The 288,358-nt window shown below is 38.8% G+C and overlaps 10 protein-coding genes, 1 long non-coding RNA gene, 1 other non-coding gene and 2 pseudogenes across 14 annotated transcripts; 9 read left to right on the plus strand and 5 right to left on the minus strand.

Annotated features, from left to right (window-relative positions):
• The first annotated feature begins 27,773 nt into the window (after positions 1 to 27,773).
• On the plus strand, positions 27,774 to 168,839 carry LOC104107654 (GDSL esterase/lipase EXL3-like). The gene is made up of 6 exons (XM_070182660.1): positions 27,774 to 28,163; positions 29,925 to 30,055; positions 30,844 to 31,077; positions 32,023 to 32,278; positions 32,972 to 34,275; positions 168,579 to 168,839. The coding sequence occupies exons 1-5, from the start codon at positions 27,776 to 27,778 to the stop codon at positions 33,160 to 33,162; spliced, it is 1,200 nt and encodes a 399-aa protein (XP_070038761.1). The 5' UTR covers positions 27,774 to 27,775; the 3' UTR covers positions 33,163 to 34,275; positions 168,579 to 168,839.
• LOC104107653 (CO(2)-response secreted protease-like) lies at positions 34,384 to 38,983 on the minus strand. Its single transcript, XM_009616513.4, has 9 exons — positions 38,763 to 38,983; positions 37,885 to 38,144; positions 37,689 to 37,800; positions 36,405 to 36,924; positions 36,227 to 36,324; positions 35,885 to 36,130; positions 35,679 to 35,793; positions 35,239 to 35,449; positions 34,384 to 35,137 (listed from the first exon to the last, which is right to left on the minus strand). Exons 1-9 carry the CDS (start codon positions 38,942 to 38,944, stop codon positions 34,575 to 34,577), a joined length of 2,307 nt encoding a protein of 768 aa, XP_009614808.1. The 5' UTR covers positions 38,945 to 38,983; the 3' UTR covers positions 34,384 to 34,574.
• LOC104107652 (CO(2)-response secreted protease) lies at positions 41,324 to 45,742 on the minus strand. The gene is made up of 9 exons (XM_009616512.4): positions 45,536 to 45,742; positions 44,800 to 45,059; positions 44,570 to 44,681; positions 43,613 to 44,132; positions 43,405 to 43,508; positions 42,989 to 43,234; positions 42,415 to 42,529; positions 42,108 to 42,318; positions 41,324 to 42,025 (listed from the first exon to the last, which is right to left on the minus strand). The coding sequence occupies exons 1-9, from the start codon at positions 45,715 to 45,717 to the stop codon at positions 41,469 to 41,471; spliced, it is 2,307 nt and encodes a 768-aa protein (XP_009614807.1). The 5' UTR covers positions 45,718 to 45,742; the 3' UTR covers positions 41,324 to 41,468.
• On the minus strand, positions 78,332 to 85,084 carry LOC104111448 (uncharacterized). 2 transcript variants are annotated; one of them, XR_689720.4, is made up of 3 exons: positions 84,330 to 84,455; positions 81,363 to 81,603; positions 78,332 to 79,032 (listed from the first exon to the last, which is right to left on the minus strand). It is a non-coding gene; the product is annotated as an uncharacterized lncRNA (long non-coding RNA). The 2 variants fall into 2 exon arrangements; XR_011410565.1 differs by lacking the exon at positions 78,332 to 79,032 and having other exon boundaries at positions 81,318 to 81,603; positions 84,330 to 85,084.
• On the plus strand, positions 81,840 to 83,610 carry LOC104111446 (expansin-A11-like). Its single transcript, XM_009621149.4, has 3 exons — positions 81,840 to 82,285; positions 82,380 to 82,701; positions 83,088 to 83,610. The coding sequence occupies exons 1-3, from the start codon at positions 82,144 to 82,146 to the stop codon at positions 83,395 to 83,397; spliced, it is 774 nt and encodes a 257-aa protein (XP_009619444.1). The 5' UTR covers positions 81,840 to 82,143; the 3' UTR covers positions 83,398 to 83,610.
• LOC117280356 (uncharacterized) lies at positions 102,912 to 104,057 on the minus strand. The gene is made up of 3 exons (XM_070184014.1): positions 103,938 to 104,057; positions 103,145 to 103,712; positions 102,912 to 103,036 (listed from the first exon to the last, which is right to left on the minus strand). The coding sequence occupies exons 1-3, from the start codon at positions 104,055 to 104,057 to the stop codon at positions 102,912 to 102,914; spliced, it is 813 nt and encodes a 270-aa protein (XP_070040115.1).
• Positions 142,109 to 142,942, plus strand: LOC138897986 (uncharacterized). The gene is made up of 2 exons (XM_070184015.1): positions 142,109 to 142,659; positions 142,762 to 142,942. Exons 1-2 carry the CDS (start codon positions 142,109 to 142,111, stop codon positions 142,940 to 142,942), a joined length of 732 nt encoding a protein of 243 aa, XP_070040116.1.
• LOC104111449 (expansin-A11-like) lies at positions 148,423 to 151,792 on the plus strand. Its single transcript, XM_009621150.4, has 4 exons — positions 148,423 to 148,551; positions 150,173 to 150,317; positions 150,448 to 150,769; positions 151,214 to 151,792. The coding sequence occupies exons 1-4, from the start codon at positions 148,438 to 148,440 to the stop codon at positions 151,521 to 151,523; spliced, it is 891 nt and encodes a 296-aa protein (XP_009619445.1). The 5' UTR covers positions 148,423 to 148,437; the 3' UTR covers positions 151,524 to 151,792.
• On the plus strand, positions 153,677 to 155,558 carry LOC104111450 (peroxidase 64-like). Its single transcript, XM_009621152.4, has 4 exons — positions 153,677 to 154,052; positions 154,175 to 154,363; positions 154,611 to 154,773; positions 154,943 to 155,558. The coding sequence occupies exons 1-4, from the start codon at positions 153,831 to 153,833 to the stop codon at positions 155,338 to 155,340; spliced, it is 972 nt and encodes a 323-aa protein (XP_009619447.1). The 5' UTR covers positions 153,677 to 153,830; the 3' UTR covers positions 155,341 to 155,558.
• LOC104111451 (la-related protein 1C-like) lies at positions 156,502 to 161,887 on the plus strand. Its single transcript, XM_009621153.4, has 6 exons — positions 156,502 to 157,168; positions 157,370 to 157,910; positions 157,983 to 158,145; positions 158,307 to 158,397; positions 159,701 to 159,772; positions 161,022 to 161,887. Exons 1-6 carry the CDS (start codon positions 156,689 to 156,691, stop codon positions 161,325 to 161,327), a joined length of 1,653 nt encoding a protein of 550 aa, XP_009619448.1. The 5' UTR covers positions 156,502 to 156,688; the 3' UTR covers positions 161,328 to 161,887.
• On the plus strand, positions 162,894 to 162,965 carry TRNAE-UUC (transfer RNA glutamic acid (anticodon UUC)). Its single transcript has one exon. It is a non-coding gene; the product is annotated as a tRNA-Glu (tRNA).
• Positions 164,677 to 171,799, plus strand: LOC104111452 (CO(2)-response secreted protease-like). 2 transcript variants are annotated; one of them, XM_009621154.4, is made up of 11 exons: positions 164,678 to 164,922; positions 166,093 to 166,352; positions 166,460 to 166,571; positions 167,192 to 167,346; positions 167,538 to 167,899; positions 168,010 to 168,113; positions 168,218 to 168,463; positions 168,762 to 168,839; positions 169,013 to 169,127; positions 169,234 to 169,417; positions 170,997 to 171,799. In XM_009621154.4, the coding sequence occupies exons 1-11, from the start codon at positions 164,738 to 164,740 to the stop codon at positions 171,554 to 171,556; spliced, it is 2,361 nt and encodes a 786-aa protein (XP_009619449.1). In that variant the 5' UTR covers positions 164,678 to 164,737; the 3' UTR covers positions 171,557 to 171,799. The 2 variants fall into 2 exon arrangements, with proteins under 2 accessions (XP_070038760.1, XP_009619449.1); XM_070182659.1 differs by lacking the exon at positions 168,762 to 168,839 and having other exon boundaries at positions 164,677 to 164,922.
• Positions 171,800 to 173,473: 1,674 nt separating this feature from the next.
• LOC104111454 (receptor-like protein Cf-9 homolog) lies at positions 173,474 to 174,510 on the plus strand (annotated as a pseudogene).
• LOC104111455 (receptor-like protein Cf-9 homolog) lies at positions 174,503 to 175,795 on the minus strand (annotated as a pseudogene).
• Positions 175,796 to 288,358: the final 112,563 nt, after the last annotated feature.

A 288,358-nucleotide genomic window follows, 5' to 3' on the forward strand; every position in this document is an offset into this window, starting at 1 on the left:
CAACTCCCGGGCCATGTTGAACCGAATATTATGTCTGAGCCCCTCAATGAACCGACAGACTCGCTCTCTAACTGTAGCGACCAAAGCAGGTGCATGTCTGGCCAAATCACTAAATCTAATGGTATACTCTGACACTGGCATAGTACCCTGGCGCAGCTGCTCAAACTCCGCTCGCCATGCATCCCGAAGAGACTGAGGAAGAAATTCTCTCAGGAACATCTCTGAAAACTAAGCCCATGAAAGTGAAGCTGCATCGGCCGGGCTACCCAATTCATATGCCCACCACCACTGATAAGTCGCTCCCCTAAGCTGGAACGTAGTAAAAGCAACCCCACTCATCTCCACAATACCCATAGTGCGGAGAATACGATGGCACTCCTCTAGAAAACCCTGTGCCCCCTATGAAGCCAAACCACTAAAAGTAGGAGGGTCATACTTCTTGAACCTTGCGAGTCTAAATTGTTCTTCCTCAGGTGCAGCTGCCTTAACCACGGGCTGAACTGGAACCACATGTTGTGTCGTCATGACATCTAGAACCCGACCAACGTGAACTCGCTGCTCTATAGTGTGGGCGGCGGGAGTCTAGGTTCCTCCCCCGGTCTGTGAAGTAGCTGGTACAACCAGAATCAACCCCGCCTGAGCTAATGTACCAAACATGCTCAGGAACTGTGCTAAAGTCTCCCGAAGCCGGGGGTAACAACAGGCGCCTCCAATACCTGTCACCCAACCAGAGCTAATGGCGGCTCCTCAACTGCTGCTCTGGTAGGTGCTCTAGCTGCGACATGTGCTTCTCATCGGCCTTTGCCTCTGCCTCTAGCGACACCTGCTCTGGGAGCAACGTCATAAGTAACTGCACCTCGTTACCTCACCATCTGTGAGAGAATAGAATGGTAAAACTCAAACTCGGAGATCAATAAACTCGCACGATAGGAATAAAAGAAGTGAAATTGTCCTAATGATTTTGTAGCCTCTCGAAGATAAGTACATGCGTCTCCGTACCGATCCGCAAGACTCTATTAGACTCGCTTATGACCCGTAGCACCTATGAACCTAGAGTTCTGATACCAACTTGTCACGACCCAAAATCCCCTCTGTATGATGTCGTGATGGCACCTAGTTTTAGGGACTAAGTAAGACTAACATTTACTGAAATAATAACAATATTTAACTAATGCCTGATAAATGCGAAATAGAAATCTCAATACAAATTTACAATCCCAAAACCCGGTAGTACAAGTCATAAGCTCTACTGAGTTTGCTAGAAAATAAACCTCTAAATACAACTGTTTCGAAATAAAGATAAAACATTGCAAAAAGAATGTCAGAAGGTGACTCCGAGGCCTGCGAACGTAGCAACAAGTTTACCTTGAGTCTCCGCAGCAGGATCCGTACAGCTAGCTAGCGATCAACTGACTCTGAATATCTGTATCTGCACAAAAATATACAGAAGTATAGTATGAGTACAACACAGCGGTACCCAGTAAGTATCAAGACTAACCTCAGTGGAGTAGTGATGAGGGATAGTCAAGATACCTACTCGACTAAATAACCCGGACAAGTATAGATGTAAATCTAACAGGGTACGATATCTCTACAAACTACGCATAATGACAACAATAATACGGTGCTTGCAATAGGAAATAGAAGCAGCAATTAGCAGCGGGACACAACAAGTAATAACACAGTACAGTAAGCTGAACATAATTTAAATCCGATGAAAATAAATAAGGGAAAGACAAATAACAACTCAGTAAGAATAACCACTGTCATACCAGGTTTATCCAATAATCTTCATGAGGTACCAAACCTCAAACTAACCACAATTAACGAGTCCCACTTTGTGAACCGTAATCACGTGGCATCTTGCGCCCTCATTACAACTGGTAACTGCACAGACGACTCACGTGCCAATATAACAATTCTCGCATAGAAGGTAAATAAACGTGGGTATGTATGAATGATCAATAACATTAGGATCTATCTTCTTAAACAGATAAGGGTGACTAATTACATGTATGCTTGTGCAGGTGTTCTATCACAATTCAGGTCAACGAGTAGGGGTAGGGAAAATGAACGGCACATAAGAACGATCCCCATGATGTTTGCACAAGGTAAAACTCACACAAGTTAGGCACGACACAACACAAATATCAACAACAATAATGCCCCAGGCCATCTCAAGTCATTACAAATCAATCCCCGACAAAGCCCACCTTGTCTCGCCACATGCGTAATAATAAAGTAAATCCCCGCCTTGTCTCGCCGCATGCGCATAATAGTATTCCCACCTTGTCTCGCCACATACACAAACCCACACATATATAACCCGCCTTGTCACGCCGCATGTTTAATATCAATAGTAATAATAGTACGACATAAACCTTGTGCAAACACCCGACAAAACCTCCCAACAATAACACGTGCCAAGATCACAACATCATAATATCCCTCAGCTCAACAAACTGAGTACAACAGCAACAACCACACCAATACACAGGAATACGACTAGTAAATCAATTTAAGAGTTTTCGAACACATAGAAATGGTAGAACGAACTCACGGAGAATAAACACAATAACGAATACCAGTAACAATAAGAATATCTCAACAAGGGAGAGATAATATGTAACAACAGTTCCACAAGTACAATTCGACAACAAGGAAGATAACGCGAGTCAATAATTCCAAATAAGGGTGAGGCAACTATGATGAAGGATAACAACTTCGTTTAGGGTGGGGAAACCATGAAAGAGATACAACAATTTCAATTAAAGATAAGCAATTAGGAAAAGAAAGCATAGCAGTCGAAGAGGTTACAACTTCAGATAAGGCACACACGAGTCAAATGGACAATAAGAATGTAACATGAAGCAATTAATTTCAATTAAAACACGTAGGGGTGAAACTAGTAAATGGAAAATTCAACATATCAAAAACAACTTCATATTTAATGAACATAAGAACCTAAGAATCCTAAACGGTTAACTTTCCATAAATAAGCTCGGGCACGTACTCGTCACCTCGTGTACACGGGCTTCGCATGACACAATTAACATAAAGGACTCCAATCCTAAGGGGTAGTTCCTCCACACGAAGTTAGACAAGATACTTACCTCAAACAAGATAGACCGCAACTCTAAAATAAACTTTTCGAGTGAAATAAACTCCGGACGACTCATATCAAACCAAAATAACTTCAAAGCATGAATAAAACTCATAAGAAACTATTCCAGATAATAAAGCTTCAATCTTTATCAAAAACTAAAAATTTACCAAAAATTAGACCCTCGGGCCCGCATCTCGGAACCCGACCAAAATTACAAAAATCGAACACCCATTCGATCTTGAGTTCAACCATACCAAAATTATCAAATTCCGATACCAATTCGTCCCTCAAATCATCATTTTACATTTTCAAAGTTTTCTTCAAAATCTCCATTTTTCGTCAACTTAAAACACTAATTTAATGATAAAAATAAAGATAGAATCATGAAATATAATAAATTCTAGGTGAAGAACACTTACCCAATTGATTTGCTTGAAACCGAGCTCTAGAACTCCAAAAATGTTAAAAATGGCTAACCCTCGGAATAGAGTACTTTTATATTCTGCCCAGTGATTAATGCATTGCGATCGCAGAACATCACTCGCGATCGCGAAGAAGAAAAATGAAGGCTGCCCAAAATGTGGTACGCGATCGCGAACATACATGTGCAATCGCGAAGAGGAAATTCTGATAGCCCAAAGACTGAGCTACGCGAACGTGAAGAAGGGGATTGTAGACCTACGCGATCGCGGACAGAGGCATGTGAACGGGAAGAGTAAATATTTCATCCCCCAAAATTACACTACGCGAACGTGACTAAGGAAACCAGGTACCAGCAAAACAACAATCCAAAAATAGAAGGAAATGGCCCGTAGCCCATTCGAAACACACTCGAGGCCCTCGGGACCCCGTCTAAACACACCAACAAGTTCTATAACCTAACACAGACTCGCTCGAGGTCTCAAATCACATCAAACTATGTCGAAACTACGAATCGCACCGAGAATCGAACTTATGATCTTTCAAATCTTCTAACTTCTAAAACTCGCACTGAAACCTATCAAATCAACCTCGAATGACGTCAAATTTTGCACACAATTCATAATTGACATTACGGACCTATTTCAACTTTCGGAATCGAAATCCGACCCCGATATCAAAAAGTTCACTCCCGGTCAAACTTTTCAAAATTCATCAAATTTCCAACTTTCGCCAATTGACGCTAAATGACCCACGGACCTTCGATTCAACATTCAAACACGCTCCTAAGACCAAAATCACCCTACGGGGCTTTCAGAACTATCCAAACCCCATTCTAAAGTCGTTTACATAAAAGTCAATTTCAGTCAACTCTTACTGTTTAAGCTCTAAAACTAGAATCCTTCTTTCAAATTGACTCCGAATCATCCGGTAACTGAATTCGACCTCGCACGCAAGTCATAACACATAATACGAAGCTGTTCAAGACCTTATGCTGCCGAACGATACTTAAAATCTCAAAATGACCGACCGGGTCGTTACAATAAACTATATCCACTAACTCCCACTAAATAAAATGGGCACAATAAAACTGTTCCTAAAGACCCTTCTAAAATTGTGGCAGCAGATTTCAGAATGATAGAGAAGAATGAAAAGGCCAAGAAGATCCTCATCTGTGGACTTGAACCTAATGAGTACAATAGGATATCTGCATGCTCTAATGCAAAGGAGATCTGGGATGCACTTCAAACTGCTCATGAAGGAATAAACTAAGTGAATAGATCAAGGATTGAACTGCTTATGAGGAACTATGAGCTCTTCTCCATGAAGGAGTCTGAACCCATCTAGGAGATGATGACTAGGTTTACCATAATAACAAATGAACTGAAATCACTTAGAAAGGTATTCACTTAGGAAGAGTTGGTTAGCAAGGTTCTAAGGATTCTTCTATCTTCATGGGAATCAAAAGTCACAACCATTCAGGAAGCAAAGGAGTTGGATAAGATCTCATTGGATGAGCTGATTGGAAACTTAAAGACTCATGAGATGAGAAAGCTGGAACTGCGCAAGGAAGAACCAAGGAGGGATAAGACCTTGGTTCTTAAGACATCCAAAGAAGATGAATCTGAAAATGATGAACTTGACTTAGCAATGTTTGCTAAGTTCAAGAGGTTTATGAAAAACTCCAAAAATGCATTTAAGAGAGAAAACACTAGCAAACCTAAGCAGATTGGCAAAGCTTCATACGATGGGTGCTATGAGTGCAACAAGCTAGACCATATGGTCAAAAACTGCCCAATGCGAGAAATTGAATGGAAGAAAGAAAGAGCTGAAAAAGAGAAAAAGGAAAAAATGAAAGAGAAAGGTTTAAACAAAGGCAAAATCCTAGGCAAGGGATTCACTGAAGCCATGAAACAGGCTTTTCTAGCAGTATATGAGGACAGTGGAAGTGATATAGAGGAAGAGAAAGAGGACGAGGCCATAAGTCTTTATGTTGTGATAGATGCACACCATGCAGTGGGGACTGATCCCCCGGTGCAACTAGGAATGTACATTGGAATACCTCCTATATTTGATGGACACCACTATGATGAATGGAAGATGCATATTGAAACGTTCCTTCAGGCTACTGACTTTGACCTATGAATAATTTTCAATCACGGACCAATTATCCCCACCAAAGTGGATAGTGAAGGAAACAAATGGAATAAGAGAGAGGGGGATTATGATGTTGAAGATCGTCAGGTGATCTAGAAAAATGCTAAAGCAAAGGATCAGCTCTATAGAAATTTACCAAGGAGTGTTCTCTACAAGATGTCCTCTTGCATCTCTCCTAATGATATATGGAGGACCTTGGAACCTGATTTTAGAGATGAAAATATTGAAGTTTCACTAATGACAATTGAAGAAAGTCAAACAGAAGAAGAAGTTATAGGGATGATGTCCATGAGCGACTCAGAGGCTGAAGATGAAACAAACTAGGTAAATATTTCTAACTTGAAGGAAACTATTCATGCTATGTCTAAGAAACAGCTAAAGGCCATAATCGTGACCACGATGAATGAGATGGATAGGTTGAGTGCTTGAAATGATTGATTAATAAGCAACCTTTCATGTATTAAACTTGACCTAAAAAAACCTGAATCTGACAAAGCTGATCTTGAAGGACATGTCAAAGATCTTAAGAACCAGGTTTTTAAGCTCATGTCTAAAAATGAGCAGTTACCTGATACACATGGTAAGGAAAAAATGAGTGATATGAAAGATAAACTTGAAAAGGAATTAAAAGAGCTTAAAGATAGTCTTTGTGATGCTGACTGTAGGAATAAAGTATTGCAAGAAAATATTAAAAAGGCAAAATATGAACTATCTAGGCTAAGCAAGTGGCATAGATCCTCAGATGCACTAAATTGGCTAAATAAAAATTGCAGCACTAACAAATCAGGAATTGGCTATAGAAAACTTGTACCCAGGTTTGATCCAAAGTATGTGGGGATTTCTGATAACAAGATGTGCACTCATTGTGGGAAGGTAGGACAATTAAGAGATACTTGTCCTACTTTAATTCATGCTCAGTTTAAGAACACCTTTGAAATTTTTAAAGAACCCAAAGTCAAGTCCTTTATCCAAACTAAGGTCAATAAGAAAAGAGTTGTTAATATCTTCTCTTCTGGGCAAGAAGAGATCTGATTCATCCTTTTTCAAATAAAAAAGGACCCAAGCTTGTCTGGATTCTCAAGACTAACTAGTGATTTCTGGTGTATGCTAAAGTGAGAGGAAATAATTAAGACTGGTAGCTAGACAGTGGATGCTCAAGACATATAATGGAGAAAAGAAAAATTTTCTCTCACCGACAACTTTTCAAGGAGGGAGTGTGTCATTTGAAAATAGAAAAAATGGACAATAACATGTATTGGTCATGTTGGTAAGTCACTCTCTCATGCTATAAAAGATGTGTACTATGTAGTGGGCCTTAAACATAATTTTCTTTACATTTCTCAAATGTGTGATAAAGGTAATGGGGTTTTTAATTCCAAACTATGCACTGTAAATAAGTTGGATACTGATGTAATTATTTTGGAAGGTAAGAGACATAACAATGTCTACAAGATATCTATTATGTCTCTTCCTCAGAGTGAGCATACCTGTTTAAGTGTAGTGGAAGATGGCCTACTTTTATGGCATATAAGACTAGGACATGCCGGTCTATCTCAACTCAGCAAGTTGGCAGTAAAGGACCTAGTCCTTGGACTATCAAAAGTTGAGTTTACATTAGACAAAGTGTGTGATTATTGTGTCAGAGGGAAACATGTAAGGTCATCTTTTAAATCTAAAATGGTTGTCAATACTTCTAAACCCCTAGAACTCCTTCACACGGACCTATGTAAACCAATTAGAGTGAGAAGTAGGGGAGGGAAGAAGTATGCATTTGTCATTATTGATGATTTCTCTAGGTACACATGGACCTTGTTTCTGATGAAACCTTTGATATTTCCTGTGTGTTTGTCAGAATGATTCAACAGAAACTGGTCATGTTGTTTCAAGTATAAGAACAGACCATGGAACTGAATTTGAAAACTCTAAATTTCTTGAGTTTTGTAGCACTTATGGCATTGATTATAACTTCTCTGCACCCAGAACTCCACCACAAAATAGTATTGTGGAAAGAAATAATAGATCTCTAGAAGACATGGGCAGGATCATGCTAATTGCCAGTGGACTGCCTAAGAGCTTTTGGGCTGAGGCAGTCAATACTACCTGTTATTTGCTAAACAAATGCATGGTCAGACCCATTCTTGAGAAAACTCCCTATGAGTTACTTCGAGGAAGGAAGCCCAACATCACTCACCTAAGAGCCTTTGGGTACAAATATTTTGTGCACAATAATGGCAAAGAAACTCTAAGAAAGTTTGATGACAAAAGTGATGAGAGAGTTTTCATGGGCTATTCACCATATAGTAAAGCTTACAAAGTATTTAATAAAAGAACTATGTGTGTAGCAGAAAATGTTCATGTTATTTTTGATGAATCTAACAACATGGTTGAGAAAGGTCTGTAGGATGAAAACTATGATATAGGGCTAAATGATGAAAGGACCTCTAAAGAACTTGAACAACAATTTAAAGATGGATCAAGAGATCTTAAGGAAGTTGAAAGTGATCAGGAAAAATAGGAAGAAGAGAGAACTACACTGACTGCTACCCAGACAGATGAAGCTGTAATTACTGACATTGGTCCTTTGGGTTACTCCTTGGCTGAACCATCGCTGGGCATGCAAGTTAGACCATGGAAGTATCAAAGCTCATCCCCCTAAGAACATCATCTCTGATCCTAATGCTGGAGTGTAAACCATGTCATCTTTGAGAAACCTATGTGCACTTACAATATTCCCCTCACAAGTTGAGCCTAAGAACATAAAGGAAGCCATAAAGGATCCAAATTGGATTATAACCATGCAATAAGAGCTAAACCAGTTTGAAAGAAGCAAAGTTTGGCACCTGGTGCAAAGACCCAAGAATAGAACTATCATAGGTACTAGATGAATGTTCAGAAATAAGCTGGATGGGCAAGGAAATATTACAAGGAACAAGGCCAGACTAGTGGTTCAGTGGTATAATCAAGAAGAAGACATTGACTATGATGAGACATTTGCTCCTATAGCCAGAATGGAAGCTATAAGAATGCTAATAACTTTTCCTGCACACATGTAGTTCACATTGTATTAGATGGATATGAAGAGTGCATTCTTGAACGGTTACCTGTAGGGGAAAGTGTTTGTTAAATAACCTCCTGGCTTTGAGAGTGAAGAGTTCCCTGAATATGTCTTTAAGTTAGACAAGCACTATATAGACTGAAATAGGCTCCAAGAGCTTGGTATGAAAGGCTCTCAAAATTCATCTTAACCAATAACTTTGTAAGAGGAAAGGTAGATAACACACTGTTTCTGAGGAGTAAAGGAAAAAGTCTTATGATTGTGCAATTTTATGTGGATGATATTATCTTTGGGGATACCAATGAAGCAATGTGCAAGGAATTTGCTGAGATGATGGAGAATGAGTTTGAAATGAGCATGATGGGTGAATTAAACTTCTTCTTAGGGCAGCAAATCAAGCAAACATCTACTGAAACCATGGTCCATCAACAAAAATACATCAAAGAACTATTGAAAAAAATCAACATGGACTCTTCTAAGTCAATAGATACTCCTATTGCCATTGCAACAAAGCTGGACCTTGATGAAGAAGGGAAAAGTGTGGAACAAAAGCTGTATAGAGGAATGATTGGATCATTGTTGTATTTCACAGCAAGCAAGCCTGATATTCTATTCAGTATGAGACTGTGTGCAAGATTTTAGGCAAATCCCAAAGTGTCTCATCTAAAGGTTGTCAAAAGAATACTCAAATATCTTAAAGGAACTCCTAATCTATGTCTATGGTATCCTAGAGGATACAACTTTGATCTAGTTGATTATGCTAATGCTAACTATGTAGGGTTTCATGTTGACAGGAAAAGAACTTGAGGAATAAAACACTTTCTTGGTTCTTGCCTGGTGTCTTGGGGAATAAAGAAGTAGAACTCAGTGGCTTTATCTACAGCTGAAGTATAATATGTGGCAGCAACATCTTGCTGTGCTCAGTTGCTGTGGATAAGACAACAACTAAGGGACTATGGTATTTTTGTTGATTGTGTTCCTATTTTCTGTGATAACACCAGTGCCATAAACATTGCTAAAAATCCTTATCAACATAAGAGAACCAACCACATTGATATTAGACATCACTTTCTCAGAGACTATGTTGAAAAAGAAAATATCTCAATCCATTTCTACAAAACTGAAGATCAAATTGCCGATATTTTTACTAAGGCTCTGAGTAGAGACCACTTTGAAAGAAATAGACTGGAACTGGATTAGTTAATACTTCTAACTAGGTTGAACCCTAATGATTGGCTAGAAAAAAAATTATAATTAGATGTAGATGGTCGAGTATAATGTGCTTGATTCAGTCTCGTGCTTGTCTTAAGCACACACACTCGCCTAAAAAAGTCTAGTTAATAACTATGCCTTATGATATTAACCTATTTTGTTGAAGCTTTACTGCAGAAATGACTAAGGAGTTCCTAAGGAGATGGTTCTTTGACTCAGGTATATGCCATCTTGTCTTAAATCATTGAGACTTAATAGCAGAAATTACTGCTATACTCAGACTCTAGTCATGTTAGCATCACCCTTATTTGTTTTCAAAGTTAAGGATCAAGGGGGAATCCTAGAATAATTAGAGTATAATTACTTCTAAAAGTCTAGTAGTCAAAAAGTAACTATTATTAGAGTCCCGATAGAACTCGAATTTAGTTACTCTCTTTCTTCTAGTCAAATCAGGACTACCCTCTTTAAAAGCCCTTATGTGATATATCGCTCAGACCTTATTGTTCCTCTCAAACCCTAAGTAAGAACAAAAGAAAATTCCCTCGTTCTCTCATCACCATGACTAAATCAAGCCAAACTCCTTCTAAGGAAAAATCTTTATCTAAGATTGAAGCAAAACCCAAAATCATGAAGCCCAAGCCTAAGAAGAGTGCAAAATCAGTCAGTGAATCTGCACCCGCACTTATTCCATCTCCACCCATACCCTCTATTGCACCTGCACCATCATTCCCTGCCATTGTTACACCTGCAATTTACACCTCTACTGAACCTTTATCTCCAAAACCAACTGCCCATGCACCTATATCTGTTTCCAAAATCACCTCCAAAGCTACTAAGATCAAGGCTATGTCAAGGAAATCAGTTAAGAGTGACATGGTGGTGATTTGTGTTGCTGCTCAGGGGGAAATAGTGGTTAAGAAAGTTGTGACTTAGGGAGAATCTACATCTATCACGGCCGATCAGGTAAAATTACCTCTATCAAAACTTGATGTTCTAGTTTCTGCTATTGAGGTTACACCTTTAGAAATTGTTCCACCCATGAGTGACAAACCACACATAGAGGATACTACTTTAGAAACTGAAATTGTAACCCAGGAGAAAATTGTGGACACCACGAATGTTATACCTGTGGTTGAGGGGGAATGTGAGAAAGAACCAGTGAATAAAGAGGCTTCTGATGGTCTCTCATACAGCTAGACTGAGGATGAGGGTGATGAAGAAGTTGATGGAGAAGGAGGACAAGTAGCCAATCATAAGGAGCATCAGGCTTAGGATATGACTCATAGCAATGATGAGAAAAAGAGTGAGAATGAGGGGGAATCATGCGAGGAAAAAGAGAGTCAAGTAGAAGAACAATTAGGTGAACAAGTGGGAGATTCTGGAGAAGAATAAAAGAAAGTGAGGGAGAAGGTGACTCTAAGAGTGAGGGTGATAAATAAGAAAAAGAAAGTGAAAGTGAGGGTACTGAACTTGAAAGTGAGGAAGAACATACTAGTGGGGAATTTGAAGGCTCTACGACTATTATGAACACAGTCATAGCCCCTTTAGAAGAATTTCGTGGAGAGAAAAGGATTGAAGAACCTAGGCATTCATTAACTCCTTTTGGTGGAGATGAGGAGGGTCAACAGTGATGAGGATGATTTGACCTTGTCTGAAGTAGGAAAAAGGGACAGGAAGACACCTGTGAGAGCTACAAAATCAGTTCTTCCGGAAAGAAAAAAAGTGGCTCCACCTACTAGGACTCCTCTTACCAGAAGCAAAAGAAAGGTTGTTGATGAACAGATCATCAAGGAATCTAGAGGTGTCAAGAAACTAAGAAAGCAAACTCTTGTTGCTGAACCTCTAGTTGAGCTGGATGAAGAGGATGAGTCTGATCCTTCTCTGTAGGCCAAGAAACCAGCAAAAAATAGGAAGGCTGTTAAACTTACCAGAGTAACAGCCACATCCAAGAAAGCCAGTAAAGGAAAGAAGAAGAAGGCTATACCTGTTGTGGTTGACAAGCTTACTGAATTCAAGAATAAAAAAATATTGAATGGGAAGATGCTTGCAAATACAGATGAGAAGGGTATGACCTTGTTGGATGAAAAGCTTGAACTGCAGGAATGTAGACATATGTTTGTTAAGCCATTTCCCCCATGTGTGTGTGCCTGCTGTAGTTGAGTTTTATGCAAATTTCCAATTCGATGTCAAGGTGGTCAAGAGTTATGTAAGGGGATTTGATATGGAGTTTGATGCTGAGGATCTTGGGCTGCTACTGAACATACCTTCCCTAGGATTTGACAATTATCTGAAGAAGTAGAAGTGACCAGGTATAGACAATGATGTAGACACAGGAATTATAGTTACCAAGAAATTTTCTCAAAAGTTTGAGCTGGATGTTCCTCAGAAGGTGTACAAGACTAACATGACTCCTTTTCACAAACTACTGTTTCACTTTGTGAACTCCTGCATACTGCAGAGATATGAGAGGAGGCATGAAGATAATCTACTTGACATGGCTGTGATGGAACTGTTGGATACAGGTAGCCTGATGATTCAGCACATGGCAAGGGCAGCAGACATTTTCAAGCCTAAGCATACTATGGATTATGGCTTCAAGCTAACTGAGTTGTTTGACAAGCTCAACATTGCCTTGCCTGAGCTGAAGTTTGGGAATCACAATGATATTATGGATGTTGTTGCACTGAAGCAGTGTGGATATGAGGAGATCAAGGCTAGATGGCCAACAAGTTCTTCTATCTTACCTGGTAGCAACATGGCAATTGAGCTTTCTAAAAGGCTGGAGCTGGTTCTTGAGAAGAATGCTAAGCTTAGAGAAGACAATGATGAGTTTAGGTAAGAAACCAGGCAACTTAGGGAGGAACTCAGAAAGGACAGAGAGGCCCATTCCCAACAGATTGCCACCCCTGTGAAAGCCTTGACCCCCTCCTCCTCTCACCCCTGATCCTGGTCCTTTACCACTTGTCTTCAGTCTGTTTTGTTAACCCAATGGTGTTTTTTTCTTATTCTAGTTCTGAGTAGGTTGGAGGATGTTTCAGTTTTGATCTAATGTTTTTATTCAAGGTCATGGGCTTAATTTGCACTACTTAATGAACTCTTATGCTATTTTAATGCCTCTCACATGGTTTTATCATCAGCATAGCTTATTTGTCTTGATAATTCCTGAGCTTGTGCTGTAGCTTCAATATCCATGAATCTTGCATTAACCGTGCTTGGACTGTCTAACATCTTTTTGTCTTTTTTTCAATGATACCTAAAGGGGGAAGAAAGAGTTGGGGGGTGCTTGATGTGCTTGTTGTATACATGTACTTGCTCTGGATTAGGTCACAGTGTGTTTGATGAGATGATTACCTGGTTTTATGGGCACAAAATTTGTCATCATCAAAAAGGGAAAATTTGTTGAGTATTGAGGTTTTGATGATTAACAAAGTTTGTTAAGAGGAAATGATCTAAGAACTAGGTCCTCAATGTAGCTGATGAAATGCTCCAAAAACCAGGTCCTCAAGGCCGCTGTTGAAGGTTCTTACAAGGCAGTAACTTTTTCACAAAGTTACTCAAGTCCGAGTTCGTTGGAAGAGGACTACTAACATGATAAGGGTCGTTGTCCAAGAAGATATGCTTGCATAAGTGATAGACAAGAGTCAAGAATTATGGAGTCCTTGGAGCTGTTGGAGTCCTATCAAATGAGAAGCTGACTACACATAGGACTCCTAAAAGATTTCGGAGCGCAGGAAACTTAAATATTATCTTTTTGGACTGCTGAGATCATCCTTTTGCTCATCAACCGTGGAACTATATTTTCAACACTCAAGTCGATTACTAGTGTTAGTGTTCTTCTTGAGTCAGCTAGTGAATGTGTTTTAGGAAATCGAGTTGTAATCAAATGTTATACATAATCAATGAGTTGTAGTAATTGTTTGAGTTTGCAAGTTAGAGTAACTTGTAAGTCAAATAGTTGAAGTAGGAGAATTAGAGGGTATTGATTCACGGGTTTTGTAATCAATACGTTTGGCTCATTTGTTTTAGTGAAGTTGAAGTTAAACTTCTACGTGGTAGGTCATGATTTTTGCACCTTTGAGTCACGTAATTTTTCACGTAAAATTATTGTGTTTATTTTACTATTTATCTCGTTTACGCTTAAGGAATAAAGTAAAGAACCAAGTTTTTTAATAATTCAGAATGGTACTCAAAATAACATAATATCTATATATAGACAAAAATCTATACGGATTACGTACATTTATGGAACTCTTAGTTGCTTTTGAGTTCTTAGAAGTTAGAAGTAATGATAACGGAAAAAGAAAGACTTGTGATTTCTTATCATATATGTACAGGTATATATAGTACGTATTATTTATGATGGATCACTTCTGTTTGTCAGTGCAAACCTGTGATAGTCGTTTGAGCCTATAAGGGTTCAACAGATTGCTCCGTTTTGGTGCTTTAATTATGAAACTCAACTTTTTTGCTAAAATATCTCTGACAATACTGATTTACAATTAAGGCATTATCGCTTTTAAAAAAACAAACTAAAAACGATAGATAAGAAACCGCCACAAAACTGAATCATGCACATATATATTGTCTTCACAATCTTTCCATGCATATTCTTGAAAGAAAGTAATAGCAGTCCGGTGCGCTAAGTTCTCGCTATGTGCAGGTTTAGAAAAGGACCGATCACAAGAGTCTATTGTATATAGTTTTACCCTATATTTTTACAAGAGATTGTTTTCACAGCTTGACATCTTAGTCACATGGCATCAACTTTACTAGTTACGCGAAAGCTCCCCTTAAAAAGAAAACACTAAAAAGGGTGACTGATGACGTGTTATGAATCATGCATCAAGAGTAAGGCTGTGCATGAATCAGATCGGACCGGATTTAACACATTTCAGATTCGGATTTTGGATTTTGGATTCTATAAAATGCAATCTAAATCCGATCCGAATTAATATCGGATCGGATTTTAAAGTTTGGATCGGATCGGATTTTCGAATTTCAGATCGGATTATTGTGCCTCAAAGTTACAAACTCATATGTATATTTTCTTTGTAAAAGAGGCAATACAATAAGAAAAATTCATGTTTATGCAATTATGAGAGTACTATGGTGCCAATATAGCTAAATCCAGCAATTGTAAAGGTAATAACTTGGAGGAAGATGTAAAGAAAGTACTAACTATCCGAAATTAAAGTTTAATATTTATACATGCCCTAATAATTTCGAATTTCAAATTTCGGATCGGGTTACAATTACACAAATCTGAATCCGATCCGAATATCCAAAATTTTAATAAACACAATTCGAATTCGATCCAAATATCCGAAATTCGAAATTCAAAATTTGAAATTGAGTGGATCGGTTCGGATTTCAGATATCCGATCCAAATGAACAGCCCTAATCAAGAGGCTAAAGTTTCCGAAAAGGATAGGAGTATAAAATTAGCATACTTTCAAGTCTCAAAAACTCTATATCAAGGTTATTTAATTTCTTGTATTTACAGTGAAGTCTGAAGATTAATACTATACCAATAGTACAATTGGTTAAAACTACACGAATAATCCGTGAGATTTTTGTTTTTTGTAATATTATAGTATAGTCAGACATCTCTACGACAATCACGAACAAATGAGTACTACAATATATAAGTTAAATCATTTTCTACATACAATAAAAACATTTCTTTCCTTTGCAATGAACGATCCCTTACATATGGAACTTTTTCGGATTAGTTTTGTTAAGGAGTATAATTATTATAATGTATGGATTTAAGTTATATACAATCATAATATTATGAACGGTTGAGCAAAGCAAACACTGTTGTATTGATTCAAATAGAAAAATATCAGTGCAATGAGGTTAAGGGACACTTGCTGCTACAAAAATAAGAAAATACAGATAGAGATAGACAGAAAGAAACAGGAGAGAGGAAACAGAGCCACAGACCATAGAGGGAGAGGAAATTTCTTAACAACTTTTAACCTGCCTTTTCACTACTTGTACTATTCTATATATACTAGATAATGGTCCCCAATACTAATACTATGATGCCTTGCACACAAAGTCCTTAGCCAACACTCCAAACTTAATCAACCAACTTTTGGGTTGGTTTTCTTGTTCTCTGACTTCTTCTTGGCAGATCTTCTAGCCCAGTTGCCAATTCTTCTTGCAGCCCACTTTCCACATTGAGCCCATCAGTATTATTGGCTATAACAATACCCCCATCTCCAGATTGAACCTTGTCCTCAAGGTTCGAGTTTATCTGTTGCGTATCATCTTGAAGCTGTAAGGGTGTTACTTGATTTTCAGGGGTACCAACACACTTGCGTAACATCAAAACATGAAACACATGATGCATTCTTGTTTCCTCAGGCAATTCTAACTTGTAAGCCACCAAGCTCACCAGCTTCAGTACCTTGAAAGGTCCAAAATAGCGTCATCCCAATTTATGATGTCGTTGAAGTCGTATGGAATGTTGTCGATAGGGCATCAACTTTACATATACCCAATCACCCACCACAAACTCAGCATGCTCACGCTTTCTATCAGCATACTATTTCATTTTCTATTGATCCTTGGCGAGGTTATGCTTCAAAAGTTCCATCACTTCATCACACTGCAACAAAAAGTTTTCTAACAGATCATTGGAGTTTCTTCCCAAGGCATAACATACCAAAGTAGGGGGCTCACGACTATAAAGGACCTGAAAAGGAGTCATGCTTGCCGATGTCTGATAGGCCGTGTTATACTAATATTCCGCCCAAAGCAAAAGGGGAAACCATTCATGGGGGCTGTCAGCCACAAAACAATGTAAATATTGTTCGACACACCTATTTAACGCTTCAGATGGTCCATCGGTTTGAGGGTGGTGCGCCGAACTCATTGACAATGTGGTGCCTTGCAACCTATGAATCTCCTTCCAAAAATAATTCATGAACCTCGGATCACGATAAGTGATTATGATTTTTGGATGGCCATGAAGTCGAACAATTTCTGAGACAAAAGTCATGGCAACAGTTTGAGCAGTGAAGGTGGAAGGAAGAGCGATAAAGTGAGCATATTTCGATAATTTGTCCACAATAGTCATAATGGTGGCCTTCCCTTTAGAGCTCGGCAAACAAGTGATAAAATCCATTGTGATCTCTTCAAACACTAGATCAGGGAATGGTAATGGCTGTAACAGTCCAACAGGTTGCTTCAATTGATCTTTCATCTGTTGGCAAACTTGACACAAAGCCACAAAAATCTGAACATCTTTTCGCATTCCCTTCCAAAAGAAATTGGAGGAAAGGCAATGGAAAGTGCGTGCGACCCCCGCATGACCACCAACCAAGGAAGAATGAAATTCACCAAGCAATTGCAAACGAAGGGTAGAATCAGAAGGTACCACCAAACGCCCTTGAAAGAGTAGCAATCCATCACGAAAAGAATAGTCAGGTGATCCATTTGTGGAATTTTGCACTAGCTGTTGCACTACTAAAATCTCAGGATGAGACTGATTTTCGCGCTGCAATTCAGTGACAATATCAAATTTGCGACCTTAAATTGCTAGGAATGAGGCTTCTGGAGTCCGTGACAAAGCATCTGCAGCCAAGTTATTTTTTTCGGGCTTGTAAAGTATCTTGAAATCATACCCCACCAACTTGCTTAACCATTGTTGTTGCTCTGGAGTTTGAATCACTTGATTTGTCAAATTTTCAAAGACTGTTGATCGGTATAAATTGTGAATCGCCTTCCTAGAAGATACTGCCTCCATTTGCTGAAAACTTGAGTTATGGCAAATATCTCCCTATGATAGGTGGATGCTTTGCACATACGAGGACATAATTTGTGACTGTAGTGAGCAATAGGCAGGGGCGGATCTAAGGCTTTGGACAGCGAGGCCATTGCCTTAGGCCCCCAAAATTTGGAGGCCCCAAATTTATTTTAAATTCTTCTTCTTATTATTACTATATACTAATAATTCATATAAATAATTAGTATAAAAAAAGTGTTACAATATATTATTTTGTTACTTGATTGAGGTTATTTTATACCAATAAATTTATAAATTATGATAATTTTCCCCCTCATTAATTAGTATATTTTCTTCACTCTTCAATTTTAATTTTTTCCTTTATATATATATATATAATGAATTTCTTTTACAATATACTCTGAAATTGCATGAACACAAAAGTATTCAAGCACCGGTTTTCTTTCAGCGTAATTCGACATATTATATTAGGTTATTTACAATTTATTTTAGATTTTCAAGCTGGATAATCCACGTTCATCGGTCTGCAGCAAGCGCTGACTTTTAGGGGGCGGAAACTAAAGAGGTAGCATATAAGAGAAGGATAGAGATTTTCCTAAGAAAGTCTTATGTATTCTTAAAAGTCGGCTCTTGGAATCACATCAAGGAGTGGTTGGAACAGCTCGCAAAATCCAACTAAGTACCTTGTGTTAGAATCGAGAAGTGTTATGACTCGAACTTTAGTATTCTCTTATTTATTACTTTTGTCTACTATTTAGCCAGAATACCCTCACCCATTCTTACTAAGAAACAGAAAGAAGCCTAAAAATAGCCGAAAGGGTAAAAAGTGAGGAAGAAAGAGATGTAGAAATAGAAACAGCTTCGAGGCATTTTCTCTACCCCTTCATACCCTAAAGAATCAGGGACACCTTATGTTCTTGAACCTATAACCATCTTTTGGCAAACCTATCCTCTTCCGTCCCTCGGGACCAACAAGGGGCAGTACATGAATATTCACTTGTTGTCCATCGACTACGCCTTTCGGCCTGATCTCAGGCCCTGAAGTGCTACTTAATATAATGAACTACAATTATCGTTTAAATTAATCAGGAATAAATATTTTTGACACCGTCAATACTCAAAACTTAAGCTATTACGTTATGTATATTTATTTCTTTTTTTATTTTTGATGATAGCCAAATTAAAATTTTCACTTTGAGTTCTGGACCTTAACATCCGATAGTCCACCACTTTAATTTTTGTGCTCTGTTTCCTTCTTTTTTTTTTGAAATTCTCTTTTTTGTCTTAAATGATAAATTTGTTATTTAAAAAGCAAATTTTGTTTTTAGTGTAAATATTTTGTAGAATAAATTTAAGGGCCTCTCAATATGGTTTCGCCTTATGCCACGAGATCCGTTGAGCCGCCCCTGGCGATAGGGTGTCCCTTTTGAGAAAGAACATATCCAACACCCGTACCAGACGCATCTATTTCGAGATTAAATTCCAATGAAAAATCTGGAAGTGCAAGGACTGGAGTGGATCCTAAAGCCTGCTTGAGTGTCTCGAAAGCAACCTGTGCCCGTTCGTTCCACTGGAAGGGTTCCTTGCGAAGCAAATCTATCAAACGTCCAACAATGGTAGCATACTGACGAATAAATCTTCGGTAATAGCCCGCAAGGCCCAAAAAACTACGAATCCCTTTCATATTTCGAGGGCTAGGCCATTGCAAGATGGCCTGAATTTTTATGGGATCTATTGCCAAGCCATTTGCTGAAATCACATGCCCTAAATAATCAATCTGGTCTTGCCCAAATAAGCAATTCGACTCTTTTGTGACTAACTGATAGTATCTCAGTAGTTGGAGAACCAAAGACAAGTGCTCCAAGTGTAATTCCCATGATCCACTGTAAACTAGAATTTCGTCGAATATTACTAAAATGAATCGTCGAAGATGTGGCCTAAACACCATATTCATGGTGGCCTGAAAAGTTAATGAAGGGCATGACTAAGAACTCATATTGGCCCTCATGAGTTCTAAATGTTGTTTTTGGTACATTTTTGGGTCAGACACGAATTTGGTGATAGCCTGATAATAAATCTAACTTTGAGAAATACCTCGCGCCATGAAGCTCATCAAACAACTCATCAATGATTGGGATAGGGAAACGATCCTTTACGGTGATAACAGTTAGGGCGCAATAATCCACACAGAATCTCCATGTATCGTCCTTTTTGCACACTAACACTACTGGAGAAGAGAAGGGACTAATGCTAGGCCGAATTACTCCTTCATTCAACATCTCAAAGACAAGCTGTTCCATCAATTGCTTTTGAAAATAGGGATATCTGTACGGTTTCACATTCACTGGACCTGCTTGAGGTTGCAAGTGAATTTCATGATCTTACAGTCTAGATGGCGGCAAACTTTGCGATTTACAGAAAATATCTTTGAAAGTATGGAGTAGAGACGATAACTTCGCAGGATAATTTGGAGTTGCAGGTGCCGTATCAGCTACTAACTCAAGCCGGTAATAACATGCTATGCCATCCACTTCTGCCAATCTTCAAATACTCTATAATTGGACTAGCTGAACGTTACTGGGTGGTTCCCCATTCCATCTGTAATGATTGCCACCAAGGAAAAATTCGAAGATATGCTCATGATAGTCGGTAACCACCGGACCTAATGTGGCTAACCAAGATACCCCTAAAATTACTTTCGCACCATGTAAATCCTAGACATAAAGGTACAAAATCAAGCTACATTCCTGGACCAACAACTTCACATTTCGTACTACTCTCGCACAAGGAAGCCTTTGGCCACTGCCAACTACCATCGAAAATTGAGGTGTGGCTTTACCTTTAGATTCAAAAACTTAGCAGCACAGGGTTGAATAAAGTTATCTGTGCTTCCTCAATCCAAGAGTACATGGACATGAGAACCGTTAATTTCACCTTTGAAACACAGGGTATTGGAGGAATTCCCACCTGCCAATGCATGATATAAAATCGCAGAGTGCTGCTGGACCTCGAGACATTGTAATTCCTGATCTAAAACTTCATCTGTAACAAAGGAATCTGGAGGAATGTTGGGATCCAAAGTACCCTCTTCTAATAGAAGAAGTTGAAGTAATGTTTTACATTTGTGGCCCGGTGAATAACGTTCATCGCAGTAATAGCAAAGCCCTTTTTCACATCGTTGTTGCGCTTCCGCTGGTGAGAGGCATTTGAGAGGCATCTTAGTGTTTGGGGATTTGGACGTGGAGTGAAAAGGAATAAGGGTTGTGGATGGTGGGGGTGGGAAAAATGGGCTGAGATTTAGTGTATGATGGCTTAGAATAAGTGGGCCCTTTTTCATAAATAATCCGTTGTTCATGGGTATGGGCCAAGGAAATTGTTTGGTCTAAGGTGATATGATTATGAGCCACTACTAAGGACTAAATATTAGGCCTAAGCCCAGAAAGAAGTCTCTGTATCAACTAGTGATTGGAAACACTTACCATTTCGTTTGATAAGGCCTCAAATCGAGATTGATAAGCAGCGACGGTGGTGGATTGCTGCAGCTTTGCTAATTGGCCTTCGGGACCCAGAACTTGTCGCTTCTTAAAATGAACGAACACTTTTTCAGCAAAATGATCCCAATCGACCAATTGCTTGTTACGATGCAGCCATCAGAACCACTCAAGGGCCTCACCATCAAGATAAAAGGAAGTTACAGTGCGCTTCTCATTCTCATCAATGGAACAAAAATTAAAATAGCGCTCAACCTGGAAGACCCAAGCCTCTGGGTTATCTCCATGAAAATAACTTATCTCAATCGAAGCACGTTTGTGATGGAGAAGAGGCGACACACCACTAGTAGTAGACGAAGGAGTGATGGTACCCGTCGCCGGAATCTAAGAAGGAACACCAACTGTTGGCCTAAGATGAGCAGTTAAGGCTGCCATCTAAGACTCCATTTCCTGCAAAAAATGTTGATTCGATTCCATAACTGAACAAAAATCTACCATGCCCGACGACGGAATGGAGCTACGGACAGGAGTGGACTGTGAAGGGTCAGCCATGGAATGTTTTGGATCACCCATGGAAGATAAACAATGAAAGCACCAAAATATTATGAATTGTTGAGCAAAGCAAACACTGTTATATTTATTCAAATAGAAATACCAGTACAATAAGGTTAAGGGACACTTGTTGCTACAAAAATAAGGGAATACAGATAGAGATAGACAGAAAGAAAGAAACAGGAGAGAGGAAACAAAGCCACAAACCATAGAGGGAGAGGGAATTTCTTAACAACTTTTAACCTGCTTTTCAACTACTTGTACTATTCTATATATACTAGATAATGGTCCCCAATACTAATATTATGATGTATTGTACACCAAGTCCTTAGCTAGTACTCTACTCTCTGATGAAACCCTTTAGAATGCTCTATGTTTTATAATTCATAGTTTTTGGGGAGTTTTTAAAATACTCTACCTAGTAGAAAACTTCAGAGTCTGGTTATAAACCAACTCCCTTCCCTTGGAAGAAAGGGTAATAAAAATCTTTCTCCATCCGTTCGAGGAAGCAAAAACAAAAGCAGCCTTCTCCAACTCGAGGCTTCTCTTCTCCTACGAATCCTAATTGGTGTTCCAAACTGTGATGACCCAAAAGGTCATCTTATATTTTAGAACTCTAATCTGCACTCTTAAGCCTTAAAAATCTCATTTACCTTCCTCTATTTGCGTGTACAGTCCAAGCATGTTTTCGAAAAGTTTTTATGTTAAAAATTGATGAAATTAAGAATTTATGCCTTAAAAGTTAATTTTAGTTGACTTTGTTCAATATTTTTGGTAAACGGGACCAGATCCATGTTTTGATGGTCTCGGTGGATCCGTATCGAATTATGGGACCTGAGCGTATGTCCGAAATCGAATTCGGAGGTCCCTAGCTCAAGTTATGAATTTTTGATGAAAATTAATTATTTTTAAGAATTGATTGATGTTTGGCATTGTTAGTGCCGGGTCCGTATTCTGGTTCCGGAGTCCGGTACAGGTTCATTATGATATTTAAGACTTGTATATGAAATTTGATGAGAAACCGAGTTGATTTGACGTGATTCAGACGTCCAGTTGAGAAGATATGATTTTTAAAGTATTCTTGAGAATTTCATTTGATTTGGTGCTAAATTCGTAGTTCTAGGTATTATTTTGGTGATTTGATCATGCGAGCAAGTTCGTATGATATTTTTAGACTTGTATGCATGTTTGGTTTGGAGCCTCGAGGGCTCGGGTGAGTTTCGGGTAGGTCACGGGATGTTTTAGACTTTGAAAATCTGGTATTTTGATGCAGCAGGTGTTCTGGCAGGTCCTTCTTCGTGTTCGCGAAGGTACTCTCGCGAACGCGAAGAGTAAACTGGGCAGCTGAAGTTTTCTTCTTCGCGAACGCGAAGCGATGGGGGCGTTACCCTTCGCGAACGTGACCAGCTCCTCGCGAACGCGTAGTGTTAGGCACACCTAGGGGAGGGTTGGTCGTTCCTTTATCGCGAACACGAGCAATGTCTCGCAAACATGAAGGCCAGGGAGGAGTAACTATCGTGAACGCGAGCAGGGTCTCGCGAACGCGAAGGCTTGGCAGCCAGTACCCTTCGCGAACCCGAATTCAGAGGTCCCTAGCTCAAGTTATGAATTTTTGATGAAAATTAATTATATTTAAGAATTGATTGATGTTTGGCATTGTTAGTGCCGGGTCCTTATTCTGGTTCCGGAGTCCGGTACAAGTTCATTATGATATTTAAGACTTGTATGTAAAATTTGGTGAGAAACCGAGTTGATTTGACGTGATTCAGACGTCCAGTTGAGAAGATATGATTTGTAAAGTGTTCTTGAGAATTTCATTTGATTTGGTGCTAAATTCGTAGTTCTAGGTATTATTTTGGCGATTTGATCATGCGAGCAAGTTCGTATGATATTTTTAGACGTGTGTGCATGTTTGGTTTGGAGCCTCGAGGGCTCGGGTGAGTTTCGGGTAGGCCACGGGATGTTTTAGACTTGGAAAATCTGGTATTTTGCTGCAGCAGGTATTCTGGCAGGTCCTTCTTCGTGTTCGCGAAGGTACTCTCGCGAACGCGAAGAGTAAACTGGGTAGCTGAAGTTTTCTTCTTCGCGAACACGAAGGCTTAGTCGCGAATGCGAAGCGATGGGGGGCGTTACCCTTCACGAACGCGACCAGCTTCTCACGAACGCGTAGTGTTAGGCACACCTAGGAGAGGGTTGGTCGTTCCTTCATCGCGAACACGAGCAATGTCTCGCGGACGCGAAGGCCAGTGGGGAGTAACTATCGCGAACGCGAGCAGGGTCTCGCGAACGCGAAGGCTTGGAAGCCAGTACCCTTCGCGAACGCGATGCACACTGTTGCCTAGTGCATAAAACAGAATCAAACACGGGTTTAAGCCATTTCTTCAACATTTTTTAAGAACCAAACGGGTAGAAGCGATTTTCAAGAGTCATTTTCTTTCCCAAAGTGTTGGTAAGTGATTCTAAACCATTTTGTTTCAATTACCCATTACATTTCTTGAATTATCAACTTAAAATCTAGAGTTTTCATAGTAGAATTAGGGGTTAGGGTAGAAACTAAAAATTTCGGAAATTTAGGGATTTAGACCTCAATTTGAGGTCGGATTCCAAAACCAATTATATATTCGGGCTCGGGGGTGAATGGGTAAATAGATTTTGGTCCGAACCTAGGGTTTTGACCAAGCGGGCCGGGGTCGATTTTTTGACTTTTTGGAGAAAAATTTGAGAAATTTAGTTTATGCAATATAATTGATTTCTTTAGCAATATTTGATATTATTGAGTCATTTTTGAATAGATACGAGTGGTTTGGAGGTGAATTCCAAAGGAAAAGTTGTGATTGAGAATTAAGTGGCCTTCAGAGCGAGGTAAGTGTCGTGTCTAACTTTGGTTTGAGAGAATAGGTATTATGTATTTATTTGCTACGCGTTTGGTTGTTAAATACGATATATAGGTGAGGTGACGAGAATCTATGCGTCGTTGTCGAGTCATAGCATGCGAGTGAAATTCTATTCTTGTCTATTTTATAACCTTAAATTCTACTATCCATGCTTAGCAGGTTATTTGAAATGTTAGGTGACTTATATCTGGTTTCACTGAGATTTGGTAACTTTCGATATTGATTCAAGGTTGAGGTTACATTTTGCTATTGATTATGGGTAAAATACTGGTTTCTTTGTGATACTCCTATCTATTCGTTGTTATTGATTTTGTGATTTGTGAGGAGGAGTGTAAAGCACGAAGGGTGATGCCGTGCATGCATTATTTATATTGTGAGGAAGAGTGTAAAGCACGAAGAGTGATATTGTGCCGTGATATGTGAGTGTTAATGCACAAAGGGTGATGCCGTGCCATGATTTGTGAGTGATAAAGCATGAATGGTGATTCCGTGTAAATTATGAGAGGTTTAATGCACGAAGGGTGATGTCGTGCCGTTCTATTTATTTATTTGATGAGGTTGAGAGTAAAATCACGAAGGGTGATGCCGTGCAGTTTTCTTTTGCTGTTTTATTTGCTCAATTCGTTTAAGGATTTTCGATTTAATTCTGTCTTTTCATTATTCTCACTCTTTATATTGTATTCCCCCACTGTATGTCCCCTTCCCATTATTTCTGCGTTATTTTTTTATTTACTGTTGTTGCCACTAGTATGATTATACTGTTCAGGTTATATGTGGATGTCTTGTCCTAGCCTCGTCACTACTTCGCCGAGGTTAGGCTCGACACTTACCAGTACATGGGGTCGATTGTACTGATGTTGCACTCTGCACTTTCTGTGCAGATTTTGGTACCGGTTCAGGTTGATCGAGATTTTGCTATTGGTCCGCTGTCCGGAGACTCAAGGTAGATCTGTCGGCGTTCACAGACCTTGAAGTCCCCGTCTATCTTTTATGTCCTACTGTTTTCTTTCATTTAAACAGTTGTATTTCTTTCAGATTATTGCTTGTAGTAAATTCTAGAATGCTTGTGAATTGTGATTCCAGATCCGGGTGGTAGTAGTTAATACAGTTTTATAATATTCAACACTTATTATATTTCAACTTAGTTAATTATTGTTATTTACTGAATGAAAATAAGGAATTGGTTTAATGATTCTCTAACGTTGGCTTGCCCAGCAAGTGAAATGTTAGGCGCTATCACGGTTCCGTCGGTGAAAAATTTCGGGTCGTGACACAAACCTTCTCCCTCCCTTCCACCGATGAAATTACTCTTGCTTCAGGCCTCATGTCCTTAATTTCATATGTGCAGTGTAAATGTTAAGGACATGGTATCCTTAACTTCATGTGTGCAGTGTAAATATTAAAGACATAGTGTCCTTAACTTTATGAGTGTTGTGTAAATATTAAGGATATAGTGTCCTTAACTTCATGAATGTCGTGTAAATATTAATGACAAAGTGTTCTGTATTTGCACTTTCCGTTGTTAAACTTTAGGACATCATGTCCTTAACTTTATATGTGCAGTGTAAATATTAAGGACATGACGTCCTTAACTTCATGTGTGCAGTGTAAATGTTAAGGACACCATGTCCTTAATATTTATACAACACTCATGAAGAAAGGGTAAAAACGTCTTTTCGTATTAATTTAATAGAGTAGTGGCTATTTTTGCTCAGCATTAAAAATAATAGATAAAAGTTAAATACTATGTTAAAAAGTGGCTATCCCACGCCATTTCTATGACTTCTTCCTGGCAGATCTTCTAGCCCAGTTGCCAATTCCTCTTGCAGCCCACTTTCCACATTGAGCCCATCAGTATTATTATTATTATTTTTTTGTCCATCAGTATTATTGGCTACAACACATAATCTTATTTTTTACGGTATTATATTTATCATTATAATTTAGTTCGAGATATATACAGCAGATTAATTATATATATTCTTATTAGATTATCAGTTAACATCTTAATGTAGAAATTACGTATAAATTAACTTTATAGGTAACTTGATCGTGTAAAATTTCTTTTTGTATAGAGACTGCCACTAGAAATTGAACTCAAATTATAGTATATGGATTCGTAATCAAGAAGTTCCGAGTCTTAGAATGCGGCGCTCGTAGGCAGTAGTATACAGTTGCATGCACTATCTGAAGTGTTCTTCTAGGAAGAGAAATGAATAGTATGATATATATATCTCCACTTGAGCATAGACGTTTAAATGAACAAAATATAAAGGAAAACTTATTGAATGGGTAATTGGAAACTTTAAACCAGAAGTTGGCACTTTGGCAGAGTGATTTTGATTCTTTGTTCTAATATGATCTTGATTTTTCCAGCTCATTCTCTCTAGATAGATCCAATTTCTTTTTCTTTTCTTCTTTTCCCTGAATGTTTATTCTCAATTAAACAATTATTTTTCGAGAGATAAATAGATTTGACCAAAATAATTTGCCAGACAGCATTTGAGTGCACGATTTTGCATGTTGTGTTAAAATATTTACTAATTTTATTATACAAAATATGTTTCTTTAGACTCCACTGGTTGTTGTATAAATTATAATGTCCTCAAGAAAAATCTTGGTTAAATTAATTAGATGGAAAAGATATGGACGCGTGCCCTCAAAACCTTATATTAGCCAAATATCAGTATATGGTCTGACCTAGTATGCTCTATTTCTACTTAATTAGTACCCCATAAGCCAAACAAGTCGGTGCATTGTTAGTTTATTAATTAATTTGATCTGTCTATAATTAGCTTGATACTTGAAAAATAGAGGAAGTAGGTAAATAAAAAGAGGAAACTTTTTCATGTAGTAATAGTTCTGTCACTTTCTAATGTGACTGCAGCTAAGCAAAAGCTAAAAAGGCTAAAGAAGCCATTGACAAGGACCTTCATCTCATGCATTTCATGATTATTGAGTTTTCCTCTACCATTAGTTCACTCTAAGTACGTAATAGTAATTACTAATATAAGTATATAACTTAAGACACAATTAACAAACCTAATAAAGACTGATTGACCAAGCCCTTAAGATAGTCAATATAATAACGTATATATCCTTTTCTAGCCATCTATAAATAAACAAAAAACCATGGCCATTACTACTCAATTCCACAATTATTTAAAGCTTTCCAAACCAGGCCATTTTTGTTTCATCTTCTTGAAACAAAAAGTGTTTGAAACTTTTCTGACATCTCTTAAAATGTTGTGTTCTTGTTTGGTGTTTTTGTCACGTAGGATGGTTTTGTTTCATGTTTTATTTCTGCTATTTGTTGCCTCATGTAAAGGGAAAGTTCAGCTACCGGAAAATGTAACTGTGAAAGCGGTTTTTGCTTTCGGAGATTCCATTGTTGATCAAGGAAACAACAATCACATAACAACGGTTGCTAAATGTAATTTTGAGCCATATGGGAAGGATTTCATGGGTGGAAAACCTACTGGAAGGTTTAGCAATGCCAAGACACCCTCGGACTTGATAGGTATATATGCTCGTTCTCTATATATATATTGACTTTGATATTGTATTTAAACTTTTTGAAACTAAAAAACAGTGGATTGACTTTTTTATTTTCTCGAGTACCAAGGAAGATTGTCTCCACGATCAGTGCATGTTGCTTCTGACAGTAGTCCCTTGCTATGTCTTTATAGTCCACCATGAACATCGTCATTGTTGCAATCAACTTCTTCAAGTTGTCTACTAATACTTGCATTATATTAGGTTGTCTACGTGAATGCGGGATGCTTTGTGCATCGGGCGACCTGTTTAATTAATTTCTTCAAGTTGTCTTGATGAGTTGCTTAAAATCACTTAAATCATGGTGCAGTTACTAGGGCTGAAGTGAATAGAGTTTAAGGTGGAAAATTCAGTATTTTAATTTGAAACTTCTATGGAATTTTAAGCAATATACGCTCTCTACTATGGGTGTGAAATGGACAATTTTAATTTGACAGTCAAAATTGAGACTCTTAAGTGTCAAATATTTGAGTAAGTTCAAGCAACAAAAGGAATGGGTAATGATTCAATTAATGCAAATTTTGATTGTCGAAATGAATTAGGTCAAAGTGAGATACTCCTGAGTCACTATAATGTCTCTTGTGTTCTTTGAATTTTAATTCTCTGAGCTAAACTCGAAAATTGAAGGACGAACAGTTTAGTTAGTGTTCAATTATATTGTACGTAGTAATTTTCTCTTGGTACAACCACCTATGATTTCTTTCTCTCTTTTTCTTTTGCGGGGCTGAAATAATTTTGCAAATTTAATGGGAAACTAAAGCATTGATAATACCCATATATTGTCAAAACTACGTTTCCCTAATAAACACAAGAATTCTCCTGCATAATTGAGCAGAGTTCTATGAGCTTACGGGATATAAGTTATAATATATATATATATATATATATATATATATATATATATATATATATATAAAATATATAGTATTAATTTCTTTTTTTTCGTCTGTCTTTTTCAAATAAATACGCAAGAAATAGACCTCTAATAAATTGGCTAGCAACATGATCAATCATATATATAATTGGGACTGTGACTGACAATTTAATTCCTGAAGGTTTTATTATTAATATTTTGTACAATTTTTTACACCCCATCAACTGAATTTTCATTATTTAAAAGATGAATAATTAATTAAAATAATGTATTTCTGAAAGCGAAATCTAGGGTGCTTTTTTTCTTAAAATTGATACTAAACGGGAAGATGTTTTTAAAAAATTATACATATGGGGTAGGTAAGGGTAGGGGTAGGGAAATAGAAAATAGGTGAGGAGATTTACAAAATGAACAATCTAACTTTCACTAACAGCACGTGCATATTATCTTTTACAGTTTTACTTTATTTTCTGAAGTAATTAGTTCTCTCATTCATGCTAACATTTGACTCGTTTTCAGGAATATCCCAATAAAATGTGCCTTTTATCAACAATTAGTTTCCCAGCTTCTTTCAATAAATAAAGACTTGTTATTTTGGTGCAGAAATTAAATTTCCACATAAAATCGTTACAATTTTTTTACCTATATTAATGATTTAAACTAATAATTTAAGCTTAATTTACAACAGTGTAAACTCATACTCAATGTACATAGTTTCCTGCTGTTTGGTTTTTTATGCCACCTAATTATATAAAAAATTTAATTGTTAGTGGTTAACATCTTAACATTCAATATAAATCCTTACTGCTAGTAAATTTTTACCTTTTAGTTTGACTTTGATATTCATTGCAGTGGACGAACTGGGAATTAAAGAACTGATGCCAGCTTATCTTGATCCTAATTTGCAAACTGAAGATCTTAAAACTGGAGTAAGCTTTGCTTCAGGAGCTAGTGGATTTGATCCTCAAACGCCTGCCCTTGTGGTATTTTACTCACTTTAATTTGTAGAGTATATCTTTTTGATCAAATGTAAAACTATATCAATTAATCCATTTTGTATGACACTTAATATTTGAAAGATCATGTAATCTTTTTTCATTTCGTCTTCTTAAATTTTCCGAGTAGTTCTTTTAAGACATACACTTTATAGAACCTTTTACATGATATCTTTAAGAATATAATTCCATTTTAAAAATATTTAACAATTTATGTCAAAATTCACAATGAAATTAGATAATTTTATATTCTTCCTACTTTTTCCTCATTCGGCGTCCGAAAAAAATCCTACACTAGGATAAAACGCTTCCTAACAAAGACGACTTTATACTCAGGGCTCGGACCCGAGATCCCTGCTTAAGTACGAAGGAGTACTTACCAAAATGTAATAGTTCAGGAAAAAATTAGCTAAAGAAGAACAAAACTGTCCTATTTCAAATACTCCCCCGTTCATTTTTACTTGTCCACTTTACTAAAAATATATTTTTATTTTTACTTGTCCGATCAAAAGAAAAATAAAAAGGTGTTTCATGTTTTACCCTTATTATTAATTACTCTTTCTCCAAATTACTTCTTAAAGCTATTATTATTGTGGGTATTATGGTAAAAAAAAAAATATAATTAATTTATTATTATTTCTCAAAGGACAAGTAAAAGTGGTTCACAGGCGAAATTGGCAATTGGCCCTTTCTCCTTTTTTTCCTGTTTTGGATTGAGGGTACTGTATTTGTGGGAACTAACAATTTGAATTCCCGCTTTATTTTGGAAATTTCAGTCAGTCATATCTCTGTCAACACAATTAGATCATTTTAGAGAATATATTGGGAAGCTGAAGCAATTAGTTGGAGAAGAAGAAGCGAACGACATATTGAGGAATAGCGTGTTCTTAGTGGTAGCCGGCAGCGATGACCTGGCCAATACCTACTTCACCGTCGGAATTCGACGGCTACAGTATGATGTTAACGGATACACTGATCTTATGGCCGCCGGAGCTTCTGAATTTATTCAAGTATGTACACCTATTTCATCATCTTAATTATATTTACTCTCTTTAATTCTACTTCCTAAATGTGTAGGTTTTTTTAATTGCCATAATTAATCTGATCCAATTTACTTGCTCGGGTTAAATTGATCTTTCCTTGATAAATGACAAGTGCCAAACATGAGTATTAGTTACTCTCTCCCTTCCAATTTAGTATATGACATATAATTTGACTCGGCAGGAGGTTATGGAAAAAATGAAGACTTTTGAAATATGTAGTCTTAAACATGTCATAACATTTGTATGACTATAAAAGCTTCTAAGGAGTATTCTAATATCTAAATGTGTAGGTTCTTTTAATTGCATAATGAACCTGATCCAATTAACTAGCTTTGCTTAAATTAATTGATCCTTGGTGAACTAGAAGTGCCAAACATATTAAGATGGAACAAGTAGTAATTATAGAATGAAAAAGTGATTATTATAATCAAATACGACACAGTTGTGCGACGATTATTTAGCATGACCAATTCATAGTTAAAATTATGATGCTTGTGAATGAATGAAAAGCAAGATGTTCCACCTCGAATAGTTAAGCTTCTAGCTCATAAATCCTAAAATTCATTAATCTAAAGTAAAATTTTCTCACTAGATTATAGATTATGTGAATGAGAAAGATTAATTATGAATAATATTATGTAATTCTCCAAGCCAAATATATCTAAAATCTAAACAGTGATTATATGTATTTTAGTATTGTAATTTTCAGAATTGAGCCAAGTATAGAATATGTTCAATTTATAATGGATGAATACATGGGGTTTCTTCATTATTATGAGCTTTACCTAATATAACATTTTACATATGGTACATCACCCGATTCTCAATTTGGTTATCAGTATTTGTGATAAACTATATTTCTAAGTTGATCAATCAAATAATCTTTGTCATTTTTTGTGTTTCTTTTGGAAGGAATTATACAAATTGGGGGCAAGAAAAATAGCGGTTTTTGGAATTCCACCCATAGGGTGTTTGCCTTCCCAGAGAACACTAGGTGGAGGTATATCAAGAGAGTGTTCAGAGGAATACAATCAAGCTGCACAGTTAGCCAACACTAAGCTCTCAGCTGCAATTGATTCATTGTCCAAAAATTTTCTTCAAACCAAGTTGGTTTTCATTGATATCTACAGTTCTCTGCTTGATCTCATTGTCAACCCTCAAAAACATGGTAAATATAAATCTTCTCTCAATTCATATTTCTTGATTGCTTGGGATTTTTTAACTGTATATTCAAGCTTGTGTTACCTGTGATAATCTTCAATCTTGAATATGATTTAAGTGGGAACTAATTGGTACTCTACGCTCTTAATCTCTTTTGCGGCTCATAAAGTGAAGTGAAACTACTAAATTTCCATGTAACAATTATTCAGTGTTTGTAGAATACCAAGCCTAATATTCTTTTAAAATGGTCTGAACTTAATACATGTATATTTGTTAAAATATTTCAGCTATATATATAGTTTAAGTAGGAGATATCTGAAGAGGTATCCGATACTTGTCCTGGTGGGAGGTAGCAGGTACCTAATGAAATTCGTCGAGGTGCGTGCAAGTTGACCTGGACACCACAATTATTTTAAAAAGGAGATAGTGGATAAGCCTGCATCCGCTGCCGGGAGCGAATATTCGCCCCCTGATGCAACGTAGACAGGGGGTTGGGGGTATAAGGGTAGAAATCAAGTTATTGAAGGTCATGATACATTTTCTGTTGATTTGATGAAAACGTTTTTCACATGTTCCCAAAAAAGAAGTGATCTATTCGTCACCATTAACAACTCAAAACCGTAAAATGTATTTTTAATTTTTCTTTTGTTGAATATATAATTGTGAAAGTTGACCTCGTATAAAATCTGTATGATGTCAGGATTTGAAGTAGTAGATAGAGGATGCTGTGGTACTGGAAACATAGAGGTGGTAATACTGTGCAATAAATACAGTGGAACATGTGAAGATGACACAAAATATTTATTCTGGGATAGTTACCATCCCACAGAAAAAGGTTACAGGATCCTTGTTGATCAGATCCTCAAAAAGTATGTCGATAATTTTATTTAAACAGGATTTGCTTTCTGTAACCTCTGCAATTTACAAACATCAGAAGCAAGGTCAAACCAACTGCATTGTCGTCCAATCGTCTTTGATCAGTTGCTTCATCTCTGGATTTTGATTGATAGAACTTTCTTACACAGCAAATGTCTGTAGTCTGAGCAACTTTGCAACTCTGTGCATCTCATTTCTGTTCATTACATGCCATATGTTATGGCGTTTGTGCTTTTGAGATTGAAAGAAAATCATGTTTATGCACTTAGTTGGAATCCAATAGCTGTACTGCTCTATGATTGTTTCACGCTACAGTTGTACACGCTAACTATATATATCATATAAAATGTCAACACAATATCTGCAATATGAAGCAAAGTCTGAATGCTCCCACTAGAACAGGTGACACAATAGATCAGGAAATGCTGCCACTAGAACGGATGATAGGAAAAATAATAAGCCAAGTTTTGGATACTTTTCTCCTATTGCCAAAATGAGAGATGAATGAAACTACTTCCTTTAACTAGTTTTCTGTTACTGTCGCCTAAGGAGAAATTAGTATATTATGAACATTGTGGTGTATCCTTAATTTATCACTACCGTCGATAATTAAAAATGAAATGTCTATATTGTATAAGATAAAATAGTCAATCGAATGATATATTCCAGCACTTTAAAATCTGAAACATGGATGCAAGCGACATTTAACAATAAGAACAACCTCCCACCTGAAGGAAAGAAATGAGGTTCTCAGGGAACAAGTTCGCTCTGTGGTGAAGTATCCTTATAACTAAAATCTCTTATCTTCCATAGAATAACTTCCTTTTGGTTCTGAGATGTATTTGTTGCTTTCTCCATTATCTAGTTGATAAAAGCTGGACTTTTTATTGGTATGGCACTGCTTGGCTTTGTTTTGTTTCTTCTTTTCTCTTGGAGTTAATGTTGTCCCGAAGTTTACTTGTTTTTCCGCATAGTGCATTCATGTGCATTTACCTTGAAGTTTCCATCTTTTTGTTCTCATCAGTTATTGCTTCTGTTTAGATTCTTTTATTACCGCGGAAGGTACTGCATTAAGTAAAAAAATGGGCAGCCCGGTGCACTAAGCTCCCGCTATGCGCGGGGTCCGAGGTCTATTGTACGCAACCTTACCCTGCATTTCTGCAAGAGGCTGTTTCCACGATTTGAACCCGTAACCTCCTGGTCACATGACAACAACTTTACCAGTTACGCTAACTGTATTAAGTAATATCATGAAATAAATTCTTATTAAAAAAGAATATTATGAGCTAGATACAGTTTCTCTATTGAGAACCTTTTATTCATGATTCATATGAGTTACAAATAAATTGTTGACACAACGTTCGTGGATGCATTGCATTGCATAAACCCATTTGTCGGACTGGTTGAGTTTCAGATGCTTGATAATATTACCAGTAAGAGACAACAAATGGACTTCGAACCTTGTACTTACCACTGGCCCATGTAATTGATCCAAAAAATTCTCTCTCTCTAGATGTTGCTTTGAAAGTCACTTGATAGCTCAGTTTCTTCGTGCTACTTGTAAATTTCAATTTGCTTGGATGCACTCGGACTCTCAATGCATCTGGTGCTGTTATGATTGCCGTGTATTCTGATTCTTCTTTACCAAAGTTAGTTAGAGTTCTGGTAACTTTCTTGGTTTCTCTTTCCTCGGACATAGAAACAGCTATTGATGGATAGTTCATGTTAGACATTGATTCAGCGCTTGCGTTGGTGGGGCATGAAAAACTGTCTGGAACTGTCTTTGAGATTAATTTAACTGTTGATGTGTTATAGCCAGCAGAGCAGAGGAATAGCAAGTAGTCTGTGATCTCAGTCTCATAAACCAGGCCTGGTTCCCGTGGTCCTGACATAGTTGCTACTCCTGCACCAAAGTCATATGGGTCGGCAAGGTATTCTCCATATGCACTGTTGACTAACATTGGAGTCTTCAAGTTGCTTTCCTGAAAAGCTATTAAAAAGAAAAGAGCGAAAAAAGAAGAGAATAAGACTATTTTCACAAGAGTTAGCAGTGGTGGCATTGGCATACTTTAACTATTATCAGGTTGCTACCTGTGGTCATTATAGCTGATCTGATTGCTGAAGGACTCCAGGTGGGATTTTGAGATTTCAGTGTTGCAACAATAGCAGAAACATGAGGACAAGACACGGAAGTCCCTGAGACGAAGTTGAATAGTGGTGGTTCTTGGCCAGACCGAGCCACTTCTGTGTCATTTGCTGGCCAAGCAGCAAGTATTGCAGTCCCTGGTGCTGCAATATCCGGCTGCAAGTACATGTCAGAACCATTCAGTATGTGATCTACTAGAAATCTGGTGTGGAGTGTAGGTTCTGATTTATAACATAAGTATGTAAGTAGTACGAGTCCTTACTTTTCCTTTGGAGATATCCAATAAAATTGGGGGTTAGAAAAAAAGACTAGCATGGCCCTGCGCAAGGGACACAAATCGAGCAATGGTCTAAATTGGAGGGAAAAAAGAATGAGGAGTGCTTACTTTTAGGAGGTTTCGAGTGTTGTATGCAGGGCCTCTTGATGAGAAGAAAGCCACAACAGGAGCTGGTTTGAAATTATCTACACTTACAGTTGGCAGAATTGTTGCCACTGGGTTCCTTGAGAAAATATGAAGGTGCAGTTAGCAATTTTCTATCTTAACAATTTGCTATGTTATATCAAGTGCTTCTTGATAAGTAAAGTTAGTACTTTGTCGAGTTGAGGTACGAAAGAATCTTCACGCCATCATGTTGAGTGACTACTGCCCCTGGGAAGGATCCCATTTTGGGTGCCACTATGAGTTCATCATCAGGAATAATTAATATAAATCCAATGCCGCCCTTGTTCTTCACTTCATTTAGCCTATCTTCGATTGAAAAATCATCACTGAGATGATCACAAAGAACAATTTTACCCTTGACTTTGTGTTCGTCGAGTGTATCTGGTTCACAGTCACTGAAATTTGCCTAAAGTTAGTTGCAGGTAAGTACAATTCTATTTCCTAGGTAGACCCCAGAAATGGGAACTAATGTATTTCAATCTTCCAATTACCTTGCCTCCCCGTCATACATAGTTAAGTTTGCAGATTTACTGTCCACCAATGGATAAACTGGAGATTTCTTGAGATTGCTAAAGCTAATACCTCCACCCTGAAAATCAACAAGGGTACTATTGAAAGATGTTCTTGAAAAGATTGTGTTTAGAATAACAGTGTTTTTCTTTTGAGTACCTTAATCAGCTTGTTCCCTCCCAAGGGAATATGTGTCTCAATGTTTCTGTCAATAGTTGTAGCAGCAACTGTGAAAATCCAAGGAGCAACATTGACAACACTTTCTCGTGAAGGGCCATCATTTCCAGCAGAGGCAACGACAAAAATGCCCTTCTCTACAGCATGGAAAGCTCCAATGGCTATAGGATTTGTTGAAAACTCAAACTCTGCTCCAGCTGGTTGACCAATTGATAAGTTTATGATATCAACCCCATCTGCAATGGCATCATCAAATGCTTTCATAATAGCAGATCCACTGCATCCATAAGGCGTGCATATACGGTAAACTGCAATCCTTGACCCTGGAGAACCACCCTTGGCTGTTCCTGTTGCTAACCCATAATAGGATGCACCTGCCACTGGACTCCCTGCTGCTGTAGCTGCAACATGTGTACCATGCCCGTCATGGTCCCTAGGTGTCCCTGTAACAGGTGTTGGAGAGTTGCCAGGGTCATCGTAAAACCTTGCGCCGATCAGTTTCCTGATACATATCCATGAATGTAGACAGTGAAACGTCTCATAAACTGATACACCTATCTAGGTACTTGGTTGGCTGACCAGGGAATAAATATTAGCATCACATCCAAAATCTTAAAACAATAGATAGAGGTGCCCAAGGACTCTATAGAAGCAGAGGTGAATCCAAGATTTAAGATTTATGGGTTCAACTTTATATGTTTTTAGCATTAAATCAGTGGCAGAACTAAAATTTTACCCAAGGAGATTCAAAAAAGTTCTAGGATGTCAGACTTGGAACTTAAACCTATGACCTAAAGCAATTTTGAACCCCTTTTACTACTATATTTGAATTTTTCTTTGTGTCAAGGGGATTAAACAGCTTATATATAACTTAAAAAGATCATTTTACTCTATTTGTATAGTGTAGTTTTCCGAGGAAGGGGGTTCGGTTTGCAGTCTCTCCCTTGGCCTTTGGAGAGGAGAGGGACAGGAGTCGTCAGATCTTGCCCAGGCAATGGAGCGATCGACATTCGCTCGCAAGTTCGAACCCCCTTGACACTACTTAGTTCCGCCACTGTATTGAACCCATTATATTTTTAAGTTATGGGTTCATGTACATTATTTTTTTGCAATTTTAGTGGATTTTATATATAAATTTATATACTGCATCGAAAATACTAGGTTCATATGAACATGGTAACCAAAAGCTGCACCCGCCCTTGCATATAAGACTTTAGAAAACTTTACATAGTCTATATGGGACAATAACTCAACTAAGACCATTACCTGTTGCAGCTGGAAGAATTGAAATCATAACCTTTGGTGCAAGTGCCTTTCCAACGAGATGGGACTGGACCCATACCCTTGTCATTGAAACTCTCTGATTCAGGCCATATTCCTAAACATAGTATGAGATACATTGGTTTATTAGTGTCATAAAGGAAAAACAAAGAGCAAGAAAAGTTTGCATTTTGATTTCTACCAGTATCAAAAATCCCAATTATGGTGTCTACTCCATTTGAGGTTGAATTTGGTCCAGAACTGTTAGGGAAACTATGTACCAGATCATATTGATCCGTTAAAAAATCCCATGACCGTGTTGTGTGGAGTTGAAATACTGGATCAGGGAAAACAGAGATAACTCCGGGTTGCTGAGCAATCGATTGAGCTTCAGCATCTGACAAAAGTGCTGCAAATCCTGAGAAACTATTTCTGTAGCTGTGCACCACTGCGTTCTTTCTCCTAATGCAATATAACGTTAAATTAAAAAGATAGAACTTTTGCATGAATTACAATGGTTCTACTTCTAGACACATGATATAGGCATAGGCGGATTTATGACTTAAGTTCTATGAGTTTAACCTATAAGTTCTTAGCGTTGAACGCATTGTATTTTTAAATCATGAGTTTAGATCTACTGTTTGTTGCAATTTTTGAAGATTTTCACACATAAATTTATATTCTGCGTCGAAAGTACTGAGTTCAGATGAAACTGATGCTCGATGCTCGAGTATTATATCCGCCTCTAGATGCAGGTAACTGGCAGTGTGGTCTGATGCACACATTTGCTCCAGCTCACAATGTGTGTGTGTGTGTTTACATATAAATGGTTAAAGAATCTCGAAAAACATATATTTATACTAAGTTTACACTGGATGTCAAAAGGTATGTGAGCGCAATAGTTTTAGCACCATGTCAAAGTACATCAGTGTGCGTTTACTATTACTAAAATTTGAGCAAGCTATGGTATTTAATGAACTAATAAAAGTTACTAGCAAGCAAGTTTGTGACAAGTGATAACATTACAACTTTATCATAGTCCAGAATGTTGCACATAGTTATAGTTTACAAGAAAATTACCTTGTTGTCAGGGAGCTCATAAGCTGAATTTGATCATCTCTAACGACATCATTCGATGAACCCGTGGCACCCATGTAAACAATGTAAACGCCATGGCCTTCTGCTTGAGAAACTGCCTTGGATTTTCTTATAAAATAAACTAAGAAGAGACTAAACAAGAAAACTAAAGTAACCCTTTTCATGTTTATGCCAAAACTTGATACAAGTTCAGTTGATGAAAGTATCCTTTAAATAGTGGAAATTAAAAGCTTGATCTGCTCTGTGATCTTCATATCTGTTTTAATAATCTTGTTTAGTGTACTCCAACGTGTACCCATTGCTAGCTGCGCCAAGAATTCATCAATTAGTGGAACAAATCTAATGTGGTGGGCTATTTTTAATGATCATGTGATTAATTGTCATAAATCATAATACTATAATAATCGTAGTGAGCTTAGCATTGTCAGATCATGAAAAGAGAATTAATTAAATAGAAAAAGTAAGTGTTCTCCGCGTAATCCATACTACTATTTTGTGAGGTGGACCTTTGGTTCTTGTCCTGCTAATCATATTATTAACTACCTCAGCATTGTATTCTTCAAAATGAATCAAATGTCAGAACTTCCTGTTAATTTCCTCGTTTTGAATCTTAAGAACAGACAGTTTTCTGAGCTGTCTATTTTTCAGTTGGGTTCTTTTTTAAATGTTCTCTTTTTGGACTGCACATGATTGATTCAATAGTCAATACTAAGAATGTATCTGTCTAGTCTTTTCTTTCTGCGAACTTGCGAATCAGCACATTATATTTAACTCTTTTCCTTACCTCAGTGGTGCACATGATCCGGGGCGGAGGTACACTAGGAGCTACGGGTTCGGCCGAACTCAGTGGCTTTGGTGCAAATCATGTATTTGTCTTATAAAATACATTAAATATATGTATAAATTATTAATTTAGAACTCAATAAGTTAAAAAATTTAAAATCTCTAACCCATAGATTTCGAATCCATGATATTATTATATTGACCCAGTCTTTGAGTATCTCAATTGCTTCTCCACTGGAGGTAAGAGTATCTATTAAAATATACGTTAACTATTTCAGTACGAGGTGGAACTATATTTAATTGGCCTTGCAATTCCATAATATTTTTATCCCAACTTTAGCATTTCTCTGATTTCAGTAAAACAAAGAACAAAGAATAACTGGTCACCCTATTATTTAAACTAAAAATAGCTGGTGGATGTATAACATATATAAATATAAGAAGAATTAACCTAAATAGTCACTCACTGAACTGATTAAAATAAAATTGCCGGTAGATGTATAATATTAGTATAATTTATGTATAATCAGTACATTATCTATGGTGATAACCATAAAAACATCCACAATTATCACCTTCCGATTACAAAGCAAAATCAGAAACGCAAGTACATTAGTCACGACTTTGTGAGTCCAGATTCAAATCTAACACAAGAAATAGGATGCAAAACTCAAAACTCCATTAAAATTGGTTATGGCGAGATCCATGACTGCTCGATTCACTCCGATAGAGTCAGTCAAATCTCGGCTTCTTTTGGCTCATCTCCGATATCCCTCAACCACAAAATTAATATCCTACCACATTAAATCTGTGTTCCTAAGTTGTGCCTAATAAATTAAGATTCAAACCCAAATCTATAAAATTCTCTTATATAGATTCCTTTTAACTTTTTTTGTCAATTTCTTCTAAAGCCTTTTTATATTATTGTTATTCTTAAAATTTTGGACAGAGAAGATAGGGAAAAAGGGTAGGGAAGAAGATGAAAATGGGAAAAGGGGGAAAGGTCAGCAACGAACACATAGGGGAGGGGTTCTGGAGAAGAAGAACAAGGAGGGGGTGGGTTAAAAGTGAAGGGAAACAAAATATTTTTTAAAAAAGCAAAAATTAACATTTTGACACGTGTCCTTTAAGTAAGAACTGGGACAAAAATTCTTCACGTTTAACATGCTTACAATTTTTGTTAAACACGCGCGTTGCCACATAGCAAGAGTAATGTGTATTAGACACACTCTAAAAAGTTTGAGTGTGTAAAGTTATTTTCGTCCGCAAAAAGTGTATAACAGGAATTTGGTCCATAGGTAAGGTGATAACTTATGTATTTTGCCGATTTTCGTTTTTGGTATTTTTTTTTGGTTTCTTTTCACTGTTCTGTTTTAGAAAGTTGCACCAAGCAAATTCTTGCTTTTCGTGTAAGGGATTAAATACGTGAATTTAGCCTATCAATATCAAGGATCTTTACTGTTGTTCTATGCATACTTACTCAAGAGGTAGCCCGGTGCACTAAGTTTCCGCTAAAGGGTAGCCTGGTGCACTAAGCTCCCGCTATGCGCGGGGTACGGGGAAGGGACGGACCACAACGAGGGAGCTCAAGAGGCCTAATTGTCAATAATATCAAGCAATCTGGTTCCAAACATGGTGATGTAGAAGATGAGCTTCGTGGGATAGAAACAGTTATAAAGATAACCTTTATGCTCTCACCGCAAATTAACTTCTAGTGGAATTGACTGACGCACATTTGTGATATTCAAAATTGGATATAGTTTCTGTCACAACAATATTTTATTCATGATTACTCTTGTTGTTACAATGATAGGTTGATAACATGATTGTGCTCATGGATTTGTAACATTGCATACAAACTTTCTAGACTACTTATAGGTCTGAAAATGTTCCCATTGATTTGTGTTAGTTGCTACTTACGACAAATGGACTCCGGACTTTGTACTTACCATTTGTCCAAGTAATTGATCCAAACAGATCTTCCTTTGAGGTAGATGAGGCTTTGAAAGATACATCATAGCTTACTTTCTTCCTTTTATTTGTAAATTCCAATTTAGTTGGAATCACTTGGACTTCCAATCCTTTTGGTGCCTCAATAATTGCAGTATATACTGATGCTTCTTCACCAGTATTTGTAACAGTTCTAGTAACTTTCTTGGGCTCGTTTTCTTTGAGACTAGAAGTAGCTATTGAAGGATAATTCATGTTAGAAACCAATTCAGAGCTTGAGTTTTTTGGGCATGAAAAGTCCTTAGGAACTGTACTTGAGATCAGCTTTATCTGTGATATGTTAAAGCCAACAGAACAGAGGAACTGCAAGTAGTCGGCGACATCTGTCTCGTAGACTAGACCTGGTTTTAATGGACCTGAAGTGCTTGCTTCTCCTGCTCCTATGTCATATGGTGTTGCTTTGGATCCTGAGACTGTAGTGATTGGAGCCTTCAAATTGTTTGTCTGAATAGCTGTTGAAGCGAAACTTGGAATAAGCAACGGTATCATTAAAAAAAACAGTGGACTATAGTTTACTATTATTAGGTTCTTTACCTGTGGTCATAATAGCTGATTTGACAGCTGAAGGACTCCAGGTTGGGTTCACTGCTTTGACCGTTGCAGCAATGCCAGAAACGTGAGGGCAGGACATGGAAGTGCCTGAGAGTAGGTTGAAAATTGGTGGTTTTTGGCCGGGGAGAGCCTCACTCGTGTCATTTCCAGGCCAAGCAGCAAGAATGGCAACCCCTGGTGCTGTAATATCTGGCTACAAGAACAAATGAAAATCCATTTAGCCCATGTTTTACTGCGCCTAGCGAAACTTCCGTTAAGAATACAATCAAAGATGAAATGTTGGCCTTACTTTGAGGAGGTTAGGTGTATTGTATGCAGGACCTCTTGATGAGAAGTAAGCAACAACTGGAGCTGGTTTGTACTTTGTTATGGAAATAGTTGGCAAAATTGATGCAACTGGATTCCTTCAGAATGTTGAAGAATTGTTAACTGTTTGTGCACTTAGGAACTATATCAAACCAATCAATTATATCAAATCCCAAATTTCTTGGAGTCTACTATAAGAATCTTTTATAGGGTCCATTTCATTCCAATACCAGATAATTAAGTCTTTTAAAGTAAAAGTACTCTAAAAAACTAGGAGTATTACGACGAATTTGATTGGCAATGGAACCGAGAAGAGGATTCATTAGCTCGTTGTCAGATAGAGTCAAAATCTACCCTGAGGTCCCAAAAAAATTAGACCAAGGGAATTCTGTCTGTCCGATAAATCTCACAATTGTCCTTAAATTAACAGTAACTGTTATACTGTCATACAAGTCTTAATCCAGATTAAAAAGAGTCTTGGCAAATATATGCAGCAAATAGAAAATAACAATTAAGCCTTGAAATATAGCCTTCTATTGGAAAATAACAGTGATTACCTTGTCGAGTTAATGTAGGCGAGGATCTCAGTACCATCCTTTTTAGAGACTACACCCGCTGGGAAGGCTTTGAATTTAGGTGCCACAGTTCTTTCATCATCATCTATTAGTATAAATCCAACTCCACCTCGACTCTTCACTTCGTCTAGCTTGTCACTGGGAAAATATTCGCCATCATCAAGATTTTCACAAAGAACAATCTTCCCCTTGACTTTGTTTTCATCTAATGAACCAGGAACACAACTCCTGAAACACCACCATTTTAAGTTATATGTATAAACCGTTTCATTTTTTTTTTTTGGGGGGGGAGGGGGTTAATTTCATAGATTGTCACTCAACTTTTACATTATTGCACCAGTCACTAAACTATTTTTTGTAACTAAAAAGTTACTCAACGTTCTTGATCTTCCATTTACCTTGCATCTGCCTCAGAAACATTATCGTTTGATTTGGTTGAATTGCCATGAATCAAGGGGTAGACTGTTGATTTTGTCATGTTACCAAAGTTTATACCTCCACCCTGAAACTCAACGAGGATACCAAGTATATAAATAGATAAACATGACAGGCAAAGCTGAGGATTGATGTTTAGCAATGTACAGAAGAAAGTTTGTTAGTCTTTACCTTAATCAACTTGTTTCCACCCAAGAGAACATCTGTCTCGAAGTCACGATCAATGGTGGTGGCTGCAACAGTAAGAATCCAAGGAGCTGTATTGACAACAGTTTTTGGGCCAGGGCCACTATTTCCAGCAGAGCAAACAACAACAATGCCCTTTTCTACGGCATGAAATGCTCCTATGGCAATAGGATTGGTTGGAAAATCAGGTTCAAGTCCAGGTGATGAACCGAGTGATAGAGATAAAACATCAACCCCATCTGCAATTGCATCATCGAATGCTTTCATGATAGCTGATCCACGGCATCCAAAAGTAGTACAGACACGATACATGGCGATCCTGGAACCCGGAGATCCACCTGTTGCAGTCCCTGCAGCTAGGCCATAGTAGGATGCACCTGCAACAGGGCTCCCAGCTGCAGTGGATGCAACGTGAGTACCATGTCCGTTCTCGTCCCTGGCTGATCCAGTGATTTTTATTCCACTGTCATCAGACTCCTCATAAAATCTTGCACCAACTATCTTCCTGAGAGAAAGTTACAATCATCACAAAAGACTAAAAACTATAAGCTTCTAATTATCAGTGGTGGAGCCATCTTAGGTTAAGAGGTCTAAATTGACACCCCTTCGTCGGAGAAATTACACTGTATAACTAGGCCAAAGATAGTTGATTACTAAATCCCCTTAACTTATTCGTGTGTTTACTTCTTTACAATTTAACACTCTTAAAGAAATTCCTGGCTTCACTATTGCTAATCATATATCCTTATTATAAGTATACGGTTCTTCTTTTCTCAATCAACTATACGTAAAATCGTCCAACTTAGTTGGATCCGCCTATGAGTTCTTTGTATCTATTCCTAATAGGATAGTCATAATTAGACTAAACTTACGTTATCCCTCAACCTACCACAACCATCTTCTTTTACAATATTTTGGGCCAAACGAGGAGGGGAAAATTACTTGTTGCAATTGGAAGAGCCAAAATCTTGACCATCCATGCAAGTTCCATTCCACCGGGCTGGAATTGGACCCATATCCTTGTCATTGAAACTCTCTGATTCTGGCCATATACCTGAATATAATTTCAATGTTCTTATGATCCTTGTCTTAATTATAAACAAAGAAAAAGCTGCAAAAAAGATGCAGCATTATATTATGATTTAATTAGAAATTTCTGAAATATCCTATACCCGTATCCAAGATTCCAATTATGGTATCAGCTCCAATTAATGATGAATCAGAACCAGAGCTTGGACTTGAATTGATTTTTTCATCAGTTTGATACTTCAAGAAATCCCATGAATGTGTAGTGTGGAGTTGCAGTACTGGATCAGGAAATACAGAGACAACTCCAGGTCTTTGAGCCATCGATTTAGCTTCAGCTTCTGATAAACGTGCCGCAAATCCTGAGAAACCATTCTTGTAGCTGTGTACCACTGCATTCTTGTTCCTAACATACACCAGATATTAATGTTATGTTATTTCAGTGACGTGAAGAAAAACGAAAATTTCAAAAAACCAGTTGACACCGATTAAATTCTATTTATAACCTATTCACACATTCACGTTAAAAACTACTACCCTTCTTTTTCATTTTATATGTAGGTACTTGACTAAAAGAAACAAGGACTCCGGGAAGTTAAAAAAAATAGAGTTTATAAGTTATATATAGAATTTTTTACACCAGGTCAACTTTACCTATTGTAGCAAGTAGTCTCTTATTTTAAAGATTATGAATCCCGCGGCCTATGCATATCCTTTGGATGACGTGTTAGTGTTTAAAAAATCCTTACACAGACAATGTATATGTGTAATTTAAAGTCATAAAAATATCTAATATAGCAAAAGTATCCTTTTGTATCTACTGGTTTTTAATATGCATGTCAATTCCTAAAAGGAAAAATAGATAATGTTAAAAACTCTTACCTTCTGATCAAGGAGCTGATAAGCTGCGCTTGATCATGTCTGGTACCACCGTTAGATGAAGCCGCAGCACCCATATAAACAATATAAATGCCATTGTTTTGTGATTGAGAAGCTGAGTCGGCTTCTATTATGAAAGAGACAATGAAAAGAGAGAAGCATATGAACAAAAAAAGGCCTTTCATTTTGCTGCTGACAAATGTTGATGAAAATTAAGTTCGTTTTATAGTGTCGAAAAGGCTTGATCCCACTAGCCCAGTTCTATAAATTGGATAGACAAGCAGTCCAAGAAAATATGTACTATGAAATCATAAAAATGAATTGTAAGTAAATGTAATCTTTGTTGGTGCATTCATGCGTGTATCCACTGTAAAATTAAAGCGCCCGTCAATCAGCTAGGAGTATATTATATCCTTTCAAAGTGCGTTTATTGCTTATCCAAATTAGCACGCCAACTGAGACAGTGGATTAGTAGTGATAATGGTGGTAGGCAGGCAGATCGTGGTGGTGGTGATTGGCTACTGGAATTAGTATGTAAGTTAATTTATAGTCGAAAGGTACGTACCTAAGTATATTGGCCTAGGTAGTAGACCAAACTTTATTTTTGTGTACAACGGAAGTATTAGACAAAATGTTAAAATCTTTGGTACGCTATATGTTTGTGCAAGTGGTGTCGCAAGGTGCCGGATGCACGAGGCTAAGCTCAATACGTGTCGATTGTCGTGGGTTACGTCTGATGCTGGCCTTGTTAACTTCCAGCTAGGGGTATTCATGGTTTGGTTTGGATTAATTTTTCCCTAAAAAGAAACCAAACCAAGTAAGTCCGTTTTTTAAATATTGGAAGTAAACCAAACCAATTAAGTCGGTCTTTTATCGGTTCGGTTTTTGTCGATTTTTTATTTTTTTCAATTTTGTATCGATTTTTTCTTAAAGATGAGACATACACTACCAAACAAATATTTCGGCGACTACATTTTCAATGTAACACTATCAAACCAATTGCTCTTTGAGAAATCTACTATTTACCAAGATATATTGATAATAATTAAATCAAATAGTGATGAATAATTTAAGGACTCAATTAAAATAGATTATTTTTAACATGAAATAGATACTCGTACTTAGCAAAAGAAAATTACTACTAGAATAATGTAAAGGCAAAGAACTAGATTATTATAATAGCAAAGAACTAGACTAAAAGTGCAAACGATTAACATGTACCATAAAATTTTAGAAACTTTGTATAAAAATATACATATATATAGGTGTAATAATAAATTTTAAATAGCTATGATCTATAATCGGTTTGGCTCGGATTTTTCAGTTATTTTTTGATTAAAACCAAAACCAAAATAAATTTATTCGGTTTTTAAAATTCAAAACCAAAACCAAAACCAAACCAAAAAACTATCATTTTTTTAGGTCGGTTAGTTCAGTTTTCGATTTGGTTTAAATGAACATCCTTACTTCCAGCAAATATCTGCAATCTTCAAGCTCTTAGTGGGTAATTGTCACGACCCAAAATTCCACCATAGGCGTCGTGATGACGCTTAGTCTCTAAGACTAGGTAAGTCGATTATAATAACAATTCAAGCCATTTAAAAAAAAAAATACAATTTAATACAAGTGTCGAAACCAAAAGCGGAAACAAATATAAACAACCTCCCAAGACTAGTAATACTGAATCACGATCTCTAACTGAATACATGGAATGATCTCGAGGACTGAATATAAAATACTGTTCGAATAAGAAATTAACAGTACAATAAAAATAGAAAGACTCCAACGGATTGCGATGACCAAGCAACTCTATCTTTAGTCCTTGAGACCACACTATAACTTTGTCCGAGTCCGATATCTTCAATACCTGGCTCTGCACAAAAATGTGCAGAAGTGTAGTATGAGTACACCACAGTCGGTACCCAGTAAGTATCAATACTAACCTCGGTGAAGTAGTGACGAGGTACAGTCAAGACACTCACTAGTTTAATAACATGTGCAATATAGTATACAAAAATAATAGAAAACAAATAGCAGTGATAGCAACAATAATCAACTAGTGATGTAAACAGCAAGGCATCAAGAACACCATAATTATTACTCAAATGAATAAGGAATACAAGTACAACCAATTAAACAAGTCCTTCAAATATAACTCTTTCACATATAATTCTTTCGAATAATTACCTTCTGAATATATATCTTTCAAATAAATATCTTTCGAATATAAAATTCTTTTAAATAAAAGTCACTCTGTGACACCTCATTTCAAAAGCATAAAACATAGGTCTCAACCCACTTTCATATTTTCATAACATGGGTCCTAGCCCACTTTCATGTTTTCACGTCACCTCGTGCCCATATTTCTATAAAAAACGCACGGACAACTCATGTGCCAATAATAAAAATCATCATATTTTCCCCGGCACCTCGTGCCTACATTTTATATCTGTTGCGGCGTGCAACCCGATCCCATATAACATTAATCATACCTGTTGCGGCTTGTAACCCAATCCCATATAACATAATTTGCCAGGCAATAGCCACATGCTCACGATTTCAACATAGCTCAGACTATTATCAAGTTTACCGAAATAACAAGACAAGTTGCACAAGATATAAGAATAAACACAAGAAAAATCACAACATCCCTTGAAAATTACCAATGCAATAACCCCACATCATCACATAAAAATTATCAACACAATAACCCCACATCATCACATATCATCCCTGACAATAACTATCATTTATCTCTCATATAGCCACTCTTATCACTCCTGTAATAGCCTCCCTTATCCCTCCGCTCTGACAATATCAATAGCCACCTGTATCGCTCATATAGGCACCCTTATCGCTCCGTATAATAGTCACCCTTATACCCACATAATATCAATAATGGAATGCCACCCTTATATCCTCATAGTGATAAATCAAATCACACAACAATTTACACGAACTATTATCACGACAACACAATACGATCAATTCATATCACAATTTTTTCAATGACCACAACCAATTTTAAAGATATAGCAAATCAATAAATTTTTTCAACAAATAGCCCAAGGCTCTACACAATGTATCTAAAACCTCAAAACAATAACAGAGATGAAAAAATAACTAAGCATAGGACAACGCCTTCATTAATCCAAATGTTAATAAATATAAATTAATGCCTCATTTTAAACTTATTTAATAATTATTTGCAGATAAAGATTCCATAATGAATTTAATTCCAAGAAAATTATCAAAACAATAACACATGGAATTCACATAAAAATCCAAGTGACAATGATACCAAATTATTATATAAAATACAAATTCGACAAACAAGGAATGGGGCATGACATTTCAAGGATTTACTAAGTTCTAACAATTTTTTAATTTAATACATAAGGGCGTCTACGAATTTCAACTGATAATATTTGCACATATAAACTAAGTACATATTCGTCACCTTGAGTACACAGCTTTCAGTCACACAATTTACACATAAGACTCAATGACTAAGGGGTAATTTCCCCACTCAAGGTTAGGTAAGATACTTACCTTTTTGAAGTTATGCCGATATTCTAAAATAGCCTTCTTGCTTGAATAAATCCTCCGGACAGCTCAAATCTATTCAAATTAGTTGTATAACTTTATTAAAATTCATCGGAACTAATTCCGGATAATATAACGTCGATTTAAAATTTTATTCTAAAAAGTCAACCAAAGCCAACGCAGGGCCCGCCTCTCGTAACCCGACCGAATTTTTACAAAATTCGAACACCCATTCCGATACGAGTTCCACCATACTAATTTTATCAAATTCCAATAACTACTAGACCTCCAAATCTAAAATTTTTGTTCTTGAAAAGTTTTATAAAAATCTTGATTTCTTCCATTTAAATCCAAAATAAATGATGAATATAACTATGGATTTATGAAATATAATCACTTTTGGATATAGAACACTTACCCATGTCTAAGTTGTGAAGAACTCCTCCAAAATCGCCCAAAAACCGAGCTCAAAAATCCCAATCGAAAATGGCAAAGTGACTGATTTTTGGTCCTTATGTTTCTATCCAGTTTCGCTTCTGCGGACTGATTTGCGCATCTGCGATGTCGCTTCTGCAAAGAGCACTGCCTAGGTGAAGGCTCGCACCTGCGGACACTAGCTTCGCTTCTGCGCAAATGCAGGTGCCGCGCTTCTGCGATGCTGTTCGCTTTTGCGCTGCCAACATCGCACCTGCGATGTCGCAGGTGTACTCCACTGCTCCACTTCTGTGATTAACGCTGCCCAGCTTTATTCCCATCTCTTCTGCGACAATAAGCTCGCTTATGCGATCAACTTCTCGCAGAAGCGGTTGCAATAGTTGCTGTCCAGAACAGCTGAATTCCAGTAGCTTTCTTCAAGTTCAAATCGATCCGTTAACCATCCGGAATCCACCCGAGGCCCTCGGGACCTTAACCAATTATACCAACACATCCCAAAATACAATACGAACTTAGTCGAGACTTCAAACTACGTCAAACAATGCCAAAATTACGAATCGCGCATCTAAACGAATTATGAGTTTTCAAATCTTCCAACTTCTATATTTTAAGCCGAAACGTATCAAATCAATCCGGAATGACTTCAAATTTTTCACACGAGTCATAAATGACATAATGGAGCTATTTCAATTTCCGGAATTGAAATCCGACTTTGTTATCAAAAATTCAACCTTCGGTCGAACTCTCCAAAAATCTTCTATTTTTCAACTTTTGCCAAAATGCGTCGAATTGTCCTACGAACTTTCAAATTCAAATCCGGACATACGTCTAATCTAAAATCACCATACGAAACTATTGACATCATTAAAATTCCATTCCGGGATTGTTTGCTCAAAAGTCAACTCTCTGGTCATCTCTTTCCATTTAAGCTTCAAAAATGAGAATTGTTCTTTAAATTAAATTCCGAATCTTCAGAAAACCAAACTCGACCACACACGCGTGTTATAATACATATTACGAAGCTGCTCGAGACCTTAAGTCGTTGAATGGGGCGTAAATTCTTAAAACGACAAGTCGGGTCGTTACAGTAACATTGCATATCCTCCTCATTAATAAGCTTGTTTTGTAAGTTAATTTCTAATTAATACGTCTTGGTCTCATTGCTCCTCCTACAATTGGGGTGATTACCTAACAATTTGTTTAGAGGGCTGTTATGTATCATTTAATAATATATCGTATATTATTGTATTATATTGTATTATATCGTTTTGATATATTCTTTGTTTGAATAGATTGTATCGTTTTACGAGATAATGAACCACATATCTCCTTGAGTGCCCCATAATCTAAAACTTTCGGAATGAACTTGGAATTATTAATAATATATAGCACGCCTTAACTTAAATAATTAGTATTGTATTTGCTGGTTGAAGTTTTTAAGGGATTTTAAAAATACCCTCTAGAATAGTACTATTACTTGGCTTGAACCTTCCCCTTTTGTCTATGGAACAACGTATTAACACGTACTCGAAACTATTTTAATAATCATAAATCACAGATACAAAACAAATTAAATACAATATTAATCATGAGAGACATCAGTTTATTTTACTTACAGGAAATCCCAGGATGATACGTATAATCATCAAATTGAAGACAGATGGTGCCTTTGCAAGGAGAATTGGATATTTTTGGGGTCCAGAGGGAATATTCTAAGTTCAACAAATATTTATGTAGAGTTACTACTCTCTCTGTTTTAAATTATGTGAACATGTTTGACTGAGTACGGATTTTAAGAAAAAATAAAGACTTTTAAAATTTGTGGTCTTAAACAAGTCAAAAAGGGACCCAGACTATTTGTGTGGTATAAAAGCTTCTCATTAAGGGTAGAATTGTAAGTTTAAGCAAAATTATTTCCAAATTTATAAATGGATCATTCTTTTTGGAGTAAAAAGGAAATAGGTTCAAGTAAAGAAACGGGGCAGTAGTATTTTTTCATGGTCTAAAGAGAGTATTACACTGCGGCTTCAAAACCCTGGAAATTGTGGTTTATGTAAAAGAGGCATATGTTCAGACAGCTAGGAGCACATAAACTAGCTAGCTACATATATATGGAAGCAAGATGCACCTGCTGACTATTGGTACGTACTAGTATATATACTTCATTTTGCAATTCCTCTTTGTTTGTATAATACTGTTATAAGTGATGCGTTTTTGACCTTTCCCTGATTCTCTTACGCTTAGTTTGTTTGTATTTTTTCATTTTTGTCAACTTGGCTGACTTAAAATGTGTCCAGTTCCCGGCTTTTCTCATAAAAAAAATGTCCTGATTCTTAATATGCTTTTGTGAATTAGCTTTAAATGTGGCATATTTTCAGTTTTCATATCGCTTTTATATTATATTGACAATATGTGATCTTCCTACCACTGCAGAGGGGGTGGCAATATCTGTATGCCGTTGTCTACATCAAAAAGTATCTGTATGCCAGTGTGATATTTTTGGGCTGCGTGTTGTCCAAGATCATCTATGCTATAGCGGATTCCTTGTCCGATAAGAATTTACAGATTGCTCAAGTTAACTGGTTAAATTAGCCTAATTCTGCCTTTTGGAGAATACTATTGTTGGGAAACGTGTCGGGCTAATAGAAGAAAAAAAATATTTGAAAGAGAAAAGCAATAAATTGCACTAGACAAGACAAGAGAAGATTTACGTGGTTCGACAATTTTTACTTACTCTACGACCGCACAAATTAAAGAATAGCTCTTTATTAATTGAAGAGAGAAAGAAGAAGTTGAGGGATGATATGCAAATGAAAATGCATACCCCTTTTATAGGCATTTGAATGCCCGGCCAACGTAAGCGTTTATATCATAGGAATATCGATGTAAGCGCATACATCATAAGAATGCCGATGTAAGCGCTTACATCATAAGTTCATCTCTTTTTGAATTCTTTCTTTTGTTTTGTCTACTATTTGTTTTCTTTCACATACAACAACATGTTTGCTACTATCAATCTCCCCCTCAAACCTATGTTACATCAAGAAAGAATTTAAAAAAGATTTGCTATTCTCTGGTGGCGCCTTCACGCTATCAGTCTTGAAGGCTAATTAAGATAGTGCACATCCTCAGTTTGTCAACACCGTCAACTTTGGTCAACATGTCTGACGGGTTCTTTGATCCTCGTATCTTCTGCAGGGAAAGAGTTTTTTCACTTATCAACTCTCGAATATGATGATACCTCAACTGGATGTGCTTCGATCTTGCATGAAACACTGGATTCTTGGCAAGATGAATTGCACTCTGGCTATCGCTGAAAAGCTCACAATTGTCCTGCTTTTTACCTAGCTCTTTAAGAAAATTCTTGAGCCAAATCATCTTTTTTTCAGCTTCTGAGATTGCCATGTACTCTGCTTCAGTGGTAGATAGAGCAACACTTTTCTAAAGTCTGGACATCCAGCTAACAATAGTACCATCCAAGGTGAACACGTAGCCTGTGGTACTTTTTCGACTATCCATATCGCCGCCTAAATTTGCATCAGCAAAACCTTGTACGATAATATTGCTCTTTTTAAAATAAAGTGCCATACCTGAGGTGCCTTTGAGATATCACAATATCAATTTTACACCTTCCCAATGCTCCTTTCCTGGATCTGACATATATCTACTAACAACTCCAACTACATGGGCTATGTCAGATCTAGTGTAAACCATAACATACATCAAACTTCCTACTGCTGAAGCATATGGAACTTTGAACATGTACTTCCTTTCTTCATCTGTCTTAGGTGATTGGTCCTTCGACAGATTAAGATAATTTCCGAGTGGAGTGCTTTTAGTCTTTGCATCATGAAGACTGAACCTGCTTAGTACCTTCTGTATGTAATTTTCTTTAGACAATTTTAAGGTTCCTTCAGACCTGTTTTTGCTAATCCTCATCCCAAGCATTTGCTTAGCTGGTCCTAAGTCTTTCATTTCAAACTCCTCCGCCAGTTGTTACTTAACCCTATTGATCTCATTTATGCTAGATCCTGCAATAAGCATATCATCAACGTACAACAGTAAAATGATATAGGATTCATCAAGATTTTTTATATAACAACAATGGTCCATCTCATATCGTGCAAAACCATTGTTATGCATGAATCTATTAAATTTCTTGTACCATTGTCGGGGTGCTTGATTCAAACCATACAAACTCCTTTTCAACTTACACACAAGGTTATCTTTATCAAAAACTTGAAAACCTTCAGGTTGCTTCATGGAGATGTCTTCTTCAAGGTCACCATGTAAAAAAGCAGTTTTAACATCTAGCTGCTTCAAATGCAAATTTTCTGTAGCTACAATACTTAACACCAACCTGATAGTAGTTAATTTGACTATAAGAGAGAAGATCTCGGTGTAGTCAACCCCTTCCTTCTGCTGAAAGCCTTTTACTACTAATCGTGCTTTGTATCTCTTCTTACCATCATGCTCTTCCTTGACCATGTACACCCACTTATTTTGCAATGCCTTCTTTCCTTTTGGTAACTCTGTAAGTATCCATATTTTATTCTTTTGAAGAGAATTCATCTTTTCTTTCATGGCTAGCTTCCGCTTATCATAGCTTATCACCTGCATTGCTTCAACAAAATGCTCTGGTTCTCCAGCATCAGTCAGAAGTAAATAGTGGAGAGAGAGAGAGAGAGAGAGAGAGAGAGAGAGAGAGAGAGAGAGAGAGAGAGAGAGTTAACATATCTGGAGCATTTGTGACTCTTTTATATCTCCTTAATGTAGGTTCAGGAATAACTGATCCCGAATTTGATTCAAGTACTGACTCCAGATCTGGTTCTCCATCTGATTCTATTTATGGTTCTAGTTCTGATTCTGATCCAGATTCGGCTTTTGGTTCGGCATCTTCAATTTCAGATCCAGCTGTAGTCTCTCTAGCTACTTTATTTTCTAAGATTTTTTCTAACTCAACTGTTTCAGATGTCTGTCTGCTGGTGCTGGTTGGTTTACTTCAAGCTTGTCTTTTACATCACATTTTTATTAAATATGAAATTCATGTGTCTTAGGATCTTTCTATCCTGATCATCCCAAAATCGATAACCAAAATTATCATTACCATAGCTAATAAAGAAACATTTCTTCGCTTTAGGATCAAGCTTTTCTCTATCATTAGAGTTTATATGCACATAAGCAACACAGCCAAAAAATTTTAGATGTGAGAGAGTTACTTCTTTTCCTGTCCATACCTCCTCAAGAATTTCAAAATTTAGCGGTACAGAGGGTCCCCGGTATATGAGGTAAGCTGTCGTGTTAACAGCCTCAGCCCAAAAATACTTCGCCAATTCAGAATGTATACTCATACTCCTGGCTCGTTCATTCAGGGTTCTGTTCATCCTCTCAGCAACGCCATTTTGTTCCGGTGTTCCAGGAACTGTCTTGATCATTCTGATCCCATTCTCAGAGCAGAATGCTTTAAACTCTTGACTATCATAGTCTCCTCCATTGTAGACTTCAGACATTTTAACTTTAGACTTGTTTGATTTTCAACTTCAGCTTTCCATCTTTTAAGGGTAACAAACACATCAGTTTTTTTCCCCAGAAAATAAACCCATACCTTTCTTGTGGAATCATCAATGAAGGTGACATAAAAGTGTGAGCCTCTCAGAGAAGTTACAGGAGCTGATCCCTACACATATGTATGCACTAGTTCCAGCTTCTCTTTCTTTGGCGTCCTTCCTGCCTTTGAGAAACTAACTCTCTTTTGTTTCCCGTAAATGCAATCTTCGCACAAAACTTATTCAACATGCTTTAGGTTTGGCAACTTTTCTTTGGATGTCAACAACTTCATTCCCTTCTCACTCATATGCCCGAGCCTCCAGTGCTACAATGTTGTATCACGACCATGATGAATTGTTGCTATAGTATCTCTCTGTATTGCAGTTGCATACAATGTTTCCTTCTTGAAGCCTCGTGCTACAACCAAATTTTCTTTGGTTATCTTCCATGATCCGTTACCGAATGTTGTTGTATATCCTTTACTGTCAATCTAACCTATAGATATCAGATTTTCTTGAGGCCAGGAACATGTCAGACATTTTACAATTTCCATAGCGTTCCTTGTGAAGTCTTTATATGAACTTCACCTTTCCCGACAATGTCTAGAGGTTCCCCGTCTGCTAGATAAACTTTCCCAAATTTTCCAGCAATATAATTATGCAATAATTCTTTGCATGATGTAGAATGAAAGGATGCACCTGAGTCCAGAATCCAAGATTCGACTGGACTCTCTGCACAACAAATTAGTGCATCACCGACTTGTTCAATAATTGTATTTGCTGAATTATCATCTTTGTATTGATCTTTCTTCTTCTTCTTTGGCTCTTTACACTGACTGCTGTAGTGACCCTTTTTATCGCAATTCCAACACGTAATGTCTTTGCGATTTTTGGATTGCCATATTCTTTGTTACTTTGATCTACCACGACCATGACTTTGTCCTCTTTGGCTGCTTCTCCCCATGCTTTCGGTATTCAAAGCAGATCTTGGGGAATCACTTGATTCTCTCAGGCGAATATCTTCACTTAGAACCAAGTCTTTAATATCATCCACTTTGAGTTTGGTACTTCCCGATGAACTGCTAACTGCAGTTACTGTTGCAGACCAACTTTCCGGTAGAGATGATAGTAGAATCAATGTCCTGACTTTGTCATCGAATGTTATATTGACAGAACTCAACTGAGTTAATATTACATTAAACTCATTGATATGTTCTGTAACAGATCCACCTTATGTCATCTTTAAGTTGCACAATCGACGCATCAAATACACTTTATTTTGTAGCAGATGGCTTCTCGTATATATTTGATAACACCTTCATCAGGCCTGCAATGGTCTTCTCGTTAATGATGTTAAACGCCACATTTAGTGTTAGCGTCAAACAAATCACACTAAGATCTTGACGATTTAATAGATCCCAATCCGCTTTGGCCATATTCTCTGGTTTTACCACGATCAGAGGTAAGTGTAATTTTTTCTGGTACAAATAATCCTCTATTTGCATTTTCTAGAATCCAAAATCTTTGCCATTGAACTTGTCAATCTTAACCTTCCCTTCTTCCGATACCATTTTTCACAAAAACAAAATTATATGAATAGTGCTTGTGAATAGTAACGATGATCAATAGTGTCGCACTATTCTTGTGAATAGTACCTGCACCAATACTGTACTTTTCTACCAGAATTACACTGTCTGTGCTCTGATACCAGTTGTTGGAAAATGTGTCAGGCTAATAGAAGGAAAAAATATTTAAAAGAGAAAAGCAATAAATTGCACAAGACAAGAGAAGATTTACGTGGTTCGACAATTTTTGCCTACTCCACGGCCACACAAAGAATAACTCTTTATTAATTGAAGAGAGAAAGAAGAAGTTGAGATATGATATGCAAATAAAAATGCATACCCCTTTTATAGGCATTTAAACACCCTGCCTACGTTAGCGCTTACATCATAGGAATGCCGATGTTAGCGCATGCATCATAAGAATACCAATGTAAGCGCATACATCATAAGAATGCCGATGTAAGCGCTTACATCATAAGTTCATCTGTTTTTGACTTTTTGTCTACTTTTTTCTTCTTTTCTTTCACATACAACAAGTTTGCTAATATCAAGTATCTCTCAGGTTCACGATGCCTTTGCTGATATATCTACTTTGGTGTTATAGTTATCATTAGTCTAAGATCAGCGGAACCTTTTCTACCTTAGCTTACTCCTCCAAGTAGCTTGTTCTGGATGGGATTTCACTTCATATGTCTCTGTTTACCGAAAAAATCGGATAACGTTAGATTTTATGTATGGTTCTTAGGATATGCGATACAATTCGATATAAATCTTGTAGAGAAATAGAGATACGTATATTCTTGACTATGAGAATGTAAATAGTAGGCAATAAGAATGAATGAGATAAAATAAAGCAAACACAAAGGGATATCTTTCAATCTGAGAAGTGATTTTTTTTTGTCTCTGCCCTTTAGCTTACAAGGATTCCCCATTTTATAGAAGATGGTCATTACAAAAAACAATAAAATAAAACATATAATGGAAGGCCCATGATGACTTATCTCTTCCTTGATTCTAGCCAAAATTCTCTCTCTTGGTGCGATCGCAACGGCTCTTGTCTGTGATCTCGATACTGGCTCGAACTCGTTACTGGGTCGGGCCCTCCGATCTTGGCTCGAGTTCGACCTTCGAGATGGGCGTCACGTATTTCCAACCTCGAAGTAGTGCCTTGCAGATCGATTCGGTCACGGGCTCGATAGGGTTATCGAGCCGACTCCTCGAGCGACCTTCGGGCTCGAGGCTCGTTAGTACCGACTTCGGAGCTCATTCCCAAAATCTCATTCCGACTTTTTAACACTCGAACTCGATCAAACGTAGGAAGGCCAAAATCTATTTCGACCGTATACAGATAGTCCCCTCGTTTCTCACGAAGGATGCGGTGAGAATCGATATGATTTTTGGTGGTTCGATCGGGTCATAAGCTGACATTTTTATAGGGATCGATTATGACGTATGTGATAGCTGTCCTATCAATTCAGCCTTTCAAGGTATTTATTGCTTGTCAGATGGCGGTTGGCCACCTGTGATATTGAACCGTCATGATGCGAGCCTATAAATAGCTCTTCCATCTATCATTTACTTCTTTCACGCGTTCACTCCCCCAAATTTTCTCATCTTTTCTTCCTTTCTTGTTGCTACCAGAGTTTTGGTGTCGTCAATTTTTCACTTTCCTTTATCTTTCTTCCTCCAATATCAATGGCCAAGACTTCAAAAACTATGCCTCAGAAGGAGAAAGCTTCTTCTTCACGATCGTCCGGCGACAAGGCGCCGGTGGAGCCATCCACCTATGACTACATTCCCGGCCTGTATACTCTAAAGATCGTTTTTAAGGTTGAGAATCCTTCATCAGTCCCGGGTTGATACGAGCACGTGTCGATGTATATGTGCTCTATAACAAAGGGTCATCTCGAGGCCGTTAGAAAAGACTGTAATTGGGGTTCCGAGGTTGTGTTGCAAATTCCATCCCCCGAAGAGAGTGTCGTCACCCATGAGGAGGGGTTTTAAGTGTTTACACTTATCCTTTCACATTGGGTCCGGTCGACCCGGTGATCATCAATTTTTGTAAGAGATATCAGGTCACCCTTGGTCAGATTCATCCTTCTCTGTGGCGCATAGTAATCCTACTTCGCTTCTTCTCCACCAAAGCCGGGGGCTGGATTTTTCCTTAAATCACCTCATACGGTTGTATCGGCCTCAAATCTTTCGAGGATTAATCAGACTTCATCGTCGAGCATCTAAGGCTTTGATGTCGAGTATCGACGAAGACAAGGATCGGGGTTGGATGGGGCATTACATTTGGGTGAGGACCCGTGACCTCATTCCGGAAGAGAAGATGTCGTTCCCCGAGAAATGGAATTTTGACCGTAAGTTGTTCTCATAAGACATCGCCTTTTGTATCCTTTCCTGAATTTTTTTTATGTTTCTTCCCGATATACAACTGCCCCTTGGATGCCACAAGCGGTGCCCGACCTCGAGGATTGGGTTCAGAAGTTAGCCTCGACTTCCTCTTATGCCGAACGCGCTTGGCGTGATTTGGCTAAAGGCAGATGGGAAGCCAAGAATCATGGTAAGGTTTTATTTCTCGTTTCCTTTGAAGCACTCTTTGTGCTTCATTTGTTACCGATTTCCTTTCATGCAGGCGTAACCAAGGATGCCGTTTTGAGGCCTTCGAGCGGTGAAGAAGGAACCAAGTCCCCAGTCCCGAAATCGGGGAAAGACAAGAAGCGCAAAGCTGCCTCTTGATCAGAGGTCCCCAAGCCCGAAAATCGAAGGGTGAGGAGGAAGGCAATTTCCCTTTCGATTGACTCGGTCCAACGACTGAGAGAAGAAGAAGAAGATGAAAAAGAAGAAGACGAAGAAGAAGAAGAGGAAAAAAGAGGTGCTTCGGCCTTGGTGCCCCGATCTGCCAGAGCTATCGAGGTCACCGAAGCTCCTGAACTGATGACAGTTGTACCAGTCAGGGTTGACTCCGGGATCCCGAGTCTTGATTGGAACGCCCCGAGTGATTCACTCGGGACTATGACAGTGGGTTATTCTCCTTCTCTTCCCACCTTTTCTGAGGAGGTGTTAAAGGAAGCTCGAGAATTGAAGACCCCCAATATGGGCGGAGGCTCTAGTGCAGGGGATCCCTTTCGGGATTTCTTTACCGGAGTCGGTGATGCTTCCGATATCGGGGATGCTTCTTTTCTACTGGAAGAGGCCCAACGTTTTATTACTCGGGTAATGACTTTACTATACTTGGTTTATTTGTTCTTTTCCGAATTTGACTCGTGTTTTTTCCCTACTGTGCAGGCCATTAGTAGATTTCGGGTCGACCTTAGCCAGTGTGAGGTCGAGCTTCAGAAGGTCTCGGGGGAGAGAGATGCTTTGTGGCTTCTTTGCAGTCAAAAGGACGAGGCTATAAAGGACCTCCAAGCGGATTTCGCTATGGCTCGTGAAGAAGAGGACGAACTTGACAAGCAGGTGAGCCTCGTTCTGTTAAAGTATGGGTTTGACTCGACTGTGGAAGTTAACCCTTCGTTATCTTAGCTGCAGCAAAAGGTTGAAATGATCGGGTCACTTCGGGAAGAAGTCGATCAAATCAAAGTCGAATGTAATCGGTGGAAGGAGACTATCGATCGCGTGACTACGGAAAAAGAGACCATTTTGACCAACTTATTATCGGTCGATGTCCAGCTTCGAAACGTTAAGGAAAAGAGTTTGGCTCAAGCTAAGAGGGTCGAGGAGCTTGAAGCCCAGCTTGCTGAGGCCAAGGCCGAGGTTGAGTCGTCAAAAATCTTGGCGGATAAGTCCATTACAGTGTATCGAGCTGATGCCGAGGCTGCTCAGATTGAGGCACGAGAGGCGGCCGATACTGCCGACACCCGAGCACATTGGATTGCCGAACTTTCCAAATGTAGGTCTCAGAGGGAGACCCTCTAGAAGATACATGTTCGGGGTTTCGACATTACTGAAGAAATAAAAAAGGCTAAAGAGCTCGAAACTGAAGCTGAAGCCTTGGCTTCTGATGATGACGACGACGATAGCAAGAGCGGATCCGAGGGTGATCAGGAAGCTTAGTTCATAGTTATGTTTGTAATCATGTAGAAATTTTTGTATATAGACAACTTTGGCCGATTTGTGAAGACTTTATGCGTGCCTTTACAAATGTTTTCACAAGGATCTTAACAATTCAATCAAATTTGAACTTTGTAGTCTCTAATATTGATTTGTTCGAAGTGACGTAGCCCTAGGGCTTACTAGTTGAGTTAGTGATTCAAACTTGAAGAAATATAATCCGTAGGCGTAATAGTCGAGCGAGTGCTTTGCTTGAACTCAAAGTGAAAGTAGCTCGTAGGCTTTAATTGTCGAGTGAATGATTCAAACTCGAAGTAATGTAGCCCGTGGGCGTGATGGTCAAGTGAGTGATTGCTCGAACTCGAAATAAAAGTAGCCCGTAGGCTTTAGTCATCGAGTGAATGATTCGAACTCAATGCAATGTAGCCCGTAGGCATAACGATCGAAGTAGCCCATAGGCTTAGCAATCGAGCGAATGATTCGAACTCGATGTAATGTAGCCCGTAGGCGTAATGGTTGAAGTAGCACGTAGGCTTAGCAGTCGAGTGAATGATTCGAACTCGATGTAATGTAGCCCGTAGGCATAACGATCAAAGTAGCCCGTAGGCTTAGCAGTCGAGTGAATGATTCAAACTCGATGCAATGTAGCCAGTAGGCATAACGATCGAAGTAGCCCGTAGGCTTAACAGTCGAGTGAATAATTCGAACTCGATGCAATATAGCCCGTAGTCATAACGATCGAAGTAGCCCGTAGGCTTAGCAGTCGAGTGAATGATTCGAACTCGATGCAATGTAGCCCGTAGGCATAGCGATCGAAGTAGACCGTAGGCTTAACAGTCGAGTGAATGATTCAAACTCGATGCAATGTAGCCCGTAGGCATAACGATCGAAGTAGCCCATAGGCTTAGCAGTCGAGTGAATGATTCGAACTCGATGCAATATAGCCCGTAGGCATAATGATCGAAGTAGCCCGTAGGCTTAGCAGTCGAGTGAATGATTCGAACTCGATGCAATGTTGCCCGTAGGCATAACGATCGAAGTAGCTCGTAGCTTAGCAGTCAAGTGAATGATTCGAACTCGATGCAATGTAGCCCGTAGGCATAACGATTGAAGTAGCCCGTAGGCATAACGATTGAAGTAGCCCGTAGGCTTAGCAGTCGAGTGAATGATTCGAACTCGATGCAATGTAGCCCGTAGGTATAACGTTCGAAGTAGCCCGTAGGCTTAGCAGTCGAGTGAATGATTTGAACTCGATACAATGTAGCCCGTAGGCATAACGATCGAAGTAGCACGTAGGCTTAGCAGTCGAGTGAATGATTTGAACTTGATACAATGTAGCCCGTAGGCATAATGGTCAAATTTAACTTGATTCTGTTTGCATAATAAATCTCCAAATAGAAGAGTTTTCCTTGGATATAAGATGCCGATAAAGAAGAGAACTTTCTTCGCACGTTATTACACATGTGTTCATGTTTCGCGCTTGGGTTCGGGCCAATCTACATGAGCATGGTTCGTTTTGACCATTTGACTCTTGCAATTTTTTCTATTGGAACCCTGTTGTTGTGAAATAACTTTCTTGCATCTGAACTCGATGTATTTGAGGGCCTAATGCCCCCTCAGTATTCGAGGTCAATTGTAAAGAGGCCTCGGATATTGTTGTAGGTGCAGCACGATCAATGGTTGCCTCATTAAAAACCTTGTCGAAAAACCCATTTGGGATAAAATCGGTCTAAGGGAAAAAGAGTGCAACACATGCTTTCAAGCGAAAGATCCATCTTAGCCCTCTTTCGGGCTTCTGCAGGGGTCAGTTTTGAAATGTAAATGAATATGGAAAGGTCGTACCTTAGCAGTAGTACCGTTTTAGATGTGATACATTCCAGCTGTTTGCCGTTTATAATGCCGAGCCTGTATGATCCCTTTTCGAAGTTCTCGAGCACCTGATATAGTCCTTCCCAATTTGGTCCTAGTTTTCCTTCATTCGAATTTCGGGTATTGATGGTAACTTTCCTTAACACTAAGTTCCCGAGCTTGAAATGGCGGAGCTTGGTTCTTCGATTATAATATTTTTTGATTCGCTGCTTTTGGGCAGCTAGTTGGACGAGAGCAGCTTCTCGTCTTTCGTCCGATAGTTCGAGGCTGGTATTCATAGCCTCGTTATTTGATTCTTCCATCGCGAATCAAAATCCGGCACTGGGTTTACCAACTTCAACGAGTATCAATGCTTCAGATCCATATACTAAGGAGAATGGGGTCGCCCCCGTACTGGATTTTGACATCGTCCGATATGCCCAAAGGAATTCGGGCAGGATTTCTCTCCATTTTCCTTTAGCGTCGTTTAACCTCTTCTTTAGGTTTTGAATGACAGTTTTGTCTGTTGATTCGACCTTTCCATTACCGTTGGGGTGGTATGGCGTCGATAGTATTCTTCTTATTTTATGGTCCTCAAGGAATCTCGTTACCTTGCTGCCAACAAATTGTTTTTCATTATCACATACTATTTCGGCGGGTATCCCGAATCGGCATATGATATGATCCCAAATAAAGTCTATAACTTCTTTCTCTCTTATTTTCTCGAACGCCTGCGCTTCAACCCATTTAGAAAAATAGTCAGTCATAAATAAAATGAATTTGGCTTTACCTGGGGTCGATGGCAAGGGGGCCGACGATATCCATTCCCCATTTCATAAACGGCCATGTTGATAGGACTGAGTGGAGTTGCTCTCCGGGTTGATGGATCATTGGTGCAAACCTTTAACATTTCTCATATTTACGAACAAATTCCTTCGCATCTTTGCCCATATCGATCCAATAATACCCTGCTCTGATTATTTTTTGAACTAATGTATCGGCCCCGGAGTGATTCCCGCAAGTGCCCTCGTGCACTTCCCGTAGGATGTAATCGGTATCTCCCGGACCCAAGCATACTGCCAACGGTCAACACTGTTGAGCTGACCAATTTCCTAACATACTCTTAGATTCTTCTTTGGGGTAAACCTTACCCCTATTTATACACAATTATCACAAAAGTAGAGCTCCATACAGACAAATCTTGTCACGAACCACATAGTCCAGACTCTCGTCAACAAGTGTACTTCCTCTGAAGCACCCCAAAATCCGCAACCATGATGTCCACGCTGAGTAGACCTTCTATAAATTTTGAGTTATTTCTATAACTCCTTTGGTATTGAAGTATAGGATTATTAAGGAGGCGGACATACCGCAAGTCCCAACCTTATCCTCTACGAAATCTCAGGTCTTAAACATGTGTAAATTTTAGGGAACCTTTCAGTACCACATATATACATTTCAGGCCCAAAACTGATATAATACATGACCCCGCAATCCACCCATTGATAGTGGACGGTGTGAAGTCATAGGTCACAACTTACGATGATCCACAATAATAATCTTCACAGCTTGTATAAATCAACCAGACGCCAACGTCCGTTGTACCCCCACATGATTCACTAGGTGATCTCTCAATACGTCTACATCTTCAGTCGGAACCACACGTTGAGGCAATGTTTGAGCATCTCTGGCTCCCTCATAGTCCATATACGGCATTACGAACCGTCGACACACAACTGATACTGAGTGCGCAATGTCATACACGAGTGGATACAAAGGAATATAAGATATATGTTTCAAGCTAAATCAATGCCGCACGATAAGGAGTCAAAGAAGTGAATATTTCCTAACAGTTCCATAGCCTCCCGAAGATAAGTACAGACGTCTCCGTACCGATCCACAAGACTTTACTAAACCTGCTTGTGACTCATAACACCTATGAACCTAGTGCTCTGATACCAACTTGTCACGACCCCAAATTCCCTCCGTAGGATATCGTGATGGCACCTAGTCTCTAAGACTAGGTAAGCCTATCAATGCGGAATAATAATAAATATCTAAAATAAATAAACTACAATTCAAAAAATTTCAACTCCCAAAACCCGGTAGAAATAAGTCACAAGCTTCTAAGAATTTATTCTTAATGTCTCTATATGTTAAGGTCTAAATAAAATATAAGGAAGCAACATAAAATGATAGAAGGGGACTCTGGAGTCTGCGGACGCTGGCAGATATACCTCGAATTCTCCGTGCGCAGGTAACTCACTAACGTCTAGGCTGGTAAAATGTACCTGGATCTGCACAAAAAGATGTGCAGAAGCGTAGTATGAGTACACCACAGTGGTACCCAGTAAGTGCCAAGCCTAACCTCGATATAATTTCACAATATCTCAATTCCTTATATCACCGCGGGAGCCTTCACAATTTATTTAAAGAAAACATTTTTTTCTAAAATAGCATCCCGCGTTTTAGCCACCCTTATCACACCGCATGACTTCTAGTAGTTCCCCTACTAGCCACGCGTATCAAGCCACCCTTATCTCACCGCATGCGTTTCAACACCCAGACCTTATATCACCGCATGCGTATCAATATCACAATTTGCACCTCAAGTGCTCAAATAATTTAACTTGCCAAAATAATTCAACAATAATATTTTTTCACAATAAAGAACTCACGGCTCATGCCAAAATAAATCATCAATAATAGTTTTCCACAATAAAGAGCTCACGGCTCATGTCAAAATAATTCATCAATAATATTTTTCCACAATAAAGAGCTCACGGCTCAAAAGAGCTCAAGGCTCATGTCAAAATAATTCAACAATAATATTCGTCCACAATAAAGAGCTCACGGCTCCCTCACAATGAGTATAAAAATATTCAGGAGTAAATAATTTAGGAAAATAATATTTCAAAATCTTTACTACGTTGCTTCAATATCAAGTTTAAAAATATCAAATACTTCATATTAATAATATTTAATTTAAAGAAAATCAACCTTCAAATAATGCACAAAATAAAAGAAATCAAGTTTCAACTAAACAGGTAAAACAATTAGTAAGAAAAGATCAAACAAATTTGAAGTATATATCTCACATCAATGATGAAGAATATAACAAGATAAAATAATTTAATAAATGCGCAACAGTGATCTACACAATTTAAAAATATAATCTTTCGCAATTAGCCCGTGTACACACTCGTCACCTCGTGTACACGACTTTTAACATTTCAATAATCACATTAATATTAATTCTAGGGGAAATTTCCCCTACACAAGGTTAGACAAGTCACTTACCTCGACTTGAAACAATTTAACCAAGTATTATATTTTTTCCTCGAATTTTCGACTCCGATCGACTTGTATCTAGTCATAATTAATTCGATACAGTCAACAAAAATTATAGTAATCAATTTCATAAGAAAATATTATATTTTCATTAAAATCCGAAATTAGCTCAAACTTTTCCCGTGGGGCCCACATCTCGGAATCCGGCGAAACTTATAAAATCCGACAACCCATTCAATTACGAGTCCACCCATACCAATTTTACCAAAATCCGATAACAACTCGACCTCCAAATCTTAAAATTTCATTTTTGGAAGATTTTGCAAAAATCTTGATTTTTCTTCCGGATTCATGATGTAAATGAGTATGGAATCATGAAATATAATCAATATAGGATAAGAAACACTTACCCCAATGTTTTTCCGTGAAAATCACCTAAAATTCGCCCAAGAACCGTGCTCAAAAAATCCAAAACGAAATGAATGAAATGACCATTTTTGGTCCTTAAGTTTATGCCAATCCGTCACTAAAAGTCTATTTTTCGTCACTAAAAGTCCACCAGAAACAGCTCTACCAGTCTTACTTCAATTGATCATAACTTTATGTAAAAATGTCCAAATGATAAATGGTTTAACTTTCTGGAAACTAGAATCCACCGACTACAACTTTCATGTTTTGCCATTATTCTGATTCCTTATGCATTGCGAGATATAGGCTCCCAACATCGGCTGCATGCATCAGAATTTCTGGTGAAATTTCTGACGAAACTGCTCTACCAGCCTTCATTCAATCCATCATAGCTTTCTCTACAAATGTCCAGATAATGCATAGTTTAACTTTCTGGAACCTATAATCAAACGACTACAACTTTCATGTTTTGCACATTTTCTGATTCCTTATGAATTGCGATATATAAGCTTCCAAAGTTGGCTCCACGCACGAAATTTCTGCAACAGAAATTTCTGCAAACAGAAATTTCCAGCACTTTGTCCGAAATCCATTCTGTTTACCTTTCGAAATCCACCCGAGACCCTCGGGACCTTAACCAATTATTCCAACATGTCCCAAAATACCATACGAACTTAGTCGAGGCTTCAAACTACATCAAACAACATCAAAACGAAGAATCGCACCTCAAATCAAAATCAATGAACTTTGAACTTTCAAATTCTATATCTTGTGTCGAAACACATCAAATCAATTCGGAATCACTTCAAATTTTGCACACAAGTCATAAATGACATAACTGAGCTATGAAAATTTTCAGAATCGGATTTCGACCTCGATATCAAAAAGTCAACCCCTCGGTCAAACTTCCCAAAAATTCAACTTTCGGCATTTTAAGCCTAATTCCACTACGGACTTCCAAATAAAATTTTGATCACGCTTCTAAGTCCAAAATCACCATACGGAGCTGTTGGAATCATCAAAATTCTATTCCGGGGTCATTTGCACATAATTTGATATCCGGTCACTATTTGAACTTAAACTTTTAATTTTTTATCAAAATTCCATATCTCGGGCTAGGGACCTCGGAATTTGATTCTGGGCATACGCCAAAGTCCCAAATCACGATACGGACCTACCAAAACTATCAAAACACTGATCCGAGTCCGTTTGCTCAAAATGTTGACCAAAGTCAACTCAGTTGAGTTTTAAAGCTTTAATTCACATTTTAATTCATTTTTCACTTGAAAACTTTCAGAAAAATTTTACGGACTGCGCACGCAAGTCGAGGAATAATAAATAGTGCTTTTCGAGGTCTTAGAATACAAAATTAATTATTAAATTTAAAGATGACATTTTGGGTCATCACATTCTCCACTTCTAAAACAAACGTTCGTCCTCGAACGGAGTTAGAAAAAGTACCTAAGCTGGTGAATAAGTGTGGATAACAGCTGCGCATATCATGCTCGGTCTCCCAAGTCGCCTCCTCGACCGGATGACCCCTCCACTGAACCTTCACGGAAGCAATGTTCTTTGACCTCAGCTTTCGAACATGCCTATCCAAAATAGCCATTGGTTCCTCAAAATAAGATAGATTCTTATCCAACTGAACCGAACTGAAGTCTAACACATGAGACGGATCGCCGTGATATTTCCGAAGCATGGAAACATGGAATATCGGATGACCGGCAAAGAGACTAGGTGGTAGTGTAAGTTTGTAAGCCACCTCTCCAACTCTATCAAGAATCTCAAAAGGTCCAATATACCTAGGGCTCAAATTGCCCTTCTTCCCGAACCTCCTCACACCCTTCATAGGCGAAACCCGGAGCAATACCCGCTCACCAACCATGAATGCAACATCATGAACCTTTCGATTTGCATAATTCTTCTGTCTAGATTAGGCTGTACGAAGTCAATCCTGAATCAACTTAACCTTTTCCAAGGTATCCTGAACCAAGTCTGTACCCAATAGCCTAGCCTTGCCCGGTTCGAACCAACCCACTAGGGACTGGCACCACCTACCATACAAGGCCTCATACGGAGCCATCTGAATGCTTGACTGACAACTGTTGTTGTAAGCAAGCTACGCAAGTGGTAAGAACTGATCCCAAGCACCCCCAAAATCTATCACACACGCACGAAATATATCCTTCAGTATCTGAATAGTGCGTTCGATCTCCTCATCCGTCTGAGGGTGAAAATGTTCTTTTGAACTCTACCCGAGTACCCAACTCACGTTGTACTGCCCTCTAGAACCGTGATATAAACTACGTATCCCGGTCAGAGATGATAGATATCGGTATGCCGTGAAATCTGACAATCTCGCGAATATAGATTCGAGCTAACTGCTCGGAAGAGTAGGTAGTCATCATAGGATTGCAATGAGCTAACTTGGTCAATCTATCCACAATCACCCAAGCTGCATTGAACTTCCTCTGAGTCTGTGGGAGCCCAACAATGAAATCCATAGTGATCCTCTCCCATTTCCATTCTGGAATCACTAACTTCTGAAGCAATCCACTAGGTCGTTGATGCTCATATTTCACTTGTTGATAATTTAGATACCGAGCTACATACTCCACTATGTTTTTCTTTATCTTCCTCCACTAATAATGTTACCTCAAGTCCTGCTACATCTTCGTAGCACCCGGATATATGGAGTACCGCGAACTGTGAGCCTCATGGAGAATCAATTCATGAAAACCATCTACATTAGGCACACATAGCCTGCCCTACATCCGTAATACATCGTCATCTCCAATTGTGACTTATTTGGCATCACCGTGCTGAACTGTATCCTTAAGGACAAGAAAATGGGGGTCAACATACTGACGCTCCCTAATACGATCATAAAGAGAAGACTGAGAAACCACACAAGCCAAAACTCGACTCGGTTCGGAAACATCCAATCTGACAAACTGGTTGGCCAAGGCCTGAATATCCAAGGCCAAAGGCCTCTCTGCTACCGGTAAATATGCTAAGCTTCCCAAACTCTCCGCCTTACGACTCAAGGCATCGGCCACTACATTGGCCTTCCCAAGATGATAGAGAATGGTGATATCATAATCCTTAAGCAACTCCAACCATCTTCGCTGCCGCAAATTAAGATCCTTCTGTTTAAACATATGTTGTAGACTTCGGTGATCGATGTAGACCTCACAATGGACACCGTACAAATAATGCTGCCAAATTCTTCAATGCATGAACAATAGCTGCTAACTCAAGGCCGTGGACCAATTTTTTTTTCTCATATACCTTTAACTGTCTAGATGCATAGACAATCACCCCTACCACCTTGTATCAACATCGCGCCGAGACCAATACGCGACGCGTCATAATACACAGTATAAGTCCTTGAATATGTAAGTAATACCAACGCGTGTGTCGTAGTCAAAGTGATCTTGAGCTTATGAAAGCTTAACTCACACTCGTCTGACCCTGTAAATGGGGCACCCTCTTGGATCAATTTGGTCTTAATAGTTGTTCATAATCAATAACATAATCGTCATTTAACCTCATGTTAACAAAACTCTCGTTGCAAACCTTCACAATACTGATAACTAGATGCGAGGCATGAAGACTTCATAATTATTTACCCAAATTAACGAGTCACATTTAACGCCACCTAGGCGGGCACCTACCTCGTAGGTTAAAAATTAATAATTACAACACGAATTTGACAACTATGCACAGAGAATTTCATATAAGAATTTTCAAATAAGCCTAACAGGCATGACTCCCTATTAGTACTATAGTACAAATTTAATTTCACAATCACAAGGATCTCATCCTTATATAACTTCCACCACAGCTCGTAGCCCGGTTTAAACATATCAATTTACATAAAAATGTGAGGATCTCGTCCTCAGTTCTGAATCATAAGTAATATGCACATCGTGCCAATTAAAAATTTCCATTTTCTCCTTTTAAATAATTTCGGTTACACCAAATCACAATACATAATGAACCCCACACCGGTAGGGCATATAATTCATAATTTGCAATTAATTATTCGGAATTTACATCAAAATTTACCAAAATGAGTAACAGAAAGCCACATTTAGCCTCGCAGCTCTTATTAGTGACCAACGCGAAATGATAGGCATAGTTATCTCCATAAAATCTCCCAACAGGGGTAAACACATAAGTAGATTATAGAATTATGAAGCTCACTCATAAGTGGAGCACAATAGGAAGACTCGTTTTGATATTGAGAACCGAATCAACTTAAGGAAATTATTCCTTTATATTAAATCGAGGTCGTACCTGTAACGACACCATCTGATGTAGCGACCTCCGCCATACCGTAAAATAAATATATCAACGGCTGGGTCTCCACCTCTAGAACGCCTTTTACCCGTCTGTCCTCCACCCCTAACTGGTCGTGTGGGTGGTGTAGTAACTTCAATGGGGCACGTAGCCTGAGTGCTTTGATGAAATAAGTCTTTCCCAAGTTTTTGACAAATTTTCTCATGATGTGCCTAGTATCACCGTATTCATAACAACCCTTTTGCGGGTTAGGCTGATCATATTGAGTCTGTGCCAGATAACTGGAATAACCATTGTATGAACTCATGTCGGTGGTGCATTAAAAGAACTTACTGGAGCACCCCGAGTAATCTGATGTGCGGACTGGGCTGGCCGACTGCCCGATCCCCCGCCATAATGATTTATACTTGTAGAGTAGAATCCACTGAATCCCCCAGAACCTCGAGACGTCTTGGTCTCCATAGTTTCCTTTTTCCTCACCCCGAACACATTCTAATATCTTGGTAATTTGTATAACTAGCAGAAATGAAGTATCATCTTGTAGCTCCCGAGTCGTACAAAATTTTACGATCATAATTGAGTCCTTTAATGAGTCAGTGGACTCGCCCTCTGGCCATAGGAAGCAAAGTAGGAGTATGACAGGCTAACTTGTTGAACTTGATGGCATATTCCGACACCGTCAATGATGACCTGACGCAACCGTTCATACCCTATGCGCCACGCATTACGGAGAGTCCAGGAAACAAACTCTTTCAAAAGCGTTTCTGAGAACTGAGCCAAGAGAGGGCGGTGTTGCATTGGCTGGTCTGCCCTCTTCATAGGCTTTCCACGAACACCGGTGGAGAATTATCTCTCCCAAGGCAAATTTCTTCTTTTGTTATGCTGACTCAACACTGTTGAGCTGACCAATTTCCTAACATACTCTTAGATTCTTCTTTGGGGTAACCCTTACCCCTATTTATACACAACTATCACAAAAGTAGAGCTCCATACAGACAAATCTTGTCACGAACCACATAGTCCAGACTCTCGTCATTAAGTGTACTTCCTCCGAAGCACCCAAAAATCCGCAACCGTGACGTCTACGCTGAGTAGACCTTCTATAAATTTTGAGTTGTTTCTATCACTCCTTTGGTATTGAAGTATAGGATTATTAAGGAGGCGGACATACCGTAAGTCCCAACCTTATCCTCTACGAAATCTCAGGTCTTAAACATGTGTAAATTTTAGGGAACCTTTCAGTACCACATATATACATTTCAGGCCCAAAACTGATATAATACATGACCCCACAATCCACCCATTGATAGTGGACGACGTGAAGTCATAGGTCACAACTTATGATGATCCACAATAATAATCTTCACAGCTTGTATAAATCAACCAGACGCCAATGTCCGTTGCACCCCCACATGATTCACTAGGTGATCTCTCAATACGTCCGCATCTTTAGTCGGAACCACACGTTGAGGCAATGTTTGAGCATCTCTGGCTCCCTCATAGTCCATATACGGCATTACGAACCGTCGACACACAACTGATACTGAGTGCGCAATGTCATACATGAGTGGATACAAAGGAATATAAGATATATGTTTCAAGCTAAATCAATGCCGCACGATAGGGAGTCAAAGAAGTGAATATTTCCTAATAGTTCCATAGCCTCCCGAAGATAAGTACAGACGTCTCCGTACCGATCCACAAGACTTTACTAAACCTGCTTGTGACTCATAATACCTATGAACCTAGTGCTTTGATACCAACTTGTCACGACCCCAAATTCCCTCCGTAGGATGTCGAGATGGCACCTAGTCTCTAAGACTAGGTAAGCCTATCAATGCGGAATAATAATAAATATCTAAAATAAATAAACTACAATTCAAACAATTTCAACTCCCAAAACCCGGTAGAAATAAGTCACAAGCTTCTAAGAATTTATTCTCAATGTCTCTATATGTCAAGGTCTAAATAAAATATAAGGAAGCAACATAAAATGATAGAAGGGGACTCCGGAGTCTGCGGACGCTAGCAGATATACCTCGAATTCTCCGTGCGCAGGTAAATCACTAACGTCTAGGCTGGTAAAATGTACCTGGATCTGCACAAAAAGATGTGCAGAAGCATAGTATGAGTACACCACAGCGGTACCCAGTAAGTGCCAAGCCTAACCTCGGTAGAGTAGTGACGAGGTCAGGTAAGGCCCTACTGGAATATAATAATGGCATGGTAAAATATTTATCAATGTAGTAAAATAAAATGACATTGGAAATGAATTAAATAGTATGTCACATTTAATGACACCAAATAATTGCAAATAATATCTCATGGAATCAAAACAGAATTTCCTTCAACTTTATGAAAATCACAACAATTAATCGAAAGCAACTATGGCCATAAATCAATATCAACAAGGGCACTACCGAGGTACCGTCGCGTAGTCCCAAGTTATAAATAATTTCACAATATCTCATTTCCTTATATCACCGCGGGAGCCTTCACAATTTATTTAAAGAAAATATTTTTTTCCGAAATAGCATCCCGCATTTTAGCCACCCTTATCACACCGCATGACTTCTAGTAGTTCCTCTACTAGCCACGCGTATCAAGCCACCCTTATCTCACCGCATGCGTTTCAACACCCAGACCTTATATCACCGCATGCGTATCAATATCACAATTTGCACCTCAAGTGCTCAAATAATTTAACTTGCCAAAATAATTCAACAACAATATTTTTTCACAATAAAGAACTCACGGCTCATGCCAAAATAAATCATCAATAATAGTTTTCCACAATAAAGAGCTCACGGCTCATGTCAAAATAATTCATCAATAATATTTTTCCACAATAAAGAGCTCACGGCTCATGTCAAAATAATTCAACAATAATATTTTTTCACAATAAAGAGCTCACGGCTCATGTCAAAATAATTCAACAATAATATTCTTCCACAATAAAGAGCTCACGGCTCCCTCACAATGAGTATAAAAATATTCAGGAGTAAATAATTTAGGAAAATAATATTTCAAAATCTTTACTACGTTGCTTCAATATCAAGTTTAAAAATATCAAATACTTCATATTAATAATATTTAATTTAAAGAAAATCAACCTTCAAATAATGCACAAAATAAAAGAAACCAAGTTTCAACTAAACAGGTAAAATAATTAATAAGAAAAGATCAAACAAATTTGAAGTATATATCTCACATCAATGATGAAGAATATAACAAGATAAAATAATTTAATAAATGCGCAACAGTGATCTACACAATTTAAAAATATAATCTTTCGCAATTAGCCCGTGTACACACTAGTCACCTCGTGTACACGACTTTCAACATATTTCAATAATCACATTAATATTAATTCTAGGAGAAATTTCCCCCACACAAAGTTAGACAAGTCACTTACCTCGACTTGCTCCAATTTAACCAAGTATTATGCTTTTTCCTCGAATTTTCGACTCCGATCGACTTGTATCTAGTCATAATTAATTCGATACAGTCAACAAAAATTATAGTAATCAATTTCATAAGAAAATATTATATTTTCATTAAAATCCGAAATTAGCTCAAAATTTGCCCGTGGGGCCCACAACTCAGAATCCGGCGAAACTTATAAAATCCGACAACCCATTCAATTACGAGTCCACCCATACCAATTTTACCAAAATCCAATAACAACTCGACCTCCAAATCTTAAAATTTCATTTTTGGAAGATTTTGCAAAAATCTTGATTTTTCTTTCATAAATTCACGGGTTCATGATGTAAATGAGTATGGAATCATGAAATATAATCAATATAGGATAAGGAACACTTACCTCAATGTTTTTCCGTTAAAATCACCCAAAAATCGCCCAAGAACCGTGCTCCAAAAATCCAAAACGAAATGAATGAAATGACCATTTTTGGTCCTTAAGTTTATGCCAATCCGTCACTAAAAGTCCACCAGAAATAGCTCTACCAGTCTTACTTCAATTGATTATAACTTTATGTACAAATGTCCAAATAATAAATGGTTTATTTTTCTGGAAACTAGAATCCACCGACTACAACTTTTATGTTTTGCCATTATTCTGATTCCTTATGCATTGCGAGATATAGGCTCCCAAAGTTGGCTGCATGCATCAGAATTTCTGGCAAAATTTCTGACGAAACTGCTCTACCAGCCTTCATTCAATCCATCATAACTTTCTGTACAAATGTTCAGATAATGCATAGTTTAACTTTATGGAACTTATAATCAAATGACTACAACTTTCATATTTTGCACATTTTCTGATTCCTTATGAATTGCGAGATATAAGCTTCCAAAGTTGGCTCCACGCATGAAATTTCTGCAACAGAAATTTCTGCAAACAGAAATTTCCAGCACTTTGTCCGAAATCCATTCCGTTTACCTTTCGAAATCCACCCGAGACCCTCGGGACCTTAACCAATTATTCCAACATGTCCCAAAATACCATACGAACTTAGTCGAGGCTTCAAACTACATCAAACAACATCAAAACGAAGAATCGCATCTCAAATCAAAATCAATGAACTTTGAACTTTCAAATTCTATATCTTGTGTCGAAAAACATCAAATCAATTCGGAATGACTTTAAATTTTGCACACAAGTCATAAATGATATAACTGAGCTATGAAAATTTTCAGAATCGGATTTCGACCTCGATATCAAAAAGTCAACCCCTCGGTCAAACTTCCCAAAAATTTAACTTTCGGCATTTTAAGCCTAATTCCACTACGGACTTCCAAATAAAATTCTGATCATGCTCCTAAGTCCAAAATTACCATACGGAGCTGTTGGAATCTTCAAAATTCTATTCCGGGGTCATTTGCACATAATTTGATATCCGGTCACTATTTGAACTTAAACTTTTAATTTTTTATCAAAATTCCATATCTCGGGCTAAGGACCTCGGAATTTGATTCCGAGCATACGCCTAAGTCCCAAATCATGATACGGACCTACCAAAACTATCAAAATACTGATCCGAGTCTGTTTGCTTAAAGTATTGACCAAAGTCAACTTAGTTGAGTTTTAAAGCTCTAATTCATATTTTAATTCATTTTTCACCTGAAAACTTTCCGGAAAATTTTACGGACTGTGCACGCAAGTCGAGGAATGATAAATAGTACTTTTCGAGGTCTTATAATATAAAATTAATTATTAAATTTAAAGATGACATTTTGGGTCATCACAATATGCCTTACTTGCCTAGCCTTTAAGCCGGCCCTGAAGACGGGTAATATTCTTCTCATATACTCTATATTATCATAGTCGACTGTGTATTGTTGTGGTCAAGCATCGATTTGACGATTTCTTCTGGTTCGTAATTGAAACTACTATATGAAATTGTGATTAATTTTGTTATGGGTAATTTTGTGCCAAATTCTGAGGTTCAATCTCGACTATTGATTTCATTGAATTTACCTTAGATTCATCATACCCTTTTTATGTGTATCCTTCCGACAGTCCCGATAGTCAATTAATTACAATACCTTTCAATGGGACTGGCTTTGTGATATGGCATAGTAGTATGTTGACTTCCCTTTCAGCAAAACAAATTAGGTCTAGTCACTGGTAAAATTCTTCAACCACCTCCTGAGTCTCCATATTTTTCTTATTGGGAGAGTTGTAATGACATGGTAAAGACATGAATTACTAACTTCTTAACTAGAGAAATTGTTATAAGTGTTTATGTGTTTTGCCACTGCAAAAGAAGTATGTGCAGATATAAATGATAGATTTGGTCAATCTAATGGATCAAGTATATCCAACTCCAAAGGGAGATTAGTTCCACCTCTCAAGGGTTTGTTGATATAGCAACCTACTTCACCAGAACGAGGAACTTATGGGATGAATTGAACTCTTCTATGCCCACATGTTCTTGTGGTGCACTTCCTAAGTCCATTGAAGATCAACATCTCTTTCAGTTTCTCAGTGGTGTTAATGAATCTTACTCAATAGTTAAAAGCAGCATTCTTATGATGTCTCCATACCCAACAATCAGTAAAGCGTATTCACTCTTTTAACATGAAGAAAGTCAGAAGGAGACTCAAACTCTGTCTCCGGGATTTTTTGCTAATTCAACCTCATTTTCTGCATCCTCTAACTACCAACAACCTAATAAACCTTATAATCAGAGGGTTACTTTTGAACCCAAGAAGTCTTCAGCTTCAACTTCAGTGTCGTGCTAGTATTACAAGAAGACTGGACACACTATAGAGAAGTGTTATAGGTTGCATGGGTTCCCCCTGATTTCAAGTTCACATAGAATAAGAAATATGCTGCTTATGTTCGAATGGAAGGAATTTCCCATGAGAATCTCATCCCTTCCACTACTATATTCAATGACTCATCGATCCATGGTTTTCAGAATCCATAGCAAAAAGGAGAGGAAAGCTTGGAGTGCTTCCCCCTCCAACCAATAGTCACAACTCACAATTTATGTTGCCACCACCCGTGGATAGTGGCTGCCTCTTTATTTTAGGGAAAGAAAAAAACTTTTCTCTCCTTTTTGCTATGGATTCTTGGGGAGTTCATAGGGTTGCTGCGAAAGTATATATCTAAACTACCGTCTCAATAATTTTAAATCTACATACAAAATTTGAATGATTTAGATTTATTAAGAGGCAACAAGTTGTCATAAAAAGAGTACGGTTTTGCGCTGTAGTTAGCTCAGCATTAATCAAGAATCCTAAGGAATTTCTAAGAGTAGACTTTTGAATAAACTTCGCGCTTTTGGTTGATTGTGGGGAGGATAAGCACATGGCCAGTTTCTTGAATTCTGAAGTTCGTACGTATACATTCTGTACTTGTTTGAGGATGCTATTATTCAATTACTAAAATCTGAAGATCAAATGATAAGACACCTCTCTTTTTGTTTCTCTACAATCTACATACACCGTGATTCAAGGAAACAACATGGAATTAATCATGAGCGAATATTATCAGCCAACCAATTAAGACCAAATAATAAAATTCACCACTTTGATAAATGAATCTGATTAAATTTACTTTTCTTGTTGTTTGTTTTGGCTATGATAATGGAGTTACATATCGGGCAACGTCATTTCCCAGAAAGCTTTGTGCTGAGAGCCGTACTTTTCAGTTACGGTATTTCTCTTGGACTACTTTTGAAACACTACAAATGTTTTTAATTATAGAAATTTTAATTAATGATACTTTATATACTCCCTCTAGAATCTATATGACACTCTTCCTTTTTTGGTGAGTTCAAGAAAATGACATTTTTGTATTTAGTAAGATTTTAATTCTAAACCTTTCATCTTTACCCTAGATGATATATAGCCTTAGAAATTTGTTTGACTTATTTTAAACTACAAGTTTCAAAAGCCTTTCTTTCTTTTGTCTCCTCAAACACTATCACATAGATTAGAACAAAGAGAGTATGGGTGTTTAACGGGCGGGCTGGGATGGATTGTACACAAAATAAACCAGCCCGTCCGTTTAACGTTCCGGGTTGTTAGCGGACTGAATTAGCGGGCTGTACTTTTTTAAGTTTTTTTTGTCCGTACGGGTTCGGGCTTAGCGGGCTGGATCGGGCCATGCAATTATTTTTTTTAAAAGTAAATTTTATTTTTCTTATTCAATGTTATTGATACTTAAGTGTTTGCAAACTTTTAAGGCTTAGAATTAAACTTTGAAGTTTAAAGTTTTAAATTTGAAATTTGAAATTTACAATTTTAAAATTGAAATTTGAAAGTAAATGGCTACAAAAAATTATTTAATAAGACCAATAGGCAATATGTAAGGATCAAGCTCCGAAAACTTTCATTTGATATTTTTATTGAATAATATATAATACTTCAAATTAAGTTGCAAGTTCTTTTTTGATTTTGTTATTTTTGAACTTGCAAATTAAAAGTTTACAACAATTATAAAAAAAAAACAAAAAAATAGTACATCACATGCTTCGCATCATTTTTGTAAGTTCATCCATGTCAACATGAGGTTCTTGATTTTCGACATTTGTTGAATCAGAACCATAAACCATTATATCTCAAATTTCTTGGTCCTCCAATTCATCTACCTCGTCACGCCCTTGATTTCGCCGTTCTGATTTTATCTAATCTCTGAAGCACACTAGAATTTTTAAAGCGTTGCTGCCCAATGAATGATGGGTATCTCCTAGTTGCTGCCTTGCTTGGCTAAATGTGCTCTCTGATGCGACTGTTGAAATCAGCACATTTAGCACGTCTCGAGCCATGGCCGAAAGACAGAAAATTGATTTGAGTTACTCCTCCACCAACCCAGTGGTAGAAATCCCTTAGTGCAGGGCTCTGCTGACTTTTGCAGAATTGAAATTCATCAATATTCCTGCTACTAGTTTGTTGATGCTCTCCTAGTGTAGACCAAATCAAATAATCTTTAACACCATCATTATCATCCAAACCACTGGTCCCAGATATTGAAACTGAACTTGAAGGAATATTTGCATCCACAGCAGAAGAAGTATCAACACTGTTAACATAATAATTATATAATGCTTCTAAATGTTTGTGTAGATCAGAAATACAAGTGTCAATATCAGGAGTTTCAATTGGTCCAATATCCATATAAGAATATAAAGCACTGATTAATTGGCGACAAGTGGCCATTTTGATAGAAGGGTGTAAAATAATACCAATTAGGTAAATAGGGGGAATTGGGTAGCTATATTTGAATTTGACCGTTGGCAACGGTCCAGCAAAAATAAATAAATAAATAAATAAACCCGTTAAAAGCCGGGTTGTAGCCCGTTAAAAATCCTTTAACGGGCTTAGCGGGTTCCGGTGCACCGGTATCAAAAACCTGTTCGTTTGAAACCCGCTTTCCGCCAGGGGCGGATGTAGTGCATTGTGGACGGGTTCAATTGAACCCATAACTTTCGACGCGGAGTAAAAGTTTATATGTAAAAATTTATTAAAATTACAAAAATAATAGATATGAACCCATAACTTTAAATATATAATGGGTTCAATGCTAAAAATTTCAAAAATTGAACCCATAGGATTTAAATCCTGAATTCGCCTCTGCTTCCCGCCCAACCCGTCCCAACCCGCCCCCATGCTACAGTACCAGGCTGAACCGGGTTGTAAACGGGTCAGCCCGACCTGATTAACAAGTATAGAAGAGAGTATGTATAGTTCTAAACTCTCTGTACTGGAACTATACCATTACATAGTTCTAAACAGGAGCAGAGCTACTGTTCAACCACTAACTTGGGTTAATTTCACTGAAAGTCATCCAATTTATCATTTATATCACAAAAGTCACTTATCTATTTTTCATCACTTAAAAGTTACTCAACTTTACCTTTGTAACTTAAAATTCGTTATAATTCAAAACCTATAAAATATCCAATAAAAAATATGACATGGCATTATATTTAATTAAAAAATCTAACAATAATGCCACATAAGTTTAAATAGATCATATCTAAGTTAGACCCATTTCTTTCTTAGCCCGATTTGACCTATAACCAAAATGGGTTATTAATATTTGAACAATTAACTGGACTAGCACTTTGATTTTGTGGTTAATTTGTAGAAAAAGAAGTCTAAAAAATTTAAGAAAAAATAGGTCTTTTGAATTTATCTTTAAGTTTTGGTTATACATTTACGGTCAATGACACAATACGTTGTCTCTTTCTTTTGTCTAAACTATCGCTATAGGTTGTCTACGCTTGCGGTGTGTATTGACAACTTCTACTATGGAATTTCATTGTGGGTGTTTCTTACTGAGCAGTATTTTTGTCTGTTAGTATTGCTTAATAAGCAATATTTTGACTTTAATGGAATAGTAATTTGTGAAAATAGGTTCTTATTAGCTTACTGTTCTTGTCTGTTAGTGGTATATTTATATGTTATGTGAGATTGATATGGTAGTATTTTAACTTCATGAAAAATTATAAAATGATATGAAGGATGCAAAAACTGGTTATGTGCTAGTTATGTTCATATTTTTTATGAAATTATAGGTGGTGGCATTAAGGTTATTACGTAACAAATAAAGTAAGATATTTTTAGCACAAAATAATTGTTCTCTTCTTTTCCTTCTAATGTTCAAAATATTAAAATCCATTTGGGTTATAGGTCAAATCAAATTGTGGATGAAATGGGTCTAAATTGGGCATGGTCCATCTAAGCTTATGTGGCACTATAAATAGATTTTTTAATTAAATTTAATGTCATGTCATATTTTTATAGGATATTTTATAGGTTTTGAACTAGAATGACTTTAAGTTACAAAGGTAAAGTTGAGTGACTTTTAAGTGATGAAAAATAGATAAGTGACTTTTGTGAAATAAATAATAAGTTGAATGACCATCAGTGAAATTAACACCCAGTAACATTGATCCAGGCTTTGTATTCGTATTAAAAAAATCACTTAATATGTATAAATAACTTATTCAGAACACTATAAGTTATCTTTTCTAGATACTATAACCAATAAACTCAAAATCCTTGTTCCGCCTCTAGTTCTAAACACTCTAATATTTATCTCTTCATACCTCAAAGCTCGTCATTCTAAGTATGAAAATTATTTCTAAGTTTAGTAAAAAATAATTTTGTAGCCCAAATGGACATAACGATTCGAATCCAAACACTAGAATGAATTCTGAACCTACGACTTGGGACCTTTTTCTTGTCATTCAAGCATCCAACATGCTTAATATTTTTGGTCCTACGTGCAGTGGGTGAAGCAAGAATTTCACCAAGGGAATTTACAAAAAAAAATATAAAAAAAATAAACGCGAAGAAACTAAAGGAATTCACCATCTAATAAATATATAAAAAATAAAAATTAACCTTTCGGCAAAGGGAATTTCGGCAAAGGGGATTTGGCTGAACCACTTCTGCCCACCTAGCTCCGCCCCTTCCTACGTGCATGCCTAACAAAGGAAATTAAAGTAATTAAGGTGGTAAGTTTTCCAAGAACATTACCACGGTACAACATGTGAGACCGATTCCGTACACTTAACTTTCTCCGGAAACTATGAAAAACGGGTCACATCTTTGGTAATCTTTGCTGTTAAGGTAGAAGTCATATCTGAAAGAGAAGACTGAGCACATAGTATTATTAGACTTGAAAGACAAGTAAAAAGGACTTCACCAACATGCATGTGCATTAATATGAGAATGATGGGACTAAAGAATGTAAAGTCAAAGCAAAGGCATGTGAGTTTGCCTACAAATTCAAGGCAAAAAGTATATTTTATGTCGCAAGTGAGATGCTAGTCTTATGTTTCATAATAGAGTTGAGATGAGATATATTGAACAATTCACGGCTTATCTACTGGGAAAACAATGTGGACTTTGAGGGAAAGGTGACGAACGTGGGAATAATTGAATGAGGTTCTCAGCTGATAGGGATAATTCAATTTCAATATAGAAAACAAATTGTTTTTCTCTCAGCTACCTCATCCCCACTTGCAGTGATTGCATGTGAGGTGGTTGCATTAAACAAAACTGAGCTCCTATTTAAGTAGCAGCTACTTTTCTTGGTTAACCCATCAAATTATTAGAAACTCATCCCAATTCGATTTCCTCAATCTTATTTCTACTTCTGCTACTTGCTTCTACAAAGGATATGGCCAAATGTGGCATTCTAGCACTGGGTTTCATAATAGGTTTCTTTAGCATTTTCTTTAATGCTAATGCTTTCACAGCTTCAGGATGGATGAGAGCTCATGCCACTTTTTATGGTGGGGCTGATGCTTCTGGCACAATGGGTAAGTACCAATATTTTCCAAACAAACTAACCTCAAACTAGTTCACGTCGACTATATGAATATAGTCTGACTATTTTTGTGTAACGTGCAACAGGGGGTGCTTGTGGATACGGCAACTTGTATTCGACAGGGTATGGAACTAGAAGTGCTGCATTGAGCACTGCCCTGTTCAACAGTGGAGGATCTTGTGGGCAATGCTACAAGATCATCTGTGATTACAAAGCAGAACCACGCTGGTGCAAGAAGGGAGTATCTGTTACTATCACTGCTACAAATTTTTGCCCACCAAATTATGCCCTTCCTAGCGACAATGGAGGCTGGTGTAACCCCCCTCGACAACATTTCGATATGGCACAACCTGCTTGGGAAAAGATTGCCATTTACAGAGGTGGCATTGTCCCTGTAATCTACCAAAGGTAGAATAAAGCTTTCATTGAAAAATAGTTTTGCTTGGATTTAAGGTTCTTGCTTGAACAATAACAATACTAAAAATGAGTCTAACATCTATACATGGACAGCTATAAGAATTTTTACAGCATCAATTTATCAAATCACATATATATATGTAACTGTCCATAAAAGTGGAATAGTAACCTAGAAATCAGGCATGTACCAGCTACAAATAAAATTATTTTTCTACTCTCTGTGTATACAAGTTAAATTATGTTCATTTGCTCATTCAATGGCTTAAATAAGTAACTTATGAGCTCGACTACGGACATGATTCTTGGCAGTTAACACAAAGTTATTAAGGGAAGTAGCTAAATTTGACAAAGTGGGTGTTTTTTGTTTTGTGGAGCAGGGTTCCATGCAAGAAACGTGGTGGAGTTAGATTCACAATCAATGGAAGGGACTATTTTGAGCTAGTATTGGTAAGCAATGTAGGAGGGGCTGGATCAGTTCGATCAGTTCAAATCAAAGGGTCAAGAACAAATTGGATGACAATGTCTAACAACTGGGGAGCCAATTTTCAATCCACTGCTTATCTCAATGGACAATCCCTGTCCTTCAGGGTCACTGCAACAGATGGTGTCACAAAAACATTCCTAAACATCGTTCCAGCCAATTGGCGATTTGGGCAGACATTCTCAAGCCCCACTCAGTTCTCATAAAGCAAAAGCTTAAGGAAAAGAATTTTAGAGTTCTTGTGTTCATAGGCAGTGGTGTGCTTAGATATTTTACCAAAAGCAGCCATGTCCTCTTCTTTTTTATTTTTTTTTCAGCAATACTACTGGCATAAGAAGAAAAGATGGAAATGTATACTTCCAATTATTAACACAGCCTTGTCCACAGAAGATTAATGAGACTGTTTCTCTTTGTGGGTCTTTCGTTTTTTTATGTATGGTTTTCTTTATTTGTCCGGTGTAAAAATAATTTGTGCCCTCAAATTGAATCTCAGGTGTAAAAATAATTTGTGCCCTCAAATTGAATCTCAGACGATGAAAAGATGGAAGGAAATCCAATCAAACACCAGATGTTGGATCAATGTACGGCAAGCAAGAGCAATGGAGTAAGAATCAAATTTAAAATTAAACATTGACAAAATAGTAGAGCAGACATTAAATTCAGGAAATGACATATAACCAGTTCATATTAATCATAAATTCCGAAATTCAAAATCAATTTAACCATTCCTGCTTAACCACATTACCAATTGAAAATACTCAGACACTCAAAATTCTTAAAATAAATTTGTGACTTGAAGTTAGGGTTTCGGCCAGAACTACAAACATGGACCTATGTTCAAGTCAAATCAAACAAGGAAATCACAATTGAAGCCTCAATCGTTCAATTCTATGGTCTCGATAGCCAATTTGAGATTCTAACCTCATAAATCCAATTAAAAAAATACTGAAAATGCATCTAAATTAAAACATCAAAAAAGCAAAACATCAACAAAATCCGCAGCAAGATGCAATCAAATTCCATCGGCGAGACACATTGAACACATATCAATACCTTACTTAAGCATAGAAAAAGCAGAAGAAGGAAAACCAGACTGCTATTACAGGGATTAAATTAAGCGGGGAAGGCAGAAACATACATCAACGAAGCAGAAGAAGGCAATTAAAATGGGATCATTACACAAATAGCGGCCAATATTCATTGTTAATTTTTTTTCTATATATATATATATATATATATATATATATATATATATATATATATATAATATATAATTATATATAATTATACGCATATAATACATATATAATAACAACAAACCCAGTATACGCAGACCTTACCCCTACCCTGAGAGAGAGAGGCTGTTTCCAATAGCCCCTCGGCATCCTTCCCTCCAAGAACTCTCACCTTGCTCTTGGGATGACTCGAACTCACAACCTCTTGGTTGGAAGTGGAGGACGCTTACCATTAGAGCAACCCATATGTTATGCATATATTATACTTATACGGCCTATTTTCAGGTTAAGCGTTTGGGCGAGCGACTATTTGAATTAATCTGTCGCAGAGAAGGCAGAGTCGCAGTCAAAAAAAGAGTCCAAATTGTTGTGTGTGTATCAAAGGAATTTTCTTAAAACTTTTGCATACACTTTTAAAACTTTTTAGTGTAAAGTGCAAATTGTCCAAAAACTGAAATTTATTCTTTGAATTTGAATAATCCAACACATAATTCAACACCCAAATCTAATTCGCACGAGCTCAAATTTGAAACATAACTTTTAAATATCATAAATAACAAATCTTAACCATCAATTAGTCAAAACGAAAACAAATCTAACAAATCTATTTTACAATTAAAAAAGAGAAGTAGAAGAAATCCTAAACAGTAGCAAAAAGCCACATAAGAATCGAAGAGGAGGAGGAGGAAGTTGGAAGTTATCTGTACTTTGGATATTAATTAAACTTTTTAAAAAAGAGAATACAAGCTAAATAGGGGACCAAATAGAACGTCGTAGGAAATTTTTACAAAGCTGGCACCCCGAAAAAAGAAGAAGGAAGTAATAAAAGTTAATCCGGTCGTTGACTTCAATAATGGGAGACTATTGATCCCATGTTTATTCCTAGGTGATTCTGGTCGAAGTGGGTTGAAAGTTGAAACATTATATTTAATCTGTTTGGAATTTCCATGCATGTGAGTAATTATGAAGCAACTTGTTTACGTCAAAGTGGGTAATAATTAAATTTGTACTAACAATTAAATTTGTACGCAATTTAAAGCATATGTGATTTAATTCAACACGAATAATTAAGAATAACAGATAAATGACTTAAAAACGAAATAAACTATCAAACCAATTGTAATGTTATGACCAAGCCTAATCTTAGATTGAACAATGAACTCGTCCTCGATTGGACCCTCAGATCAAGCCCAACCGCGAATGAAGAATAGAACAAGTGAGTAATGCTTTCATAGTAGCTAGAAGATAAAAGTAAATCTTTATTGCTTTGAATTGCGTGTTACAATGTGTCAGATCAAAGAAAAACCTCCCCTTTATATAGTAGGAGAATTTCAATCCTAGTATACGTCTAAAAAAAGTAAAAATCTTCTTTTTCCGGCAATTATTGATCCATAATCGTTACTGAATCGTTCCTGAACGAGATTCGCACCGTAATATCCGGTTGAGGGCGAATATTACGGCCTCTATCCGTCATGCATAACTGTCCACCGCGTCTCCCGTGTTCTAGGAGTTATACTCGGTCCGAGGTGCGTCGCTTTACCATGTTCGATGTCGGATATATCGTTCATACTTCCTAGGTCTCGACATAAAAGGTCTCTGGCCCCGATTATAATCTCACGGATCTGTGTTCCTCCTTCATTCTTTCATCGGGGAATCGGGATAGACATTACCCCCGATTTTACCCGTACACAGATAGTCCCCTCGTTTTCTGGAGAGCAGGTTTATCGAAGCGACGCGAAGCGATAAATGAACCCCGGTTCCTTCCTTCGTACGTTACAACCGAGTTGACGGGTCAACGAAACGTCCCATCAGTCGTGTCGTTCTAACTTCGGACACGTGTCAGCCACCGGTTGATTGTCCTCGAATGTGAAACGTCACGCATTTATTGTCCTTCCTGTATAAAAACTCCGACCCTTTTTCACTTCTCCACTTTCCAACTCCAGAGCTCTTTGATTTACCCTCGAGTTCTCCACTTACCTTTAGCCTCTTCAAATCTTCATACATTGCTCCTTAGATCTTCATATCTTCATCCTCAATCTTCATACATTCTCTTTGAATCTTCAACCCAGACCTTCATATCTTCATCCCATCTTTAAATCTTCATGTATTTTCTTCAAACCTTCATATATTTCGGAATCCGATGGCAAAAACTTATAAAAACAAAGGGCCTCAACAAACCGCCCCTTCATCTTCCAACCCGGCACAGACGCCGAGGTGGCCATTCCCGAGATGGCCCAGGAGCCTCATTTGAAGAGGTTCGTCCCCTGGGGCTGCTCTATTCAGAACGACTTCAACGTCGAGAAGGCCTCCAGCCAACACGACCGAGGGGGAGCATGGAGTATGCTCCGTTACTGAGGAGACACTACCCACAGTTCGAGTAGACTGTAACTGGGAGGGCAAGGAGGTGGTCATCCCCGGGCATAACAAAGACATCACCACTCACGTGGAGAGGTACCTAAGGGTTTACACTTACCCCTTCACGCTCGCCCTGGTGGACCCCATAATCCTCGACTTCTGCAACATGTACGAAATCTGCCTTGGACAGATTCATCCGTCCTTTTGGAGGATCGTAATCCTCTTTCGTCACTTCGTTAACAACATCGAAGCACCTTGGTTCACCCTCGATCATCTGCTTCATCTATACAGTCCCCGAAGTTTCTGAGGGGAGTTGATCAAGCTCGTTCGCCAAGAAAGTAAGGCTCTGTTCTCGAGCATCGACGAGGACCGAGATTGAGGTTGGTAGGGGAGGTTCGTTCGGGTAAAAACCGAAGACCTCATTCCCTCTGAATTTCTATCGTTCCCCAAAAAGTGGAACGCGTCCTGTAAGTCTTTTCCTTCTTGAGTATTTGGCATTCCGTTTTATTCTTTTTCCAATTGCATATGTTTATCGTTGTGCAGCGGTTGCCTAGGTTCCTAATGCAGTTCCCTGCTTTAAGGAGTGGATTGAGGGGATATGCAAACAGATGTCATACTTCGAGCGTGCATGGCGCAAGCTCTCGAAGGGCAAGTGGGAGGCTCGTTCCCATGGTAAAGCTCTCTCCCGAATGATTACATCCATACACTTGACTTATATTTCGCTAAGTTTTCTTTCTTCTCACACGTTTGCTCAAGACCACCGAGCTCAGGCAGTTAGATGATGATGAGGATGAGGATCCTCCCTCGCTCGCTGAACCAACCACTTCGGGACAGCCTGGGGCTGCCGCAAAGAAGGAGCAAAATAAGAAGAGGAAGTCCTCAGGCTCCCGGAATATTGAGGTGAAGAAGAAGAGGGTGGTCGTCCGGGTCCGAAAAAGTAACAAAAAGAGCACCAAGTCCAGGTCATTGGACTCCGATTCCTTCTATCGGCCTAAGGATTACCCCGAGGTTGACAACCTCGAGTTCATTCCTCATGAGTCGACCATTAACGAGGGGGAGGCGGCAACGACCTAAAAAGGTGACCATGAGGTCGATCCCCCTCTAGCTTGGGAACCAGAGGGAGAGTCGGAGGCCACGACCTCCCGAGAAGCCGCTCCTGCCCCGAAGGAGGTAGCTGGTGTCATCGACATCGCGAAGATGTTATCTCACATTGAGTCCATGTTTGAAGAGGCTCAAGATGACAAAGAGAAATCAAAAGAGACGGCACCAAAACCAGATGATGCCCTTAACATGTTCTTTGATGGTATGGACATGACCGTGTTGGAGGAGTACTCCAGGCTTGGTCACCTGGAGGTCCCAAAAAGGATGTACCATCGGGAGCGGGCGAGTCGAGCTCGAGCCCAAAACTAGTAAAGTAGTTCACTGCCCCGAGTGTGGACCTCAATTGTAAGAGAACGGTCGTTCTTACTATCTCAGCGGACGCCCGAGCACTGTGCGCTCCGGTGGGCATGGCCAGCTACCTTTGTTGTCTGTGACCGAGCAAGACCAGTCAAAGATGAATGAAGTAGGCACATCCAGGATCTTTAATGAGGCGCAACAAGCACTGAATCGGGTAAACGTCTATCCGTTGTATTCCTTGCGGATTTTGCTTAGCATATTCTAATGGCCTTATTGTTTTCAGGCTTCGGTGCTTCATCATGAGAGCTTTCTTCGGTCTATCTTGGAAATCAGTGAGCCCGAGTTCGAGCTCAAAGAGTAGATAGGGAAGAAGGACATGTATAGGGCCCTCAGTGAGCAACAAGATGAGGCTCTTAAGGATCTTCCAACTCTCCGAGCCGAGTTGGAAAAAGCTCAGAAGGAGGCCTCGTCTGTGAAATGGGAGCATGCCGATCTAGTCGAGAAGGTAAGGATCTTTGAGGCTAAAAATGAGAAGCTTCTCATGATGACTAACAACGCAAATTCGCAGGTCCAAGAGAAGATAGACTTGATCGACTAGCTTCGGGCTGAGATGGACGAGGTCAAGGCCACGGTCGAAGCGTTGAGGGGCAGGATGGACCTGCTGGCTTAAAAAAAAGGCTATGAAAAAGGAGCTAGCATCGGTCAAGTACCAGCTTCAGGTGGCAAAGGACAAGGCCAACAAGTGGTCTCGGCTAAATGATAAACTCCAGGCACTGAACTCAGCCATCACGGAATGGGATACCCTCGGACAAGAATATACTGTATTGAGGTCCAAATTGGAAGCAACTTCGGTCGATTCCTCTGATGTTGAGGAAATGCTGGCCTAGTATAATGCTGATGTGGAGATAGTCGAGGCCCGCTTAAAGACGAAGACCGAGTATGTGAAGCGGCTATCCCGGAGAGAGACCATTGAGGAGATTCACGCTCGAGGTTTTGACCTGTCGGCTGAGATCGAAGAAGCCAAGAGACTTGAGGCCGAGGCAAGTCTGGGGGTTCTGATGGTTCTGGTGACGAGTCGAGTTCCGAAAAGACTAGGCGTAGATGCCTTAGTTCTTTTTTAGTTTTCCCTTGCATATTTTCTTTCTCTGTTTATTTTGGGGCCGTTTTATTTTGCCTTTGTAAATATTTTTTGAAATATATAAAATTTCCCCCTTTGGCAATACCGTATCTTTACTTTTCAGCATCTATTTGCAATTTTTTATTTGCGTATTATTTTTAATGCCTTAGCATAAAATCAAATATAATCTAGAGCATCTATTCTTCAGAGGCCGAAATGGGGCCCGATTTCGATGGCAATTCCGGATTACTCATGGCTTCGTGATTTCGATAAAATCGAAGGCCTTTAATATGCTTAAGTGTCTTAGACGGTGTTTTTGTCGAGGGTAACCTTGTAATAGGTTTTGATTATACGTAAGGGCCTTACTTTATGAGTACGGACTTCGGACATATCTGAACCATTTTTAGGGGTGGTCGTAGCCTTTCATATTCGGGCACTGCCTAATAGGCTTGGTGCCTCCGGGATTCGATAGCCCGGGCCGTCCGAATTTTTTATCGGATGATAGTCCCCGAGTAGGGATAGCCCGTGGGCTTTGGGATCTAAGATCGAAGAAGCGAAATGCGTAGTAATATAGTATAAGGGAAGTATGGATTTCTTTCATTGCTTAATGTGTAGGGTACATGATCGGAGGCGCATATGCATTGTGCCATTGCTAGAGTGGGCTACATGTGTACAGTTTGTATGATTGTTTGACCCTTACAGATGAGTCCTAGTCACCAAGCCTTGGCTTTTGACATATAAAATTTTCCCTTTCTAAGGATCCTAGCTTAGGGGTAATGTCACGTCCCAAACTCAGGGAGCGCGACCGGCGCTCAACCGAGAGAACCCGGCCTCGCAAGCCTATTAGACTTACTTCTACCCAAACTCATCCATGAATAAAGAGGAGATGTACTCTATTAATCAATCATTGAAAAGATTTTATTAACAACTTCCTTTTCATTCCCATTAGTAGCTTCATTCATAATTTCCAAAACATTATGAGTTTATATCATTAATGAAAAACATAATTTCCAAGTACCAACATTTCTAGTTCAATTCCCAACATCAACCATAACCCACAACTTGTCTACAAAGCCTCTAGGTACAATAGAAGAATAATATGAAAATGCCGGCAACAAGGCCTCAGCTATACCTCAAAACACTGTACATGAGAAACAAAAGATACATGACCCCGAAATGAAGTGGGGCTCACCAAATCAGCTGAAAAGAGTGTACTGCTATCACTGATCAATGCCGCCTGCTGAAGAACCACCTGCATCCATTAAAGATGCAGTGCCCCCGGCAAAAGAGACGTTAGTACTATCGAATAGCACTAGTATGTATAGCTAAAAATCCTCTTTCAAAATAGAATGCCCATATAAGAAAAGGCAACACATAGGAACAACAAGTCACAATCAACAATATCCAAACGTCCAGTTAAAACATAATAATTTTTAAAAAACAAACTTCATATATAATTTTGGTTGGGAGATCATTAGCACCGATATACCACCGTCTTTGTTAGCACGGAGTCCGATCACGCCCGATCGGCTAGGACATCTCCCCACGAACAATGTGGTTCGACATGTGATGCGAAAAAAAGTTGTTACCAAGAGTAGTACCACCATATGCGCAATATGGCGTCTGATCTCCACCCGATCATCTAGGCCGCCTTCCCACATATGCCATGCAGGTTGACTTTTCCAATCCACAAAGGTTCCAGTTTTATCCCAATTAAGGGGAATAATATCACAATCCACCCCTACATCGGCACGTGTAGTTTTAGGTGTGGGCCTTATGACCCACCCTTCCTCGGTATTGCTAATGATGCTCCCAAAAATAGTTTTGATTTGATTTGAAAACAGAAATATCATAAATACAATTGTACTCACCTCAACATCTTTCACATTGTATGAATTCTCATTAGTATTTCCAGTCATTCACAACGACAATGTTTCCTTGGCTCATTAGGCCATTCACAAGATTCTTTATTCCTGGCATGATGGCCGTATTTCATATTCCACACTTTCACCTCTTTCAATTTCAAAGATCACCATCAAGTATCAACATATAGGATATTTTAAAAATCATATACTTCAAATCCATTTGAAATGGAAACTTCAAACACAAATGGTTTCTCCAAAAAAAAAAATGAAGCATACCAACCAACAATAGAAACACACATGAAAAATCATAAACAGTCAATACACCATTTACTCTTGCAATACTCTCCCCCAGAAATGACAATGTACAATTTTCAACACAGGAGTATATAGAACTCGAATCACACTGGATATATTTATAAATTAAAGCATTAGTTAAAGCAGCCACTAATGGGCATGAATTTAGTACAAAAGCTTTTAGACAATTCTATCTTCGAAGTCATTTTTAAACAATTGAGTCGAGGCTCATTTCACATTCTTTATCGCATCTTCTCAAATCATTTGCACTACTAGACACAATCATAACTTAAATTCTTGGCACGTTGGCCATACTCTATATCCCCAATTAACTTATTTCACTTCCAACCATCTTTATAGATTATCAACAATAAGACATTTCCAAATCAAGACTTTAGGTACACATATGAGCAATTAAGAGTCTTAAGAATATTGAGATTTTCTCACACAATTTGGCATACTATCTTTCATTGAAACACGACTCAAAGCCATAACCTTTTAATACGTAATCCAAACTTTAAAACTTACAAAAACATTATGGAATTCAATTCCAAGAGAAAAAGTTTAGCCAACATACCTTAATTGCGCTTCTTTAGACTCTACAATTTTCCGGAACCCTTAGCAACCTCAATCTATTTTAGCAATATACAAATTGAACCCAAAATTAGGAAAACGTTCATGGTTCTAGTTACTTTTTTATTTTTCCCACACTCTTTATCACATGCATGCAAGATGAACCACCCTCATACCCATGAAGTATCACACTAATACCCCATTATAGCTATATTTGAAATTAAGAGTTGGGGTGATGAAGCCTTACCTTTTAGGGTGAAAACTTTTGGTGCTCTACTTGAATATTTCCAAGGCTTTGAGTGATGATTGAAGATCAACTTGATAAAAACTTAGACCCTCCCTCTTGAACCCTCTCTCCCTCATTCTAGAAACATCTGAAAATGAGCTCAAAATAGACCTAAGGGGCATTTTAACGGAATGGGGGTCAGGTTTTAAATTAAGAAAATGGGTGCCCCGACACAGGTCTGCGGTCGCATATGCGACCGCATAATGGTTATGCGGTCCGCAAAGTGACCGCAGAAATAGTCCTCAGGGGCCTGAACTTACGGCCCAGGTATGCGACCAGTATGTGATCCGCATACTCGTTCTGCGGTCGCATAATGCACCGCAGAACTCCCTCCGCAAAAACTCAAGAGGGATTATGCGATCGTTATACGGTCCGCATATCGATTATGCGGTCGCATAATCGACCGCAAAACTGACCTCAAGTTGGCCAAACTTACTGCTTCACTCTGCGGCCATTATGCGGTCTGCAGAGTGATTATATGGCCGCATAATGGGCCGCATAAACGCGCTTTTCCAGCAAAAATTTTCCTTTACTTTCAGGTGCATTGTTCAACCCAAAAAGTTCGGCACCACGAAACCTTAAATTCACTTGCGAATATTACGGGGCTTTACACTGAAATACTTCAAAAAAATTCCGGGGTGTTACAGGTAATGGCCCCCAGTATTTGATGTCGAACTTTTGTGGGCTCGGATATTGTTAATTCGATGCAAATGAACATCTATTTCAGTTTAAAGTTAATCTTCAAAACTAAAGTAGCACGTTTTACTATTTCCTCGTTAAAAACCTTGTCTAAAAATACGCTTCGGGACAAAATCGGTTCAAGGGAAATATAGTACAACACGTGTTTTTAGACCTAATAATCACATTTGCCCCTGACCGAGTACCTGCATACGTTAGTCCTTAATATAACTAAATAAAAAGGAATTAAGTTCGTACCTTAGCAGTAGTATCGCTTCAAGTGTGCCACATTCTAGTTGTTTGGTAGTTGTACACCGTTTTCTTGATTCGAGATTATACTAGACTTTGTCGGTTATTCCGATGACTCGATACGGTCCTTCCCAATTCGGGCCCAGTTTTCCTTCATTTGGGTTCCTGGTGTGTAGTGTTAGCTTTCTCAATACCAAGTCCCCGACTTGAAAATATCAGAGGTTAGCTCTTCGATTGTAGTACCTCCCTACTCATTGATTCTGAGCGGCCAACCGGACCAGGGAGGCCTACCGCCTTTCGTCCAATAATTTCAGGCTCGTGGTCATGGCCTCGCCATTTGACTTTTTGGTAGCATACTTGTAAAGCCCTGTAAATGCTTTTAGTTAATTCCTACTAATTTTGAAATCAAGGATTTAAAATCCTAGCCTTTAGTTGGCAACGAGAAAGAATTTAGAAAACTAGGAAAGTTGTTGGCCAACAAAGGGGAGAAGGATATGGGGTGGGGGGAGGGGGACAAGGAAATTAATTAAATATCAAAGATAAAGGAATAATAGAACTAATTATGAAAGACAAAAAGCAAGCATATTAAGTTGGAAAATGGAATAATTAAAGTTGAAGACCAAAATGTTGCTTTAGTGATGGAATAAATTGGAACCCAGCGTGAGACAGTGAAGTGCAGTGAAGGCGTGCAACTCAGCATCTGAAATTTAAAACCCACAGTTGAAGTTTTTATCGGCATTTCGTAGAGAGAGAAATTATATTATTTTGGACTTGGTCTTGGGGATTAGAGAGAAAGAGGAGCTATTTACCATTTATACATCTTCAAGGTAAGAATTAAATGCTTTTCTTTGATAGATTTGGTTCATTTATTACATCTCTTAACCCTCCAACATCGTGGGATTCATAGATTTTTGAAGATAATCTCAAGGACATTTCAAGAAACTCAAATCTTGAAACTTTTAGGGTTTGACAAAGAGGTAATTTCTTCATTTCAATCTTATGTACTATACTCCATGGGCGTAGTAGAGTATATTTATGAAGTTATATTTGTATTTAAATATCTATTCATAAAACCCTAGACGCTAGTCTTGAAATTAAAGAGTTGGTTGGTAAAGATGATGAATAGTATTGGGTCTTATTTGAACGATGTTATTTTGAGTTTCTAGTGGAACGACTAGATCCCATGACAAGTTTAATGAATGAGTTGGAGTTAAAATTCAAGGATTTACCTTCAAATGATGAAATGAGGATTTTTGTTAAACTTATGATACTTAGTTGGTTTAGTTGGTATCATTCTGATACGTTCTTGAATTATGTGAGTTCGTATATGTAGATTGTGACTCGTTGGCATTATTGGATCATTTGGAGGTAAGGTTGGAAGCAATTTGAGGTACGTTGAAACTTACTACCCCCGGAACTTTTCTCCATACTCATATCGAAACACGATTAAATTGAGTTTCTAAATATGAGTCCTAGCTTGTGGGGACGAGCTAATTGGGATTGTAACATTCTTGCATCATAAAAGATTTAAGTGCTATGAATATTATTTTCTTGAAATATTTTATCTTAATTTTTAAAAAACTAAATAAATAAGGAATATCACTTGTAGTATTTTTTTGAAATGGAAATACATGAGTTATGAAATATTTTGGATTTAACTATTCTCAAATAGTTGATTTAGCTATAAATACCATCACTGATAAATGCAAAGGTTTTGGGAGTTACTTAAATTCACCGAGATTGACCTTGGATACTTTTCCTCATTAGATCATGAAACTACACGTGCTGGTGTAGGCGTAAAACCTACCTTACCGTTGGGAACTACGGCAGAGTACTTCCCATTAGGGGTACTATTGTGCTACTTTATTAGCATGGCTGAGTCGATTCGTGCGGCACAACGATGAGATGACCTGAGCAAGTAGAGTATATGATACTTACCGCTAGGGACATAACCTAGTTGACCTTCTTTCGTATTGGTAATGGTATAGTGCTCCCGGTAAATGAAAAATCTACCATGATTTTGCAAAAATCAATGCTAAAGGAAGACTTTGAAATATGTTTTACCATATTATTTTATTTTACTTTCTAAATTGTTAATTGATATGAAGGCTTCTTTCTTGATATCAATTGTTATTGCATATATTATATCTTCTTAAATCTTGTCCTATTTTCTTTTGGGAAACGGTTCATGATTCGTACTAGGCATGTGGAGCTTAGGCCTTTCGGCCACATTTCCATTTCTATTTTCAGGGACTGGACCCTAGTACTATTCATTTTGTTACACCCTGTGCGTTCCAAGGTGACGTAATACATATGAGACTTTTTAATCATTATTTAAATAATTGTAAAGTCATAATATGTTTATATATGATATTTGGATAGAAACTATGAAGTTTGGGAAAAATCGGATTAAAGTTGCGGAAAAACCGACTAAGGATTTGCCTTGTAACTAAGCATTTTGAGAAATAAATTTTGTGTTCTATATGAGGTATTTATGGGACATATTATAACCAAATGGAAGATCTTGGAATGTAGTTTCCAACGCTCTTAACCGTTCGTTCATACAACACCCGGATAAAAAGTTATAAGCATTGGAAGAAGGACCAATGCTAGGGTGCCAAGTAGCACCTTTTGACTTTTAAAACAAAATGGATATTTATATCCTTATCTCGTTTCTTTCTTCAATTTTCCAGAACACACAACCAAATAAGACCCCTAACTTTACTCTTAAGCTCTATGCAAGAGCTTCAAACAAGATTATCATCCCCGACACTGAATAAAGAAACAATAACATTAAAACGATCCCTACGACGTAAGTATCGCTATATCGCCTCTCCTTTTCTTTCTAGTTTGTGTTTTGGTAGGTACTTCATAATTAATAAAACGTGTACTTTCTTTATTTAAGTGCTTAAATATCAAGAAAGGTTGATAAATTCGTTTTCTAATAGTTAGAACTCACGGGACGGTGATCGGAAGCATTGAGTTCGAGTTATTTGACTTGTAGTGGACTGTTTTGTGGGATGTTTCGTGTTGACTTTGGGATGTATATTTTTATACTGTTTAATGGAGTTTTGGAGTACAAATGGTGTGTAGAAACACCACATAATGACGGAATGGTGGGCTGGTCGTTCGTCGTAACATTTTCGGGCAGTTTGACACTACTATGGTAGTCGTTTTGTGTATGAAGAGATTGGGGTGTGTTGGGCTATTTTGTAGTATTTTGTGTTGTATATAAGGTTGGAAATAATATATACATGTTGTTATTGTTGTGTTTTGTGTTTTCTTGGATTTGAAGGAAGTAAGGATTATAGGGGAAATGCTCTCCGTTTTAATACAAAATAAGTTTGTCGTTCGTTGTGCGATAGTTGTACCTTTCGTAACTTAATGATAGTATTATTATTGTTGTTGTAGATTAAGGTAAGAAGAGGCGAGTTCAACTTGGTGATTGGAAATATTGTGATAAGGTATGTTAAGGCTATCCCTTCTTTCTTTTTGGCATGATCCAAATGATATAAACGAAACGAGCAAAATACGCAACTTTCATAAATGACTCTATTCATAGAAATATTATGAGTGTCTATATTCTTGGTTCCCCATGTGAATTATTATTATATCCTCTGTTCATGGGTCTTAGAAAAATACGTATTTGATAACGTTTATCCGAAAGGCATATTGATTTTATGATACTCCGAGAAATCTTATTAACGCATTTCTTATGCATTTCATGCATTTATACATGTACATTGACCCATGACCAGATGTCATTATATAAGCGTATATTATATGTCTATGGGATATGAAAAAAAGTTATGGCATTATATACGCACCACCACCTGATCAGCTGGTATACGTTGATGATTTGCCCACAGTGGCCGAGATGATATAATGGGATACCCTCAGAGGCTTGATGATGTTATGAACGCATATACCTATGCATGGTATGATATTTATACGCATATGCATGGCATTGTAAATATTAACTAATTCATAAAGCTATTCAGACTTGCATGTCGAGTCCTTTACTCCATGTTTCTCTCATGACTTTTATTTACTGATGTTCATTTCTTACATACTCAGTACTTTATTTGTACTGACATCCCTTTTGCCTGGGGACGCTGCGTTTCATGCCCTCAGGTCCCGTTAGACAGGTTGAGAGTCCTCCAAGTAGGCTATCAGCTCAGTGGAAGGTGTTAGTGCGCTCCATTTGCTCCGGAGTTGCTATTTGGTCAGTATGATTAGGACATGTATTGATTGGTATGGCAGGACTCTGTCCCGACCTTTATAACATTTATGTACTCTTAGAGGCTTGTAGACGGATGTCATGTATATGAAAGATTGTATGGCCTTAAATCGAGAGCCCTGCGCACCAAAGCTGCCAGATTTAGCTTAGTCGAAGGGGCATTGTTCAGGATATCCTTCTTCGACCCCTGGCCAGATGCTTAGGGCTGGGAGGGACTAAATGCGTCATGAGAGAAGTTCACGAGGGCACTTGTGGGAACCATTCGGGGGCAGAATCCTTAGTTCAGAATCTAATTAGAGCCGGCTACTATTGGAATTAAATGGAGAAGGATGCAAAAGACTTCGTGCGAAAGTGTAACGAGTTCCAAAGACACAACCGGATGATTCATCAACGGGGAGAGATGCTCCACCTGGTCCTGTCACCATGGCCGTTTATGAAATGGGGAATGGACATCGTCGGTCCCCTACCATGGGCACCTGGTAAAGTTCAGTTCATACTATTCATGATTGATTATTTTTCCAAATGGGTCGAGGCTCAGGCATTCTAGAAGGTCCAAGAGAAAGAAGTCATCGACTTCATTTGGGATCACATAATATGTCAATTTGGGATACCGGCCGAAATCTTTTGCGACAATGGAAAATAATTTGTTGGCAGCAAGGTAAGTAAGTTTTTCGAAGATCATAAGATTAAAAATATATTATCAATGCCTTACCACCCTAGTAGTGACGGGCAAGCAGAATCGACGAACAAAACTATACTCCAAAACCTAAAAAAGAGGTTGAACGGTTCAAAAGGAAAGGGGAAGGAAATCTTGCCCGAAGTCCTGTGGGCATACCGTATGACTTTGAAGTCAAGTACCGGGTTGACTCCATCATAAATATACTCTACTACACCCATGGAGTATAGTACATAAGATTAGAGTGAAGGAATTACCTCTTTGTCAAACCCTAAAAGTTTTAAGATTTGAGTTTCTTGAAATGTCCTTGAGATTATCTTAAAAAATCTATGAATCCCATGATGTTGGAGGGTTAAGAGATGTAATAAATGAACCAAATCTATCAAAGAAAGGCATTTAATTCTTACCTTGAATATGTATTAATGGTAAAGAGCTCCTCCTTCTCTCTAATCCCCAAGACCAAGTCCAAAATAATATAATTTCTCTCTCTACGAAATGCCTATAAAAACTTCAACTGTGGGTTTTAAATTTTGGATGCTGAGTTACACGCCTTCGCTGCACTTCACTGTCTCACGCTGGGTTCCAGTTTATTCCATCACTGAAGCAACATTTTGGTCTTCAACTTTAATCATTCCATTTCCCAACTTAATAAGCTTGCTTTTTGTCTTTCATAATTACTTCCATTATTCCTTTATCTTTGATATTTAATTAATTTCCTAGTCCCCCCTTTCTATATCCTTGTCCCCTTGGTCTCTTTGTTGGCTAACAACTTTCCTAGTTTTCTAAATCCTTTCTCGTTGCCAACTGAAGGCTAGGATTTTAAATCCTTATTTCCTTATTAAATTTTAACTCTTCAAGTTGGTTACATACCATTGAATTCTTAAAATTTCAGCACTTATGACATAGAAACTTGATATACTCCAAATGAATTTGATGACCTTGTAACCTCCACTAATTTAAGGACTAACTATCGACATTATCCCTAAGCATTCCAATAACTTTGTTCCACTCAAATAATCATGTAGTTCAGATTTAATTACATTGCATTCTCAAGCTCAAAATTAGTAGAAATTAACTAAAAGAATTTACGGGGCATTATATTTTCCCCCACTTAGAAACATTCGTCCTCAAATGTAAATTCTTGGTCGTGTTAAAGTCTGAAAGCATAATCTCCATGCCTTTTGCTTACTCCTTAAATCTTTAAGGCTTCGAAATTTGACTAACCCTCCAAATTTTTAAAAATTTCGGTAGAGTTTCCTTCGTTAATAGGCTTATCCCAAAATTCCAACCTCACAACGAGCTATAAGAATACAATATAAAAGGCCACACATGGCTCTACGCATCACATCTACCTCAATGAATGCATCTGCGACTTCATATATCTCCAGACACCAGTACATAGCCTATCCCAACATTACAACAATAAAATTTATTACCATAAGACAAGTCTAACAACCATGTGCAATAGATAAATCAATCAATTACTTGCCCCATGGAAGTAATTATGATAAATTCAAAACTCAAAATTTCTAAAAAAAATAGTTATACCTGAAGTCGCGAATAAGTGTGGATATCAAATTTTCATATCTTACTCGGCCTCCCAAGTAGCCTCCTCGACGTCATGATTACGCCTTAAGACTTTAACTAAAGCCATGTACTTAGTCCTCAACCTATGGACTTGCCTATCAAGAATCTCAACAGGTTCTTCGTCATAAGTTAAGCCATCATTTATTTCTACTACCTCCGGTGAGACGATGTGAGCAGGATCGGGCACATACCCTCGTAGCATCGATACATGAAAAACAAGATGAACCAAAGTCATCGATGCAGGTAACTCCAGCTTGTAGGCTACTTCCCCAATCCTTTTCAAGATAAGATATGGACCAATGAATCTAGGACTTAACTTGCCCTTCTTCGCAAATCTCATAACGTCCTTTATTGGCGATACTTTCAATAACACTTGATCATCCTCTTTAAACTCCAACTTACATCGATGTACATATGTATAGATTTTTTGTCGGCTCTGAGCAATCTTAAGCCGTTGTTGAATCAAAGCCACCTTCTCCAAGGCATCATGTACAAGATCGGGACCAAGTAGTCCTACCTGAGTCGGCTCAAACCATCCAATAGGTGATCAACAATGTCGTCCGTACAAAGCCTCAATTGGAGCCATCTGGATATTAGCATGATAGCTATTATTGTAGGCAAATTCGATCAGAGGTAAGTGTTCATCCCAATTCCCACCAAAATTATGGACACAAGCCCGCAACATATCCTCAAGCGTGTGAATAGTTCTCTCAGCTTGTCCGTCAGTCTGTGGATAAAAAGCGGTACTCAAATTAACACTTGTACCCAATCCCTTTTGAAAGGACTGCCAAAAATTAGTAGTAAATTGGACCCCTCTATCAGATATAATGGAAGCTGGAATACCGTGAAGTCTGACAATTTCTTTCAAGTACAACTTAGCATACTCTAGTGCCGTGTCAGTCATCTTTACTGGTAAGAAATGCGCCGACTTTGTAAGTCGGTCTATAATCACCCAAATAGAGTCATTAAGCGGGTGCGAGGCAAACCCACCGCAAAGTCCATATTAATCATCTTCCACTTCCAAAGTGGAATCTCAATATTTTGAGCCAACCCACCAGGTCTTTGATGCTCAGCTTTTACTTGTTGGAAATTTAAAGACCTAGCCACGAAGTCTGAAACATTTTCCTTCATTCGATTCCACAAATAGATCTCCCGCAAGTCCTTTTATATTTTTGTGGACCCTGGATATATAGAATATTTCGAGCTGTGTGCCTCAACCATAATTTCATTACGAAGTCCATCAATATCTGGCACACACAAGCGACCGTTCATCCTCAACACCCCATCCTCGTCAAGAGAAAAAATGAGGTTATCTTTAGATTGTACACCATTTCGAATATTCAAAAAATTTGGATCTTTAAATTGCTTAGCCTTGACACGCTCAATAAGAGAGAAATGTGCTATGGCACAAACAGAAATCTCTTTAGCTATCGGTAAATGTGCCAAAGTACCTCCTGACTTTTGGCTTAGCGCGTCGGCTACCACATTCGCCTTTCCCAGATGGTAATGAATGCTTAACTCATAATCCTTCAATAATTCTAGCCATCTCCTTTGCCTCGGGTTTAATTCCTACTTGAATATATATTGCAAGCTTTTGTGGTCGGCGTATACTTCACAGTGCTCACCATACAAGTAATGCAGCCAAATTTTCAAAGCAAATACAACCGCGGCAAGTTCCAAGTCATGGTCCGATAGTTCTTCTCGTGGTTCTTCAACTGTCTAGAAGCATAAGTGATAACCTTACCTTTTTGCATCAAGACACAACCCAACCCAACTCTAAAGGCATCACCGTAAACCATAAAGTCACCCAAATATGTTGGCAACGTCAATACCGGCGTCGTAGTCAATCTAGCTTTCAACTCTTAAAAACTTCTCTCGCAAGCATCCGACCACTGAAACTTCATAGCTTACTGTGTCAACTTGGTTAATAGAGATGCAAGAGTAGAAAAACCTTCAACAAACTGCCGATAGTAACCCGTTAATCCCAAGAAACTACGGATCTCTGTCGGTGTAGTTGGTCTACGCCAACTCTTAACCGCTTCAATCTTTTGAAGATCAACCTTAATACCTTCACGAGATACCACATGACCCAAGAATGCCACAGATTCAAGCCAAAATTCACACTTGGAGAATTTGGCATATAACTCATTCTCCAAAAGCGTATGCTATAATATTCTCAAATGATCGGCATGCTCCTCTTGACTTCGCGAATAGACTAATATGTCATCAATGAAAACAATCACGAATGTGTCAGGAAATGGTTTGAAAACCTAATTCATTAGATCCATAAAGGCTGCGAGTGCATTTGTTAGCCCAAATGACATCACCAAAAATTCATAATGCCCGTAGCGGGTCCAAAAAGTCATTTTGGGAATATCCTTCTCTCGAATTTTCAACTGATGATAACCCGACCTTAAATCAATCTTCGAGAAGAACTTTACCCCTTGCAACTGGTCAAACAAGTCATCTATTCGAGGTAATGGATACCTATTCTTGACGTTCACTTTGTTAAGTTGCATGTAGTCAATACACATCCTCAAAGAACCATCTTTCTTTTTCACAAACAACACTTGTGCACCCCAAGGTGATACACTAGGTCTAATAAACCCTTTATCCAGTAAATCTTTTAATTGCTCCTTCAATTCTCTTAACTCGGCTGGAGCCATTCGGTACGTGGGAATTGATATCGGTTGCGTATCTGGCACCACATCTATCCCAAAGTCGATAACCTGATCTGGTGGAATACTCGGAAGCTTATCAGGAAAAACATCAGGAAACTCGTTAACAATTAGCACAGATCGAATGCTTGTTACCTTTGTAGTTATGTTAATGAATCTGACTAAATGATAAAGACATCCCTGCATGATCACCTTCTTCGCCTTAAGGTATGAAATAAATTTACGTCGAGGCTCAGCAACATTGCCTTTCCACTCACGAACTGGCTCATTAGGAAACTCAAACTTGACCACTTTAGCACGACAATCAAGAATGGCATAACACTTGTATAACCAATCCATCCCCATAATCACATCAAAGTTAACCATTTTTAGCTCAATGAGGTATGTCGTAGTCTCTCGATCTTGAATTATAATCACACAACCCCTATAAACACCGGAGGCAATAACAGAATCTCCCACCGGAGTCAACGCAGAAAATGGTTCAAGTAGTTATTCTGGCTCTATCCCAAAATCCAAAGCAAAGTACGGAGTAACATAGGAAAAAGTAGATCTAGGATCCATAAGAGCATAAGCATCTTGAGTACAAACTGTAAGTATACCTGTGATGATAACATCTGTAGTAGGGTGAGTAGGCATGACATAGAAACGTGGATGATTTCCTTGAGAAGTAGCAGCTGTCTGTGGCACATTTCCGACATTGTGCTAGTTGTGGGCCCCATTACCCCTAGGTGAGGGCGGTGCAGCTGAAGTAGTAGCCATAGAGGGTGTCGGGTGAGCTCTCGAACCCCGTTGCCCGTTAGGGAAAAACTTTCGGATATGACCCATTAACCCACAACCATAGCACGGACCACGGGGCCCCCTGGTAATACTAGGGTGACGCTCATGAGAACCCACACTACTCTGACCCTGCAGTGCAGTACGATGCTCACTCTGAATGGACCTAGACTGGCCTCCTTGTCCGGAACTGTATGCCACTGGAGGGATACTAAAAGTTGTTTGCATCCTAGACTGCGGTGGGCTAGATGATCCTCTGTTGTTCTGCCCCTTGCCCGAACTAGGCACTGCACTGAAAGTGCCAAAATTCTGAGCCTTTTTGTTCTGCTCCCTGTTGGCCCTCTCATCGTGATGAATCCTCTCGAGATCCATTGCTAGATCTAAAGAGTCAGTATAGGTAGTGTTTCTTCTCCCACTAGCCGTATCTTTTTTGATGCTCGGAATCAAGCCACGAGCAAAGCGATCAATCTTCTCATCCTCGGTGGGGATGAGGTGGGGAGCATAACGGGATAAATTCTAGAATTTGATGTTATAGTCAAGGACGATCATGGTATCCTGATTTAAGGTCTCAAACAATAGCGTAAGGGCGGCTCTCACTCCTGGTGGTAACCACTTCTTAATGAAGGTCTTCTTAAATTCTGCCCAAATCATTGGAGGTGCATCCTCCTGTCGACATTTCTCTACCCCTTTGAACCAGAGGTCAGCAATGTCTTTCTACTGGTAGACTGCCAATCGAACCACCCAGTAGTCTTTAACTCCCAGCAAAGTAGTAGCTTTCTCAACTTCCTCCAAGAAGTCCTCAAGGTCTGCACTAGGATCTGTACCAGTGAAAACTGGCGGCTCAAGTGTCACAAATTTCATGGCCAACTATGCTCCTCAACCGTTGGTGCTCTCATCCCTCCTTGTTGGAGTGCCTGAATACCCACTTGAAGGTTCTGTTGGGTCTGCATAGCCATGAGGTCAGAAAAAGTATCCATCACCTTTCTAATATCAGTGAGGATCTTTTCCAAGTGATTTGGTTTTGGAGGTGGAGCAGGTGCCTCATCAACTTCTTCCTCGAGCTCCTCGACCATCCTTGGAACCATTGGAGCTGGCACAGTCCATGCTCTTGCAGACTTCGGAGGTCGGCCCCTAGGTCTAGCGGGTACCCCTCTCGAAGCAGCATCAAGTATAGGAGCAGCTTCCCGATTCATATTACCGCCACGCGTGTTCACCATCTTCTACCAATTGATATAGGGCATGAGTTAGGAAATATTTCTTAGTTCTATTGCACGATTATAGAATAAGAAGGAGTGAAATATTCTTATAAAGTCCATATAGCCTTCTCGATATAAGTGTGGTGCACAACACACCAATAAAGAGAACTCTACAAGACACGATTCCATAAACTTCCTAGGACTCGAATTAGAACCTAGGGCTCTCATACCAAGTTTGTCATGCCCTAAAACTACGTGACTGGCACCCGGTACTCTACCAGACACGAGTGAACCATCCCATAGATTAATAAACATCTATATGCCTAATAAGAGGATACAAAAGCCTCTTCAATTAAAATTATTTTAAGATATACGACAAAACATGAATAATGTCTTTAGGTAAATATTTTTCCTTTGAAGTCAAAGCTTCATAAAGATAAAAGAAAGTTTCATTCATGCACGCTATGTAAGTAACCATAGGATTACAACCCAAAATGTGTCACGACCCAAACCGATGGGCCACGACGGGCACCCGATGCCTTACTCAACTGAGTACCAACGTTACATATCCTTCTTATCATATTGTCATTGGCAAATGGTCCAAACGGGCCGTCATGGGCTAACCAGAATAAACATAAGAGAATACTCAATATAAGACGACCCAATCTGATATAAAAACTTATACATTCGACATACGGGGCTATAAGGCCACAATGATCGCTCTTACACTAAACATAGGCCGATAAGGCCATACAATATTTAATATACATGACATCTGTCTACAAGCCTCTAAGAGTACATAAATATCATAAGCCATACCAATCAATACATGTCCTAATCATACTGACCAAATAGCAACTCCGGAGCAAATGGAGCGCACCGATACCTTCCGCTGAGCTGATAGCCTACTTGGAGGACTCTCAACCTGTCTAACGGGACCTGCGGGCATGAAATGCAGCGCCCCCAAGCAAAAGGGATGTCAGTACAAATAAAGTACCGAGTATGTAAGGAATGAACATCAGTAAATAAAAGTCATGAGAGAAACATAGAGTAAAGGACTCGACATGTAAGTCTAAATAGCTCTGTGAATTATTTAATATTTACAATGCCATGCATATGCGTATAAATGTCATACTATGCATAGGTATATGCGTTCATAACATCATCAAGCCTCTGAGGGCATCCCATCATATCATCTCGGCCACTATGGGCAAATCATCAACGTATACTAGTTGATCAGGTGGTGGTGCATATATAACGCCATAAACTTTTTCCATATCCCATATACATATAATATACGCGTATATAACACCATCTAGTCAAGGGTCAGTGTGCATGTATAAATGCATGAAATGCATAAGAAATACGTTAATAAGATTTCTCGGAGTATCATAAAATTAATATGCCTTTCGGATAAACTTTATCAAATACGTATTTTTTTTAGACCCATGAACAGAGGATATAATAATAATTCACATGGGGAATCAATAATATATACACCCCTAGTATTTTTATAAATAGAGTCATTTATGAAAGTTGCGTATTTTGCTCGTTTCGTTTGTATGATTTGGATCATGCCAAAAAGAAAGAAGGGATAGCCTTAACATACCTTATCACAATATTTCCAATCACCAAGTTGAACTCGCCTCTTCTTACCTTAATCTACAACAACAATAATATTACTATCATTAAGTTATGAAAGGTACAACTATTGCACAATGAACGATAAACTTATTTTGTATTAAAACGGGCAGCATCTCCCCTATAATCCTTACTTCCTTCAAATTCAAGAAAATACCAAACACAACAATATCAACATGTATACATTATTTTCCAACCTTATATACACCACAAAATACTACAAAATAGCCCAACACACCCCAATCTCTTCATATACAAAACGACCATAGTAGTAGTGTCAAACGACCTGAAAATGTTATGACGAACGACCAGCCCACCATTCCGTTATTATGTGGTGTTTATCCATACCATTTTTCCTCCAAAACTCCATTAAACAATATAAAAATTGAAAGCCCAAAGGCAACACGAAACATCCCACAAAACAGTCCACTACAAGTCAAATAACTCGAACTCACGGCTTCCGATCACCGTCCCGTGAGTTCTAACTATTAGGAAATGAATTTATCAACCTTTCTTGATAATTAAACACTTAAATACAGAAAGTACACATTTTATTAACTATGAAGTACCTTCCAAAACTCAAACTACAAAGAAAAAGAGAGGCGATATAGCGATACTTACGTCGTAGTGATCGTTTTAATGTTATCGTTTCTTGATTCCGTGCCCGGGATGATAATCTTGTTTGAACTCTTGCAGAGAGCTTAAGAGTAAAGTTAGGGGTCTTATTTGGTTGTGTGTTTTGTAAAATTGAAGAAAGAAACGAGATCAGGATATAAATATCCATTTTGTTTGAAAAGTCAAAAGGTGCTACTTGGCACCCTAACATTGGTCCTTCTCCCAATGCTTATAACTCTTTATCCGGGTGTCGTATGAACGAACGGTTAAGAGAATTGGAAACTACATTCCAAGACCTTCAATTTGGTATATAATATGTTCAAAAAATACCTCATATAATACACTAAAGGTATTTCTCAAAACGCTCTATTACAAGGCAAATCCTTAATCGGCTTTTCCGTAACTTTAATCCGATTTTTCCCAAACTTCATATTTTCTATCCAAATATCATATATAGCCATATTATGACTTTAAAATCATTTAAATAATGATTAAAAAGTCTCATATGCATTACGTCACCTTGGAACACACAGGGTGTAACAATCTTTCCCCCTTAGAAATATTCGTCCTCGAATGTTAAACTTCGAGAAATCTATAGAAATATTTTCAGAGACTCCTCTGTAACGGTACTGCTACCAACCTAAAGGCTGTGATGTCTCAGTTTGATCCTCCTCCGGAAGTGGAAACAAGTGAGGATACCTAGTCTTCATTTCTTCTTCATCTTCCCAAGTCATCTCCTCCACATTATTGTAATCCAAAGTACTTTAACCGAAGCTACATCCTTAGTTCTTAATCTTTGAACTTGTCTATCTAGTATAGCAATGGGAGCTTCCTCATATGATAGCTTCTCTGTAACCTGAACATCGTCAACTGGAATGACTTTAGAAGATTCTATAATACACTTACTGAGCATAGACACATGAAATACTGGATGTACAGACTCCAATTTGGAAGGCAAACTCATATGCTACTTGGCCTACTCTTCGTATAATCGTATAAGGTCCAATACACCGAGGGATAAGCTTTCCTTTCTTACCGAATCTCATAATGCCTTTCATCAGTGATACCTTTAGGAATACCCAGTCATCTACCTGAAACTCCAAGTCTCGTCGTCGATTATCTGCATAGGACTTTTGACGACTCTGTGTTGCTAACAACCTTTACCTTATAATCTTAATCTTCTCAACTACCTACTGTACCAACTCTGGTCCTACTAACTTAGTTTCCCCAATCTCGAACCATCCTATAGGAAACCTACACTTTTGCCCATAAAGAGCTTCGTATGGAGCCATCTGAATGCTGGAATGATAACTATTATTATATGCAAACTCAATAAGTGGAAGATGATCATCCCAGCTATCTCTAAATTCCATCACACAAGCCCATAGCATATCCTCCAGTGTCTAAATAGTACGTTCAACCTGACCGTTTGTCTGGGGAACAAATGTTGTACTAAGACTTACCTGAGTCCCCAATCCTTTTTGGAAGGACCTCCAGAAATTACCTATAAACTGAGCACCTCTATCTGAGATAATAGATATAGTGACACCATGAAGTCGTACTATCTCCCTAATGTAAAGCCTTGCATAATCCTCTGCTGAGTAAATAGTCCTGACAGACAGAAAATGGGCTGCTTTTGTAAGTGTATCGACAATAACCCATATAGCATTGAACTTACGTTAGGTACAAGGTAATCCCATGATGAAATCCATATTAATCACTTCCCATTTCCAAGTCGGAATCTCTATGGCCTGTAAAAATCCACAGGGTTTCTGATGCTCAATCTTAACCCACTGACAATTTGGGCACTGAGCAGCAAACTCTACTATATCCTTCTTCATTTTTTCCCACCAGTATATTCCCCTGATATCATGATATATCTTCGTCGCTCCTGGATAAATAGAATAACGAGAATAGTGAGTTTCTCCCATAACCTATTGGCGCAACCCTGTCATATTAGAACACATAATCGACCTCGATATCTGATGAATCCATCTCATGTAATCTCAAATGGTGTATTCTCCTTTTTAGGGGATGTATCTCTGTAATGAGCTAGCACATAATCCTCATACTGGCATTCCTTCACTTCAGTTACTAAAGAGGATGTTGCCGTGTCCTGAATAGTAACTCCGGTATCACCTGAGTCTAGTAATCGAACTCCAAGGCTAGCTAGCTGATGAATCTCATGGGCTATCCCACACTTCTCTAGCTGTAAATATGACAGGATACCCATAGATCTACGGCTGAGGGTGTCTGCTACTACATTCGCCTTCCCCGGATGGTATAAAATATCAACGCCATAGTCTTTCAGTAGCTCCAACCATCTCCTTTGGCGTAAATTCAATTCCTTTTGATTGAAGATATATTGAAGGCTCTTATGATCCGTATATATATCAACATAAATGCCATACAAATAGTGCCTCCACATCTTTAGTGCATGAATCACCACGGCTAACTCTAAATCGCGGGTCGGGTAAGTCTTCTCGTGCTTTCTTAGTTATCTTTAAACATAAGCAATTACTTTTCATGATCGTTCTACCACTTGTTGCATGAATACATAGCTTATCTCATTGACCACAAATACTGGAATTTCCTGTAACTCATATGATCTCAACTATCATCTTTTGAATTTTATTTTCCGTTCATTAGCCACGATAGATGCCACTTTCTTATGGAGTGCATACAATGTTGTTGTGAGACTATTGTTACAAGACCATTTCTTCCTTATGTCACTATGCTTAAGTTGAAGCCTTCTTTCTTATTCCCTTAGCTAGTCTTTCTTTGTAGTACTTAAGAGAGACCCTTTGACTCATGTAAAGATGCGAGCTTATTACATCATATACCCAAAAGAATTTTTGATGTTCTTACTCACCTATAATTATCCTTAATTACTTACCTCAACGCCCTTGTGCTCGTAAGGTTGATTCTGAACTGAAATTTTTGACTGTCTTATACGCTTATACGCTTATGCCACTTTCTTATGGAGTGGCACCATTTTTTTTCGTAACACTTATACGCTACCTTTAACAATCAAAACTCCTATATGAATATTTCTCAAGGATTATGATGTCATCATATTTGCGAGACTGAATTCCCTATGTTGGGTTTCACTATGTTTATCTTGCACAACCTGCTGATTTGTCTGTATCCTTTTGTTTAGACATGGCTAGGCTCTTCCTGAATCAACTCACTGGCTCTTCGGGTCTCCTAACACTCTCTCTTTACTAGGGACGAGAGCCATACAAAGGTAAATATTTATCCCTTCTAGGATTCCAATGTCAATCTTCTGAAATTTCTGATCATTCTAGTATTCATATCTGATTGTACTATTCTAGAGTGCACCATCTGGGTGTCTCACAAGGAGAACCATTACCACATTTGCAATATACCTCGGAAATGTGAGCTAATGATAACAATCCATCCACAATTTTGGGTTACTCTAACCCCAGCTGGATGCTGATATCCCATCCTTCTCTTAAATTATATTTGTTAGCTCCCACAGGGCATAACTAAAATGGTGTTTTCAAGTGAATATACCTTTGTTATTGTTGAAAGTAACTCAGAATGCTTATATTTCTCTGCCTGAATTGTAAATACAGATAATTTTCACTAACTGGGTACCTCGTATCCTTCTTCACATAGCTTCTTTTACTTGTTGAAACTTGTATTTACCTTCTGATTCTCTTATTTCTTTTTACTATATGGGTGGATAGATATTCTTTCCTTAGGGCTCCTTATCAAGAAGCTTACACATCTTAGTACACACTTGATCTGCTGAATACCTCACATTTACTCATCATAAGCATGATGCAAAATCGAGTTCCTATGACTCAACTCTTCCACAACCACATTCATTTTCTTACCAACTATCTTTCTGGATGTAAATGTCTTTGTATAATGAATAAAATAAAAGTTAGGAGTTTGAATTCTTACAACTGAACTCTACCACACGATCTAGAGTAATAAGAAAGAGTGACAATCCTAAATGCCTTGTAGCCTCCTGCTTATAAGTCTGGTGCACAACCCACCCATAAACAAGACTCTACTAGACACGGCTTGTAGACTCCCTAGGACAGAACTACTCTGATACCACTTTAGTCACGACCCAAACCGATGGGCCGCGACGGGCACCCAGTGTCTTACTCAACTGAGTACCAACATTACATATCCTTCTTATCGTACTGTCATTGGCAAATGGTTCAAACGGGCCGTCATAGGCTAACCAGAATAAACATAAGGGAATACTCAATATTAGACGACCCAATTTGATATAAAAACTTATACATTCGACATACGGGCCTGTAAGGCCACAATGATCGCTCGTACACTGAACCGAAGGCAATTTTCCTGTCTTCAAGTAGTCTATGTATTTGTTTCTCCAATCCCAAGTAACGCTTGTTGAGTAAACTTCGGTGTGACCTTCTTCTACGACCGAGTTCATCTATTGTACCACCGCCCCCGAGCTGAATACATCGGACTCGACAGACGACCGCAAGTTGGCTAGTGAATCGGCCTCACTGTTTTGTTCTCAGGGTACATGCTGTAGAGTCCATTCCTTGAATTGGTTCAGGGTCACCTGCAATTTGTCCAAGTACCTCCGCATCTGTTCTGCTTTTACTTCAAACGTTCTGTTGACTTGGTTTACGATGAGAAGGGAATCACATTTGGCTTTGATCACTTCGGCCCCGAGGCTCTTAGCCAGTTCTAGACCTGCTATCATTGCCTCGTGTCACGACCCAAAATCTAACTAGTCATGATGGCACCTAACCCAACCCGCTAGGTAAGCCAAATAGCAACATCTTATTCAAATGAGATTTAACTGAGAAAATAAATGATGAAATAACTGGGCTTTTATACAAAATCCCAAGGACAGGTGGTACAAATCATGAGCTTCTAAAATTTAGATTTTACAAAGCTGGTATGAAATAAATACATCATCTGTTTGAAATATGCATAAACAAATTAATAATTCTAAAGCTACCAAGAATAAGAGGCAGCTATGACCGGAACGCTAGTACGTCTTCAGTGCCATCTCCCGCCATTCACAACAACATCAACATCAAACATTTGCACGCAAGGTGCAGAAGTGTCGTATGAGTACAAGCGGCCCATGTACTCAATAAGTAACAAACCTAACCTTAGGTTGAAAGCAGTGACAAGATTGGACAACGATCAGAGTCTAATACCAATAGCCAAAAACAACTCATAACAATATAATAAAAGTAGTACAAGAAACAACTCAAAGATATGATGGTAAGTTTGTCCACAGTTACGGAAAAATAGGCATGCTTCTCAAGTATGACAGTAAAACCTAAATCTTTCACCGAAATTACCAAAATGTGAGTATATCAGAAAACTATGATTTTTCCCAAAAACTTTAAACAACAGATAAAATATTTCAATCTTATATAGCACGAGAAAAGTATATCTCTATGCCTACATGTCAATGTGCATGTGAAGTCATGAATGTCACAATACTATATAGCATGAGAAAATGCATCTATATGCCTGTATGTTAAGTATACTTGTCAATGCATTGCATCACAGTGATGAACTTATGTACTCACACTCTTAGAGTACTCAATCTCACTGTCTCGCACTCCCACTCATCATGCTCAATCCCTCAGCACACTTAGTTACTCAGCACTGTACGGTGTCAGCTGCGGCGCGCAGCCCGATCCCATCATGAATCAATAAAACCTGTGCTCGCTGCTAGTATGTCATAATCCAGAGGGTCGGATCCTACCCAAGTTCCAATATAAGTCATCATGGCCTGTTACGGCGTGCATCCCGATCCCATTGATAATGTATATAAAGCCCATAGGGCCTGTTGCGGCGTGTAGCCCGATCCCATCAATATCACCCAAAATTTGGCTCTTAGGCCCCAACTCAATCATCAATCTCTCTAGTCTCTCGGGCTCATAAATCTCATGGCAATCAACCCAAACAATGATAATATGTAGTGACAACAAATGATAACAGAGACTGAGATATGATATGCAAATGAATGACTATGACTGAGTATGTAACTGCAAATTTTAAGCAAATAACCCAACATCATAAATGACCTCAGCGGGTCTCAACAGAATAAGTGTATAGTCTAAACATGGTTTCTAACATGGATCACAACTCAGTTACTCTATCACGTAGAAATTTCATGGATAAAGACAAGATTAGGTAACTACACAATATCACATAATTAACCGAGTCACAATTCATACGGTGCATGCCCACACGCCTATCACCTAGCATGTGAGTCACCTCAACACTAAGCACATAACATGTATATTCAGGGGTTCATACCCTCAGCACCAAGTTTACAAGTGTTACTTACCACAAAAAAAGCCAATTCCAATACCGAGCAAGCCAAACAGTATTCTAGAAAGTCCACCGAGCGTATCGGCCTCCAAACGGCTCGAAACTAGCCAAAAACAACTCAAATACATCAAATAATGCCCAAGGAAACAAACTCAATTGATAAAGGTCGAAGCTTTAATCAAAATTCCAAAGCCATCCCAAAGTCAACCTAAAGGTCAAACCTGGGCCCATACCTCGAAACCCAATAAAACTCACAAATTCTGATAGCCCGTTAAATTATGAGTCCAACCATACCAGTTTCACTCAAATCCGACTCCGAATCGATGTTCAAAACTCGAACATTCACTTTATGAAATTTTAGACAAAACCCCCAAATTTTGCTTTAAAATTCATAATCCAATTACCAAAAACAAATATAGATTCACGAAATATAATCAAAATCAAGTGTAGAACACTTACCTCAATCCATGTGATGCAAATCGCCTCCAAAATCGCCCAAATCCGAGGTCTATAGCTCAATATATGATAAACATAGACAACCTTCGATTTTTATAGCTTCTGCCCAGTCATATCGCATCTGCGATAAATGAGCCGCTTCTGTGGCCTCACTTCTACGACGTGTAATCAACTTCTATGGAATCAGCTAGAGAAATGTCCCCTCGTACTTGCAGAAAAACATCCGCTCCAGCGACATCGCAGGTGCGACAAATAAACGCGCATCTGCTCAAAAGCCCGCTCTTGCGCCAATGATCTCTCTTCTGCGCGTACACAGGTGCGCTTCCTACTCCGCATCTGCGATACTCTCCCCAACCTAGCATTCTATGCAAGTGCGCCAATGATCTCGCTTCTGCGACCAGCGCACCTACGCAAAATCACCCACAGGTGCACAAGACCAGAACCAGCTCCTCTTCAGTAATTCAACATGATACAAAAATGACCCAAACCTCGTCTGACACTCATCCGAACCTTTCGGGACCCCGTACGAATATATCAAGAAGTCCCAAAATATAACATGGACTTCCTCAAGGCCTCAAATCACGCATAAAAACAACAAAACTATGAATCGCACCTCAAATCAAACTTAAATGAACCTTTGAACTTTCAACTTCCAAAACTCGTGTCGAAGCATATCAAATCAACCCGGAATGAACTCAAATTTTGCACACAAGTCCCAAATGACATGACGAAGCTATTTGAATTCTCAGAACCACAATCTGAATCCGATATCATCAAAGTCAAATCCCGGTCAAACACATGAACATTCCAAACCTTTAAATTTCTAATTTTCGTCAATTAGTGCCGAAAGCTTCTAGAAATATCCAAATGCAAATTCGGGCATACGCCTGAGTCCAAAATTACCATCTAGACATAATGGAACCATCAAAACATCAAACCAACGTCAAATACTAAGAATTCAAACTTGATCAACTCTTGCAACTCAAAGCTTCAAACATGAAATTCGTTCTTCCAAACTAATTTTGAAACACCTGAAAACTAAAATCGACGATACGCACAAGTCATAATACATCATATGGAGTTTCTCAAGCCCTCAAACCACCGAGCGAAGAGAAAATTCTAAATGACCAGTCGGGTCATTACACCACATACTCGCCTTCATTGTTAGTCAATTTTATAGTTCTAATAGATTGCCTAATTACGCTTCTCGCAGGTGGTTTTTACACGATACCGAGCCCGTACCCTTTTACGTTGGAGGCACCATCAGTGAATAGGATAGATATTCCCAAATTAGCCCCTGAGGTGAGCAGCAATTTCTTTTCGACTTCGGGTATTAAGGTCGGCTTAAAGTAGGCCACAGAGTCTGCCAAAATCTGAGATTTTGTGGCAGTTCGGCGTTGGTGCTCGATATCGTACCCGCTAATCTCCATGGCCCATTTGGAAAGCCGGCCTGAAAGCTCGGGATTATGCATGATATTGCTCAGTGAGTAAGAGGTTACGACACATATGGGGTGGCATTGAAAGTATGGTTTTAGCTTCTTGGAAGCACTTAGCAAGGCAAGCGCTAACTTCTCTACATGAGGATACCTTGATTTGGCATCTCCTAGGGTTCTACTAATATAGTAAATAGGAAACTACGTACCTTATTCCTCCCGTACTAAGACAACACTCACTGCCACCTCGGAAACCACCAAGTAGAGGTAGAGTTGTTCGTCTGCCTTCGAAATGTGCAATAAAAGGGGGCTCGATAAGTATCATTTGAGTTCGTCTAAAGCTTTCTGGCATTCTAGAGTCCAGTAAAAATTCTTCTTCTTCAATATTGAGAAGAACCGATGACTTTTGTCCGAGGACGTCGAGATGAACCGGTCTAATGCGGCTATATCCCCGGCCAGTCTTTGAATCGCCTTGACGTTGTCCACTACGGTGATGTCCTCTATGGCCTTTATTTTATCGGGGTTAATCTCTATCCCCAGATTAGATACCATGAACCCGAGGAATTTGCCCGAACCAACCCCAAATGCGCACTTCTCCAGGTTTAGCTTCATGTTGTATTTCCTTAATATGTCGAAGGTTTCCTGAAAATATTTCAAATGGTCCTCTGCTCGCAGGAACTTGACCAACATATCATTAATATAAACTTCCATTGATTTTCCTATTTGTTCTTCGAACATCCGATTGACTAGACATTGGTAGGTGGCATCGACGTTCTTTAATCCAAACGACATTACCGTATAGCAGTAGGTGCCAAAATATGTTATGAAAGAAGTCTTTTCTTGATCGTCCAGGTCTATCCGAATTTTATTGTAACCGGAGTAGGCATCGAGAAAACTGAGTATCTTGTGCCCGGCCGTCGCGTCGATCATTCGATCGATGTTAGGAAAAGGGAAAGAATCCTTTGTGCACGCTTTTTTTTGACCTTTATAATCCATACATATCTTTAGTTTATTTTCTTTTTTAGGTACTACCACTATGCTAGCTAATCAATCAGGGTATTTAACTTCCCGGATGGATCCTATTTTTAAAAGTTTGGATACCTCATCCTTCATGAACGCATGTTTGATCTCGGACTGTGGTCTCCTCTTCTGCTTAAACGGATGGAACTTCGGGTCCAAACTCAGCTTGTGAGTGGTTACCTCCTGTGGAATCCCTTTCATGTCAAGATGGGACCAAGCGAAACAATCGACGTTAGATTTAAAAAAATCAATAAGTTTTTTTCCTGAGCTCAGAGTTAACCCCGTGCCTAGGTATACCTTTCGATCCAATAGATGTTAGATTAATATGACTTGTTTCAACTCTTCAACCATTGATTTAGTAGTGTCGGTGTCATCGGGAGCTACGAATGATCTCGGGACGTTGTAATCGTCCTCATCATCTTCTCCTTGTTCTTCATGTTTCTCTGGTTCGGCTAAGACCGGTATTAGTGATTGCTATTTAATTTCTTATTTTTTGGTCAGTTTTGTGCTCCTCGATGTTGAAATCGTAGGCACCGGGATCACCTTTTTGACAACAAACATCTCCCTTGCGGCCGGCTATTCTCCGTAGACCATTCTGACTCCCCTTTGTGTGGAATATTTTAGCGCCTGGGGCAAGGTCGAAGGTACTGCCCATATGTTATGGACCCATGGCCTACCGAATAGAGCGTTGTACCTCATATCCTCTTCGATCACGTAGAACATCATTTCTTGGATTGTCCCAGCAGTGTTTACCTGTAAAGTTATCTCTCCTTTCGTAGTCTCACATGCCATGTTGAATCCGTCCAATACCCGGACTGCTGGTATGATTTGATCTTGTAACCCTATTTTCTCTATGACCCTTGATCTGATGATGTTGGCCGAGCTACCTGGATCAATCAGTGCACGTTTAACTCGAGATTTATTGATAAGTACGAATATTTACAGTGCATCGTTGTGAGGTTGTACGATGCCCTTAGCATCTTTGTTATTGAACGAAATGGCTCCCTCTGGAACATAATCCTGGGTGTGTTTTTCCCTTGTAATAAACACTTTAGTGCATTTTATCATTGGCCCTTGGGGGACCTCGACTCTCCCAATGATCATGTTGATCACGTGCTGAGGCTCCTCTTATTCGACTTGTTTGTTGGCATCCCTATTTCTGAAGTGTTTTTTGGCTCGTTCACTTAGGAATTCTCGGAGGTGCCCATTGTTGAAGAGTCGAGCAACTTCATCTCTGAGTTGTAGGCAATCTTTGGTCCTATGATTGTGAGTGCTGTGATACTTACATATCAAGTTAGGATCTCTCTAGGTTGGGTTGGACTGCAATGGTCGAGTCCACTTGGTCTCTTTGATGCGCCCTATGGCTGACATGATGCTTGCAACGTCTACGTTGAAGTTATATTCCAATAACCTTGGTGCCTCCATACTCCTGAGTGACCTGTCGAACCCATTCTTGCTCATCAAGCCCTGACCACCAGGCCCTCGATCGCTTCTTTTCTCGTTCCTTGCTGGGTGATGCCCGGATCCATTTCCCCTTTGATCCGTGTTGTATGGTTGATATCGATCTCGGACCGATCTTGGCTCTTGGGCTCTCGCTCGAATCGGAACCTTTATGCGTTGGTAGGCTTTCGACTCAATCTAATAGCCTACCTATCGGGCGCCAATAAAAGAGAAAGTTTTCGAAAAAGGGCTGAAGAAACCAGTCCATGACTTGACATCGGTAGAATGCTACCTCCAATTCCCTGTATGTTCGATAGAGCTCTGTAGAACAGAATGTCGTTCGCCTTTACTTTGACTTTCTGAGAAGGACTTAAGTAGCTAAGTTTCCAAAGGTGATCTTTGATCTATCATCGGTCCTGGCGGGGTAAGCAGATCCAGAAGGGGACTTGAGTTGGTCGTCCTCGACCCTGATCTTCGACTGGTACCTGTTGTAGATGTAGGCCCATGTTATCGCTGGGTACTCCACAAAATTTTATTTTAGTTGTTAAGAGGGCAAGGAACTTCGGGGGTTGAGCCCTTGAGTGAATGCCTGAACAACCCAATCATTTGCAGCCGGTAGTAAGTCCATTTGTTCCATCTGGAATCTGGACACGAACTCCTTGAGCATCTCGTTATCCCTTTGTTTGACCTTGAAAAGATTTGACTTTCTGGTCTCGACCTTGATTCCCCCAGCATGGGCCTTTACGAAAGCATCTGCAAGCATAGCAAATAAGTCAATGGAATTTGGGGGTAAGTTGTGATACCATATCATTGCTCCTTTGGAAAAAGTCTCCCTAAACTTCTTCAGTAACACCGACTCGATTTCATCATCTTCCAAGTTGTTCCCTTTGATTGCACATGTATAGGAGGTCACATACTCGTTCAGATATGTGGTTCCATTATATTTGGGGATATAGGGCAAATAAAACCTTTTTGGGATAGGCTTCGGAGTCGCGCTCGGAAGATAAGGCTTCTCGAAAAATTTCTTGGAATCTGACCATTTCAATATCAGGGGTGCTCCCGGGATCTGATCGACCTTGGAATTGTATGTTTTCACCTTCTTGTCATTAGCCTCAATCTTTTTCTTGCCTGACTCTACCCATTTTGTCAATGCTTTGAGCATCTTCATTACCTTGGAATTTATCCCGGGCTCGGCTTTACTCGGTCTCTTGGTAATTTGTTCGTCTCTCCGAGTGCTTTCCCGGGATTGTTCGGGCTCGGCCCTGTTGGGGATGTGGCTTTGATTCTGCAACTATGATATTGCCACTTGTTGATCCTGCATCATTTCGAAAATCAGTTGTAGGCTCACCCCATCACCTTCACCTTCGGGCACTTCTCGAGCTGTTGGTCGGGGTCCCCAGCGAACACTGTTTTTGGGATCAGTTGGCAAATTGATGTTGATGGCCACCTACGAGTTAGCATCGATCGGGTCGGCGGCTGGGACACCGTTGGGATCTGCATGAAGCACATCATTACTGGGCACCACATTATTATTTCCGTCGTGATGGCCTGATTAAGCGTCAACGTTCAAGTGAGCCGACTAAGAGTTTGACATTTTTAGGCTGACCTGGAATTAAGATTTCAAGGAACAAGCGTTAAATAGGGTGTGTTATGTAGATTCGTATCAAATCATCACCGTTATCCTTAGCCCCACGGTGGGCGCTAAACTGTTTACCCATAAATTGGAAAACAATTAAATCGGTATGCGGTTTAAAGGATACGTGGTTTAATTCGACACGAATAATTAAGAATAACATATAAATGAATTAAATACGAAAATATGATCAAACCAATTGCAATGTTATGACCAAGCATAATCTTTGATTGAACAGTGAACTCGTCCTTGATTGGACCTTCAGTTCAAGTCCAACCGCGAATGAAGAACAAAACAAGTGAGTGATGCCTTTCACAGTAGCCATAAGATAAAAGTAAACCTTTATTGCTTTGATTTTTTTGTTAAATTGTGTCAGATCAAAGAAAAATATTGCCTTTATATAGTAGGAGAATTTCAAGCCTAGTATAAGTCTTAAAAAGGTAAAAATCTTCTTTTCCCGGCAATTATTGATCCATAATCATTATTGAACGAGATTTGTGCCATAATATACGGTTGAAGGCGAGTATTACGGCCGCCTATCCGTCATGCATAACCGTCCACCGCATCTCCCAAGTTCTAGGAGTTATACTCGGTCTGGGGTGCGTCACTTTACCATATCTGATGCCGGATATATCATTCATACTTCCTGGGTCACGACATGAAGGGTCTCTGATCCCGATTATAATCTTGCAGATCTGTGCTCCTCCTTCGTTATTTCATCAGAGAATCAGGGTAGACATTGCCCCCGATTTTACCCATACACACAACTAAAGCGCATCAAGATAAATTCAAGATAAATCAGACTGTTTAAACTGTAATACTTGGAGTCCGAAACCAAAGTGTTGCTTTTTTGGACTCAAAGCACAAAAATAGGTGAAAAAAACAACTGATGACCAATTTATATATAACTCATGTGTTCAATGCGCTATACCTTAATGACACGTTTGTCCGTTAAAGTATAACGCATTGAACACATGCGCTATATGTAAACTTTACTAGCCTACCAATAATTGATTTAAACTTTACTGACCCACCAATAATTTAGGGTATAATGCATGCATAATACGCGCTACATATATAGCGCGTATTATACATGCGCTATACCCTCAATTATTGTACCCCGGACTGGTTTTTTGCTTATTTAAGGAGTTTCAGAATTTTGGTAAAAATCCATTTAGGATCCTATAGGTCTTCCAAAATATTTGTTTGCTTAACTTCTTTTGCATTTTGTCATAATATATAAAGAGCAAAAAATTAGGGTTGCATTATATTGGGGGTGAGGTTGTGGTGGAGAATAATTCAGTTTGTTATAGTTGTTCTCCACTGTGTATTGTTAAGTTGCCACTCATAATGGAGTAAATAAATTGGTTTCGTTGTTATATTAAAAAATGAGTGTGAGGAAACGTTAGGTTAATATTAAAGTAACCGAAAGATATCTGTATTCTGTTACTCCGCAAGGGGTTGCTTGTTATGCTGAGTTTAACATCGAAGGCGATAAAACTCTGACATATTTTTTGAGGACTCCGGATGAACACCCATAACTTCTTGTGATAAAAATGTCAGAAATATATGTCAAGGTTGAAGATGTTCGCAATATTGAGGTTCTGCAAAATAGGGATAGCCCTCAATCATCGGGTGGTTTTTTTGGAGCAATTTTATCCGAACAGGTTCCGTTTGAAAGAGTTTGGCTAGATCTAAACTTATTTCCACGGGCGAATGAGGAGCGAGGACATAATTTCTCCCCAAGTTTACATAATCCACAAGCCGAGTGGTAAATTTCAATTTTCCTTTGTATTTTTTTATATGTATTATATTTGTATTTAACATTCATATATTCCAAATGGGGTATCGGCGAGATATGAATTTTACAAGTTATGAACCAACAGACAGTTGGAATATGTCTAATTTGGTGTGTTGGATCATGGTGGTTCATCCGGGAGTCATCAGCAACAGGATAAGGTGCATCATGGGATATCAACAGATTATGATTTGTAAGTTAAGTGATAAAGTTTATATGTAATGTTTGGATGAATTTGAGAAACTCATTATTTTATTGGTTGTGCAGTGAAATCGAGCAACTTAAAAGTCCTGTCCTTACTCAATTGCCCGAAGACGATATATTTAATCGGGATATGGCAAGTACACAGAGTCAGGAAGATAATAGTGATTATGACAACAATGATAATGAGTCTGGAGATGACACACCCTTCCCTGATGAGGGTGATGATGATGATGAGGAGGAGGTTGAGATTGATGAACCTGATTTGACGAGGGAGCATGATGCCACCAATGAGCATGCTCCATATATGCAGACTCCACCTCTCGTTAGACCCGAAGTGTACGAGTCCCATGTGTCGTTTCATTCAATGGAGATTCCCTACCTTGATTAGTTGCCCTATATGCCGGATGTGGATGACCTGACAAGGGATCTTGACGACATTCGGACAATAATGTTAGATGAATCTAGACTAATGATGCTGTCAAAGAATATACAACATATTCGGAAGACAATAATGTTAGATGAATCTAGATAAAGCGCGCCTAAACAGGGCGATGCGAATGTACAACATAAAAAAGTGTCGTGAGGTTGTGGTTCATGAGTCATATTCGGAAGTAAATAAGGTTATTTGTCGTATATGGTTTCAAGGTTGTACATGCATGATGCGTGCGATAAAGTTGAAAACAAATATGTAGATTGTGGGGAAATACATTGGCACCCACACTTGTGATATGGACAGATTCAGTGGGAATCATTTTAACTTGAATGTTGACTTGATTTCTCTTGTCTTGATTCCACACATTGAATCGTCCATAAGATGAAAGATTAAAGAGTGTATAACATCAATCCACCATGTATATAGATGTACTATTACCAAAAGAAAGGCATTTCTTGGGCGTAAACGTGCGTTTGAGATTGTTTATGGTAACTGGGATAAGTCTTTTGCCGCTCTACCTAGGTACATGGCTGCATTACAACACTTTAACCCCAGGACTTTTTTTAAATGGAAGCTTGAGCGGAGTTCGGTAATTCAAGAATTCATATTCATATATGTGTTCTGGCATTTAAACCAGCCATTGATGGCTTTGTGCATTGTCAGCCGGTAATATCCATACACGACACTCATGTTTATGGAAAGTATGATATTAAGTTGTTGATCATCATTGCAGTAGATACTAATGGAAGCATATTTCCCCTCGCATTTGCTACTTATACCAATGAAAGCTAAGAGACTTGGACATTGTTTTTGAACCACTTGAAGGAGCACGTTGTTAGACAGCATTCAAGTATTTGTCTAATATCTGATCGGCATGGCGGTATTTTAAGTTCTGTATAGAATTTGCGTGCATGGCAAGAACCGTATGCCTACCACCGTTACTGTGTTAGGAACTTAAATGCCAACTTCCATAGGGCTCATCCGAACAAGAACTTACATGATTTAGTGTGAATGGCTGCAACAGATCATCAAGAGTGTAAATTCAGGAGGCGAATGGAATTGATTAGGCAGGAAGACCCAGAATTCTATCGTTGGTTGATGTGACATGAGCTTGACAAGTTGATTTTGCATAAGGATGGTGGTAGAAGATGGAGAATTTTGACTACAAATATGTCAGAGTCTTTCAACGGATTGTTGAAGTCTGCACGTGGATTGCCTGTCCCTGCCATGGTGCGGATGTCATTCAAGAAGATGGTGGAGAGGTTTGTTGAAAGATCCATAGGTGCATTGGCATTGATGGAAATAGGTGTTGAATTTATGCCACAGATAATGAAACGATTTGAAAAATATAGGAAGCGAGCACAGTGGCATATATTTTTGTAGTATTGCAGCGAGCGAAATATTTTTGAAGCTCGCACTGGTTTGCATCAAAACCATGGGAATAATACACACACCGTCAATGAATCCAGAAGATTATGCCTATGTGTAAAATGGTCAATCTATCACTTGTCATGCTCACATGCCATGAAGTGCTTTCAACATATAGGTTTTGTGGTAATGAGGTACGTTGATAAAGAATATAGTGTTGTTGCATACGTAAACACCTATAGTGGACAGTTGCACCTAGTGGGTACTGAGCATTATTGGCCACCGGAACCATTTAAAATGATGTGTAACAAGGATTATGTGCGTCAACGGCAAGTGCAAAAAAGAACGCGGATAAGGAACCAAGTGGATATTGGTGATACCGTTTATGCGCGTAAATGTGGCATATGTTCCCAAACAGGACACGATCGCTGTAAATGTCCTTCAGCTAGTTTGGAAAGCGCTAGTAATTCAGCTCCAGGTGGCAGTTCATCAAATGTGCCAAATTATCAAGGATAAACGTAGTGTTTTGTTGCAGTATTTTTGTTGTAACAAAAGTCTGTAAAGGTTCAGTAAGCAAAATTTCTGAAATAAAATTATGTTTCCAATAAGGTTATATCTAATTGATATTTAGCATTAAAAATTTAATACAACAATTTAAAATATACCCCAAGAAATAAATAACAATTTTCATTTGCCACTATCATCACTATCTAGCATTATTTCATTGTCACTGTCTTCATCTTCTTCGTCAACATCTTGTACGCACCCTTCCGGACCGAGGGTATCGTAATCTAGGCCCCAAGTGACACACATTTTTATGTATTTCATCACTATCATAATAAGACCATTTGCTTGATTTCTACAACAATATGGGACTCCTACGTCTAACGTCTGCGGTAGAAACTTAGGTAGTCCCTCCCACTTGACAACTGTTGGAAAAATAAGATAATCAATGTCTCTATGCAATTTTTCATTTTCTAATAAATTCCAATACTGATCCTCTGTTCCTTGTAGGTAGTTAAGATCATCCAGTGCATGATGAATGGCTAGTGCCTTTTCTATCTCTAAAATCTCCTTCATCAAATGCTGAATCACATCTGGTTCATCTTTGTGTGTGTTTATTTGAAAGGTTACAGACAATGCTTGTGGTATAACTAGCCCTTGCCAGTGGCATAGTACTTCATAATCACACCGTTTTAAGTAAAAGGGAACCCATTGTAGTTTTTACCCCAAATTCGCATACCTTCAGGCTTTGTAGAATGCATTTCGCACTCAATAATGTGCCCTGCAACTTTGAGATTAGTGTGTATATTGATAGGCTTATTTTTCAAGGGACGTAGAACACCATACCACTTGTCATCAACCAAATCAATATAGCAACCTAGCATATTTTTATCAAGTTCGGGATCGATTGTGTTATGATGTGTTCCATATGGATCTGTTGAACTACTTCACCTTTTTGCCTTTTCTTAAACCACTTATTAAATATTAGTGGCATTTCTGAAATGGATGTTGTAATGGCTTTTGAAATGGTGTTTGAATACTGCAATGTTGGTTCAACTTAAGAAGAACTAAATTGCACTAACTTGTATATTAAACGTAGCACATCACCAATATGCGTTATGTGTATTGTCATGTCGACTTGAAAAAGTTGTCGACCTGAAAAAGTTGCACCCACTTGTACCCAAAAGAATCATTAGCATGCAAAATATAGCGCATCACTGATATGCGTTATGTGTATTGTCATGTCGACATGAAAAAGTTGTCCACCTGAAAAAGTTGTACCCACTTGTACACTAAAGAATCATTAGCACGCGAAAGAATCATTAGCCCACGCTACGTAGCACATCACCAATATGCGTTATGTAACCTAAAATCACTCTTAGATGCCTATAAAAACCTCACGCACTTTAGTTATTATTTACGGTGTAACGAAACGAAGAAAACAACTTTCCATTAATTTTTCATTTTCGAGCATTACGACATGTCTAGATGCAATGACGTACCAAGGTGTTATTATGGCAAACGTGCGATTTTGAAGCCATGTTGGTCAAATTGCAATCTAGGGCACATACGTTAGATATGTAAATAAGTTGTAAGTTATTATTATTGAAAGTTATGTTTGTTAATAATTTTAATATAACATGTTAATTAATAGTCTTTTGTTATCATCCCCATTGGTAGGACGACAATCAATGTGGTTTTGAAGAATGGTATGTTGAACCCATTAACCAGGAATACTACAAATCATGTTTGCTAAACATTTGAAATCTGACCGGTGAGTACGAACTCCAGATCTTGGAACCGCAAGAACAACCTGCGGCAGAGAAAGAGAAACTAAAAGAGGCAGAAGAAGAAAATAATAGGATGTAAGAGAAATTTAAGTGGTTGAGGCATAGAATAATGGGCGATAGTGATTAAACAAATACATGGATGCGTTAAGTGTAGTTTTTTATTTTTATGTTGTACGTGTCATGTATTATCTTTAATTGTTAACGAATTTAAATTTGTGTTAAGATGTGTTAAACTAATAGATAACCCAAAAAATCAAAACACATGCGCAAATTATGTAAAACATCAATAATTTTATTATTATATATTTAATGTCATATATACAACTCAGAATACATATCAATGAGTCCCACAACCTGTATGCTTTAACGCATTGGCTGGCCTGAGGCGCATCCCATCCCACCCGGCTACGCTATTAGGATCATCCTCATCACGTCGCCTATTTATCGGAGAATGCGCTGAAGCATGATCGTTAGTAAGTCTGGCAGGCTCGGTAGAAGCGGTCGTTGGGCCATCAGTAACCTACATAAAAATAAGATATTTTAGTATATGAAATATAGAATACTAACGTACGTGTTAGCAAAAAATGTAATGGTCATACCATGGTCTCAGAGGACTCCTGAATAAGATCATCCATCTCCGGCAAGTTAGTATCCACAATGTGGCCTCCGTGACGGGCGATGACGAAATCTTTAAAAAATTTAAACACTTAGATATTATTGAAAAATCTATAAGGTAAAAACAAATTGAAATAATAGTAATACAAACAAACATGCACCTAAGTAGTGACACAATGCTCTGTCAAAACATCGAGGTGCACTAGAGTAGATAAAGTATGTGAAAGATCCTCAGCAGCCCTCGGTGATGAGCCATAACTCAGTCGTCATCCACTATGCACCTCTCATATCAGACGATCAACAGCAATCGTCGATGGTTCAAGACAATCAGGAAAATACTAATCCTACTCTTGCTGCGTAATGGTCGAGCCCACGATCAATAATGGAGTTGACGAGGTCACCTATGAAGTCCCTGGTGACAACTGAAAGCTGAATGACGGCATATCATGAAGAGCATCGTGTGGCTCAGAGTAGTAACCCGGTTGATCATCTCTAATATCCTCCACGGGTGCCTCAGCACCCCCTTGCTGGGGACCTCGTCCTCGCCGACCACCACGACCACGTGGGCTACCTCTTCCTCTTTGGCCTCGCCTGCCATATCTACCACGTTCAGGGGCCACTTGTGGCCCATGATGGTACTCCTCGGGGAGCACATAAGCATCATCATATCCTAAGTGTCCATCCTGTCGGGCACATCTCAATGTGTCAACAGCAAGATTAGTAACACGACAGTCAAACTTGTGCACAACTACCGCTCCCTCACCTGTATACTGTAGAATCTCCAGTCCCAACTGGTAGAACTGGTGTAAGCCAATAGCCTGCATAGCATATAAAATATTAATTACGAAAGGATAATGTAACATTATAAGTAAGTATAACAAATAACATACCAGTGCCTCATGCCTCCTGGCATATGGAATGTATCGACCACCAGCGCGATGAATGGGATTCCCGATGAGAAGTCGGGTAACTCTATGATACCAACCCATGTACTCATGCTCGTCGTCCAAACGGTCAGGTGGAGGGTGGGAAAAATCAGGCCATACCTCTGGTACCAATCCTCTATCTGGGCCTCTAGTTAGGCCAAGTATGTTTGGTCGACCTTGCGGCGATCATCCCGCTAGTAATGTGTCATGTGCCAAGTGGGCGGAATAGGTACAAGCTGGGGTCGACCAAACTGACGAAGGACTTGCTCGGTGGTATGATGCTCGACTATATCGAGATATATTAGTGGGACGGAAGAGATCCACATAGCTCAATCACGGAAGAAATAATCTGGAAATCCAAATATGAGTGCGTCGTTATATGGCCTCTATACGAACTATTTATTAGACACAAGAATCGTGAGTAAACGCAACATATATCAAGACAGGCCAAGTAAACTTAAGTATATATGTACCTGAGTGCCTTCAAGTAAATCCAACAAATCCCTGTAATAAGGGAGATGATATCGAGCCTCGGCCTCGCTTGAGTGGCCTCACATATCAACCCACCTCTAAGCTAGCGGGAGAAACGATGCAGGTGGTGCATCTGGAGCTATCGGTGGCAGAGGTAGCTGGAACTACATATGATGAACCAAAAGGTCATCTTATATTTTAGAACTTGAATCTGCGCTCTTAAGCCTTAAAAATCTTATTTTTACCCTCCTCGATTTATGTGCGCAGTCCGAGCATTTTTTCAGAAAACTTTTATGTTGAAAATTGATAAAAATAAGAATTTTTGCCTTAAAAGTTAATTTTTGTTGACTTCGGTCAAACTTTTTGGTAAGTAGGCCCGAATCCATATTTTGACGGTCCCGATGGGTCCGTATTGAATTATGGGACCTGAGCGTATGCCCGGAATCGAATTCGGAGGTCCCTAGCTCGAGTTATGAATTTTTGATAAAAATTAAAAGTCTGAAAATTAATTGTTTTTAAGAATTGGTTGATGTTTGGCCTTGTTGATACCGGGTCCGTATTTTGGTTTTGGAGCCCGGTATAGGTCTAATATAATATTTAAAACTTCTCTGTGAAATTTGGTGAGAAATGGAGTTGATTTGACGTGATTCGGGCGTCCAGTTGAGAAGTTAGAAATTTTAAATTGTTCTTGAGAATTTCATTTGATTTGTTGCTAAGTTCGTAGTTCTAGGTGTTATTTTGGCAATTTGATCACGCGATCAAGTTTGTATGAGCGTTCGCGAAGGTACTCCCGCGAACACGAAGGGTAAGCTGGTCAGGTTGGAATTTTCTTCTTCGCGAAGGCGAAGGCTTGGTCGCGAACGCGAAGCGATGGGGACGTTACCCTTCGCTTACGCGACCAGCTCATCGCGAACGCGTAGTGTTAGGCACACCTGGGGGAGGGTTGGTCGTTCCTTCAGCGCGAACGTGAAGGCCGGGGGGTAGCCTACGCGAACGCGAACACGGTCTCACGAACTCGAAGGCTTGGAAGCCTATACTCTTCGCGAACGCGACAGTGCTCTCGCGAACACGATGAACACTGTCGCCCAGCATTTAATAGAATCCAAAAATGGGAATTAGCCATAAAATCATTTTCTCATAAACCAAATGGGCTAGAGGCGATTTTCAAGTGTTATTTTCTTCCCCAAAGTGTTGGTAAATAATTCTAAACCATTTTATTTCAATTACCCATTACATTTCATGAATTTTCAATCTAAAATCTAGAGTTTTCATGGTAGAATTTGGGGTTTGGGTAGAAACTAGGGATTTTGGAAATTTGGGGATTTAGACCTCAATTTGAGGTTGGATTCCAAAACCAATTATATATCCGGGCTCGGGGGTGAATGGGTAAATAGATTTTGGTCCGAACCTCGAGTTTTGACCAAGCGGGCCCGGGGTCGACTATTGACTTTTTGGAGAAAAATTTGGGAAATTTAATTTATGCAATGTAATTAATTCCTTTAGCAATATTTCATATTATTGAGTCATTTTTAATAGATACGAGTGGTTTGGAGGTGAATTCTAGAGGAAAAGCTGTGATTGAGAATTAGGTGACCTTCGGAGTGAGGTAAGTGTTGTATCTAACCCTGACTTGAGGAAATTAGGAACCTGAGACTATTTGCTAAGTGAAATTCATGTGAGCGGCGTATATGTGAGGTGACGAGTACTTATGCGCCGCCAATTTACCTATTTTCCATGTTTCTTCCGTTTTTCTTATATTGTCCCTTTCATATGCCTAATTGCTACGTGTTTATACTAGTATTGTTAAATTGATCGTTCTTATCATGTTTACGGATTTTCTGGTGATAATTGAGAATTTATTTCAAAGTTGAGATTGATATAGTGGAACCAAATGTTGAAGTAAGGTTTGCACTTGTTATTTTATCTCCCTGTTGTTATTTATGTATTGCATTATAGTAAGGGAGAGTGTTAATGCACGAAGGGTGATGTCGTGCCATATTGTGAGTGTTAATGCACGAAGGGTGATGTCGTGCCATATTATGAGAGTTAATGCACGAAGGGTGATGCCGTGTCATTTCTATTGATTTTATGGTGAGATTGAGAGTAAAAGCACGAAGGGTGATGCCATGCATTTTTCCTTTATTGTATTCGTGTTCCTGTTGATTTATAATATGTTGGTTGTTCCAGTTATCATTCTGCTATAGCTCTTTATCTCGTATTTCCCCCGGCATGTTTCCCCCTCCTGATATCTCTTGTCTAATTCGTCATTACTGTTATTTGTATATACATTGTTAAACTGTACAGGTTTGATTTGTAGGTGCCTTGCCTTAGCCTCGTCACCACTTCGTCGAGGTTAGGCTCGACACTTACCAGTACATGGGGTCGGTTGTACTGATAATACACTCTGCACTTTCTATGCAGATTTTGGTACCAGCTCGGGTTGATCGAGATTTTGCTATTGGACCGCTATCCGGAGACTCAAGGTAAATCTGTCGGCATTCACAGATCTTGAAGTCCCCGTCTATCTTTTCTGTTCTACTGTTTCATTCATTCATACAGTTATATTTCTTTCAGACTATTACTTGTAGTAAATTCTAGAATGCTCGTGAATTGCGACTCCACATCCGAGTGGTAGTAATTAATATAGTTTTTATATTATTACGCATTTATTATATTTCATCTTAGCTAATTATTGTTATTTACTGAATGGAAATAAGGATTTGGTTTAATGATTCTCTAATGTTGGCTTGCCTAGCAAGTGAAATGTTAGGCGCCATCACGGTCCCGATGGTGGGAATTTCGGGTCATGACAAGTTGGTATCAGAGCACTAGGTTGCCTAGGTCTCACGATTCACGAGCAAGCTTAGTAGAGTCTGGTGGATCGGTACGGAGACGTCTGTGTTTATCTTCTAGAGGCTATGAAATTTAGGAACATATTTCACTTCTATTCTCCTCTGTCGTGCGATGTTGTTTTCTCAATACTGATTTAACTCTTCTACTCTTATTCTCTCGCATATGGCGAGAACACGTACCACTTTCTCAGCTGAGTAGCAGCCAGAGCCTCCAGTGGCAGTTCCTACGAGGGGCAGAGGTCGAGGCCGAGGCCGTGCCAGAGGCCGAGGCAGGGGCAGGGCTCAGCCTAGAGCCCGAGCAGCAGCCCCAACAGTGGAGCCTCAGATTAGATCTTGATGAGGAGATTCCAGCCCAGACTATTCCTGCCGAACCAGCTCAGGTTCTGGAGGGGTTCATTGCCACCCTAGTACTTCAGGAGGCTTTGGTCCGTTTGGTGGTCCTTATGGAGAGTGTGGCCCAGACTGGCGCATTTCCCATGGCACCAGCAGTCTCTCAGGTTGGAGGAGAGGCCCAGACTCCCACTACTCCTGCTCCGGAGAAGATATCTCCCCAGTATCAGGCTCCAGCAGCTCATCCAGTCAGATTAGTTCAGCCGGTTGTTGCGCCACAGACCGGTGATAGGTCAGTTATGTTTTCTGAGGCTTTATGGAGATTGGACAGGTTTACCAAGCTCTTCCCAGTTCACTTCAGTAGTGCTCCTTTAGAGGATCCCCAGGAGTAGCTTGACAGCTGTCACGAGATTCTACGATACATGGGTATAGTGGAGACCAATGGGGTCGATTTTGCTATATTTTAGATGACTAGTTCCGCCAAGAAATGGTAGAGGGATTATTTGCTGACCAGACCAGCTGGGTTGCCTGCTCTTACTTGGGACCAGTTCTCTCAGCTCTTTATAGAGAAGTTTCTGCCTATCACATTGAGAGAGGAGTGTCGTCGTCAGTTTGAGCGTCTCCAGCAGGGCAGTATGATTGTTACTTAGTATGAGACCCATTTTGTGACTTGGCCCATCATGCTATTCTTCTGCTTCCCATCGAGAGAGAGGGGGTGAGGAGGTTTATTGATGGACTTACTCAGCCTATCAGATTGCAGATGGCTAAGGAGACTGGGAGTGAAATTTCTTTTCAGGCGACTGCTAATGTCACCAGACGAGTCGAGATGGTTCTTGCTCAAGGCGGTCAGGGGTCTAACAAAAGACCTCGTCATTCCGGTGATTTCAGCGGTGCCTCATCTAGAGGCAGGGGTACTTTCGGTAGAGGCCATCCTCTCAGGCCATTTCATTCATCACTCCAAGCATCCCACGGTGCCTCAGGTGGTCGTGGTCCTCATATGCCTTATTCCGACCAGCTAACTAACAGTGCACCACCAGCTCCTATTAGTGAACCTCCACTCCAGAGTTATCAGGGTGGTTATTCAGGTCGACAGGGTCAGTTTCAGGGTCAGCAGTCACAACAGCCGAGGTTATGTTATACTTGTGGTGATCCGAGGCACATTGCTAGATTTTTCCCTTGGGCAACGGGCAGCTCACAACATCAGAGTTCTCGTGCCATGGTTCCGGCACTAGTTGCTGCACCACCTGCTAAGCCAGCCAGAGGCAGGGGTCAGGCAGCCAGAGGTAGAAGCCAGACTGTTAGAGGTGGAGGTTAGGCCGTTAGAGGAGGAGACCAGCCAGTTAGAGGTCATCCCAGGGATGTAGTTTAGAGTGGTGGGGCCCATCCTCGGTGTTATGCTTTCCCAGCTAGGCCTGAGGCTGAGTCATCTGACGTTGTTATCACAGGTACCGTTTCAGTTTGCAGTAGAGATGCTTCAGTTCTATTTGATCCGGGGTCTACTTACTCCTATGTGTCATCCTATTTTGCTTCATATTTGGTTGTGCCCCGTGATTCTTTGAGTGCTCCTATGTATGTGTCCACACCAGTGTGGGATGCTATTGTTGTAGATTGTGTTTATCGTTCATGTGTGGTCACCATTGGGAGTCTTGAGACTCGTGTAGATCCTCTACTTCTCGATATGGTTGATTTTGATGTCATACTGGTATGGATTGGCTGTCACCTTATCATGCTATATTAGATTATCATGCCAAGATGGTGACCTTAGCCTTGCAGGGGTTGCCTCTATTAGAGTGGAGAGGGACTCTTGGCCATTCTACCAGCAGGGTTATCTCTTATATGAAGGCTCGGCATATGGTCGAGAAGGGGTGTCTAGCTTACTTGGCTTATATCCGCGATATTAGTGCGGAGGTTCTTTCCATAGATTCAGTGCCAATTGTTTGTGAGTTTCCAGAGGTGTTTCCTGCAGACCTGCCGGGAATGCCACCCGATAGGGATATTGATTTCTGTATTGATTTGGCTCCGGGCACTCATCCCATTTCCATTCCGCCATACCGCCTGGCCCCGCCGGAGTTGAAAGAATTGAAAGAACAGTTGTAAGATTTGCTTGATAAGGACTTCATTAGACCTAGTGTCGCGCCCTGGGGTGCACCTGTATTGTTTGTGAAGAAGAAAGATGGATCGATGAGGATGTGTATAGATTATCGGCAGTTAAACAAAGTCACCATCAAGAACAAGTACCCATTGCCACGGATTGATGATTTATTTAATCAGCTTCAGAGTGCCCAGGTGTTTTTGAAGATTGATCTAAGATATGGCTACCATCAGTTGAGGATTAGGGCATCCGATATTACTAAGACAGCTTTACGGACTCGATATGGGCATTATGAGTTTCTAGTGATGTCATTTGGGCTGACCAATGCCCCAGTAGCATTCATGGATTTGATTAGCCGAGTGTTCAAACCCTACTTGGATTCCTTTGTGATTGTGTTTATTGATGATATCTTGATCTACTCCCACAGCCGAGAGGAGCATGAGCAGCATCTTCGGATCGTTCTTCAGACTCTGAGAGACAGCCAGTTATATGCTAAATTCTCAAAATGCGAGTTTTGGTTGAGTTTAGTTGCTTTTTTGGGTCACGTTGTATCAGCAAAGGGTATTTAGGTAGATCCTAGGAAGATTGAGGCAGTTCAGAACTGGCCTAGTACCACATCAGCGACAGAGATCTATAGTTTCCTGGGTTTGGCGGGCTACTATCGTCGATTTGTGGAGGGGTTTTCATCCATAGCAACCCCGTTGACCAGGTTGACCCAGAAGGGTGCCCCGTTCAAATGGTCAGACGAGTGTGAGGCGAGCTTCCAGAAGCTCAAGACAGCTTTGACTACAACATCGGTATTGGTGTTGCCCACATGTTCAGGATCTTATACAGTATATTGTGATGCATCTCGTATTGGTCTGGGTGCGATATTGATGCAGGGTGGCAAGGTTATTGCATATGCTTCGCGGCAATTGATAGTTCACAAGAAGAATTACCCTGTTCATGATCTAGAGCTGGCAGCCATTGTTCACGCGCTGAAGATTTGGAGGCACTATCTTTACGGCGTGCCATGTGAGGTATTCACGGATCATTGGAGCTTGCAATATTTGTTCAAGCAGAAAGAACACAATTTGAGGCAGAGGAGGTGGTTGGAGCTATTGAAAGACTATGATATCACTGTATTGTATCATCCGGGGAAGGCCTAAGTGGTGGTTGATGCTATGAGTAGAAAGTCAGCTAGTATGGGTAGCCTTGCTTATATTCCAGTTGGTGAGAGACCGCTTGCATTGGATGTTCAGACCCTTGACAATCAGTTCGTAAGGTTGGATGTTTTTGAGACTAGCCGTGTTCTAGCTTTACAGTTGCTCGATCTTCTTTGTTTGAGTGCATCAGGGATCGGCAGGATGATGATCCTCATTTGCTTGTCCTTAGAGACACAGTGCGGCACGATGGTGCCAAGCAGGTTACTGTTATAGATGATGGAGTTTTGAGGATGCAGGGTCGTATTTGTGTGCCTAATATGGATGGACTTCGTGAGTTGATTCTTGAGGAGGCCAACAGTTCCCGGTATTTTATTCATCTGGGCGCCGCCAAAATATATCAGGACTTGCGGCAGCATTATTGGTGGAGGAGGATGAAGAAAGACATAGTTGCATATGTAGCTCGGTGTCTAAATTATCAGCAAGTAAAGTACGAGCATTAGAGACATGGTGGTTTACTTCAGAAGATAGAGATTCCTGAGTGGAAGTGGGAGCGTATCACTATGGATTTTGTTGTCGGACTCCCACGGACTCAGAGGAAGTTCGATGCAGTTTGGGTCATTGTGGACAGGCTGACTAAGTCAGCGCACTTCATTCCTGTGGTAGTTACCTATTCTTCGGAACGGTTGGCAGAGATTTACATTCGTGATATCGTCCGTCTTCACGGTGTGCCCGTGTCTATCATTTCTGATCGAGGTACGCAGTTCGCCTCGCACTTCTTGAGGGCAATACAACATGACTTGCGTACGCGGGTTAAGTTGAGCACAATATTTCATCCTCAGACGGACGGTCAGTCCGGGCACACTATTCAAATCTTGGATGATATGCTTCATGCATGTGTTATAGACTTCAAAGGATTGTGGGATCAGTTCTTGCCCCTTGCAGAGTTCGCCTATAACAACAGCTAACAGTCGAGCATTCAGATGGCTCCCTATGAGGCATTATATGGTAGGCGGTGCTGGTCGCCAGTTAGGTGGTTCGAGCCGGGAGAGGCTCGGTTGTTGGGCACAGACTTAGTACAGGATGCCTTGGGTAAGGTCAAGATTATTTAGGATCGACTTCGCACAGCTCAGTCTAGGCAGAAGAGTTATGCAGACCACAGAGTTCGTGATGTTGCATTCATGGTCGGGAAGAGAGTGTTACTTCGGGTATCACCCATGAAGGGTGTAATGAGGTTTGGAAAGAAGGGCAAGTTAAGCCCTAGGTATATCGGACCTTTTGAGATTCTGGAGAGAGTGGGAGAAGTGTGTTACAGGCTTACGTTGCCACCTAGTTTAGCAGTTGTTCATCCGGTATTCCATGTGTCCATGCTTCAAAAGTATTACAGCGATCAGCTCTGTTCAATTGGACAAGGATTTGACTTACGAGGAGGAGCCGGTGGCTATTCTAGCCCAGCAAGTTCGCCAGTTGAGATCAAAGAGTTATCCTTCAGTTCGAGTGCAGTGGAGAGGTCAGCCTGTTGAGACAGCTACTTGGGAGTCTGAGTCCAATATGCAGAGTATATAACCCCACCTTTTCACCAGCTCAAGTACTTTTCTATGTCCGTTCGAGGACGAACGGTTGTTTTAGAGTTGGAGAATGTGATGACCCAAAAGGTTATTTTATATTTTAAAACTCGAATATGCGCTCTTAAGCCTTAAAAATCTCATTTTTACCCTCCTTGATTTGCGTGCACAGTCCGGCGTGTTTCCGGAAAACTTTTATGTTGAAAATTGATGAAAATAAGAATTTTTGCCTTAAAATTGATCTTAGTTGACTTCGGTCAATATTTTTGGTAAACGGGCCCAGATCCGTAATTTGATGGTCCCGGTGGGTTCGTATTGAATTATGAGACCTGGGCATATGCCCGGAATCGAATTCGGAGGTCCCTAGCTCGAGTTATGAATTTTTGATGAAAATTAAAAGTCTGAAAATTATTTATTTTTAAGAATTGGTTGATGTTTGGCCTTGTTGATACTGGGTCCGTATTTTGGTTTTGGAGTCCGGTATAGGTCCAATATAATATTTAATACTTGTCTGTGAAATTTGGTGAGAAACGAAGTTGATTTTATGTGATTCGGACGTCCAGTTGAGAAATTAAAAATTTTAAAGTGTTCTTGAGAATTTCATTTGATTTGGTGCTAAATTCGTAGTTCTAGGTGTTATTTTGGCGATTTGATCGCACGAGGAAGTTTGTATGATATTTTTAGACTTGTGTGCATGTTTGGTTTGGAGCCCTGAGGGCTCGGGTGAGTTTTGGATAGGCCACGTGATGTTTTGAACTTGGGAAAATCTGGTATTTTGCTGCAGCAGGTGTTCTGGCATGTCCTTCTTCGCGTTTGCGAAAGTACTCCCGCGAACGCGAAGAGTAAGCTGGTCAGGTTGGAATTTTCTTGGTCGCGAAAACGAAGCGATGGGGGCGTTACCCTTCGCGAATGCGACCAGCTCATCGCGAACGCGTAGTGTTAGGCACACCTGGGGGAGGGTTGGCCGTTCCTTCATCGCGAACGCGAGCAATGTCTCGCGAATGCGAAGGCCGGGGGTAGCCTATGCGAACACGAACACGGTCTCGCGAATGCGATAGTGCTCTCGCGAACGCGATGAACACTGTCGCCCATCACTTAACAGAATCCAAAAACGGGAATTAGACATAAAATCATTTTCTCAAAAACCAAACGGGCTAGAGTCAATTTTCAAGAGTTATTTTCTTCCCCAAAGTGTTAGTAAGTGATTCTAAACCATTTTCTTTCAATTACCCATTACATTTCATGAATTTTTAACCTAAAATCTAGAGTTTTCATGGTAGAATTTGAGGTTTGGGTAGAGACTAGGGATTTCGAAAATTTGGGGATTTAGACCTCAATTTGAGGTCGGATTTCAAAATCATTTATATATCCGGGTTCGGGGGTGAATGGGTAAATAAATTTTGGTCCGAACCTCGAGTTTTGACCAAGCGGGCCCGGGGTCGATTTTTGACTTTTTGGAGGAAAATTTGGGAAATTTAATTTATGCAATATAATTGATTTCTTTATCAATATTTGATATTATTAAGTCATTTTTGAATAGATACAAGTGGTTTGGAGGTGAATTCTAGAGGAAAAGTTGTGATTGAGAATTAAGTGGCCTTCGGAGTGAGGTAAGTGTTGTGTCTAACCCTGACTTGAGGGAATTAGGAATCTTAGACTATTTGCTATGTGAAATTCATGTGAGCGGCGTATATGTGAGGTGACGAGTACTTATGCGCCGCCAATTTACCTATTTTCCATGTTTCTTCCGTTTTTCTTATATTGTCCCTTTCCTATGCCTAATTGCTACGTGTTTATACTGGTGTTGTTAAATTGGTCGTTCTTATCATGTTTACGGATTTTCTGGTGATAACTGAGAATTTATTTCAAAGTTGATATTAAACAACAATAAAGTCACATATTAATATACGTACAACAATAAAATCACATACAATAATAATTATTCATAAAATAACAATATATATTTTTACTAATTGTTTAGCACATAAATAAACTAATTCGGATAAAAAATAACAAAATTAATTATATCACAAAACAATCACAAAAAAACATACAACATAGTAAAAATAAGTAATAAGGATTTTATATACATGAGTTTTACCAAAAAGTAAGTCGGAATACCTCGATTTAAAATTTTTTGAAATGTGAAAAATTGATGATTTGGGAGACGAAACGAGCAATAGACGAGATCCGCTACACGACAACGCCTTGGATCCGGTGTTAGCTTGCTAAAATATGGAGAGGACACGATTTTTGGGGGACGGGTGGGCTCCAATGGAGATATTTTGTTAAAAATGGGGGGGGGGGGGGGGGGGGGGGGGCGTTTTGGTTATGTCTGGTCGTGTAAGAAGACTGGCCCGATATTTTATATAAGTATAGCGCATATATTGGATGCGCTATACCTACCTGTCTTTTCAACTTCTGGTATAGCGCATCCTGTATATGCGCATATATATATATATATATATATATATATATATATATATATATATATATATATACTGTCCGCCAATTTAAAAGTCAAATATAGCGCACGCAACCCATGCGCTATACCTTAACGGACAAATGTGCCGTTAAGGTATAGCGCAATGAACACATGCATTATATATAAATTGGTCATCAGTTATTTTTTCATCTATTTTTGTGCTTTGAGTCCAAAAAAATAATATTTTGGTTCCGGGCTCGTAATACTTGTAGCATGCAGTGTGCTCCTCCCTAATTATGTGGAAAATCCTATTTGAAGAAAAATTCCTACATTTGAAATCCGGCTTCTAGCTTGCAAATTATCAAAGGAAGCTAGAGCACTTCAACATGGATAAGATGCAAATGTCCACCTTCAGAATTAGACAAATTAATTAAGCTCGAATTATACCTTTTATGTACCTTAGGTATGTATATATGCACAATCTTTTTGTAATCTTATTGATTCTGATTATCCATTTGTAAAGGAGATTAGAGGTTCTGATTATCTATTCTGAATCTATAATTTTTGATATGGAATGCATGCCTATATATATATATATATAAAGGAGTTAAATGCAAAAGAATTCAGGGCTTTGAGATATTGAGAGGTTGATCTATAGGCGATCGACTAAGTAATTATAAAGAAGAATATAATGGTGAGAAAGCGCCATTAATGAAATGAATGTCTTAATTAATGCTTCAGAGAAGTTGTATGGAAAATGAGTGATTTTATTATTTATTTTCTCTTTAATTGGTGAATAAAAAAAAAAATTGAAAAATATTTTGCTGACGCACCGCACCCTATAATCATAATTCTTTATTAATCTCATCATTCCTGACGCACTTACGTACAGTTTCGTTCTTCTATGCAAATGAAGTCGAGCGTACTATAAGGCCTTGAACAATTCCTAGTTTAATTAACAACGTATGATTCCTAATGATTGGCATTTACTACTTTATATATATATATATATATATATAGTGGAGTATCTTCTAATTGATTGGTTTAGTTGGCAGTTGTTAAAATGACTTTGTACGGTCAACTCTTTTGCTTTGCTTAATTTGGAAGCATTCTGCATAAATTCCTTATTTGCGGTTATATATGGATTAAAAAATTGTTAGCTGCTACGGCAAAATCCAGTGTCTCGGAATTAAACCATATATATAGAGGCCAAAAATAAACATATATATAGAGTTAAGATATACATTTCAATATACTCGTAAGTCTCGTAACATGTACACACAAACAGGGTAAAACAACACGATTATATGTACATTTAGCCGCATCTATGTAAGAGTAAATTAACTTCTGAATAATTAATTAGCTTGCTTTTATGCTTGACGGTGGAGAGAATGCATGAGCACATGGCCACTTTCCTGAAAGTTACGTACGTAAAGATGATTGGTTCTGTACTTGTTTGACGATACTATTATTCTAAGTATTATTACTATATAATCTGAAGACCAAAGAATAAAGACACCTCCCTCCTCCTTTTTTCTACGCATACCATGATTTAAGGAAACAACATGGCATCAATCATCAAAGGAATATCATCAACCAACCAATTATGACCGAATATCAAGTTCATTTATTTGATAAATGAATTTGAGTACGTTACTTTTCTTTTAACGTTGATAAATACAATTGCATATCAGACTGCGTCATATCCAGAATATTTATTTGACTAACATAAAAATAAACCAATTATAGCAAAACTTATGGCCTCCATAGTTTGAATATGTAAAACTCATCAAATCTATAAAAATTTCAAAACACGCTAAATATAAAATTTAATGTGTTTTTTAAATCTTAAATTATACTTCTATTACGGATTCAAACCCTTGTGATTGATTTTTAAATTACTTTTCTAGTTATAAATAATTGGATATACAATTAGGAGAATATTAATAATTTTATTATTAATAATTATTAAAAGTGAATATCATTAATTATTAGTTAAGTTAAATTAAAAAAAAAGGCCTAAAGCCCATAAAATGGGCTATTAAAGGCTTAAGGCCTTAAGCAAAACATAACCAAGTTCTGTCATTCATGCAAAGGGCAAAAGGAAAAAGCCTTAGACGAAAAACAGAACTAGTGTTCTTTTCGCTCACGAAACAGAGAGCCACGAAACAGAGGCTGCTTACTCACGCAGGCAACGAAAAATTCTAGGGCTCTTTACAAATCACTAATTCTTGAACTCAAGTATATAAAATTCTCTATTGTCAATTATCCTACAATAGTAATAGGTAGAAATTGAATAGTTAATTCCCTTCTTCCTCTACATCAACATTACCATGTTTAGATGTGAAACTTTGAAATTAATTCAAATGCACTTGTTGTTGTAGAATCAATTATTTGACGAGTATAAATTGGACTGGGGCCTACGTATTGGCTCAAGGAGTTTTGAGGTGAGTTGATATAACTTTTTACTAAAGTGGTTTAACTCACAAAAGCACGCATACAAGGTGTTTGAAGAATTGCTTAAAAGAGTTAATATGTACTTAATTGGAGAGAGTGAGTACCTATTAGCTTAGAATTTTTTTAGTTAAAGTTTAGATGATTTATTCTGATATATGTGCTTAAATATTCAGATTTTTGTGTAATTCTTATAGGCCATTTTTTATGTTGAAAAAGAAAATTTCATGAAGAAGCAAGAATCTTTAGAAATACTTTTGAATGTTTATTTTATTCTTATGCCATACCTTACATTTAAGGATTCCAGTATAAGTATGTTTAAAAGATTTAGACTTGAAAAGTCACAAGAAGAAGTTTTAGAAAGAAAAGATTTTTGGAAGTATCCTCTATTCTGAGAAGGGGTCATCATCCCAGCCGAGGGTCCTGATCAAGGCGTTGGCTTCCTGAAATTACTTGTGCCAAAGTAGGGAGCACACGAGACGAGGGTCTCGTTGCTGAGAATTTACTTAGCAAGGCTAAGGTATGATATATGAGCGCTGAGAACCATGAAACGAGTGGCACTTCGTGGGTTGGGCCTATTCGATCAGGTTGGGATCGAACCAGTGCCGATCATACGGTGACTAAGACAGAAATAAGTCAGGATAGTTAGAACTCCCGAAATATAAAGTGAAGTATTTTTTTTATAAGAAAGAAAAAGAAAAGAATTTCTTTTAGAATATTCATAAACTGCTGTTATGCAATTATTTTAGAATTATTCTTAGAAGCTTTATGTTTTCCATGCATTTAGAACATTTGCTCGTAATGTATATTTTATTAAAGTTTTGTCCCATATCGTTGAGACTCACTGAGTACAATGAATGGTACTGACGTTCTCTTTTGGGAACCTACGTTGGTCTACGGTACAATGTAGGCACCGGTTTTGCAGGCGAGCAGGCTACGAGTTAGGACTTCCCTCACTTCCAGTGCTATTGGTGAGCTCCGCTTTTGTTCGTGGAGTACTCCTTTGAGTTCTCATTATTTAGCTATTGCTTTATTTACTTAGAGAACTGGTCAGGAAATCTCATGTCCTGAGCAGTGCGTCAGTTTATCAGTAGAGACTTCATAGACACAGTCTGTGGGTTAAGATTCAAATATTTTTAATAATAACTTAGCAGTATTTCATTGGTTACTACGAATAAAGTTTTGGAGTTAGTTTATTTTAGATATTTAAATTAATTATAAGTATTTGGTTAAAGTGTTGTCTGGTTGAATATAAAGTTTGAAGTTATAATAGATTTGATAGGCGCAGATGGTTCATTCGATCACGTTTAGTGATCGGGTGCCGGTCTCGGGTTGTTCAGAAAATGGGTCATGACAAACTTAGAATCAAAGCCTCAGATTTATGGAGTCCTAGGGGTCTATGAAGCTGTGTTAGTAGAGTCTTGTTTATGGGTATGGAGCGCGCCATACTTATAAACATGAAGCTACAAGCATTTAGGAAAAGTCTTATTTTTTTCATACTTTAGATTGTGCAGTAGAGCCTACCTCTAAGAAATTATCTAATGTATTCGTTTCTCCAAAACTCGCAGAGATGGCTCGTACTCGCAACTCTGACACTGACACTCATGATGCTGCTCAAGAAACTATTGCTACTATAGTGGCTCAAGGTAGAACTAAGAAGGCTTCAACTCAGAAAAGGAAGGGTGGGGGTAAATCCACAAATGAGGTCCAAGTACCTCGGGTTGAACATGAAGAAGGGGTGGAGCATGATGATCCAGTACCTCAGGATCCACTACCGCCCCCAACAGCAGCTCCGGCTCAGACAACTATATCTCCAGAGGTGGGTCCGATGCTTAATGTTGTCAATAGTGCTATGGAGATATTTAAATCCTTCATGGCCAACTAGAACGAGAGAAGAGATGAGATTCCACCTCAATCAAATAGACAGAACAATTCTGAGTCCTCAAGAGTGAATGAATTTTTGAAGTTGAGTCCTCCATTGTTCCACGGTTCTATAGCTAATGAAGATCCAATGTTGTGGCTAGAGGGTGTCAAGAAATCCCTCCGAGCGATGAAGGCATTTGATGATAAAGCTGAAGAGCTGGCTGCTTACCAGCTTAGAGATGTGGTTGGCGCTTGGTTTGAGATGTAGGAAAATAAAAGAGATGAAGATGATTGTTCGCCTATTTGGGAAGAATTTGAAGAGGCCTTCATGGCTAAGTTTATCCTGGAAGAGGATAGGGAAGCTAAGTCTACAGAGTTCGAACAGCTCAAGCAAGGGAATAAAAGTGTGCAAGAGTACTACATGGAATTCATAAGGTTAGCTAAGCATGCTCCTCACATGGTTAAGACAGAAAAAATAAAGATTCGCAGGTTTGTTGGCGGTTTGACTTACCACATTAAGGATATGACATCAGCTGCAGCGGTAGGAATGACAGCTTTCTCCTCTGTTGTTAGATTCGCCAAGCACTTAGAAAAAGGCAGACAACAAAGGAGAGAAGAAAAAGAGCATAACAAGAAAGCCCGGATAGCGGGCAGGTTTAATGGTACATCCAGCGGAGGTGGAAGGGGTTCCTATGATAAGGAGTCATTAGCCCCAGCTCAGTCCAGTCATCAGTCAGGTGGTGGATCTTTATTCAGACGTACTCAAAGTTATGAAAACCAGTCTCTCCAGAATCAGAATTTTAGGACATCATCCTCACATAGCCAGAGTCATGCTGAGCAACATTCACAAAAACAAGGTCTTTGTGGAACATGTAAGCGGTAACATTCAGGTTAGTGCAAGCTCGGGTTTCATGGTTGTAATCATTGCGGAGACATTGGTCATATAAAGGCCGACTGCCCAAAGTTACGACATAATTTCAGTGGGGAATTAACTCGTCCTTCTAGTTCCTCAGCTACTACAGTTGCACCACCTAAGGCTCGCGGTTCTCATAATCAGATAGGGCATGAAGCAGGCAGAGGTGCAGATCCAGTTACTCAGGGAGGGGGACAACCCCGTTTGTTTGCTACACTTGATCGTCAGAGTGCAGAGGCATCTGCATAAGTTATTACAGGTATACTTCTAGTCTGCTCACATAATGCTTATGCCATAATTGATCCAGATTCAACGTTTTCATACGTGACTCCATACTTTGCAATTAACCTAGGGCTAGAACCGCAACAACTTAGTAAGCCATTCCTAGTATCTACTCCAATTGGCGAGTCAGTGAAAGTCACGAGAGTCTATAGAGGTTGTATAGTTTCAATCCAAGGTCGCAACACCGAGACCGATCTCATAGAGTTAGAAATGGTGGATTGCGATGTGATCATGGGTATGGATTGGTTATCTTCCTGCTATGCCATGTTAGATTGTCATGCTAAGATAGTCAGGTTCCAATTTTCAAATGAAAAAGTCTTAGAGTGGAAGTAAGTTCAGCATCGCTTGTAAGTAAGTGTATTTCTTACCTTAAGGCACAACGAATGATCAGTAAGGGGTGTCTTGCCTATTTGGCTCACATCATTAATCCAGAATCAGAACCACCAGCTCTTCACTCTGTGCCAGTTGTTAAAGAATTTCCAGAAGTTTTCCCAGATGACCTTCCCAGACTTCCTCCTGAAAGAATCATAGACTTCGACATCGATCTCATGCCAGGCACTCAGCCCATATCTATACCTCCTTATAGGATGGCTCCAGCAGAACTTAATGAGTTAAGAGAACAATTGAAAGACCTTCTTGAAAAGGGCTTCATCAGGATGAGTGTTTCACCGTGGAGTGCCCCGGTCCTGTTTGTCAAGAAGAAGGATGGGTCTCTCAGAATGTGCATCAACTATCGGCAGGTGAATAAAGTTACCATTAAGAACAAGTACCCACTTCTAAGAATTGATGATTTATTTGATCAACTTCAGGGTGCAAAGTACTTTTCTAAAATAGACTTGAGGTCAGGGTACCATCAGTTGAGAATTAGAGAAGAGGATATATCTAAAACAACCTTTAGAACTTGCTACGAGCACTATGAATTTCTAGTGATGTCCTTCGGGTTGACGAATGCTCCAGCTGCATTCATGGACCTCATGAATAGATTTTTCAAGCCATTCCTTGATACCTTTATTATCGTATTTATAGATGATATTTTAGTATACTCTAAGAGCAAGGAAGATCATGCAGAACACCTCAGGATAGCCTTGCAGACCTTAAAGGAGAATGAGCTTTATGCCAAGTTTTCAAAAAGTGAGTTCTGGTTGCAATCACTGGCATTCTTAGGCCATGTGGTATCTAGTGAAGGCATAAAAGTAGATTCTCAGAAGACAGAAGCAGTAAAGAACTGGCCTAGGCCGACAACGCCAACTGAAATCAGGAGTTTCTTGGGGTTAGCTGGCTACTATAGAAGGTTTGTAGGATTTTCCTCACTTGCAGCTCCATTAACTAAGTTGACTCAAAAAGCAGTTAAGTTTCAGTGGTCAGACGCTAGTGAGCAGAGTTTTCAGGAGTTAAAGAAGAGGTTGACCACTGCACCTGTGTTAACCCTGCCGACAGGTTCGGGTGGGTTCACAGTGTATTGTGATGCCTCCAGAGTTGGTCTCGGTTGTGTTCTTATGCAAGATGCAAAAGTTATTGCTTATGCTTCCAGGCAGTTAAAGAATCATGAGAAGAACTACCCCACACACGACTTGGAGCTTGAAGCAGTGGTGTTTGCATTAAAGATATGGCGACACTACCTTTATGGCGAGCATTCTGAAGTGTTTATAGATCACAAAAGCATCCAGTACATTTTCAAGCAAAAAGAATTAAATTTGAGACAAAGAAGGTGGCTCGTGCTATTGAAAGATTATGACATCAATATCCTTTATTACCCGGGCAAAGCTAATGTGGTAGCAGATGCACTTAACAGGAAGTCAATGGGTGTCCTGGCCCATCTTGCAGTACAAAGGCGAACTTTAGGTCGAGAAATTCAAAAACTAGCAAATGATGGAATTAGATTGGATGAGACCAAAAAAATGAGGTATAACTGCTTATGCCTTAGCACAATCCTCTTTTGTTGCGCATGTTAAGGCTAAGCAAGACGAAGATCCGTACTTAGTGAAGTTAAAAGAAGGAGTCAGAAACAAAGAAATCAATGTTTTCACTCTAGAAAGTGATAGAGTTTTAAAGTTGAATGATCGGTTATGTGTGCCTGATGTAGATGGTCTTAGAAAGGCCATAATGGAAGAAGCTCACAGCTCAATGTACTCTATCCACCCAGGTGCTACCAAAATGTATCTGGACTTGAAAGGGTTGTATTGGTGAAAAGGCATGAAGAAGCAAGTAGCAGATCATGTGGCTAAATGTTTGAAATGCCAGCAAGTCAAAGCCGAGCATCAGAGCCCTGGTGGCCTAGCTCAAGATATAGAGATACCACAGTGGAAATGGGAGATGATTAATATGGATTTTGTAGTAGGTCTACCTCGCACATACCGTAAGCATGATTCAATTTGGGTTATTGTAGACCGACTCACAAAGTCCGCGCATTTCCTACCAATAAAGATGACAGATTCCGCAGAGCAGTATGCGCAGTTGTATATCAAAGAAATAGTCCGATTGCATGGTACTCCAGTTTCAATCATATCTGACAGAGGCCCTCAGTTCACGACGCATTTTTAGCAGGCATTTCAGAAAAGATTAGGTACCAAGGTCAATTTGAGCACCGTTTTCCATCCACAGACTGATGGTTAGGCAGAAAGGACCATTCAGACACTCGAAGATATGTTGCGAGCATGTGTTATAGATTTTGGAGGTAATTGGGATGATCACTTTTCACTTATAGAATTTGCTTATAATAAGAGCTATCAGGCCAGCATTTGTATGGCTCCTTATGAAGCGTTGTATGGGCGAAGATGTAGGTCTCTAATGGGTTGGTTTGAACCAGCAGAGGTGCCATTGATTGGTCTAGAGTTTGTTTGTAAGGCGTTAGAGAAAGTCCAGCTAATCAGAAAAAGACTGAAAATGGCTCAGAGTCGTCAAAAGTCCTATTCTGATAAGGGGCATCGTGACTTAGAGTTCATGGTTGGTGACAAGGTGTTTTTGAAAGTTTCACCAATGAAAAGAGTTATGAGGTTTGGTAAGAAAGGGAAACTTAGTCCTAGATTTATCGGACCTTATGAAATTCTAGAAAAGAAAGGAAACGTGGCTTATGAGCTAGCGCTGCCCGTTGAGTTATCCTCTGTTCATCCTGTCTTTTATGTGTCTATGCTTAGGAAGTAAATTCATGATGAGTCACATATAATACCTGCCGATACCATAAAAATTAAAGAAGGCTTGACTTATGAAGAGGTACCTATAGAAATTCTTGATAGGCAAGTAAGAAAGTTGAGAACAAAAGATATATCATCGGTAAAAGTTTTGTAGAGTAATCATGATTCAAAAGAGGCTACGTAGGAGGTTGAGGAAGATACAAGAAAGAAGTATCCTTATTTATTTGGGAAAAATGGTATGTGAACCTAGGTTTGGCTTGACATTTATATTTCATTTATTAAATACAAGTTAGCAAGTGTTTATGCACTTGCTAGATTGTACTTAGTTGTTGAAGTAATTTAGTTTATGTCAAAGTATATTTAGTTATTAAATAATTTAGTATCATGCCATAGTACATTTAATTCATTAAAATTATTTACTTTTTGTTGAAGTGTTGTGCTTTAGATTTTGGTTGGTTATGTGGTATCTCCTTGCCGGAGCATGAGTAATTAGTTTATGAGCTGTGTATGGTGCCTACGAATGGCCTGTTATGGTATATTTGATTGTTGTTGGTGTAGTTGTGGTATTGGTGATAGGGATTTTTTTTTTTGGATAGTCCAATTTACAAGGAAGACTATGCTGAAATTTTTGAAAATTTAGGGAGTTAGCCAAAATTTTGAGTCCCTTGGAAAAGTGAGTAGTGCTAAGAAATTTAAGAAGTTCAAGGACCTAAGGAATGATTGTTAGCTTAAGAATAAGGCCCTAGCAACATTCGAGGATGAATGTTTTTAAGGAGGGAAGATTGTAAAACTCCTCAAATCTATAAAAGTTTCAAGACACGCTAAATATAGAATTTAATATTTTTTAAAATCTTAAATTATACTTCTATTACGGATTTAAACCCTTGTGATTGATTTTTGAGTTACTTTTCTAGTTATAAATAATTGGATATACAATTAGGGGAATATTAATAATTTTAATATTATTAATTATTAAAAGTGAATATTATTAATTATTAGTTAAGTTAAATTAAAAAAAGGCCTAAAGCCCATAAAATGGGCTATTGGAAAACAAAAAGGCTTCAGGCCTTAAGCAAAACAGAAGCAAAACAGAATCAAGTTCTGACATTCACGCAAAAGGCAGAAGGCAAAAATCTTAGACGAAAAACAGAACTAGTGTTCTTTTCCTTCACGAAACAGAGAGCCACGAAACAGAGGCTGCTTACTCACGCAGGCAACGAAAAATTCTAAGGCTCTTTACAAATCACTAATTCTAGAACTCAAGTATATAAAATTCTCTATTGTCAATTATCCTACAATAGTAATAGGTAGAAATTGAATAGTTAATTCCCTTCTTCCTCTACATCAACATTACCATGTTTAGATGTGAAACTTTGAAATTAATTCAAATACACTTGTTGTTGTAGAATCAATTATTTGACGGGTATAAATTGGACTGGGGCCTACGTATTGGCTCAAGGAGTTTTGAGGTGAGTTGATATAACTTTTTACTAAAGTGGTTTAACTCACAAAAGCACGCATACAAGGTGTTTGAAGAATTGCTTAAAAGAGTTAATATGTACTTAATTGGAGAGAGTGAGTACCTATTAGCTTAGAATTATTTTAGTTAAAGTTTAGATGATTTATTCTGATATATGTGCTTAAATATTCAGATTTTTGTGTAATTCTTATAGGCCATTTTTTATGTTAAAAAAGAAAATTTCATGAAGAAGCAAGAATCTTTAGAAATACTTTTGAATGTTTATTTCATTCTTATGCCATACCTTACATTTAAGGATTCCATATGAGTATGTTTAAAAGATTTAGACTTAAAAAGTCACAAGAAGAAGTTTTAGAAAGAAAAGATTTTTGGGAGTATCCTCTATTCTGAGAAGGGTGATCGTCCAGGCCGAAGGTCCTAATCAAGGCGTTGACTTCCTGAAACTACTTGTGCCAAAGTAGGGAGCACACGAGCCGAGGGTCTCGTTGCTGAGAATTTACTTAGTCAGGCTAAGGTATGATATATGAGCGTTGAGAACTATGAAACGAGTGACACCTCATGGATTGGGCCTATTCGATCAGGTTGGGATCGAACCCGTGCCGATCACATGGTGACTAAGACAGAAATAAGTTAGGATAGTTGGAACTCCCGAAGTATAAAGTGAAGTATTTTTTTTATAAGAAAGAAAAAGAAAAGAATTTCTTTTAGAATATTCATAAACTGTTGTTATACAATTATTTTAGAATTGTTTTTAGAAGCTTTATGTTTTCTATGCATTTAGAATATTTGCTCGTAATGTATATTTTATTAAAATTTTGTCCCCTGTCGTTGAGACTCACTGAGTACAATGGATGGTACTGACGTTCTCTTTTGGGAACCTACGTTGGTCTGTGGTACAACGTAGGCACCGATTTTGCAGGCGGGCAGGCTATGGGTTAGGACTTCCCTCACTTCCAGTGCTATTGGTGAGCTCCGCTTTTGTTCGTGGAGTACTCCTTTGAGTCGTCATTATTTAGCTATTTCTTTGTTTACTTAGAAAACTGGTCAGGAAATCTTATGTCCTGAGCAGTGCGTCAGTTTATCAGTAGAGACTTCATAGACACAGTCGGTAGGTTAAGATTCAGATGTTTTTAATAATAACTTTGCAATATTTCATTAGTTACTACGAATAAAGTTTTGGAGTTGGTTTATTTTAGATATTTAAATTAATAATAAGTATTTGGTTAAAGTATTGCCTGGTTGAATATAAAGTTTGAAGTTTTAATAGATTTGATAGGCGCAGATGGTTCGCTCGGTCACGTTTAGTGATCGGGTGCCGGTCTCGGCTTGTTCAGAAAATGAGTCGTAACAGAATCCCATAATTTTTTGTAGTACAAAACTATTAATTGTAAGCTCATTAAGAAATGATTTTAGCTCGACCAAATGACTAGAATCTAACACTAGAACGAATTCGAGACCTAGACCTTCAGTCCTTTCCCCACATCCTCCCTTTATGGAGGAACTACATTGGCTGAAGAAGTTCCGCTTTGTCACAAAATCATATATACTATGCATAGGTTTTATTTTTTTCTTGAATATATTTTGATTGTTTAATCCCATTATAATACAACGTAATTAAGTTTCAAGCGTAATAGCAAAGAGGTCCAAAAATATTTTAGATCGTGAGTTCAACTTTAGCAGTGCTATTTCAGCATTTTTTGAATTCCTTGTTTATAGTACTGCCAAAGAAATTTTTATCTTTTTAGTTTCGCAAAACCTTCTTCATCTATCTCAGAAAAAGCGGAGAATCTCAGTAGTCCAATCGATTGGCTACTTGAAGTTCACCAAGCTGGTGAATATTCGATTTCTACTTTATTATCCCTACCCTTTTCCCTATATATAATGATAATAATAGTAATAAAGTTAGAAAATAAATCTCAGGGAGGTAAGGTGCGGGTAGGGTACGGTTCCCAAGAACATGATCATGATACAACATTTCCATACATTAGCTATTTCAAGAATTTAAACTCTGCAAAACGAGACACATTTAGGTACAAGTCATATCGGATATAGAAAAGAATGAGCACATAGTATAAGCCATAAGGTACAAGAATTGCATATTATTAGACTTGGAAGACAAGTAAAAACGAATTCACCAACATGCATGTGCTAATAGATGAAAGTGATGGGACTAAAGAATGTAAGGTCAAAGCAAAGGCATGTGAGTTTGTCTACAAATTCAAGGGAAAAAGTATATTTTATGTTGCAAGTGAGATGCTAGTCTTTTGTTTCAATAACAGAACTGATTAATTCACGGCTTATCTGTTGGGAAAACAGTGTGGACTTAGAGGGAAAGGTAACGAACGTGGGAATAATTGATTTAATTCTGCAGAGAGAATTCATTTTCAATATAAAATATTGTTTTTCTCCTAGCTCCCCTCACCCCCACTTGCAGTGATTGGGCATGTGAGGTGGTTGCATTAAACAAACTGCACACCTATTTAAGTAGCAGCTACTTTTCTTGGTTAACCCATCAAATTATTAGAAACTCATCCCAATTCCATTTCCTCAATCTTATTTCTACTTCTGCTACTTGCTTCTACAAAGGAAATGGCCAAATGTGGCATTCTAGCACTGGGTTTCATAATAGGTTTCTTTAGCATTTTCTTCAATGCAAATGCTTTCACAGCTTCAGGATGGATGAGAGCTCATGCCACTTTTTATGGTGGGGCTGATGCTTCTGGTACAATGGGTAAGTACCAATATTTTCCAAACAAACTACTCAACCTTTATTATATCATTATATCAACCAAGTATCTTTAACCCCAAACTAGTTCGACCATATGAATATAGTTTAAATATTTTTGTGTAACGTGCGACAGGGGGTGCTTGTGGATATGGCAACTTGTATTCAACAGGGTATGGAACTAGAAGTGCTGCATTGAGCACTGCCCTATTCAACAGTGGAGGATCTTGTGGGCAATGCTACAAGATCATTTGTGATTTCTATGCAGAACCGCGATGGTGCAAGAAGGGAGTATCTGTTACCATAACTGCTACGAACTTTTGCCCACCAAATTATGCACTTCCTAGTGACAATGGAGGCTGGTGTAACCCTCCTCGACAACATTTCGATATGGCTCAACCTGCTTGGGAAAAGATTGGCGTTTACAGAGGTGGCATTATTCCTGTATTCTACCAAAGGTAGAGTAATATCTTCTTAAAGAAAATAGTTTTGCTTTGATTCAAGGTTCTTGGCTTTAATTATATCACGCAATCCACAGGGTTCAACAAGAAATAGTAGTACTTAAAAATGACTTGAGCTTCTATACACTCAAATTGTATAAAAGATTTTGCACCATCTAATCACCTAAACGATACTCCTTAGCGATCTGTAAAATAAGACAGGTTACCTGCTATAACATGTTAAAATACTGATAGCGTAAAAGTTCTTTTCCAATGTACGTGTATATATAAGCTAAATCCTACAAAAAAAAACATGAGCACTTGCTCATTCAATGACTTATAAATTACTTATTATAGCTCATCAACTATGAATAAGATTCTTGGCAGTTAATACTAACTTTTTAGGCAAGTAAATTTGACAAAGTGGGTGTTTATAAATTTCTTGTTAATTTTGTGGAGCAGGGTTCCATGCAAGAAACGTGGTGGAGTTAGATTCACAATCAATGGAAGGGACTATTTTGAGCTAGTATTGGTAAGCAATGTAGGAGGGGCTGGATCAGTTCGATCAGTTCAAATCAAAGGGTCAAGAACAAATTGGATGACAATGTCTAACAACTGGGGAGCCAATTTTCAATCCAACACTTATCTCAATGGACAATCACTTTCCTTTAGGGTCACTACAACAGATGGTGTCACAAAAACATTCTTAAACATTGTCCCCGCCAATTGGCGATTTGGGCAGACATTTTCAAGCCCCACTCAGTTCTCATAAAGCAAAGGATTTTAGAGTTCTTGGATTCACAGGCAGTGGTGTGCTTACATTTTAACGAAAGCAGCCCTACCCTGACCTTTGCTTTTTTTTTTTTTTCTGGAGTCTTGATTGTTGAGGAGTTAGAGGTAAATAAGCCCATAAACTCTTGTCCAAAGTTGGTGTAACAGGAGTTGTTGAAATACTTATTTCTTTGTATGTAGACTACTGGCATTTCTCTGTAGTAGAAGATCAATAAGACATTTTGCCTCAGCTGCAATCTTCAAGCTGAATACATGTGCTTTATATTTGTAACTTTACAATATGATAGTTTTCATGTTATACATATTGTACCAATTGCCCTACTGTATTTTCTGCCATATAGTGGTAGTAGTACGTGTGAACTTGCTCTGGTTTCCCATATTTGCATTATACGTACTAATAGCTTGTTTGGTCAAACTTTTAAAATTTGCTTATTTTGAAAAGTGCTTTTGTCAAAAGTGTTTATCAAAAACGTACTTTTGGTGGGAAGTTGTTTGTGTTTGGCTAATTAATTTGAAAAATACTTTTGAGCAACATGTTTGGCCAAACTTTTAAAAAGTGCTTTTAAGTGTATTTTTCTCAAAAGCGCTTTTCAAAAAAATAATTTTGGAGAGAAACTATTTTTTTTTGCTTCTCTAAAACTGCTTGTGCTTCTACTCAAAAACATTTTTTTCTTTCAAAAAGCTTGACCAAACACCTTAATTTTGGCAAAAAAATACTTTTGACTAAAAAAAAAAAGTGCTTTTGGCCAAAAAATAAACTTGGCCAAACATACTATAAGTGTGCTAAAATACTTGTACAGTGACTTGTGCCTTTTAATATAGTTAGGTACTATAAGAAGTTGCTTTAGATTTTTATGTAGCAAAAACATTCTGCCGCGGAGATCATAGGTTCAATTCCCACTAACTACAATCTTTTTTAACTTTTTTTCTTTTTGAACCCCCTTCGCGGAGATCCGACTCCGCCACTGTCTGCCACAACCGAGAATTCTCTGTTTTGTAATTTTGGTGATTGTCGATCTTTTTTCATTTTTTTCTCGTGTCGAGGATTTACGGGAAACAACCTCCCTACATTCACTGTAGGGGTAACGTCTGCATACTATCTACCCTCCCGACCCCACTGACCCTACTTGTTGGGACTATAATGAGTTTGTTGCTATTGTTTGTAATTTTGGTGACTGTGCTCAGATTTTACAACAGTAAATCTCATTTTGGTAAAATATCTAGATGAACATATTCGAGATTCAAATAAATTCTTTGATGACCTTAATTCGTTTCTCTTTTACTTTGTCATCAGCATAAGAGAGAAGATAAATACAAATCTGTTTCGACAATGTTCGAGTGAGATTAAGCATGAGAGATGAAAAAATTAAATCCACTAACTTTAAATCCTTACTCGGCTTTTACGCTGAAGTAGGTTAGATGACAAAAGTAGTTGGCCAGCAAAACTAACAGTACTTGCTTAGTTGCCCGGCAAACCTTTGTCGTTGGAAACTATTTCATCCGTTCATTTTTACTTGTCCAATATTTTAAAAATAGATTTTCACTTTTACTTGTTACTTTTAGCATGTCAAGAGAAGACAATTTTTTTTCATATACCCACAGTATTAGTTACTCATTTTAAATTATTTTCTCAAATTCATAAAAATATGCATCAATTAATATGCATATATTACGCACTTCATTAATTTATTATTTCTTAAGGGTGCATGAAATCAAAAGTGAACAACCAAGAGTGAACGGAGGGAGTAGAATTTGAAATTCAAGAATAATACCCTCAGCCACAATTTCGGCTACTTTAATAAATGGCCTTCCCTTTATTTGTTCAGCTGGTCCATCAATGCAATGCAACAATAATATTCCTCAAAGTGGAAAAAGTTTGGTCGTTTTGCTTACCTCAGAAAACGCACTTTACAACTGCTAATCAAAACCTAAAAATAACGCTTAAGTTTAAGCTTGTGGTTAATCTTGTTATAACTTATTCTGTGTTTTTTAAAACTATTTATTTCTTGGTATAAGTACACAATTGTTTAGAATGAATTGATTGACAATATTTGCTAGCTAGTAAAAATGTGCTAATTAAACAAGTCTTGTTTCATTTCCCTATAATTGTTCTAGTTCAACAAACTTACTAACGAACATATCCAATCCCCTATAACAACTCTCCTTGTAGTGTTTTGCCCTCTCTCTCAGTCCCTACCATTTAAATATCTATCGTACTTAGCTCGTTAGCTCTCATAATCAACTGCCAAGTCTAGATTGAGCACAAGTTTAGAAAATTTCAATCATTATGATGACATTACCTAGCTCTCTTATTGCTTTAGTTTCTGTTATTGTACTCTTGTCAACTTCTCTACAGCCTGCGGTGATCGCCCTTAGCTCCGATTACTATGATCAGACATGCCCCATGGCCGAATCAACCATCACCAAAGTTGTCAACAAAGCTATGTTGAATGACAAAACAGTACCAGCCGCGCTTTTAAGGATGCAATTCCACGATTGCTTCATCAGAGTAAACTTCTACTCTTCTTGCTATATGGAGTATACATTAGCACTTATCATCTTCTTTATTTTGCAATAGTTACATATTTTCTTTAGTAACTTATTGTGGCATACTTATTATGTATATGAAAGGGTTGTGACGGGTCTGTGCTGCTGAATTCGACAAGAAACAACAAAGCAGAAAAAGATGGACCAGCTAACATTTCATTGCACGCGTTCTATGTAATTGACATTGCTAAGAAACAAATTGAGGAGCTATGTCCTGGAGTTGTCTCTTGTTCTGATATTGTGGCTCTTGCTGCTAGAGATGCTGTTGCTCTTGTAAGTTTTACTTCAACTACAGTTTACCCCATGCAAAGAAGATAGAGTAATAATAGTGCAACATGAGTTTTTGTTCAAAAGGGAAATATGAAAAAATAGTGTTATTATTACCCTTCCACGATAAGCCTAACATACACACATATTACTCCATATGTTCTTTTTTGAGTACTAGTCCGTTTGAAGATTTTAACTCATATATTTTTGGCTTTAAAGACTAACACATATACTTTGAAAAATATAATTTTAGTCGGGAGGTCCTGCTTGGGATGTGCCAAAAGGAAGAAAAGATGGTAGAATCTCAAAGGCCATTGAAACGCGACAATTACCTGCTCCCACCTTCAACATTTCTCAACTGAAACAGAGTTTCTCTAAGAGAGGCCTTTCGTTGGATGATTTGGTTGCACTTTCAGGTAAACAAACTACACTTAAGTCAACTAATTAATACGCCATGTCTCAATCCTAAACTAGTCGGCGTTGGACATATGAAACCTCTGTATCCATTGCATGTGCTCTATTTAGTGGAATTTTTATCATGCTAGTTAATGAAATGATTCAAGATATTTCTTGTTTCACTTACAGGAGGGCACACTCTCGGATTCTCTCATTGTTCTTCCTTTCAAAACAGAATCCACAACTTCGACAATAGTCACATTGTTGATCCAACATTACAAGCATCATTTGCAGCCAGTTTGCAGAACGTTTGCCCCATGCACAACAAAGTCAAGAATGCAGGAGCTACCATGGATTCTACTACAACGTTATTCGACAACGCCTACTACAAATTACTAATGCAGGGCAAAAGCCTTTTTTCTTCAGATGAAGCTTTGCTCACTTCTTCAAAAACCAAAACACTAGTTTCAAAGTATGCCAACTCCCAAGATGAGTTCTTTAAAGCATTTGCCAATTCTATGATCAAGATGAGTAGTATCAGGGGTGGTGGACAAGAGGTTAGGCTAAACTGTAGATTTGTTAATTAGGTGATAAGCATGATTTCTTTACTGTAAATTGGACTCTCTTCATTTGTGTAGTGATAATTAATTTTTTCAGAAGAGCTAAGGATCAAATGAAAAAAACAAAGCTCATATTGTGTGTATTTTGTGGTCAAGTTTGAAAGGATTTGATGTAAGATTTGTTTAAGCATGGTTTGTTTGTACTTGATTTAACTGCATTATAAACTTTAGAAAGAAATTGCACACTTCGTCCGAGCAGAGAATATTGTCTTATACGTTTTGATTTTAGAATTCAAACTGAACCTTGTCAACAGTCAAGTCCAAAATTAGCATCTCTTTATTTTGGACAATGAAACAATTAAATGCAAAAAAGTGTTTTATTTGGAAGGTATGCACCCCTCAAATACTAGATAAGGTTATAATGAGTTAAGGACTGACATCAATGGGAGAGTTAGTTAGAACTTTAAATAAGGAAGAACCCTTCTTTTTTCCTTTCATTTTATATTTTTTTGACTTATTTCAAATATAGTGCGATCTTTATTTAATTCCAGACCAATATAAGTTTGTTTTTTTGGTTCAAAAGTATAATATATTAAAACAATTTATCCAAATGATTACGAGCAGTCTCATGTGATTAATTAAGCCGATCAAGAACTTTATATAAGATTGTATTTAATTGGTTAGACCATGTCATTAGACACTCTACGTGACATATGGCATGCGTTTGTATCTCAATATAAAATGGACCTTGGCCTTAAAACTAATAAAATAAACTCATTTATTATCCAAATTAATTGTTCAACCCTAATGAGATTAGATTTAATTCAAATCCATATGTGTAAGTGGACCTAGAAAATCCAATTAAAATCTAGTGCTTACAATCTAAAATTATATTTCCTAATTGGCTTGTAAACGAGGCTTACACTACTTTAGTACCTATGACTGGATTACTTCATTAATACTCCATAATTTACTTTGTTTATAAGAAAAAAAGGTTTCGCCGTGTGTTTAGGGTGATAAAATTACAAAAATGTTCATTTATGTTTGGTGTTGATCAAAAATTGTCCTTTACCACCTAGCATATTTAGGGTTGTTTAATTCAACAACAAGGGCAATATTGGGTAATTACTTTTGGTCAAAAGTATGATGTTTGAGCCTTTTTAGTAAGTAAATTACATTTTCTCTTCCGACAACGAAAATTTTAATAAAGTAGGAAAATAAAACTTTTGGAAAGACAGGGAAACACTCGCATTGATCACTGAAAACCCTAGTTTTCCCGTTCAGCTTCTCACCTGAACCCTCATTTTCCTCTGATCATTTCGCTTTCTCTTCTCGAATTTTCCAGCTGAAGTTTCCAGAAGATTCCTATTTTTTGATGGCCATGCCGGCCGATTCTTCAGCATCGAACAACTCGCCGCTTTCGCCTGCCACCACCGCCGACGGTAGCTCCGCCGTCAACAGTCCTCAGTCTCGCCGGAGTTTAACCTCGCCTTGGGCACAAGTCGTCCGCGGTGGCAGCGACGCTGAAGCAACCACGGTCACCGCTCCTCGCTCCCCGTCAGCATCACCATTACCGCCGGAGAAAGTTTCGGTTCCCGATAGCTCGGCTCAGAAAATTTCTCCGGAGAATGAGGTTTCCGATAGTCAGCCTGAGAACTCCAGTGGTACTAATGATGCTTTAGGTCCTCCGAAAAAGCCTGCTTGGAACAAACCTTTAAACGGCGTCGTTGAAGTCGGTTCGGTTATGGGTGGTGCTGTTGCTTGGCCTGCTCTCTCTGAGTCTACTCGGGCCAATCCGAAATCGTCTTCGGATTCATCGAAACCAGTTGCAGATGGATCAAACACACTTTCTCAGGTTCATTTTCTCTGGATTTTCTAATGTTTTTATTTTTTTTATTATTGCTCCGAGTATGTTGTTTCGTATATGTTTATGTGTATAATTAGGCTTTATGAAATCGAGTTAAAAAAATGGCTGCATTGGTTTTTCTGTTGAGGTAGAGGAATTAGGATTTGTTTTAGCTGTATGTTTGATTGATGTTGGTATTTTTATGAATAGGGACCTGTCATTCCACCGTTACCGCAAAAACAAGCTAATAGTAATGCAAACTCACATTCAAATGCAAATCATACAATGCCGGTTAGACAAAGATCAATGAAGCATCGCGGTGGCAGCAGCAGTAGCAGTGTTGGTAGTGGCCCGGGTGGTGGATCTAATCAGAGCGGCTTTAGTCGAGCTCCACCTCCACCTCCACCCCCACCGCCATTGCCACCACCATTTCCTGTGATGCCTTATGGGAATCTGTTACCTCCTGTTCTTGATCCTCGTGTGAGAGGTCCTAGACCCGTTGGAGGAGTTCCTTCTCAGCCACATGGAGGTGATCAATCTTCACATAGAAATCCAAACAGGAAGGGCAACTTTGGGGGCCGACCCCGTGGAGATGGATCTTATCATAGTAGGCGTGATCAAGATCGGAGAGATGTTCACCAAGCCCCTCAATTTGTCCCTCCTCCTGTAGGGTTTATAACACCCCAGTCCCCTGGTTCTGCCCCATTTATGCCTGCACCTTTGAGACCCTTTGCTGGTCCAGTGGGATATGGTAAGTCTTCCTTAGCATCTGTTCATTATCTAGAGGCTGAAAATTGTCACTTATTTCTTTGGTTCCTTTCAGATATGCCACCTCAATTCATATATGTCCCCACAATGCCTCCAGAGTCCTTTAGGGGTGTTCCAATTATCCCGCCACCTCCTCCACCACCACCACCTTTCTTTTTTCCAGTCGTGGATCCAAACTTACCTGCCTTGTTGGTTAAACAGATCGAATATTACTTCAGGTATTTGTGATTGGGACTATTCTTTCCTTCTTTTTTCTTCTCTTTTTGTCTTTTCTTCCCTCCCTTATGAAAGCCAATTTTGTGATTCCTTTCAATTTCTTCCCCCTTAATCTTGAGTTCTTTTAAGAGAATCTGCTGACAGAATCTTTTATTTGTTGCAGTGATGATAATCTGGTGAAAGATGACTTTCTGAGGTCAAAAATGGATGAAGAAGGCTGGGTTCCTATTGAATTGATTGCTAACTTTCCTCGTGTAAGTGATATTTAACCTGGCTCTCGATTTTAATGGGAAGGTGTTTGATCACTGCTTCAGAAGTCTTGAGATTTTTACCTCCTATGGTCCTATTAGATATAAATTGTTTTGAGACCTCAGATACCTCCACGAAAAGTAGCTTCATGTCTCCTCTTCCTTCCTCTTGATTTCCTGTTATTAGGACGTAAATTGTTTAGCAGTGAATACTGATACTTATTAGATACATAATTTCTTGAACCTTGTTCATTGAGGATTCCATTGGTTGATTATGGAGTAATATCTCTAGGAAGTGTTTTACTCAGTCTAGTTTCAGCGTATCTGTTAATTGTAGTTCTGGAGGGCATTGAAGCAAAAGAAAACCTACTTTAAAAAGGATTTTTGCTGGATTGTAATATCTTCCTATTTCATGTCAGTGTTTCCTGTTGATTTTAGCATTATATTACCAGTTTTGATACTGTCTGCTCAAGGATAATTTCTTTTTTGATTAGTGTGTCAAATGAAAGATATTATGGCAATTGACAGAAGTAGCTTTCATTTAAACTAAACTAATTATCTTGCAGATCCATTCATAACTTTCTTTTGTTTGTTACATTTCTTGCTCTTTCTGAACTCTAAGGTCAAAATGGAAGTTCATTTCCCGCTCCTATATTCAGTTCAAACTCGACATCCAAATTTTAAATTTTGCCAACCTCTTCTGAGTTCTGAAATTTACCAAAAATCTAACATTGCCTTTTCTTTCACCCAACTGTTTCCAGGAGCATTGTGTCTATATCCTGTTGTGTCTATATCCAATTTCAATTTGTACCAGTGGCTTATATGATCCTTCATAATGGATGTTTGGCTTTTTGCTACTTTTATTTGATCTAAAATTGATGCAATTATACATCTAAGTCACGGATTTTTTGCTATTATCAAAGGGATATGTAGGACTTTCCATATATTATCGATCAAATGATGAAACCCAACTTATTTATTTCTATTTTCTTGTTTTATGTTTGATCTTGTGACTAAAGCTACTGCTCCATCATTGAAAGTTTCTAAACTTTTTTAGTATTCATCGTGTCAACTAGATAAAGACTTTAATGACTTTTAGCGAGTTCTGCCTTGAGATATTGATTTTTTTTTTTAAATATAGGAGTTTTGACTTGAAATTGCAATTATATTTTTGAAAATTATTATTCTGTACAGTATGCTGAGCTTTGACAACAGGGCAACATTTTCTTGCCTTCTCGGTGTTTTTCATTTTTGTGTTAGTATTGCCCATGCACAGATCAAGGTTTTGCTCTATCGTTTGCTTTTTCAGGTTAGGCATTTGACAAACAACATCCAGTTTATCTTGGACTGTTTGAGGGCTTCAACGCTTGTGGAAGTGCAGGTATTATGTGAAATAAAACTTCCTAAGCCCTTACTCCTTTTCCTTTTGCACCTGCCTTGTCGAAGTAGAAGATGTGGCATTAGTTCGAAAATACTTTCTTAAAGTGGCGAATCGGCTTCTCCCTAACAGGGCATTCTATGCATCTTCAGCTAGCTTTCCCCCGCCGCCTACTATCTAGCTGCAATCCTTCCCTTAACCCTAATCATGCTTAAGACATGGAATTGGATGCTTCTTACCCCAAAAGTCAATAAATAGAAGAGTGAGGAGGGATTTTTTGGCAAAGCAAGACTGATTAGCTCGCCTAAGGGTCGTAGCGGAAGAATTCCTCATCTGCGAGCTATTGGGGATCTATTCTCAGGAAGGAATGAAAGGACTGACTTTCCTTACCTAATAACATCTTAATCTACGATCTACGAATAAGAAATAGGAGCATCTAGCCGAGTAGCAGTCAGTAGGCGGAGAAGAAGTCAAAGGCGAATATCTCTTTGCCCCCCTCTTCAGTCAATGCTTTGGCCTTCGTCTCTTTTGCCCTTTTAATTAGTTTTTTGCATGTGTAGGGGCACTTTTTTAACCTAATCGATAGTTGTTAGGATGAATCACACGTGGGAGAGATATGAAATCTCTGAGCAGACTTAAATCCCTTACTTTGCCATTCTTTCCTCGGACCCTGCACATAGCGGGAGCTTAGTGCGCCGGGCTTCTCTTTTAAAAAAAATGGCAGTGCCAAGTCCTTTATTAATTCTTCAAATCATATCTTATGACGTCACAACCGGTTTTGGGATTAAGTAACTGGGGACTAGGGAGCAGTTAAAAAGCTTGTTTGATTCTAACAACCTGTATTTGTTTCGAGAGCTGTTGTTTTTAAGTGTTTTGTGGTTGACGATATACTTGCAGAGATTTTATAATGAACCAATTATTTATATCCGTATACATTTGAAACCATAACTTTTAACCTAGACTTGGATTTATCTGTGTAAACCAACCCACTACCCCCTGGAATTATTGAAAACACTGAACTATGAACCGTAACTCAAACAAGATGCTGGATTCAATGGTTGGAACACGTGTCCTGAACCCATTGTATTAAAATCCTGGATTTGCCTCTGTCATATATTCATAAGAAATTTCCAACGTGATGTAGCAAGAGCATGCGCTGTGAACTGTATTCCTGGATTCACATGTAGTGGGCTGTTGAGCTGTTGAAAATTGAACTCTGATGTTGCATGTTCTTATTATGACTATTTTTCAGGATGATAAGGTAAGGAGACGTGATGATTGGAAGAAATGGATACATACTTCTGGCCATCTTACAGCTGATTCAGGCTCTCAAACTCCTGGTGAATCGACGGAAAATGCCCTAATGAGTTCGTTCCAGGAGATCTCTTTGGATGAATCAGGTAACGACAAAAGTAATGATGTGGATAGGCGAGATGTTCAGGTCGAGGTGGCTGTCAGTGGCTTGTCGGAGGAATTGACTAGCCAGTCAAAATTGGTTCAGGAAGGTAATGCTGAAGAAATCTGTTCCAGCCACGCAGGAAGCAGTCAAGTTTGTTGAAAGTTTTTGCATCTTCAGTCATGGTTGTTGGACTATGTTGGATAGTTCTTGTCTTGAAGGAAACATGTCTTTGGAAAATTGACAGGTACATCATTGCTTCAATTTTGACCCTGTTGAGGCCAGATTTTTGCACCTTTCGAGGTGAGTAGGTGGAAAACAAATAACGTATAACTTATCTGGTATAGAGAATGAAAAGAAGGGGGACATAAAAAGGATACAAAGTTGATTGGCTTGAAGTTATTAGTTTTTTGGCTTGTACACTTGCAATATGGATGCAGTGTGGGATTCCATTGCAATTCAATGACGTGGATTTGTTTTGTGCTCTGAAGTAAGGAATTTTTTGGGGTAATTTGTCTCCTGTGTGCTTGGAAATCAGTAGAAAGTTACTGAAATGTAAAAAGTTCTTGGCTGTTAAAGAGAGCAGTTGAGCTCTACTGATTTTGTTATACTTATCTAGGCATATCTGCTTCAATTATTTTTGTATTTTGATATTTTTTAAGTTTCACTTTGCCTCCTTTTGCGCCTCCTATGATCAAGCTTTAGCATAGTTCGTTCTTTTATACAGCTCTTGTGTTCTGCTCTTCTTATTGCAAAATTTCTCTTAGCGTGGGAGAAATCTGTGTTGAAGTATTGAACATGGAATAGAATGTTCAATTCCTTCCAAGTTCTAGTACTATTACTTAATAACGCTATATGGTTTGTTTTATCCCTAATTAATCTTCCTGCTCCGTTATGTACCCGATTGCTTGCATGAGTTGTGGTTGCCTTTAAGTGAAAAGGAATAAACAAACTATGTGGTTTTTGACCATTTCTCTAGAAGAGTCTGAATTCATGAAATTTATGGCTGTAATATTATCAGAATACCAAAGAAAACTTGCTCCCCATTAGTGGTTCAGTTCATGTTGAATCGTGAAAGGGGAAATGGCTTCTCCTATCGAACCAAACTGATTTGGACTTTGAGATGCAAAATGGTTGCTGAAATGTTAGAAGGACTAACAGATTTGTCCCCTAACTAAGTTTCTGGAAGCTATGTACGTTAGTAATTAAGTCTTCTTAATGCGACATAAGTTATGTAGGCGACACTACTAAAATGTGACCCTTAGATTATATTAGACATTGAGAGAAATAGGTCTTTTTGTAGCTTCATTATTATACAATTTGTTTCAATATTGTTATGGTTACTGTATCACTGAAGCCATCATGCAGAGAGTATTAGTATTCAGCTAACATGTTAATGTATACTACCTCCGTTTCAGTTTATGTGAACCTATTTCCTTTTTGGTCCGTTCCAAAAAGAATGACCTCTTTCTAAATTTGGAAACACTTTTGCTTAAACTTACAATTCTACCCTTAATGAGAAACTTTATAACCACACAAATACTCTAGGTCCCTTTTTGACTTGTTTAGGACCATAAATTTCAAGTCTTCATTTTTTCTTAAACTTCGTGCCTAGTCAAACAGGTTCACATAAATTGGAACGGAGGGAGTAGTAATTAAGAAGTAAGCGTGATATCGCCCAATCAGAAACATTTAAATAAAAACTACACGAAGCTACCATAATAACCATCCGTTGTCGTCCAGCGGTTAGGATATCTGGCTTTCACCCAGGAGACCCGGGTTCGATTCCCGGCAACGGAATTCATTTTTTTGAAATGCAAACAAATATCCTGCTACTGTTCCACTATATTCTAATTCCTTTTTACCAAACTAAACCAATGTTTTTTTTGCAGGGGCTCCAAACAGAAACTTAAAGCGAATTACAATACAATCGTAGCAGCAAAAATAAAGTGAATAAGTCTTTATAACCTCTTGAATATAATTTTTTTTTTTTTAAAACGATATAAAATTATCAGGTTGCAAGTAAAGCACTTACTTATTAATTATATAAAATCTAAACAATCTTAATAGTTATGTGCTTGTTCCACTTTTTAGGAAGATTGGACACTATGTTCACAAGTCTTATATAAGATATCTTAGGAGTGAGTTTGCTTGTGTCAAATCTGTAGAAGGAATGGTGGTCTAACTCTTTGAAATCTGTTGTGGCCTGACAAAATTACATATATGTATTGTATTGTGTATTGAAGAACTACATTTTAGTTTTGACTTGAACTTTGCACGGCAGTCAACTTAAATACATAAAGAAAAATAAAAAGTGAGAAGCTGTGCAATAAAAATAACAAGCTTACTTCTAAAATGCAAAACTTCTGTTTACTTATATATATTTTCTCATTTTATTTTACTCCATTCATCACCTCTTGAAAATATGAATATAGATGGGCACTAACAGATCTTTGATGACTATATATAAAGCAATTGCGTACGTAAGTTCAGACACCCACTCTATTAAGTTTAATGGTTTATCTATTGCGATATCAAGTTCTGGTGTTTATGTCATCATTCCCTCAAGAAACTGGATAATGGATTGAGTATTACAGGCGTGCACTTAGGACGCGATTCCACACACTAAAAATATGGATCACGATGAACATTAAAGGGCAGCCTAGTGCACAACAATACAAAAATCGAGTTATGTGTTGGACTCGGGAAAGAGCTAGTTGGATCATGTTGGGTCGAATTATTGTACACAATCTTATCTTGCATTTCTACGCGAGATTATTTTGACGACTTGAACCCATGGGCTTTTGTCATATGCATACAATTTTAATGGTAGACTTATGACAATCTGCTTATAAATAATAGTCCATGAATCTTTAGGGTCCGTTTGGCCATAAAAAAAGATTTCCTTTTTTTTTTTTACTTTTTTCGAAATCAGTCAAATTGGCCATGAGAATTTCAAATTTTCACTTGAAGTTGAATTTCTGTATTTTTCAAAATTTGAAAAAAATCCAAAAAGCTATTTTTCAAAATTTTCACTTCAAAATACTCATAAAAATTCAAAACACAGCTCCAAATTGTATTCTCTAATTTTCAAATAATTCTCAACTTAATTTCACGACTCTTATGTCCAAACCCCCACTTAATACTTCACATGGAGAAGCTTCATTTTGTTATTATTACTAACTGTTACTCCTCAAAGGAAACAAGGCACTTTGTCTCCATCTGCAAATGTATGTTTTAAGAAATGAAATAGAAAGGACGTAACACCAAATGAGATACAAAGAAAAGAAAAAAAGAAATTAAAGTATTCCTGCTAAAATAGTAAAATTAAAGAGGGAGTCAACAGACTATTAGTCATCAGTCAGTGGGCGTTTTAATTTGGAAAAGCAATAAACGCACTTTGAGAGGATGACTGATGGGCAGTGCGTACACATATGAATGCACCAACAAAAATTGCCATTACTTAAGTGCTTTGTTTATTCTATTTATTTATATATAGAACATGACTGTTGGGATTAAGCTTTTTTCTATACCTTTAAACGGACTTCTCATCAACATTTACCAGCAGCAAAATGAAAGAAATTTCTTTGTTTTTCTGCTTTTCTCTTTTCATGATTGTCTCTTGTATTAGAGAAGCCGAGTCAGCTTCTCAAGCACAAAGCAATGGAATTTATATCGTTTATATGGGTGCTGCTGCTTCATCTAATGGTGGCACAAGAAATGATCAAGCGCAGCTTATCAGCTCATTGATTAAAAGGCTGGTTTATTATCTTTACTTTTTTGTCATTTTCAAAAAGATTAAAATCTTTATATATATTTGGAAATTCTTTAATTCTAACACTACTCTCGTCCCTCAGTGACCAGCTCTTTTAAGAACTGATGAAAACAACTAGATACTAGGCTAGCGTTTGAATATAGATTTGGTTAAAACTTAAAAAAAATGAGTTTTTGAAGATGAGGAAAAATAGTTTTTAAAAGTTGAAATTGTGTTTGGACATACATTTTACTTGAAAAGAATTTGAAGTTTTGTGAGTATAAAACTTTGAAAATTTTCAAAAACTACTCTAGAGCTGTTTTTAGAATTTGAAGATTTTGTTTTCAAAATCTGCCAAAAAATCTATAAACCAACAGATATTTGAAAACAAATTTGATATGGCCAAACGGAAGCTAGGAAACCTTTGGTATGTTATACTATTCTTTTTTGTTTACGTCCCAACTTCTTTATTTTAAATTTTTGTGTAGCTAGTCAAACACTGTATATCTGTAGCGAACTCAGCAATTTCTTCAAGTATGTTCAAACATAAAAGAAATGAAAAAAAATCATAATAAAGGGTGTTCAATATATGTTATATATCTCTAAAACCTAATATTTTACCAATATACACAATGTAAATTTTTAATAAATGATGGTTAATTGACCACCCTTGATAGGTTGTAGCGTGAGTTTCGCCCCTGCTGTCCATATATAAAACATGAAAAATGGTCAAAAATACCGCTCTACTAATTAAATAGGGGATATCTTTATTGTATCCTCAGTTATATTCTTTCCTTAGCGAATTAGCTCAGATTTGCAGCCCCTATCTGCAATATAACAGAGTATAGTTTTAAAGTATAGCTAAAGCAGACGGGTAAATATAGACTTTCTCGTGAAATATTGACACATGGAATCCAGCCTGTCTATGTTGGAGCTTCGTTAAAATTAAGGAAAACACGAGACGATTTACTAATGACAAAAGTTTTTAATATTGAGAAATTTGTATAATTGATGGGTAAATTTGAACATCTCCTGTGTAAGTTATTTAGGTGAATTTGTCACCAGGCTATAAACTTAAGTTGTGCTAGACTAACTTGTTGTTTCCGGAAATTCTCATTGCTCTTTACCACCATGAAATAAACAAACATAAATTTTTGCTTTGTTTTGTTTTAGAAACAAGAATGCAGTGATACATCGCTACGAAAATGGTTTCTCAGGATTTGCGGCGCGTTTATCAGAATCTGAAGCCCAATCCATTGCTCAAAGACCTGGAGTTGTCTCTGTTTTCCCTGATCCAGTGCTGCAACTCCACACTACACGTTCATGGGATTTCTTGAAGTATCAAACCGGTGACGAAACCAATTCAAGTCCAAGCTCTCGTTCTGATTCATCACCAAATGTAGCTGACACCATAATTGGAATCTTAGATACGGGTAGGACATTTTAATATTTCCTACTAATTAATATCATAAATATTATAATGCAAGCTTATTGCATTTTCTTTGTAGTAGTTATTTAAAATCACTGAAATCATATTCAGGAATATGGCCAGAATCAGCGAGTTTCAACGACAAGGGTATGAGTTCAGTTCCAGCCCGGTGGAAAGGAATTTGCATGGAAGGTCATGATTTTGGCGCTTCCAAATGCAACAAGTAACTAACTTTCTCCTCCTCATATTTACACCTTTTGTTTTCAGCTCTGCATTTTGTATAGATGAAACTTGTGACTTACCTTGCTATGGTTACGTAAATATTTCCCATTCCCGTTATTAGGGGCAATGGCGAAACCAGAAAATTTCTTTGCCAGTGGGTTATGCAAGGGTGTTCAAAGTCTATTTTTAATCAATAACAAGTAATATTTTACCTTATACATAGTATAATTTTTCGGCGAAAGGTGGTCAGTTGACCACCCTTGGGTCAACATAGCTTCGCCCCTGATTAGGGGCGTATCCAGTAGTATAGTTATGGGTTCATTTGAACCCATAATTTTTAGTCTAGATCAAGATTTATCTATGTAACATCCACTGAAATTGTTGAAAATATTGAACTATGAACATAACTCAAACAAGTTGATGGATTCACTAGTTGAACTCGAGTGTTGAACCCATAAAATTAAAATCCCGGATCAGCCTTTGTTCGTATATGGTTTCACTTTTCTACGTTCTCTTATGTCAGTTCCTTGTTAGTCAGGTGTCTTCCCTTCCTCAAAAATTCATATAACAAGGATATATAATATCTGTTCATCTTTCTGTGATGATTGAAATTTTCTATAGGAAGATAGTTGGTGCAAGATTTTATGAGGACTTTGATGACAGTGGAATGAAAATCAATGGCACAGCTAGGGACGAGAATGGACACGGTACTCATGTTGCATCCACTGCAGCTGGGAGCCATGTTGCAGGTGCATCCTACAATGGACTAGCTGCAGGTAGTGGCAGATATACCTTGTCCCAAGCGCTTCATTGAATTTTTTTATTAAATAGTCTATATAGATAAATAGGGAAAATATAAAATTTTAGATATAAATATAAAATATGATATTGCTTGACATTATAGTAATTTATTCATTTGTACCCTTCTTCAAATGTTGACACCACTTACGTATGCCACTTGCTGCAGGAACTGCCAAGGGCGGATCTCCAAGTTCAAGAATCGCCATGTATCGTGTGTGCACGTCTAATGGATGCCGTGGATCAGCTATCATGAAAGCATTTGATGATGCAATTGCAGATGGGGTTGATATTTTATCTCTATCACTTGGTTCATCACCTGGAGTTGAAGAGTTATCAAAAAATCCTATTGCCATAGGAGCATTTCATGCCGTGGAAAAGGGCATTGTTGTTATCTGTTCTGCTGGAAATGGTGGCCCTGATCCCAAAACTGTTGTCAATACAGCTCCTTGGATTCTCACTGTTGCAGCTACCACCATTGACCGTGACTTCGAGACAGATATTATCTTAGGTGGAAACAAGCTGATTAAGGTAAATGCTACTGTACTAATCATTTGTGCCTACAGTACTATTCGTCAATCCTTTGCTTTCTTCTCATGTTTTGTATCAACATTTGCTTGAATATCCTTGTTGAATTTCAGGGTGGAGGTATAAACTTTGGTAATATGAAAAAATCTCCGGTCTACCCATTGATTCAAGGCAATTCAGCTAAACTAAACAAGCGTATTACTGAGGAAGAGGCAAGGTATATATATGCGTCAAGAATGTCAGGCCACATTTTCTAGTGCCTCGCAAAGATATGAAATAGTACACTAATATGTACTGTAACTAAAAATGATGGTGTTTCAGGGGTTGCGTTCCTGATTCATTAGACAAAAACAAAGTCAAGGGGAAAATTGTTGTATGTGAAAACCATCAGAACGATGGATTTTCACCCAATGACAGGCTACTCGAAGTAAAGAGCCGAGGTGGAGTTGGATTTATACTAATAGATGATGATCTGAGAACAGTGGCACCCAAATTCGAATCGTTCCCAGCAGCTGTAATCTCTAGAAAAGATGGTACTGAAATCCTCTCCTACATCAAATCCACAAGGTAATCTCTGTCTGTGTTCAGTTTGTGGAAATCCAACTTAAAGATTTTTACATTAGAGTCCTGGTGCACTAAACTTCCGCTATGCGCGGGGTCCAGGGAAGAGGCGGACCACAAGGATCTATTGTGTGCAGCCTTACCCTGCATTTCTGCAAGAGGTTGTTTCCACGGCTCGAACCCTGACCTTCTGGTCACATGACAATAACTTTACCAGTTGCGACAAAGCTCTCCTTCTTTTGCACTAGAGTCTATAAACTACTTCTCACTTAAAAATAAATAGATTTTTTCTTATTTTCCTCAGAAAATCAAAATCCCTGAAAGGTCCAACACTCGACAATGGAAAACCAAATAGGCATGCAAATCCAACAAAAAAGCCAAGGTGACTCAATCCTAAATTTTTTATTTATGATCACTGAACTTATGATTTAAAGTGCGACAATATTTTACTCATAGCCATTTTCTGTAATGTGTACAAAAAACATTATCCTATATCATTGATCTTATATTGTTGCTAAGTGCGCAAGCAGTTAACGATTTTTCAAACTTCTGAAGGAATCCAGTTGCATCAATTCTACCAACTGTTTCCACAACAAAGTATAAACCAGCTCCTGTTGTGCCTTACTTTTCATCAAGGGGCCCTGTAGAAAACACCCCTAACCTACTCAAAGTAAGGCTAAATATATTTGATATGTTTGATTGTTTTCTAAATACAAGTTTTTTCTAGACAGATACAACAAATCACATGCTAAATGGATTTTAATTTGTCCTTGCAGCCGGATATTACAGCACCAGGGGTAACAATTCTTGCTGCTTGGCCTGGAAATAAACAACCAATGTTCAACATACTCTCAGGTACTTCTATGTCCTGCCCTCACGTTTCCGGCATTGCTGCAACTGTCAAGGCGCAAAATCCCACCTGGGGTCCCTCCGCTATCAAGTCAGCTATTATGACCACTGGTAAGGAACTTAATAACACTCCATTTGTTTCAATTTATGTGTGTTACTTTACATATTAGTCTGATTTAAAAAAAAATGTCTCTTTCTATATTTAGTAACTCTTTAACTCCAACACAAGGCCGGCTCTAATGTTATAAGAGGTAAGGCCTATGCCTTAGACCCCCAAATTTGGGGGCGAGGTTTATAGGTGTTTAAAAAATAATATTTAATACTTTTAATACAAAAGTAGAGTTTGTAATATTAAAAAAAAAAAAGAAAACTCTTTATATATATATATATATATATATATATATATATATATAAATAAAGTAATAATTTGACTTACTTAAAAATGGGTAGATGAATAGTTTTCCAACGTTCTAATTTTTTACTTTTTACTCCTTCATTAGAGAACGTGTAAAAGTTTTACTCTCCCTTTCTTAATTTGTTCAAGTCAATCTTTTTTTTTACCAATCTCTTCATATTTCAAATACATATTTTTGGTCTTTCTCTTTATTATTCTTACTCACATTCTTTCTCCAAGATTTTATTAGTTTAAGTGTTCAACAATACTTTTAAACTTTCAATAGTTTTATACTTCTATTGCTCTATAATATCTTATCTAAAATCAACAATATATGAAGAAAGACTAAGAGCCCGTTTGGATTAGCTGATAAGCTTGTAGTGCTAAAAAATTTTTTAAAGTGCTGAAACTGATTTTTAAAATAAGCATTTACGTGTTTGGATAGAAGTGCTAAAACTGATAATAAACAGTTTATGTGTTTGATTAAAAAGTGTTGATAAGTTGTTCTTTTGTTAAAATGACTAAAATACCCTTGAACTTTTTTCAAAAGATTATAAATTAAATTTTTTTTTTTGTAAAGAAAAGAATTAATAACGAATATGGAATGAAGAGAAAGTCAAGAAATTTATTTTAGGAAAAATATTTTGTGAATTAGAAAATATTATTAAGGATAAACTAGTAAAAGTGTTGGTCAAACTAAAAGTGCTTATAAGCTGAAAAGCCTTTAGTTAGGGGTGACCGGCTTATGGCTTATGGCTGATTTTAGCTTATAAGCACTTGGCTTATAAGCACTTTGAGTGTTTACCAAACGCATAGATAAGTTAAAAGGTGCTTATAAGCCACTTTGACCAGCTTATAAGCTTAGCCAAACACTCTCTAAATGAGTTGTCTATAATATCAATTGAAAAAGAATTATTAGAAAAAGTTGATTATAAAAAAGATCATTAACAACTTTCTATCTCAAAAAGCCAGAAGATTAGATTTCAGATAACATTATATCTTATAACTTCATTTTAAAAATTTAGGCCTCCTATTAAATTTTGGCCTTAGGCCCGCATGTGCTTGAGCCGCCCCTGCTCCAACATTCCACGTGGCATATTTAAGACCACAAGATTCAAGAGCATTTTGGTGTATTACGAACATCTTTAGTTTAAGACCACAAGATTCAAGATCCTTCTTTAATTTTTTAAACTTCGTGCACGATCAAACTAAGACACATAGAATGAAACGGGAGTAGTAAACTAGTCAACATTCTTTCACTGATATCCTTTCTTATTTCAAACTTTGTTCCAACAGCTATTCAGACAAACAATTTGAAGGCTCCAATCACTACAAACTTTGGATCCAAGGCAACACCATATGACATAGGTGCAGGAGAAGCAAGCACTTCAGGTCCATTAAAACCAGGTCTAGTCTACGCGACAGATGTTGCCGACTACTTGCATTTCCTCTGTTCTGTTGGCTATGACAAATCAAAGATAAAGCTGATCTCAAGTACAGTTCCTAAAGACTTTTCATGCCCAAAAAACTCAAGCTCTGAATTGGTTTCTAATATGAATTACCCATCAATTGCTATTTCTAGTCTCAAAAAATATAAAACCAAGAAAGTTACTAGAATTGTTACTAATGTTGGGGGAGAAGCATCAGTATATACTGCGATTGTTGAGGCACCAACTGGATTGCGAGTCCAAGTGATTCCGAGTAAACTGGAGTTTACAAATAATAGCAAGAAATTAAGCTATGAAGTGTCTTTTAGAGCTTCATCTACAACAAAGGAAGACCTGTTTGGCTCAATTACTTGGACAAATGGTAAGTACAAAGTCCGAAGCCCATTTGTTGTAAGTAAGAGTGACTAACATAAGTCTATTGCTAACATTTTCAGACCTGTAGACTATTAACTAGTCTAGAAAGTTTGTATGCAATGTCATACATGCATAAAGGCAATTATGTTAGCAACACATCACTGTAACTTTATTAGTAATCTTGGAGTATTTATTTGAGAACTGTAGGCTACTAATTAGTAATCTAGAAAGTTTGTATATTATAGTATCACTCATCCATGAGCACAATTATGTTATCAACCATCGCTATTTACTTTCTCTTTAGACTGTAGGGCAATTATCACATAGAAAGTTCAGCTGTGGCGCACCCTAGGGTTTAACTTTTTATTTTTTACCTAGTTTTTGGTTGCAAAGACAATATTTATTGTACATATTAAGGGGGCCATAACATATTGTAGCATCACTAGATTTTCTAGGTTTGTCTTGTGTCTTCAAAACAAACAGTCCATATACCATGGGTGAGCGACAATTATGTCTTTAATCCACTTGGCTATATCTACCTCTACCCTGGCACAAGTTGAAGTGTCCATGTGCATTAGCAGAGGCGGAGCTAGTCCATTAGGTGCGGGTTCGGCCTAACCCAATCACTTTTGCTTAAACACTATTGTATTAAAAAATTCATTAAATATGTATAAATATTTAATTGTGAAACCAGTAAGTAAGACGAGCTATGGATTCCGTAATTATTTTGGAACCCATAAACTTCAAATCCTGACTCGTCTTACTAAATTAGACATCTCTTCGGCCATACCTCAAAATTTTTCTTCTTATATAACAACTCTGAGGTTGGGATCCACAGGATTGTATGGGATAATTCCTGAGACTACTTTTCACTTGCCAGACTTGCAAGTTCTTACCTTGTTAGACAATAATCAGCTCGCTGGTTATTTTCCAAATACCAAATGGAACAACAGTGCATATCTCAGGGAGTTAGATCTTTCTTCAGTTAAGTTTTATGGTGATTTGCCTGAATCTCTTGGTTATCTAACTTCGTTGCTGCCCTTGGAACTTAATTCTTGCAATCTCTCGGGGCCAATTCCAAAATCTCTTTGGAATCTCACTCGTCTAGAGTTGTTGCACCTTTCAAATAACCATCTTGAAGGGCCAATTCCTCTATCTCTTGGCTAACATCCTTGCGGTCCTTGCAACTTAATTCTTGTAATCTCACTGGACCTATTCCAAAATCTCTTTGGAATCTCATCCGTATAGAGTCTATGGATCTTCGAAATAACCATCTTGAAGGACCAATTCCTCCTTTTAATAGTGGACTGCAGAATCTAAACACATTTCTGCTATCAAATAACTCCCTGAATGGAGCATTACCATCATGGATATCCTCACTTCCATCACTAAGTGCACTAGACTTGAGTTTTAACCACTTTTTTAGTCAGCTTGAGGATTTCAAGCACAATATATTAGTCCAGATTAATTTAGAACACAACCAATTGCAAGGTCCTCTTCCCAAGTCACTTCAGAACCTTGTGAATCTAACATTACTTTATCTTTCATTTAACAATTTTAGTGGAAATGTAGATGTCAGCATCTTTTCAAATCTCAAACAACTTACCGATCTGGATCTTTCATATAATAGTATTTCACTGACCAATGAGAACAAAGTCAAGTCTACCTTGCCTGAATCTTTGACAAGCTTATTGTTGTCTGCTTGTGAAGTAAATGAATTGGATTTTTTGAGATCAGCAAAGAATCTTGAGCAGTTGGATCTTTCATATAACAAGATTCAAGGAAGAATTCCTGATTGGGATTCGGGCATGGTCTAATTGGATGCATTCCATGTCAGTTCTTGATCTATCCCACAACATGTTGACAAGTTTTCACCACATTCATCTTCTTCCTCTATATGCTATTGATTTACAGTCAAATTTTCTTCAAGGATCGCTACCTATTCCATAACCCTCTGTACAATTTTTCTTCATGTCAAATAATAATCTTATTGGGGAGATCCCTTCCTCTTTTTGCAATTTGACATCATTAATAATTCTAGATTTGTCAAGAAACAAGTTGAAAGGAGCAATTCCACAATGTTTGGGTAACATGAGTGAACTACTCATGGTTTTCGATATGCAACACATTGTCTTTCCGGAAATCTCCAAATAACTTGTACATCTGGGAATTCACTTAAAAGCTTCAACTTGCATGACAATAAACTAGAGGGAGAAATCCCAGGACCCTTGGCCAATTGCAAATGGTTGGAAGTTCTTGACTTGGGAAACAATCATCTCAATAATACATTTCCTATGTGGTTGGGGACTCTTCCAATGCTACAAGTTTTAAGCTTGAAATCCAATAAATTGCATAGACCCATTATAACTTCAAGCATTGAAAACTTGTTTCCTCAGCCTCGGATACTAGATCTCTCTGATAATGCGTTTACAGCAGAGTTACCAACAAGTCTTTTTCTACAATTAAAAGCCATGTGGAGAATTGATCAACCAATAAATCCACCAATTACTAATGAAGGGAATTTATATTGCAGAGACACAGTAACTGTTGTAACAAAGGGACTGGAGCGTGAAGTTGTGAGAATCTTGTCTTTGTACACCACGATCGTTCTTTCAAACAACAAATTTGAAGGACATATTCCTAGTGTTCTGGGAGATCTCATTTCGCTTTGGGTGTTGAAATTGTCTCATAATCCGTATTACAGGGTCATATTCCACCATCACTTGGAAATTTATCTCTAGTCGAATCGTTACCTTTCATCTAACCAGCTTTTAGGGGAGATTCCAAGAAAACTTGCTTAACTTAGGGGACCTCAATTTTCTACATTAGAGAACAATTCATATGAAGGTAATGATGGATTACGTGGATTCCCCGTTTCAAAAGGTTGTGGGAGTAACAAGATGCCAGAGACAAACAACACAACACGCGTTTTGGATGAAGAAAGTAATTCTACATTTCCAAGTGAATTTAGGAAAGCAATTCTGCATGCATTATCGTCTTCAATGTAATTGGAATCTTAGAATTGCTTTCCTAAATTCACTTAAAAATGTAGAATTGCTTTCTTCATCCAAAACGCGAGGTATTGTTTTTCTCGGGAATCCTGCTACTTCCACAACCTTCTGAAACTGGGAATCCACGTAATCCATCATTACGTTCATATGACTTATTCTCAAACGTTTGAAATTGGGGTCCTTGAGGAATGCATCCTACGAGATGATTGTGGGAGAGATTTAAGAATGCAAAAGACCAAAGAGAAGCAAGTTGTTGTGGTATCTGTCCTGAAAGCTGGTTAAATGAAATGTCCAGTGATTCAACTACAGATAAATTTCCAAGTGATTTCGATATATGACCTTGCAATCCATTATGAGATAAGTTCAACACACGAAGTGCAATGAGATCTCCCATAATACTTGAAATTTGTCCTTCAAATTTATTGTTTGAAAGATCCATAGTGGTGTACAAAGACAAGATTCTAACAACTTCAAGCTCCTATCCTTTTGTTACGACATCTACAGAGTCTTGGTAATATCCATCACTTGGTGTCTTCATTGCTTGATCGATACTCGTCATGGCTTTCAAATGGTGAAAAGACTTGTTGGCAACTCTGTTGTAAATGTATTGCATGGGAAATCTAATATCCGAAGCTGAGAAAACATGCTTTTAATTCCCCGAAGTTCTAATTGGTCCGTGCGGTTTATTGGATCTCAAGCTTAAAACTTGTAGCTTTGGAAGAGTCCCTAACCACATAGGGAATGTGTCATTGATGTGATTGTTTCCCAAATCAAGAACTTCCAGCTGTTTGCAATTGGCTAAAGATTTTGGGATTTTTTCCCTCTACCTTATTGCCATACAAGTTGAAGCTTTTCAGTCCACTTCCAACTCTAAAAGTTGTTTGGAGATTCCCAGAAAGAAAATTGTGTTGCATATCTAAAACCTCAAGTTGGTCACTCATGTTACCCAAACACTGTGGAATTGCTCCCTTCAAATTGTTTCTTGCCAAATCAAGAACTATTAATGATGTCAAATTGCAAACATAAGAAGGGATCTTCCCACTGAGACTATTATTTGATATGAAAAAATAACTTAGAGAGGACGGTAGAATAGGTAGCGATCCTTGAAGAAAATTGGATCGCAAATCTAGAGTACCTAGTTGAAAAAATGATGAAATATGGTCAATACTTGTCAACATGTTGTGGGATAAGTTAAGATAATACACTGAATGTATCCAATTAGCTAGACCATGCCCAATAAGGAATTGTTCCTTGAATATTGTTATTTGAAAGATCCAAAGAAAAAAGTGTTGAGTTTTTTGTTATTTAAGATGAAATAGTCTTAAAATGAGGGTGAATGGGAAATAGAGAGAAAAAATAAAATTTTTGAGTAAAATTTTAAGTTTTCCCCTCTTGACAATGAGACATTGTCCCATATTGGAAGAGGAAAAGATTTTTGGTGGGTATATATATAATTGCTCTTCTTGTAGCTCTTAAAGAGTTAAGAAGAAAGCAAGCCTCGCGCCGTCGTTGTTGTCGCTCGCTTATCCGCATTTGTAACGGATATGTTCCAATCCGTGTATTGACCACCAGCTGCAATAGCAGCCGCCTAATGCTCTTCCCACCATGGCCAAGTGCTTGCTCCACAAACAAGCTAGTGCATGCTCCACCATGGAGGGTGGAGGGTCGTTCATCTTCAAAGCTGACTGCTATAAATATGTGCAGCAGCTGTTGAAGAAAGACAAAAAAATACCAAACTGAAAACGCTCAACTTTGGCTATACATTGCACTCCTTCCTCTCAGCATTTCCATACGATTTTCTGAGTTTCTACTCCTTTGTTCTGCATTGTTTTAACTTCAAACAAAGCAACTGTAAGTGTGATTTGCTACCGAACTTTGTGTTCGTTGAAACACTGGGGTTTGAAGTACCGCTACACCAGTGTGTGATTCGTTCTATCCTGGGAGGAAATAATCCATAACCTTGGGTATTAGGAGGGGATTAAATTCCTTAAGGAAATACTGTGAATTCAGTGGGCTCGAATTAATTACTGTTTCATTACGATAACTTATATTTCCCAGAATTATTATTTACAAATACAGCAATATTGGCGGGACTAACAATCTTAAAAAATTTAATATTTATTTCTGTATTTGTGTTATTCTTATTATTCTGCAAACTAAAACCTCTGTGGTTTTGTGTACTCCCGTTTTGGAGAGTAAAGCCTTCGTGGCGTTTTGTTGGAGATTAAAATCTACGTGATTTTTACTCCAGTTTGAAAACGTTTATAAAACGTTTATTTGTGTCATTCTTTTATAGAAAAAATGACGACTGAAAGTGAAAACCAAGCTGTTCCGACGGTGACTGCCAACGCACCGGCGTTGGCACCGGCAGAAAAACCCGGAAAATTTTCCGGGATTGATTTCAAACGCTGGCAGCAGAAGATGTTCTTCTACTTAACTACGTTATGTCTACAGAAGTTCATCAAGGAAGATGTTCCTGATCTGCCGGATAAAACTCCAGATAATGAACGCTTTCTCGTGATTGAAGCGTGGAAGCATTCTGATTTTTTATGCAAGAATTATATTCTTAGCGGACTGGATGATAATCTGTATAATGTATACAGTAGCATGGAGACATCCAAAGAATTGTGGAATGCGCTTGAAAAGAAATATAAGACTGAAGATGCCGGGATGAAGAAATTCGTTGCCGCAAAATTTCTGGACTACAAAATGATAGATAGCAAGTCTGTTATTACTCAAGTCCAGGAATTGCAAGTGATTATTCATGATCTACTTGCTGAAGGTCTTGTAATCAACGAAGCATTCCAAGTAGCAGCAATGATTGAGAAGTTGCCTCCGTTGTGGAAGGACTTCAAAAATTATTTGAAACACAAACGAAAGGAAATGTCCCTTGAAGATCTCATTGTTCGGTTGAGAATCGAAGAGGACAATAAAGCTGCTGAAAGGAGAGGCCGTGGAAATTCAACAATAATGGGAGCAAATATTGTTGAAGATAACAAAAAGAGGAAGAAGGCTTCTGTTTCGAAATACAACCCAAGCAAGAAGCGGTTAAGTGGAAACTGCTACAACTGTGGGAAAATCGGACACAAATCTACGGAGTATCGTGCTCCGAAGAAAGACAAGAAAAAGGGTCAAGCAAACATGGTAGTAAAGCATGATGATGTTGATAACTTGTGTGCAATGCTTTCTGAATGTAACTTGGTGGAAAATCCTAAACTGTGGTGGTTTGATTCTGGAGCCACTCGCCATGTTTGTGCAGTTAGAGAAGCTTTTGCTACTTATGCTCCTGCTGGACCCGGAGAGACAGTTTATATGGGAAATGCTTCAACAGCAAAAGTTGAAGGATATGGGAAGATATTTCTGAAAATGACTTCTGGCAAGGTCATGACTTTGAACAATGTCCTTCATGTTCCCGAAATGAGAAAGAATTTAGTCTCTACTGGACTTCTTGTTAAGCACGGTTTTAAGTGCATTTTTGTGTCCAACAAGGTTGTCATAAGTAAGAATGAAATATTTGTAGGAAAAGGTTATCTCACCGAGGGCCTTTTCAATCTAAATATAATGGTTGTGGAAAACAATAATAATATTTCAGCTTCTTCTTACTTATTTGAGTCAAATGATTTATGGCATGTACGTTTGAGTCATGTCAATTATAAAACCTTGCGAAAAATGATTAACTTGGAAGTACTGCCTAAGTTTGAATGCGAAAAATCAAAATGTCAAGCATGTGTGGAATCTAAGTATGTTAAACATCCTTATAAGTCAGTTGAAAGGAATTCAAATTCTTTAGACTTAATTCACACAGATATTTGTGACATGAAGTCAATACCATCTCGCGGTGGAAAGAAGTATTTCATAACTTCTATTGACGATGGTACTCGATATTGCTATGTTTACTTACTGAATAGTAAAGATGAAGCAATAGACGCATTCAGGCAATACAAAAATGAAGTTGAAACGCAACTTAACAAGAAAGTAAAAATGATAAGAAGTGATAGGAGTGGTGAATATGAATCTCCTTTTGAAGAAATATGTTTAGAATATGGAATTATTCATCAAACAACAGTCCCTTAAATGCCCCAATCTAATGGGATTGCGAAAAGAAAGAATCGCACATTAAAGGAGATGATGAACGTGTTGTTGATAAGTTCTGGTTTGCCACAAAACTTATGGGGGGAAGCCATCCTTACGACTAATCGAATATTAAATCGAGTACCCCATAGCAAAACACAATCCATTCCATATGAAAAATGGAAAGGAAGGAAGCCCAACTTTAATTATTTTAAAGTGTGGGGGTGTTTGACAAAAGTACAAGTTCCTAAACCCAAAAGGATAAAGATAGGACCGAAAACCGTTGATTGTGTTTTCATAGGATATGCGACAAATAGTAAAGCATATCGATTTCTGGTTCATAAATCAAAAAATCCCGACATTCATAATAATACGGTTATAGAATCAGATAATGCTGAGTTCTTTGAAAATATATATCCGTATAAAAAGGAATGTGAGTCGTTTGGTGAAGGATCTAAACGACCTCGGGAAGAAACAAAAGAAAGTATATGTAATCAGGAGGATCCAAGACGTAGTAAACGTCAAAGAACGTCTACTTCATTTGGACCAGATTTTGTGACTTTCTTATTGGAGAATGAGCCTCAAACATTTAAAGAAGCTATGACTTCTTCGGAATCATTGTTTTGGAAAGAGGCAGTCAATAGTGAAATAAAATCCATATTGAACAACCATACATGGGAATTGGTTGATCTTCCTCCTGGAAATAAACCTTTGGGTTCTAAATGGATTTTTAAGAGAAAAATCAAAGATGATGGCACTATTGATAAATTCAAGGCAAGACTCGTAGTCAAAGGGTATAGACAACGAGAAGGTCTAGACTACTTTGATACATACTCTCCAGTTACAAGAATTACGTCCATACGGATGTTAGTAGCATTAGCTGCAGTGTATAGTCTTGAAATTCATCAAATGGATGTTAAGACGGCCTTCTTAAATGGAGAGTTGGAGGAAAAAATTTACATGGAAAAACCTGAAGGGTTTGTGGTTCCCGGTAAAGAAAAGAAGGTATGTAGACTTGTTAAGTCTCTTTACGGACTAAAACAAGCACCCAAACAATGGCATGCAAAATTTGACCAAACAATGTTGTCAAATAGTTTTAAGATAAATGAATGTGATAAATGTGTGTACATTAAAAATGTTCCAAATCACAGTTATTATTTGCCTATATGTGGATGATATGCTGATAATGAGTAATGACATTGCCAACATAAATGCTACTAAGCGTATGCTCAATAGCAAGTTTGATATGAAAGACTTGGGAGTTGCTGATTTAATTCTGGGAATTAAGATCCATAAGACTCCTCAAGGTCTGGCATTGTCACAATCTCATTATATTAAGACAGTACTTGAAAAATTCAAGCACTTGGGCTTTAAAGTTGCAAAGACTCCAATTGACGTGAATCTTGCATTAGCAAAGAATAAAGGCCAAAGCATATCACAATTGGATTATGCTCGTGTGTTGGGATGCTTAATGTATATCATGAATTGTACACGACCAGATATAGCTTGTGCTATAAGTAAACTGAGTCGATATACGAGCAATCCAGGCCAATCTCATTGGATGGCAATGAAATGAGTTTTGGGATATTTAGAACATACCCAGAACTTTGACTTGCACTACAGTAAATTTCCTGCGGTGATTGAGGGATACTGTGATGCAAATTGGATCACCGGTTCAACCGATTCTAAGTCCACGAGTGGATATGTATTCACTATTGGTGGAGGAGCGGTATCTTGAAAGTCGTCCAAACAAACATGTATTGCCCGCTCTACAATGGAGGCTGAATTCATAGCCTTAGATAAAGCCGGTGAAGAAGCTGAATGGCTCCGGAATTTCTTGGAAGACATTCCATTTTGGCTCAAACCGTTGGCACCAATATGCATACATTGTGATAGTCAAGCGGCAATTGGAAGGGTTGGGAGCGTTATGTATAACAGTAAATCTCGTCATATACGACGAAGACATAAAATCGTTAGGCAATTACTCTCTAGAGGAATTATCACGATTGACTATATAAAGTCAAGTGATAATGTGTCGGATCCACTTACAAAAGGCCTAACTAGAGAGGTAGTTGAGAAATCATCAAGGGAATGGGGCTATGGCCGAGAACAAGTCATTGTGGCGGTAACTCTACCTAGAAGACTGGAGATCCCAAGATCTAGGTTCAAGGAGATCAAACAAAGTCATTAATGACGGTTCAACATTGTCAAATAAAATTTTAGTCCGTTTTCGTGATGAGACAATGTTCAGTACCAAGGATAAAGCATTAAGGCTTTTTAATGATTTCTAAATTTGATACGGGGTATATCAAATAGTGTATCTACAGGATGACACGTTTAGGAATCACCTATGTAAGTGTGAAGTGTTAGCCGCTTCAAGGAGAACTTTGTAAGGCCAGTTCTCTACGCACTTATGAAACCAGGCGGTGTTCATGGCTGAAACGAACACAACAATGAGAACCAAAGACGGTTAAGGGTTGATTGTGTGACTTATGGTTGTCTAGGTATACACCAAAGATCGACGGTTCAAAGATATCAAATCTACCGATTGACCGAGTATATCCGACATAAGTTTACTACGGAAAGTTCAAAGGGAAACCTACTTATCCAGATGCAATTAATCCTTGCTTGTAAATCACACAGTTTTTTCATGCATACTTCCGTGATATAGCCATTCCCCATTCATGTGGGGGATTGTTGAGGTTTTATTTTTTAAGATGTAATATTCTTAAAATGAGGGTGAATGGGAAATGGAGGGAAAATGAAATTTTGAGTAAAATTTTAAGTTTCCCCCTCTTAACAATGAGACATTGTCCCATATTGGAAGTGGAAGACATTTTTGGTGGGTATATATATAATTGCTCTTCTTGTAGCTCTTAAAGAGTTAAGAAGAAAGCAAGTCTCGCGCCGTCGTCGTCGCTCGCTCGCTCGGCTCGGTTTCGGCTTCGGCTTCGGCTTCGGCTTCGGCTTCGGCTTCGGTCAAATGATTGATTGATTAATTTTTTGGAACAAATTTATTTGTTAATAGTAAATATTAATGTAAGATTATCCGCTTTTATAACGGATATGTTTCAATCCGTGTATTGACCACCAGCTGCAATAGCAGCCGCCTAATGCTCTTCCCACCATGGCCAAGTGCTTGCTCCACAAACAAGCTAGTGCATGCTCCACCATGGAGGGTGGAGGGTGGAGGGTCGTTCATCTTCAAAGCTGACTGCTATAAATATGTGCAGCAGCTGTTGAAGAAACACAAAAAAATACCAAACTGAAAACGCTCAACTTTGGCTATACATTGCACTCCTTCCTCTCAGCATTTCCATACGATTTTTTGAGTTTCTACTCCTTTGTTCTGCATTGTTTTAACATCAAACAAAGTAACTGTAAGTGTGATTTGCTACCGAACTTTGTGTTCGCTGAAACACTGGGGTTTGAAGTACCGCTACACCAGTGTGTGATTCGTTCTATCCTGGGAGGAAATAATCCATAACCTTGGGTACTAGGAGGGGATTAAATTCCTTAAGGAAATACTGTGAATTCAGTGGGCTCGAATTAATTACTGTTTCATTACGATAACTTATATTTTTCAGAATTATTATTTACAAATACAACAATATTGGCGGGACTAACAAAAAGTTCCTTTGCTGATCTAAAAAAATCCAATTATTTTACTTCACAACCGGACAAGGATAAGGCTGTAAGAGATTCGGGCAAGGTAGACTTGACTTTGTTCTCATTGGTCAGCGAAATACTATTATATGAAAGACCCAACGAGTGAAGTTGTTTGATGTTTGAAAAGATGCTGACGCCTACATTGCCACTAAAATTGTTAAAGAAAAGAATAAGTTGTTCTAGATTCACAAGGTTTTGAATTGACTTGGGAAGAAGGCCTTGCAACTGATTGCCACTTAATTCAATAGTGACTACTGAATTGGACTTGAAATAATCAAGTTGACCAGAAAAGTGGTTATAGCTCAAGTCTAGTTCAGTTAGTGATGGAAGCGTGTATATCCAGGATGGTATTTCTCCATTCAGGGAGTTATTTGATAGGTAAAGTACCTTCAAATTCTGCATTCCGCTTGCAAACAAAGGAATTGGTCCATATACACTATACGAGTGAGATTCCAAAGAGATTCCGGAATCGGCCCCGAGAGATTGCAAGAATCAAGTTCCAGACTCTGCAATGAAGTTAGATAGCCAAGAGATTCGGGCAGAAAATCACCAGAAAAATTCACTTCAGAGAGATATAACTCCCTGAGAGATGCATTGCTGTTCCATTTGGTCTTAGGAAAATAACTATTGAGCTGATCATTGACAACTAAGTTAAGATCTTGCAAGTTTGACAAGTGAAAAGTACTCTCAGGTAATGCCCCGTGCAATCCTGTCAGGTAAAGCATCAGAATTGTTATATGAGAGCGTCTGCTTTAATTTTAGAAGGGGAATGCTTTGATCTTTGTGGCACAATTGAGGTAATGTGGACGAAGAAAAAGCAAGTTCATGATAGAGAAACTAAAAGCACAACTGAGATCATGTTTGCATAAAAGGAGTTCAAAAGTTGTTTATGGAAATTAAGAAAAAGCTACGCAAATATATATAGGAGGATAGTTTTCTTTGACTTGTCAAAGTTGCTGCGACTGTTTGATTAATATTATAAGAATAAATGCCTGTTTTTTTTTTCTTTCAAATAGACAAACACTAATTGGCTTAATGTTCTTGAATTTGGTTTCATCATCAGGGTAACAATATTGATCTAATTACTACAATAAGAAATAGATAGGCCAATGTTTATTTCAAGTCAGTGCACAAGTCTTTCCATGGAAATTTCAAACGAAAGCTTTTAGTGAACTGGCCACATATAGCTCAAGTCAATGCACATGTCTTGGACTGGGGGCTACTTGTTCCTTCCAATTTCTACATCACATTCATAGAATTTTTAGTGAAGAAAGACAATTCCAAATGAGTGATATATAGTAGTCAATGCACAAGTCTTTCCATGGAAATGCTAAGTGATGGCTACAAAAATATAATACTCACTTTGATGTTAGACATGTTTAGTAAGCTTATTTTCTGCAGTTAATTAAGGGCTAAAAGTCTTAAAAGTCTGCTAAATAAATACAAATGCAATAATAATTCAACTAGTAGAAAAGATAAGCAACCGCAAAGCTACAAGTCACCACTTCGTATGCAAAGATTTAACCTTTCACCGATAAGCAATAAATTAACCTTACCATTGGTTATATAAATAATCAGCTAATGCAAATTAAAGTTACTAGCACTGCCTTATGAATGAAAATAATAACATAACAAAAACAATTCAAGAACTTACTCTGGAGCGAAAAGTAATACAATACAAAAGTTGGCACTGACTTTGTTATATTACAACAGTGATTAGAGTTGAACACAACACTTGATAGGGCTCTGCACTAGAAATCTACAACCAATACATTTGCAGTTGATAAGAAGAATATACCTAAGACACTGTATACTGTCGAAATAGATTTCGATCTTCCTACGTTCGATCGAGTTCGAGTGTTAAAAAGTCGGAATGAGATTTTGGGAATGAGCTCTAAAGTCGGTACTAACGAGCCTCGAGCCCGAAGGTCGCTCGAGGAGTCGGCTCGATAACTCTATCGAGCTCGTGACCGAATCGATCCGCAAGGCACTGCTTTGAGGTCGAAAATGCGCGACGCCCATCTCGAAGGTCGAACTCGAACCAAGACCGGAGGACCCGACCCAGTAACGAGTTCGAGTCAGTATCGAGATCACAGACAAGAGCCGTTGCGATCGCACCAAGAGAGAGAATCTTGGCGGGAATCAAGGAAGAGACAAGTCATCATGGGCCTTCCACTATATATTTTATTTTATTATTTTTTGTAATGACCCTCTTCTATAAAAGGGGGAATCCTTGTAAGCTAAAGGGCAGAGACAAAAAAAAAAATCACTTCTTAGATTGAATGATATCCCTTTGTGTTTGCTTTATTTTATCTCATTCATTCTTATTGCCCACTATTTACACTCTCATAGTCAAGAATATACGTATCTCTATTTCTCTACACGATTTATATCGAATTGTATCGCATATCCTTAGAACCATACACAAAATCTAACGTTATCCGATTTTTTCGGTAAAACATTTGACGCCCACTGTGGGGCTAAGGGTAACAGTGATCGTTTGATACAAATCTAACGCAGGGGAATGAAACCAACAACTTGGCACCCGGGGCCGGAAGGCCAATTAACAATGGCACCGAGGCTCAAATCGAAATACCCGAAATTCGAGCCGAAATACCATTGGATGTCAATTCACAAATAGCTTTGGAGGCGAATCAGTGTTCCAAACCGGAAAGAAGCATTCAGGGCGGTACTCGATCCGTAGCCCGAGACACCCAAAATGCAAGGGAAATCGGGGCCAGCTTACGTATGATCTTCGAGATGCTACAAGCCCAACAAGTAGCGATAGCTCAATTATAGAGCCAAACTCGCGCACAAAGCAGGCCGGATTCCAATCCACTTCGAGAAATCACCCCCAAAACAAAGCCCGCCATAGTGAAATCAAACGAGCAAGAATCGGGGACTACTCCCGGAATTACTAAATTGTTCGAAGAACTCACAAAACGAGTCGAAGCCAACGACAAGAGAGTGGAAACATACAATGCCAGGGTCGATCAAATCCCGGGGGCTCCACCAATGATAAAAGGGCTTGATTCGAAAAAATTCATAAAAAAACCTTTTCCCTCGAGTGCGGCACCGAAACCAATCCCCAAAAAATTTCGTATGCCCGAAATTCCCAAATATAACGGTACGACCGATCCTAACGAATATGTCACCTCTTACACATGTGCCATCAAAGGTAACGATTTGGAGGACGATGAGATCGAATCTGTGTTGTTGAAAAAGTTCGGGGAGACCCTCTCGAAAGGAGCGATGATCTGGTATCACAATTTACCACCAAATTCCATCGATTCTTTTGCCATGTTAGCAGATTCGTTCGTAAAGGCACATGCTGGTGCCATAAAGGTTGCAACAAGGAAATCAGACCTCATCAAAGTAAAGCAAAGGGGGAATGAAATGCTGAGGGAATTCGTATCCCGATTTCAAATGGAACGCATGGAATTACCACCGGTCACAGACGATTGGGCCGTACAAGCTTTCACCCAAGGGTTGAACGAGCTAAGTTCGACATCATCACATCGGCTGAAACAAAATTTGATTGAGTATCCAGCGATAACTTGGGCAGATGTACACAACCGATACCAATCAAAAATTTGGGTCGAGGATGATCAGTTGGGAGCTCCTTATGGACCCGTGCACCAGAACAGGACAGCTACTAAAAACCAAAAGGAGATCGACAGAGAACTAAGGTCGGACAGAGACCGATATCGACCGTACGTCGCAAATCGGGTGAACAATGGTTCAGCATGCAATACAGTTCAGAACAATCGAAAGAATGACCGAGGGCAAAATTCTCGAGGACTTATGAGTAAGAGCGGCTTCGATAAATATGCCGATCCTATAGAAGCACCTCGATTATCAGAATATAACTTCAGCGTTGGTGCATCTGCTATCGTGTCGGCCATCGGACGCATCAAAGACACTAAATGGCCTCGACCCATGCAGACCGATCCTGCCCAAAGAAATCCCAAACAAACGTGTGAATATCATGGTACTCATGGCCACAGAACGGAAGATTGCATGCAACTAAGAGAGGAAATAACCCGCTTATTTAACAAGGGGAACCTTCGGGAATGTTTGAGTGATAGGGCGAAGAACCATTTTAAAAACAGGGATTTCAGCAAGCAAAACGAGCAAGAAGAACCGCAACACGTCATTCACATGATCATCGGCGGCATCGATACCCCTCAGGGACCGGTGCTTAAACACACTAAAACATCGATTGTGAGGGAAAAACGATCTCGGACTCAAGATTACGCACCCATGGGGACTTTGTCCTTCGATGATGATAATGCATAAGGGGTCATCCAACCTCATAACGACGCACTGGTAAAATTCGTACTCATGAATAAAACTAAAATTAAGCGTGTGTTAATCGATCCAGGTAGCTCGGCCAACATCATCCGAATGAAGGTAGTAGAGCAGCTCGGCCTACAAGATCAGATCGTACCCGTAACTCTGGTTCTAAACGGGTTCAATATGGCATGTGAAACCACTAAAGGCAAGATAATCCTACCAATAAACGTGGCCGGAACCATCCAGGAAATAAAGTTTCACGTGATCGAAGGTGATATGAGATACAACGCCCTTTTCGGCAGGCCATGGATCCACAACATGAGAGTTGTACCTTCGACCCTACACCAGGCCCTCAAATTCCCGACATCGAGAGGTGTCAAAATGGTGTACGGAGAACAACCAGCCGCAAAGGAAATGTTCGCCGTCGAGGAAGCTAAACCGATGTCCTCACCTTCTCCGATAAAAGGATCGGGCTCGGAAGGAGAACGGGACACCAAATAGCCATCACAGACATCGGCTTCGACCCAGCCAAATAATCAGAAGATCGAAGAGGATGATGATTAAAGGGTCCCTCGATCTTTCATGATTCCCGATGACTCCGACGCCACCAAATCAACATCGATTATTTCAGAACGGGGTTGCGCCCGAGCGAAAGGTATATTTCGGAACGGGGTTGGGCCCCGAACTCAGGAAGAAACTCATTCAATTTTCTTATCGATAACATTGATTGTTTTACCTGGTCCTATTTAGATATAACAGGGATCCCGCCGGACATAACGATGCATCGGCTAAGTTTGGACCCCAGGTTCAGACCGGTGAAGCAAAAGAGAAGACCCCAGTCCGAGGGAAAGCACGCATTCATAAAGGACGAGGTAACCAAGCTTCTCAAAGTAGGGTCCATTCGGGAGGTGAAATATCCTGAATGGTTAGCCAATGTAGTTGTAGTGCCTAAAAAAGAGAACAAACTTAGAATGTGTGTAGACTATAAGGATTTGAACAAAGCATGCCCCAAAGATTCCTTTTTGTTGCCCAACATCGATCGCATGATCGATGCCATGGCCGGCCACGAGATCCTCACTTTTCTCGATGCCTATTCCGGGTATAATCAAATCCAGATGAACGCGAAGGACCAGGAAAAGACTTCATTTGTCACCAAATATGGAACGTATTATTATAATGTGATGCCCTTCGGGCTAAAGAATGCAGGGGCTACTTAGCAATGCCTAGTAAATAAAATGTTCGAAGAACAAATAGGAAAATCAATGGAAGTTTATATTGATGACATGCTAGTTAAATCCCTGCGTGCAGAGGACCATTTGACCCATTTGCAAGAAACGTTCGAAATTTTGAGGAAATACAACATGAAGCTCAACCCCGAAAAATGTGCTTTCGGGTTCGGCTCGGGCAAGTTCCTCGGCTTCATGGTGTCACATCGGGGAATAGAGATTAACCCCGATAAAATCAAGGCCATCGAAGACATCGTCGTTGTGAACAGTGTGAAAGTCGTACAAAGGCTAACGGGTCAGATTGCAGCCTTAGGCCGGTTCATTTCAAGATCATCTGATCGAAGTCACAAATGTTTCTCTCTACTAAAAAAGAAGAACGATTTTTCTTGGACCCCGGAGTGCCAACAAGCATTAGAGGAACTAAAACGATATCTATCAAGCCCACCACTACTTCACACTCTAAAAACAGACGAAAAACTTTGTTTGTAGTTGGCAGTATCGGAAGTCGCCGTAAGCGGTGTCCTAGTTCGAGAAGAGCAAGGTACGCAATTCTCCGTTTATTATATGAGTCGAACCTTTGGAGAAGCGGAAACTAGATATCCGCTCCTAGAAAAATTGGCACTTGTACTGATAAGCTCCTCTAGAAAGTTATACTTTCAATGTCATCCCATATGCGTATTAACCACTTACTTGCTTCATAATATTTTACATAAACCCGAGTTATCAGGCCGACTGGCCAAATGGGCCGTCGAACTCAGTGGATACGATATAGAATATTAACCTCGTACGGCCATCAAGTCTCAAATTTTAGCAGACTTCGTGGCCGATTTCATGCCAACCCTCATACTCGAAGTCGAAAAAGAACTCCTGTTGAAATCAGGTACTTCATCGGGGGTATGGATCCTTTTTACGAATAGGGCTTCGAACATGAAAGGGTCCGGGCTGGGCATAGTCTTGAAACCACCCACGGGTAACACTATTAGGAAATCTATTAAAACTATCAGGTTGACTAACAACGAGGTCGAGTATGAAGCCATGATTGCAGGTCTTGAGCTAGCTAAAAACTTAGGAGCAGAAGTCATTGAAGCCAATTGTAACTCTTTGCTAGTGGTGAGTCAAGTAAACAAACCTTTGAAGTTCGAGAAGGTAGAATGCAAAGGTATTTAGATAAACTGATCGTCACTTTGCACCATTTCAAACAATGGACTTTACGACATGTTCCACGAGAATAGAATAATGAGGCCGATGCACTTGCGAATTTGGGATCGTCGGTCGAGGTAGATGACTTGGGTTCGGGGAATGTTGTTTAACTTTCGAGATTGGTAATCGAAGAAGTTCACGCCGAAATAAATTCTACAAGCTTAACCTGGGATTGGAGAAACAAATATATTGAATACTTAAAAAGCGGAAAGCTCCCATCCTACCCTAAAGATTCTAGGACCCTACGGACTAAAGCTACTCGATTCACGTTGGCTTCTGACGGGACGTTGTACCGAAGAAAATTCGATGGGGCATGAGAAAAATTGTCAAAAACTTGGGAGAGACTTATTTCATCAAAGAACTCAGGCTACGTGCCCCATTGAAGTTACTACACCACCCACACGACCAGTTAGGGGTGGAGGACAGACGGGTAAAAGGCGTTCTAGAGGTGGAGACCCAGCCGTTGATATATTTATTTTACGGTATGGCGGAGGTCGCTACATCAGATGGTGTCGTTACAGGTACGACCTCGATTTAATATAAAGGAATAATTTCCTTAAGTTGATTCGGTTCTCAATATCAAAACGAGTCTTCCTATTGTGCTCCACTTATGAGTGAGCTTCATAATTCTATAATCTACTTATGTGTTTACCCCTGTTGGGAGATTTTATGGAGATAACTATGCCTATCATTTCGCGTTGGTCACTAATAAGAGCTGCGAGGCTAAATGTGACTTTCTGTTACTCATTTCGGTAAATTTTGATGTAAATTCCGAATAATTAATTGCAAATTATGAATTATATGCCCTACCAGTGTGGGGTTCATTATGTATTGTGATTTGGTGTAACCGAAATTATTTAAAAGGAGAAAATGGAAATTTTCAATTGGCACGATGTGCATATTACTTATGATTCAGAACTGAGGACGAGATGCTCACATTTTTATGTAAATTGATATGTTTAAACCGGGCTACGAGCTGTGGTGGAAGTTATATAAGGACGAGATCCTTGTGAGGAAAATTCTTGTGTTTAAGTTCTCCCTTGTGAAATTAAATTTGTACTATAGTACTAATAGGGAGTCATGCCTGTTAGGCTTATTTGAAAATTCTTATATGAAATTCTCTGTGCATAGTTGTCAAATTCGTGTTGTAATTATTAATTTTTAACCTACGAGGTAGGTGCCCGCCTAGGTGGCGTTAAATGTGACCTCGCATTATGAAGTCTTCATGCCTCGCATCTAGTTATCAATATTGTGAAGGTTTGCAACGAGAGTTTTGTTAACATGAGGTTAAATGACGATTCTGTTATTGATTATGAACAACTATTAAGACTAAATTGATCCAAGAGGGTGCCCCATTTACAGGGTCAGACGAGTGTGAGTTAATCTTTCAGAAGCTCAAGATCACTTTGACTACGACACACGCATTGGTATTACTTACATATTCAAGGTCTTATACTGTGTATTATGACGCGTCGCATATTGGTCTCGACGCGATGTTGATAAAAGGTGGTAGGGTGATTTCCTATGCATCCAGACAGTTAAAGGTATATGAGAAAAAAAAAAATTTGGTCCACGGCCTTGAGTTAGCAGCTATTGTTCGTGCATTGAAGAATTTGGCGGCATTATTTGTACGGTATCCATTGTGAGGTCTACATCGATCACCGAAGTCTACAACATATGTTTAAACAGAAAGATCTTAATTTGCGGCAGCGAAGATGGTTGGAGTTGCTTAAGGATTATGATATCACCATTCTCTATCATCTTGGGAAGGCCAATGTAGTGGCCGATGCCTTGAGTCGTAAGGCGGAGAGTTTGGGAAGCTTAGCATATTTACCGGTAGCAGAGAGGCCTTTGGCCTTGGATATTCAGGCCTTGGCCAGCCAGTTTGTCAGATTGGATGTTTCCGAACCGAGTCGAGTTTTGGCTTGTGTGGTTTCTCAGTCTTCTCTTTATGATCGTATGAGGGAGCGTCACTATGTTGACCCCCATTTTCTTGTCCTTAAGGATACAGTTCAGCACGGTGATGCCAAAGAAGTTGCAATTGGAGATGATGATGTATTACGGATGCAGGGCAGGCTATGTGTGCCTAATGTAGATGGTTTTCATGAATTGATTCTCCATGAGGCTCACAGTTCATGGTACTCCATATATCCGGGTGCTACAAAGATGTAGCAGGACTTGAGGCAACATCATTAGTGGAGGAAGATAAAGAAAAACATAGTGGAGTATGTAGCTCGGTATCTAAATAATCAACAAGTGAAATATGAGCATCAACGACCTAGTGGATTGCTTCAGAAGTTAGTGATTCCAGAATGGAAATGGGAGAGGATCACTATGGATTTCGTTGTTGGGCTCCCACAGACTCAGAGGTAATGCAGCTTGGGTGATTGTGGATAGATTGACCAAGTCAGCTCATTGCAATCCTATGATGACTACCTACTCTTCCGAGCAGTTGGCTTGAATCTATATTCGCGAGATTGTCAGATTTCACGGCATACCGATATCTATCATCTCTGACCGGGATACACAGTTTACATCATGGTTCTAGAGGGCAGTACAACGTGAGTTGGGTACTCGGGTAGAGTTCAGTACAACATTTCACCCTCAGACGGACGAGCAGTTTGAACGCACTATTCAGATACTGAAGGATATGTTTCGTGCGTGTGTGATGGATTTTGGGGGTGCTTGGGATCAGTTCTTACCACTTGCGTAGCTTGCTTACAACAACAGTTGTCAGTCAAGCATTCAGATGGCTCCGTATGAGGCCTTGTATGGTAGGTGGTGCCAGTCCCTAGTGGGTTGGTTCGAACCGGGCGAGGCTAGGCTATTGGGTACAGACTTGGTTCAGGATGCCTTGGAAAAGTTAAAGTTGATTCAGGATTGACTTCGTACAGCCCAATCTAGACAGAAGAATTATGCGAATCGAAAGGTTGGTGATGTTGCATTCATGGTTGGTGAGCGGGTATTGCTCTGGGTTTCGCCTATGAAGGGTGTGAGGAGGTTCGGGCAGAAGGGCAATTTGAGCCCTAGGTATATTGGACCTTTTGAGATTCTTGATAGAGTTGGAGAGGTGGCTTACAAACTTATACTACCACCTAGCCTCTTTGCCGGTCATCCGGTATTCCATGTTTCCATGCTTCGGAAATATCACGGCGATCCGTCTCATGTGTTAGACTTCAGTTCGGTTCAGTTGGACAAGAATCTATCTTATGTTGAGGAACCAATGGCTATTTTGGATAGGCATGTTCGAAAGCTGAGGTCAAAGAACATTGCTTCCGTGAAGGTTCAGTGGAGGGGTCATCCGGTCGAGGAGGCGACTTGGGAGACCGAGCATGATATGCGCAGCTGTTATCCACACTTATTCACCAGCTTAGGTACTTTTTCTAACTCCGTTCGAGGACGAACGTTTGTTTTAGAGGTGGAGAATGTGATGACCCAAAATGTCATCTTTAAATTTAATAATTAATTTTGTATTCTAAGACCTCAAAAAGCACTATTTATTATTCCTCGACTTGCGTGCGCAGTCCGTAAAATTTTTCGGAAAGTTTTCAGGTGAAAAATGAATTAAAATGTGAATTAGAGCTTGAAAACTCAATTAAGTTGACTTTGGTCAGCATTTTGAGCAAGCGGACTCGGATCAGTGTTTTGATAGTTTTGGTAGGTCCGTATCGTGATTTGGGACTTAGGCGAATGCCCGGAATCAAATTCCGAGGTCCCTAGCTCGAGATATGGAATTTTGATGAAAAATTAAAAGTTTAAGTTCAAATAGTGACCGGATGTCAAATTATGTGAAAATGACCCCGGAATAGAATTTTGATGATTCCAACAGCTCCGTATGGTGATTTTGGACTTAGGAGCGTGATCGAAATTTTATTTGGAAGTCCGTAGTGGAATTAGGCTTAAAATGCCGAAAGTTGAATTTTTGGGAAGTTTGACCGAGGGGTTAACTTTTTGATATCGAGGTCGAAATCCGATTTTGAAAATTTTCATAGCTCAGTTATGTCATTTATGACTTGTGTGCAAAATTTGAAGTCATTCCGAATTGATTTGATGTGTTTCGACACAAGATATAGAATTTGAAAGTTCAAAGTTCATTGATTTTGATTTGAGGTGCGATTCTTCGTTTTGATGTTGTTTGATGTAGTTTGAAGCCTCGACTAAGTTCGTATGGTATTTTGGGATATGTTGGAATAATTGGTTAAGGTCCCGAGGGTCTCGGGTGGATTTCGGAAGGTAAACGGAATGGATTTCGGACAAAGTGCTGGAAATTTCTGTTTGCAGAAATTTCTGTTGCAGAAATTTCGTGCGTGGAGCCAACTTTGTAAGCTTATATCTCGCAATTCATAAGGAATCAGAAAATGTGCAAAACATGAAAGTTGTAGTCATTAGATTATAGGTTCCAGAAAGTTAAACTATGCATTATCTGGACATTTGTACAGAAAGCTATGATGGATTGAATGAAGGCTGGTAGAGCAGTTTTGCCAGAAATTTCGCCAGAAATTCTGATGCATGCAGCCGACTTTGGGAGCCTATATCTCGCAATGCATAAGGAATCAGAATAATGACAAAACATGAAAGTTGTAGTCGGTGGATTCTAGTTTCCAGAAAGTTAAACCATTTATCATTTGGACATTTGTACATAAAGTTATGATCAATTGAAGTAAGACTGGTAGAGCTGTTTCTGGTGGACTTTTAGTGACGAAAAATAGACTTTTAGTGACGGATTGGCATAAACTTAAGAACCAAAAATGGTCATTTCATTCATTTCGTTTGGATTTTTTGAGCACGGTTCTTGGGCGATTTTTGGGTGATTTTCATGGGAAAACATTGGAGTAAGTGTTCCTTATCCTATATTGATTATATTTCATGATTCCATACTCATTTACATCATGAATCCGTGAATTTATGGAAGAAAAATCAAGATTTTTGCAAAATCTTCCAAAAATAAAATTTTAAGATTTGGAGGTCGAGTTGTTATCGGATTTTGGTAAAATTGGTATGGGTGAACTCGTAATTGAATGGGTTGTCGGATTTTATAAGTTTCGCCGGATTCCGAGATGTGGGCCCCACGGGAAAAGTTTGAGCTAATTTCGGATTTTAATGAAAATATAATATTTTCTTATGAAATTGATTAATATAATTTTTGTTGACTGTATCGAATTAATTATGACTAGATACAAGTCGATCAGAGTCGAAAATTCGAGGAAAAAATATAATACTTGGTTAAATTGGAGCAAGTCGAGATAAGTGACTTGTCTAACCTTGTGTGGGGGAAATTTTCCCTAGAATTAATATTAATATGATTATTGAAATGTATTGAAAGTCGTGTACACGAGGTGACGAGTGTGTACACGGGCTAATTGCGAAAGATTATATTTTTAAATTGTGTAGATCACTGTTGCGCATTTATTAAATTATTTTATCTTGTTATATTCTTCATCATTGATGTGAGATATATACTTCAAATTTGTTTGATCTTTTCTTACTAATTGTTTTACCTGTTTAGTTGAAACTTGGTTTCTTTTATTTTGTGCATTATTTGAAGGTTGATTTTCTTTAAATTAAATATTATTAATATGAAGTATTTGATATTTTTAAACTTGATATTGAAGCAACGTAGTAAAGATTTTGAAATATTATTTTCCTAAATTATTTACTCCTGAATATTTTTATACTCATTGTGAAGGAGCCGTGAGCTCTTTATTGTGGAAGAATATTATTGTTGAATTATTTTGACATGAGCCGTGAGCTCTTTATTGTGGAAAAATATTATTGATGAATTATTTTGACATGAGCCGTGAGCTCTTTATTGTGGAAAACTATTATTGATGATTTATTTTGGCATGAGCCGTGAGTTCTTTATTGTGGAAAAATATTATTGTTGAATTATTTTGGCAAGTTAAATTATTTGAGCACTTGAGGTGCAAATTGTGATATTGATACGCATGCGGTGATATAAGGTCTGGGTGTTGAAACGCATGCGGTGAGATAAGGGTGGCTTGATACGCGTGGCTAGTAGGGGAACTACTAGAAGTCATGCGGTGTGATAAGGGTGGCTAAAACGCGGGATGCTATTTCGAAAAAAATATTTTCTTTAAATAAATTGTGAAGGCTCCCGCGGTGATATAAGGAAATGAGATATTGTGAAATTATTTATAACTTGGGACTACGAGGCGGTACCTCGGTAGTGCCCTTGTTGATATTGATTTATGGCCATAGTTGCTTTCGATTAATTGTTGTGATTTTCATAAAGTTGAAGGAAATTCTGTTTTGATTCCATGAGATATTATTTGCAATTATTTGGTGTCATTAAATGTGACATACTATTTAATTCATTTCCAATGTCATTTTATTTTACTACATTGATAAACATTTTACCATGCCATTATTATATTCCAGTAGGGCCTTACCTGACCTCGTCACTACTCTACCGAGGTTAGGCTTGGCACTTACTGGGTACCGCTGTGGTGTACTCATACTACGCTTCTGCATATCTTTTTGTGCAGATCCAGGTACATTTTACCAGCCTAGACGTTAGTGAGTTACCTGCGCACGGAGAATTCGAGGTATATCTGCCAGCGTCCGCAGACTCCGGAGTCCCCTTCTATCATTTTATGTTGCTTCCTTATATTTTATTTAGACCTTGACATATAGAGACATTGAGAATAAATTCTTAGAAGCTTGTGACTTATTTCTACCGGGTTTTGGGAGTTGAAATTGTTTGAATTGTAGTTTATTTATTTTAGATATTTATTATTATTCCGCATTGATAGGCTTACCTAGTCTTAGAGACTAGGTGCCATCACGACATCCTACAGAGGGAATTTGGGGTCGTGACAAGTTGGTATCAGAGCACTAGGTTCATAGGTGTTATGAGTCACAAGCAGGTTTAGTAAAGTCTTGTGGATTGGTACGGAGACGTCTTTACTTATCTTCGGGAGGCTATGGAACTGTTAGGAAATATTCACTTCTTTGACTCTTTATCGTGCGGCATTGATTTAGCTTGAAACATATATCTTATATTCCTTTGTATCCACTCGTGTATGACATTGCGCACTCAGTATCGGTTGTGTGTCGACAGTTCGTAATGCCGTATATGGACTATGAGGGAGCCAGAGATGCTCAAATATTGCCTTAACGTGTGGTTCCGACTGAAGATGCGGACGTATTGAGAGATCACCTAGTGAATCATGTCGGGGTGCAACGGACATTGGCGTCTGGTTGATTTATACAAGCTGTGAAGATTATTATTGTGGATCATCGTAAGTTGTGACCTATGACTTCACGTCGTCCACTATCAATGGGTGGATTGTGGGGTCATGTATTATATCAGTTTTGGGCCTGAAATGTATATATGTGGTACTGAAAGGTTCCCTAAAATTTACACATGTTTAAGACCTGAGATTTCGTAGAGGATAAGGTTGGGACTTGCGGTATGTCCACCTCCTTAATAATCCTATACTTCAATACCAAAGGAGTTATAGAAACAACTCAAAATTTATAGAAGGTCTACTCAGCGTGGACGTCACGGTTGCAGATATTGGGGTGCTTCGGAGGAAGTACACTTGTTGACGAGAGTCTGGACTATGTGGTTCGTGACAAGATTTGTCTGTATGGAGCTCTACTTTTGTGATAGTTGTGTATAAATAGGGGTAAGGGTTACCCCAAAGAAGAATCTAAGAGTATGTTAGGAAATTGGTCAGCTCAACAGTGTTGAGTCAGCATAACAAAAGAAGAAATTTGCCTTGGGAGAGATAATTCTCCACCGGTGTTCGTGGAAAGCCTATGAAGAGGGCAGACCAGCCAATGCAACACCGCCCTCTCTTGGCTCAGTTCTCAGAAACACTTTTGAAAGAGTTTGTTTCCTGGACTCTCCGTAATGCGTGGCACATAGGGTATGAGCAGTTGCGTCAGGTCATCATTGACGGTGTCGGAATATTCCATCAAGTTCAACAAGTTAGCCTGTCATACTCCTACTTTGCTTCCTATGGCCAGAGGGAGAGTCCACTAACTCATTAAAGGACTCAATTATGATCGTAAAATTTTGTACGACTCGGGAGCTACAAGATGATACTTCATTTCTGCTAGTTATACAAATTACCAAGATATTAGAATGTGTTCGGGGTGAGGAAAAAGGAAACTATGGAGACCAAGACGTCTCGAGGTTCTGGGGGATTCAGTGGATTCTACTCTACAAGTATAAATCATTATGGCGGGGGCTCGGGCAGTCGGCCAGCCCTGTCCGCACATCAGATTACTCAGGGTGCTCCAGTAAGTTCTTTTAATGCACCACCGACATGAGTTCATACAATGGTTATTCCAGTTATCTGGCACAGACTCAATATGAGCAGCCTAACCCGCAAAAGGGTTGTTATGAATACGGTGATACTAGGCACATCATGAGAAAAATTGTCAAAAACTTGGGAGAGACTTATTTCATCAAAGCACTCAGGCTACGTGCCCCATTGAAGTTACTACACCACCCACACGACCAGTTAGGGGTAGAGGATAGACGGGTAAAAGGCGTTCTAGAGGTGGAGACCCAGCCGTTGATATATTTATTTTATGGTATGGCGGAGGTCGCTACATCAGATGGTGTCGTTACAGGTACGACCTCGATTTAATATAAAGGAATAATTTCCTTAAGTTGATTCGGTTCTCAATATCAAAACGAGTCTTCCTATTGTGCTCCACTTATGTGTGAGCTTCATAATTCTATAATCTACTTATATGTTTACCCCTGTTAGGAGATTTTATGGAGATAACTATGCCTATCATTTCGCGTTGGTCACTAATAAGAGCTGCGAGGCTAAATGTGGCTTTCTGTTACTCATTTCGGTAAATTTTGATGTAAATTCCGAATAATTAATTGCAAATTATGAATTATATGCCCTACCGGTGTGGGGTTCATTATGTATTGTGATTTGGTGTAACCGAAATTATTTAAAAGGAGAAAATGGAAATTTTCAATTGGCACGATGTGCATATTACTTATGATTCATAACTGAGGACGAGATCCTCACATTTTTATGTAAATTGATATGTTTAAACCGGGCTACGAGCTGTGGTGGAAGTTATATAAGGACGAGATCCTTGTGAGGAAAATTCTTGTGTTTAAGTTCTCCCTTGTAAAATTAAATTTGTACTATAGTACTAATAGGGAGTCATGCCTGTTAGGCTTATTTGAAAATTCTTATATGAAATTCTCTGTGCATAGTTGTCAAATTCGTGTTGTAATTATTAATTTTTAACTTACGAGGTAGGTGCCCGCCTAGGTGGCGTTAAATGTGACTCGTTAATTTGGGTAAATAATTATGAAGTCTTTATGCCTCGCATCTAGTTATTAGTATTGTGAAGGTTTGCAACGAGAGTTTTGTTAACATGAGGTTAAATGACGATTCTGTTATTGATTATGAACAACTATTAAGACCAAATTGATCCAAGAGGGTGTCCCATTTACAGGGTCAGACGAGTGTGAGTTAAGCTTTCAGAAGCTCAAGATCACTTTGACTACGACACACGCGTTGGTATTACTTACATATTCAAGGTCTTATACTGTGTATTATGACGCGTCGCGTATTGGTCTCGGCGCGATATTGATACAAGGTGGTAGGGTGATTGCCTATGCATCCAGACAGTTAAAGGTATATGAGAAAAAAAAATTTTGGTCCACGGCCTTGAGTTAGCAGCTATTGTTCGTGCATTGAAGAATTTGGCGGCATTATTTGTACGGTGTCCACTGTGAGGTCTACATCGATCACTGAAGTCTACAACATATGTTTAAACAGAAGGATCTTAATTTGTGGCAGCGAAGATGGTTGGAGTTGCTTAAGGATTATGATATCACCATTCTCTATCATCTTGGGTAGGCCAATGTAGTGGCCGATGCCTTGAGTCGTAAGGCGGAGAGTTTGGGAAGCTTAGAATATTTACCGGTAGCAGAGAGGCCTTTGGCCTTGGATATTCAGGCCTTGGCCAACCAGTTTGTCAGATTGGATATTTCCGAACCGAGTCGAGTTTTGGCTTGTATGGTTTCTCAGTCTTCTCTTTATGATCGTATCAGGGAGCGTCAGTATGTTGACCCCCATTTTCTTGTCCTTAAGGATACAGTTCAGCACGGTGATGCCAAAGAAGTCGCAATTGGAGATGATGATGTATTATGGATGCACGGCAGGCTATGTGTGCCTAATGTAGATGGTTTTCATGAATTGATTCTCCATGAGGCTCACAGTTCGTGGTACTCCATATATTCGGGTGCTACAAAGATGTAGCAGGACTTGAGGCAATATTATTAGTGGAGGAAGATAAAGAAAAACATAGTGGAGTATGTAGCTCGGTATCTAAATTATCAACAAGTGAAATATGAGCATCAACGACCTAGTGGATTGCTTCAGAAGTTAGTGATTCCAGAATGGAAATGGGAGAGGATCACTATGGATTTCGTTTTTGGGCTCCCACAGACTCAGAGAAAGTTCAATGCAGCTTGGGTGATTGTGGATAGATTGACCAAGTCAGCTCATTGCAATCCTATGATGACTACCTACTCTTCCGAATAGTTGGCTCGAATCTATATTCGCGAGATTGTCAGATTTCACGGCATACCGATATCTATCATCTCTGACCGGGATACGCAGTTTACATCACGGTTCTAGAGGGCAGTACAACGTGAGTTGGGTACTCGGGTAGAGTTCAGTACAACATTTCACCCTCAGACGGACGAGCAGTTCGAACGCACTATTCAGATACTGAAGGATATGTTTTGTGCGTGTGTGATAGATTATGGGGGTGCTTGGGATCAGTTCTTACCACTTGCGTAGCTTGCTTACAACAACAGTTGTCAGTCAAGCATTCAGATGGCTCCGTATGAGGCCTTGTATGGTAGGTGGTGCCAGTCCCTAGTGGGTTGGTTCGAACCGGGCGAGGCTAGGCTATTGGGTACAGACTTGGTTCAGGATGCCTTGGAAAAGGTTAAGTTGATTCAGGATTGACTTCGTACAACCCAATCTAGACAGAAGAATTATGCGAATCGAAAGGTTGGTGATGTTGCATTCATGGTTGGTGAGCGGGTATTGCTCCGGGTTTCGCCTATGAAGGGTATGAAGAGGTTCGGGAAGAAGGGCAATTTGAGCCCTAGGTATATTGGACCTTTTGAGATTCTTGATAGAGTTGGAGAGGTGGCTTACAAACTTACACTACCACCTAGTCTCTTTGCCGGTCATCCGATATTCCATGTTTCCATGCTTCGGAAATATCACGGCGATCCGTCTCATGTGTTAGACTTCAGTTCGGTTTAGTTGGACAAGAATCTATCTTATTTTGAGGAACCAATGGCTATTTTGGATAGGCATGTTCGAAAGCTGAGGTCAAAGAACATTGCTTCCATGAAGGTTCAGTGGAGGGGTCATCCGGTCGAGGAGGCGACTTGGGAGACCGAGCATGATATGCGCAGCTGTTATCCACACTTATTCACCAGCTTAGGTACTTTTTCTAACTCCGTTCGAAGACAAACGTTTGTTTTAGAGGTGGAGAATGTGATGACCCAAAATGTCATCTTTAAATTTAATAATTAATTTTGTATTCTAAGACCTCGAAAAACACTATTTATTATTCCTCGACCTGCGTGCGCAGTCCGTAAAATTTTTTGGAAAGTTTTCAGGTGAAAAATGAATTAAAATGTGAATTAGAGCTTTAAAACTCAACTGAGTTGACTTTTGTCAATATTTTGAGCAAGCGGACTCGGATCAGTATTTTGATAGTTTTGGTAGGTCCGTATCGTGATTTGGGAATTAGGCGTATGCCCAAAATCAAATTCCGAGGTCCCTAGCCCAAGATATGGAATTCTGATGAAAAATTAAAAGTTTAAGTTCAAATAGTGACCGGATGTCAAATTATGTGCAAATAACCCCGGAATAGAATTTTGATGATTCCAACAGCTCCGTATGGTGATTTTGGACTTAGGAGCGTGATCAAAATTTTATTTGGAAGTCCATAGTGGAATTAGGCTTAAAATGCCGAAAGTTGAATTTTTGGGAAGTTTGACCGAGGGGTTAACTTTTTGATATCGAGGTCGAAATCCAATTTTGAAAATTTTCATAGCTCAGTTATGTCATTTATGACTTGTGTGCAAAATTTGAAGTCATTCCGAATTGATTTGATGTGTTTCGACACAAGATATAGAATTTGAAAGTTCAAAGTTCATTGATTTTGATTTGAGGTGCGATTCTTCGTTTTGATGTTGTTTGATGTAGTTTGAAGCCTCGACTAAGTTCGTATGGTATTTTGGGACATGTTGGAATAATTGGTTAAGGTCCCGAGGGTCTCGGGTGGATTTCGGAAGGTAAACGGAATGGATTTCGGACAAAGTGCTGGAAATTTCTGTTTGCAGAAATTTCTGTTGCAGAAATTTCGTGCGTGGAGCCAACTTTGGAAGCTTATATCTCGCAATTCATAAGGAATCAAAAAATGTGCAAAACATGAAAGTTGTAGTCGTTAGATTATAGGTTCCAGAAAGTTAAACTATGCATTATCTGGACATTTGTACAGAAAGCTATGATGGATTGAATGAAGGCTGGTAGAGCAGTTTCGCCAGAAATTTTGCCAGAAATTCTGATGCATGCAGCCGAATTTGGGAGCCTATATCTCGCAATGCATAAGGAATCAGAATAATGACAAAACATGAAAGTTGTAGTCGGTGGATTCTAGTTTCCAGAAAGTTAAACCATTTATCATTTGGACATTTGTACCTAAAGTTATGATCAATTGAAGTAAAACTAGTAGAGCTATTTCTGGTGGACTTTTAGTGACGAAAAATAGACTTTTAGTGACGGATTGGCATAAACTTAAGAACCAAAAATGGTCATTTCATTCATTTCGTTTTGGATTTTTGGAGCACGGTTCTTGGGCGATTTTTGGGCGATTTTCACGGGAAAACATTGGGGTAAGTGTTCCTTATCCTATATTGATTATATTTCATGATTCCATACTCATTTACATCATGAATCCGTGAATTTATGGAAGAAAAATCAAGATTTTTGCAAAATCTTCCAAAAATAAAATTTTAAGATTTGGAGGTCGAGTTGTTATCGGATTTTGGTAAAATTGGTATGGGTGAACTCGTAATTGAATGGGTTGTCGGATTTTATAAGTTTCGCCGGATTCCGAGATGTGGGTCCCACGGGAAAAGTTTGAGCTAATTTCGGATTTTAATGAAAATATAATATTTTCTTATGAAATTGATTAATATAATTTTTGTTGACTGTATCGAATTAATTATGACTAGATACAAGTCGATCGGAGTCAAAAATTCGAGGAAAAAACATAATACTTGGTTAAATTGGAGCAAGTCGAGGTAAGTGACTTGTCTAACCTTGTGTGGGAGAAATTTCCCCTAGGATTGGTATTGATGTGATTATTAAAATATGTTGAAAGTCGTGTGCACGAGGTGACGAGTGTGTACACGGGTTAAATTGCGAAAGATTATATTTTTAAATTGTGTAGATCACTGTTGCGCATTTATTAAATTATTTTATCTTGTTATATTCTTCATCATTGATGTGAGATATATACTTCAAATTTGTTTGATCTTTTCTTACTAATTGTTTTACCTGTTTAGTTGAAACTTGGTTTCTTTTATTCTGTGCATTATTTGAAGGTTGATTTTATTTAAATTAAATATTATTAATATGAAGTATTTGACATTTTTAAACTTGATATTGAAGCAACGTAGTAAAGATTTTGAGGTTAGGCTTGGCACTTACTGGGTACCGCTGTGGTGTACTCATACTACGCTTCTGTACATCTTTTTGTGCAGATCCAGGTACATTTTACCAGCCTAGACGTTAGTGAGTTACCTGCGCACGGAGAATTCGAGGTATATCTGCCAGCGTCCGCAGACTCCGGAGTCCCCTTCTATCATTTTATGTTGCTTCCTTATATTTTATTTAGACCTTGACATATAGAGACATTGAGAATAAATTCTTAGAAGCTTGTGACTTATTTCTACCGGGTTTTGGGAGTTGAAATTGTTTGAATTGTAGTTTATTTATTTCAGATATTTATTATTATTCCGCATTGATAGGCTTACCTAGTCTTAGAGACTAGGTGCCATCACGATATCATACGGAGGGAATTTGGGGTCGTGACAAGTTGGTATCAGAACACTAGGTTCATAGGTGTTATAAGTCACAAGCAGGTTTAGTAGAGTCTTGCGGATCGGTACGGAGACGTCTGTACTTATCTTCGGGAGGCTATGGAACTGTTAGGAAAATATTAAACATATCTTTATGATTTTCTTAAACTTAATGTAACTTTTATTTTGTATTTTTTACATTCTGACAACTAAAACCTATAATTATTATTTTAAAATTTAGATATTGCTAAATGATTAGAATTCTTTTTAAAAAAAAATTGTGTTAACCTTTGATGATCCGTAAAGCATAATAGTCACTATAATATTGATGGATTAGACTTATATTTCGAACTAATATTAAGAAAAACAGTATATAGAAGATAATACTTCTGTCGATATATTTATTTACATAAAAAAGCTTGATTCTTTTTCAAATACTTAATAGTTTTCTCAACAGAAAGAAGCATTTCAAAATAAAAATATAATCAGATCAACGTCTCAAGAGTGATTAAATTGGTTAGCTACATTATTAATTGAAAAATAATTACATAAAAAAATCGATTACAAAAAAATTGGGACTCTAATTGTAGTTATGCTTTAGGCCCCCAATTATGTCGAGTCGTCCCCAGTCTTCTTCGCAACCTGAAAAAGTAAGGACTTTTAATAGAAAATTATACAGAAAATCCCAAAACTTCGAATGTCGGGATGACCGACTTTGAACAGAGAACGAAACTTTGAGCATGGCTACCATAGGATAAAAGCGTCAAACAACATGGATCCAATGCTTGGCTCTGATACCATGTCAAGATTGAAATCGGCCAAGAATTGATGAAAATTTGAACGAAAACCTTAGATTAAAACGAGAGAAGAAAATAGAGAGAGAATATTATTTTGTTTCATCTGTTTATAATATGACCAGTTGTCTCTAGAAATATCAGAATACCCTTATATGTACAAGTGGACCGAGTCATAGTAAAAACTACATATGCAATATAAAAGGAATAATTGGGCCTAAACTATACAAATAAATATTCTAGCTATTACAAAAATATACAATTGGGCCTCAGAAGGCCAACACTCCCCCCTTAAGCTGAACGGGGAAGCATTTCAAGCTTTCAAAGAAGATGATGATGAGCTGGGCCACGCAAAGACTTGGTAGTATTGTAGTATTCTATGATATTGCCGCATAAATATTAACACATCTATTGGTTTTGGAAAATCCCAAACACCGTCAGTGCCGATTTTTGCTAAAGTGGTTATGTAGAAATCTTTCTATGCTAGACTACTACTTGCATTATTGGTTTGGGGGGGGGGGGGGGGCACTCCAAGCTTTTCTCTCCTTTTTGCTATGGATTCTGAAAACCATGGGCCGATGAGTCATTGAATATAGTAGTGGAAGGGATGAGATTCTCATGGGAAATTCCCTCCATTCGAACATAAGCAACATATTTCTTATTCTATGTGAACTTGAAATCAGGGGGAACCCATGCAACCTATAACATTTTTTGTGATGATAAAAAATGTCATCTTTAAATTTAATAATTAATTTTGTGATCTAAGCACTATTTACCATTACTTGACTTGCGTGTGCAGTCCGTAAAAAAAAATCGGAAAGTTTTCAGGTGAAAAATGAATTTAAATGTGAATTAGAGCTTTAAACTCAACTAAGTTGACATTGGTCAACATTTTGAGAAAACAGACTCGGATCAGTATTTTGACAATTTTGGTAGGTCTGTATCGTGATTTGGGACTTAGGCGTATGCCCGGAATCAAATTCCGAGGTCCCTAGCCAGAGATATGGAATTTTGATGAAAAATTAAAAGTTTAAGTTCAAATAGTGACCGGATGTCAAATTATGTGCAAATGACCTCGGAATAGAATTTTGATAATTCCAACAGCTCCGTATGGTGATTTTGGACTTAGGAGCATGATCAAAATTTTATTTGGAAGTCCGTAGTAGAATTAGGCTTGAAATGCCGAAAGTTGAATTTTTGGGAAGTTTGACCGAGGGGTTGACTTTTTGATATTGGGGTCGAAATTCGATTTTGAAAATTTTCATAACTCAGTTATGTCATTTATGACTTGTGTGCAAAATTTGAGGTCAATCAAAATTGATTTGATATGTTTTGGCGCAAAATATAGAAGTTGGAAGAATTGAAAACTCATAATTCGATTCGATGCGCGATTCGTAATTTCGGCGTTGTTTGGCATGGTTTGAAGCCTCAACTAAGTTCATGTTGTATTTTGGGACATGTTGGTATATTTGGTTAAGGTCCCGAGGTCCTCGGGTGGATTTCAGAAGGTTAACGGAATGGATTTCGGACAAAAAGGAACTGCTGAAATATTTCTGCTGCAGAAGCTATTTTTGGACAGCAACCGGTGCAATCGCAGAGCTGACTTTGAAAGCTTATATCTCGAAATCTATAAGGAATATGAATATTATCAAAACATGAAAGTTGTAGCCCTTTGATTCTAGTTTCCAGAATGATAAACCATTTATCATTCAGACATTTATACAAAATGTTATGATTGATTGACTGAAGCTTGTACTGCAGATGTTTGCTACAGCAGTGTGCATCGCCAGAAATTTCTGCTGCACAGGGTTGACTTTGGGAGCTTATATCTAGCAATCTATAAGGAGTTGGGCGATGAGAAAAACATGAAAGTTGTAGTACTTTGTATCAAGTTTGCAGAACTTTAAACCGTTTGGCAGTTGGAGTTGAGTACAAGAAGTTATGATTGATACACTACAAGCTGTCGAGGAAGAGTTTGATGTTTTCAACATAAGCATGTAATGATCCAAAAGTCCATTTTTAGTTCTAGAGATTGAAATTCGATTTTGAGACTTTCGACATTTTGATAATGAATTATAGGAGTGATCTGGAAAGTTTGGTCTAATTTCATCAAGTCGCGATTGGGTTTTAAGCGCGAAATATGAGTTAATTATTTAACGAGCGAAATTGGTATCACATTGAGCAAATGAGTTCCGAATTGAGTTTCGATTGAACGAATGGGTTCATAGTTTTATTTGTGACTCATAGGAACAAGAATCGTCGAATTCCGAGTTCGTGTGATGGAGTTAGAGCCTTTTTAGTGAAATAAAACTGTTGGTGTAAATAGTCCTGGTGTGCACCTTTAGCGACCAGATGTGACACTTTTAGCGACAGGATTGGACTTTTAGCGACCGGAATAGTGTTTTTGGGGCAGAAACTTAAGGACCAAAAATGGTCATTTTCTTCATTTCGTTTTGGAGTTTTGGAGCACGGTTCTTGGGCGATTTTGAGGATTTCTTCAAGACTTCAACTTGGGTAAGTGTCCTATATCCAAATGTGATTATATTTCATAAATCCATGGTCATATTCATCATTTATTTCGGATTTAAATGGAAGAAATCAAGATTTTTGCAAAATCTTCCAAAAACGAAAATTTAAGATTTGGAGGTTGAGTTGTTATCGGATTTTGATAAAATTGGTATGGGTGGACTCGTAGTTGAATGGGTTGTCGGATTTTGTAAGTTTTGCCGGATTCCGAGATGTGGGCCCCACGGGCAAATTTTGAGCTAATTTCGGATTTTAATGAAAATGTAATATTTTCTTATGAAAGTGATTAATATATTTTTGTTGACTGTATCGAATTAATTATGACTAGATACGAGTCGATCGGAGTCGAAAATTCGAGGTAAAAGCATAATACTTGGTTAAATTGGAGCAAGTCGAGGTAAGTGACTTGTCTAACCTTGTGTGAGGGAAATTTCCCCTAGGATTGGTATTGATGTGATTATTGAAATATGTTGAAAGTCGTGTGCACGAGGTGACGAGTGTGTACACGGGCTAAATTATGAAAGATTATATTTTTAAATTGTGTAGATCACTGTTGCGCATTTATTAAATTATTTTATCTTGTTATATTCTTCATCATTGATCTGAGATATATATTTCAAATTTGTTTGATCTTTTCTTACTAACTGTTTTACCTGTTTAGTTGAAACTTGGTTTCTTTTATTCTGTGCATTATTTGAAAGTTGATTTTCTTTAAATTAAATATTATTAATATGAAGTATTTGACATTTTAAAACTTGATATTGAAGCAACGTAGTAAAGATTTTGAAATATTATTTTCCTAAATTATTTACTCCTGAATATGTTTATACTCATTGTGAGGGAGCCGTGAGCTCTTTATTGTGGAAAACTATTATTGATGATTTATTTTGGCATGAGCCGTGAGCTCGTTATTGTGGAAAAATATTGTTATTGAATTATTTTGGCAAGTTAAATTATTTGAGCACTTGAGGTGCAAATTGTGATATATTGTGATATTGATACGCATGCGGTGGTATAAGGTCTGGGTGTTGAAACGCATGCGGTGAGATAAGGGTGGCTTGATACGTGTGGCTAGTAGGGGAACTACTAGAAGTCATACGGTGTGATAAGGGTGGCTAAAATACGGGATGCTATTTCGGGAAAAAATATTTTCTTTAAATAAATTATGAAGGCTCCCGCGGTGATATAAGAAAATGAGATATTGTGAATGTATTTATGATTTGGGACTACGAGGCGGTACCTCGGGAGTGCCCTTGTTTTGATTCCACGAGATATTATTTGTAATTATTTGATGTCATTAAATGTGACATACTATTTGATTCATTTCCAATGTCATTTTATTTTACTACATTGATAAACATTTTACCATGCCATTATTATATTCCAGTAGGGCCTCACCTGACCTCGTCACTACTCTACCGAGGTTAGGCTTGGCACTTACTGGGTACCACTATGGTGTACTCATACTACGCTTCTGCACATCTTTTTGTGCAGATCCAGGTACATTTTACCAGCCTAGACGTCAGTGAATTACCTGCGCACGGAGACTTCGAGGTATATCTGCCAGCGTCCGCAGACTCCGGAGTCCCCTTCTATCATTTTATGTTGCTTCCTTATATTTTATTTAGACCTTGACATATAGAGACATTGAGAATAAATTCTTAGAAGCTTGTGACTTATTTCTACCGGGTTTTGGGAGTTGAAATTATTTGAATTGTAGTTTATTTATTTCAGATATTTATTATTATTCCGCAATTATAAGTTTACCTAGTCTTAGAGACTAGGTGTCATCACGACATCCTATGGAGGGAATTTGGGGTCGTGGTAAGTTGGTATCAGAGCACTAGGTTCGTAGGTGTTATGAGTCACAAGAAAGTTAGTAGAGTCTTGCGGATCGGTACGGAGACGTCTGTACTTATCTTCGAGAGGCTATGGAACTGTCATGAATTATTCACTTCTTTGATTCCTTATCGTGCGCCTTTGTTGATTTCAAATTTCTTAACAATTATCTTTCTATTCTCTCACAGATGGTGAGGACATGCACAACTGGATCTGATGACCAGACACCCGCGCCCCCTGTTGGAGCCGTAAGAGGCCAGGGTCGGGGCAGAGGCCGAGCCAGAGGCCGAGGAAGACCACGTGGTGCAGCCAGAGCATCTGCACGAACTGCTTCACCAGAGCCACCAGTAGCTCCAGTTGGAGAGCAGGCACCTGAGACGCCTGTTACTACTCCTGCACTTCAGGAGACTCTTGCCCAGTTTTTGAGCATGTTTGGCACTTTAGCTCAGGCAGGGTTAATTCCACTTACTCCTGCCACATCTCAGGCTGGGGGAGGAGCGCAGACTCCTACCGCCCATACTCCAGAGCCACGTTCCAAAGTTGACCATGCCCCAGAGGTTATACCAGTGCAGCCAGTTGTCCCAGTTCGGCCTGAGATTAGGACAGCAGTTTCAGAGGGAGAGCAGCTCAGGCTCGAGAGGTATAAGAAGTACCACCCTCCCACTTTCAGCGGTCTAGCTTCAGAGGATGCTCAGGGTTTCCTAGAGGAATGTCACCCTATCCTTCGTACTATGGGTATTGTGGATTCCAGTGGAGTTTCTTTCACGGCATTCCAGTTTAGAGGAGCAGCCTACTAGTGGTAGCGGGCATATGAGTTGGATAGTCCGGCTGAGGCAGCTTCACTTACTTGGACTCAATTTTCAGATATGTTCTTGAGGGAGTATGTTCCTCAGAGTCTTAGGTATGCTTGGCGCATAGAGTTTGAGCAGCTGCGCCAGGGTTCTATGACCGTGTTAGAATATGTGGTCCGATTCAGTGATTTGGCTAGGCATGCACCAGCCTTAGTTGCTACTGTTCGAGAGCGGGTTCGTAGGTTTATTGAGGGTCTTCACCCTAGTATCAAATATAGTATGGCCCGAGAGCTAGAGATGGACATCACATACGAACAGGTGGTGTCAATTGCTAGAAGATTGGAAGGTATGCGGACTCGGGAGAGGGAAGAGAGGGAAGCTAAGAGACCCCGAGATTCTGGCACATATAATAATTCTCGTGCCCTAGTTGCAGCCCGACATGGTAGAGGTTATGTGGGCCATCCTATTCATTCAGTACTTCCAGCTTCCAGTGGTATTCCTACTACTCCCAGACCTCAGGTTCCATATTATGCACCACCAGTGTCTTCTGTACCGCCTGTACGGGGTGCTTACAGCGGACAGTCTAGTCGATCAGGCCCGAGCCAGTCCCAGCAGCCACGTCCTCTGAGAGCTTGTTTTGAGTGTGGTAACACTCGCCGTATTATGAGAAATTGCCCCAGATTTAGGAGGGGTGTACCTCCACAGATTTCTCAAGCCCCACCTATTCCACAAGGTCCTCCGGCTTCTCAGGCCATGATTTCTGCACCAGTTGCCACTCCACCCGCACATCCAGCTAGAGGTGGAGGTCGGACAGGTAGAGGTCGCCCTAGAGGGGGAGGTCAGGCCAGATATTATGCCCTTCCTGCTAGGACAGATGTTGTTGTATCCGATTCTGTTATCACAGGTATTATTCCGGTCTGTCATAGAGATGCATCAGTCTTATTTGATCCAGGCTCCACTTATTCTTATGTGTCATCTTATTTTGCCCCGTATTTGGGTGTACCACGTGATTCCTTGAGTTCTTCTGTTTATGTATCTACACCCGTGGGTGAATCTATTATTGTGGATCGTGTGTATCGGTCGTGTTTACATATTATCAGTGGTTTTGAGACCAGAGCCGATTTATTATTGCTCAGTATTGTGGATTTCGATATTATTTTGGGCATGGACTGGTTGTCTCTCTATCACGCTATTCTTGATTGTTACGCCAAGACGGTGACGTTGGCTATGACAGGTCTACCGCGACTAGAGTGGAGAGGTACCTCAGATCATGTTCCTAGCAGGGTTGTTTCATTTCTTAAAGCTCAACGGATGGTTGAGAAGGGGTGTGATGCGTATCTAGCCTATGTGAGAGATGTTAGTATTGATACTCCTAATGTGGAGTCAGTTCCTGTAGTAATGGATTTTCCTTATGTATTTCCAGCGGATCTTCCGGGTATGCCGCCCAACAGGGATGTTGACTTTGGCATTGATTTGTTACCAGGCACTCAGCCCATTTATATTCCACCATATCGTATGTCCCCAGCAGAGTTGAAAGAATTAAAAGAACAGTTACAGGAGTTGCTTGATAAGGGTTTCATTCGGCCCAGTGTATCGCCTTAGGGTGCTCCTGTCTTATTTGTAAAGAAGAAGGATGGTTCTATGCGGATGTGTATTGATTATCGCCAGTTGAACAAGGTTACAGTGAAGAACAGGTATCCATTGCCACATATTGATGACTTATTTGATCAGCTTCAGGGTGCCAGGGTATTCTCAAAAATTGACTTGCGTTCAGGCTATCATCAGTTGAAGATTCGGGAGCCAGATATTCCGAAGACTGCTTTCAGGACTCGGTACGGTCATTACGAGTTCCTTGTGATGTCTTTTGGGCTGACCAACACCCCAGCAGCATTTATGCACTTAATGAATAGTGTATTTCAACCCTATCTTGATTCCTTCGTCATTGTATTTATTGACGACATTCTGGTGTACTCCCGAAGTCAGGAAGATCATGAACAACACCTAAGGACTGTGCTTCAGATTTTGAGAGAAAAGAAGTTATATGCAAATTTTTCAAAGTGTGAATTCTGGCTTGATTCAGTGTGATTTTTGGGTCATATAGTTTCATGCGAGGGGATCAAGGTAGATCCAAAGAAGATTGAAGCAGTGCCGAGTTGGTCCAGACCATCCTCAGTGACGGAAATCCGGAGTTTTCTTGGTTTGGCTGGGTATTATCGCCGATTTGTAAAGGGTTTCTCTTCTATTGCTGCATCGATGACCAAATTGACCCAGAAGGGTGCTCCGTTCAGGTGGACCGAGGAATGTGAGGAAAGCTTCCAAAAGCTCAAGACAGCTTTGACTACAGCCCCAGTATTGGTATTACCTATAGGTACAGGATCTTATACTGTGTATTGTGACGCGTCGCATATTGGTCTCGGTGCAGTGTTGATGTAAGACGGTAGGGTGATTGCTTACGCGTCCAGAAAGTTAAAGGTGCATGAAAAGAATTATCCTGTACATGACCTGGAGTTAGCAGCTATTGTTCATGCCTTAAAAATTTGGCGGCATTATTTGTACGGTGTCCATTGTGAAATCTACACCGATCACCAGAGTTTATAGCATCTGTTTAAACAGAAGGATCTTAATTTGCGGCAGCTGAGATGGTTGGAGTTGCTTAAGGATTATGATATAACCATTCTCTATCATTCGGGGAAGGCCAAATATGGTGGTCGATGCCTTGAGTCGTAAGGCGGAGAGTTTGAACAGCTTAGCATATTTACCGGTAGTAGAGAGGCCTTTAGCCATGGATGTTCAGCCCTTGGCCAACCAGTTTGTTAGATTGGATGTTTTCGAGCCGAGTCGGATTTTGGCTTGCGTGGTTTCCCAGTCTTCACTTTATGATCGTATTAGGGAACGTCAGTATGATACAGTTCTTAAGGATACAGTTCAGCACGGTGATTCCAAGGAAGTCACTATTGGAGAAGACGATGTACTACGGATGCAGGGCAGGCTATGTGTACCTAATGTTGATGGCTTGCGTGAGTTGATTCTCCAGGAGGCTCACAGTTCGCGGTACTCGATTCATCCAGGTGCTGTGAAGATGTATCAGGACTTGAGACATCACTATTGGTGGAGGCGGATAAAGAAGGACATAGTGGGGTATGTGTCTCGGTGTTTAAATTGTCAACAGGTAAAATATGAGCATCAACGACCGGGTGTATTACATCAGAAATTAGAGATTCTAGAATGGAAATGGGAGCGGATCACTATGGATTTCGTTGTTGGGCTCCCACGGACTCAGCGGAAGTTGGACGCAGTTTGGATGATTGTGGATAGGCTAACCAAATCAGCTCATTTCATTCCTGTGATTACTACTTACTCCTCAGAGCAGCTGGCTTAAGTATATATTCGCGAGATTGTCAGACTTCACGGTGTACCAGTATCTATCATCTCTGACCGGGGTACACAGTTTACCTCACGGTTTTGGAGGGCAGTTCAAAATGAGTTGGGTACTCGGGTAGAGTTGAGTACATCATTTCACCCTCAGACGGACGGGCAGTCCGAACGCACTATTCAGATACTGGAGGATATGCTTCGTGCGTGTGTGATAGATTTTGGGGGTGCTTGGGATTAGTTCTTACCACTTGCGGAGTTTGCTTACAACAACAGTTACCAGTCAGGCATCCAGATGGCTCCGTATGAGGCCTTGTATGGTAGGCGGTGCCGGTCTCCAGTGGGTTGGTTCGAACCAGGCGAGGCTAGACTTTTGGGTACAGACTTGGTTCAGGATGCCTTGGAAAAGGTTAAGTTGATTCAGGATCGACTTCGTACAGCCCAATCTAGACAGAAGAGTTATGCAGATCAGAAGGTTCGTGATGTTGCATTCATGGTTGATGAGCGGGTATTGCTACGGGCTTCGCCTATGAAGGGTGTGACGAGGTTCGGGAAGAAGGGCAAGTTGAGCCCTAGGTATATTGGGCCTTTTGAGATTCTTGAGAGAGTTGGAGAGGCGGCTTACAGACTTGCACTACCACCTAGTCTTTCTGTGGTTCATCCGGTATTCCATGTTTCTATGCTTCAGAAATATCACGGCGACTCGTCTCATGTGTTAGACTTCAGTTCGGTTCAGTTGGACAAGGATCTATCTTATGTTGAGGAACCAGTGGCTATTTTAGATAGGCAGGTTCGAAAGCTGAGGTCAAAGAACATTGCTTCCGTAAAGGTTCAGTGGAGGGGTCATCCAGTCGAGGAGGCGACTTGGGAGGTCGAGAATGATTTACGCAGCTGTTATCCACACTTATTCGCCAGCTCATGTACTTTTTCTAACCCCGTTCGAGGACGAACGTTTGTTTTAGAGGTGGAGAATGTGATTACCCAAAATGTCATCTTTAAATTTAATGATTAATTTTGTGATCTAAGCACTATTTATCATTACTCGACTTGCGTGTGTAGTCCGTAAAAAAAAATCGGAAAGTTTTCAAGTGAAAAATGAATCTAAATATGAATTAGAGCTTTAAAACTCAACTGAGTTGACTTTGGTCAACATTTTGAGCAAACAGACTCAGATCAGTGTTTTGACAATTTTGGTAGGTCTGTATCGTGATTTGGGACTTAGACGTGTGCCCGGAATCAAATTCCGAGGTCCCTAGCCAGAGATATGGAATTTTGATAAAAAATTAAAAGTTTAAGTTCAAATAGAACCCGGATGTCAAATTATGTGCAAACGACCCCGGAATAGAATTTTGATGATTCCAACAGCTCCGTATGGTGATTTTGGACTTAGGAGCGTGACCGAAATTTTATTTGGAAGTCCGTAGTAGAATTAGGCTTGAAATGCCGAAAGTTGAATTTTTGGGAAGTTTGATCGAGGGGTTGACTTTTTGATATCGGGGTCGAAATCCGATTCTGAAAATTTTCATAACTCAGTTATGTCATTTATGACCTGTGTTCACAATTTGAGGTCAATCGGAATTAATTTGATATGTTTCGGCCCAAAATATAGAAGTTGGAAGAATTAAAAACTCATAATTCGATTCGATGCGCGATTCGAAATTTCGGCATTGTTTGGCATGGTTTGAAGCCTCAACTAAGTTCATATTATATTTTGGGACATGTTGGTATATTTGGTTAAGGTCCCGAGGGCCTCGGGTGGATTTCAGAAGGTTAACGGAATGGATTTCGGACAAAAAGGAACTGCTGGAATATTTCTGCTGCAGAAGCTATTTTTGGACAGAAACCGGTGCAATCGCAGAGCTGATTTTGGAAGCTTATATCTCGAAATCTATAAGGAATCTGAAAATTATCAAAACATGAAAGTTGTAGCCCTTTGATTCTAGTTTCCAGAATGATAAACCATTTATCATTCAGACATTTATACAAAATGTTATGATTGATTGACTGAAGCTGGTACTGCAGATTTTTGCTACAACAGTGTGCATCGCCAGAAATTTCTGCTGCACAGGGTTGACTTTGGGAGCTTATATCTCGCAATCTATAAGGAGTTGGGCGATGAGAAAAACATGAAAGTTGTAGTACTTTGTATCTAGTTTGCAGAACTTTAAACCGTTTGATAGTTGGAGTTGAGTATAAGAAGTTATGATTGATATACTACAGGCTGTCGAGGAAGAGTTTGATGTTTTCAACATAAGCATGTAATGATCCAAAAGTCCATTTTTAGTTCTAGAGATTGAAATTCGATTTTGAGACTTTCGACATTTTGATAATGAATTATAGGAGTGATCTGGAAAGTTTGGTCTAATTTCATCAAGTCGCGATTGAGTTTTAAGCTCGAAATATGAGTTAATTGTTTAACGAGCGAAATTGGTATCACATTGAGAAAATGAGCTCCGAATTGAGTTTTGATTGAACGAATGGGTTCGTAGTCTTATTTGTGACTCATAGGAACTAGAATCGTCGAATTCCGAGTTCGTATGATGGAGTTAGAGCCTTTTTAGTGAAATAAAACTGTTAGTGTAAATAGTCCTTGTATGCACCTTTAGCGACCAGATGTGACACTTTTAGCGACGGGATTGGACTTTTAGCGACCGGAATAGTGTTTTTGGGACAGAAACTTAAGGACCAAAAATGGTCATTTTCTTCATTTCGTTTTGGAGTTTTGGAGCACGGTTCTTGGGCGATTTTGAGGATTTCTTCAAGACTTCAACTTGGGTAAGTGTCCTATATCCAAATTTGATTATATTTCATAAATCCATGGTCATATTCATCATTTATTTCGGATTTAAATGGAAGAAATCAAGATTTTTGCAAAATCTTCCAAAAACAAAAATTTAAGATTTGGAGGTTGAGTTGTTATCGGATTTTGATAAAATTGGTATGGGTAGACTCGTAATTGAATGGGTTATCGGATTTTGTAAGTTTTGCTGGATTCTGAGATGTGGGCCCCACAGGCAAATTTTGAGCTAATTTCGGATTTTAATAAAAATGTAATATTTTCTTATGAAAGTGATTACTATAATTTTTGTTGACTGTATCGAATTAATTATGACTAGATACGAGTCGATCGAAGTCGGAAATTCGAGAAAAAAGCATAATACTTGGTTAAATTGGAGCAAGTCGAGGTAAGTGACTTGTCTAACCTTGTGTGGGGAAAATTTCCCTTAGGATTGGTATTGATGTGATTATTGAAATATGTTGAAAGTTTTGTGCACGAGGTGAGGAGTGTGTACACGGGTTAAATTGCGAAAGATTATATTTTTAAATTATGTAGATCATTGTTGCGCATTTATTAAATTATTTTATCTTGTTATATTCTTTATCATTGATCTGAGATATATACTTCAAATTTGTTTGATCTTTTCTTACTAATTGTTTTACCTGTTTAGTTGAAACTTGGTTTCTTTTATTCTGTGCATTATTTGAAGGTTGATTTTATTTAAATTAAATATTATTAATATGAAGTATTTGACATTTTTAAACTTGATATTGAAGCAACATAGTAAAGATTTTGAAGTATTATTTTCCTAAATTATTTACTCCTGAATATTTTTATACTCATTGTGAGGGAGCCGTGAGCTCTTTATTGTGAAAAATTATTATTGATAATTTATTTTTGCATGAGCCGTAAGCTCTTTATTGTGGAAAAATATTGTAATTGAATTATTTTGGCAAGTTAAATTATTTGAGCACTTGAGGTGCAAATTGTGATATATTGTGATATTGATACTGTGATGACCCAAAATGTCATATTTAAATTTAATAATTAATTCTGTGTTCTAAGACCTCGAAAAGCACTATTTATCCTTCCTCGACTTGCGTGTGCAGTCCATAAAATTTTCTGGAAAGTTTTCAAGTGAAAAATGGATTAAAATGTGAATTAGAGCTTTAAAACTCAACTGAATTGACTTTGGTCAATATTTTGAACAAACGGACTCGGATAAATATTTTGACAGTTTCGATAGGTCCGTATCGTTATTTGGGACTTAGGCGTATGCCCGGAATCAAATTCCAAGGTCCCTAGCCCGAGATATGAAATTTTGATGAAAAATTTAAAGTTTAATTTTAAATAGTGAACGCATGTCGAATTATGTGCAAATGACCCCAGAATAGAATTTTGATGATTCCAACAGCTCCGTATGGTGATTTTGGACTTAGGAGCGTGATCGAAATTTTATTTGGAAGTCCGTAGTAAAATTAGGTTTGAAGTGGCTAAAATAGAAATTTAAAGTTTGGAAGTTTGACCGGGGAGTTGACTTTTTTATATCGGGCTCGGAATTCAGTTTTGAAAATTTTCACAGCTCCGTTATGTCATTTATGACTTGTGTGCAAAATTTGAAGTCATTCGGACTTGATTTGATAGGTTTCGACATCGAATGTAGAAGTTGGAAATTTTAAGTTTCATTAAGATTGAATTGGAGCATGATTCGTGATTTTAGCGTTGTTTGATATGATTTGAGGTTTCAAATAAGTTCGTATGATGTTTTAGGATTTGTTGGTGTTTTGGATTGAGGTCCCGAGGGCCTCGGGTGAGTTTCAGATGGTTAACGAATCAAAAGTGGGACTTAGCTGCTGCAAAAGTTGCTGCAATTTTTCTGCTGGAAATGCTGTCAAAAAAATTGAGGTCCCTGACAAAATCGAGGTCCCTGACAAAATCGAGGTCCCTAACAAATCGAGGTGCATAACAAATCGAGGTCCATAACAAATCGAGGTCTCTTACAAATCGAGGTCCGTGACAAATTGAGGTCCCTTACAAATCAAGGTCCCTAAGAAATCGAGGTCCCTCACAAATCGAGGTCCCTTACAAATCGAGGTCCCTAAGAAATCGAGGTCCCTTACAAATCGAGGTCCCTTACAAATCGAGGTCCCTGACAATATCGGGGTCCCTTACAAATCGAGGTCCCTGACAAAATCAGGTCCCTTACAAATCGAGGTCCATAACAAATCGAGGTCCCTTACAAATCGAGGTCCCTTACAAATCGAGGTCCATAACAAATCGAGGTCCCTTACAAATCGAGGTCCCTTACAAATCGAGGTCCATAACAATCGAGGTCCCTTACAAAATCGAGGTCCCTAACAAATCGAGGTCCCTTACAAATCGAGGCAGCCCATGATCGGACTCCCTATGATCGGACTCCCCATGATCGGACTCCATGATCAGACCCCATGATCGAGGTCACCCTGGACAGATCTGTAAGTTATAAAAACAGGGAGGCTTCGTCCATTTCGCCATTTTTAACAACTTGGAGCTTGAGCAGAAGCGATATTTGATATATTTTCAAGGAAAAATATTGGGGTAAGTGATTCTAACTCGGATTTGGTCAATATACACGAATATATCATTGTTTTCACCATTTAATTAGTGTTTTGAGATTGAAATTTGGAAAATTTTAGAAAATCTCATAGAAACGAAAATTTAAGATTTGGAGGTCGAGTTGTTATCGGATTTTAGTAAAATTGGTATGGGTGGACTCGTAATTGAATGGGTTATCGGATTTTGTAAGTTTCGTCGGATTCCGAGATGTGGGCCCCACGGGCAAATTTTGAGCTAATTTCTAATTTTAATGAAAACGTAATATTTTCTTATGAAATTGATTACTATAATTTTTGTTGACTGCATCGAATTAATTATGACTAGATACAAGTCGATCGGAATCAGAAATTCGAGGAAAAAGCATAATACTTAGTCAAATTGGAGCAAGTCGAGGTAAGTGACTTGTCTAACTTTGTGTGGGAGAAATTTCCCCTAGAATTAATATGAATGTGATTATTAAAATATGTTGAAAGTCGTGTATACGAGGTGACGAGTGTGTACACGGGCTAAATATGAAAGATTATATTTTTAAATTGTGTAGATCGCTATTGCGCATTTATTAAATTATTTTATCTTGTTATATTCTTCATCAATAATATGAGATATATACTTCAAATTTGTTTGACCTTTTCCTTCTAATTGTTTGACCTGTTTAGTTGAAACTTGGTTTCTTTAATTCTGTGCATTATTTGAAGGTTGATTTTCTTTAGATTAAATATTATTAATATGAAGTATTTGATATTTTAAACTTGATATTGAAGCAACGTATTAAAGATTTTGATATATTATTTTCCTAAATATTTTTGTACTCATTGTGATGGAGCAATGAGCTCTTTATTGTGGAAAAATATTATTGTTGAATTATTTTGGCATGAGCCGTGAGCTCTTTATTATTGAAAAATATTGTTGTCGATTTATTTTTGGAAAAATTGAAATATTGGGCATTTGAGGTGCAAATTGTGATATATTGATACACATGCGGTGGTATAAGGTCTGTGTGTTGAAATGCTTGCGGTGAAATAAGGGTGGCTTGATACGCGTGGCTAGTAATGGAACTACTAGAAGTCATGCGGTGTGATAAGGGTGGCTAAAACGCGGGATGCTATTTCGGGAAAAATATTTTTTTAAAAATAAATTGTGAAGGCTCCCGCGGTGATATAAGGAAATGAGATATTGTGAATTTATTTATGATTTGGGACTACGAGGCGGTACCTCGTGAGTGCCCTTGTTGATATTGATTTATGGCCATAGTTGCTTTCGATTAATTGTTGTGATTTTCATAAAGTTGAAGGAAATTCTGTTTTGATTCCACGAGATATTATTTGTAATTATTTGATGTCATTAAATGTGACATACTATTTGATTCATTTCCAATGTCATTTTATTTTACTACATTGATAAACATTTTACCATGCCATTATTATATTCCAGTAAGGCCTCACCTGACCTCGTCACTACTCTACCGAGGTTAGGCTAGGCACTTACTGTGTACCGCTATGGTGTACTCATAGTACGCTTCTGCACATCTTTTTGTGCAGATCCATGTACATTTTACCAGCCTAGACGTCAGTGAGTTACTTGCGCACGAAGACTTCGAGGTATATCTGCCAGCGTCCGCAGACTCCGGAGTCCCCTTCTATCATTTTATGTTGCTTCCTTATATTTTATTTAGATCTTGACATATAGAGATATTGAGAATAAATTATTAGAAGTTTGTGACTTATTTCTACCGGGTTTTGGGAGTTGAAATTGTTTGAATTGTAGTTTATTTATTTCAGATATTTATTATTATTCCGCATTGATAGGCTTACCTAGTCTTAGAGACTAGGTGCCATCACGACATCCTACGGAGGGAATTTAGGGTCGTGACAAGTTGGTATCAGAGCACTAGGTTCATAGGTGTTATGAGTCACATGCAGGTTTAGTAGAGTCTTGTGGATCGGTACGGAGACGTTTGTACTTATCTTCGAGAGGCTATGGAACTGTTAGGAAATATTCATTTCTTTGATTCCTTATCGTGCGGCATTGATTTAGCTTGAAATATATATCTTATATTCCTTTGTATCCACTGGTGTATGACATTGCGCACTCAATATCAGTTGTGCGTCGACGAATCGTGATGCCGCAGATGGACTACGAGGGAGCCAGAGATGCTCAAACATTGCCTTAACATGTGGTTGCGACTGAAGATGTGGGCGTATTGAGAGATCACCTAGTGAATCATGTGCGGGGTGCAACGGACATTGGCGTCTGGTTGATTTATACGAGCTGTGATGGTTATTATTGTGGATCATCGGACGTTGAGACCTATGACTTCACGCCGTCCACTATCAATAGTTGGATTGCGGGGTCATGTATTATATCGGTTTTGGGCCTGAAATGTATATATGTGGTACTGAAAGATTCCCTAAAATTTACACATGGTTAAGGCCAGAGATTTCGTAGAGGATAAGGTTGGGAATTGCGGTATGTACGCCTCCTTAATAATCCTATACTTCAATATCAAAGGAGTTATAGAAAAAACTCTAAATTTGTAGAAGGTCTACTCAGCGTGGAATTCATTGTTGCGGATTTGGGGGGTGCTTTGGAGGAAGTACAGTTGTTGACGAGATTCTCGACTATGTGGTTCGTGCCAAGATTTGTTTGTATGGAGCTCTACTTTTGTGATCGTTGTGATCAAACAGTATGTTAAGAAATGGGTCAGCTCAACTGTGTTGAGTCAGCATAACAAAAGAAGAAATTTTCCTTGGGAGAGATAATTCTCCACCGGTGTTCGTGGCAAGCCTATAAAGAGGGCAGACCAGCCAATGCAACACCGCCCACTTGGCTCAGTTCTCAAAAACACTTTTGAAAGAGTTTGTTTCCCAGACTCTTCGTAATGCATGGTGCATAGGGTTTGAACGGTTGCGCCAGGTCACCATTGACGGTGTCAGTAAATGCCATCAGTTTCAATAAGTTAGCCCGTCATACTCCTACTTTGCTTCCTACAGCCAGAGGGCGGGTTTACAGACTCATTAAAGGACTCAATTATGATCGTAAAATTTTGTATGACTCGGGAGCTACAAGCTGATACTTCATTGCTGCTAGTTGTACAAATTACCAAGATATTAGAATGTGTTTGGGGTGAGGAAAAAAAAGGAAACTAAGGAGACCAAGACGTCTCGAGGTTCTGGGGGATTAAGTGAATTCTACTCTGCAAGTATAAATCATTATGGAGGGGGCTCAGGCAGTCGGTCAGCCCAGTTCGCACATCAGATTACTCGGGGTGCTCCAGTAAGTTCTTTTAATGCACCACCGACATGAGTTCCTACAATGGTTATTCCAGTTATCTTGCACAGACTCAATATGAGCATCCAAACCCGCAAAGGGGTTGTTATGAATACGGTGATACTAGGCACATCATGAGAAAAATTGTCAAAAACTTGGGAGAGACTTATTTCATCAAAGCACTCAGGCTACGTGCCCCATTGCAGTTACTACACCACCCATACGACCAGTTAGGGGTGGAGGACAGACGGGTAGAAGGTGTCCTAGAGATGGAGACCCAACCGTTGATATATTTGTTTTATGGTATGGCGGAGGTCGCTAAATCATTTGGTGTTGTTACATGTACGACCTTGATACAATATAAAGGAATAAATTCCTTAACTTGATTCGGTTCTGAGTATCGAGACGAGTCCTCCTATTGTGCTCCACTTATGAGTGAGTTTCATAATTCTACAATCTGCTTATGTGTTTACTCTTGTTGGGAGATTCCATGGAGATAACTACGCCTATCATTCCATGTTGATCACTAATAAGACCTGTGAGGCTAAATATGGTTTTCTGTTACTCATTTCGGTAAGTTTTTATGTAATTTACGGATAATTAATTACAAATTGTGAATTATATGCCTTACCGGTATGGGGTTCATTATGTGTTGTGATTTGGTGTAACCGAAATTATTTAAAAGAAGAAAATGGAAATTTCAATTGGCACAATGTGCATATTACTTATGATTCAGAACCGAGGACGAGATCCTCGCATTTTAATATAAACTGATATGTTTAAACCGGGCTACAAGCTGCGGTGGAAGTTATATAAGGACGAGATCCTTGTGAGGAAAATTCTTGTGTTTAAGTTCTCCCTTGTGAATTTTAACTTGTACTATAGTACTAATAGGGAGTCATGCCTGTTAGGCTTATTTGAAAATTCTATATGAAATTCTCTGTGCATACTTGCCAATTTTGTGTTGCAATTATTGAGTTTTAACCTACGAGGTAGGTTCCCTCCTAGGTGACGTTAAAGGTAACTCGTTAATTTGGGTAAATAATTATGAGGTCTTCATGTCTCGTATCTCGTTATCAGTATTGTGAAGGTTTAAAACGAGATTTTTGTTAACATGAAGTTAATTGACGTTTTTGTAATTGATTATGAACAACTATTAAGACCAGATTGACCCAGAAGGGTGCTCCGTTCATATGGGCCGAGGAATGTAAGGATAGGTTCCAAAAGTTCAAGACAACTTTGACTACAACCCCAATATTGGTATTACCTACAGGTTCAGGATCTTATATTGTGTATTGTGATGCGTCGCGTATTAACCTCGGCGCAGTGTTGATGCAAGACGGTAGGGTGATTGCCTACGCATCCAGAGAGTTAAAAGTGCATGAGAAGAATTATCTTGTACACAACCTTGAGTTAGCAGCTATTGTTCATGCCTTAAAGATTTGGCGGCATTATTTGTACGGTGTCCATTGCGAGGTCTACACCGATCACCGAAGTTTACAAAATTTGTTTAAACAGAAGGATCTTAATTTGCGGAAGCGGAAATGGTTGGAGTTGCTTAAGGATTATGCTATCACCATTCTCTATCATCCTGGGAAGGCCAATGTAGTGGCCAATGCCTTGAGTCGTAAGGCGGAGAGTTTGGGCAGCATAGCATATTTATCGGAAGTAGAGAGGCCTTTGGGCTTGGATGTTCAGGCCTTGGCCAACCAGTTTGTCAGATTGGATGTTTTCGAGCCGAGTCGAGTTTTGGCTTGAGTGATTTCTCAGTCTTCTCTTTATGATCGTATCAGGGAACGTCAGTATGATGACCCTCATCTACTTGTCCTTAAGGACACAGTTCAGCACGGCGATACTAAGGAAGTCACTATTGAAGATGAAGATGTATTACGGATGTAGGGCAGGCTATGTGTGCCAAATATAAATGGTTTTCGTGAATTGATTCTCCAGGAGGCTCACAGTTTGCGGTACTCTAAACATTCGGGTGCTGCGAAGATGTAGCAAGACTTGAGACAACACTATTGGTGGAGGCGGATGAAGAAAGACATAGTGGAATATGTAGCTTGGTGCCTAAATTGTCAGCAGGTGAAATATGAGCATCAACGACCGGGGGGATTGCTTCAGAAGTTGGAAATTCCAGAATGGAAATGGGGGCAGATCACTATGGATTTCATTGTTGGGCTCCCACGGACTCGGAGGAAGTTCGATGCAGTTTGGGTGATTGTGGATAGATTGACCAAGTCAGCTCATTTTATTCCACTGATTACTACATACTCTTCAGAGCAGCTGGCTCCGGTATATATTCGCGAGATTGTCAGACATCACAGTGTACCGGTATCTATCATCTATGACCGGGGTACACAGTTTACCTTACGATTTTGGAGGGTTGTACATCGAGAGTTGGGTACTCGTGTGGAGTTGAGTACAAAATTTCATCCTCAGACGGACAGTCAGTCTGAACGCACTATTTAGATACTGGAGGATATGCTTCGTGCGTGTGTAATAGATTTTGGAGGTGCTTGGGATCAGTTCTTACCACTTGCGGAGTTTGCTTACAACAACAGTTACTAGTCAAAGATTCAGATGGCTCTGTATAAGGCCTTGCATGGCAGGCGGTGCCGGTCCCCAGTGGGTTGGTTCGAACCAGGCGAGGCTAGACTTTTGGGTACAGACTTGGTTCAAGATGCCCTGGAAAAGGTTAAGTTGATTCAGGATTGACTTCGTACAGTCCAATCTTGACAGAAGAGTTATGCGGATCGGAAGGTTTGTGATGTTGCATTCATGGTTGGTGAGCGGGTATTGCTCCAGGTTTCGCCTATGAAGGGTGTGATGAAGTTCGGGAATAAGGGCAAGTTGAGCCCTAGGTATATTGGGCCATTTGAGATTTTTGAGAGAGTTGGAGAGGTGGATTACAAGTTTGTACTACCACCTAGTCTCTCTGGGATTCATCCGGTATTCCATGTTTCCATGTTTCGGAAATATCACGGCGATCCATCTCATGTGTTGGACTTCAGTTCGGTTCAGTTGGACAAGGATCTATCTAATGTTGAGGAACCAGTGACTATTTTGGATAGGCAGGATCAAAAGCTGAGGTCAAAGAACATTGCTTCCGTGAAGGTTTAGTGGACGGGTCATCCGGTCAAAGAGGCGACTTGGGAGACCGAGCCTGATATGCGCAACTGTTATCCATATTTATTCACCACTTAGGTACTTTTTCTAACTCCGTTCGAGGATGAACGTTTGTTTTAGAGGTGGAGAATGTGATGACCCAAAATGTCATCTTTAAATTTAATAATTAATTCTGTGTTCTAAGACCTCGAAAAGTACTATTTATCCTTCCTCGACATGCGTGCACAGTCCATAAAATTTTCCGGAAAGTTTTCAGGTGAAAAATGGATTAAAATGTGAATTAGAGCTTTAAAACTCAACTGAATTGACTTTGGTCAATATTTTTAGCAAACATACTCGGATAGTATTTTGACAGTTTCGGTAGGTCCGTATCGTTATTTGGGACTTAGGCGTATGCCCGGAATCAAATTCCGAGTTCCCTAGCCCGAGATATAAAATTTTGATGAAAAATTTAAAGTTTAATTTTAAATAGTGAACGGATGTCGAATTATGTGCAAATGACCCCGGAATAGAATTTTGATGATTCCAACAGCTCCGTATGGTGATTTTGGACTTAGGAGAGTGATCGGAATTTTATTTGGAAGTCCGTAGTAAAATTAGGTTTGAAGTGGCTAAAATAGAAATTTAAAGTTTGGAAGTTTGACCGGAGAGTTGACTTTTTTATATCGGACTTGGAATTCAGTTCTGAAAATTTTCACAGCTCCGTTATGTCATTTATGACTTGTGTGCAAAATTTGAAGTCATTCGGACTTGATTTGATAGGTTTCGACAACGAATGTAGAAGTTGAAAATTCTAAGTTTCATTAAGATTGAATTGGAGCATGATTCATGATTTTAGCGTTGTTTGATGTGATTTGAGGTTTCAAATAAGTTCGTATGATGTTTTAGGATTTGTTGATGTTTTGGGTTGAGGTCCCGAGGGCCTCGGGTGAGTTTCAGATGGTTAACGAATCAAAAGTGGGACTTAGCTGCTGCAATTTTTCTGCTGGAAATGCTGTCAAAAAAATCGAGGTCCCTGACAAAATCGAGGTCCCTAACAAATCGAGGTACATGACAAATCGAGGTCCATAACAAATCGAGGTCCATAACAAATCGAGGTCCATAACAAATCGAGGTCTCTTACAAATCGAGGTCCATAACAAATCGAGGTCCACGACAAATCGAGGTCCATGACAAATCGAGGTCCATGACAAATCGAGATCCCTTACAAATCGAGGTCCCTGACAAAATCGAGGTCCCTTACAAATCGAGGTCCCTGGCAAATCGAGGTCCCTTACAAATCGAGGTCCCTTACAAATTGAGGTCCATAACAAATTGAGGTCCCTTACAAATCGAGGTCCCTTACAAATCGAGGTCCATAACAATCGAGGTCCCTTACAAAATCGAGGTCCCTAACAAATCGAGTTTCCTTACAAATCGAGGCAGCCCATGGTCGGACTCCATGACCAGACTCCCTATGATCGGACTCCCCATGACCGGACTCCATGATCGAGGTCACCCTGGACAGATCTGTAAGTTATAAAAACAGGGAGGCTTCGTCCATTTCGCCATTTTTAACAACTTGGAGCTTGAGCAGAAGCGATATTTGATATATTTTCAAGAAAAAATATTGGGGTAAGTGTGATGACCCAAAATGTCATCTTTAAATTTAATGATTAATTAATATGAAGTATTTGACATTTTTAAACTTGATATTGAAGCAACGTAGTAATGATTTTGAAATATTATTTTCCTAAATTATTTACTCTTGAATATTTTTATACTCATTGTGAGGAAGCCGTAAGCTCTTTATTGTGGAAGAATATTATTGTTGAATTATTTTGACATGAGCCATGAACTCTTTATTGTGGAAAAATATTATTGTTGAATTATTTTGACATGAGCCGTGAGCTCTTTATTGTGGCAAACTATTATTGATGATTTATTTTGGCATGAGCCATGACCTCTTTATTGTGGAAAAATATTGTTGTTGAATTATTTTGGCAAGTTAAATTATTTGAGCACTTGAGGTGCAAATTGTGATATATTGTGATATTGATACGCATAAGGTGGTATAAGGTCTGGGTGTTGAAACGCATGCGGTGAGATAAGGGTGGCTTGATACGCGTGGCTAGTAGGGGTGACTACTAGAAGTCATGCGGTGTGATAAGGGTGGCTAAAACGCAGGATGCTATTTCGGGAAAAAATATTTTTTTTAAATAAATTGTGAAGGCTCCCGCGGTGATATAAGAAAATGAGATATTGTGAAATTATTTATAACTTGGGACTACGAGGCGGTACCTCGGTAGTGCCCTTGTTGATATTGATTTATGGCCATAGTTGCTTTCGATTAATTGCTGTGATTTTCCTAAAGTTGAAGAAAATTCTGTTTTGATTCCACGAGATATTATTTGCAATTATTTGGTGTCATTAAATGTGACATACTATTTGATTCATTTCCAATGTCATTTTATTTTACTACATTGATAAACATTTTACCATGCCATTATTATATTCCAATAGGGCCTCACCTGACCTCGTCACTACTCTACCGAGGTTAGGCTTGGCACTTACTGGGTACCGTTGTGGTGTACTCATACTACGCTCCTGCACATCTTTTTGTGCATATCCAGGTACATTTTTACCATCCTAGACGTCAGTGAGTTACCTGCGCATAGAGACTTCGAGGTATATCTGCCAGCGTCCGCAGACTCCGGAGTCCCCTTCTATCATTTTATGTTGCTTCCTTATATTTTATTTAGACCTTGACATATAGAGACATTGAGAATAAATTCTTAGAAGCTTGTGACTTATTTCTATCGGGTTTTGGGAGTTGAAATTGTTTGAATTATAATTTATTTATTTTAGATATTTATTATTATTCCGTATTGATAGGCTTACCTAGTCTTAGAGACTAGGTGCCATCATGACATCCTACGGAGGGAATTTGGGGTCGTGTCAAGTTGGTATCAGAGCACTAGGTTCATAGGTGTTAATGAGTCACAAGCAGGTTTAGTAGAGTCTTGCGGATCGGTACGGAGACGTCTGTACTTATCTTCGGGAGGCTATGGAACTGTTAGAAAAATATTCACTTCTTGATTCCTTATCGTGCGGCATTGATTTAGCGTGAAACATATATCTCATATTCCTTTGTATCCACTCGTGTATGACATTGCACACTCAATATCAGTTGTGTGTCGATGGTTCGTGATGCCACAGATGGACTACGAGGGAGCCAGAGATGCTCAAACATTTCCTTAACATGTGGTTCCGACTGAAGATGTAGGCATATTGAGAGATCACCTAGTGAATCATGTGCGGGGTGCTACGGACTTTGGCGTCTGGTTGATTTATACAAGCTGTGAAGATTATTATTGTGGATTATCGGACGTTGTGACCTATGACTTTGCGCTGAGTAGGGGGAGTCCACTACCAATGGGTGGATTGCGGGGTCATGTATTATATCAGTTTTGGCCTGAAATGTATATATGTGGTACTGAAAGGTTCCCTAAAATTTATACATGTTTAAGACCTGAGATTTTGTAGAGGATAAGGTTGGGACTTGCGGTATATCCGCCTCCTTAATAATCCTATACTTCAATAGCAAAGGAGTTGTAGAAACAACTCTAAATTTGTAAAAGGTCTACTCAGCGTGGACGTCACTGTTGCGGATTTTGGAGTGCTTCGGAGTAAGTATAGTTGTTGACGAGATTCTAGATTATGTGGTTCGTGCCAAGATTTGTCTGTATGGAGCTCTACTTTTGTGATCGTTATGTATAAATAGGGGTAAAGGTTACCCCAAAGAAGAATCAAAGAGTATGTTAAGAAATGGGTCAGCTCAACAGTGTTGAGTCAACATAACAAAAGAAGAAATTTGCCTTGGGAGAGATAATTCTCCACCAGTGTTTGTGGTAAGCCTATGAAGAGGGCAGACCAGCCAATGCAACACCGCCCACATGGCTCAGGCAGTCGTCCAGCCCAGTCTGCACATCGGATTACTCGGGGTGCTCCAGTAAGTTCTTTTTATGCACCACCGACATGAGTTCCTACAATGGTTATTCCAGTTATCTGGCACAGACTCAATATGAGCAGCCTAACCCGCAAAGGAGTTGTTATGAATACAATGATACTAGGCACATCATGAGAAAAATTGTCAAAAACTTGGGAGGGACTTATTTCATCAAAGCACTCAGGCTATGTGCCCCATTGCAGTTACTACACCACCCACACGACCAGTTAGGGGTGAAGGACATATGAGTAAAAGGCGTCCTAGAGGTGGAGATCCAGCCGTTGATATATTTGTTTACGGTATGGCAGAGGTCGCTACATCAGATGGTGTCGTTACAGGTACGACCTCGATTTAATATAAAGGAATAATTTCCTTAAGTGATTCGGTTCTCAATATCAAAATGAGTCTTCCTATTGTGCTCCACTTATGAGTGAGCTTCATAATTCTATAATCTACTTATGTGTTTACCCCTGTTGGGAGATTTTATAGAGATAACTATGCCTATCATTTCGTGTTGGTCACTAATAAGAGCTGCGAGGCTAAATGTGTCTTTCTGTTACTCATGTCGGTAAATTTTTATGTAAATTCTGAATAATTAATTGCAAATTATGAATTATATGCCCTACTGGTGGGTTCATTATGTGTTGTGATTTGGTGTAACCGAAATTATTTAAAAGGAGAAAATAAAAATTTTCAATTGGCACGATGTGCATATTACTTGTGATTCAGAACTGAGGACGAGATCCTCACATTTTTATGTAAATTGATATGTTTAAACCGGGCTACGAGCTGCGGTGGAAGTTATATAAGGACGAGATCCTTGTGAGGAAAATTCTTGTGTTTAAGTTCTCCCTTGTGAAATTAAATTTGTACTATAGTACTAATAGGGAGTCATGCATGTTAGGCTTATTTGAAAATTCATATATGAAATTCTTTGGGCATAGTTGTCAAATTAGTGTTGTAATTATTAATTTTTAACCTACGAGATAGGTGCCCGCCTAGGTGGCGTTAAATGTGACTCGTTAATTCGAGTAAATAATTATGAAGTCTTCATGCCTCGCATCTAGTTATCAGTATTCTGAAGGTTTGCAACGAGATTTTTGTTAACATGAGGTTAAATGACGATTCTGTAATTGATTATGAACAACTATTAAGACCAAATTGATCCAAGAGGGTGCCTCGTTTACAGGGTCAGACGAGTGTGAGTTAAGCTTTCAGATGCTCAAGATCACTTTGACTCCGACACAAACGTCGGTATTAGTTACATATTCAAGGTCTTATACTGTGTATCGTGACGCGTCGCGTATTGGTCTCGGCGCGATGTTGATGCAAGACGGTAGGGTGATTGCCTACGCGTCCAGACAGTTAAAAGTGCATGAGAAGAATTATCATGTACATGACGTGGAGTTAGCAACTATTGTTCATGCCTTAAAATTTTGGCGGCATTATTTGTACGGTGTCTATTGTGAGGTCTACACCGATCACCGAAGTCTATAACATCTATTTAAACATAATGATCTTAATTTGCGGTAGCAGAGGTTGTTGGAGTTGCTTAAGGATTATGATATCACCATTCTCTATCATCCTGGGAAGGCCAATGTGGTGGTCGATGCCTTGAGTCGTAAGGCGGAGAGTTTAGGCAGCTTAGCATATTTACCGGTAGCAGAGAGGCCTTTGACCTTGGATTTTCAGGCCTTGGCCAACCAGTTTGTCAGTTTGGATGTTTTCGAGCCGAGTCGAGTTTTGGCTTGTGTGGTTTCTCAGTCTTCTCTTTATGATCGTATCAGGGAATGTCAGTATGATGACCCCCATCTACTTGTCCTTAAGGACAGAGTTCAGCACGGCAATACCAAGGAAGTCACTATTGGAGATGAAGATGTATTACGGATGTAGGGCAGGCTATGTGTGCCAAATATAAATAGTTTTCATGAATTGATTCTCTGGGAGGCTCACAGTTTGCGGTACTCCATACATTCAGGTGCTGCGAAGATGTAGCAAGACTTGAGACAACACTATTGGTGAAGGTGGATGAAGAAAGACATAATGAAATATGTAGCTCGGTGCCTATATTGTCAGCAGGTGAAATATGAGCATCAACGACCGGGTGGATTGCTTCAGAAGTTGGAAATTCCAGAATGGAAATGGGAGCAGATCACTACGGATTTCGTTGTTGGGCTCCTACGGACTCGGAGGAAGTTCAATGCAGTTTGGGTAATTGTGGATAGATTGACTAAGTCAGCTCATTTTATTCCTGTGATTACTACTTACTCTTCAGAGCAGCTGGTTCAGGTATATATTCGCGAGATTGTCAGACTTCACGGTGTACCGATATCCATCATCTCTGACCGGGGTACACAGTTTACCTCACGGTTTTGGAGGGCTTTACATAGAGGGTTAGGTACTCGTGTGGAGTTGATTACAATATTTCACCCTCAGACGGACGGGCAGTCCGAACGCACTATTCAAATACTAGAGGATATGCTTCGTGTGTGTGTGATAAGTGCTTGGGATCAGTTCTTACCACTTGCGGAGTTTGCTTACAACAACAGTTACCAGTCAAGCATCCAGATGGCTCCGTATGAGGCCTTGTATGGTAGGCGGTGCCGGTCTCCAGTGGGTTGGTTCGAACAAGGCGAGGCTAGACTTTTGGGTACAGACTTGGTTCAGGATGCCTTGGAAAAGGTTAAGTTGATTCAGTATCGACTTCGTACAGCCCAATCTAGAGAGAAGAGTTATGCGGATCGGAAGGTTCGTGTTGTTGCATTCATGGTTGGTGAGCGGGTATTGCTCCAGGTTTCGCCTATGAAGGGTGTGATGAGGTTCGGAAAGAAGGGCAATTTGAGCCCTAGGTATATTGGGCCTTTTGAGATTCTTGAGAGAGTTAGAGAGGTGGCTTACAAACTTGCACTACCACCTAGTCTCCTTGCCGGTCATCCGGTATTCCATGTTTCTATGCTTCGGAAATATCACGGCGATCCGTCTCATGTGTTAGACTTCAGTTCGGTTCAGTTGGACAAGGATCTATCTTATGTTGAGGAACCAGTGGCTATTTTAGATAGGCAGGTTCGAAAGCTGAGGTCAAAGAACATTGCTTCTGTAAAGGTTCAGTGGAGGGGTCATCCGGTCGAGGAGGCGACTTGGGAGGTCGAGAATGATTTACGCAGCTGTTATCCACACGTATTCACCAGCTCAGGTACTTTTTCTAACTCCGTTCGAGGACGAACGTTTATTTTAGAGGTGGAGAATGTGATGACCCAAAATGTCATATTTAAATTTAATGATTAATTATGTGATCTAAGCACTATTTACCATTACTCGACTTGAGTGTGCAGTCCGTAAAAAACTTTTCGGAAAAGTTTTCAGGTGAAAACTGGATTAAAATGTGAATTAGAGCTTTAAAACTCAACTGAGCTGAATTTGGTCAATATTTTGAGTAAACAAACTCGGATCAGTATTTTGACAATTTTGGTAGGTCTGTATCGTGATTTGGGACTTAGGAGTATGTCCGGAATCAAATTCCGAGGTCCTTAGCCAAAGATATGGAATTTTGATAAAAAATTAAAAAGTTTAAGTTCAAATAGTGACCGGATGTCAAATTATGTGCAAACGACCCCGGAATAGCATTTTGATGATTCCAACAGCTCCGTATGGTGATTTTGGACTTAGGAGCGTGATCGGAATTTTATTTGGAAGTCCGTAGTAGAATTAGGCTTCAAATGCCGAAAGTTGAATTTTTGGGAAGTTTGACCGAGGGGTTGACTTTTTGATATCGGGGTCGAAATCCGATTATGAAATTTTTTATAAATCCATTATGTCATTTATGACTTGTGTGCAAAATTTGAGGCCAATCGGAATTGATTTGATATGTTTCGGTGCAAAATATAGAAGTTGGAAGATTTGAAAACTCATAATTCGATTCGATGCGCGATTCGTAATTTCGGTGTTGTTTGGCATGGTTTGAAGCTTCAACTAAGTTCATATTGTATTTTGGGACATGGTGGTATATTTGGTTAAGGTACCGAGGGCCTCAGGTGGATTTCGGAAGGTTAACGGAATGAATTTCGGACAAAAAGGAGCTGGTGGAATTTTTCTGCTGCAGAAGCTGTTTTTGGACAGCAACCGGTGCAATCGCAAAGCTGACTTTGGAAGCTTATATCTCGAAATCTATAAGGAATCTAAACATTTTCAAAACATAAAAGTTGTAGCCCTTTGATTCTAGTTTCCAAAATGATAAACCATTTATCATTCAAACATTTATACAAAATGTTATGATCGATTGACTGAAGCTGCTACTGCAGATTTTTGCTACAGCAGTGTGCATCGCCAGATATTTTTGCAGCACAGGGCTGACTTTGGAAGCTTATATCTCGCAATCTATAAGGAGTTGGGTGATGAGCAAAACATGAAAGTTGTAGTACTTTGTATCTAGTTTGCAGAACTTTAAACCGTTTGGCAGTTGGAGTTGAGTACAAGAAGTTATGATTGATACACTACAGGCTGTCGAGGAAGAGTTTGATGTTTTCAACATAAGCATGTAATGATCCAAAAGTCCATTTTTAGTTCTAGAGATCGAAATTCGATTTCGAGACTTTCGACATTTTGATAATGAATTATAGGAGTGATCTGGAAAGTTTGGTCTAATTTCATCAAGTCGCGATTGAGTTTTAAGCGCGAAATATGAGTTAATTATTTAACGAGTGAAATTGGTATCAATTGAGCAAATGAGCTCCGAATTGAGTTTCGATTGAACGAATGGGTTCGTAGTTTTATTTGTGACTCATAGGAATAAGAATCGTCGAATTCTGAGTTCGTATGATGGAGTTAGATCCTTTTTAGTGAAATAAAACTACTGGTGTAAATAGTCCTGGTGTGCACCTTTAGCGACCAGATGTGACACTTTTAGCGACGGGATTGGACTTTTAGCGAACGGAATAGTGTTTTTGGGACAGAAACTTAAGGACCAAAAATGGTCATTTCCTTCATTTCGTTTTGGAGTTTTGGAGCACGGTTCTTGGGCGATTTTGAGGATTTCTTCAAGACTTCAACTTGGGTAAGTGTTCTATATCCAAATGTGATTATATTTCATAAATCCATGGTCATATTCATCATTTATTTCGGATTTAAATGGAAGAAATCAAGATTTTTGCAAAATCTTCCAAAAACGAAAATTTAAGATTTGGAGGTCGAGTTGTTATCGGATTTTGGTAAAATTGGTATGGGTGGACTCGTAATTGAATGGGTTGTCGGATTTTATAAGTTTCGCCAGATTCCAAGATGTGGGCCCCACGGACAAATTTTGAGCTAATTTCGGATTTTAATGAAAATGTAATATTTTCTTATGAAAGTGATTATTATAATTTTTGTTGACTGTATCGAATTACTTATGACTAGATACGAGCCGATCGAAGTCGGAAATTCGAGAAAAAAGCATAATACTTGGTTAAATTGGAGCAAGTCGAGGTAAGTGACTTGTCTAACCTTGTGTGGGGAAATTTCCCCTAGGATTGGTATTGATGTGATTATTGAAATATGTTGAAAGTTTTGTGCACGAGGTGACGAGTGTGTACACGAGCTAAATTGCGAAAGATTATATTTTTAAATTATGTAGATCACTGTTGCGCATTTATTAAATTATTTTATCTTGTTATATTCTTTATCATTGATCTGAGATATATACTTCAAATTTGTTTGATCTTTTCTTACTAATTGTTTTACCTGTTTAGTTGAAACTTGGTTTCTTTTATTCTGTGCATTATTTGAAGGTTGATTTTCTTTAAATTAAATATTATTAATATGAAGTATTTAACATTTTTAAACTTGATATTGAAGCAACGTAGTAAAGATTTTGAAATATTATTTTCTTAAATTATTTACTCCTGAATATTTTTATACTCATTGTGAGGAAGCCGTAAGCTCTTTATTGTGGAAGAATATTATTGTTGAATTATTTTGACATGAGCCGTGAACTCTTTATTGTGGAAAAATATTATTGTTGAATTATTTTGACATGAGGCGTGAGCTCTTTATTGTGGCAAACTATTATTGATGATTTTATTTTGGCATGAGCCATGAGCTCTTTATTGTGAAAAAATATTGTTGTTGAATTATTTTGGGAAGTTAAATTATTTGAGCACTTGAGGTGCAAATTGTGATTTATTGTGATAATGATACGCATGCGGTGGTATAAGGTCTGGGTGTTGAAACGCATGCGGTGAGATAAGGGTGGCTTGATACGCGTGGCTAGTAGGGGTGACTACTAGAAGTCATGCGGTGTGATAAGGGTGGCTAAAATGCGAGATGCTATTTCGGAAAAAAATATTTTTTTAAATAAATTGTGAATGCTCCCGCGGTGATATAAGGAAATGAGATATTGTGAAATTATTTATAACTTGGGACTACGAGGCGGTACCTCAGTAGTGCCCTTGTTGATATTGATTTATGGCCATAGTTGCTTTCGATTAATTGTTGTGATTTTCATAAAGTTGAAGAAAATTCTGTTTTGATTCCATGAGATATTATTTGCAATTATTTGGTGTCATTAAATGTGACATACTATTTGATTCATTTCCAATGTCATTTTATTTTACTACATTGATAAACATTTTACCATGCTATTATTATATTCCAATAGGGCCTCACCTGACCTCGTCACTACTCTACCGAGGTTAGACTTGGCACTTACTGGGTACCGCTGTGGTGTACTCATACTACGCTCCTGCACATCTTTTTATGCAGATCCAGGTACATTTTTACCATCCTAGACGTCAGTGAGTTACCTGCGCACAGAGATTTCGAGGTATATCTGCCAGCGTCCGCAGACTCCGGAGTCCCCTTCTATCATTTTATGTTGCTTCCTTATATTTTATTTAGACCTTGATATATAGAGACATTGAGAATAAATTCTTAAAGCTTTTGACTTATTTCTACCGGGTTTTGGGAGTTGAAATTGTTTGAATTATAGTTTATTTATTTTAGATATTTATTATTATTCCGCATTGATAGGCTTACCTAGTCTTAGAGACTAGGTGCCATCACGACATCCTACGGAGGGAATTTGGGATCGTGACAGTAAGTGATTCTAACTCGGATTTGGTCAATATACACGAATATATCATTGTTTTCACCATTTAATTAGTGTTTTGAGATTGAAATTTGGAAAATTTAGAAAATCTCATAGAAACGAAAATTTAAGATTTGGAGGTCGAGTTGTTATCGGATTTTGGTAAAATTGGTATGGGTGGACTCGTAATTGAATGGGTTATCGAATTTTATAAGTTTGCCAGATTCCGAGAAGTGGGCCCCACCGGTAAATTTTGAGCTAATTTCGGATTTTAATAAAAACGTAATATTTTCTTATGAAATTGATAACTATAATTTTTGTTGACTGTATCGAATTAATTATGACTAGATACAAGTCGATCGGAGTCAGAAATTCGAGGAAAAAGCATAATACTTAGTTAAGTTGGAGCAAGTCGAGGTAAGTGACTTGTCTAACTTTGTGGGGGGGAAATTTCCCCTAGAAATAATATGAATGTGATTATTGAAATGTGTTGAAAGTCGTGTACACGAGGTGATGAGTGTGTACACGGGCTAAATGTAAAAGATTATTTTTTTAAATTGTGTAGATCAATATTGCGCATTTATTAAATTATTTTATCTTGTTATATTCTTCATCAATAATATGAGATATATACTTCAAATTTGTTTGACCTTTTCCTACTAATTGTTTGACCTGTTTAGTTGAAACTTGGTTTCTTTAATTCTGTGCATTATTTGAAGGTTGATTTTCTTTAGATTAAATATTATTAATATGAAGTATTTGACATTTTAAAACTTGATATTGAAGCAACGTATTAAAGATTTTAAAATATTATTTTCCTGAATTATTTACTCCTGAATATTTTTGTACTCATTGTGATGGAGCAGTGAGCTCTTTATTGTGGAAAAATATTATTGTTGGATTATTTTGGCATGAGCCGTGAGCTCTTTATTATTGAAAAATATTATTGTCGATTTATTTTTGGAAAAATTGAAATATTGGGCACTTGAGGTGCAAATTGTGATATATTGTAATATTGATACGCATGCGGTGGTATAAGGTCTGGGTGTTGAAACGCATGCGGTGAGATAAAGGTGGCTTGATACGTGCGGCTAGTAGGGGAACTACTAGAAGTCATGCGGTGTGATAACGGTGGCTAAAACGCGGGATGCTATTTCGGAAAAAATATTTTTTTAAAATAAATTGTGAAGGCTCCCGCGGTGATATAAGGAAATGAGATATTGTGAATTTATTTATGATTTGGGACTATGAGGCGGTACCTCGTGAGTGCCCTTGTTGATATTGATTTATCGCCATAGTTGCTTTCGATTAATTGTTGTGATTTTCATAAAATTGAAGGAAATTCTGTTTTGATTCCACGAGATATTATTTGTAATTATTTGATGTCATTAAATATGACATACTATTTGATTCATTTCCAATGTCATTTTATTTTACTACATTGATAAACATTTTACCATGCCATTATTATATTCCAGTGGGGCCTCACTTGACCTCGTCACTACTCTACCGAGGTTAGGCTTGGCACTTACTGGGTACCGCTGTGGTGTACTCATACTACGCTCCTGCACATCTTTTTGTGCATATCCAGGTACATTTTTACCATCCTAGACGTCAGTGAGTTACCTGCGCACAGAGACTTCGAGGTATATCTGCCAGCGTCCGCAGACTCCGGAGTCCCCTTCTATCATTTTATGTTGCTTCTTTATATTTTATTTAGACCTTGACATATAGAGACATTGAGAATAAATTCTTAGAAGTTTGTGACTTATTTCTACCAGGTTTTGGGAGTTGAAATTGTTTGAATTGTAGTTTATTTATTTCAGATATTTATTATTATTCCGCATTGATAGGCTTACCTAGTCTTAGAGACTAGGTGCCATCACGACATCCTACGGAGGGAATTTGGGGTCGTGACAGATATGCATGCGATGGTATAAGATCTGGGTGTTGAAACGCATGCGGTGAGATAAGGGTGGCTTGATACGTGTGGCTAGTAGGGGAACTACTAGAAGTCATGTGGTGTGATAAGGGTGGCTAAAACGCGGGATGCTATTTTGGGAAAAAATATTTTCTTTAAATAAATTGTGAAGGCTCCCGCGGTGATATAAGAAAATGAGATATTGTGAATGTATTTATGATTTGGGACTACGAGGCGGTACCTCGGAGGTGCCCTTGTTGATATTGATTTATGGCCATAGTTGCTTTCGATTAATTGTTGTGATTTTCATAAAGTTGAAGGAAATTCTGTTTTGATTCCACAAGATATTATTTGTAATTATTTGATGTCATTAAATGTGACATGCTATTTGATTCATTTCCAATGTCATTTTATTTTACTACATTGATAAACATTTTACCATGCCATTATTATATTCCAGTAGGGCCTCACCTGACCTCGTCACTACTCTACCGAGGTTAGGCTTGGCACTTACTAGGTACCGCTGTGGTGTACTCATACTACGTTCCTGCACATCTTTTTGTGCATATCCAGGTACATTTTTACCATCCTAGACGTCAGTGAGTTACCTGCGCACAGAGACTTCGAGGTATATCTGCCAGCGTCCGCAGACTCCGGAGTCCCCTTCTATCATTTTATGTTACTTTCTTATATTTTATTTAGACATTGACATATAGAGACATTGAGAATAAATTCTTAGAAGCTTGTGATTTATTTCTACCAGGTTTTGGGAGTTGAAATTGTTTGAATTGTAGTTTATTTATTTCAGATATTTATTATTATTCCGCATTGATAGGCTTACCTAGTCTTAGAGACTAGGTGCCATCACGACATCCTACGGAGGAAATTTGGGGTCGTGACAGATATGCATGCGATGGTATAAGATCTGGGTGTTGAAACGCATGCGGTGAGATAAGAGTGGCTTGATACATGTGGCTAGTAGGGGAACTACTAGAAGTCATGCGGTGTGATAAGGGTGGCTAAAACGCGGGATGCTATTTTGGGAAAAAATATTTTCTTTAAATAAATTGTGAAGGCTCCCGCGGTGATATAAGAAAATGAGATATTGTGAATGTATTTATGATTTGGGACTACGAGGCGGTACCTCGGGAGTACCCTTGTTGATATTGATTTATGGCCATAGTTGCTTTCGATTAATTGTTGTGATTTTCATAAAGTTGAAGAAAATTCTGTTTTGATTCCATGAGATATTATTTACAATTATTTGGTGTCATTAAATGTGACATGATATTTGATTCATTTCCAATGTCATTTTATTTTACTACATTGATAAACATTTTACCATGCCATTATTATATTCTAGTAGGGCCTCACCTGACCTCGTCACTACTCTACCGAGGTTAGGCTTGGCACTTACTGGGTACCGCTATGGTGTACTCATACAATGCTTCTGCACATCTTTTTATGCAGATCCAGGTACATTTTACTAGCCTAGACGTCAGTGAATTACCTGAGCACGGAGACTTCGAGGTATATCTGCCAGCGTCCGCAGACTCCGGAGTCCCCTTCTATCTTTTTATGTTGCTTCCTTATATTTTATTTAGACCTTGACATATAGAGACATTGAGAATAAATTCTTAGAAGCTTGTGACTTATTTCTACCGGGTTTTGGGAGATGAAATTATTTGAATTGTATTTTATTTATTTCAGATATTTATTATTATTCCGCATTGATAGGCTTACCTAGTCTTAGAGACTAGGTGCCATCACGATATCCTACGGAGGGAATTTGGGGTCGTGATGCTTCTCTATAGTGTGTCCAGTCTTCTTGTAATACTAGCATGACACTGAAGTTGAAGCTGAACACTTCCTGGGTTCAAAAGTAACGCTCTGATTATAAGGTTTATTAGGTTTTTGGTAGTTAGAGGATGCAGAAAATGATGTTGAATCAGCAAAAAATCCTGCAGACAGAGTTTGAGTCTCCTTCTGACTTTCTTCATGTTAAAGGAGTGAATACGCTTTACTTATTGTTGGGTATGGAGACATCATAAGAATGCTGCTTTTAGCTATTGAGTAAGATTCATTAAGACCACTGAGAAACTGAAAGAGATGTTGATCTTCAATGGACTTAGGAAGTGCACCACAATAACATGTGGGCAAAGAAGAGTTCAATTCATCCCATAAGTTCCTCATTCTGGTGAAGTAGGTTGCTATATCAACAAACCCTTGAGATGTGGAACTAATCTCCCTTTGGAGTTGGATATACTTGATCCATTAGATTGACCAAATCTATCATTTATATCTGCAGGTACTTCTTTTGCAGTGGCAAAACACATAGACACTTATAACAATTTCTTTAGTTAAGAAGTTAGTAATCCATGTCTTTACCATGTCATTACAATTCTCCCAATAAGGAAAATATGGAGACTCGGGAGGTGGTTGGAGAATTTTACCATTGACTAGACCTAATTTGTTTTGCTGAAAGGGAAGTCAACATACTACTATGCCATGTCACAAAGCCAGTCCCATTGAAAGGTATTGTAATTAATTGACTATCGGGACTGTCGGAAGGATACAGATAAAAAGGGTGTGATGAATCTAAGGTGAATTCAATGAAATCAATAGTCGAGATTGAACCTCAGAATTTGGCACAAAATTACCCATAACAAAATTAATCACAATTTCATATAGTAGTTTTAATTACGAACCAGAAGAAATCGTCAAATCGATGCTTGACCACAACAATACACAATCGACTATGAGAATATAGAATATATGAGAAGAATATTACCCGTCTTCAGGGCCGGCTTAAAGGCTAGGCAAGTAAGGCATATGCCTTAGGACCCCAATTTTGAAGGGCCCCAATTTTAAAAGGAATAAGTTAGTGTTAGATTTTCCTTAGAAAGTTTAAATATTTTATAGTAAAAATTTATCATTGTAAAATTGATGTGACTGTTGAGGGATGAGAAAATCCTATCGGATATAGTAAACATATCTTTATGATTTTCTTAAACTTAATGTAACTTTTATTTTATATTTTTTACATTCTGACAACTAAAACCTATAATTATTATTTTAAAATTTAGATATTGCTAAATGATTAGAATTCTTTTTTTTAAAAAATTGTGTTAACCTTTGATGATCCATAAAGCATAATAGTCACTATAATATTGATGGCTTAGACTTATATTTCGAACTAATATTAAGAAAAACAGTATATAGAAGATAATACTTCAGTCGATATATTTATTTACATAAAATAGCTTGATTCTTTTTCAAATACTTAATAGTTTTCTCAATAGAAAGAAGCATTTCAAAATAAAAATATAATCAGATCAACGTCTCAAGAGTGATTAAATTGGTTAGCTACATTATTAATTAAAAAATAATTACATAAAAAAATCAATTACAAAACAATTGGGCCTCTAATTGTAGTTATGCTTTAGGCCTCCAATTATGTCGAGTCGTCCCCAGTCTTCTTCGCAACCTGAAAAAGTAAGGACTTTTAATCGAAAATTATACAGAAAATCCCAAAACTTCGAATGTCGGGACGACGGACTTTGAACAGAGAACGAAACTTTGAGCATGGCTACCATAGGATGAAAGCGCCAAACAACATGGATCCAATGCTTGGCTCTGATACCATGTCAAGATTGAAATCGGCCAAGAATTGATGAAAATTTGAACGAAAATCATAGATTTAAACGAGAGAAGAAAATAGAGAGAGAATATTATTTTGTTTCATCTGTTTATAATATGACCAGTTGTCTTTAGAAATATCAGAATACCCTTATATGTACAAGTGGACCGAGTCATAGTAAAAACTACATATGCAATATAAAAGGAATAATTGGGCCTAAACTATACAAATAAATATTCTAGCTATTATAAAAATATACATTTGGGTCTCAGAAGGCCAACACTCCCCCCTCAAGCTGAACGGGGAAGCATTTCAAGCTTTCAAAGAAGATGATGATGAGCTGGGCCACGCAAAGACTTGGTAGTATTGTAGTATTCTATGATATTGCCACATAAATATTAACACATCTATTGGTTTTGGAAAATCCCAAACACCGCCGGTGCCGATTTTTGCTAAAGTGGTTATGTAGAAATCTTTCTATGCCAGACTACTACTTGCATTATTGGTTTGGGGGGGGGGGGGGAGGAGCACTCCAAGCTTTCCTCTCCTTTTTGCTATGGATCCTGAAAACCATGGGCCGATGAGTCATTGAATATAGTAGTGGAAGGGATGAGATTCTCATGGGAAATTCCCTCCATTCGAACATAAGCAGCATATTTCTTATTCTATGTGAACTTGAAATCAGGGAGAACCCATGCAACTTATAAGCACTCCAAGCTTTCCTCTCCTTTTTGCTATGGATCCTGAAAACCATGGGCCGATGAGTCATTGAATATAGTAGTGGAAGGGATGAGATTCTCATGGGAAATTCCCTCCATTCGAACATAAGCAGCATATTTCTTATTCTATGTGAACTTGAAATCAGGGAGAACCCATGCAACTTATAACACTTCTCTATAGTGTGTCCAGTCTTCTTGTAATACTAGCACGACACTGAAGTTGAAGCTGAAGACTTCTTGGGTTCAAAAGTAACCCTCTGATTATAAGGTTTATTAGGTTGTTGGTAGTTAGAGGATGCAGAAAATGATGTTGAATCAGCAAAAAATCCTGCAGACAGAGTTTGAGTCTCCTTCTGACTTTCATCATGTTAAAGGAGTGAATACGCTTTACTGATTGTTGGGTATGGAGACATCATAAGAATGCTGCTTTTAACTATTGAGTAAGATTCATTAAACCACTGAGAAACTGAAAGAGATGTTGATCTTCAATGGACTTAGGAAGTGTACCACAAGAACATGTGGGCAAAGAAGAGTTCAATTCATCCCATAAGTTTCTCATTCTGGTGAAGTAGGTTGCTATATCAACAAACCCTTAAGAGGTGGAACTAATCTCCCTTTGGAGTTGGATATACTTGATCCATTAGATTGACCAAATCTATTATTTATATCTGCACATACTTCTTTTGTAGTGGCAAAACACATAGACACTTATAACAATTTCTCTAGTTAAGAAGTTAGTAATCCATGTCTTTACCATGTCATTACAACTCTCCCAATAAGGAAAATATGGAGACTCAGGAGGTGGTTGGAGAATTTTACCATTGACTAGACCTAATTTGTTTTGCTGAAAGGGAAGTCAATATACTACTATGCCATATCACAAAGCCACTCCCATTGAAAGGTATTGTAATTAATTGACTATCGGGACTGTCGGAAGGATACAGATAAAAAGGGTGTGAAGAATCTAAGGTGAATTCAATGAAATCAATAGTCGAGATTGAACCTCAGAATTTGGCACAAAATTACCCATAACAAAATTAATCACAAGTTCATATAGTAGTTTCAATTACGAACCAGAAGAAATCGTCAAATCGATGCTTGACTACAACAATACACAGTCGACTATGAGAATATAGAGTATATGAGAAGAATATTACCCGTCTTCAGGGCCAGCTTAAAGGCTAGGCAAGTAAGGCATATGCTTTAGGCCCCCAATTTTGAAGGGCTCCAATTTTAAAAGGAATAAGTTAGTGTTAAATTTTCCTTAGAAAGTTTAAATATTTTATAGTAAAAATTTATCATTGTGAAATTGATGTGACTGTTGAGGGATGAGAAAGTCCTATCGGATATAGTAAACATATCTTTATGATTTTCTTAAACTTAATGTAACTTTTATTTTGTATTTTTTACATTCTGACAACTAAAACCTATAATTATTATTTTAAAATTTAGATATTGCTAAATGATTAGAATTCTTTTTAAAAAAAAATTGTGTTAACCTTTGATGATCCGTAAAGTATAATAGTCACTATAATATTGATGGCTTAGACTTATATTTCGAACTAATATTAAGAAAAACAGTATATAGAAGATAATACTTCAGTCGATATATTTATTTACATAAAAAAGCTTGATTCTTTTTCAAATACTTAATAGTTTTCTTAACAGAAAGAAGCATTTCAAAATAAAAATATAATCAGATCAACGTCTCAAGAGTGATTAAATTGGTTAGCTACATTATTAATTGAAAAATTATTACATAAAAAAATCGATTACAAAAAAATTGGGCCTCTAATTGTAGTTATGCTTTAGGCCTCCAATTATGTCGAGTCGTCCCCAGTCTTCTTCGCAACCTGAAAAAGTAAGGACTTTTAATCGAAAATTATACAGAAAATCCTAAAACTTCGAATGTCGGGACGACGGACTTTGAACAGAGAACGAAACTTTGAACATGGCTACCATAGGATGAAAGCATCAAATAACATGGATCCAATGCTTGGCTCTGATACCATGTCAAGATTGAAATCGGCCAAGAATTGATGGAAATTTAAACGAAAACCTTAGATTAAAACGAGAGAAGAAAATAGAGAAAGAATATTATTTTGTTTCATCTGTTTATAATATGACCAGTTGTCTCTAGAAATATCAGAATACCCTTATATGTACAAGTGGACCGAGTCATAGTAAAAACTACATATGCAATATAAAAAGAATAATTGGGCCTAAACTATACAAATAAATATTCTAGCTATTACAAAAATATACAATTGGGCCTCAGAAGGCCAACACTCCCCCCTCAAGCTGAACGGGGAAGCATTTCAAGCTTTCAAAGAAGATGATGATGAGCTGGGCCACGCAAAGACTTGGTAGTATTGTAGTATTCTATGATATTGCCGCATAAATATTAACACATCTATTGGTTTTGGAAAATCACAAACACCGTCGGTGCCGATTTTTGCTAAAGTGGTTATGTAGAAATCTTTCTATGCTAGACTACTACTTGCATTATTGGTTGGGGCGGGGGGGGGGGGGGGAAGCACTCCAATCTTTCCTCTCCTTTTTGCTATGGATTCTGAAACCATGTGCCGAAGAGTTATTGAATATAGGAGTGGAAGGGATGAGTTTGTCATGGGAAATTCCCTCCATTTGAACGCAAGCATCAGATTTCTTATTCTTTGTGAAATTGAAATCTGGGGAAACCCATGCAACATGTAACACTTCTCTATCGTGTGTCCAGTTTTGTTTTGCAATACTTGCAGGACATTTAAGTTGAAGCTGAAGACTTCTCAGGTTCAAAAGCAACCCTATGAGTACAAGTTTTATTAGGCTATTGGTAGTTAGAGGATATAAAAAATAATGTTGAATTAACAAAAAATCCTGAAGGCACAGTTTGAGTCTCCTTCTAACTTTAATCTTGTTGGAGGAGTGAATAGACTTTACTGATTATTGGGTATGGAGACATCATAAGAATTTTGCTTTTATCTATTGAGTAAGATTCATTAAGACCACTGAGAAATTAAAAAAGATGTTGATCTTCAATGGATATAGAAAATGCACTACAAGAACATGTGGGCCCAACATAAGCTGAATTCAAAATACACGACACTTATAACAATTTCTCTAGTTAAGGAGTTAGTAATTCATGACTTCACCATGTCATTAAATCTCTCCCAATAAAGAAAATATGGAGACCCAGGAGGTGATTGGAGAATTATACCAGTGACAAGACCTAATTTGTTCTTTGCTGAAAAGGAAGTCAACATACTACTACGTCATAACACAAAGCCGGTCCCATTGAAAGATATTTTAACTAATTGACTATCGTGACTACCAAAAAATTGCACATAAAAGGGGTGTGATGAATTTAAGGTGAATTCAGTGAAACCAGTAGTTGAGGTTGAAAATTTACTGTCAACCTCAGAATTTGGCACAAACCTACCCATAACAATAGTAAATTTTAATTAATCACAATTTCATACAGTACTTTCTACCATGAACCAGAAGAAATCGTCAAATCGATGCTTGACCATAACAATACACAGTCGACTATGAGAATATAGAGTAAATTAGAAGAATATTACTGCACTTCCTCGAAACATAAAGAATTAAGTCCTTCTAATAGAAAATTGTACAAAACTCCCCAAAACTTCGAATGTCATGACGAGGAACTTTGAACATAGAAACTAACAAAACTTTGAGCATGGCTACCATCAGACGAAAGCGTCGAACAAAACAGATCTAATATTTGGCTCTGACACCATGTCAAGGTTGAAATCGACCAGGAATTGATGAGAATTTGAACGAAACCCTAGATAAAAACGAGAGAAGAAAATAGAGAAAGAATATTATTTTATTTCATATGTTTCTAATATGACCAGCTATATCTAGAAATATCGAAAGATCCTTATATGTACAAGTGGGCCAGATTATAGTAAAAAAATGTAGATACAATGTAAAAGGAATAACTGGGCATAAACTCAAATTTTCTAGATATTACAAAATTATACAATTGGACCTCAAGTTTAGAAGGACAACACTATCTTTCGTTCATGTAATACTCTTTCCTGTTTGTCAGCCTAAAATTAATACACCTTTTTATTTTTAAGAAAATTAACTTTAGACTTATTATTTTACCCTTAATGTCTATGTCTTTTTTGACCACAAGTTTCAAAAATTATTCTTTTTAAATTTCGTGCCCAATCAAATATCATCATATAATATAGGACAGAGAGAATAATTGTATTAATTATTCGCTTTACTATAAATTTTATTTTACATATCCGAAAAATAAAGGTTAAAAATGATTTTTCGTAAAGTTTTTTCTTTACGAGGAGCACAATTACGACATCGTTATACATCACTGATATTATTATGACAATTTATATTAGCACATAAAAGAAATTCTTTTAGACTCACACTTTATACTCTAAATGAGTCCTTGTTATTTTTGGTGACTTGAATTTGTATGATTGTCTATTATATAAAGGAAGCCCAAGTGAAGAGCTATAATCTTATGCAAAATATTACTATATATATGGTATCAGAGCACGCGATAAGATTGTCCAGGGAGATATTATAGTTCAATATGTTTCTACGCCCTTATAATCAGCGGATATTTTTACCAAGGGCTTCTCCTTGCTCTCATTTTTATTTTTTACGAGATAATATGTCTTACTTTTGCTTGTTCAAATTTAGGGGGTGTTTACCACCAAAAAAAAAAAAGTTTCTAATAGACTTACACTATATACTCTAAAAATCCTTGTTGTCCTTGGTAAATTGACTTTGTACTATTATAAAAGTGGAAAGCTTCAAAGCAAATAACCCTCTACAATTGAAGGACAATAATACCCTTTAAAAGTTCATAAATCAATAGAAAATTAATTATTACTTCACAAGCAATCATAAGAATCAAATTGATTACATCAAATGTAGTTATGTAGAAAACAAGAATTTCTACAAGGATTACGAGCGAGTTATTTATTTCGATTGATAGAGAATACAAAATAATGAATTTAAATACATTGTATTTGGACTGCAACTTGAAGCATAGTGATGCTTAGAATTTTGTGTAGAACTTAAGCATGCTTTACCAAAGTCGAAACCGTTCATTGGAGTAAAAAAGTTTGTTGGTCGTAAATCTTAAAGGAAACTCATGAACATCCACAGTATTGATAATTGGAGTGAAATTGGAAGTGAAATTAGCAGTAGGACTTACAGTAAATAGAAGCCAACTAGACTTAGTCATTTCGATATCGTCGTTTTGTTCTTTGAAAAATTGCATATTGTCCATGTCAATTGTTTCATTCTACCGGTTCTAGATTTTATAATCTGGTATTGGAATTAAATAAAAATTGGGTCGAGGGAGTTTAGGCATTAGACATTAGATTCGGAATTGTAATTTTAATTGTTTGAACAACTGCACTACTTCTTCAGTATATCCTTCAGATTTTCAAACTGTCTGCACGCTTTGTTTTTCCTTGGAGTTTTTCTTCCGACTTGGCTATGGTAATTGGTCATTCCATTTTGCCCCTTGTTTTTGTTATCTCTTTGTTTTTAAATAATTTTGATCTCAAGTGTACAAATTTTAATGATGAAAAATGTTAAAGTCTGGGGTAAGTGAGAAAACCCATAAGTAATTTGCAACTTCATCTTAACAAAAACGCCAAGAAAGGTATAACTAAGAGTAGTTGCACTTATATTCGGGATTGTTACACAAATAGCTTTACTTATTCTAGCCGGTATACATGATTATACACACACACACATATATATACACACACATCCCCGGTTATTTTTAGATTAAGAGATTAGCTGTACGACTATTTGAAATAATTTTTCTATATTTAAAGATCGATTCCTATGGCAAAATCCTTCATACAATGTTGGGTCAACATAAATTTTCGATGGGATTTTCGTTCTTGGATTAGCTGAATATAAGTAGTTGTTAAACATTTGGGCTTAAAAGCACTTTAAAGTATTGAAGCTTAATTTAAAATGAAGCAGTTACGTGTTTTGTTAAAAGTAAAACTGAAAATAAGTATTTGATGTGTTTGTCTGTTTGGTATACGAGTGCTAATAACTAATAAGTACCTTTTATAGTTTAAAAAAAATAACTTAAATGACCTTAAAGCGGCTAACACTAAAAATAAATTTATTATTGCAATATTTTTAATTTCAAAATAATTTTAATACAAGTTTATTTGTGTCAATTCACTTTAATTTATAAAATTCTAGTCAGACATGTTAAAAAAGGTAAATAAATGTTGCCTCAAACTAATGAAGGACTATCTCTTATTGATGATTTCTAGTTTTGCAACTTATTGAATGAAAAATCCATGTTTTGTTAGCATCAGTCTACCATTATCTGAATATAAATTTTCATAAATAATTTGTGGACCACCTTATTCATATTCTATTGATCTAGTTTTTAAGCAATTTAAACTATATAATTATGCAAATAAAAATTGTGTTTTTAGTCCCTTACATCATTGATACATCAATATTGTTGACAATATATACACTAGGGGTGTTCAAAATCGAACCGAAATCGAAAACCGAACCGAAACCGAAGCTTAATGGATTATTGGTATCGGGTTAACGGTTTAACGGACGGGGAACAGATTGAAATTTTTTTATTAACGGCTTATCGGTTTGGGGGCGGATTATTCAATTTTCTTAACGGATAATCCGTTAACCCGTTAAGAATATATATATATATATATATTAAATAATCAAAAACCATTCTTATATATATATATATATATATATATATATATATATTAAATAATCAAAAACCCTTCTTCCACTTCTAGTACTCTATCTCTATTCTCTATTACTAATTTACTATTAGACATTTAGAAACCCTAACGCCTAAATTTCAACCAGTAGCCACCAACACTCTATCTCGTCGACTTCCAGTACTCTATCTAACGCCAAAAATATATATAATAGTTTAGCCACACAAATTGGTTTTAGTAAAAATTTGAATTTAAAGTGACTAATTTGGCAATTGTTTCAAGCCCATCCCTTTAGAAGCTCAATTTCCATGACCCGCCTGGCCCAACCGGATCTCCCCTCTCTTTAAAATACTCATTTTCCCAAACCCTAAGAAAAAGACAGACGGATCCCCCTTTGAAAACACTAGCCGCCTGGTCTCCTTCCTCACTCACCCATTCCCTTTCACGCAAAAGGAAGCCGAGAATTCTCCATCATGCACACACATCTCACCTATGAAAAAAGTTAAAAGAAAATCCCTGAATTCCCATTTTTCTACATCCGGATCTGAAGAAGAAAAACGAAAAAAAATATTAAAAAGATTTTCTGATTTCAGTTGTATTACTTGGAGAATTTATGGGTTTCTCATTTGTTTTTGGATTGAAGTTGAGGTCAACATTGTTGTTCTTCCGCTGTTTGCTATCAAAATCGTAGCTAAACTTCCTTCATCTCCATTTCTGCCCTTTATCAGTTGTTTCAAGCTCTATTTGTCAAGTATTTTAGGTACACATTCCTGAATCTGTACTATTTCTCTATAAAAATGGCTGAAATCATGAATGAATTTGTTTCTGATGTTCCATCTCTATTTATGTGACTGTTTTTCTTAATAAATTGCTCATTAGACTTATATATGAACCAAAGGGATGGCTGCCCATTTCAATTAAGTTTAGACCGTTGGAGTCTTGTTAAATATTAGTTAATTGAGATTAGTTTTTTATTTTATTTTCCGGCGTTGTTAATGGGCTTTAGGTGTATGCATACTAGTTAACAGTAGTATTTATCACAGTCTCTACTTCGTTTCCTAATGCTGAAATTTGGTGTATGCATATTTTTTACAGGGATCTACTCACTTATGGATTAAGCTATTGTTTGAACTTTGAAGCGGAAGAAATTCAAGCATTGTTAGGCGTTAGCTGCATGATAAATATTTTTGTGTAGTCTGCTCACTTATGGATTAATCATTTTGAAGTATGTATTCTGGACTCACTTTGAATATAGACTGGAATTTTATTATTTCAGAATTAATCAGAGAGCATTGACTTTTCCTTTGCAGTTGTGGGCGGAGGAAAGACATATGTATTCTGGACTCATCTATAATGTAGTTTGCTTTGGGATGTAATGGACTCATCTATTGTATTCTATAGACTGGAATGTAGTCTGCTGAGCATAGGAATTTTATTTGAGTCACAATGGTCAGCAAACAATTAATACACGCAATATAGATTGAATTAGGCCGATAAACCGCCCGATAAGAGCTAAACCGATACCAATCCGTCCGATATCTTATCGGGTGGCTAGCAGATTAATACATTTAAAAGCCGATAACCGATAAGCCAAACCGTTAAGAGTAAATAACCGCTCAATCCGCCCGATAAGCAGTCCTAATATACACACAAAGATAGAAGAAGGAAGTGGAAGAAAAGCAACAGACTTTATTTTTGGAATTACATAAACATATAAGGGATAATAAGGCAAATTCAGTTGGTCAAACAAAAATGGCTTTTAAGCCAAAAAGTATGTTAAAATAATCCCAAAGTATAATAATATACAGTTTCTTAAGCTAAAAGAGTTTCACTAATTTCTCTTCTCTTTCAAGAATTACCTTTGGGTGGCCATATACTAAATTATCTGTTTGTACCTCATAAATCAAAATTAACATAATTACACATGTAACTAACTAAATATGTTTGTTCATTTTTGCAAGTTCGGTTGATATTAATCATTTCGAACTCAACGTCTACCAAGTTGCTTTTACTCTTTAATTTTTATTCTCTTACTCAAAAACAGGTTTTAACAAACTTTCATAGTTATTCAAAATTTGGAGATACATATACAGAGAAACTAGATATATAAAATAGACATGAAGAGCTATGATCTTGGGGAAAATGTTACTTTACACAATTCGGGCCATAACATGTTCATCATAGCAGCGAAATGGCTGCAGGCTTCATCCAATACAATTACACAACAAGAAAAAGGTGTAAAAATTTCACGGGTAACTTATCTAGTCGCTCTTATTTAACTAGTACTCAATTTCTTTTTACTAGTCTTAGGGTACACGTTTTGCGCGTGTACCCCCATATTAATGAGTATATAATTGAAAAAATTTAGTTAATATTGTTAGACAACATATTTGAGTCATAAAGTAAAAATTAAAGAAAAAAATGTAAGCTCCTGAACTGTTGAATATATGTCACGACCCAAAACTCAACTTGTCGTGATGACACCTATCACGATATTAGGCAAGCTCACACTAACTTAGTAAATAGCAAGTCTAACTATTGGGCTGAAAGCAGTGACGAGCTTCACATGGTACAATTCAATTACAAAAATACAGTAGAGAAAGGTAAACATGCTTCCAAATTTGACAGATAACCCCAAACAGATAAGATATGTCAAGTACAACTGAAATAAAAAAATGATATGTCTAGATATCTACATGTCAGTTAAGTATGCCAACTGAAATACAAACAGAGATAAAATTATATGCATACTCTGAGAGTATCAATCACTCAGTCCTCCCATACACTCCATCCTCAGTCACTCATACCTCACAGTCACTCCATCTTCACAGTCACTCAATCCTCCCAATCGTTCGACACTCGCACTCAGTAGGTACCTGCGCTCACTGTGGGTGTGCATACTCCGGAGGGGCAAATCTAGCCCAAGCGCTATAATAAGTCAATCATGGCATGAATCAATAACACATGTTGTGGCGTGCAACCCGATCCCATAAATATTTTCTCAATCAGTCTCTCGGCCTCACTCAGTCATCAATCTCTCCAGTCTTTCGGGCTCATAAGAATCATGATAATCAGACCAAACAATGATGATATGATGTATAAATAAATGGCAAAGAGACTGAGATATGATATGCAAATAATAGCTATGACTGAGTACATAATTTCAAATTAAGCGAATAAATCAACATGTAACACGACCTCTATGGGTCTTAATAGTACCAACATGTTGCCTAAGCATGATTTCTAACATAACTTGCAGCACAATTTCTCTAACACATGAAGAATATACAACTAACGACAAGATTATTCAACTATACAATTCCACGGAATCGACCAAGTCACAATTCCTACGGTGCATGCCCACACGCTCGTCACCTAGCATGTGCATCACCTCAACGCTATCACATAACACGAAATTCGAGGTTTTATACACTCAAAACCAAGTTTAGAAGTGTTACTTACCGCAAATCATGCAAATCTCTACTCTAATAAGCCTTTGCCTCGCGAATCAACCTCTGAATATCTTGATCTAGCCACAAACAATTCGATACAATCAGCTCAAGCTGTAGGAATCAATTCCATATAAAAATATTAAGTTCTTAATCAAAAGTCAAAAATTCAACTAAAAAATCAACCCTTCCCCCCTCCCCCGGATCCACATCTCAAAATTCAATAAAAGTTATAAAATCCGAACACCCATTCAACCACGAGTCCAACCACACCAAAATTACTCAAATACGATACCAAAATCTCGCTCAAATCCCGAAAATTCGACCTAAGAAGTTTTCTTCATTTTCCCCCAATTTTTCAACCCAAATCACTAATTAAATGATAAAATCAAAGATATAATCATGGAATTTAACCAAAACTAAGTAAGAATCACTTACCCCAATAATTCATTTGATAATATCTCCAAGAATCGCCTCCAACCGAGATCCCAAAATCAAATTTTGTAAAATGACTCAAACCCTCATTTTTGAAATATTTAAGTTCTGCCCAGATGTCCTTAATCGCGATCGCGGAAAATGCTTCGCGTTCGCGAAGCACAACTATGCTTCCCCCACGAATTAACCTTACGCGAGCGTGAAAACCTCCATGCGAACGCGATGCACTTTCCCTCAAACTTACGCGAACGACTTCACGCGTTCGCGATGAACAAATGCACGTGACCCAGCATCTGGCTCATTTACTCTACGCGAACGCGACCTTAGCTATGCGTTCACGATTCACGGCTTCACTCAACTATGCGATCATATCCCTTAAATCGCGAACACATAGAACAAAAACTTCAGCTGCCCAATTAAGCCTACGCGATCGCGGACCTATCCACGCGATTGCGTATAAGAAAACCGGACCTGCATACCAGAAAAATATCAGCAATCTCCCAAGTCCAAAATTTGATCCGTAAACTATCTTAAATCAACCCGAGGCCCCAGGGACCCCAACCCAATATACCAACAAGTCCTAAAACATCATATAAACTCTCTCGAAGCGTTAAATCACATCAAACAACGCTAAAACCACGTATAGTGCATCGATTCAAGCCTAAAGAATTTCTAACTTCTACATTTGATGCCGAAACCTATCAAATCACGTCCGATTGACCTCAAATTTTGCACACAAATCATAAATGACACAACGGACCTAGTCCAATTCTCAAAAATAAAATCCGAGCCCGATAACCACAAAGTCAATTCTCGGTCAAACTTCTCAATTTCCAAAACTTCTAATTTTCCAACTTTCGCTATTTCAAGCCTAAATCAATTACGGACCCCCAAATCACTATTCGAACACACTCCTAAGTCCAAAATCACTCTACGGAGCTATCGGAGCCGTCGAAACTCCATTCCGAAGTCGTTTACACATAAGTCAGCATCCGGTCAACCTTTTCAACTTAAGCTTCCAACCTTGAGACTAAGTGTCTCAACTCATTCCGATAAGCGTGGATATCTACTCCGCATCTCCTGCTCGGTCTCCCAAGTAACCTCCTCAACTGGCTGACCTCTTCAATATACCTTCACTGTAGCTATGTCTTTTGACCTCAACTTTCGAACCAGCCGATCCAAAATGGCCACCGACTCCACATCATAAGTCAAATCACCATCCAACTGAACCGTGCTAAAATCCAAAACATGAGACGGATCGCCGACATACTTTCGGAGCATAGAAACATGAAATACTAGATGAACACTCAACATACTAGGCGACAAGGCAAGCTTGTAAGCCACCTCTCCAATCTTCTGAAGCACCTCAAACGGCCCAATATACCGAGGGCTCAACTTGCCCTTCTTCCCGAACCTCATAACACTCTTCATGGGTGAAACCTTGAGTAGTACCTTTTCTCCAACCATGTAACAAACATCGCGAACCTTCCAATTGGCGTAGCTCTTTTGTCTAGATTGCGTTGTGCGAAGTCGATCCTAAATTAATTTAACCTTGTCCAAAGCATCATGTACAAAGTCAGTACCCAATAGGCTGGCCTCACCTGGCTCAAACCATCCCACCGGAGACGGACACTGCCTCTCATACAAAGCCTCATACGAAGCCATTTGAATGCTCGATTGGTAGCTGTTATAGGCAAACTCTGCGAGCGGCAGAAACTGATCCCATGAACAGCCGAAATCTATGACACAAATGCGTAGCATATCCTCCAATATCTGAATAGTGCTCTCGGACTGTCTGTCCGTCTGAGGGTGAAATGTTGTACTCAACTCAACCTATGTGCCCAACTCTCGCTGAACTGCTCTCTAAAACTACGATGTAAACTGCGTGCCCCGATCTGAAATGATGGACACCGGCACACCGAGAAGGCGAACAATATCACTGATGTAAATCTCAGCCAACCGCTCCTTAGAATAGGTAGTCCTAATTGGAATGAAATGCGCAAACTTGGTCAACTGATCCACAATCACCAAAATAGCATCAAATTTCCTAGAAGTCCGTGGGAGCCCAACTACAAAATCCATGGTGATACGCTCCCATTTCCACTCTGGAATCTCAAGCCTCTGAAGTAATCAGCCCCGTCTCTGATGCTCATACTTCACATGCTGACAATTTAGGCACCGAGCTACAAACCCCACTATATCCTTCTTTATCCCCCTCCACCAAAAGTGCTACCTCAAGTCCTGGTACATCTTCTCGGCACCCCAATGATTGGAATACCGAGGACTGTGGGCCTCCTCAAGAATCAACTCACGTAGCCCATCTACATTAGGCACACAAATCTGGCCCTGCATCCTCAACACCCCATCATCTCCAATAGTAACATCCTTGGCATCACCGTTCTCAATCGTGTCCTTAAGGACAAGCAAATGGGGATCATCATACTGGCGTTCTCTGATGCAGTCATATAAGAAAGACCGAGAAATCACATAAGCTAGAACCTGGCTGGGCTCCGAAACATCTAATTTCACGAACTGGATGGCCAAGGCCTGAACATCAACTGCAAGAGGTCTCTCACTAAACAGGAATAAATATAAGGCTACCCATACTCACTGTCTTTCTGCTCAAGGCATCGGCCACCACATTGGCCTTCTTGGGATGATACAAAATGGTAATATCATAGTCCTTTAGCAGCTCCAACCATCTCTGATGCCTTAAATTTAGATCCTTCTTTTTGAACAAGTATTGGAGACTTCGGTGATCCATAAATACCTCGCAAGACACACCATAGAAATAATGCCTCCAAATCTTTAATGCATGAACAATGGCTGCCAACTCCAAATCGTGAACATGATAGTTCTTCTTAGGGCTTCAACTGGCACAAAGCATAAGCAATCACTCTGCCCTACTGCATCAAGACACACCCAATACCAATCCGAGAAGCATCACAATATACTGTATAAGAGCCCGACGCCGAAGGCATAACTAGAATTGGAGTTGTGGTCAAGGCAGTCTTGAGCTTCTGAAAGCTCTCCTCACACTCATCCGATCACTTGAAAGGAGCACTCTTCTGGGCCAATTTGGTCAAAGGCGATGCAATAGACGATAAACCCTCCACGAAGCGACGATAATAATTGGCCAATCCAAGAAATCTCCGAATCTCAGTAGCTGAGGATAGTCTGGGCCAACTATGAACCGCCTATATCTTCTTTGGATCCACCTTAATCCCCTCACTGGACACCACGTGCCCCAAGAACGCCACCGAACTAAGCCAAAACTCACACTTGGAGAGCTTGGCATAAAGCTTCTCCTCCCTCAGTCGCTGTAATACAATCCTCAAATGCTGGGCATGGTCCTCCTAGCTACGTAAGTACACCAGGATATCATCAATGAATACTATGACAAATCAGTCAAGATATGGCTGAAATACACTACTCATCAAATGCATGAATGTTGCTGGGGCGTTGGTCAGCCTAAAAGACATCACAAGAAAATCATGTGACTATAACGGGTCCTGAATGTCGTCTTTAGAATATCCGAGTCCCGAATCATCAACTAGTGATACCCAAACCTCAAATCAATCTTAGAGAACACCCTCGCTCCTTGAAGCTGGTCAAATAGATCATCAATGCGCGGCAAAGGATACTTGTTCTTAATTGTAACTTTGTTCAACTGTCTATAGTCGATGCACATCCGCATAGTACCATCATTCTTCTTCACAAACAGAACCGGCGCATCCCAAGGCGACACACTACGCCTAATAAACCCCTTATCAAGAAGCTCCTGAAGTTGTTCTTTCAATTCATTCAACTCAGCTGGTGACATACGATACGGAGGAATAAAAATGGGCTGAGTGCCCCGCACCAAGTCAATACCAAAGTCAATATCCCTGTCGGGTGGCATGCCCGGCAGGTCTGCAGGAAACACATCCGGAAAGTCTCGCACCACCAGAACAGAATCAATAGTAGGAGTATCAACACCAACATCCCTCACAAAGGCCAAATAAGACAAACACCCCTTCCCAACCATCCGTTGGGCCTCCAAATATGAAATTACCCTTCTTGGAACATAATCTAGAGAACCTCTCCACTCGATCCTTGGCAACCCCGGCATCGCCAGCGTCACGATCTTCGCGTGACAATCCAGAATAATATGACATGGAGACAACCAATCCATACCCAAGATCACGTCAAAATCAACCATACTAAGTAATAAGAGATCAACCCTAGTGTCAAATCCCCCACTAGTCATTACACACGACCGATATACACGGTCCACAATAACAATATCGCCCACCAACGTAGATACATGAACATGTGAAACTAAGGACTCACGGGGCATATCCAAATAACAAGTAAAATAGGATGATACATAGGAATTAGTAGAACCAGGGTCAAATAATATGGAGGCATCTCTGTGGCAAACTGAGACAATACATGTGATCACTACATCTGAAGCAACAACGTCTGGTCAAGCAGGAATAGCATAGAATCGGGCCTGACCACCACCTGATCAGCCTCTCCCTCTAGGGAGACCTCTAGCTACTTGGGCCCCCACCCTGAGCTAGTTGTGTGGGTGATGAAGTAACTGGTGAGGAAGTCATAGCCTGACCCCTCTGCTGAACTGGACCTCCCGGGCGATGAGGACACTGTCTCTACATATGCCTAATCTCCCCACACTCGAAGCAACTCCCCGCTGGTGGTTGTGGGGACTGCATTAGGGCCCAAGTACCCGAATAACTACTAGAAGAACCTGGTACAAATGAACCCTGAACCGAAGGTGCACGAGATGAATTTTGAGCTGGGAGAGCACTGAGAGATGACTGACCTGGACGCGCACTGTATGACCCATGGCTGGATGATGCATCACGATGAACTGGACGATCCATCTAAGTGGGCCTATAAGGACGACCCCTACTGTGGTAGGACTTCCCCCAGAAGGAACACCACTGAATCCACCCGAACCACGAGGCCTCTTGACCTCCCTCTCCTCACGCTCCTGACTACGGACCATCACTAGCCGCCGAGCAATATCAACCACCTCGTCAAACCGAGCACCAGATACACTCTCCCGAGTCATAACAAAATGCAACTGATAGTGGAGGCCATCAATGAACCTCATAATCCTCTCTCTCTCTCTCTCTCTCTCTCTCTCTCTCTCTCTCTCTCTGTGGGAACCAACCAAACTGCGTGATGAGCCAACTCTAAAAACCTCATCTCGTACTGGGTCACAGACATGCCCTCCTAACGTAGCTGCTCAAACTACCTGCGCAATACCTGCCTCCGGGTATATGGCACAAACTTCTCCAAGAAGAGAACGGAGAACTCATGCCATGAAAGTGGTGCAGCACCGACTGACCTGCTCCTCTCACAGGCCTCTCACCATCTGAAGGCAGCCCCAGTAAACTGAAAAGTAGTAAATGAGACCCCATTGGTCTCTAGAATACCCGTTGTACGAAGAACCCACTAGCACCTATCCAAGAAGTCCTGGGCATCCTCCGACTCAGCCCCACTGAATGATAGAGGCTAGAGTCTCCCAAAACTCTCTAGTCTCTTCTGCTCATCATCACTCATAACGGGACCCGAGCAACTGCAATCGACTGGATGGTAGAACCCCCGATGTCTGAACTCCCTGCATCACCTGCTCTGGAGTACGGGCGGCGGGAGTCTAAGTATCTCCCCCGGCCTGAGAAGTGGCTTGCACGGTCTGAGCAGAAACTGGCGGAGCAAGGTTAGTACAAACAGTCAATTTCTGAGCCAAAGCCTACTGAAGGCCTGGAATCACAGTGGGCACAGCTAGTGCCTGAGTTGGCTCCGCTGGCTCAACCACATCTGGAACCTGTTCCTGAGCTGGAGTAACTGGTGGATTTGCAGGTGCTGCTCTAGCTATTGTACGAGTTGCACCTCGGCCTCTACCACAGCCCCAACCTCTCATAGCCCTACTTGGTGGTACTGGTGGGTGTCCGTCCGGTCCGGTAGCACGTGCCCTTACCATCTGTGAGAGAATAGAATAACAGAAATTTAGTTCCCGGAATCAACCAATTCTTACAACTAGAATACTAGAATATAAAGTTTTCCTAAGGGTTCGACAGCCTCTCGAAGATAAATACAGAAGTCCATGTACCGATCCGCAAGACTCTACTAAACCTGCTCATGACTTGTGAGACTTATGTAACCGAGGCTCTGATACCAACTTGTCACGACCCAAAACTCAACTTGTCGTGATGGAACCTATCACGATATTAGGCAAGCTCACATCTCATACATACCACCCCTTTAATATTAAAATAATACTAAAATAGATTTAAATAAGTAAAAATCTCATAAAAACTAGATAGAACCATCATAACTCGATACAGAAGTTTTCCAAAACCAAGGTGTCACTGAGTTCATAAGCATCTATACAAATACAAAGTCTGATACTCTGTCTAAGAAAGCAGAAGTTGAATAAATAGAACTGAGGGATAGGGGAGGATAGTCAAGGTCTGCGGACGCCAGAGCAGCTACCTCGAAAATCACCGAATGGCTTAACAACGCTGAGAATCAGCAACCACCATGTACGAAAATACCTGGATCTGCACACGAAGTGCAGGATGTAGCGTGAGTACAACCAACTTAGTAAGTAACAAGTCTAACTATTAGGCTGAAAGCAGTGACGAGCTTCACATGGTACAATTTAATTACAGAAATACAATAGATAAAGGTAGACATGCTTCCAAATTTGACAGATAACCCCAAACAAATAAGATATGCCAAGTACAACTGAAATTAAAAAATGATATGTCTCGATATCTACATGTCAGTTAAGTATGCCAACTGAAATATAAACACGGATAAAATTATATGCATACTCTCAGAGTATCAATCAGTCAGTCTTCTCATACACTCCATCCTCACAGTCACTCATACCTCACATCACTCCATCCTCACAGTCACTCAATCCTCCCAATCGTTTGGCACTCGCGCTCGGCACTCCCACTCAGTAAGTAACAAGTCTAACTATTGGGCTGAAAGCAGTGACGAGCTTCACATGGTACAATTCAATTACAAAAATACAGTACATAAAGGTAGACATGCTTCCAAATTTGACAGATAACCCCAAATAGATAAGATACGTCAAGTAAATAAAAAAAATGATGCGTATCGATATCTACATGTCAGTTAAGTATGCCAACTGAAATACAAAACAGAGATAAAATTATATGCATACTCTCAGAGTATCAATCACTCAGTCCTCCCATACATTTCATCCTCACAGTCACTCATACCTCACATTCACTCCATCCTCACAGTCACTCCATTCTCCCAATCGTTCGATACTCGTGCTCGACAATCGCACTCGGCACACGCACTTAGTAGGTACCTGCACTCATTGTGGTTGTGCAGACTCCAGAGGGACAAATCTAGCCCAAGCGCTATAATAAGCCAATCATGGCATGAATCAATAACACATGATGCGGTGTGCAGCCCGACCTCATAAATATCCTCACAATCAGTCCCTCGGCCTCACTCAGTCATTAATCTCTCCAGTCTCTCGGGCTCACAAGAATCATGATAATCATCCCTAACAATGATGATATGACGTATAAATAAATGGCAACATAGATTGAGATATGATATGCATATAATAGTTGTGACTGAGTACATAATTTCAAATTAAGCAAATAATTCAATATGTAATACGACCTATGTGGGTCCCAACAGTACCAACATTGTAGCCTAAGCATGATTTCTAACATGACTTGCAGCTCAATTTCTCTAACACATGAAGAATATAAAGATAACGACAAGATTATTCAACTATACAGTTCCACGAAATAGAACAAGTCACAATTCCTACGGTGCACGCCAACTCGCCCGTCACCTAGCATGTTCGTCACCTCAACACCAACCACATATCACGAAATCCGGGGTTTCATACCCTTAGAACCAAGTTTAAAAGTATTATTTACCTCAAACCGTGTAAATCTCTACTCCACTAAGCCCTTGACTCGCGAATCAGCCTCTGAGTGCCTCGAATCTAGCCACAAACAATTCGATACAATCAACTCAAGCTATAGGAATCAATTCCATATAAAAATGCTAAGTTCTTAATCAAAAGTTAAAAAGTCAACTCAAAAGTCAACTCCCAGGCCCACGTCTCGGAATCTAATAAAAGTTATAAAATCCGAACATTCATTCAACCATGAGGCCAACCATACCAAAATTACTCAAATCCGATACCAAAACCTCGCTCAAATTCCCAAAATTCGGCCTAAAAAGTTTCCTCCATTTTCCACAAAATTTTCAACCCAAATCACTAATTAAATGATGAAATCAAAGATATAATCATGGAATTTAACCAAAACTAAGTAAGAATCACTTACCCCAATCATTCCCTTGAAAATCTCTCCAAGAACTGCCTCCAACCAAGCTCCCAAAATCAAATTTTGTAAAATGACTCAAACCCTCGTTTTTGAAATATTTAAGTTCTTCCCAGATGTCCTTAATCGCGATCGCGAAGCACAACTATGCTTCCCCCACGAATTAACCTTACGCGAATGTGAAAAACTACAAGCGAACGTGATGCACTGTCCCTCAAACTTGCGCATTCGCGATGAAAAAATGTGTGTGACCCAGCTTCTGCCTCATTTACTCTACGCGAACGCGACCTTAGCCACGCATTCGCGATTCACTGCTTCACTCAACTACGCGACCGCATCCCTCAACTCGAGAACGCGTAGAACAAAAACCGCAGCTCCCCAATTAAGCTTACGCGATCGCGTATATGGAAACCAGACCTAAGCACCAGAAAAACTTCAACAATCTCCCAAGTCCAAAATTTGATCTGTTAACCATCCGAAATCCACCCGAGGCCCCCGGGATCCCAACCCAACATACTAACAAATCCTAAAACATCATACGAATTCGCTCAATGCCTCAAATCACATCAAACAACGCTAAAACCATGAATTGCGCATCGATTCAAGCCTAATAAACTTTTGAACTTTTAACTTCTACATTCGATGCTGAAACCTATCAAATCACGTCCAATAGACCTCAAATTTTGCACACAAGTCATAAATGACACAACGGATGTACTCCAATTCCCGGAACCAAAATCTGAGCCCGATAACCACAAAGTCAACTCTCGGTCAAACTTCTCAATTTTCAAAACTTCTAATTTTTCAACTTTCACCATTTCAAGCATAAATCAACTACGGGCCCCCAAATCACTATCCTAAGTCCAAAATCACCTTACGGAGCTATCGGAACAGTCGAAACTCCATTCTGGAGTCGTTTACACATAAGCCAACATCCGGTCAACCTTTTCAACTTAAGTTTCCAACCTTGAGACTAAGTGTCTCAACTCATTCCGAAACATCCCCGGAACCGAATCAACTACCCCGGCAAGTCACATAGCAACTAATAAGCATAAAATTACAGTAAATGAGGAAACGGGACTACAACACTCAAAACGACCGGCCGGGTCGTTACAATATATATTGATCATATTTAGTTAGTTCAATAAAAGAAAAAATCATGTCATACAAAAGGCCTCAAATATAAATGATGAACGTTGATCATATTTAGCTAGTTCAATATAGGAAGAAATCACGTTATACAAAAGGCCTCAGATATCTTATTATGATTTTTGAGAACTTATGTTTGCACCAACCCAATAAGTTAGAGGACTATAGGACTTACAAAAGAATACACAAAATTGTAACCTGTAAATCTTATTATATATTAATTATAACAACACGTTAAAGCTAATTTTTCCAAAAATCCGGCTACCATTAAATAGGAAAGCAATCCAAAACCAATTCAATGAAGACAGTTGTGAAATTTGTATAGAGGTGCTTAGACCTAGAGAAACTTATCGTAGAATTTTTTATTAATGATATGCTTTTCTAACTCAAGAGAAATTCTTATTAGTTTTTGCACGACTAATAATAGAAGACTCAAATTCTTATCTGCCAAAGGCTCAATTTAATTGCATCAAAACTAATCATGGTGAATTTCATATATTTATTGCTTATACTTAACTTATAAATTTATTGCTAATCTAATTTAGTCGAAAATGTTAAAATTAACTCTAACAAAACATAGAAAAGGAAATCAACAAAAACTTGGACAAAAGCAATATTTTCGCCACATACACCTACAAGGAAATAAAGCTAATTTTATAGTAATCTAACTTGTCTAAAATGATTAAATAATTCTAATGGAAATAAAAAGAAATAGACAATAAAATTCTGAAAAGAAGCAAATTCTGTCATAATATTCCTATCTTATTAAGTAAACTCGTATAAGGAGTCCTCTTTTAATTTGAAAATAAACAATACTATGATTACATTCCTAACGTGTGCCGTAAAGTATACATAAATTAATATAATAATATTCTTCTTCTTTTTCCTACTTATAAAATAGTATATATTTACCCTCAAAATCGGATAACAATTAAATTTGTAAGTGATTTTAAGGATACACGAATTTATTTGACACAAAGCAGTAAATAAAGATAAATTAAATAAGTAAGGATGAAATAAGATCAAACCACACGAGGAAGACAATTTAAGCCTTAATGAGGTATTTGCCCTGAATCTGGGCTCGTAACAACAAGCAGTGACGGACGAAAGCAAAAGAACTAATAACAGAAAAAATAATGGTATATTGTCTTGGAATGTGTGTTACAACCTACTTTATGGATTATCATACCCTCTTTATATAGTAGAGGAGTCTTACTTTAGGTACAATTCTATAAAAGGTAAAAAATCTTTTGATTCACTCTCTGCCGGTTCTTTATCGGTACGTGTTCCCGCCGTAATATCCGGCCGGTCACGGATATTTCGGTCTTCCGTTGGCTATGCTGACAATGTTTCTTCAAAATCCTTTGGAGCTAGGACCGATTCCGGGATCATGGCATCGATATTCTCGAAGGCAGGCGTCATGTCTCGGAGTTCTAGCCCGGTAGGACTTGGGGTCGATCTTCAGTCCTTTATTGTCATGTCTCGAGCCTGGCTTACCATGTCGGAGGCTAGAATGCACCACGAGCTCGATTTTGACCGTATACAGATAGTCCCCTCATTTTTTGGAGAGCAGACGATGAGAAACGACATGTCACAACCCAATTTTCCCTCCGTATGACGTCGTGACGGCACCTAATCTCTATGACTAGGTAAACCTAACATCTTTGCGGAATAAATAAAATGAAAACATAAATTTAACAACTAACTGTAGCATGAATCACTATAACTGAGTACCATGCCACTTGGCATGTACAATAACCAACTCCTCAATATACTACAAAGCATTCCCAAAACCCGAAACATCGTAAATCACAAACTACAGAAGGAAAATCTAGTGTCTCTATACATCAGAGTCTATCAAAAGAAAATACATAAGATAATGGACATGGGGAAGAGTATAAGGGGACTCCGAGGTCTTCGGACGCGGAAGATATACCTTGAAATCTCCAAAGTTGTCCCGGCTCACTCATAGTGTGGCTGATAAAGAGTACCTGGATCTGCACATGAAAAATATGTACAGAAAAGTAGCATGAGTACACCACAATCGGTACCCAGTAAGTGCCAAGCCTAACCTCGGTCGAGTAGTGACGAGGTCAGGTCAGGGCCCTATTGGTATATATATAATAACACAAGATAAAATGAAATACCGCAATAAAATAAAGACTCAAATTTAACAAGAATGAAATCATAGAAGACAACAACTGTGTACACAAAGATAACAATAGGGGGATTTCCCGAGATACCGTCTTGTAATCCCAACGTAAATGCGCAGAATAGGGGGATCTCCCGGAATACCGTTCTGTAGTCCCAAAGTAAATATGCAGTACAGGGGGATCTCCCACAATACCGTTCCGTAGTCCCAAAGAAAATATGCAGTATAGGGGGATCTCCCGGAATACCGTTCTGTAGTCCCAAAATAAATATGCAGCCAAACAATAGAATTCAATAGTTACGGTACGAAATTCTACAGTTCAACCAAAGTACTAGTTAAGGAAAGACAAGTAAAGTCAATAAACATGTTGCACGTAGTTCAAGTAAACAGTTAAAGCAAGTAGGTATGCTATTCTAGTCTAGCCGGATACCACACATGCTGATGGAACTCAAATAAGAAGGAAATCAGGTTATTACTTAGTAAAAAAATTGGGTTTTTACATAATAAGCCCGTGTACGTACTCGTCACCTCTCGTACACGGCGCTCATATATCAAAAAATAGTACAAATCCTATGGGGAATTCCCCCGCACAAAGTTAGGCAAGTCACTTACCTGGAACCAAGCTCAATCAATCGGTAAGAATGCCTTTTTCACGAATATCCGACTCTAAATGGCTCGAATCTAGCCAAAATAATTCGATAAAGTCAACAAATATTATAGGAATCAATTTCATAAGAAAATACTATATTTTTCAATAAAAATCCGAAATTAACTCAAAAATCACCTTTGGGTCCATGTCTCGGAATCCGGCGAAACTAACAAAATCCGATAACCCATTCAATTACGAGTCCAACCATACCAGTTTCACTCAAATCCGACTCTGAATCGACAACGAAATCTCAAAAATTCGTTTCTATGAGATTTCTAAAATTTTCCTAATTTTCCATCTGAAAACACTAATTAAATGGTGAAAACAATGATATATTCGTGTATATTGACCAAATTCGAGTTAGAATAACTTACCCCAATATTTTTCCTTGAAAATCTATCAAAAATCGCCTCTCCTCAAGCTCCAATTAGTCAAAAATGGCAAATGGGACAAAGTCCCTTGTTTTATAATTCTGCCCAGGCAGCCCTCGGTCCTGCCTTGATCATGGTCTTCGATCATTGCTTCGATCATGGCCCTCGATCATGGCTTCGATCCTGAGCCCTCGATCATGGCTTCGATCATGGCCCTCGATCCTGGCCTTCGATCATGGCCCTCGATCCTGAGCCTTCGATCATGGCCCTCGATCCTGAGCCTCGACCCTAGCTTCGATCCTGGCCATCGACCTTGGCCCTCGACCCTAACCTTAGACCTTGGGCTCGATTTTTGGGCTTCGATCATGGGCTCGATTTTCTGGGCTTCGATCCTCAGCTTGATGTTTTGGGCTCGATTTCCGGGCTTCGATCCTTGGCCCAATTTCTGGGCTTTGATTTCTGCATTTCCAGCAGAAGAAAATTGCAGCAGCTTTTGCAGCAGCTGTTTAAGTCCAACATTTGATCCATTAACCATCTGAAACTCACCCGAGGCCCTCGGGACCTCAACCAAATACACCAACAAGTCCTAAAACACCAGACGAACGTATTTGAAACCTCAAATCACATCAAACAACGCTAAAATCGAAATTCACACCCCAATTCAAGCTTAATGAAACATAAAAATTTTCAACTTCTACATTCGATGTCGAAACCTATCAAATCAAGTCCGATTGACCTCAAATTTTGCACACAAGTCATAAATGACATAACGGAGCTATGCAAATTTTCGGAACTGGATTCCAACCCCGATATCAAAAAGTCAACTCCCCGGTCAAACTTCCAAATTAAATTCCTATTTTAGCCTTTTCAAGCCTAAATGAGCTTCAAACTTCCAAAACACAATCCGGACACGCCCCTAATCCCAAAATCACCTAACGGAGATAAGGAACCGACGGAATTCTATCCCGGAGTCATCTTCACACAGTTCCGACTACCGTCCAAATCCTAAGGTTTAAACCTCCATTTAGGGACTAAGTGTCCCAAAACACTCCAAAAATCAAAACGAAACCTCCCGGCAAGTCACAATAGCAGGAATAGATATGGGAGAAGCAGTAAATAGGGGATCGGGGCTATTACTCTCAAAATGACCGGCTGAGTCGTTACATCCTCCCCCTCTTAAAAAATCGTTCTTCCTCGAACGAACATGGAGATATACTTGAAGTGGTGAAAAGATGAGGATAACGGTTGTGCATATCCTGCTCGGTCTCCCAAGTCGCCTCCTCGACCGGATGACCTCTCCACTGAACCTTCACGGAAGCAATGTACTTTAACCTCAGCTTTCGAACCTGCCTGTCCAAAATAGCCACTGGTTCCTCAACATAAGATAGATCCTTGTCCAACTGAACTGAACTGAACTCTAACACATGAGACGGATCACCCTGATACTTCCGGAGCATGGAGACATGGAACACTGGATGAACTACAAAGAGACTTAGGTGGTAGGGCAAGTCTGTAAGCCACCTTCCCAACTCTCTCAAGAATCTCAAAAGGTCCAATATACCTAGAGCTCAACTTGCCCTTCTTCCCGAACCTCATAACACCTTTCATAGGCAAAACCCGGAGCAAGACCCGCTCACCAACCATGAATGCAACATCACGAACATTCCGGTCCGCATAACTCTTCTGTCTGGACTAGGCTGTGCGAAGTCTATCCTGAATCACCTTAACCTTCTCCAAGGCATCCGGAACCAAGTCTGTACCCAATAATCTAGCATCGCCCGGCTCAAACCATCCCACTAGATACCGACACCGCCTACCATACAGAGCCTCATACGGTGCCATCTGAATGCTGGACTGATAACTATTATTGTAAGAAAACTCCGCAAGTGGCAAGAACTGGTCCCAAGCACCCCCAAAATCTATCACACACGCACGAAGCATATCCTCTAATACCTGAATAGTGCACTCGGACTGCCCGTCCATCTGAGGGTGAGATATTGTGCTCAACTCAACCCGAGTACCAACTCATGTTGTACATCTCTCCAAAACCGTGATGTAAACTGCGTACCCCGGTCAGAGATGATAGATACAGGTACGTCATGAAGCCTGACGATCTCACGGGTGTAGATTTGAGCTAGCTGCTCGGAAGATTAGGTAGTCATCACAGGAATGAAATGAGCTGACTTGGTCAGACTATCCATAATCACCCAAACTGCATCAAACCTCCACTAAGTCCGTGGGAGCCCAACAACGAAATCTATAGTGCTTCGCTCTCATTTCCACTCCGGAATCTCTAACTTCTGAAGCAACCCGTCTGGCCGCTGATACTCATACTTCACCTGCTGGCAATTTAGGCATCGAGCAACATACTTCACTATGTCTTTCTTTATTCTTCTCCACCAGTAGTGCTGTCTCAAGTCCTGATACATCTTTGCGGCACCCGAATGAATGGAGTACCGCGAGTTGTGAGCCTCCTGGAGAATCAACTCACGCAAACCATCTACATTCGACACACATATCCGGCCATGTATCCTTAACACATCGTCATCACCAATAGTCACATCTCTAATATCACCTCGCTGAACCCCGTCCTAAAGGACGAGCAGATGGGGGTCACCATACTGATGCTCCCTGATATGATCATAAAGAGAAGACCGAGAGACCACACAAGCCAATGCTCGACTCGGCTCAGAAATATCCAATCTCACAAACTGGCTGGCTAAGGCCTAAACATCAAACGCCAATGGCCTTTCTACTGCTGGTAGATATGCTAAACTCCCCAAACCCTCTACCCAGCGACTCAAAGCATCGGCCACCACATTGGCCTTCCCATGGTGGTACAAAATGGTGATATCATAATCCTTAAGTAGCTCCAACCACCTCCTCTGACGCAAATTAAGATCCTTCTGCTGGAACAGATGCTGTAAACTTCGGTGATCGATGTAAATCTCACAAGGAACACTGTATAAATAATGCCTCCAAATCTTCAAGGCAAGAACAATAGCTGCTAACTCAAGTTCATGGACAGGATAGTTCTTTTCATGCACCTTCAGCTATCTGGAAGTGTAGGCAATCACCCTACCATCCTGCATCAATACCGCGCCGAGACCAATCTGCGATGCATCATAATATACAGTATAAGACCCCGAACATGTAGGCAATACCAATACTGGGGCTGTAGTCAAAGTTGTCTTGAGCTTCTGAAAGCTCTTCTCACATTCCTCTGTCCACCTGACAGGAGCATCCTTCTGGGTCAGCCTGGTCATAGGAGCTGCAATAGATGAGAAACTCTCTACAAATCGACGGTAATACCTCGCCAAACCAAGAAAACTCCGGATCTCTGTAGCTTAGGACGGTCTGGGCCAACTATGCACTGCTTCAATCTTCTTTGGATCCACCTGGATCCCCTCACTCGATACTATATGACCCAAGAATGCCACTGAGTCTAGCCAAAACTCACACTTTGAAAATTTTCATATAACTTCTTTTCTCTTAAGGTCTGAAGCGCAGTCCTCAAGTGCTGCTCATGATCCTCCCGACTTCGGGAGTACACCAGAATGTCGTCAATAAACACAATGACAAATGAGTCAAGATAAGGCCGGAACACACTGTGCATCAAGTGCATAAAAGCTAACGGGGCATTGGTCAGCCCAAAAGACATAACGAGAAACTCATAGTGACCATATCTGGTCCTAAAAGCAGTCTTCGGGATATCTGGCTCCCGAATCTTCAACTGATGATAACCTGAATGCAAATCAATCTTGGAAAACACTCTGGCACCCTGTAACTGATCAAATAGGTCATCAATACGAGGCAAAGGATACCGGTTCTTCACTGTGACTTTGTTCAACTAGCGATAATCAATGCACATACGCATAGAACCATCATTTTTATTCACAAACAAGACAGGAGCACCCCCAAGGTGATACATTGGGCTGAATGAGGCCCTTATCAAGCAAATCTTGTAACTGCTCCTTCAACTCCTTCAACTCAGGAGGATCCATACGGTACGGAGGAATAGAGATGGGCTGAGTGCCTGGCAACAGATCAATGCCAAAATCAATATCTTTGTCGAGCGGCATACCCGAAAGATCAGTTGGAAACACATATGGAAAGCCCCTCACTACTGGAACTGACTCAACTGTAGGGGTATCAATGCTGACATCTCTCACATAAGCTAGATACGCGTCACACCCCTTCTCAACCATTCGTTGATCTTTAAGAAATGAAACTCTGCTGGGAGTATACTCTAAGGTACCTCTCCACTCTAATCATGGAAATCCTAGCATAGCCAGCGTCATGGTCTTAGCATGACAATCAAGAATAGCATAATGGGGCGACAACCAGTCCATACCCAAGATAATATCAAAGTCCACCATGATGAGCAATAATAAATCGGCTCTGGTCTCAAAACTACTAAGAGCAATCAAACACGACCGATACACGCGGTCCACAACAAGAGAATCTCCCACATGAGTAGACACATAAATAGGGGAACTCACAGAATCACGAGATACGCCCAAATACGGTTCGAAATAAGAGGACACATAGGAATATATAGAGCATGGGTCAAATAATACCGACGCATCTCTATGACAAACTGGAACAATACCTATAATGACAGAATCACAAGAAATTGCCTCTGTACGAGCAGGAAGAGCATAATATCTGGCCTGGCCTCCCCCTCTAGGGCGACCTCTACCTCCCCGACCTCCATCTCGGGCTGGCTGAGTAGGTGGGGTGGCAGCTGGTGCTGTAATCATAACCTGAGAACCCGGTGGAGGGCAATCCCTAATAAATATAGGGCAATCCCTCACCATATGGCGAGTATCGCCACACATAAAACAAGCTCTGGGAGGGCGTGGATACTGTGGTTGGCCCGGGCCAGATCTATTGGACTGGCCACTAGGAATACCCCGTGCAGGAGGCACACTAGATACTGGCAGTGCATAATAAGGCTCCTGGGGCCTAGAAGGGGCTGAGACACCACTGGCGGCTGGAAGAGCTGAATGAACGGGGCGACTCACATAACCCCTACCATAGCAAGCTGCTAGGGCACGAGCACTAGAATAATAACCAGTCTCTCGAGACCTCTTGGCCTCTCTCTCATCTCTGTCCCAGGCAAGCATGCCCTCCAATCTCCTGACAATACTTACAACCTGCTGATAAGAAATATCCATCTCCAACTCCCTGGACATACTAATCCGGATGCTGGGGCGGAGTCCCTCAATAAATCGTCGAACCCTCTCTCGAGTTGTGGCAACCAAGGCCAGTGCATGTCGGGCCAAATCACTGAAACGAACTGCATACTCTGACACAGTCATAGATCCCTGGTGCAGCTGCTCAAACTTCGCGCGCCATGCATCCCTGAGGCTCTGAGGGACATACTCTCTCAAAAACATATCCGAGATCTGAGTCCATGTAAGTGAAGTTGTCTCATCCGGAGTACTCATCTCATAAGCACGCCACCACTGATAGGCTGCTCCTCTAAGCTGGAAGGTGGTAAAAGAAACCTCACTCATCTCAGCTTCACCCATAGTACGGAGAATACGATGACACTCTTCCAGAAAACCCTGAGCATCATCTGTAGCCAATCCGCTGAAGGTAGGTGGGTGGTACTTCTTGTACCTTTTATGTCTGAGCTGCTCCACCTCAGAAGTTGCTGCCCTAACCTCGGGCTGAGCAGGAGCTACCAGCTGCACTGGTACAATCTTTGGAACCTGGTCGACCTGAACTCGCTGCTCTGGAGTACCGGCGACGGGAGTCTTTGCTCCTCCCCCGGCCTGAGATGTGGAAGGAGCAAGTGGAATCAATCCAACCTGAGCTAAGGTGCTGAACATGCTCAGTAACTGGGCTAGAGTCTCCTGGAGGGCTGGTGCAGAAACATGTACCTCAGGTGTCTGCCCTCCAACTGGAGCTACTGGGGGCTCATCTGTAGCAGCTCGTGCGGGTGCTCTGGCTGCACCACGTGGACGTCCTCGACCTCTACCCCGTCCTCGGCCTCTCGTGGCTCTAGCAGGAGGTGCGGGTGCCTGGTCATCAGATCCACTTGTATGTATCCTCACTATATGTGAGATAATAGAATACAGAAGTTTAGATTTTTTTTTTTGAAGTCAACAATTTTCGCACGACAAGGAATCAAAGTAGTGGAATTTTCCTAACACTTCCATAGCCCCCCGAAGATAAGTACAGACGTCTCCATACCGATCCGTGAGACTCTAATAAACCGGCTTGTGACTCACGACACCTACGAAACTAGAGCTCTGATACCAACTTGTCACGATCCCAATTTCTCCTATGTATGACGTCATGATGGCACTTAGTCTCTATGACTAGGTAAGCCTAACATCTTTGCGGAATAAATGAAATGAAAATATAAATTTAACAACTAACTGTAGCAATAACACTATAACTGAGTACCATGCCACTTGGCATGTACAATAACCAGCTCCTCAATATACTACACAGCATCCCAAAACCCGAACATCGTGAATCACAAACTACAGAAGGAAAATCTAGTGTCTCTATATATCAGAGTCTTTCAAAAGAAAATACATAAGATAATGGACATGGGGAAGAGTAGAAGGGGACTCCGAGGTCTGCGGACACGGTAGATATACCTTGAAGTCTCCAAAGCTGTCCCGGCTCACTGATAGTGCGGCTGATAAGGAGTACCTAGATCTGTACACGAAAAACATGTGAAGAAGAGTAGCATGAGTACAACTCAATCGGTACCTAGTAAGTGCCAAGCCTAACCTCGGTCGAGTAGTGGCAAGGTCAGGTCAGGTCAGGGCCCTACTGGTATATATATAATAACACAAGATAAAATAAAATACCGCAATAAAATAAAGACTAAAATTTAACAAGAATGAAATCATAGAAGACAACAACTCAGTACACAGAGATAACAACAGGGGGATTTCCCGCAATACCGTCTCGTAATCCCAATGTAAATGTGCAGAACAGGGAGATCTCCCGGAATACCTTTCCGTAGTCCCAAAGTAAATATGTAGTACATGGGGGATCTCCCGAAATACCATTTCGTAGTCCCAAAGTAAATATGTAGTACATGGGGATCTCCCAGAATACCGTTCCATAGTTTCAAAGTAAATATGCAATACAGGGGGATCTCCAGGAATACCGTTCCGTAGTCCCAAAGTAAATATGCAGCCAAACAATAGAATTCAATAGTTACGCCATGAAATTCTACAGTTCATATTAAGTACTAGTTACCAAAAGACAGGTACAGTCACTAAACATGATGCACGTAGTTCAAGTAAACAGTTAAGGCTATTAGGCATGTTATTCTAGTCTAGCCGGATACCACACATGCCGATGGAACTCAAATAAGAAGGAAACCAGGTTATTACTTAGTAGAAAAATTGGGTTTTTACACAATTAGCTCGTGTACGTACTCGTCACCTCACGTACATGGCGCGCATATATTTAAAAAAAATAGTACAAATCCTACGGGGAGTTCCCCCACACAAAGTTAGGCAACTCACTTCTCTCGAACCAAGCTCAATCAATCGGTAAGAATGCCTTTTCCACGAATATCCGACTCTGAATGGCTCGAATCCAGCCAAAACATTTGATACAGTCAACAAAAATTATAGGAATCAATTTCATAAGAAAATACTATATTTTTCAATAAAAATCCGAAATTAACTCAAAAATAGCACGTGGGGCCCACGTCTCGGAATCAGGCGAAACTCACAAAATCCGGCAACCCATTCAATTATTAGTCCAACCATACCAGTTTCACTCAACTCTGACTTTGAATCGACACCAAAATCTCAAAAAATTGTTTCTATGAGATTTCTAAAATTTTCCCAAATTTCTATCTCAAAACACTAATTAAATGGTGAAAACAATGATATATTCGTGTATATTGACCAAATCCGAGTTAGAATCACTTACCCCAATATTTTTCCTTGAAAATCTATCAAAAATTGCCTCTCCTCAAGCTCCAATTCGTCAAAAATGGCAAATGGGACAAAGTCCCTTGTTTTATAATTCTGCCCAGGCAGCCCTCGGTCCTGTCTCGATCATGGCTTCGATCCTGAGCCTTCGATCATGGCTCTCGATCATGGATCCGATCCTGAGCCTTCGATCATGGATCTCGATCATGGCCCTCGATCCTGGCCTTCGATCATAGCCCTCGATTGTGAGCCTTCGATCATGGCCCTCGATCCTAAGCCTCGACCCTGGCTTCAATCCTGGCCCTCGACCCTAGCCCTTGACCCTGGCCTTCGACCCTGGGCTCGATTTCTGGGCTTCGATCCTGGTTTCGATTTTCTGGGCTTCGAAGGTGGGCTCGATTTTCTAGGCTTCGATTTCTGCATTTCTAGCATAAGAAAATTGCAGCAGCTGTTTAAGTCCAACTTTTGATCTGATAACCATCTGAAACTCACCTGAGGCCCTCGGGACCTTAACCAAATACACCAACAAGTCCTAAAATATCATACGAACTTATTTGAAACCTCAAATCACATCAAACAACGCTAAAATCGAAATTCACACCCCAATTCAAGCTTAATGAAACTTAAGAATTTCCAATTTCTACATTCGATGTCGAAATCTATCAAATCAAGTCCGATTGACCTCAAATTATGCGCACAAGTCATAAATGACATAACAGAGCTATGAAAATATTCGAAACTGGATTCCGACCCCGATATCAAAAATTCAACTCCCCGATCAAACTTCCAAACCTAAATTCCTATTTTAGCCATTTCAAGCCTAAATGAGCTACAGACCTCCAAAACACAATCCGGACACGCCCCTAAGCCCAAAATCACCTAACTAAGCTAACGGAACCAACGAAATTTCATTTTGGAGTCATCTTCACACAGTTCCGACTACCGTACAAATCTTAAGGTTTAAACCTCCATTTAGGGATTAAGTATCCCAAAACACTCCAAATACCAAAATGAAACCTACCGGCAAGTCACAATAGCAGGAATAGATATGGGAGAAGCAGTAAATAGGAGATCAGGGATATTACTCTCAAAACGACCGGTCGGGTCGTTACACGACATGAGTTTCTAATTCTCACTTCAATACATCGTGACAGAAACGACAAAACTACCGAAACGTCTCGTCAGTCAAGTCTTGATGGCATTAAATTCATGTCAGCCGCTGGTCGGCCATTACTGGATGCGAACCGTCGCTAAAATACTATAAATACCTCCTCCTTTGTTCATTTTAACTTCACATCCAAACCTTCTGCCCTCGTATCCTTAAGATTTCAATACTTTCTAGTGCCTTCACTCTGGTTATCTGAGATCCTTAACAAGAACTCTTGTTTATCTTCATCCCAAGACAACAAGTACAATCCTTCAAATTCCTTTCTTTCTCCATTCTTCCTCCATTTTCAAGAAATGGAAAAGACTTCCAAAACCGTTCCCCAGAAAGAAACCCCTTCTACTTCATGGCCGGCTACTGAGGTAGAGGAGACTGTTTCGCGTACTGCCATCGATGAACCAGAGAGATCCCTGACCCCGATGAATCCATTACCACCCATATCGAGGGATACCAAAGTGTTTACACTTATCCATTTACATTGGTCCCGATGGACCAGGTCATCATAGATTTCTATAAGAGGTACGAGGTATGTCTCGGTCAGATTCATCCTTCGCTCTGGAGGATCGTGATCCTCCTCCGGTTCTTTGTGAGTAGAATCGATGGGTGCTCGTTCACCTTCGACCATCTTCTACACTTTTACAGTCCCTGAATCTTCCCGGGGGCTGATAAAGCTCGCGCGCCGAGCTAACAAAGCCCTGTTCTCAAGTATTGATGAAGATTGGGATCGGGGCTGGCAAGGCCGTTTTGTCCAAGTGAGGACTTTGGACCTAATCCCAGCTGAGCTCATGCCATTCCCCGAGAAGTGGAATGCATCACGTAAGTACAATATTATTTTCGAAAGTTGATTTTATACTTATTCCCTTCTTTCTTATCGGTGTTTTGTAGCGGTGCAGCCATCGCTCGGGTCCCGAATGCTGTCCCTCGACTCAAGGAGTGGGTTGAGGGTATCGTATCACAGATACCCTACTCCGAGCGCTCATGGCGTAAGCTCTCGAAAGGCCGTTCGGAGGCTCATTCCCATGGTGAGACTCCTTTCCTGAGTAGATAATACTTGGATTCCTTTTTTATCATTAAGTCCTCACTCCCTTTACTTCTTTTTGCAGGTTTATCCAAGGATGCCGAACTGAGGCCCCCAGCCGGTAGCGAGGACTTCCCTACCGAGTCCCCTACTCCAAGATAGGCTAAATGGAAGAGAAGAAAGAGGGCTCCGAGTTCCCCGAGCTCGAAGAAAAAGAAAACAAGAAGAAGGCTAGTGCGTAAGCCAAAAGACAGCACCAGTGCCCGAGTACCACCTTCAGATTCGCTCTACCGGTTAAGAGACGAGTCAGAAGAAGAAGAAAAAGAAAAAGCCTTTGTCCTGATGGCTCGCGTGCCGTCGTAGCTTGAAGTGCAAGGGGCCTCCGAACCAGAGAATCTCGAGACCGACCTGCCTCAAGATAAGGAGGTCGATGAGGAGGCTGGGGCCGAAGCTTTCCGGGATGCAGGCAGTGCCCTGAAGGAAGCACTCGGTGTGATAGAAATCACTGAATCACCCTCATTTACTGAGACCATGTATAACGAGGACCGAACGGTGAAAGAGCGTCCCAACGAGGGGGCCCGTGGAGCGGACGACCCCTTTCACGGCTTATTTGATGGTGTGGACTCCACCACCACGGAGGACGTCACCGGATTGGGTGACTTAAAGGTACCGAAGAAGAGTCCATATTCGGGAGCAAGAGGGTCTTCCTCGAGCCCGAAACTAATCAACCGATTCCCGGATCCGAGTGTAAATCCTGACCGGAAGCGATCCATCATCATCTCTGTTCCGAAGGATGCCCGAGTCCTCTCCGCCCCAGTAGGGGTGGCCAGCTACCTTCGGTGCTTGGTGACCAAGGAAGACTAAGCCAAGATGAACGAAGTAGACGCGCCCTTCCTATTCAACAAACACAACAGGCGCTAAACCGGGTAACTTCATATATCTCTCGATGACTTCAATTTCTCTTTTTGTACTCAGACTAATCCATAGATAATCCTAAAAATTTTCTTTGAATTTATAGGCCTCAGTGCTTCATCATGAAACATTCCTTTGGTATCAAGACGAGCTGAAGTAGCTAGAAGCCGAAGTCCGAGGGCTCACTGAGAAGAGACACCTATAAACTCCTCAGCGAGTAACGTGAAGGAGAGGCTAAGAGCCTTCAAGCTAAGTTGGAGGTGGCTCGGAAAGAACACGCCGACCTGGTTGAACAGGTAAAAATATTTGAAGTTAGTGATGATGAGCTAGACATCGTGACTAACGGTCAGAACCCGCAGGTCCAACAGAAGATCGATCGGATCAACCAATTTCTAGCCGAGATGGATGCAGTCAAGGTCGAAGCCAAAGAATGGAGAGGCAGGATGGACTGCTTGGCCTCGAAAAAGGAGACTGCCCAGGCGTAGTTGACCTCGGTAGGGTCCAGCTTCAGGCGACAAAGGAAAAGGCCGAGGTGCAGGCCCAAACAATTGAGGAGCTTCAGTCTCAGCTAATCTCGGTCGTGTCCGATCGAGAAACCCTTGCCAAGGAGCTCAAAACGGCCAAGTCGGTGGTTGAAGTGACCAAAACTAATGTCGACGAGATGGTGGCCCGATATAAGGCCAACGTTGAGGCAACCCAGGACCGCTTAAGGGACATGGTCAAATACACGAAGTGGCAGTCCCGAAGGGAGGCCCTCGAGGAGGTTTACGCTCGGGGTTTTGATGTGTCAGCCGAGATCGCGACCGCTAAGGGGTTTGAGGCCGAGGCCAAGAAGTTGGTGTACCCCAAGGATGAGAAGACTCTGAGGGATCAGGCAGATCCGGGGACAGAGGAGACTTCGATGGTCCTGATGTCGAGGCGGGCTCCGGTGGAGGCCAAGCCATTTAAGTACTTTGTGTACTTTTCTTTGTTTTTGTACTCTTTTTTTTTGTCGAGGTCGTTTGGCCTTTGTAAATTTTTCTTTGTTTTTGCACCTTTGTGCTTTTTGTTGAGGTCGTTTGGCCTTTGTAAACATATATATATATATATATATATATATATATATATATATATATATATATGGCTCTTTTTCCCTCCGACAGTATCTAAGCTTGCTTCTTTTTACTTTTTTCTTTATGATTGCGAAGATATAGAAAGGCCTTAGCATGAATATTTAAGTCTTTCCCAGAGGTTCGCACAAGCCTTTCTTCGAATTTATTTTGTTTATGATTTGTGGGGGCTTGGTATGACCGGAAGCTTTCCCCAAAACACTTAGAACTTTTTAGATGATAATTTTGCTGAGGGTAGCCTTTTGAATCGATTTAGAAATTTTGAAGGCCTTGTTTTTTGTTACGGATCTCGGACATCTCCGAGCTATTTTAGTATGGTCGTAACCTTTTTTAGTTCAGGTATTGCCCAGTGGGCTTGTTACCCCGAGTTATCCGGGCTTGCCCATGATAACAGTCCCCGAACGGGGATGGTCGTAGCTTTTAAGGTTCGGGCACTACCTAATAGGTCTTGTGCCCCCGGGCTCTGATAGCTCGGGCTGTCCGAGCTTGTCTTTGGACGACAGTCCCTGAGTGAGAGCGATCCTTTGAACCCGAATAAAGGCGGCCCTTGGGCTCGATATCTTTAGGGGGTCGAATATAGGAAATTCCTTAAGAGAAAAGAAAGAAAAGAAAATTTTTAACGGACAAGATATTTATTCGCAAGGTAGAAACTTCTTTTTATTTTTGTGCGTAATATATATGGTTACACATATGTACAAGCTTTGTGTCAGGGCTCGAGCAGTCTATGTGGGCACGGTTCATTTGACTGTTTGGCCTTTATAGTAAATCCTATCGATCGGGCCGAAACCATTCGATCACAAAATTTCTTTCCTTGCTAAAGTCATTATCTGAGGGTGATGCCCTCCAGTGTTCGAGGTCGATCATAGAGAAGCCTCGAATACTGTTGTCGTGATCTTCGACATTGACTCGTAGTCAGCCTTCAATTCTAAGTTAGCACGATTTATTGTTGCCTCGTTAAAAACCTTACCGGAAAACCCATTTGGGACAAAATCGGTTCAAGGAAAAAAGAGTGCAACGCGTGCTTTCAGGCCTAAAAATTGTGTCGTTCTTCGATAGTCTCCTGTAAGTGTTAGCTCAAAATGCAAATAAGTAAAAGGAATGAATGGGGTCGTACCTTAGAAGTAATATCGCTTCAAGTGAGTTATGTTCCAGTTGTTCGGCAATTGCCCACCGTTCATTGTTCCGAGTATGTATGATCCCTTTCCGGTGATCTCGATAATTTGATAAGGACCTTCCGAGTTTGGCCCCAACTTTCCTTCGTTAGGGTTCCGGGTGCTTAGCGTGGCTTTCCTTAACACTAAGTCCCCGACATTGAAATGTCGAAGGTTGGCTCTTCGATTGTAATACCTCTTGATCCGTTGTTTTTGGGCGGGCAACCGAACAAAGGTGGCTTCATGCCTTTCATCTATTAGATCCAGGCTCGTATTCATGGCTTTGTCGTTTGATTCTTTTGTTGCATATCGGCACCTAAGACTCGGTTCTCCGACTACGACCGATATTAGAGCTTCGTCCGTAAACTAGTGAGAATGGGGTGGCCCTGGTACTGGACTTCGAGGTCGTACGGTATGCCCATAGGACTTCGGGCAGGATTTCCTTCCATTTTCCTTTGGCTTCAGTCAACCTCTTTTTGAGGTTTTGGAGTATGGTTTTGTTGGTGGACTCTGCTTATCTGTTCCCACTAAGGTGGTAGGGTGTTGATAGGATCCTTTTAATCTTATGGTCTTCGAGAAACTTGCTTACTTTGCTGCCGATGAACTGTTTTCCATTGTCGCACACGATCTCGGTCGGCAGTCTGAACCGACATATGATGTGGTCCCAAATGAAATCGATGACTTCCTTCTCCCTGACCTTCTCAAATGCCTAGGCTTCCACCCTTTTAGAAATATAGTCAGTCATAAATAATATAAATTGAGCCTTACTGGGTGCCCATGGAAGGGGGCCAACAATGTTCATCCCCCATTTCATGAACGGCCAAGGTGACAAGACCGAGTGCAGCAGCTCCCCGGCTCGATGAATCATCGGAGCATGCCTTTGACATTCATCACATTTTCGTATGAACTCCTTCACATCCTTTTCCATGTCGATCTAGTAGTAGCCGGCTCTAATTATTTTTCAAACCAATGATTCGGTGCCTGAATGATTTCCACAGGTGCCTTCATGAATTTCCCTCAGAACGCACTCGGTATCTCCCGGTCCTAGACATATCGCAAGCGGGCCATGAATGTTCTTATGAATAGGGTTCCGTCTTCGGACAGACTAAATCGGGTTGCCTTCATACGTAGGTCCCTCGATTCTTTTGGATCCGAGGGCAGTTTTCTGGTCTTCAGATATTCTATATATTTGTTTCTTCAGTCCCAAGTTAGGCTCGTCGAGTTTATCTTGGTGTGGCCTTCTTCCACTACCGATCTTATGAGTTGTAAGACTACCCCCAAGTTGAACTCATCATCTTAAACCGATGATCCCAAGTAAGGGCATCAGCCTCACTGTTTTGATCCCGGGGTACGTGTTGTAGAGTCCACTCCTTGAACCGATGTAATGTTACCTACAACTTATCCAGGTACCTTTACATTCTCTCCTCTCTGACCTCGAATGTCCCATTAACTTGGTTTACCACAATGAGGGAGTCGCACTTAGCTTCGATCACCTCCGCCCCCAAACTTTTGGCTAGTTCCAGACCTGTAATCATGGCCTCATATTCGGCCTCGTTGTTAGTCAATTTTACAGTCCTAATAGATTGTCTAACTACATTGCATGTTGGTGGCTTCAACACGATGCCGATTCCGGACCTTTTTGCATTTGATGCGCCATCCATAAAGAGGGTCCAGATCCCCGAGTTCAACAATAACTCTTTTTCGACCTCGAGTATTAGGGCTGGCGTAAAGTCGGCCACAAAGTCTGCCAAAATTTGAGATTTAATGGCGGTCCGGGGCCGATATTCAATATCGTACCCGCTGATCCCCATGACCCATTTGGCCAGCTGTCCCGAGAGCTCGGGTTTATGCATTACATTCCTCAATGGGTAAGTAGTCACAACACATATGGGGTGACATTAAAAATACGATTTCAGCTTCCTAGAGGCACTTAGTAAAGCGAGTGCCAAATTCTCTAGGTGAGGATATCTAGTTTCGACCTTGCCTAAAGTCCTGCCATAGTAAATTGGAAATTGTGTACCTTTCTCTTCCCGGACTAGGACTCCACTTACCGCTATCTACGATACTGCTTGGTACAGGTATAGCTGCTCGTCTGTCTTCGGCGTGTGGAGCAGCGGTGGGCTCGATAAATATCGCTTGAGCTCCTCCAAGGCTCGTTGGCACTCCGGGGTCCACAAGAAGTTTATTCTTCTTTTTCAATAGTGAAAAGAACTGGTGACTCTTGTCGGAAGACCTCGAGATGAATCGTCCCAGGACGGCTATGCGTCCAGTTAATCTTTGTACGGCCTTCACGTTGTCCACAACAGTGATATCCTCAATGGCTTTGATCTTATCGGGGTTGATCTCGATTCCCCGATTGGATACCATAAATTCGAGGAATTTACCGGATCTGACTCCAAATGCACACTTCTCCAGATTCAACTTTATATTGTATTTATTCAATATGCTGAAGGTTTCCTGCAAATGTTTCAAATGGTCTTCTGCTTGCAGGGACTTAACCAACAAATCATCAATGTAAACCTCCATTGATTTTCCTATTTGTTCCTCGAATATCCGGTTTACTAGGCGTTGGTAAGTGACACCGGCATATTTTAGTCGAATGGCATCACATTATAGTAGTAGGTGTCGTACTTAGTGATGAAGGGGGTTTTTTCCTGATCGGCCGGGTTCATCCGTATTTGGTTGTACCTGGAATAGGCATCGAGAAAACTGAGAATCTCGTAGCCGGCCGTTGCATCAATCATGCAATCGATGTTGGGCAGAGGGAAGAGTCCTTGGGACATGCCTTATTCAAATCTTTATAATCTACACACATTATTAATTTATTCCCTTTTTTAGGGACTACCACTATGTTTGCTAACCAATCCGGGTATTTAACCTCCCGAATGGACCTTATTTTAAGGAGTTTAGATACTTCATTCTTGATGAAATAATGTTTGACCTCAGACTGGGGTCTCCTCTTCTGCTTGACTGGGTGGAACTTCGGGTCCAGGCTTAGCTTGTGAGTGGTTATTTCCGGTGGGATCCCTAACATATCAAGGTGGGACCAAGCAAAACAATCTTCGTTAGTTATAAGAAATTGAATGAGTGTTTTCCTCACCTCGGGGCTTAACCCCGTGCCCAGGTATACCTTTTGATCGGGCAAGTGTTCGATTAGTACGACTTGCTCCAGTTCCTCGACCGTTGATTTGGTAGCGTCGGAATCATCGGGGGATATGAAGGATCTGGGAACTCCGTAGTCGTCGTCCTCGTCTGCCCCTTGTTTCTCTGGTTCTGTCGAGGCTGGTACCGGTAATTGCTATTTGGCCTCATCTTTAGCCACCAGATTCAGACTCTTCGATGTCGAGAGTGTGGATGCCGGGATCACCTCATCGACTATGAACATTTCCTTGGCGGTCGGTTGTTCCCTGTAAACTGTTTTGATTCCTCCAGGTGTGGGGAATATCAGCACCTGGTGCAGTGTTGAGGGTATTGCTCTCATGTTGTGAATCCATGGCCTCCCGAACAAAGTGGTGTATCTCATATCCCCTTCGATTACATAGAACTTGGCTTCCTGAATGGTTCCAGCGATGTATCTCTTATATCCTCTTTAGTGGTCTCGCATGCTTTGTTGAACTCATTCAGGACTCGGACCGCAGGTACGATCTGATCTAGTAGGTCGTGTTGTTCTACGACCCTCGATCTGATGAAGTTGGCTGAGCTACTTGGATCAATTAACACATGTTTAACTCGAGATTTATTTATGAGTATCGATATTACCAATGCATCATTGTGGGGATGCACGATCCCCTCAGCGTCTTCATCTTTGAAACACAAGATTCCTTCCGGAACGTAATCCCGAATCCATTTTTCCCTTGTGATGGATACTTTGGTGCGCTTCAGCATCGGCCCGTAGGGAATGTCGACCCCACCGATGATCATGTTAATGACGTGCTGAGGTTCCTCCTGCTCTGTCTGTTTATTAGAATCCATGTTCCTGAAGTGGTTCTTGGCCCGATCACTCAGGAACTCTCGGAGATGTCCATCGTTGAACAATCGGGCCACCTCCTCTCTTAATTGTCGGCAGTCTTCTGTTATGTGGCCATGAGTGCCGTGAGATTTTCACATTAGGTTAGGATCCCTTTGGGATGGATTGGACTGTAGAGGTCGAGGCCATGTGGTATCTTTGATGCGTCTGATGGTAGATACGATAGCGGCGGCATCGATGTTGAAGTTATACTCGGATAACCTTGGTGCTTCTTTAGGCCTGACGGGCCTGTCGAAGCTCTTTTTGCTCATGAGTCCCATGTTGTTTTGACCTCGGTCATTTCTCCTTTCATTTCTCATAGGGTTCCGCCCAGACCCACTGCTTCTTCGGTCTCCATTGTATGGCTGATACCGATCCTTATTTAATCTCGATTCACGATCGATGTCTCTCTTGACTCTGTCGATGGTTTTGACGGGATACACGGACCCGAAAGGGGCCCCAAGCTAATCATCTTCAACCCTGATTTTCGATTGATACCGGTTATGGACATCAGCCCAAGTGACGGACGGATATTCTACCAAGTTTTGTTTCAACTGTTGTGAATCCAACGAGCTTCGAATGTTGAGTCCTTGGGTGAAATCCTGAACGGCCCAATCATCAGCGACCGGAGGCAAGTCCATCCGTTCCATTAGAAATCGGGACACGAACTCTCTAAGTATCTCATTATCCTTCTGTTTTACTTTGAAAAGGTCTGACTTCCTGGTCTCGACCTTGATAGCCCCGGCGTGTGCTTATACGAAGGAATCTTCAAGCATAGCGAACGAGTCAATGGAATTAGGAGGTGAGTTGTGATACCATATCATAGCTCCTTTTGACAGGGTCTCCCCGAACCTTTTCAACAATACAGACTCGATCTCATCATTCTCCAAGTCGTTCCCTTTGATAGCACATATATAGGAGGTCACATGTTCATTTGGGTCGGTCGTTCCATTGTACTTAGGAATCTCAGGCATGCGAAACTTCTTAGGGATCGACTTCGGAACCACGCTCGGAGGAAAAGGTTTTTGAACAAACTTCTTGGAATCCAAGCCTTTTAATATCGGTGGTGCTCCTGAGATTTGGTCGACCCTGGAATTGTAGGTTTCCACATTTTTGTCATTAGCTTCGATTTTCTTTTCTCCTGATTCTACCCATTTTGTCAGTTCCTCGAGCATATTTATGATCTCGGGGTTGGTCCCCGATTCATTTTAAGTTGGCCTCTCTGCGACCGGTTCGTTTCTGCGAATGATTTCCCGGGATGGATTGGGTTCAATTCTGCTCGGCCCCCGACTTTGGTTCTGAAACTGTGCTATCGCTGCCTGTTGAGCCTACAACATTTCGAAGATCACCCGTAAATTGATCTCATCCCCTCCAATGTCTTGTGTATTTCGAGCTGCTGATCGGGCTTCACCACGGACGTTATTCTCGGGGTCAGTAGGCAGATTTGCGTCGATGGCCACATGCGAGTTTGTGTCAATCGGGTCAGCGACCGGAATTCCGATGGGATCAACAGGTGGTACTTCACCACTAGGCACCATGTGGTTATTTTCGCCATGATGACCGGACTCATCGCCAACATATAGAGGTGATGACTGGGAGTTTGACATTTTGAGCTTTAACCTGAAATTAGAGACACTCCAAAGAACAAGCATGAAGTAGTGTGCTATAAAAATTTGAATCAAATAGCCACTATTATCCTTAGCCCCACAGTGAGCGCAAAACTGTTTACCCTCAAAATCGGATAATAATTAAATTTGTAAGTAGTTTTAAGGATACGCGAATTTATTTGACACAAAGCAGTAAATAAAGATAAATTAAATAAGTAAAGATAAAGTAAGATCAAACCACACGAGGAAGACAATTTAAGCCTTAATGAAGTATTTGCCCTCGATCTGGGCTCGTAACAACAAGAACTGACGAACGAAAACAGAAGAACTAATAACAGAAAAAATAATTGTATATTGCCTTGGAATGCGTGTTATAACCTACTTTATGGATTATCAGACCCTCTTTATATAGTAGAGGAGTCCTACTTTAGGTATAATTTTATAAAAGGTAAAAGAATCTTTTGATTCACTGACTGCCGGTTCTTTATCGGTACGTGCCGAGATTCCCACCGTAATATCCGGCCGGTCACGGATACTTCGGTCTTCCGTTGGCTATGCTGGCAATATTTCTTCAAAATCCTTTAGGGCTAGGACCGATTCCGGTATCATGGCCTCGATATTCTCGAAGGCGGGCGTCCTGTCTCCGGGTTCTAGCCCGGTAGGACTTGGGGCTCTTCAGTCCTTTATTGTCACGTCTCGAGCCTGGCTTACCATGTCGGAAGCTAGGATGCACCACGAGCTCGATTTCGACCGTATATAGAATAGATATAAATAAAAGGTTTTTAATATTAGAATTTTGTGTATATTATAAATAAGGAAGGATTTAATGCACAAAATTCAATTAATTTAAAAATCCTACATATTAGGGGAAAATATCAATTTGATTTTTCACTATTGGATCTTTTAATAAAATTTTAAGGGATTGAAAGTAGGACGTTCTACATATTCAATAAGGCCTTTCTAATTTTTTTATTTTTTTAAAAAGGACTTCCTAATTGAAACTTGATTGTATATCTTCCTTAGTACTCAAATATTGTTTGAAAGTCGTTCCTGTAATTTACACTGATATTCAAATCTTTCCTTACTTAGTATTCAAATAAAGACTTTTGATTATAAATCGACTGAAGATAGGACTTTCTATATACCCAAATAAGGAAAAAAAATTAGTAATCCAAATTTTAGTTGATTTTAAAGTCCTAACAATTAGGAGAATAATTTAAATTATAATTTAGTCCAATATAAAATATACTTTTAAAGGGTAAAGAAGGCGAATGATATTTCGAGTAAATTATAATTTAGTCCAATATAAAATTTTAGTTGATATTTCTAGTTATATACTTTTAATATAACTAGTCATTATGCACATGCGTTGCACGTAAATCTTTAGTCAGAACTCTTATGTGAAAGAACAACTAACTAAATTTATCAACAAATTATTTACAAGATGAAATGATCATTGTAGAGTAATTGACGTGATAAAAATACGACAATTATTTTGAATCTAGAAATTAATGGTATTACATAAAGAGAATACTTGAATTCAAAATGATATCGTCTTAACTTATCTGCATTATTAGAACCACTTTATTGTCAAGTAAAAGAAAGATATTCATAGAAACTTGCCCTTATATTTTTTTCCTTTAAGATTAGATTTTATATTTTAAAAATTGTTATTTAATTATTTTTTATTAATTAATATTTTAAAATTAACTCAATTATTTTAATTATGTAGTAACTCATAATATTTAAGAACATAAAGTATGTTATAAAAGATATCTAACTTAATTTAGTTCTTAACTTTATATGAACTAATATAAATTAAGATTCTAAAGGGTTGTAAGATTTTTTTTTACTTAACTTAAAATGTTATAAATGTTTTTAGAGCTTAATACTAAATTTTTATTTTATATTTGTAAAAATTTAAGATCCCTGAATTAATTAAATTTTTTTCCCTTCTCCAAATAGAACTCAAAATTCTCACGTTCCGGAATTGCCGTACTGAAGGGAAAATTAAGAATATAGACTCTTCCTTTTTCAAATACAACACATCGTGAGGAAGAATCTTGTATTGACTTTACAATATGCTACGTAAATCTCCTATTCTCCAACAATTATATTTTTTTGTAATTAGGAATAATAATTATTTTTAAAAGAAAATTATGGACATGCCTTTTTAATCCAAGTAGAATCAACTTTGTAGGGTTGGTGTATATGTAATTTAAGTCAAAAAAGAATTCCATCATTAGGTAATTTACAATTAGATCCTTAAATTACACATATATTTAAGTGCATAAAAGTCAATCAATATTTCGAAAATATTTTAGTCGTTCAATATTTAGCATAATGCACGTGCGTTGCACGTAAATCTTTAGTCAGAACTCTTATGTGAAAGAACAACTAACTAAATTTATCAACAAATTATTTACAAGATGAAATGATCATTGTAGAGTAATTGACGTGATAAAAATACGACAATCGTTTTGGATCTAGAAATTAATGGTATTACATAAACAGAATACTTGAATTCAAAATGATATCGTCTTAACTTACAAAGATGATAAATTTACTTAATTAGTCTTATCTGCATTATTAGAACCACTTTATTGTCATGTAAAAGAAAGATATTCATAGAAACTTGCCCCTATATTTTTTTTCCTTTAAGATTAGATTTTATATTTTAAACATTATTATTTAATTATTTTTTATTAATTAATATTTTAAAATTAACTCAATTATTTGAATTATGTAGTAACTCATAATATTTAAGAACATAAAGTATGTTATAAAAGATATCTAACTTAATTTAGTTTTAAACTTTATATGAACTAATATAAATTAAGATTTTAAAGGGTTGTAAGATTTTTTTTTTTACTTAACTTAAAATGTTATAAATGTTTTTAGAGCTTAATACTAAATTTTTCTTTTATATTTGTAAAAATTTAAGATCCCTGAATAAATTAAATTTTTTTCCGTTCTCCAAATAAAACTCAAAATTCTTACGTTCCGGAATTGCCGTACTGAAGGGAAAATTAAGCATATAGACTCTTCCTTTTTCAAATACAACACATCGTGAGGAAGAATCTTGTATTGACTTTACAATATGCTACGTAAATCTCCTATTCTCCCACAATTATATTTTTTTGTAATTAGGAATAATTATTATTTTTAAAAGAAAATTATAGACATGCCTTTTTAATCCAAGTAGAATCAACTTTGTAGGGTTGGTGCATATGTAGTTTAAGTCAAAAAAGAATTCCATCATTAGGTAATTTACAATTAGATCCTTAAATTATACAAATATTTAAGAGCATAAAAAGCAATCAATATTTCGGAAATATTTTAGTCGTTCAACATTTAGCATAATGCACGTGCATTGTACGTAAATCTTTAGTCAGAACTCTTATGTGAAAGAACAACTAACTAAATTTATCAACAAATTATTTACAAGATGAAATGCTCATTGTAGAATAATTGACGTGATAAAAATACGACAATCGTTTTGGATCTAGAAAATAATGGTATTACATAAACAGAATATTTGAATTCAAAATGATATCGTCTTAACTTACAAAGATGATAAATTTACTTAATTAGTCTTATCTGCATTATTAGAACCACTTTATTGTCATGTAAAAGAAAGATATTCATAGAAACTTGCCCCTATATTTTATTTCCTTTAAGATTAGATTTTATATTTTAAAAATTATTATTTAATTATTTTTTATTAATTAATATTTTAAAATTAACTCAATTATTTTAATTATGTAGTAACTCATAATATTTAAGAACATAAAGTATGTTATAAAAGATATATAACTTAATTTAGTTTTTAACTTTATATGAACTAATATAAATTAAGATTTTAAAGGGTTGTAAGATGTTTTTTACTTAACTTAAAATGTTATAAATATTTTTAGAGCTTAATACTAAATTTTTCTTTTATATATGTAAAAATTTAAGATCCCTGAATTAATTAAAAAAAATTTCCTTCTCCAAATAGAACTCAAAATTCTCACATTCCGGAATTGCCGTACTTGTAATGACCCAACCGGTCATTCTAACTTTTAGAACCATGTTCCCTAAAATAAAATTTCCTGTAGGTGCTTGTATTGATTTATGACTTGCGGGGATGGTTGGTTCGGGATTTGGAAGTGTTTGGAGTGTAACCGGAACATTTGGTTCCTTAAGTTGGCCTTAATGTATTAAGTTTGACTTCGGTCAATATTTTTTGAGAAAACAACCCCGGAATAGAATTTTGATGATTCCAACAGCTCCGTATGGTGATTTTGGACTTAGGAGCGTGATCGAAATTTTATTTGGAAGTCCGTGGTGAAATTAGGCTTGAAATAGCTAAAATAGGAATTTAAAGTTTGAAAGTTTGACCAGGGAGTTGACTTTTTGATACCGGAGTCGGAATCCAGTTCCGAAAATTTTTATAGCTCCGTTATGTAATTTATGACTTGTATGTAAAATTTGAGGTCAATCGGAGTTGATTTGATATATTCCGACATTGAATGTAGAAGTTGAAAACTCTTAGTTTCATTAAGCTTAAATTGGGGTATGATTCATGGTTTTAGCGTTGTTTGATGTGATTTAGAGGTTCGACTAAGTTCGTATGATGTTTTAGGACTTGTTGATATATT

This window comes from Nicotiana tomentosiformis, chromosome 8 (assembly GCF_000390325.3).
Source record: "Nicotiana tomentosiformis chromosome 8, ASM39032v3, whole genome shotgun sequence".
Taxonomy (NCBI): domain Eukaryota; kingdom Viridiplantae; phylum Streptophyta; class Magnoliopsida; order Solanales; family Solanaceae; genus Nicotiana; species Nicotiana tomentosiformis.

Excerpts from the sequence above, each read along its gene's own strand:
- LOC104111449 (XM_009621150.4), top strand. The coding sequence starts at position 148,438 with ATGGTACTGACGTTCTCTTTTGGGAACCTACGTTGGTCTGTGGTACAA. Across the intron at positions 148,552-150,172 it reads CCTCACTTCCAGTGCTATTG|GAAATGGCCAAATGTGGCAT; the intron begins GTGAGCTCCGCT and ends GCTTCTACAAAG. Across the intron at positions 150,318-150,447 it reads TGATGCTTCTGGTACAATGG|GGGGTGCTTGTGGATATGGC; the intron begins GTAAGTACCAAT and ends AACGTGCGACAG.
- LOC104107652 (XM_009616512.4), bottom strand. The coding sequence starts at position 45,717 with ATGAAAGGCCTTTTTTTGTTCATATGCTTCTCTCTTTTCATTGTCTCT. Across the intron at positions 43,235-43,404 it reads GTTTCTGAGGCAGATGCAAG|GAGTTGTGTTCCTGGTTCAT; the intron begins GTAAATGGAAGA and ends GTGGTGTTTCAG. Across the intron at positions 42,530-42,988 it reads GCCTACATTAACTCGACAAG|GAATCCAGTTGCATCAATTT; the intron begins GTAATCACTGTT and ends AACATTCTGAAG.
- LOC138897986 (XM_070184015.1), top strand. The coding sequence starts at position 142,109 with ATGGCTAAGTTTATCCTGGAAGAGGATAGGGAAGCTAAGTCTACAGAG. Across the intron at positions 142,660-142,761 it reads CTTTGTGGAACATGTAAGCG|TGGGGAATTAACTCGTCCTT; the intron begins GTAACATTCAGG and ends ACATAATTTCAG.
- LOC104111446 (XM_009621149.4), top strand. The coding sequence starts at position 82,144 with ATGGCCAAATGTGGCATTCTAGCACTGGGTTTCATAATAGGTTTCTTT. Across the intron at positions 82,286-82,379 it reads TGATGCTTCTGGCACAATGG|GGGGTGCTTGTGGATACGGC; the intron begins GTAAGTACCAAT and ends AACGTGCAACAG. Across the intron at positions 82,702-83,087 it reads GTCCCTGTAATCTACCAAAG|GGTTCCATGCAAGAAACGTG; the intron begins GTAGAATAAAGC and ends TTTGTGGAGCAG.
- LOC117280356 (XM_070184014.1), bottom strand. The coding sequence starts at position 104,057 with ATGAAATTTGTGACACTTGAGCCGCCAGTTTTCACTGGTACAGATCCT. Across the intron at positions 103,713-103,937 it reads TGGGAGTTAAAGACTACTGG|AATTTATCCCGTTATGCTCC; the intron begins GTGGTTCGATTG and ends ATCAAATTCTAG. Across the intron at positions 103,037-103,144 it reads TGCACCGCCCTCACCTAGGG|ATGTTATCATCACAGGTATA; the intron begins GTAATGGGGCCC and ends ACCCTACTACAG.
- LOC104111452 (XM_009621154.4), top strand. The coding sequence starts at position 164,738 with ATGAAAGAAATTTCTTTGTTTTTCTGCTTTTCTCTTTTCATGATTGTC. Across the intron at positions 166,572-167,191 it reads GGCGCTTCCAAATGCAACAA|GAAGATAGTTGGTGCAAGAT; the intron begins GTAACTAACTTT and ends AATTTTCTATAG. Across the intron at positions 168,114-168,217 it reads ATTACTGAGGAAGAGGCAAG|GGGTTGCGTTCCTGATTCAT; the intron begins GTATATATATGC and ends ATGGTGTTTCAG.
- LOC104107653 (XM_009616513.4), bottom strand. The coding sequence starts at position 38,944 with ATGAAAAGGGTTACTTTAGTTTTCTTGTTTAGTCTCTTCTTAGTTTAT. Across the intron at positions 38,145-38,762 it reads ATGAGCTCCCTGACAACAAG|GAGAAAGAACGCAGTGGTGC; the intron begins GTAATTTTCTTG and ends ATATTGCATTAG. Across the intron at positions 37,801-37,884 it reads AATTGGGATTTTTGATACTG|GAATATGGCCTGAATCAGAG; the intron begins GTAGAAATCAAA and ends TACTATGTTTAG.
- LOC104111451 (XM_009621153.4), top strand. The coding sequence starts at position 156,689 with ATGGCCATGCCGGCCGATTCTTCAGCATCGAACAACTCGCCGCTTTCG. Across the intron at positions 157,911-157,982 it reads TGCTGGTCCAGTGGGATATG|ATATGCCACCTCAATTCATA; the intron begins GTAAGTCTTCCT and ends GGTTCCTTTCAG. Across the intron at positions 158,146-158,306 it reads CAGATCGAATATTACTTCAG|TGATGATAATCTGGTGAAAG; the intron begins GTATTTGTGATT and ends TATTTGTTGCAG.
- LOC104111450 (XM_009621152.4), top strand. The coding sequence starts at position 153,831 with ATGATGACATTACCTAGCTCTCTTATTGCTTTAGTTTCTGTTATTGTA. Across the intron at positions 154,053-154,174 it reads TCCACGATTGCTTCATCAGA|GGTTGTGACGGGTCTGTGCT; the intron begins GTAAACTTCTAC and ends TGTATATGAAAG. Across the intron at positions 154,364-154,610 it reads CTAGAGATGCTGTTGCTCTT|TCGGGAGGTCCTGCTTGGGA; the intron begins GTAAGTTTTACT and ends ATATAATTTTAG.
- LOC104107654 (XM_070182660.1), top strand. The coding sequence starts at position 27,776 with ATGGCCATTACTACTCAATTCCACAATTATTTAAAGCTTTCCAAACCA. Across the intron at positions 30,056-30,843 it reads CTCAAACGCCTGCCCTTGTG|TCAGTCATATCTCTGTCAAC; the intron begins GTATTTTACTCA and ends TGGAAATTTCAG. Across the intron at positions 32,279-32,971 it reads TGTCAACCCTCAAAAACATG|GATTTGAAGTAGTAGATAGA; the intron begins GTAAATATAAAT and ends GTATGATGTCAG.